The 245,502-nt window shown below is 43.9% G+C and overlaps 4 protein-coding genes across 12 annotated transcripts; 2 read left to right on the top strand and 2 right to left on the bottom strand.

The window, feature by feature from the left end:
* Nucleotides 1–513: 513 nt before the first annotated feature.
* Nucleotides 514–36,901, bottom strand: RCSD1 (RCSD domain containing 1). 4 transcript variants are annotated; one of them, XM_071564020.1, is made up of 7 exons: nt 36,723–36,901; nt 10,992–11,099; nt 8,137–8,226; nt 6,873–6,944; nt 5,415–5,618; nt 3,145–3,862; nt 514–2,341 (listed from the first exon to the last, which is right to left on the bottom strand). In XM_071564020.1, exons 1-6 carry the CDS (start codon nt 36,726–36,728, stop codon nt 3,158–3,160), a joined length of 1,185 nt encoding a protein of 394 aa, XP_071420121.1. In that variant the 5' UTR covers nt 36,729–36,901; the 3' UTR covers nt 514–2,341; nt 3,145–3,157. The 4 variants fall into 4 exon arrangements, with proteins under 4 accessions (XP_071420121.1, XP_071420133.1, XP_071420113.1 ...); XM_071564032.1 differs by having other exon boundaries at nt 514–661; XM_071564012.1 differs by having other exon boundaries at nt 514–3,862.
* A 10,078-nt stretch (nt 36,902–46,979) lies between these two features.
* CREG1 (cellular repressor of E1A stimulated genes 1) lies at nt 46,980–53,651 on the top strand. 2 transcript variants are annotated; one of them, XM_071563992.1, is made up of 4 exons: nt 46,983–47,308; nt 49,889–50,008; nt 51,391–51,575; nt 52,122–53,651. In XM_071563992.1, coding segments are annotated over exons 1-4 (591 nt in total). In that variant the 5' UTR covers nt 46,983–47,023; the 3' UTR covers nt 52,123–53,651. The 2 variants fall into 2 exon arrangements, with proteins under 2 accessions (XP_071420100.1, XP_071420093.1); XM_071563999.1 differs by lacking the exon at nt 52,122–53,651 and having other exon boundaries at nt 46,980–47,308; nt 51,391–51,576.
* Nucleotides 53,652–61,274: 7,623 nt separating this feature from the next.
* CD247 (CD247 molecule) lies at nt 61,275–117,537 on the top strand. The gene is given in 12 exon segments (XM_071568803.1): nt 61,275–61,364; nt 61,732–61,795; nt 61,798–61,881; nt 61,884–61,922; nt 61,925–61,993; nt 108,788–108,894; nt 110,177–110,230; nt 111,144–111,227; nt 111,930–111,965; nt 112,944–113,000; nt 113,825–113,866; nt 115,299–117,537. Coding segments are annotated over 12 exon segments (792 nt in total). The 3' UTR covers nt 115,365–117,537.
* Nucleotides 117,538–122,511: 4,974 nt separating this feature from the next.
* On the bottom strand, nt 122,512–239,898 carry POU2F1 (POU class 2 homeobox 1). 5 transcript variants are annotated; one of them, XM_071563962.1, is made up of 16 exons: nt 239,843–239,898; nt 172,785–172,850; nt 166,750–166,850; nt 163,845–163,898; nt 162,097–162,216; nt 159,603–159,785; nt 153,669–153,795; nt 144,136–144,230; nt 141,728–141,901; nt 137,889–138,030; nt 135,657–135,802; nt 134,981–135,160; nt 132,147–132,252; nt 131,419–131,764; nt 130,532–130,620; nt 122,512–128,625 (listed from the first exon to the last, which is right to left on the bottom strand). In XM_071563962.1, exons 2-16 carry the CDS (start codon nt 172,840–172,842, stop codon nt 128,315–128,317), a joined length of 2,232 nt encoding a protein of 743 aa, XP_071420063.1. In that variant the 5' UTR covers nt 172,843–172,850; nt 239,843–239,898; the 3' UTR covers nt 122,512–128,314. The 5 variants fall into 5 exon arrangements, with proteins under 5 accessions (XP_071420063.1, XP_071420046.1, XP_071420054.1 ...); XM_071563945.1 differs by lacking the exon at nt 239,843–239,898 and adding an exon at nt 177,576–177,797; XM_071563953.1 differs by lacking the exon at nt 239,843–239,898 and adding an exon at nt 177,576–177,797 and having other exon boundaries at nt 153,669–153,786.
* Between the last annotated feature and the right edge of the window lie 5,604 nt (nt 239,899–245,502).

Raw genomic sequence — 245,502 nt, 5'->3', positions numbered from 1 at the left:
GGTTAGTGAGCCAGAATCACCCTGAGAGTGTTGTGTGGGTGCCTGCAGGGAAGAAACAAACCTCTTTCTTCCCTCCCACTACTTGTAAAGCCATCAGGGACAAAGATGGTGATGCAACTTCTGGCCCAGAAAGTCTCTAAACTGTTGGCTGCCAGAAGCTGGGAAATCTCAGGAAAGATCACTGTGTGTTGTTATTATACTTCCCAAGGATGCTGTTGGAGAAATGGCAGTAGACTAGATGGTTCTGCTTTCTTCTGTTCCCAGGTACCTGCAGGGTTAGAGCAGGAAGTGTGGGACTCTCTTGTCCCAAGGAACACGTTTCTTTGTGATTGAGCACATTAGTTATGGCTGTTCCTGAAAAATAAACCCCACAACACATTAAATGAAAATGTTAAACTTTTCTAGTGGCAGTGGAAATCCCACCCCTATTTTGCTGCTACCAGCTCTCTCCATCCTTCCCCAGACTTCTTCATCTTTCCAGGAGGAAACAAAACACGCAGATTTTTTTGTTTGCTTTGCTTTTATTCCACCATTTATTTCTCCTGTTTCTCCCTTGGGTTTCCATTCCCGTGCTCAGGACACACATACACATTCTTTAAACAGGCACACACATGTCTGTATATACAGTAAGGCGCAGTCCTCACATACAGATGGGACACTGCTGAGAGAAGAAATAGGGTGCAGTGACTGATTGCAGCCTGCCCTGGCACACAAACTCTAACAAAGGATTCAAAGGTAACAATGCTCCATGGCATGGCTCAAAACTATGTGAAAAAGAAAGGCAAGGCACAGAGCCTCTTCTTTGCTCATGATTGTAGAGCTGGTGGACAAAAAGGGGATATCCCACAAGACCCTCAGGAGTGTAACCCAACACTGCTGTGTGGCAGAGCCCATCTGAGGACAGCTGTGTTGTGTGAAATGCTTGTGCCTGTCCAGACAGACAGGGACTATTAAGCCTCTGACTCTGCTTAGCTCAGTGTTTGCTAGGAGGAGCTTTGGGATGGATGAAGAGGGCTGGTTCTGCCCTCAGTCTCTGCAGGTATTTCTTGCTATCTCCAGTGAGCCCAGGCTTGTCCACAGCCCCACGTCACACTGTGAACACGAGCCCCATGGTCTTGAGCCAGGGCAGGTTTTCATTCAGTGTGGTAAATACAGCTTCAAGCACTGCTGTCAGGAAACTGCTCAAGTGTTCTCTATCTTTCCCCAAATAACTTCCTATGGGCAACTAATAGTCTCTGGATGTAAGTCCCTTTACTTTTGGTTTGGCAACAGCCAGCCCATGACTTTAACTAGTACCTCAAGAGTGAATGCAAATCTAGTCCACTGTTAAGTACTGGGGAGGGACACTTGGGCTGTCTGACCTTTGGCAATTCAGTCAGTCAGGCCATACAGCTGGAAACTCAGACAGAACTTTGACCTGCACAAATTAATTGGCTGCTTCCTGTAAGCCAGGATGCTTTTTATCCTGAGCGGCTCTTGGTGGCCCCACACTAAAAGTTTAAAAAAAGATTGGATAGGAAGTAAGAAAGACTGATAGACAGACAGCCCTTCTAAATCTGGACAGGATCCCAGAGCCAGATAAGAAATCTTGCCCTGCTGACCCACTCAGCACATCTTTTCTTTGCATCCAACCTGCTGGTTGTCACTTTCCAGCAGCACTAAAACCCCCTGAAGTTGAAGCACAGAGAACCTCCCAGCCTGCCACAGCTGGCTGTGTCATAGATCAGCCAGCTCATCCCCACTTCAAAGGGATTTTAGGTTGTGTCATCAATGTCTGAGGAGTTTTCCCTGTGTTCAGGGTTCACATTGTCTGCCATACAGCACATATGAAGAAAACATACTGTTTCCTACTGTCAAAACATGATTTGCTGAAGTTTAAAAACCCCAAGTATTTCAAAAGAAGCTATCAAAAAGGCACCATACATGTGTGTATGTAACTGATGAACTTCATCTAAGATCAATGCAGAGGAGAAGAAAAGGACTTTTTGGAGCAGGATGAAGGAGCAGAGGGACCAGGGATGGTGGTGGTTGTTGGCTCCAGGACAGCAGGTATCAGGTCTCTCAGTCCCCAGATATCACTGAGGAAAATCAGCCAACACCTGAGTTTTGAACACTGAAGAGATTGCAAACAAGTCTGTCATTCCAGCTGTCCCAAAATATGCTGGTGCAAAGCAGAGAGCCAGTGAGTATCCTCTCAGCTCTGTGACAAGTCTGGACCTCAGGGGATATCTGTATTCTGCTCCTCTCCTGCCACTGAAGGTTTTCCAGCAGCTTCCACCTTGACTGGGTTAGATGGCTCCTATTCATATGTTAAGTCTCCTCTGCCCTGATTGGGTATGTCCTTTTGAGAGGGGAAAAGTAAGGAAATAATGAAAAATAATCATGGTCTAAATAAATACAGTGTGTCCTGGGGTGCTTTGGTAGTTTCTGTGGTGGGAGGCAAAGGCAGCTGAGCACCAGCCTCCTTCCTTCAGTTGCTCCTTGCCAAACCAAGGAAGCATTTGAAGAGGAGACAAGAGGTGAGGTGGAGTGAGACATTTCCTCAGGCATTTGTGGCTACATTATCAGTGGTTACAGAATACAGAAGAAGGTAGATGGAATAAGCCCAGCTTTAGCCAGTGGAAATCCTTTTTTATTTCAAGTGGCAAATGTGTTTCCATGTTTCCAGGGCTGACCATGAAACTGGGGTGTGTGCAAACATTATTTTTGCTGGCAAAACTAATGAGCTAAACACATAGAGAATATGCAGGTACACATGTCTATACACAACGTGTGCTCACATATAAATATGTGTAAGTGAGGAGGCACATTGACATAGTACATACATGGTTGCTGCTGGGGAAATGTGCTTTCTACTGTAAGTACTTTCAAATTGCTTTCAAAACAGCAATGGAGCAGAGCCTCTCCATTATGCTGCACCCAGAATCAGCTTTGCTTTTTTGCCATCTTCCTCCCTGTAACTCCACCCAGGAGGGCTGGTGGTTTTGAATGCTCTGCCTTGCAGCCCCTGCAGGCCTGGGATTTGAGACTTTTGTCATGTGGGGAGCAGCAAAATTGTTGTTGTGCTCTGTCACAGTTGCTATTTCCATTAATAGCAAAACCCTCTGGTGTCTGAGGAGGCCTCATCACGCTGACCCACCTTACCTGTGTGCCACGGTTATGCTGTGCCTTGGTCCTGTGTGGCTGATGTTGAAGGCTCACTGGTAGTCTCTAACCCCACTGAATCCTGCAGTGATTCAGGACCCAGTGGTGTTTCTTCAGTGTCTGATGTTCTCTGAGTGTCTGTGCTCTCATTGGTTTCCTTTGCTTCAGCTTCTTCCTTCTCCTTGTCCCCCTTTTCCTGTTCACCAGCAGTGCCTTGCTGCTCGTCTCCCTGGGGACCCTCACACACCTCCTTCTTTCCAGAGGGAGGCTGAGGAGAGTTCTCCTTCCCTGGGGCATCATGACACACTTCCTCCTCCTTTGTATCCTCTGTCTGACTCTTGCAAGGAGTCATTTCCTTTGCCTGTTTTTCCCCTTTTTCTTCATCCTCTGATCTGCTGGATCCTCTCCTTGATGGGGGCTTCCCATTAGACCCTGCCTGTTTCTCTTGGTCTTTGCTCCCTTTTAATTCATCCTCTGACCTGATGGATCCTCTCCTTGATGGGGACTTCTCACCAGACTCTGCCTCTTTCTTTTGCTCTTTGCTCCCTGTTTCTGCCTCTTCTGTCTTTCCATTGGGCCCAAAGACCTCATCTTCCTTGGCACCATTTTCTGGAGAGGAGATGTTGATCCCTAAATCTTCCCCGTCTCCGTACTCGGACAGAGACCTTCGGAACCTCCTGGAGGGGGGTCTGCGCTTTATTGACCCTCGTGTCCGCACCTGGGGGACAGGAAGAGCAGACATGGTGGTACTGGGAAGCAGGAAAGCACAGCAGAGGAAAACATGGGCCATTTAATGGATACCCTGGTGAGTTCACTTTTCCTGCTCTGCTACTGAGAGATAAGGAGAAGATGGTTCCCAGCTGCTGAGAGGCTACTTTGTAGGGCAAGTAGCTCCCTAATATAATAACCCTTCCTTCCTTCCGTCTGTAAAGATAGTTCCAGAGACCACTGTCCAAATTTACACTGTGACTCCTTGTCCAAATTAGGCCCCTAAACCCAAGGATGCTGCATCCATTTCACAGATGCTGCTGACTTCGAATGTCCCAACCTTTTCTACTCGTGGAAGTTTGGTGTTCAAGGAAGGAATTCTGTACTCCATTTGATCATAGAATCATAGAATAGATTGGGTTGGAAAAGACCTCCGAGACCATCAAGTCCAACCCTTGGGCCAACTCCACTCCCTTTACCAGATCATGGCACTCAGTGCCACGGCCAATCTCAGTTTAAAAACCTCCAGGGATGGGGAATCCACCCCCTCTCTGGGCAGCCCATTCCAATGCCTGAGCACTCTCTCTGCAAAGAATTTTTTTCTGCTCTCCAACTTCAATTTCCCCTGGCAGAGCTTGAGCCCATCGTGCCCCCTTGTCCTATTGCTGAGTGCCTGGGAGAAGAGACCAACCCCCACCTGGCCAGAACTTCCCTGCAGCTGATGATGGTGAGTTCAGGTTACAGCTCCCCATTTAAGTGCTGAGCACTCTGTGGTGACACCTGACACACCATCGTGCCCTGCATGGCTCCCTAAGCTGAGGTCATGGCACCACCCACCCAGCACTCCCTACCCAGGTGCCAGCCATCCTGTTAGTGCCAGGCTGAGGTGCCTAGATCCTGCCCTGGCATCCCTTCCCTTTACCCCCTGGTTCAGGAAGGCTGCTGGAGCTGCTGGATTGTGCAGGCAGGCAGAGAGGAGCCTCCCCAGAGCTACACTGAAAGTCTGTTTTGAACCTGGTGTACAGATTTCCTCTCTTGGCCACAAATGTCCACTGTTATGGCAGGACTGGGGGCTCAGCCTCCTCCTCCTCCTCCTCTTCACGGAGGAAGCAAGCAAGATATCCCAGCACATGTCCTGTTGAGGGGTTTCTTTCAGAAAATGGGCTTATGAATGATCCAGCCTGCATCAACTCCATGAGACTGGAGCAGGTATCAGCTGACAAGCAGCAAGGACACACACTTGCTGTTGATCATTAAGGGAGAAACACTCCTTAGGAGTTTCAAATGACTCCTCAGAAGTTTCTCGTGAGAACACCTTGACTTTCACTCAAGACTCCAAGGGTGCACCTGAAAACATCGAGGATGAGTTCATATAAATACTGGACTTGTGAGATATGGATTTTAACCAATTAAAGGCTGTGGCCTGATGATCTGACACTCAATTTAGCCAACAGAATGTAGCTTTAACCCTATATAAACCGTGCACTGTGTGTAATAAAATGTCTTCTCTGTAAACCTTACAGGCTTGTCAGGTGAAGTCCTTGTTCACTTTAATGTCCTACCTTGTTGTAGAACTGCAGCTGAGTGCCCTCTGGGGGCTGATCAAAGCTGACTGGTGTCTCACTCGCCTCGCTGGGCTGGGACTGAGTCCCTGGGCTGCTGGGCGTGGAGGGAGGTGTGCTGAACGGAGAAACCAGGACTTTCAGTCCAGGGCTTTTGGGAGACGCTCCGGGCAGCAGAGCAGCTGGAGAAAAAGCCAGATTGGCCTGCAAAGAAAGATGCCCATCATGCTGGTGAGTGACAGCGGCATGTGCTACACGGGACAGCCACGCAGGGGAACCCTTGGTCTGCCACAGCTCTCAGCTGTCACAACCCGCAGACCTTCCCGGGTGGGTCTCTCCTGGTGACACTGTCAACAAACAAGTCTGGGCAGAGAAGTTATGACTGGACATTTGTCCTTCCCGGCAGCTGGAACTCAGGACACGTTCTTTTGTCATCCTCAGGCCTTTTGGGATTTTCCAGTGACCCAGCCAAGCCAGCACAGCCTACAGTGGCTGAGCTGGGAGAAAATCTGCACAAGCAGCCAGCAATCACTTTTAAACCAAAGGATTTAAACCAGCCCTGTGGGTGCCCAAGCAGAGCTCACATTTTCCAGCCTGATCTACAGGTTTTCTGAGTGACCTGCACAGTTGTGAGAAAACCATGCAAAAGGGCAAGCTTGTGATTAACTGTGGCAAACACTTCTTACTAGAAGCCTGAAAGGCAAATGTCCTTGGGTGCATTAGGAGGCACAGAGCTATGAATAGGATTATTGTGGTGGAGTGGCCTGGAGGTGCTGAGCTCTGGAATCACATACTCCAGGAGCAGCAGCTGGCATGGGCAGGGCACTCTCTCATCAGACCACTGGGTGCTGAGCTGCCCTCAGCAGTGTGGCCCAGGCACCATGGAGATGTCCAAAAAGGGCAGGAAGCACCGGTGTGTTTTTGAAGGAGGGAAGTTCAGAGCTTCCCGGCGTGTGCAGGAAGAGCCAGAGCCTGGAGCACACTCCCCACTGCCAGGATTGCCTGTGCTCAAGGCCAGCTCCCCAGCAGAGTGCAGGTGACTCAACCTGCTGCGAAGAAAGAGCTACAAGAAGTTTCAGTCAGGGTTTCCCTCCCTTTCCCTGGAGAGCTGCATTTAAACCAAGGCTCTTGCCCATGCTCCCTGCTTGAGCAGTGTTGCTGCCATGCCCATGCCCAGCCATGGTTCAAATGACCCTGACTCATGCACTGACATCCTTATGGACACACCTGGGGATCACTGGACTGCTTCTGATGCTCGTTGACATTACCAGACCTGCTCTGCCTTCCTTTTTTATCTATGGTGGGACTTGGTCCTTATCAGTGAGGCCATTGCTCTGCTCACCCTGCTGTCACTCTTTGCTCCTGGATCCCCTTCCCCTGTAGCTGCTCTGCAAGGGAAGTAGCCATGACAAATGTCTAATTGGCTGGGGAAGCAACATGGGTTCTTCCAGGACATACCTGCAGCTTTTCAATCATGGGGGAGCTTTTCACCTTGACCTTGGGAATGGGACAAGCATTTGGAGACCGCTTCTGCAAAACAAAGTGAAACATGGCATCTTCTCAGTAAAGGAGGTGGAAAAGAGAAATACAATAAAGGCAGAGAACTTGGAACTGATAAGCAGAAAGTGCTGGCCATCCTAGAGCTAGATACATATACCCTTTTTCTGGGAGAAAAGGTGATTGTCTGCTGTCTGAAGCACCTGAGTTAGGTGATGTGCAATGGCTCTGCTTCTACATTGCCTTCACTGAGTTATCCAGCCTATGGTATAGTTTCCCCTGGTATTATTTCAGGGCTAGACAGATTAAAATTCTGCCTCTTAAAGCCTTAATGTTGGCAAACATTGTGAACTTCTGTGACAGGAAAGACTTTCTGCCACCAGTTAAGAGAGTTAAAGGATATCCAATTAGTATAGGCAGGAAAGGCCTAAGTGGCAGGAAAGGTAGAGCCTTGAAAGGCTGAAAACTGTTTGAGAAAGGGAAAGCATTGCTTTGAGAAGGGGCATTGCTTTTTTCAGATCCAAAGGGAAAGGGAGGGATTTTAAAGCTTGCTGGTGCTTTGGCATGTAGCTGACAGATAAGAAAGGCAAAGAACCTTGTTAAGGGCAGGTGACAATGTGAAATATGGTGGGTAGACCTCAGCCCCTGAAATATAGAAGGACAGAAGTGACCAGAAAGCGTCTGAGAACAAAATGTAGTGAGTGCAGCCAATCATTGGGACCTGCTCTCAAGAGTGCTGTATGGAGGACAACTTGAGAAAATATCCTTTGGCTATTGCTGACAAACCCCCTCTACACTTTGGATCATTACTTTTTTCTGAAGATGAAAAGTCTCATGACCAGAACTATTACACCATTTTATTCAAACCTCTACATTTTGTCTGAAGGCAACAAACCTCATGGATGCTCCCTGTGCTAAGCACTGTTCAAACCTAAAAAATTCCAGTGGCTCCTGAGCAGTGGTAACTGGGTGGATCCATCAGTGTGCTAAGGGCAAAAACAAATGCAGTCGAAGTGGGATGTGCATCCTGCTACAGGACTGGGAAACAGCATGGAGCTGACTCTGAGTGAGCACATGTGTGTGTGAGCAGGGGGAGGTTTGACTCTGCTTGACTGATGTCTTTTGCTGCACAGCCTGACCTCTCTGCTACCTCCAAGCTTGTGTCTCAGGAGACAGCAGGTTGCAGAGAGGAAAGACCTTGCCCCTCCATTAAATTGATACTCACTTGCTCATCATTGTCACTTGTCTCAGTTTTGTGGGGAAACAATGGAAGGGAGCATGGTGGTTTCCTCCGAGTTGGCTTATGTGGTGGCACCTAAGAGAAGAAAACAACCAACTCAGCAGCAGGGAAATCAGGTTTCTTAAAAAGGAAGTGACACTCAAGCACCAAAGGGCATGCTGTGTGAGTGACCTGCTTGGGTGGCAGGGCTCAGCCTGCCTGAAGGACTCATCCAAAGGCAGCACAAGGTGTTAGCACATGGGCACGTGGGCAGCATGCCAGGTGGGCCTGCAGCATTTAGAGCCCAATCCTAGTGTTAGAAAAGTAGTCTGTATCTTTTTCCACAGTATGAGCCACAACACTTCAGGCTTTGGGCAAAGGACACTCTTCCAAGCTGTAGAAGCTTTCCCAGAAACTTTGTCTCCAAAGCATCCTGCTGGAGATCCCCTCACACTGGAGTAGGTTGTTACTGTTCTCTTTCCTGTCATTACCAGGATTTCCTTTTAATTCTCAGCTGCCTACCTGGTTTATGATTTCCTGTTTTGCAATTGATGTATTTTAAGGGCAAAAAGGGGAATTCTGACTCTCTCAGAATTTCCAACCCCTTTTGTTTCTTCTGAATGAAGAAAAGCAGTTCACAGGGACAAGTCCCCAGGTGTAACTTTTAATTGGGCCAAGAAACAGATTCTCCAGGGGAGAAAGAACAAGGCAAGTTAGTGGCAGAGACACTGGTTCTTTCTGAATGTCTCCAGGCTCTCAGAAGTACAAGAGAGCTCCCTGGGAAGGAATTGATGCATAGCACATAACTATTGCTCTGGTTTTGAAGCCAAGCTGTCTCTATTTTTATGCCAGGTTTGTAGTCTCCTGCCAAGCTGCTAACACACTTTTTATGTGTTAACAGGCAAAATAACTGGATAATATTGTGGCTCTTGGATAGTATCCACAATGAAATAGTATCCACAATGAAATATTTGGCTGACTTTGTTACCTTCTCACAGGCAGGCTGTGAAAAGTTGGGTTATGGTGTCTTTGCCCTCTATAGAGTTGGCTGTCTTGGAGCAACTGCAGACTTGATGTCACTTCACTTCTGGTGGTGCTGCCTCCAGTCATGGCAATGCTGCATCTCTGAGCAGCCAAGGGCAGCCCTGCCCTTATCCTTATGCCATGTTAGGAAGCATTTTATGTCTTATTGAAACCCCATCATTTTTTCAGCCACAAAACTCTGCACTGTGCCACAGTGAATCATGGAATCATAGAATGGATTGGGTTGGAAAAGACCTCTGAGATCATCAAGTCCAACCCTTGGGCCAACTCCACTCCCTTTACCAGATCATGGCACTCAGTGCCACGGCCAAGCTCAGTTGAAAAACCTCCAGGGATGGGGAATCCACCCCCTCTCTGGGCAGCCCATTCCAATGCCTGAGCACTCTCTCTGCAAAGAAGTTTTTTCTGCTCTCCAACTTCAATTTCCCCTGGCAGAGCTTGAGCCCATCGTGCCCCCTTGTCCTATTGCTGAGTGCCTGGGAGAAGAGACCAACCCCCAGAATGTGTCAGAGGTTCCCTCGTTGGTAGGATTCTCTCTGCTGGCATGGGTCAGGCAAGGGTTAAAGACCATCCACTGAGCCATTAATCTGAATCCAGCTTGAGAAAGTCAGTGGGGAAGTGACAGATGGCTTGGAGAGAAAAGACAGGAAACTTTGTCCTCTCTGTCTCTGGAGAAAATGAGTTTCCCCCCACTGTGAGGCCCCTCCACTCTGCCTTGGCTGGGGAGCAGCAGAGGCTGCAGATAACACAAGAGAGGTCTGGGAACTTTCTGCCTTCTGAAGGGTGAGGGACTTGGTGCAACTAATCTCATACCTTAAAAGAAGGAAATTACTCTAACGGGATGGATGCAGTGGTGTGTTGGTGACTAGAGGGGAAAAAAGCAGTGCTTGGGAAGAGATTGGCTTTTCCCATCCTGGGGATTGACTGTGGGAATGGTAACTTCTGACAAATGATGGCATGTCAGCCCTGCAGGGCACAGGTCAGCACTGATCCAGCCAAAGGCAGAAGGGGTGACAGGGAGGATCCCTCAGGCCCAGCCTGGGACATGCTGGAATCAGCTGAGCTGCAGAAAGGAGCAGTTCAATTTTAAAAGGGTACACACTCACTGCAAACAACCACCAGGAGACATTTATGCTTCTAAATAACAGTCATAATGACACAAGGAGGTTCTCCTAAAATGCCAACCTCCTTTCACAAACACCAAGTCTCTCCTTTCTTCCTAAGAGAGGTATTCTAGTGATTTGCTTAGCTGATGAAAGGCAGGTGAGGTAATGCTTGGCATAGTGGGCTTTCATTAAAATAAAGTTTCAGCGTGATAGAGATAGGCATAGAGTCTGGAATGTTGTTGGGAAGAGGCAACAAAGGCGAGTAAAGAGGCAACTTTCTCTCAAACCTGGACAGAAGGAATAACATGGAGGAACCTTCTCCTTTTCACACAAGGTGCTGATGACCTGCCATTGGTTTCTACACTGCATAATCTGTTTGCTTTATTTCCCTGTGGCTCAATATTAGCTATTTCATTACTCACTGCTGCTGTCTGCCCACAAAAGAAAGCCCAAATAGTGCATGCATTGCTGTCTGCTAAATATGTGCACCCTACTAAGCTTTGCAGTGTCTACTTGTCCTGCTCTACCAAAACACTCATCCACAAATCAGCAAACCATGGAAGATACTGTGGAATTGCATGAAGAGACGAAGCCTTTGTGAAGATCCAGAATCGAGGTGGATTCATGTTCAGGTTGCTGATCCTCCAACAGGCAGAGCTGAGTTCCTCATTTCCCACTCGGTTTCCTGCTGGTGGCTGCAGAGTTCCTTACCTCTTTTCCAGTAATATTGGCTGCTTGCTCTTTGAATTTTCCTGCCAGCTGAGCCACTGAGGGTGATGCTGACTTGTCCACCTCTGAGTTGGTCTCTGCTGGCCTGTTCTGACAAACCAGGAACAACAATTATGAGCAAAGGCTGGGAAAAGCAACCCTGTGTCTGTGTTATAAAGTTCAAGAGTAAGCACAGACTTAAAGCAGAGTTCCTCACATCTGGCATCAATCACCCAGCCTGAGAGCAAGAGGATTGGGATGACAGGATCTAGCAGCATTTTCAACTATTCCAGAAATCAGTAATTCTTGCAGAGTCTTTCAGCTCTTGCTGAAGAGCCTGCACTCAGTGCTGTTCAATGGAAGAAAACCAGGTATTTCAAGCCAAGTGTCTGTTCCCCATCTCACCCCTGGAGTGAGCAGATAGAGCAGTCAAGCACATTCCCATACACCTCCTCAGCCCTCCCATACCTTTTTTACTGCCCTGCTCACCATCACCCTTCCTTTTCCAGCACTTCTGCTATGAGAAGCCATTCCCAGTCCTCACAGCAAGCCAATATTTTCTTGGAGATGTGTTCCTGTGCTGTTCTGTCTTTATGGCAGTGAAATACTCAGGTCAGGGGGTGGGGAGGGAGGAAATACCACAGCTGAGAGAAGCTTCCCCTCCCCTGGGTCGACAACAGGCTGAGAAGCAGGAGGTTTGTGCTGGAGCATGGATTATGCAGCCCTTCCCACCACACACTGCCCTGGTGCCATCCCACATTCACTTTGGTTTTGTGTGTATGGAGCAATATGAGTAGAAAGCCTGGAAATCAAAGCTGATGAAAGGAAACCCTTGTTCTTCATCTCTGGTATCTGATGCCAGGGAAAAGCAAACCAGAGGAACTGAGAGCAACTAACCAACAAGCCTTTTTCTGTTAGAGGTGGAGACCTCAGAAAGAAACCAGGTTGATGAACTATCAGTGAGAAATCTCATACCTCTGCTCCCTGTAGCACCACCATCACCACACTTCTCACCCACTGCCTCAATACTCAGTCAGGGAATTTCCCCAGAGGCCGTTTCTAGAGGAACATATTTCTGTTTCTCTATGACTCCAGCAGAGCCCTTCCCTCTTGTCCATTCTGCTCTGCCTGGGAGGGACCTGCTGCTTCATTAACACACCACTCCTTCAGCACGGGGGAAAGGCCCTTGAAACACCAATCTGGCCTTTGCACAGGCCATCTCCTTTGGGTTACCACGCTGCAGGGGCTGAAGGAATGGCTATGGAGACTTGATATCATATTAAGGAAGGGATTTCTTTAGACGTCTACTTTTTAAACTAAAAGCAAATCGAGGTGGTTGCATTAAGGATCATCTCATAATCCACAGCTTGGAGCAGTCTCCAGTCTGAAATGGCTGGTACAGACCAGTGTGGGTAAGGCCTGTTTGCATCACAGAAAAAAACCTCTCCCTTTCCCAGAGAGCTGTAAATAAATGCTCACAATAAATGCTGTAAGTGTCCCCAAGCCCCTGTAGATGTCTGCCATTCCCTGTTTCCAGGACCCTGACTAAATCTTCACAGTTAAACTTTCCATACTTCCCAGACATACTTCCCATACTTTCCTGCATCCAGGAAAGTCTTAGAATCATAGAATGGATTGGGTTGGAAAAGACCTCCGAGATCATCAAGTCCAACCCTTGGTCCAACTCCAGTCCCTTTACCAGATCATGGCACTCAGTGCCACGGCCAAGCTCAGTTGAAAAACCTCCAGGGATGGGGAATCCACCCCCTCTCTGGGCAGCCCATTCCAATGCCTGAGCACTCTCTCTGAAAAGAATTGCCTTCTGCTCTCCAACTTCAATTTCCCCTGGCAGAGCTTGAGCCCATCGTGCCTCCTTGTCCTATTGCTGAGTGCCTGGGAGAAGAGACCAACCCCCACCTGGCCAGAACTTCCCTTCAGGCAGTTCCAGACAGTGCTGAGGTCACCTCTGAGCCTCCTCTTCTCCAGGCTAAACACCCCCAGCTCCCTCAGCCTCTCCCCACAGCACTTGTGCTCCAGTCCCTTCACTGACTTCTCTCAGTGACCTTCAGCACCTTCCCCTCATCTTTTCACCTTTCATTAGGGTAATTACAGGCAGGGAAGTGGCAGATAAGGGGAATGGAAGAAGCAGTGAGGTTGACAGATCAGCAGGGCAACCTGCTGCACATGAAAAATGATGGCTGGCCTAAGTGGTGAGGGAGAGCAATCCCCAGCTGCGTGCAGACTGTCCCCCTGCTCTGAAGGGAGGGCAGGCTGGAAAGGGGAGGGAGCAAAGAATGAACCTAGAGAAGGCAGGATGGACTGGGAGCTTGGATCAGCATCCCAGCTCCCAGGATACATGGGAATGACAGAAAGGACACCTGAAGTGAGGACTCTGTTGGAACTGAGGAGCTGCAGGTGTTCAATGGTGGAAGGCTTCCCTCCCTCAAAGACCCTTAAAGCTTCTTTCACACCCCTTTGCCTTCACCCAGAAAAGAGACTCTACTTCCGTTTGGCCTGTTCAACCTCTTGTTTTTGAGGCAATGGTGTTTTTTCTCTTTTCTCTTTTTCTGCCTGCAGACACAGCTCTCTTTCCTTGCTCAGAGCTGTGAGGCTCCAATGGTCCCACGTGTTCCTTGTTTTGCCGGTGGCAGCACTGACTGTGAGGTGGCTCTGGCCGGGCACAGCACAGGAAGCAGCCAAAACGCCTTTCTAAGATTAGCACCAGTAGCCCACGGGCTGTGTCCTCCCAAAACTGCCAGCTGCAGACTCTCTGATTACTCCTTGTAACAGGAAAAGTCCTTTCTCAGATCTTTTCTGGCAATTACACTGGTGTCCTGTGTCCAGATTTTTATACAACAATTTTCCCCCACCCCAGATAAAATCATAGAATTATAGAATGGATTGGGTTAGAAAAGACCTCCGAGATCATCAAGTCCAACCCTTGGTCCAACTCCAGTCCCTTTACCAGATCATGGCACTCAGTGCCATGGCCAATCTCAGTTGAAAAACCTCCAGGGATGGGGAATCCACCCCCTCTCTGGGCAGCCCATTCCAATGCCTCAGCACTCTCTCGGAAAAGAATTGCCTTCTGCTCTCCAACTTCAATTTCCCCTGGCAGAGCTTGAGCCCATCGTGCCCCCTTGTCCTATTGCTGAGTGCCTGGGAGAAGAGACCAACCCCCACCTGGCCAGAACTTCCCTTCAGGCAGTTCTAGACAGTGCTGAGGTCACCCCTGAGCCTCCTCTTCTCCAGGCTAAACACCCCCAGCTCCCTCAGCCTCTCCCCACAGCACTTGTGCTCCAGTCCCTTCTCCAGCCTCATTGCTCTTCTCTGGGTTGGTTCTCAGATGGTGTGCCAGGCTCTGTATCTTCTAGTCAAGGGAAAGGGAAAGAGCTGAACTGGGGCACTTGAATGCAAAAATTTCCCTTCCTTGCACTGCAAGGAGAACACCATTCCCCTGGAGCTGGACTGTCAACCTCTCTCTCCTCCTGCCCACCACTGAGTGGGGTGGGAAGCCTCACTTTGTGACTCTCACCCCAGGCTGTGTGCCAGCCCTGAGCCTCTCCCACAGCCAGGACACACATCTGCTTCTCTCACCCAGAGCTCAGTGCTGGCTCTCTCCTGCCTCATGATATTAACGCAGCCTCTCCCTTTCCTGGCCACATTTCACATTTTGGGGACATAACACACCACTTTTCTGAGAGATGAGCAGTAACTCCTTTTTTTTTGCTTGGTGGTTTTTTTTGTTTGGTTGGTGTTTGTTTTTTTTTTTGTTGGGGTTGTTTTTGTTGTGTGCTTGGTTGTTTGATTTTCAAAAATAGTGAAAATTACTCAGATGTGATTTTTGTGCTTTTTGTAGCCAACTGCTGATTCTTTTCATTTTCAGGAGAGAAGCATGGTCAGCCTTCATGGGCTAAACCCAGTGAGCTAAGGTTAAAGTCTCAGCCCATCAGTAATTTGGCAACTGCTACTCTGAGGTCTTTCACTATTCTATAAAAATCAGTGCCTAATTATTGCATATTCTGAAAGGCGTCAGACAGAGCCATGAACAGGAATTGAATTATACCATCAATGCAAGGATGGCACTGTCTGCAAAAGAGGAAGTGCAACTACCAAGTTCTCTCTAAGGAGTTTGTTTCACTTTCCTCTTCCAAATAAGTTTATAAAATTGAGTAAATTTGAAAATAGTTTTCAACACCGCGTTTCCTAATTTGATTTTAAAACTGAGTCTGGTCATTTTTAAACAGCACTGGAGAAGAAGGTTCTGCCTTTGTGGTTTAGGCACAAAGGTGCCAATTCAAGCCTCCCACCAAACCCCTCCTTCCTTAGCCCTGGAGTCTTTGTCTGTGTGGTGAGAGCAAAACTGCCCATCAGTCCCTGATTCTGTAGATTGCCTGAAGGGGGGCCATTGTTTTTAGCACAGATCCCTGCTCCTTTCACAGGTGGAAACACCACCAGGTTGGCACAGAAATGTCCCACACCATCCCTATTGTATCTTCTCAAGGCAGCTGAGAAGATCTCTGAGCAGAGACATCTTGAAGCTGGAACACAGTCAGCTCTGCTGACACAATCCCAGCTTCACTGGTGATTTGATGTGCCAGAAGATGACTAGGAAGGCTGCCTGATGTGGGAGGAGTAACATCTCACAGAGGGGATCCCTCACTACAGCAATGTCATTACCTGACTTGGTGACATTTGCCAATTCTCCTTCTGCAACCCATGGACCCACTGTGGGCACCAGCTGAGAGAAACATGCATGTTAGAGGCCCACAAAAAAGAGGTCAAGAGACCCAAGAGTTTCTCTGTGCATATTGTTTGGGTACTCACAAGGAGCTTTTCTTAAAGGTGATAGATTTGATCTACAAGTGTCACTACAGACAACGAGTTTCTTACGAAATCAAACTCACCGAGAATTTCCACTCCTGTGGAAAACTGGAAAGCCAGAGGTGGCTTTGGGTGTGAATTTGAAAGTTCTGCTCGGACTGGTGCACATCTGGGTCCAAAAGGCCTCAGCTTGCAGTGTTGGTCATGACCCACCCCACTGCAGCTGAAAGCCATCCTGAGTCCATCCCATGGGATTGGTATCCCACTGGTTTTGTCACTGTCCATGATACTGGAAAGGCAACTCTGAAGGGGTATCAGTAGGAGCCAGAAGCAGTTACTGAGGGATTGGTGTACCTGGTTTGACTGATGAAAAGAGCAACATTCCACTGGCTGTCATGCAGTGGGCTGGCTTGGCTTAAGCCGCACTTAAATACCAGCTGATTAACAGCAGAGCTCTGTACTTCCCAATTCCCCTTCCCTCCCATATGAACCCTCTGACTTCCCTGCTTCTGCAGGGAGGATATTTTGGCCAGACAGAGCACCTTTTATCTGAGGTGTAAGACCCCCACAGCGCCTTGCCAGGCTGGAGGATTCAGTGGCCATGAAATCAGTGATGTCACACCAGTTTTGGTACAGATCCTGTGCAACTGCCACCCCCATTCTCATGCAGCTTCACCTACACATGGTTTTGAGGCCACCTCCACATCCCTGCATGTGAGAAGTCAGTCAGTGTGCTGAAAGCAAGACATGCCCAGTGCTTTTGGGGTGCAGTTTCACAAGGTCTTGGTTTCAGCAGAAAGACAGTGTGTGTTGCCAGCTGCTCATTCTCCCCTGACCTTTCCTTCCCCTTCCCCCCTGTCCCATGCACCAGGGTGAGTTTGTGGGGCTGTGCTGCAAACCGGATCACTGAAATGATCTGGGCTAAAAATAAAGCCCTTAACTCTTTATGAGGTTATTTTTAACCCAGATCATTTCAGCAATGGAGTTCACAGCACAGCCTTGCCCTGCTGCAGGGGGAGGGGGTGGGGGGGATGGCAGGGCCACGGAGGGGCTTCCCTTTAACCCCTCCAGCCAGACCTTCATCCTTTCACATAAGGAAGTTACATCCTTATGTGTCCTCCTGCTCAGAGGGCTGATAAAAAAAGAAAAATCCTATTTCTGCAAGCTTGTTGGCAGAGGCTGTGTTGGTCTGTGGCACTGGTATTTCACCCTGCAATCTGCTGCCACCCACCTGAGTCACAGCAAACTCAGGCTGTGAGCCCAGAGAGCACCTGTGAGCCACCACAGGGAACACCTCACCAGAAGAAGTTTCCATTCAGCACCCACAAAACCCCCACAAATACTGAGCCAGTGACCTCCAGAAGCCCCACCTCAAACTGCAGCAGCCACACGTGTGCCTGGGGAGCCGGTTCTCTTTGCTGCAAGGCACAGGAAAAGCTCTACACCTCTACAGCTAAGGAAGGGATGGGGATGCATCTGTGGGGAGGAAACTGCTGACATCAAATTAAACCATCATCACACCCTGTCTGGAGGGCAGCAAGAAGCACTGGGAAATAGTGCAGTGGGTTCCTTTGATATTAAAGCATCCCCCCTGATCAAGGCACTGGATTTCAGGAGGGAAAGGAGCCTCTTGCAGATCTCTCCCCTGCCTGGCTCAGCTCTCTGAAGGAGGAGGGCATTTCTGCACAAAGCCTGCCCAGGCAGGATACCAGCCCTTCTCGTTTTTCAGTAAGGTAGCTGCAGGATTTGAGGAGCCAAACAGCCACAGACCTTGTGAAAAGCTTGGGAAAGCTTACACCAAATGCACTGGGGGGACTCTCTCAGCTTTCAGGGAGCAACACAGCCCCAAGCAGATAGAGGTGCCTGCTGTTCTGCCTCCCTGAACTCATTTGCAATCAGCTTGGCTGAAAAGAGCCATTTTCAAAAGCTCAAGCACCTGTTTCTGAGGCAGAAAGCAGTATTTTGGGAATGGTGTATTAAGCTGGAGTTACTCCCTGGGAATAAATGCCTCCTATTCCTGTGCTGAGGTGCTGCCTCTCTGCAGAAAAGACTCCCCTGCAGAGATGGGGTTTGATGAACTGCGGGTGTCCTGCACACAGAGGAGGGATGACAGTACCAGCTTCTCCCATGGGATGACTATTTCCATGGGCAAGAGCTAATCCCTCCTCCCAGACCCATCTTTAACTCAACTGCAGAGGCAAAAGGCCACAGGATATTCCCATGGGGCATGATCTAAGGTATGCTTCCTGTCTATCTGCAGAGGACATGAACTTCTGCTCTGCAGAATGCACCACAAATGCCTCCCAGTTATTTTGGCTCTCATATGTTTTTAAGTGCAGATAAGATTAGATGGGCAGCTTATAAGGAACTCCTCTTTATATGAACTAAAAAAGCTCAAGAATAGTTTTTAATTAGCACTGGACCTAAGTTACCAGTGGAAAAAATCTCTCTAATATATAGTTTGTAGTTTCATTCAAAGCCATCTCTCTGTATCTGACATTTAGATGAATCCTGGTTTGCACCCTCCTGCCAACAGACCCTGAGCTAATTTGTTTATCTGTATCCATGTGAGTACATCAGTGGCATCAGGATCAAAATGAAAGGGGAACATTGTTTGGACTTAGAAGGGAGAGGCAAATTAGCAGGGTAGGTTTAAAACACAGACTCCCCCAAAAGAGCAAACTGAAAGGAAGGAGGGTGGAAAAATACCTGAATCACAGCGTGAGGAACTGGGCAGCAAAAATCAGGAGACGCTGCTCAACCCACAGCCTGAACCTTCTCCTTGTGACCCCCAAAAGCATCAGTGCAGGCTGAGCACAGATTGCCCAGGAAGTGGGTGGGCTCACACTGGCCTTGGCCCACTTTTTACATCCCTAGAAGGAAATCTCAAGATGCTTGTTCCAACTGGAGCTCAGCACCACGCTGGGCCTCTGGCTCAAGAAACAACACATCCCAAGATGTAAGCCCTGAATAAACAAAACTCTTCTTGCTACACTGACCCCTCTTCATCCCAGGGAAGCATCCTTCTTCCCATCTCTCCCTTTGCTCTTCTTCACAAATCATTCTTGCTGGAGACCTTCCAGCTCTCTGTTTCAGGAGGGATTTATGTGATTTATTTATTCACTTGGCATCTTATCCAGCAAGGAAGCCGCTCCTTGTCTCATTGTAGTAAATTTTCATTATTGGCAGGAGCCCCAGCTGGAAGTGGCTGCAGCTGTGATACCTCAGAGCCATCCTGTCCATCACTGAGCCAGCACAGCCTGTGGCACCCTGGGAAGCACAGCCAAGGCTCCCACCTGCATTTCCTACCTTTGCTGTGGGACAGGAGGGACAATCACTGTGCTGTGCTCCACCAGAGCAAAAGCTACCACGTGAGCCACCTCTGCACCTTCCTCTGGTGGGGCTGGGTTAGCACCGAGCACTCTGTTTATCACAGCTCTTACCACAGTTACTTTCCAGCAGAGGACAAGACCAGAACACCTGGCAGATCTTTCAAGTGTATCCCAAATGTTAGAAAAGAAATAACATTTTTCTACCTGTCTCTGTTGTGTTTTCTTTGACCAACCTTTACCAGAAGCTAAACACCTCAATTTCACATGCCAGGTGAGAATTTTGTTAGCTTTACAGAGTCCTCATCCTCATCCTTTTCCTCCAAGCTGCTCTCCAATGGCTGGGCAGAGAGGAATAACTGGCCTCAAACTGCAATGGGGCCCTCACCACCAGGATGCAGGAGTGAAACAGAATAGAAAGCTGAGCAAAGAAAGATTTCCGCTTGAAAGGGGATTTTGGGGCTGATATCAGGACATACAATCTGGTTATGGAGGAGTGTAAGGGTTTGTGGAGGTGTATAAGGATGATTCCAGCATGCTCTGCAAAATCCTTGGCTGTTGTTTGCCAACACTGGCATTTTAAAGGTGGTGCAAACAGGTTTCTAGTTTGATTTCCAACAAAAGGAGCTGATGTCTCACATGAGAGCGTGCAAACTGTGCAGAACAGTTGCACTTCCAAGATAAAGCTTTCCCTATGTTGTCAAGCCTCTGCCAGAGCAGAGAAGAGCTCCACATCTGGTTGATGTCACATGCAACAGATTTAATCCTCAAACTTGCAGCTTCAGGGAAAGCAGCTCATGGGAACATATTGGGAATGCTGGAGTTGGGGCTCTGGGAAGACAACAGGACCTCAGATTAGCCCCAAAACAGCCTCAAGACTCCTCTGACTCCATCCCTTCTGTACCTGTCTCTGCATAGTTGTAGATTCTGGTTTCCTTCAGACAAGAGAGTGCTCAGTAATTGAGGAATGTCAAAAATGTCAAAAAATACTGGACATGGAAGTTTTGGAGGCAGGCAGGAGGAGGTTAGGACTGGTTACACCTGCTACCTTCAAGCAGTGTTGTTAGAGCCCAGTGATTTCTGGCAGCTTCCTGCAGTTCTAGTCTTAGTGAAAAGCACAGCAGCCCTTACAAAGATTTGAGTAGAACTCCTGAAATGCAAATTAGAGCAATACAAATGTCAGCTCTCCTTTAAAACTCTTTGTTTTTGAGGCATTTCCAGTGAAGACCAAACTTCTTGCCCAACTGTAAATCACTGTCTTTTGGAGTCTGCAAATAACTTTGCTACAAGAACAACTCTGAGAAGTACAACATCCCTCCCCAAAGTGGCACCCAGGCCAAGACATCCCTCCACAGATGAATGAACATGGGATGAGTGTGGCTGACCTCAAGTGCAAGGCTGTTGTACTGCCTTAACAAGGGTGATAAAGAGGAAGGAGCTCTGACTAGAACACAAGTCAGAATAGCATGAGGAATGCAGACTACAAAGGAGGGTTGTATGTTTATCCGTTTTCAGAAAAAAGGTCAGAAAAATCCCACTTTACATAAAATATTTAAAAATATGTAACATTTCCCTGTGTTTGGAAAGAGTTGGCTTTAGGGCAACATTTTTCCTCAAGACTTGCAGTGGTCTGGTCTTGATTTGCTCATTCTGAGAGTTCCCTTGTGAACTGGTGCCGTCTTGGCACTCAGGGTCAAGCACTGCCCAAAGGGTAAATGCCCAAAGGATGTTCCAGCTCAGCAGCTTTGCCCCAGAAGGCTGCAAGCCGCTCCCAAAGATAGTGCAGTAATTTCAAAACTACAGAGACTCAGAGCTGCCAAATTCAAAGGCTCTCCAAAGCAGGATTTGGGAATTGGGTGGGGATGGGAGATAAGTAGCCACAAACTAGTGAAGGGACAAATGTTTTTCAAAGGAAGGAACACTGTGTTGAACTTGTCCAGTACACTGGAAATAACTGGTTCATGTACTCCCCACCTTGACTACTAAAAGTAGACAGGACACTCCTGATGGATTTCAATTTTTCAGTGGTTTGAGGCACCCATGCCTATGTGGAAAAGAGGCTGGATAATTAATTGGCTCAGCCCCTTGCTCAGAGTCCTTCCCTCCAGGGACCTTGGGACTTCCCACAGCACCTGAACATTGAGGTTATTGTGAGTGAGAAAACACCCTAATTGAGTGGGGCCATGGTGTGGTGCTCTGTCAGCAGAGCCAGGCCCTGGGCAGAGAAGAGTAGCCAGTGCCAGACAAGCAGGAGAGAAACTGTGTCTTTCACAACAGAATTATAGGAAACATCTGTAGACATCAGGAATTCAGCAGTGGTGAATAGACTATCTACCTTCTGCTTCAGAGAGTGACTACAGTGAAAATAAAATTAGATAATAATTATTTTAAGCTTCCCTCTGAAAAGTCCCTCCCTTTGCTGCTGATGCTTTCCCGCTTGTAAAGTGGGTGCGATGCTGATGTGACATAACATTGTTTTCCATGAGGGATGGTCAGTACCAATTCCAGCTTTCCCCCTGTCTCCCAAAAGGCATCTCTTCTCAGCAGAGTAACCACATGCTGTCTCAGTCTGACCTGATGAAGTGGGACTCTTGCTGCTGCCCTCTCAGCCTCCTGGGCCCAAAGTGGAGAAGCCAGCCTCCTGCTTGTCTCTGAGGGGTTTGTTAGGAACATGTCCTAACACCAACAGTCTGGGAGAGAAAGACCCTGATATTGCAGGGGTATGCCAGCCACCTCGTGCTGGTCTTTGGCTGGTGCTGAACATTTTGAGGCTGGATTTATGGCAAGCTGTGCCGTGGTATGTCTCTCAGGAGTGCCTGGTGTGTGCTTGCTCAGCTCTGCCTGGTGAGATTAGCAAAAAGCAGCAAACATCACTGTAAAAGGTACAGGTGAGATCTTGAGTCACCCTTCTAGTAAAGACAATATTTGGCAATTACTCTGTGCCTCCATGTTCCCAAGACTGCATGGGCTGATGGATTTCAGCAGCATTACCCCAGCCCTTCACTGTTAGGAGCGTCTGCTGAGAGGGCAATGTGTGGGCTTGTGCTTTTTAATGCATCCCAGCCACTGCTGCAAGCCCCACATGGCCTGAGGGAAGCCCAGGGTTTGTTTATCTGTCAGGAGAGCACTCACATCACCAGGCAGGTGTGTGAGGTCCCCTCTGCCCCAGGAAGCCTTGAATTCTTTGCTGTGTGTTGGCATAGCCCTAACAGGCAGGCTGGCAAGTGCTTGCCCAAGCCTTGCCCTGAGCCCTGGATTAAAAACCATCTCTTGCTGGCAGACCAAAGTGTTTGGAGCACACACCCTCTGAGAACACAACAGAACAGAGCCCAGGCCATCCACTTCCTGAGCAAGTGTCTTATTGCACCTGGCAAGGGCTGCCAAGAGTGGTTTGATCAAGTAGCACGATTACCAAAAGAGGCAGTGAAGCGCAGCACCTGGTCCCTGCTGGGCACCGTGCCTGTGCAGGGGCAGCTGTGTGACCTCAGCCTGGGCCCTGCAGAGACATGGGCAGCTCCTGGCTCTGCTGTGCCCTGCACAGGAAAAGGCTTCTGGCTGTCCAGCCACAATTTACTGCTCAGGGAAGGAGGTGGCAGGTCGTTTAAAATGTAAACCCATCAGTTTGTGTGTGTGCATAGTGGCTTGGGAATCCATGGCTGAGGGGGTTGTAGAAGCCTCCAGCAAGACATGGCTGGCACCGTTTCCTTTCCTGCAAGAAGTGCTTTTTGTGAGATGCCCAATTCTGTTTGCTTGTGTTCACTGTGCTCAGAGTGTGGGGAGACATGAGGATGTGAGATGGGGAATGTAACAGGGACCCACAGACAGGCCAGGCAGGGCAAATCCAGGATGTGCAGAAGCAGCAGCCCAGGCACTGTTTAAACTCTAAGGTGGAACAGGCGGGTGCCTTGTGAAGTGGAGGGACCTACAGAGTCAGGTAACAGCTGCAAGGTTATTTTCTAGGCTGAAGATGTTGATTGCAGTCTTTCCAATCTGTATTAATTTTGTGGTTGATATAGGGTGGGATATTGACCTCAGCTACTCAAAATCCAACAGAAAATTTTAGTCCAGGCCTTCAAAAGCTCCACCTTGACACTTGGACCTTCATGCAGACTCTGAACAGCACATGTTCCTGGCAACAGCTACACTGGGAAGCAGAGCAGCCCAAGGAAACCTGCAGTGAGGGGTCTGAGCCCCACAGCCACAGTGTCACACCACTGCCCATGGTGGCACCACACTGGGTACACATGGTGGGGGCTGTGCTCACACCAAAGGGATCACTGGCCCCATCAGAGCTCTGCAGGAGCAGCACCCAGAGCAGGGATCTGCATACCTGAAAGGATGTTGTAGCCAGGAGGGGATTGGTCTCTTCTCTCAGGCAACCAACAGTAGGACAAGAGGGCAGAGGCTTAAGCTCTGCCAGGGGAGGTTTAGGTTGGATATCAGGAAAAAGTTCTTTACAGAGAGAGTAGTCAGGCATTGGAATGGCCTGCCCAGAGAGGGGGTGGATTCTCTGACCCTGGAGGTTTTTAAGATGAGACTGGACGTGGCACTGAGTGCCATGATCTGGTAATCAGAGTGGGGTTGGATTAAGGGATTAAGGGTTGGACCTGATGATCTTGAAGGTCTCTTCCAACCCAACTGATTCTATGATTTCACCTCTGTACCCCTGAGGAGTGGCCACCCAGAGCTGGTGTGTGCAGAGTATTTTGGGCACAACAACTGAGCTGACCTGTTGTCACAAAACTTCCAAGCAAGTCCTAACAAAGTCCAGCACCCACAAAGGACTGACTCCTTCCTAGGGAACTACCCTTTTAATGGCACTTCAGTCTGATTTCGAAAGATTCTTAAGAATTTGATAATATCCAGCATGATTATAAGGGTGTCTCAGAGAAGCTCTGGGAGTGAGACAGCAGACTTCCCACCTCAGCCACGTGTGTCCCCTCTTTGTCCAGCTCCCCCCTCCTGCCTGACCAGCACAGACTCAGCAAGAGGAGTCACACTGGGGCTTCCCATGACCACTAAGTCAACAACAAAAGAGGAAGGAGAAGCTCAAAGGTTTTGAAAGCAGTCACAACAACAGAACAGCTGAAGTGAGATTTAGTGCCAGAATATCCAAGAGGAAAGACTCCAAAGTAGCCAAGGAAGGAGAAGGTGAATCCTGTGCAGTGAGAAGATTGGAGGCTGGGATGAATGGTAGGAGGGTGAAATGATACAATGAGGACAAGCTGTGTGACATATCACAGATCATGGTCACCAGGATTACCAGGCTTTTAGATACATGACAACATTTGCTTGCAGAGAGGGAAGAGAAAAAAACAGGAGGGCTAAGTGGGGAGGCAAAAATCTGCACTACCAGCCTGTCCAGTTTCCTAAAGACAAGGTGGTCAGGGTGTCCAAAAGAGCAGGGAAAACATGTGAGCCTCATCCAGGAGTCCAATCAGTTCCAGGGAGAAACGGCCTCCGCCTTTCCTGTAGAAGGGCCCTGCGTCTGTAATTGCCTCATTACCAGCCCAGCACAGCTGTTTGCACACAGGCCAAGCAGCCAGCAGGGAAATCATTTCAGGCAGCAGGAAAAGCACTGTGGATAAAGCTGATATCTGGCTGGATGTGGTCATAGCCAGCCACACAAGTGGGAAAGCAGGGGAGGGCAGAGAGGCTGTGCCACACAAGCAACAAGTTGTCCCTCCTCAGTCTTTGGGGTGCACTTGGGTCTCCATTCAGGACTTTGCTGCAATGCACTTTTTTAGGGGAGGATGAGGTATTTAAGATGATACAGCCTCGAGGGATAAAAAAGAAATACAGAAAGATTCAAAAGCTGAGAGTTTACTGTGTGGCTACTGGAGGTGGAAATGTATTTCAAACCATCCAACTCATACTCAGCATTACCTGTCACTGAAAACTGGAACTCAGCCACCAGTAACCTTAGCACTGAGACACAAAAGTCTAATTAACAAAGATCTCTGCAATTACTGAGTTGGAGTACACTAAAAGACTAGACTAATATGCCTCCTCCCTTAATGAAGTCCTGGAAATTCAGTGTCCTGCTATTTCCTTTAAGATAATATGTCTGTTTTAAACTATGGACTGTATTTATCTGCAACAAAGTTTAAAAAAAAACCTTTTTTTTTTAATGAGCATTTGGCCTTACAAGAACAATGTTGCAGTTGCAGAGCTGTTCCCTTGCTCCAGTGACACATCTGAAGTATTTTTCCATCAAGTTTACAATAAGTGTTTTCAAGGAAATAGTTTGTGCCTCTTTAACGAGAGTGCTGCCAGAATCCTGGAGCAGATACACCAAGCATTCCTGTTATCTGAGGTTATAAAAATTTGGATTGGGATGCTGAAAACAAGGCCCCTTACTCTGAAATGTACTGTCAAATACAGCCCTCAGACCATCTCTCAAAGAAGAGAAGGCCACAATGAAGGAGGCCAGTGGGCATGTAAAAACCAACAGAACAACAGGAAAAGGCCTCAAGTCTTCCCAGGAGAGGTTTAGGTTGGTTATTAGGAAACATTTCTTCACTAAAAGGGTTGTCATTCTCTGAAATGGGTTCCCAGAGAAGGGGAGGAGGCACCACCCCTGGAAGTGTTCAAAAGACACGTAGATGTGGCACTTAGGGACATGGTTTAGTGGTGAGCTTGGCAGTGCTGGGTTAGCAGCTGGACCCGATCTCAGAGATGTTTTCCAACCTAAACGATTCTGTGATTAACTTGGCAGCAGGACCTCAGTGTTGTCTGAGAGCTAATGCACCACTTTCCTAAATAACTGAAGATCCCCACTCTCCTTCAAGCAGCACTACTTCTCATTTCTCCAAAATTAAGTTAGATGAACACCTACACAGCTTTCAGCTTAGTTCAGCAAGACATCTGGCTCTTCTGGAGTGTCAGGCAGGATATACAGTCCTGTCATTAACTCCTCTCCACGTGATGGGAGCCCTCTGGCAATTAATGCTGTCTGAAGTCTTGGTTGACACAACCAGACATGAGGTATCTAAACTGCAGATAATACACCTGAAAGGCATGTGGAGGGAAAAGGGGTTATTTCTCAGCAATTATTCACTGAGAAAGTGAGTTGATGAGGTTGTGTTGGTTTAGGAATCCACAGACACTCCCAGTGTGGAATGATCCATACTCTGGTGGAGTGATGCTGATGTCCTGACCTACAGCTGCAAGCAGCTGTTCAGAAGGTCAGTCTGGCTGGCCTGGAGTGTTCTGCTTTCCACGTGTCCTTAGCAGCTTGTACAACCAGTGTCTGGGTCTGCCCCCGACATACTCACTCACTGCTGCCAAATTCCTCCATGGGTGGCTGGCAGAGGTGGTAACTCTCCTGTGGGGAGAGGCTGAGGGAGCTGGGGGTGTTTAGCCTGGAGAAGAGGAGGCTCAGAGGTGACCTCAGCACTGTCTAGAACTGCCTGAAGGGAAATTCTGGCCAGGTGGGGGTTGGTCTCTTCTCCCAGGCACTCAGCAATAGGACAAGGGGGCACGATGGGCTCAAGCTCTGCCAGGGGAAATTGCACCTTTCCATTGATATCCAGCTTAGCTTCTTCCTTGCTTGCCTCACATGGGGTCAGGAAACAAGCCCTGCTTTTAGCAGAGGTCTGAAATGAGATCAGCTCAGGTGGTTAAAACTTGGCTGTAATAATGCCAGGGTCATGGGTTCAATCCCCTGTGTGGGCCATTGACTTAAGGGTTGGACTTGATGATCCTTGTGGGTCCCTTCCAGCTCAGAATAGTCTGTGAGTCTGTGAAAAAAGTGAATTTCCACAGGAGGAAACTCAGACTCAAGATGCTTCAGGTGGGATGAGGAAGACGCTGCTCTTGGCCTAATGGGGTAGTTGATGAGGATGAACTTTAAGCAGGTGTACAAACAATATGCATAAATTACCTAATCTGAAACTATTCAGAAGGCTAAATTAGAAACTGAAGTCACTGGACTGTCAAAGAAGGGACACAGAGAATGTGAGAAGCAGGGACAGTTCAAAATACTTCTGATAAATGCTGTAAGTAGACTGTGGTACCTTCCCATTTAAACTCTGCACTAGAGACAGTTGTAACAGCACAGAGGTTCAAATCCTCTTAATTTATCGTGCTGGGAACAGAAAATCGGGAGGGTAAACGAGCCTACACAGAGCTCCCAACTGCTGCAGCTTCCAGGACTCATCAGTTAGGACTGTGCTATCTTTGCAACACATTGCTATTAAATTAGGTCTACGCTGGATACGGGCAGGTCAGAGAAGGAGGTTCACATTTATCTGAGCCAGGAATTCGGTCTCAGAAGGTATGCAGATATGGAGGGGAGGAAAGTGATACTGAGCACTCCTCTGGCAGCCAGCTGGAGGTGTGAATGTTGAGCTGTACCCACGGAGGCATCTTGGGAGTCAGACCCTGGAGAGCCCCAGCAGGACTGGGATCGGGATCTGCAAAGATGGGCTTCACCTGGGGTCTCCAGCTTGGGAGACCCCTAAAAAGCAGGTTCTACACGAGGCAAATACAACCAGGCAGCTTTGATTTGCTGTTATATTGAAAAATGCCTGACTGAATTTTCAGAGCCCACTCTGGACCAGCCCTAATGATGCATTAGAGATTTAATACTTTCCATATTTAAATCACTCTGTATACCTTGAGGAAAATGCACACAAGCAACTCCTGAGCTGCTGCAGCTTGGCCTTTGACACAGATTTTTTTGGGGGTCATCTGAAAAAGACCATGATCTCTGTTTCTGAGTAAACCTGCTCATAAAAATCTCCCAAAGTGCTGTAGCAGAAAACCCCAATGTTTGGAAGACCTTCAAGACACTCTGCCTACCTCAGGGCTCTGTTTCTTTTACCTGCTGGCTGGTTGAATCATAGACTTATAGAATGAATTGGGTTGGAAAAGACCTCCGAGATCATCAAGTCCAACCCTTGGTCCAACTCCAGTCCCTTTACCAGATCATGGCACTCAGTGCCATGGCCAAGCTCAGTTGAAAAACCTCCAGGGATGGGGAATCCACCCCCTCTCTGGGCAGCCCATTCCAATGCCTCAGCACTCTCTCGGAAAAGAATTTTTTTCTGATCTCCAACTTCAATTTCCTCTGGTAGAGCTTGAGCCCATCGTGCCCCCTTGTCCTATTGCTGAGTGCCTGGGAGAAGAGACCAACCCCCACCTGGCCAGAACTTCCCTTCAGGTAGTTCCAGACAGTGCTGAGGTCACCCCTGAGCCTCCTCTTCTCCAGGCTAAACACCCCCAGCTCCCTCAGCCTCTCCCCACAGCACTTGTGCTCCACTCCCTTCTCCAGCCTCGTTGCTCTTCTCTGGCCCCGCTCCAGCCCCTCAAAGCTCTTTCCTGAACTGAGGGGCCCAGAACTGAACACAGTAACTCATTTACACGTTCTTCTCGTGGTCAGAAGAGGGACCAAGTTCCTTCAACCTCAGGCCCAGTTTTTCCAGATAAAATTGGGCCACCAGAACCAGGTGTCTGGGAAGTGTGTGCTCGGTGCCTGCACACCCCTTGCTCAGTGAGCAAATCAGCACCAGGGAGCTCTGGCCAGCACGGCCCTGAATTCACAGTCCTCCAAATGAAAGGTGTTGAAAAGAAAAATTATATTCAGCTTATGGTGCTGGAATGAGCTGATGATTTTTCTGCTGCAGAGTCAGAAGGAATAAAGTGTGGCAGTTTCATCATGTGTTGGCTTTTCTTTCCCATGGGCTACAAGGAAAGGCTTCCACCTTCCTCCTGGAGGACCATGTGCAGGCCCGTGTTTGTTTGCTTGGAGAGCCCCTCTGCCTCTAACTGGGAATGAACACCTCCAAACTGGGAATGAGCACCTCCAAACTGGGAATGAACACCTCCAAACTGGGAATGAACACTTCCAAACTGGGAAGGAACATTCCAAACTGGGAATGAACACCTCCAAACTGGGAATGAGCACCTCCAAACTGGGAATGAGCACCTCCAAACTGGGAATGAACACCTCCAAACTGGGAATGAGCACCACCAAACTGGGAATGAACACCTCCAAACTGGGAGTGAACACCTCCAAACTGGGAATGAGCACCTCCAAACTGGAAATGAACACTTCCAAACTGGGAAGGAACATTCCAAACTGGGAATGAACACCTCCAAACTGGGAATGAGCACCTCCAAACTGGGAATGAGCACCTCCACACTGGGAATGAACATTCCAAACTGGGAATGAACACCTTCAAACTGGGAAGGAACACCTCCAAACTGGGAATGAACATTCCAAACTGGGAATAACACCTGCAAACTGGGAATGAACACCTCCAAACTGGGAATGAACACTTCCAAACTGGGAAGGAACACCTCCAAACTGGGAAGGAACACCTCCAAACTGGAAATGAACATTCCAAACTGGGAATGAACACCTGCAAACTGGGAAGGAACACCTCCAAACTGGGAAGGAACACCTCCAAACTGGGAACAAAAACACTGGGGTTTTGTGGGGGGCCAGTGTTGACAACTCTGTGCACTTTGTAAAGACTAAATGGGAAATCAAATTAAACTGTGCACATTCCACAAGTCAAACATGCACTTGCTGTAGGAAGCAAGGGGTGAAATTCCTGGGAAGTCTGGCACCCCAGCTCAAGTGTGTGTGTATGAAAACAGGACATGTTTCATCTGAACTTACACCAGGGGAACATGGCACTCAGCAGAAAGGTATTTCAAGATGATTGACTCGAATAAGCCATGATAGCAGTTTTAAAGGATAGAGAAACCCATTCCAAAAACAGGAAGAAAAAATAAAACTAGAATTGGTTTTGTGTTTTACACGGGCAATAAAATAACCATTCCCAGACTCCTGCAGATGTGATGCCAATTTATTTTGACCTAAGCTTCCCACAGGCAGAAGTTTGCTGGGTTTGAAGAGTAGACTGCAGCAAGGAGGAGTCATAAACACTTCTGGGGCCTGATGCTAAGTAGCCACCAGCTCCTGCCAGCAGCCCCACATGTGGAAAAACTGCAGGAACCGTGTGGGACTGGTCCCTCTGGTGGCCCTATCAAAACTACTGCTTGAATACAGAAGATCACTCCTGCCATTATCTTTCTTATGCTTAGCCCAGTCTATTTTTGAATCATTCATGGGAAAGAGATTTCCACCACATTTGGTTTCCACTACACTATTCCAAACCCTGCCGGTCCTCACTGTTAGAAATCTTTCCTGCTATTTGGTGAGAGATAAATGTTCCCTTGAATTGGATCCCATTATTCCAGGCATGCTGCTTTTCCAATGCACTAAAAGCTTTAGACTCCTGTCCTCTGCCTCACTGCAAAGCCACAGTGACTTGTTTAACTCCATTATTTTGAGCCAGATTTCCCTCTTCTTTGCATTTTTATACCTTTCTATGCACAACAAGTCCCTGGCCTGCACCTTTTTTATACCTAGGCTTTCCAAACCACACACCTTAATTCTCTGTGCATTGGAGAAGCCTGAGATGAACAGTGGCTTTGTGGATATTGGTAACTCAACACCCTTTGCAGACTGGCCACTAGTCATCCACACTGACCAAAACACTCTGTGCATCTCCTTACAAAGGGTAAACAGATTTATTAGCCTAAGGACACCTGTATGCAACAAAAACCAGCTTACAACTTTCCCATCTGTTGTAGGGGCTTTGAGCTCTTTTAAAATTTGATGGTGAAGAACAAAAGAAAAAGCCATGCATCTACCAGGGGAAATTTAAGGTGGAGATCAGAAAAAAATTCTTTGCAGAGAGAGTGCTCAGGCATTGGAATGGGCTGCCCAGAGAGGGGGTGGATTCCCCATCCCTGGAGGTTTTGAAACTGAGATTGGCCGTGGCACTGAGTGCCATGATCTGGTAAAGGGCCTGGAGTTGGACCAAGGGTTGGACTTGATGATCTCGGAGGTCTTTTCCAACCCAATCCATTCTGTGATTTTATGATTCTATACCAGCTACCAGTCTGGCAAGTGAGGTCTGGGTCTTTGCCTGGAGAACAGTTTAGCAAGTGAGGTCTTGCTCTTTGCTTGGGGAACACTTTAGCAAGAGATGTGCTTGTATCTGAAAGAATTTTGTCTGGTGTCTTTTCTCCTTTCTAGAAAGTGAAAACTTCATTTAGCACTAACAGAGCAGATAAGCCTCATCCTCGTCAGTGCATTACCAGGTCTCCAATGCTGCTGATAAAATATAAAGATAAGCCCCAGATTTGATGTAAAAGTATTTCTGGCAGTCAGACTGCATAGCTGGAGACATTGTGACCTGGATGAAGTGTGACCTAAACTCGTGCCTGTGTGAGATGCTGTAAGAACCAAGTGCCTCTGACAACAACTGGGAGTGAAGCAGCTCTGCAGTGAGTGTGTAATAATGATTCCTCTTTACCCACACCAAATTCATCTTAATGCACTGTCTTACACACTACTGAAGGCATTCCAGCAAGTCACCAAGGATCTCTGTGCTGTTCTAGCACCTACAGGGAGCAATAAGGCCACACCAGTAAAACAGACAGTCCTCCAAACAGGTTCTCTCGCCCCTGGGCTCAGCTGCCATCTCAGATCCCAAATTCAGGCTGTACAGTTGGTGCTGCAGGAAAAGGAGCATCCACCTCTCTACTGCTGGTAACCAACCAGGGGAAAACGAGTGGCAAATCAACCCATGGACTTGGCTACTTCCATGACAAGAAGGTTTTCTAGCAGCACACATTGAAAAAGCAATGCTGATGTTTTTCCCTGCTCCTCAGATAAGCAGATCCTGGGAATCTGTGGGAAGGTTTGCATAACGTGCTGCTCAGCTGTGATGCCTCTTGCCAATTAACACTGCAGATTACAGGGTGGAAGGTGTTCCCAAAGTGCTGTCCCATGACTTGGGATACTCAGACAACCAAAGGTTAAACTGGGGAGTGCCGAGGGGTTCAGAAAAATAATCCCTCTCTGGTGGCAGAGGAAAAATCTGAATTCTGTTTACTCTTGGGTCTCTGTTAGGTACAAGAAAGGGTCACAGCACAGCCCATGAGGTTTGGGTTTGCTGCTTTCTGTCCTTCAAGTGGGAGGCCCCAGGTTGCTGTGACATGGAAGTCTGGCAGCCCTGATCCTTTCCAGCACCCTCTGCTGCAGAAATGCTATTTACTGTCAAGCAGGTCCTAAATCTGCCCAGACCTGAGGAGTAAAATGGGGTCATATGGTGCCTCTCCTGGTGTATTTAAATACTCTTCCCTTTATCTCTGCATGAATGTGTCATTTTGATGAGTTTGGGAGGAAACACTGAAAAGTGTATTTCAGATTAGACTGTTAAGCAGAACCAAAAAGTAAAAAATTACTGTTTTAACTTTCAGAATGAAAGTCAAGCATCAGAGCTTCCTGAGAAAGGGGAATTGTTTCCTGATGGACCCAACCATGGTGTAATCTCTGCTCCACAGCTGCAAGGTGGGCAGAGACCTCTCTCAGCCCAGCCCACCTACTGTCCTGCTGCTTCTGAGGACCATGATGGTCACAGATTTCAGTCCCATCACCTGCACAGCCCCATTGTCTGCACATCTTCAGTCCTCCTGGGCAACAGGTCACATATCCTTAAAGCAGTTTTCCCAAGGACAGGGTAAAAGTGCCTGTTGGAAAGCAAGTTGTGCTGTTGTCTGGGGGAGGGTGTCATTCCCTGTCTTTGGGAATGGTGCATCAGCCTGGATACTGGACCTGGAAATGTGCTTGTCAGGGTGACAGTGTGTGTGTGGATCTCTTAAGGTCTGAGGTGATTGATGAATCCATCCTTAAGGATCCTTAAGAGATTCACACACACACTCTGTCACCCCGACGTGTGCTCAGCTGGGATGCCTGGGGGGCCACAGCACAAAGGAAAATATGGCTCCTGACCTTGCCTGTTGAGGGAGGGGATGTATTTGAACCCCAGGAGGTTTCTGCAGTCTCTCACTGGGATGGGGAAGAGCAGACTCAGGAATTTTCCCCACACTGTTTTGCTGCTCACCAGAAGAGTGGGGCAGGACCCCTTTGTGGTACCCCCGAAAGAAGCAGTGACTCCATCACTCCCCATCACTCCCCAGAGGTCCAAGATGGTGCAGGGAGAGCACAGGGCTCAGGGCAGGTTGCCCAAAAGGGAACCAGTGAAGTGAGCACAGAACTGCCCTGAGCCCTGGCAAAGCTTTCCCTCTCCTGAGTCTGAACCAACAGGGAAAATGAAGATCTAGCAGGGATAGGTGCAGAAAGGAGACATGGGAATGGAGATGTCACAGAGTTAAATTCCATCTGTTGGGAGGCACAAAGAAGAGGGGAGCCCTCCCAAAATAAACCTGGTTGCTGCACCTTTGTGGCTTGGGAGCCCATCGCACCACAGGGAGCCACTAAAATGAAACTTCCCTTTGCTGGGCCAGTGAAGTTCAAGTGTCTCCAGGCTCCCAGGCTCCTACAGACAGGCTGGGAAGAGGAATGCCATGACTGCTGTTGAATTTGGGCTGCAGAAAGCCACGAGCACTTCAAGCAGATGCCTTAACTCACAACATCTGCAGCAAGGTTTGGTGCAGCCATGGGAATTATCCTGGGCCAAATCTGAAGATGCAAACTAACAAACCAACACAAAAATTTCTGATCCTTTTTGCACCATTTTGTGTTTGCACCATGGTTAGTGTTTCACAAGTGGCTTAGATTCCATCAGTGCAGCTTTACACAGTTTTTAAATTAACTCCTCTTATTAAGAGTTTGTAGTATAAGTATCATGATTTCAAGTTCCTTTCATCACTGGAAAGAAAAACTCTTAAATATATCTTGCATCAAAAAGCTGCACCTTCACAACAAAAGAAAACCAAACTGAAGATCAGCAGACTCACAAAACTACATGAACTGCAAGAACAGGGGTTTGTTGCACTTTTTTTCCCTCTTCAGAGTCTTAAATGGTTTCAGTTGCTGCTTTCAATGTGGCACATTCCTGACAGCAGGATGGCCAAGACCACAGGTACTAGTCCCTAAGTAGAGAGCAGCAAACCCACACTAACAAAGCAATCCCAACTATCTCACTTCTGTGGGTTTTTCAGAACTAGGGTCTTCCTGCCAGAGACCTGATGGAAATCAGCTGTCTAGGTCAGCCCTCTGCCCTTTCCCCCCTAATGCTGGTAATCCTCTTGTGTCCCATTAGAGCAAGGAGCTTGCCAGTTATGCCAGCAGGAAAGCACAGAGCGGCCCTGCCTGCCAAGGATGAAGCACGTGGGGAAATGACGGGACTTCTCGTCCCTGTTGCACAGGATCATTGAATCTGGTTTCAAAGCAAAGACTGCAGTGAACCTCTGGGTCCTGCTTGGGCTGCCTGTGAAAAGCCCTCAGGAAGAAACAGAGCACAGAGAACTGGCTGGTGGGAACTCAAGTTCTTGCTCTTGTCTCTGTTTTGGTCTAATGTCTTAGAATCATAGAATGGATTGGGTTGGAAAAGACCTCCAAGATCATCAAGTCCAACCCTTGGTCCAACTCCAGTCCCTTTACCAGATCATGGCACTCAGTGCCACGGCCAAGCTCAGTTGAAAAACCTCCAGGGATGGGGAATCCACCCCCTCTCTGGGCAGCCCATTCCAATGCCTCAGCACTCTCTCTGCAAAGAAGTTTTTTCTGCCCTCCAACTTCAATTTCCCCTGGCAGAGCTTGAGCCCATCGTGCCCCCTTGTCCTATTGCTGAGTGCCTGGGAGAAGAGACCAAACCCCACCTGGCCAGAACTTCCCTTCAGGGAGTTCTAGACAGTGCTGAGGTCACCTCTGAGCCTCCTCTTCTTACCTTTGGGGCATTAACCACCTTTTTGGAGGATTGGGGCAGGGCCAAGTGCACAGCTTATAAAATAGCTTGGGAATTGAGATGCTTTAAAAATAAGAATGGGTACAGCAATCTACAAATGATCAAAAAACAAGATAACACATGGGAAAAATGGGAAATAGAGGTAAAGGGACAAAATCAAAAGCAGGGAACTCTTGGGTTAGATACTTCCTGACCATCACACCTTCCATGTGTCACACGTCTCCCAAAAAATGGCAGGTCTGTCCCTTTCTGCTCCAAAACACCCCTGTGGCAGACAACAGAAAATACCTGAGGGGTGCAGTGCTCTGGCTGTGGAGAGGACAGGGAGTGGGGGAGAGTGTCCTCAATGTGACAAAATATCTGCTCCAGCTCTAAGTCACTTTGCTCCATATGTGGCTTACTGTGCACAGAGGATATAAAAATTAAGAGCTCAACTACCCATCCCCTCCGAGACATCACAGCACACCATGTAGTGAAAAATAATAAAACAAGTATTAACAGTTAGTGAACCAGGCTCTGTCAAATCTGAAAACCCTTACAAAGCTGTGTATCTGTCATGCCACATGCAGTGTGAGCTGAGTTTGTTTGATCACTGCTTGGTCTTTCTCCACCCCAAAATATATTTAAATAGATTGATGAGGACATTTTTTGTAATGAACGTGCCTGGACACACCAGATCTTTAACCCTTGTCCATGGGGAAGGTCAGCCCAGATAACAAGGATGGCAATGTGAGCACCTGGGTGTTATCAGAGCTGCCCAGCTGAGCTATGGACTGGGAATCTTCAAAGGAAAATTGCAGTGGTGCTTCAAGCACACTGTTCCCTGGCTCTGCTGCGTGTCCCCTGCTGTTGGGGCTGCGTTCACCCAGAAAAAATGCTTATCTGGGTAGATAACATAAAGTGTTTAGTAAGATCTCTCTTTAGTGGAGAGAAATACCAAATGTCCTCCTCTCTTTCGTCATTTGAGGTTCTGCCAATGTTGTAATCACCTTTCTATTTCCTGCGCCCCTCCTAAAAATAAATATTTTTTCTCCTTTCCCACTTAAAAAGAACTGTTTGAAAAGCTTGCAAATCCAGCCTGACATGAGCAAAACAAGCACCACCATTCCCATTTTGAATGAATGGGAAAAGAAGGCAGGGGAGGCGACTTGCCTTGCCCAACAGGGTGTTAGAGAGGAGAAGGCTTGGACACAAACACCAGGGAAGCCACTCTCCTGTCCACCAGCTCTGTGCCACCCCTGGCACACGAGATCCAAGTCTCCTGAAGCACAGGACATGCAGCATGGAGGAAAAAGGGACAGGAAACCCTCTGGGGGTGTTCTACTCATCCACCTTGCCAAAGCAACAGTTCTGGGTCCTCCTGCATGAACCAAAATGCTTCATTGGCAAGGAAAGCGACACCTCCCAACGCACGTGGAACGAGGGGCACTCACAGCGTGGGGTCTGATCACCGCTCTGGCTGCAGGGTTGGGTGGGAACCCACCCCAGGGAGCCTGCCAGCCCTGTAGGGTTGGCTCCTTCTCCTCATGCCCCCATTTTTAACAACTCCTTAAAACCTCCTTTTAAAATCTAACTCTCTTTCCCCACCTCAGAGACTAAAAAAGTAAACGGCACTTTCCTCGTTCCCCTTTCTGTCATTTCTCCCCGTAACATCCAAATCTGGACTAAACCCCACAAAACAGTCTGAGGTGCATGGCAGGGAGAGGGAAGAGACCTTTATCTGAACTCCAGCAAAGAGAGATTTTTAAGCCAAATTTAATTTAGTGAGAAATTGCTTTGCAAGGTGGAGCTAAAGCAGATCGAGGAGCGAGCCACACGCTAATGGAAAGAAAAGTTTTCTTTACCTCCATGTCCTGCAAGCAAGAGGTGTCCTCGGGGCAATCTTTCTTCCCCACCCCTTTCCCTCTTATCTGTGGGAAAACTTCAGCCGAGCCAGAGCCAAATTGTGCCGCCGTGGAGGGAGGGTGAGATCCAAACCCTGCTCAGCTTGAGCTCTGCCAGAGCCCAGCGAGTGGCCCTGCACTGCGAACAAGGAAGAAGGGCGGGTGGGTGAGAGGAAGGGAGGGAGGGGAGAGGAGGGGGAGGCAAAGCAATCAGGGTTTAAATTTAGACACAAATCTAAACAGATACTGTCCTCCCCGGAGTGCTGGGCTCGTGAGACAACAAGCAACAACCCCAAACTTGGGGACACCACATGTGCATTCCCTTCCTTCCTTTCTCTCTCCCCTTTGTATTTTCTATCACCTTATCTCTATTCCCTCCCACTCACCCCCGTTTTTTCTCTGTTTCTCTGGTTGCTGCCCCAGTGTCTCTCCCCTTTCCAGGTCTGCAGGGTCTCTTGCTCGTTGTTTATTTGTGAGGACGATCTCTTTCCCTCTATCTGCAGCTTCCCTTCACAATTTACAGTAATTTCAGGCAGCAGTCAAGTGTCTTTAGAGTGGTTAGAGACATGGAATAGGAGGACAGTGAGGTTGAATAGAATTTAAGTCTCTGATGTCCTGGTGTGTGGCTGGGACTCCCAGGAGGGGCAATATCTGCTGGGTGATTCCCCAGACAGAGAACAGGGTTCCACTGCAAAGGGTGTTGCTCAAATTGTGGGCACAGACAGAGGGCCCCCATGCAAGGCTGTCACTGTCCAGCTGCAGCCCTTTCCACCCTGGATTTATGTCTCACACCACCAGATCAGAAGGTGCAGGTTGTTCTTCTCTCCCTTCACAGGGATGGACATTCCTGCGCACCTGGAAATGAGAACCTTCCACGGTGACAGAAAAATTCAGATGGCGATAAACGAAGCCTCTGGAATGTTTTGCTACAGTTTCCCTTTCCATTCTGCTCACAGTGTTGTAAACCGGACATCTCTTTTAGCAACTGTTTGCAAATGCTTCCTTCGCAAGAATTTCAGTCCCCACCTCTCGGAGCAGGGCGGCGCAGAGGAATTTGGAAACACTCCCTTTGTCTTCTGCTGCCTTCCTCGCCCTGTGTGCAGCTGCAGAGTGACACAATGTCATACCGTCATTTTGGCAGGAGACCTCGGGGGCAGAAGAGGGTTAAAGCATATTCTCTGGAAGGGATGAATACTTTTCCTTTGCAGTGTTTCACAAGTGCCTGCTGGCTACGGCTGAAAACGCTCCAGAATGGATTTAAATGTGAGCATCGTGATATCCCAGTTTACTGTTACCAATCCTTGCTCCTACAGTGGAGTTAACTATTGCTGTGCTGCAGGCTGGAGGACTCCTGTGGACTGAGCAGACTTAAATACTGACCTCATTATCTCCCAAATTCAATATACAATAGTTACTCTGTCCCTGGCCAAAAGAACGATAGGCTGAGTTGCTGCAATCTGAAGATTGGGCAAGAGGACTAATTAATCTTCAGTTGTTGAAACACTAGATTAGCTGAAACCCCTCTGCTGTAAGCAACCAGAAGATGCTGTAACTGTAGATATAAGGAGATAGATTAAAGATCTGAAAGAAATATAAAAATGAAACTACTTGATTGGAAATCCTGTTCATTTCTTAAGTCTTGAGAATGGTATGCTGGGAGAGGGAATAGGAACAGAACTGAAGCAGGGTGAGGCAGGGAGGGCAGGATCCTTCTGCTGCCTGTGCCTTTCCTGCTGCCAGGACAGAAGGAGGATTTCAAGCTCAGGGTTTTCACCGGACATGGGTCACAAGTGGTGTTCCCAGGATTTCTGCCATGTAACAGACTGTCAAAACACACCTCCAATGGCTGCTTCTTGCTGCCTACAGCTTGTTTCAGTATTTTCTCTCTGCTTTCAGGGGTTGTTCTCGACAGAGAAAACTCTTAGCTTAGTTTTACAGAAACGGAAACTGCAATGCAGAAAGAGTATCACTTTACCCCTACTAAAGCAAAGGTAGTGGCAGCTGCCCCACCACAATTCTTCACTCTATTTCTGCTCCCTGGGATCTCGCCACAACACAAATCTTTTCTGCCAGCAGGATTCCCAAATGCCATTGCTCTGAGCATGGTACACAGTACTTGGGTTTTTAATGCTAAATCCTTCTGCATTAAGGAGCAAGGAGAGAATGCACAGAACTAAGGTGGATGTTTCCCTCCAGACAGGGAGAAACAAGGTGTGGGGATTGGTTCTCGTCTTTCTTGTTTCTGGACTGAAGAACACTGGAAACTCTGAACAAACAACCCACAAGTTTCAGCTGCAAGACCTTTGTAATAAACCTTATTAAGGGAGGTTATACTGAAAAACTGTTTTATACATGATGGATCTGAGGTATCTGTGAGTATGACTGTGTAAATCTCTGCTTCCAGACCTTCTGGGATGTAGGACTAACTATAGGGCTAACTTGTTCTTGTATGCAAAAAAAAGTTGCTACATCTGTTCTGCTCTGGAGGGAAAAAACCCCATCACAAGTGCCATTAAAATGGGCTGTAGGGGGAAATTTCACTTGACTGAGAAAATGTTGCAATTGTGGCCGTCCAGATTTTGCTGAGTCTTTTCGAGACATGTGAGGCCAAAACAGCAAGTTTGCTTCAGGCCAAATAATCTGGTGCTTCTGCTATGGGCAGCATGTGGGGGAGAGGTGCAAGGAATTCCTTCATCCTGGCATTCCTGCAAAACCGGTAGCATGAGTAGTTCTGCCATGTTTAATATTTGCTGGCCTCCTGCATTTTGGCTGTGAAGGATGGACAGTGGAGCCTCCACAGGGTGCTAGTGAGCAATAGAAAGGAGATGCAGGGACATGTCAACTATTTACTCAGAGACTAGTTGGTAAAAAAAGCTTTTGAGGGCACCTGAAACTTCAACCCTGGCATTTGTGCCCACAGAGTATCTCTTTTGGGTGTGTCTGCATAGCTGCCAAATCTGGGAAGGTGTTTGTCAGGGTGGTTGGTGGATGAGCAAAGGGTGGAGGGAGCTGTGGGTTCCTGCAAGATAGGTTGAAATTCTGTACTTTGTTAAGGCATTTGTTGAGGGTTTGGTAGAGCTCACCTGTCAGTGCCAGTATCTGAGACTGCTCTGGCCACCTCTGCGTGGCTTTGGCTGCTGCTGTCCACATGATTTCCCAGAATCCACACTCTTAACCAGCAGCTGTTACTATGTTGGGCTTTTGACTGCCTGAAAACGGGTTTCAACCCTTCCTGTTCCCGTTCAAGCAACTCGGTTCTCAGCTGAAAAAAAGGGGGATAAGGTAGTCACAGAAAAAGAGCACTTGCATTTCAGAGATCAATCAACTCTAAAAGCCAACATCCTGTTTTGCGTTGCTTTGCACACCAGCTGCCCTGAGAAGGACAACCTGGCAGGAAGTGATCTGAGCAACGTTTTTGTATAGGAAACTCACTTTTTGAACCCCCCATTCTGCTACCTGTGCTCTGAAGCCCCTGCATCAGCCCACCCTGCCCTTGCCCTTCAGTGTTTTAAACTAAAACTGTGGCTCTGAGCCTCACCCTCCTCTTTGGGGAGTTATCAGCAGGAAATGAAGTCAGTGGAACGCTTTGTCCCACCGGCGTTGCGCTGGTGGAGCGGTGCAGCTGCAGAGAGGCACGGCTGGGAGCACACACAGACACACATGTGCTCCCATGCCAGCACCCACACACACACACACAGAGTGACTGGGCACCCCTGGGAGCCCATGGCAGGGGGAAAACCCCATTATCAAAGGTGCTTGAATTAAAGGAAAGGTTGTAAGTGGCTCTTGCTGTGCTTCATTGGACAGGGAGTGTGAGACTGTGTGGTTTTATGGTGGCCACATAAAAAAGTAGGTGATGGAGACTAACTGAAGTATTGGATCATTTAATGAATTCTTGGCTGTCAGCTGGCCCCTGAGTTCTCAAATCATGGTTCAGATAAACCAGGCTTCTTAATTCCCAGGCTCTGAGCAAAAGCTTGTCCCTTAGCAAAGTTAGGAAAATGCTGTATGGTACAGAAAGCATTTCACCTGTGATGCTCACAGCAGTGAGATCACGCTGAGGTGGCTCACCCTCATTCATACCAGGTCCCTTGGGGCTGGTGGAGGGTGTACAGGCAGCTCGTGTCATCTCTTGCAGCACTGCAGTGCCTTTGGAGAGCTCATCTTTCACTTCTGATCTGCTGAACTTCAGTGAACAAACTGAGCAGGAGTATGAAGAGCAAGGCTGGAACCCTCAGTTCAGGAAAGATCTTGAGGGGCTGGAGCAGGGCCAGAGAAGAGCAACGAGGCTGGAGAAGGGACTGGAGCACAAGTGCTGTGGGGAGAGGCTGAGGGAGCTGGGGGTGTTTAGCCTGGAGAAGAGGAGGCTCAGAGGTGACCTCAGCACTGTCTAGAACTCCCTGAAGGGAAGTTCTGGCCAGGTGGGGGTTGGTCTCTTCTCCGAGGCACTCAGCAATAGGACAAGGGGGCACGATGGGCTCAAGCTCTGCCAGGGGAAATTAGAATCATAGAATCATAGAATCATAGAATCGATTGGGTTGGAAAAGACCTCCAAGATCATCGAGTCCAACCCTTGGTCCAACTCTAGCTCATTTACTAGATCATGGCACCCAGCGCCACGTCCAATCTGCATTTAAAGATCTCTAGGGATGGTGAATCCACCACCTCTCCGGGCAGCCCATTCCAATGCCTGATTACTCTCTCTGTAAAAAATTTTTTTCTGATATCCAACTTAAATTTCCCCTGGCAGAGCTTAAGCCCATGCTTAAGTTGGAGATCAGAAAAAACTTCTTTGCAGAGAGAGTGCTCAGGCATTGGAATGGGCTGCCCAGAGAGGGGGTGGATTCCCTATCCCTGGAGGTTTTTCAACTGAGCTTGGCCGTGGCACTGAGTGCCATGATCTGGTAAAGGGGCTGGAGTTGGACCAAGGGTTGGACTTGATGATCTCGGAGGTCTTTTCCAACCCAATCCATTCTGTGATTCTATGATTGTATTAATATAGTGATGGGACAAATATTACCAGCATCAGCCACTGACAGCTTGCTTCCAGACTGAACAATTCCCCTATTGGTTACTAGTTTTAACATACAACAAGCCTTAATATGAACAAACAAAACCATTCAAAACACAGGTGCTAACACAATTCCAGGTAACTGTGTTGGACACAACCATATTTTGATTATGTTGTCCTCAGGCCAGCCCTACTGCCCATCTCCCAACATCCTAGAAAGCAGTGGCACAAGCAGTGGCTCTTGCCAGCAGCTTCCTCAGCACACAGTTCAAGTGCTGACTGAACAGCAAACATTTCTGACTGAAAATGGAACAACATTTCTGGTCCCCAGCACACAAAGGAAGCTTTAGCTTGCCACTGCCTGTGTGGTGGCTGTTAAAAAGGTAAAAAGACTTTTAGCTGAATACCAGGCCAGGGCTATATTCATTCTACCTGCCTTCTAAAAACTACACTGATGAAAAGGTCAGAAGATAAATTCCCAAGCAAGGTCATTCAGGAACTTTGAGGATAAGAGCAAATAAACGCACCAGGCACAAGCACATAACACATTTTGTGTCCAGCAGAGGTCTGTGTTGTGTGCCATCTCCTAAGAGCAGCAGAGCTACATTGTTTGGCAGGACCGATATCTCCTCAGGAATCTAATCAACATTTTTAGAAACAATTTGCATGGTGTGTCTCATGTGGCACCGAGTGCTGGCACCTCAAAGCACTGAGTGCTTCAGCTTTTGCCAGAGCTGACTCACAGGCCAGTCCCTTCTGTCACACACAGTGACTTTAATCACTCTGGCTGTCATTTGGGTGCAGAGAGCTGGCCTGGCTCAGAAACCAACACACACTGAGACTGCACAGCCCACAAGTGTTATCTGCACACAGAGAGGTTTCTGTTCACGGACAGACTGCATGACCCAGACAGGAAGGCTGGACCAGCACACAGCCAGACTCTGTGTCTGAAGGGAAAGCTTGCCCAGCCCATCCAACAGCCAGGCTGTCCCAAGGGAGAGCTGGCTCAGGGAAAACTAGCCATGAGAGGGCACACAAAGCACAGTGGTACACCAGACAGGATGGAGAGCTTGCCCACTTTCTGGCTAAAATACATCTTCTCCAGAGACACAGCCTGCAGCCCATCACACGCTCAGTTGGTTAAAACTTGGTTGTTATAATGCCAAGGTCATGGGTTCAATATCCTGTATGGGCCATTGACTTCAGTTGGACTCGATGATCCTTGTTGGTCGCTTCCAACTCAGAATAGTCTCTTGAGTCTGTGACATGTAAAACACACTGAAATAGAAGTTGATCCATGAACTGGCCAACTCATGGAGGAAAGAGTAAACTGGCTCCATCTTTGGTGAGATACTACTGTCTATTTGCTGGGGGTTTTAATGCAATAAAGCACATGAGTTGGAAAGGAGAAGTGCTGGTTAGCAATACTTTCTTGACCTTGTTATGCAAGGATTCTGGGAGCCCCTAGACATATTGCACAACAGAGAGAACCCTTCTCCTTTCTCTGAGATCCAGCTAAGGAAGTGAGAGAGCCTGGATTTACTTCAGATAACTCAACCTTTCAGAGCAAGCTGAAACACTTCAAGACCTCATCCCTCACCCTACAGGTTCACTCCACACTACCCATCCAAGAACTAGGGCACCAAAACAAGCCCCCTTCTTTCACTGCAATATGCAAGACACAACACACCATATGCAAGACACCACTGCACACAGTCCACTGCAGAGACTACTCAGCCCAATAAATCCTGCTCTCCATAGAGGAAAGGCAATGCTATGTGCTTCCATAAATCCTGCCAAGTGCTGAATTCCCACCAGACTTATCAGCCCAAATCCCACTGGGGTTAGGCAGCAGCAGCCCTTGGTGGCTGGGGACAGGGGAGGCTGCAGATGTGCCCCAAGGCTGTAGGGGGAGGAGGAGGTGAGGAAAACTTGGCAGACTGTGTGTGGATGGGTTTTTTCTCTTGGCACCTGAGATCCCACTGTGTGGTCCCAGTGGTGGCAGGCAGAGTGAGGAATGACATTCCATGCTCTCTATGAGGTTCACTTTTACTGTCCTGCCACAGGGGCTGTGTGGCAGCTGCACCCTTCCTATATTTGCTAGCTCTGCTTCCCACATCCTTTCTTCTTCTCTTTCCATCCTTTTTCCCCCCTGTGGCACTTACTGTTTGCTACTTCCACATACTCTCTGTGGTATCCCTTCTTGCCTGTGCTGACCCCACCAAACACCTCCTGTCTGTTCCCTGTCATGCCCAGCTGCTCCCCAGTATCACCAGTCACACACCCACCCCCAGCCACCACCACCACTCATCCCTTTGGCTGCATCAAGTAGAGCTCCAGGGGCAGGACTGCTGAAAATGGAGAGAAATGTGCAGTTTCTCTGTATGCACATACATGTTGGTGGGGACAGAAAAGAGCAAAGTATAATCCCTCTGTTTTAGGCATAAAAAACTCCAGGGAAAATGAGTTTGTTACATCTTGTCTGCCTCTTTTCTTGCCTAAGACATTTCTTCTAGACCATTTTTGATCCTTTCTTCCATACTTTTCTCAGTCATGCAGAGCAGCTCCTGCCTTTTTCCCCATCAACATGTTCCACTCCTGCCCCTTATATGAACACGTATAATCCTACAGACATAAAGAAACCTTTAGCACAGTCTCTTCTCTCACCACTTACTCCTTTTCTCCCTCTGGTTTCCTTCTCAGCACTCTGCCCTGAATTATCACTTGTCCTGTACTACAAAACAAGGCTGCCTGTATGGTCTTAGTTGCTGGAGTGGTTGTTACTCCCAAGTTCAACCACCCACCTGAGCTGAATGGTGGCACACCAAGGGTTCACAGCAGCCTTTTTCTCTTTTTTTTTTCTTTCTTTTTCCTTTTTCCCCCCCCTAAATAAATATCAGTTTCTCCTGAGCACCTCCAGGAGAAGGCAGCAGCAGAAGGTTCTGTGTGTCCATGACCCAGAGGAGAAGCAGGAATCTCTGCTCACACTCTGCAGCCAAGGGGAATACTGGAGTTAAAAAGACTTTGTTTTGCCTGTATAGGACAGCAGATAAATGGTAGGAATGGATGTGTGGTGTGTTTTCCTTCCTGAGGTCAGCCCAACAGAATGATCCACCTGACCTTCTACAAGCTGTGGGTGCTGCGGGGGCAGATGGCAGTCACTTAGTAAGTTAATTTGGGTTTCTCATTGCTACATTGCTGGACTTAATTGGTAAGATTGAAGGGGAGAAATTAAATCTTTTAGGACAAGTTTTCACAGATATTTCACAGACTGTTCTGAGTTGGAAGGGACCCACAAGGATCATCAAGTCCAACTCTTAAGTCAATGGCCCACACAGGGGATTGAACCCACGACCTTGGCATTATTACAGCCAAGTTTTAGCCAACTGAGCTGATCTCAGGGTGTAGTAGAATTGAGTCTCAATATTACCCCAGTTAAAACCATCTTTTATACAAATCTTTATAAGGATGCTTAGCACAAAGCGATGGCTACAATAAGTGATAGCTCAGTGTTTATTTGGGTGGGTAATGCACTAAAGTGGCCTTCAGTGGAGGGTGGAATGGTGTTCAGCCAGCAAAACAAAGCCCTGCAGAGGAGGGCTCTGCCATACACCCTGCAGTGTGCCAGAGATAAGATCTAAGCGCTGCCCAATGGCAAATCCTCCTGTAGGCATTGCTGTCTGAACCAGTTTCGATAGTCTCTGGTTGCTGTAATTAAATGACAGTTTTCTTCAGGGAAAGCCGGGCCACAAATATATTCAGTGACACAGAAACAGCCTTTGAGACTGAGTTAGCAGCGGGCAGGGGCAGCGGGGCCAGTGGAGCCGCAACCACTCTTTGAGCACAGAACCACGGGATGGCTCAGGCTGGAAAAGATCCAGCCCAACCATTCCCCCACACTGCCCCGTGCGCCGTCAAACCATATCCACGTGGCTCTTTGAACACTTCCAGGATCTGACGGACGTGCACAGGCAAGGGGCGATGCCAGGGGACGGCTGGGGCTGGGCACAGTGCCATGGGCTGTCCCGGGTCACACAGGACCCTGCGGGGCTGGCTCTAGTCCAGCCGACCTGACCCGGCGCTGCCGGAGCTGCGTCCCGCCAGCGCCCCCCGCAGGCCTCCGGGACCCCTTCCCGATGGACACGGAAACGTTGGAGCAGCGCGGCTGGAAAGCTGCCCCGGTGTGGCAGGATAGCCCACCTTGATGGTACCTAAACACGATGCAAGCCACGGTGCAGGCTGTCTGCAAGCTCAGTGCTGGTGCCTCGGTGATGTCTCGGTGTTAAATGATGCTGAAACCGTCCTGGGTCACCAGACTTCGAACACACATCCTGCTTTTAAAACAGGATTTGATGGATAAGCCGGTCTGGCAGCCTATGGATCTGGGACTACCAGTCAGTCAGTTTGTACCATAAAAGCCTAATCCCCTTTTCAGACAGACAGACGGCCGGACACACACACGGCCGGCCGGCCGGACACAGAAATGGGCAGACGGCCGGACACACACACGGCCGGACGGACGGGCACAGAAATGGGCAGACGGCCGGGCACACACACGGACGGACGGAGAAACAGCCCGTCGGACACACACACGGACGGGCGGACAGACAGACAGACGGCCGGCTGGACACACGGACGGATGGACAGACAGACAGCCGGACACACACACACACGGACGGACAGACAGACGGGCGACTGGACACACACATACACGGACGGACGGACAGACAGACAGACGGCCGGCTGGACACACGGACGGATGGACAGACAGCCGGACACAGAGATGGACAGACAGCCGGAGACACACACACACGGACGGACAGACAGACAGGCGACTGGACACACACATACACGGACAGACAGAGAAACAAACAGCCGGCCGGCCGGACACGGACACCCACACACGGGCACACGGACACCCACACACGGACACCCACACACGGGGACACGGACGGCCAGACAAACACACGCACCGCGGGGGCGGCGCTGCCGCGCTTGTTTACATCCCCCGCAATCTCTGCCCCGCCCCCGGCCGCTCTCATTGGCTGAAGCAGAGTGGACCTCGCCGAGTTCATTGGCTGGCGGCGGGCAGGCCGCACCCCTTGGCTCGCGGAGCCGGCTCTCATTGGCGGAGGCGCGCGAGCGGCGCCGCTCCCATTGGCGGGCGGGCGGCGGGCGGCGCGCGGCGGGGCTGGGCGGGCCGCGGCCGGCGCTGCCGCCTCAGTGTGCGGCGGGCGCTGCGTGAGGCGGGATGTGCGTGAGGGGGACGATGGCGGGGCCGCTGTGGCTCCTGCTCCTCTTGTGTGCGGCCGCGGGGGCCATCCCGCCGCCAGAGGAGGCGGCGCGCATGGCGCGCTTTGTCCTGCACAGCTGCGACTGGGGCGCGCTGGCCACGCTGTCGGCGCAGGACGGGCTACGCGGCCGCCCCTTCGCAAACATCTTCTCCCTCAGCGACGGCCCCCCCGGGCCCTCCCGCGGCAGCGGCGTGCCCTACCTGTACCTCACCGATATGGAGATCTCCGTGCAGGACCTGCAGGTGAGCGCTGGCAACAGTGCACGGCGCGCTCGGAGAGGCGCCTGGGTATTATGGCAGCGCCGTGTTTTGCTTGGTTTCCTCTGCTTTTTCATCTCGCTGGCAAGTGGTGTTGGAGTCCGTTTTTACAGCGGTCGCGGTTTACACCAGCCTCAGCAAGGCACTGAGCTCCCAGAATCCTTAGGTCTGGCAGGGACCTCTGGGCATCATCCTGATGCCAAGGCAGGGTCACCTGGAGCAGGTGACACAGGAGTGTGTCCTGGAATGGTTTGGAATGTCCCCAGAGAGGGACAGACCCCACGACATCCCTGGGCAGATGTTCAGTGCTCTGCGACCCTCGGGGCAAAGCTCTCCCGGTGTTCAGGTGGAACTTAATGCAAAGTTCTGCCTTATGTTCAGGTGAAACAATGCAAAGCCCTCCCTGTGTTCAGGTGAAACTTAATGCAAAGTTCTTCTCGTGTTCAGGTGGAACTTAATACAGAGTTCTCACAGAATCACAGACTATTCTGAGTTGGAAGGGACCCACAAGGTTCTCCTTATGTTCTTGGTGGAAATGCAAAGTTATTCCTTATGTTCAGGTGAAACTTAATGCAAAGTTCTCCCTTATGTTCAGGTGAAACTTAATGCAAAGTTCTCCCTTATGTTCAGGTGAAACTTAATGCAAAGTTCTCCCTTATGTTCAGGTGAAACTTAATGCAAAGTTCTCCCTTATGTTCAGGTGAAACTTAATGCAAAGTTCTCCCTTATGTTCAGGTGAAACTTAATGCAAAGTTCTCCCTTATGTTCAGGTGAAACTTAATGCAAAGTTCTCCCTTATGTTCAGGTGAAACTTAATGCAAAGTTCTCCCTTATGTTCAGGTGAAACTTAATGCAAAGTTCTCCCTTATGTTCAGGTGAAACTTAATGCAAAGTTCTCCCTTATGTTCAGGTGAAACTTATTGCAAAGTTCTCCCTATGTTCTTGGTGAAAATACAAAGTTCTCCTTTATGTTCCTATGAAATTTAATGCAAAGTTCTGCCTCGTATCCAGGTGAAACTTGTGTTTTAGTTTGTGGCTGTTCCATGGATGTCACCTCATTTTCCAGCAATTATTAGCCCTTGAACAGCTGAGTAAAAGTGGTGTTGAAGCTCAACAGGCCTCCTGAGAAGTTCCTTCTGGTTGTGGTCTTGAACAGCACTGGATAAAGGAAGTGGCTGGAGCTTCCAGAACCACCGAGCAGAGAAATGAGGGGCCACAGAATGCCACAAAAAAAAAATCAGAAGAACTGGAAATTGGCTCTGAGTGTGTGTAATGGGCCTTGTCACAGATATTTTGCTTGACAGTGGCCAAGAGAGTTGGCTAAAAAGTTAGGGAAATAGCAGTTGTGTGCCTCCTTTACAAGAAAACCCTTTTGTTCCAGTAGCTGTTGTGGTATTAGTAAAACAAACAAAAAATACAAGTTTTTCAGACATTGTTTTATTATAAACCTTTCTTGTTTGTTCCCTGTTGTTGCATTAAAATGCTTTAATTATGTATCTAAGTGCTGTAGAAAGCCTAGTGTGTCTTGTGTAGCATCTCCCTCTCCACCCACAGCCTTTTGTTGTCAGAATAACATAAAAATTATGGCGTGGACTGTCATGGACATTTCCCTTGGGAAGGCTCCTCAACAGATCCTTGTTTTGCTGTTCCAGAGGAGAAACAGTGACATGTGACAGTCACGTGCCAGGGAGAAGGTGCTGAGTAATCCTGAATCAGCTTGTTTTGGTAATTAAGCAACTTCTCATGCGTCAGGTGGTGGCTCCTGTTTCATGACTTCACTGTTACTCTGTGTCGTGCTTGAGTGACTCTTGAGGGTTTCATTTGGACATGAATTTTATTGAACTTTCTCAAAGCAGATGAATTTTCCTCACTGGGAGATCATGGACTTCAGCATGTGAATTCTGCCTGTTTTGCACCAACACTTCTCAAGCTAATTTACCAAGTTAGTTTTAGAAAAACAATCTTTAATTCTTTAATTTTTAAAGTTAGGTATTTCTCTTAAGTTCCAAGAGTATTTCTAAAATTCACTTTAAACTTCAAAATTTCAAACCAGCTGACTGGTTTAGGCTTGTTTTGAAGGGAGGAGTTGCTTTTGTTTTAATTAGTTTTATTAACAGATGTGAAACTCAGTTGGTTCATTTCTCAGTTACTCTTTATCCTTCCAGCAGAATTAATGAAGTTCACTCTGTCCTTTTTCTCTCTATTGTCCTGTACTTACATAATTGGAATATGTCATCATTTGAATGTGAAACAGCTGGACTGTATATTGAATTTAGAGTTTTGAGGGGTGCTGTTATGTGCCATTTGCATTTTATGCTAACAAGCTTTAACACATTTCTAAACTTGGAATTCTTTCAGATTCAGAGCTCATCTGAGCAGCTTTGAGACAGGAAAAGGTGGTGACAGATTTATTCTTTTACCAGTTATACCAGGAGCTGAATAAAGTACCAGGAGCTGAATAAAGTACCAAGAGCTGAATAAAGTACCAAGAGCTGAAAATATGTCAGGGATGACATTTTTCTTGCAAAAATGTGTAACCCTCTTACCTTATTTCTTGCATTTCAGGTCAATTCAAATGCCTCCTTAACTGTGTCCCTGGCACAGACTCCCTACTGCAGGAAGCACAAATACGACCCCCAGAACCCCCTCTGTGCCCACATAATCTTTGCTGGGAGTATTGTCAAGGTAAGGAGTTGTCACTGGGCAAAGTTGCAGGCAGCAAATAGTGGTGTTTAGTGGGAGGGGAGGAGGAAGGTTGGAAATTCTGTGGAAAAGCATATAAAGACATGTTGTGTGCTGTGATACCCAAAGGCTGGTTCAGAATTTTGTGTGAAGAAAATGAAATTAACCCTTGATTTTTACAGGAGCTTTGTTGATATGTCTTTAACAAGGGATTTGTAAATATAATACTGTAATGTAGGAAGTCTCCCTCACTCCCCTAGATGTGTCCTGAAACTAAGAATTCTAAGACAACAGTCTTGGAAAAACCTTGATATTTCATTCACATCTCTTGGTCCATGCAGTGTGACAAGTGCTTCTGAAACTTTGTTAAAGTAAATATTAGCCTGAGCAATAAAGTGACAGTATTAAAGCAATAAAGTTACAGTATTAGAGACAAAAAAGGTGCATCTGGTGGCACTGCTGCCAGGACAATATTCTTTTGTGTACCAGCACTTTGGTGTCTCATAGAAGCAATTTAGAACTGCATGTGTTAATTCATTGAAGATCTCAGTCCCATTATTGAGGATGAGAAATAGTCCTCATTACTCTCTCTCATATGATAGTCTACATTCTCTTTGGTGTTTTCACACCTCTGATATTTGTACGTTGCACTCAGCAGTCTTTTAATTTTTCTGAGTTCCTCATTTGATAATGGAGTTAGGGGTTTTTTAGGTAGTTTTTCTTGTGCCATACCCAGAGCTCTAACTTGTTAATTTAACTCTTTAAACATTTGCCCATTTCACACTATCTATTAAATGCTGTCACACTTTTCAGCTTCCCTTCTCTTTAGATTCTGCTATACCATCCAATCTGGGGGTGTGTTTGAAAGAGATCACAGACTATTCTGAGTTGGAAGGGACCCACAAGGATCATCGAGTCCAACTCTTAAGTCAATGGCCCACACAGGGGATTGAACCCATGACCTTGGCATTATTATAGCCAAGTTTTAACCAACTGAGCTAAACATCTGAACACAGTTAGATCTGTTTGTGTCAGTTTGACTGAGCAGGGAAAATTACACCTAAGACATCACTTTGTAATAACAGCAAGAATCCATACATCTCTGTTTTGTGGTTTGTTGAAAGATTTATTCTTATGTCTGATGAAGTATTTTATTGCTCATGCTAATTTTAGAAGCACCTTTTTGATTTAATGTTAAAATCAACTCCCTTGTATTGTTTGTGTGTCCCACATACAGTTGTACTCACACTGAAGGTGAGTGGATTCTCTCACAGTAAGAGCCCCCTGAGACAAGGCATGGCCAGACTGCAGCCAGCAGTGGTTTTTCAGCTAAAATTTCTTTTTATGTGACTATCTCACTGTAATATTTTGCTGGTTTTGTTTAGGTGAATGATTCAGAAGCAGTCCTGGCAAAAAAAGCTTTATTCAGTCGCCACCCTGAAATGGAAACTTGGCCTAAGGATCACAATTGGTTCTTTGCCAAATTCAACATCACCAATATCTGGGTCCTTGACTACTTTGGTGGACTGAAAATCGTGACACCAGAAGAATATTACAGTGTCAAACCTTAGTAAGTACTAGAGGTTTTCATGCCTAACTCTTGTTATACTTGAAACCTGTAAAACTTGGTAACAATATGTACTCTATACTACCTATCTCTGGTTTTTATATGCACTTATGTCTTTTCCCTAAGTAGTCTGCTGGATGCAGTGTCTGAAATTGTAAGATCTGTTAGAATAGAGGATCCAACTATGCAACAATATCAAGTACAGTGTCTGTAGAACTGATTAACTGCACTCGTACCTCAGCTTGTGTAGTTTCTTGGGAGGAGGGACAGTGGGCACAGTCACTGTCCTCTCAATTAACTGCAAGACAGATGATGATTTGGTGCAATAATTAAAAGCAGTGAGACTATATGACAGTAATACATTTATGACTCTGTATTAATGAGATTGCAGCAATATTTCTAATATTCTCAAACCAAAATTGCTGTTGAATCTATCATTATGATACTATAGAGAAATCATGCTCTATTGTCTACATAAAACTAAGTCTTCAACACTTTCAGATATATTTCAACAAGTCAGCAGCTGTGCATTCATTTCATTTCTTGTAGGTGGAAGAAGATCCCTGGTGATGCTGACACGGAAATGAATTACTTTGGCTGTTTTATGAAGGATTTATTTTTCTATGTATTGTAGAGCTGAACTGATGATACAGTAAATCAAACACTTCACATTGTTAATAAGCATATAAAGCAGATATAAATTCTCACTAACCTGAATCATGTCATACTAAAAAACCTTTGTGCATAAGCCATAACTAAATTTTATTCACTGGATGTGATTCTGGGAAGGTGTCTGACAGTCTGCATTCAGAAATTTACTGGAGTCTAAAGGATGAGTCCAGTTCTAAAGCTTGCAGTGCCTTAGTTAAATAACATCTGTTTGTGAGCACTCTCCAATTCTATTTTATTTTTAATACCAGTTTAGTTTAGAATTTCATGGCAAAACACCACAGGATGGCTAAGTGGAATGGAAAGCACTGCTTGCATTACAATGGTAAATGATGTGCTGAGTTCCCAAATCCTGTTAGGAATTTTTTTTTTGCTTGCCATTGTTTAATTTTGGTGCCTCCATTGAATGTGGTGTAGAACACAGTTGTATTTATGCAAGCTGTGTGTTTACCTCAGGATGAGCTCTTGTAACTCTCCAGCTTTCAGAGAAGCAGGTTGGTAATACCTCAAGTACCTGACTTGAATATCAGAAGAGTGGCTTGTGAATTCAGTGAGACTGTTTTAAGGGACAAACATTTCCTGATTAGGATTCTGCAGTCTTCAGCTTTGTTACTCTGACCCAAGGCAGTGTTGTAGCAGCTTTTATTACCCTCAGCAGCAGAACTGAGCAGAATTTTGGGTTTAGGAGCCTTACAGTTTTGGGTTAGTAACGCAGAAGGGAAAAAGAAGCAATACAGTACATGATTCATGATTTGTAGAGAATGAAAATTAGTGAAAGGTGTGCATAATTAATTCTGTGTTAAATTAAGTGGCACACAACCACAAAAAATCCAAATTAACACCTCTTTACATCCTCTCTCATCTGCTGTGTGTTTAGTTCACAAACACTAAAAAGTGTTTATGAACATTTAAGTTGATTTTACAATGAGCAGATACTACCTAGTTGTAATATTACCTAGAGGAAAGAATGTGAGAATTTAGACTCCTTAGAGCCAGATTAATATATAGAACAGTGGGATTTCTCATGTAAAATCCCTGCATCTTAATTTTGTTTTATCAATCCAAATACTGGAATGATTGTGAAAATATTTGTTATGTAACTTATTTTCTTTCTCTGTAAGGGGAAGGTACTTTTTACTGTTCTACTATTTGAAAACTAATTTAGGATAATAAAAAACTTATAATATGGAAACAATTTATGTTAAACAGGTAACACGTGTAGTTAATATAAAATCGAAAAATATTTTTATATAAGGCATGACAGTTGTGGAAACTCATACGAATCTCTGACATGGACTCAATCCTGACTGTGAGAACACCTGAATGCATTACATGTCACCCTGTAACTTCTCATGTGTGTCTGATGATGCTGGGCTTTTGTTAAAATTAAAATATTTTTTGACAAGTGGTGTCAAGTGGTTGTTTATTGCACGTTAGAGAATCCTTCTCTCCCTCCTGCTCTCTCTCACACAGGCCCTCTCTCCTCAGCATTCTTGTTTTGTTGTTGCTCTTGAGTCTTTGATGCTTGCAGGGATAAAGGGGGGAACATCCCTATTTACACCTGGATGAAAAAAGCATCTTTGTGTTTCCCTTTCTTTCCTGTACTAACCCTGTGAAAAGGAACACAATAACAGTGGAGTGAAGGTGAACACAGGGAAGCCTTATTGGATTATCCTTTCTGGCTGGAGCTCCTGCATTTTGACACAACCATAGGCAGGTTTTCAGCCATCTCCAGGAAGGCTCCATCACATCTTAACAATTAATGGAAGAGACAAATGCCATAATTGTGAACATTCCTGCTTCTTTTTCCAGCAGTTTTAATTGCTGAGCATGACATCCTGTGGCCTGGGATGTTCCTCTGGTCACTTGGGGGCAGCTATTCCAGCTCCTGCATCTCCAGACTCCTTCCTGGTAGGGCAGGGCCTAAACAATAACTAAAGCATTGGGGTGTTATCAGGGCTGTTTAAAGCACAAATTCAAAACACAGCCCCAAACAAGCTGCTCTGAAAAAAACCCCCAAACAGCTCCATCCCAGCCAAAACCAGCACACCACCCTCAAAAGCACCACTTTAATAAGGCTTGCTTTGTTCCTGATTGTCTTGTCTCTCTAGTACAAATTCCCCAAGCTTTTCTGATTGTGACTGGAAGGGCTTTTTGTCAGTAACAATCTTACACAGTTTTGTCACACTACTGCATTTTCTTGGAACAATTTTAGATCACCCAAATCTCTTCACATTTGGGATTTGAGAGGACCCCAACCAGGTGTTTTTTGGGGGAAGTGGTGCACAACAGAATGGTTAAACTATGTGTACAGACCTGGATTTGAGGTTTTGATCAGACAAGAACTACATGAAGTTGTATCTGTGCATCTCATTGAACATTTTTTGTGTGTTTTTATGTGTAGAAGTGGAATATAAGGCAGATGAGGGTATCACCTTCCCCTAGTGATAGGTGTGTAAATATTAACATTACCAATTCAGGAAAGCCATCAGCTTGTCCTGCTTTTCCTCTCCTCCTGTGTTGTGTTTGGCTCATTGAGGAATTTGCTTGTGAGCATATTTCCTTTTTTCCTAATATCCAGAAGCAAAAGAGTGGCCTAGAAGAGAAGAGGGTCAGTATAAGAAGTTAATAAAGCTGTAAACAATAAATCAGTGTTTCAGCTTCTGGCTGTGTATCCTGTCCCATGGCACCCATGGAGTGTCAGAGCATGTTCTGGATAGCAGGGAGGTCAGCACCATTCCTGGGGAGTTGAGTACCTGCATTCATGGATGGGAATCACACCCAGGATAACTGTGGGCACCTCACTAAGTCACAGGATGTTTGATTATCTAATAAGGATAATCACAGCCTGTCTCCAATGATAGTCATGCTGCTCCTCCTTCCTCCTCCAAGTTCTTCCATCTACTAATTGACATGTTTGTGTTTCTACTTCCTGATTTTCAGTTCTTGATTTTCAGTTTCTTTCTTATGTTTTAATGTAAGTGTGGTGCCCCACAGGTTTTTGCAACATGCTACACCATTATAAACTAAATCTTAAGTGTATCAGGTATCCATTTAATCCTTTATTCAGTTCTCTCTGGATTTAAAATCTTACCTATTTAATGTTGTGCCTGTGATCTCCCCAATAAAAGAGAGGTAGCTCAGTCAGAGTATCAGATTAACACAAAAAGTATTAATCACAAGTTAATGGATTAATTTGTTTTCAAAAGGTTTTTCCTGAGTAAAAGCACTGAACATAGATTAAAAATCCAATAAACTGATATATTATCGTTGAACACAAGAGGGTGCCACAGACTTACACTCGGCTTGAGTGTTAAATGTTTAATACTTAAAAGTGGTTATTGAATTCATCGTAACTCAAAGATGCTGGAAAAGCAAACGGCGGGGGCATAATATGAACAAATTCTTTTTCTACAGTGCTTTACATTATGAATGCTTCCCTCCATAAACACAGCAGCCTGCTGGCTGTGGGGAAAAAGGAAGCATTCATCACCTTTTTGTGTTTTGTAATCATTTTGTGCTATGGAGAGCCAGAAGTAATATCCATGAAAATGATTTAAAGGGTTTTAAATTAAGAAACTCTGTACCTGTCTCCATTTCCTTTAATGGAGACAGGTACAGAAAGCCTCAAACATCAGCTGGGAGCAGCAGCCACCTCCAGACACAACAGTGCTTATTTCTGCCAGCATAAGAACCCAAAGAGAGAGTGTTCATCAGCGTGACAGTGCTTTGGCTCAGGCTCATTGTCAGCTGAATTAAACCACTTGACTCTGATTTGTAATTCCCAACAGCTGATTAATCTTGGACTCTTCACGTGCCCCCTGGGCCCTCTGCAGTGATTGGGGCTGCCTGTGCTGATGATGTGCAGGTGTTTGGGTGCTGAGGGGGAGCTGGGGAAAGCCTGGAGCTTTACCTCTGTCTGGGGATTGTGTCAGAGCTTGAGCTTTCGCTGCTTATCTGGTTCGACTGACCTGACCTGACCTGGCCTGGCCTGGCCTCAGATCTGCCTCAGCTGTGGTTCACCCTGACTGCTGTGACACAAACTGCTCTTGTTGTCCAGGTAGTGTGAGATTGTGTATCTTGGTGTTAAGGTGCCTGCTCTGCTCTTCCTGCCAGTCTCTGTAATTGTGTTTTGCCTGTTGAGAAGCTCAGCCCATGAGTTCCTCATGCAGGACTCCTGGAGTTGCTCCCAGGCCTTTTTCACTTAAGAACTTTTGTGTCTAGAGGCTTCCTTGGGGTTTCTGAGTTGAGTTACTGTGTAAGACAATTAGGCTGTCAGAGTAACTCATCCTGGGTACAGTGGTTAATGGTCTTCATAGCCTGGTTTTCTGTGGAATTAAAGCTTAGGTAACATTGTCTGGATACTTGTTTTTGTCAGGTTTGTTTTTACTCAGTTGGATTCAGGTTTGAAATGGGAAATCTGACCTTGGAGACACCAAGGCCCTCTACATGCCATGACAATGGGGAGCTCAGGAGAGGAAACAAAGCCCCGTTTATGTCTATGAAAGTTATAAAAGCCATGAGTTTTAAAAATCTGTTTCATTAGTTGTGCTGATTGTAGAGCTGGAGTCTTCTGGTTGAGTGCAAGCAGATATTCTTTTAGTATCTGAACAGGTGAAATTTGGTATAATTCAGTGGATGGTGGGTTTTAATCAAAGAACCTGATGGCTGGAATAATAATTACATTTTATCGATTATGATAAAATAGTTCTGAACTATTTTTTCCCTCTAGCCCTTAATATCCCATAGAAAATCCTTACCAATTCCCCACTACTATTTACTTCTGATTCCTGCAGCTGTTAGGATTATTTTGCACAGAATTTCTCCAGCTTAAAGAAAAGAGAGGCCACATTCATGGCTGTTTCTAGATTGAGAGGCAGCAATTGCTTAGAGATAAGAAACTGAGAAATAATTGCAGTGTATGATTATAAGGACATTGTGCACTCCTTTCCTGTTGTCATTTAGCTAAAAGCAGCTGCCCAATCAAGCGTGAATTGGATTTTTGATTTGTTTTAAAAGCTTAAATGAATTTCAGTTAATTTGGTTAAGTTTTCCCCCCATGAGCACTGGAAAAATGCAGCGTTAGGGGTGAAGAGGGAAAGAAAACAAAGGAAATTAAGATACTTGTCACAGACCTTGAAATCTGGCTTCACAATACTTCTATATTCATAAAAGGCATAACCTTACTGATGAGTTACATTCTGTACAGCCAGGCAAGGAAATACTGAAGGTGCTCTACAATTACAAAGAGTGTTTCCAGAAGGCATTTAGTGGCAAAGTCCCAGAATTTTTCTATGTATGCTGTAATGCAACTGGGGAAATTCGCCTGCAATTAACAGGTGAAAATGATGATGCGAGAGTGAATAGTTTGAGTAGCCTAAAGGAAAAGAAGCTCATTCTTCCTTCATAAGATATGACTTAAGCAGTGGTCTCATGAGTGCGTTAAAAACCAAAATACTCCAGAACAGATCATAAAGGCTTCACTGGGGAGGAAAAATTGGGCAGTACAGATGCAGTAGTCTCAAAATTGAGCATTCAAAGAGCATATATTTTAACTTTCCACTAACAACTCCTTTATAGGTTTCCAAACCCCTTGTTGCACTGAAAATTTTAAGACCAGGAAACAGCTAGTCACAAAAATCCCCAAAACAATGCACAGCAACTTGTTCTTGCACCCCACCAGGGGCTGTTTATTGTCTCCCATAGGAAACGTGCTCATGTTTATGGACCTGCACAGGTGTTCCTTTTCGTGTTTGGTTGGGGCTTTTTAACCTCTTGTTGCACGTGTCAGGGTTTCTATCTGCAAGGAGTGGTGACAGTCAAGTGGATTGTCCTTGGAAAAGTAGTATTTTCATACACAGAGGGGAGCAGCTCTAAGACCAACTTCTCTTGCCTCCCTGTTGGGAGCTGCAAAGCCAGACCTGTATTTGGACCCTGCCTTCTTCCCAGCTCTCCCTTTGCAACGCTGGCAAAAGTGCAGGGCAGCGACTAATCCTCTTGGAATGCAGCAATTACCACTAAATAAGTATTAATTGCTGCATTCCGAGGGGATTAGCGCACTTGAACCCAATTACGGCAAATCGAAGCTACGGTGTGAGGCCGGGCAGTGCATTGAGATGCAGTGAAGCAGAGCAGGGCTGTCACTCTGCAACGTTTTGTCAATAAAAATTGTGGGCTTACACACTATAAACAGCAGACTCTTTCTTTTCAGGGCATTAAGTCTCCTGCATGAATGGCAAGCCTGGCTGGAGGCTACAGGTTGCTCACCAGTGAAAATTGTTGCTTATTTAACACCCATTATCTTTGTGTGAACATTAACACCCATTATCTTTGTGTGAGCATCTCCAACAATGTTTTTACTACCTGTTGGGTTAGTTACGGCGCTGCCGAGTGTCCCTCCCTGCTGGAGCAGGGGCAAAATGCTCTGCAGTCTGTCTGGATTCTCCCACTCCCAGAACTGTCCAGCTCCTCCATCAGGTGAAGAAGGAATTAATTTTGCCTAACTGTATCCAACAGGTTTAGGAGAGCTGCTGATAACCGACCTGTTCTCAATCCCAGCGGTCTGCAGTGGTGATTACAGGCGTATCCTTGTGGTAGCAACACAGGAGCCAGAGGGCAGTGTGTAGTTATTTTTTTAATCCTCAGCTTGACTGTGGAGTGGGTTTGTTTTTTAGTTTTCATTTATTTCCTGCTAAAACTGCAAACCCTGCTGCTTTTTTATTTATTTTTTTAACAGCACAGTCAAAGCATAAGCAGTAAGCATGAAAAGGGAGTGCTTCAGGGGATGAACCAAGCCCCTTGCATTAGAGCTGTTCCAGCGTTTCTTGTGTCCAGAGAAAGAATGGCATAAGGATGCACAAATCCAGCTGAATGTGTACCTTGACTATTTCATGAAAGGCGTTATCCTTACAGATAATGAGCTGCACCTTAACCAGCATTAAACACACCGAGTTGTACTTGGGGACCACTTCAGTTCCCTGACCCCATTCTGTTTCAGCAAGCACAGATCAAATGTTTGCAGTCTTCCCAGCGCAGGTAATTCTTGAAAATGCACTTTCCTCCACCCGTATGTTTAGATAAAGAGTCAGGTTTAGCTGAGAGCTTTTTCGGGTTTTTTTGTAACACAGCAGGGAGGGTTTTATGTTTCTGCTGTGGCCTTGTCTGAATTGAGAGAAATAGCTGCTGGTTCAGCTGCACTGAGCTTGGCATTCATTTGTAGCCCAGGGTTAACAAAGTTCTTAGATCTGAGTGAAGGGAGTAAACTGAAACATCAGTCTGGTTTAAACTGTAAAAACACACATGTAAGATTGTCCAACACAGAGTGTGGCAGGAGGTGCTGAAAGGTTTACTGTGTTGTGGAGTTCCTAGAGATACCAACACTAGATAGGTGGAAAGAAGGTGACTCGCTAAGCAAGTAATTGCAAGCTGTGTGAACACAGAAAAGCTTTTTCCCAGAGACCACTTCCCCTTTATCTCTTCCTGTACTGCTCGGCTGCGTGTGATTTGCATCTCCCATGCCATGCTCGTTGTGTGAATACCTCATCATACAGGGATGAGTGCTCTTCTGTGCACTTCCATTGTATTTAAATCATAATGATCAGCTTGCCTTATTTCAAAAGCTTAGGGATGGGGAGGTGAGAATTTCTAGGGGCACTGTCATGCAAAGCCGTTTTCTGACTCTGCCCACACTTCCAACTGAAGTCCATACACTCCATTTCTCTGACCTTTCCCTATCCAGACATCAAAACTCACTGGCCCAACTGCTGTTCTCCCAGTGTGCCTGCTGTTGCCATTAATCTCCCTTTCTTACACAGCTCTTCATTTCTTTTCCTTACCTTTGGCCCCAGCTCTTTATTCAAAGTGATAATTTGCTGCCTTTCTGCCGAGGGAGAAGCCATGATCAATAACAGGATGAGACAGGGGTCAGCAGACTAGTGATGAGCAGTGCCACCTGCTCCTCTGGAAATGCCCTTACCCAAAAATATCAATAACTAGGATGAGATTATTTTAGCTTTTGGATAAGGTGTCTGTGAGATTTTGGCAGCCTGCAGTGAGACCGGGGGTCTTTTTCTGCTCACTAATTCCTTGTTTCAGCCAATCCTCTGTTAGAGGTGGACAGAAAGGGCATTATCCAGCCTGTATTGGAATACTGAAGGTGTACCTGAGCACAGCCATTTCTGGGGCTAATAGCACCTCTTTCAGGTTCAGTGCATGGCAGCTCTCATGGGCTGTGCTTTGCTTTCTGTCTGGTGGGCAGAGCCCATCTCCACCCTCTCCTTGTAGCTTTTGGGGGAAAAGAGCCACAAAGCAAGCCCTCCCCAAGGCTGGGAGAGAGCAGAGGCTCAGCAGTGCTGTGTGGGTATCATAAATGGCATGTTGCACTTGGGTTTGGGTGCTGGAGTAACAGTAGTTACTCAGTAGTTAGCTGGGTGGTGGTTTATTTCCAGTAATTTTTGCATTGACTGGCACAATACATATAATAATTACTAAATAAAAGACTGATTTCAATGTATTACCCTTCATTACTACAGACAGCAAAGATGATTTTTCCCCCCAATAACTTCAATTTCCTTTGCTTTTAAAAGATTTTAAATTCTTTCGTGATGTAGATATAATAACTCTCAGCCTGCCATGCTCTTGGGAAATAGTTATCACCAACCCTGTTCCTGTACCTGCTGGGGATGTATTTTAATGGGAGTGACACTGAACTTTAGGCCTTAAGGTTCATCTGAGTCATGTTTTCAAGCTTTTCTGATTTACAGTTGCTTAAAATTAACTTGTTAATAAAAGTGCAAAATTTTATTTGTCCACACTGGAAAAGAGCACATTTGAAGAGATTTCTTGCAGAGTGGGAGTTGGCACCAGTGTCCATTTGTATGATTTTCATGTAAACACCCTCATGCTTTGCTGAGAAATTACTTGTCTAATACCTCCCTCTCAGGAAGGTTTAGGAAAAAACTCCAGATTTCACTTTTCTTAGTTTGCTTTTGGTTGTGCAGGGATATTTCTGTGCTCTAAATGAATCCCACAGGGATGACAGAGGCTCCAGACAAAACTGGAGCTCTGCAGGTGCTGACACCCTTTGGAAACACAAAGATGCCACGTGTTAACATTGCTGCTGCAGTAAGCCAGGCAGGGCCAGCTGAGCGGGTTTTTGTATCCTGGGGATGTTGTCTGCAAGGACAGAGCCCAACTCCCCCTGGTCTGTCCCCCCACAACCACTTCAGTTCCATTAGATTAGAAATGGAGCTTTACATCCACACCAGTTCAGCCAGTTCAAGAGTGACTACAACTTAGTTTTAAACTGCTGTTTTACACCGTGTGCTGCACAGAGGGAGCAGTTTCACAGATCCCTTTTGAAGTCAGGCCAAGCTGGATACCAGACACAGAAATGAGCAGCTGATGCCTGGGGGTGACCTGGGAATCATCAGACAAAGTTGGGGGAAGGAAAAAAAAAAAACAACAGCCCACTGAAAACCATCTTGCAAAGAGGAAGAGGGTGAATAAAAATACAAAAGGAAACCCCAACCATCACTACCAAGAACGCAAACCTCAGTGGCAGAGGAAGCCAGCAGGTGGACTCCCAAAGCCCTCGTAGGAGGTGAGCAGCTTCCTGTGACAGCAGCAGCACACGAGCAGAGCTGTGGAGGAGCCTCTTCTCCTCCCTGCCTGTGTCCTCCCGCTCCCCAGCACCATGAAGTGGAGGAGCATCACCATCCTCGCCGCCCTGCAGGCACAGCTCCCAGCCACAGGTAAGGCAGGCTTTGCTTTTCTGAGGAGCTGCCTCAAAACCCCCTCCAGGAACGGACACGATGCCTCTGGGGTGGATTCACCACCATTTTGGCAGCAGGGGGGTATCTGCAGGAGCACCTCAGCCATGTCTGTCCTCCTCCTGCTCCTCCTCCTCCTCGTGGCTGGAATTGTTGCCAAGGTGGAGGATTTGCTGTGTGGAACTGCCCTGGGGCTGAGGGACCCTCTGGAGGGCTGGGATGAGGTGCCTTTCTCCTCCTGGACAGCAGCTCGTGGTTAAATCCGGCTCAGCCCTCACCTGGCAGCCTTCCTTGCAGTTTAGAAGGGGAAATTTGAGACAACAATGAAAAAGCAGAAACCTGTGCAGAAACCTGAGGCTTTTAATTTCGTTAGGCACGATGAGAGCCGTGCTGGTGGCTGGTTTGCAGCCCTTGGCAAGCGGGAAATGGAGACACAGGTGGTGACAAAAAGATCAGCGACCCTCCTTTTGTGTCCCTACACCAGGCACGGCACAAAGCAAAGCCATTTTTACCTTGGTGAGTTCACTCCTGTGTGGTGGCCCCCCTCGGGCACAAAGAGAAGCAACTTCAGTGTGCGCAAACCTTTGAGAGCCACGTTAAGTTTGGGAGGGAGAAATTTACTTTTTAGCACCAGAGTAGAACAAAACAGCAACAAAATTCACCTCTGGAAAAGGCCTCAGGCAGAGGAGTCAGGCCGGGTTTGAGGATGCATTAAAGCGAAATCCACCGGAAGAGTTTCACCCAGGACCCACACCCTAAACTGAGCAGCTTTGGTGACCGCCACAGGCTTTGCTTCAGAGTTTTCTGGAAATGAGAAAAGAATTTTGCAGCAATTTAGCACCAATTCAGGTAATCTGTGGAGGTTCTGTTTCAAAGGAGTTTTGAGTGGGCTTTTGTGCTCTGTGGGTGCCCCTTCTGATCTTCTGTTCCACCTCTGGGGCCTCTGTCCCTTCCTGGCACCCAAATATGATGCTGTGCTTAAACACACTTTGTGCTGTTTATATCCTGGACATTGCTCTGTGTCTGCAGATGCACACAGGGCTATAAAGGCACAGAAATTACTTCAGGTCTGCAAAAACCCCTTCCTGCCTCTCCCCCTTTGGATCTGTCACAGCTTGAGCAGCTCAGGCCCCTGTTTATACTTTTTCAGCAGAAAAAATTGACTGAAAAATACATAATATATATTGCAGGTGGGTCAAGCCAACCCCACAGGGTTCACCCTCCTAAACAATATTGGGGTCACGTTTCTAAACAGATACTCTTGGCACTGATTTGTAAATTGTTGCCTGTGGATTTGAGGGAAAGCATTTTTGATGGGATACATGAAATGGCTCGAAGAATAGTTTAGCCTGAGAGTGTAGGTAGAATGGAAGAAATATAGGCCAAAACATGTGGGATTGTTGCTACATTAGTGATGCAAAATAGGAACATAAATGTAAAATTGCCATGGATTTAGTTCAAAGATGAGACCAAAAAAAAGGGGGGTTCTGCTCAGAGCTGTGAACAGAAACAAAGATTTTTCTGCTGCCTGGAGTGTTTTCAGTCTTCCTTAGAGCTCACTTCTAGAGAAATAAGTTGGGGTTTTTTTCATAAAACAAGCTCAGAGTGGACAGATTCAAGGCTGCCTGTCATTCCACTTCCCTGTGGTGTGTCTTATTCCTCAAATGGTTGGGAGAAGATTAGCCAAGATCACCATAATTAGCAGCGATGAACTCACAAAGCCTTTCTTTTTGAGCTTTTCAGTACTGAAGTAAATATGTCATGCATGAAAAAAAATATTTTAAAATAAGTAGTTCTAGAGATGGACCATGAGTTCTGGTACAGATTTTGAGTTATTGACACCAGGCCACAAATTTCAGAACACTCAAATTTGACTTTTGAGCAGTTACAGAAAGCAGCCATGTCATATACACATTTAATTTTTCTTATTTCCCCCTTCAAAGGCACAAAAGGTACATCTGGAAGTTTAGATGAAGTTCTTCTATAAGCTCGGTTAAAAAGTGAATAAAAATTAATAATTTGAATTTCTGAGCAGATGACTCTGTTATCACGTTATTCATTGAGGTATAAGGAGAATATTAAAATATTTCTACCCAAATATCACAATTAAAGTGGCAAAACCTTCATCCCATTTACAGAGCTTTGATAGCAATAAATCAATACTGTGGAGTTGCTCCCCTGGCGTTTTTTAGGCTGAGATGGCCCTTTGGTTTGTACAAACACCCACCACATTATGCATATAAACAGAGTTTAAGAGCAGCCCTTCCCTGCTTTTCACTTCTTTACAACCCCACTTTTCTCAGAACTCTCTGCTGCCCAGAACTGGTCAGTGGCGTTTTTTGCCGACCTCATGGAAACTAAATCGTGTCAGATATGACTTGCAGGGGTTATTTTCACAGTGTTTTGCTGCTCTGCATGACTGTACCCTCTGCCCTCTGAGTGCCACGGTGCCTTTTTGCAGCTACTTCACAGAAAGGTGATGGGTCTTGGTGTTGATTTGGTCCTTCCCTTCCATCAGCAGATTTCACTGCTCTACAAACTACAAGATTTTTAAACCAGAAGTTGTTTAGGAGCTTGTCTGAGAAATCCAAACAAGTAAATTCAGAGTATTTTCACTCCCATCCCCACGTCCTGCTGTGCTATCTGGAGTTCTAGCTGATTTCTTCTTACACCTAGGGGGAAAAAAATTTAAAAGCTTAGTTTTACATGTTTTATTTCCTTTTTATAGTGCATGTTCACAATGATTCATTAATAATTCATGGTGAAAAACCCTATGAAGTGGCACATTAACAAGTGGAACAGAATGTGGCAATGTGGCCTCTCTCTGCAAAGGGACATTTGCTGAGCTCTTGCAGTGCCATGTCCAGTTCTGTAATTCTTGTTACAGAGTAAGTGCTTTCTATCAGAACCTTTCTGAGCAAAATCCCTAATTAGTGAAGTAACAAACTACGGGTGCTTTCCTTTTGGAGTTTAATGTGTGCTGGATTGGGAGGATAAACAAAATAGACAGAGCTACCTGCAAAATATATTTATATTTAGGATATATAAAATAGACAGAGGTACCTGCAAAATATATTTATATTTCTCCTGTTCATGTCCTGCTATGTGGCTAAAAGCACAGTGGGGTTAAAAAGGAGGTTCTGTGGCAGCCTAAAGGGGGTGAGAATTTAATTTATAAATGAATGTTCACACGAGAAACATTTTTGACAGCCGTTTTCTGGGTCTTTCCACACTGAACTTGAATTGTGACTAGAACGATGAGTAAAACCCCAAAGTAAGGAAAAATACATATCTAGAAATAAATTAATTGTTTTGTATCTCCAAACTTTGGCCAAATTCCCTTTAAAAAAGAAAGAAAAATTAGTTGTTTGCACAGTTGCAACCATCGAATCCCCCTCTCCTTCTCCAGTTCATCACTTATTTGAATGTCTGTATTTACACAGCACTGTAAGATGCATCAGCTATTCTGGCAGGGAAATGGAGCACATTCCCAGGGGAGCGTGAATAGAAGACACAACTTCTTAAAAATACTACTTAAAATATATACCCTGTTAAAGGCACCTGCTCTCTCCATGCTCATTTGTACTCATAAGTGTTTTGTTGATTTTCACTGTTCTACTGCCACGATTTCAGCCAACAGATAAATTACAGTTTCACTGCTGTTTCTTCTTAAAATTGAGGAAATTTATGCTATTCCAGAGTCTGTGAGAAGCTGAAACGTGGCAGATTTTTCTGATTTGCACCGTTATATGAGGTAACATTTTAAGAATGGATTTGAATATTGTTTCCTTGATCAAATTTAACTCTGGTCCTTTAAAAAAATACAGTGTTTTTAGCTTTTCAACCATGACAGTTCAAACTAGATTTGGTTTGGGGTTTTTTTTCAGGAAAGTAATGAGTGTGTTTATTTTTACTTTGTCCTGTGCAAATGATTTATAATGGCCTGCCCAGAGAGGGGGTGGATTCCCCATCCCTGGAGGTTTTTCAACTGAGATTGGCCGTGGCACTGAGTGCCATGATCTGGTAAAGGGACTGGAGTTGGACCAAGGGTTGGACTTGATGATCTCCGAGGTCTTTTCCAACCCAATCCATTCTATGATTCTATAATTCTATGATATATAAAAGTGCAGGCAAATGAAAGGCTCAGTTTGCAGTTCTCGATCTGCTCACTGGAACGCAGCGATCTCGGGAGACACTGGAAATTCCTGTATTTATCCACAGACAGGGAATATTTCCATCAAAGCCAGACTTAGCAACAGGTGGTTCTTTCAGCCCTTTGGCCATTTAGATATTAAAATCAGAAGTAAAACCAAAAAGCTCCCAAGCCTCAGGGATCACCACCATGCAAGTTCTGTTTGGGTGACAGAAGCCATCCCAGTTTTTGAACTGTGTAAACTGGAAATATTTAATTCCCCACGAATTCCCTAGAAATAGACCACCAACCTTTGGAATTCTTTCATGCATTTTGCTCTCAATCTTTTGTTATGTGTCTGTTAAGTCTTACAAGAAGAAGAACAGCAAGTTTGGCGTTTTCCATCTTTATTTACTTTCAGTATATGAGTGTATGTTGTATGTTAAACTGTAATTCTGGCAAGAAGTTTGTGGAGCCTCAGGAAATTCTCAAATTTTAGGTCCCCATTTCTTTATGAGATGTATCTGGAGTGAAAATTTCATCTCTATCCAGACTCTTGTCAAGTAGCAGAATGTTCTTTTTAGTTCGTTGTATTTCTGAGCGAAGGAGAAGCCACAATGACAACACAACGCTCTGAAAGCTTGGATAGGATGGAGGTGAAATACATTCCAAACTGGAATTTGATGGAAGCCGACATGAGGAAAGAGTTGGGAATGTTTCAACAAGTGATGGTGTCAACTGTAGAAGGACAGACTAAGTCCAGCGGGTGGCTCGTTATCAATACTTGTGAGGTTAGTTAGTTATTTTTGTTGGTTGGTTGATTGGTTGGTTATTTATTATTCATTCATTTTTATTTATTTTTATATATTTATCTATGAATGAAATCTCACCATGTAGGATCTACTTAAAATTCAAGATACCGTCTCGGCTGGAAATCTTTAATTTCACCATAAATAAACTTTTTTTTTTTTAGTTTCCTAGTAAAATTTTATGGCTTGTAAAGCGACCCTTGAAAATACAAGCCTGTTGCAGAAACAAGAAAAATAGAGAAAACCTGCTGTGTAACCTGTGGCTTATAATTTATTGGTTTTTTTAAGGCAATTGCTGTTTTGGGGGGGGTGACAGGCCAGCACCGAAAATAGTTTTCTCATCACAAAGAAAAGCACATCAAATATTTTGAACCAGAGGACACTTAAAAAAGCTTTCCTAAAACCCGCCCCCAAAATTTGTATAATAAAAATGAGTCAGCAAATTTTATTACTTAAATCAGAGTAATGTCTGAAACACTTTCCTAATGGGCTAAGATGGTGTATCCAGGAAGTTAATGAGGGAATGCTAATTTGGGTGGTGTTTTATTTCAAGTAAGTGTACATTGGTCATTGCATAAAAACCTGTGTGCTAAAAAAACCCCTTTTTCTGGCTGTTCATCCCAGTTTTACAATCAGTGTGTTGCAGCCACGGGTGTTTTACATTCATTTCTCTATCAGAATGTTGCGACAACCAAACCTGGAACAGATGGAGCCAAATATTTATCAAAATTGTGTCCCAAATATCCAACATACGTGGGGTTTGGATGAGTTTACTTCTCACAAGGCAAACTGAGGCTTGGGAAGGGCAGACCAGAAGAATCTGGAGCTGGTGGCCATGAGATGGGTGGGAACAATCCCTGACACAGGCAGGTCACGGATCTTCGCACGGACATGTGAGAGCAGGGCCCAAACTCAGCAGGTGCTTGGCTTGCAAAGCATCTATTTAGAATTACTTCATACAGAAACTCAGCTCAAACTAAAATTTAACATCTAATAATTTACTTCTGCTTAGATCAATCTGAAACAAGAGTTTGGTGTAGTCTGACAGCGTCACTTTTTAAATACTCTCCGTAAATGTCATTTCAGTCAGAGATCAACTTCCTAACAGTGGATATTGCACATTCCCAGTTAGCAAATGTTTGTGTTGCTCTTCAGAAACAGCTGAATGGCTTGAAGGACTCCTTTAAAAATTATACATAAACTGGATTCCCTGCTTGGATGGTTGGGACCTTGCAGCTCTCTGTTAATGCAGCAGATTTTAAACCTTTGCAAAGAAAAAAATTGTGACTCGTATCACATTATATGTTGCAGCTGTACAATTATTTGGTTGGTCACTTATCAGCAACCTTCAGTCACAGAACCCAAAGCCAAGTCTTTGGGAGAAGTAATTTCTGTGTTTTGAGAAGTAATTTCTGTGTTTTGAGAAGTAATTTCTGTGTTTTGAGAAGCAGTTTCTGTGTTTGAAGAAATAATTTCTGTGTTTGGAGAAATAATTTCTGTGTTTTGAGAAGTAATTTCTGTGTTTATCCTCTGTTGTTGTAGCAATTTCTGTTGTTTGCCACCCAGCCATGTGAAAGCTGGAAAGAATTCTTGCCAGAATGATGTGGATCCCTCTCTTTCTGCCTCTGTTTCTCTCTTCATGCTGTGAATTTGTACAGATTCATTACTTTGGGCTTTTATGTAAGGTGATTTCAGCAGCACTTTGTGTTTCTAAAGTTTGCAAAAATAGAGTAACACCTTGAAAGTTGGTTCATAATCACACTGTGAAGGAAGGAAGGAAGGTGGAATACAGAGGGAGGGAAATACTCCATCACTGCTGACTTATAAAAACCTCTCCCCAAACTACAGACAGTTTCTAAGAAGCAAATAAACAATTCTGTGAATTACTCCGAGAGCAGTTGCCCTGCTCATAAAATGTCCTGTAGCAAATTAGTGTCTTTTGAGAAGGTTTGAAAGAATATTATTTACATTCTGCAGATTTCTTTCTAACGACTTGCTGCTAATTTTCAGAGTTCATTTGTTATTTTATGGTCTGTTATTTCTGACTCAGTGTCCACAGGTGAGATCATTCTTAAAGCCTTAACCATTATAGACTGTGGAGGGAATTTATAATGAAAGATTTCCAGAGGAAGTTTCTGGGAGAGATACTGTACAAAGTAATGTAAGTGTGCATTTTTCTGTTTGATTTTTTAATATTTTTTTATGTTCATATTCCTCAGGAAATGCAAAAATACTTGAAATTAATTCAGCACTGAATAGTCTGTTGGAATTTGAAGAGTTACAGATGCAACACAAGCAAAACAATCCATGTGATAATGAACTAACTTTGGAAACTCAGAACAGGGATAGATTTGACCTCATTCTTGTTTATTACCTGCCATTTTTTCCCTCATTTTTCTTTGTTAGTAACAAACTTCTGGTTCTTTCAATCTCTTTATGCACATGTAAATTCCCTGCCTAATTTTTTTTGAGGCTGTTTCTCTGATGAATGAATTATAAGAATTAAAATTTGCAAGTGGTAAACTTGAAGAGAATTAATTAAATAGGAAAAAAACCATAATTTTCAACAACTTCTGGAGAAGGAAAGGGAATTATTGCATCTCATCACTAACTGTCTAATTTTTAACCTCTTGAAACTATCACATGTAAAATTGAGCATTAATATGTTGGGACCAGAACAATAATAGTGGACCAGAGAGTTCACACATCTGGATTTCAAGCAGAATATCAAACACCAAAAAAACCCACTAAAAAAAAGAGCAGCTAATACAGGCCAGAAAGGTTTTCTGGAGTTCAGCCTCTCAGAAAAAGCACCTAAATAGGAAAGGAAAAAATATCTATCAATCTTTCTGTGAAATTAGTGTTGATTTTGTGCTCAGGAGGTCCTGTTCTTGCTTTTCTGGGGGGAGCTTTGCCTGAACATGCCTCTTGCTCAATACAGTTTGCTGAGAATGTCTTTCTTTTTCCTAAGCAAATTAGGAATAATTTTATTGAAAATAGCAGGACACGGTCCATTTTCTTTATACAGAAGTTTTGCAAGAGAACTTGGAGGGTTTTTGGTTTTTTTTAAGGCAACCCCTTCCCAGATAATTAGCAATTTGATCTAAAGGTCTGATGAAAACTCTTTGTAGCTTCAAAATTATGGTCTACTCCCAAAGTTTGGAAAGAACAACCGATCTTCAAGAGTTTTGCTTTTTCTTTCCAAAATGGTTTGCCTAAAATATGATGAAATATTCAAAGCTGTGCTAACTGGGCTCGTTATTTCACTTTTTTCCATTTCCAAAATGTGAGCTGCTTTGATCACATCTCCAAGTGTTTCTCCTTGACGCAAATGCTGGAAAACCCAAATTCTCTCACAAAATTACTTCTCCCTAAAAGAAGCAGCTTTAGTTTACCTTACTTTGAGTTATCTCTTAAATTTCAGATGTCTCTAGTGTTAACTTGAACTAGGCAGAACTGCAATTTTCCATATTTAATCTATTCATACAACTAAAATAATCTCTTTTTTTCCCTAATAACTCGATGTTATTTTATTACTTGACTCAAACCCAGCAGTGCTAATTTTCAGGCTTTAGACAATTTTTTTTTCTTCTTCTTTTTAGAACCATCTTAAAGAAGTTATAGCTACGAACCTTCAGCCCTATCTTGTTGTAACATCTTTTCCAGGTTGTTTTTATCAGATTTTATCAGTCTCAGCTGCGAAGAAGTAGTGAACAAGTTTGCCCCTTTTTTTTTCTTGCTCTTCTTTTTACATCTTGGGCCAAATATCTATTTGTGAGACATGGTGGCTTTAGCAGAACAAATATCAGGTTTAAAATAGAGCTGAAAGGGCAGCAAAGTTCTGCAAAACCTTGAAATATTTTCAATACTTCCCCCCCTTTTTTCCATCCAAACTCTTCCAAAGTATTTTTGTGAGACACCAAACAGCCTGTGAGCAATTTGTGTTCTGCATTTTGGGAAGAGGAAACTCAGATTAACTCCCGTTTCTGTCTGATTTGGAGCAGGGATGGGACTGACCTGTGCTCAGCCACGTGAGAGATGGTGAGAAATATTTTGGTGAGAAATTTCAATGCAGTCCAGAAATATTCCCCAGAATTTATGCTGGGAAATGCTCCTGATGACCTTGACAACCCGGTATTTAAAAAGATTTGGCGAGTGGCAGCACCTCTAAACGTTCTGCCTACGTGGGGATGCTCATTAGCTTCTGTCGAGCTTTCCCCTCTTAATTAGGTCCCGCCAATGTTTTAGTAAATGCCATTCATTTCAACATAGCTAATTAACAACTAATTTAGCTGTCTTGTTTAGACAGTGGTGTCGGCAGAGTTTTACTTCACACAAACTGCCTGGGCATTGGCCAAGCTGCTCAGCCTGATTTCTGCAGCTCTACAAAGATCTCCGCTGAAGGAAGGGCTGTTACCAGGTAGTTAAAACCCAATTTAGCGATGATTTTTTGAGCCGCTGCAGGGTATACAAACATTTTGGAAAGGAGAAAGTTTCTCATTCTCTGCCTTCGAGTTCCGCGGGGTCTTCACCTCTCGGTGAAGCTTCAGAAACACAGCGATGTTCAGTTCCATCCATGGTTGGAGGTCTCTCATACCCTCGGAAATGGGTGCCTGCACGTAGTTATATTATCCGGCTTTTATTTGTCAGATTGCTCCTATAAATGATTTTACAAAGCAGCTCTAATGAGATCTGTAGTTAACTAACCGTGTAATTCCTACAGCTGTTTTGTTTTGAGGTTTCCATCTCTCTTTAACTCCTTATCTTGTTTTGTTGTAGTTCTGATTGTTTTTAAAGTATCTTCTCACGCTTTTAAATCTGATTAGGAAGATCGTTATTAAGATACTGAGAAAAAAATCAATATGAATGAAATGTAACGTTTTTAAATTGGGCGGTTTGAACTTTGGGATCCTTTCTGAAGGATTTGTAGATAATTCTGACAATTCCAATCATCCTCAATGCTCTGCAAGGTCGTTCTCCCCCCGGTGAAACGGTGCGGGTTTTTAGATAAAGGGAGAAAATGGAAAACTGGGGGTGCAGTTTTTTTTACTTATGACTGATTTATTGTGTGATCTTTAGAAACCCACTAGAATATACCTGGGCTTTCCAATAAACCAGTGTCCAAGCTGAATCAAAGATGAGCCACGCTCTTGGCTTTTTTTTGGTAACTCTACATTACTTATCTGATTGTTGATACACAAATAACTCTTAGGAAGTGTTACCACTCCTCAACCTGAAGGCTACATCCTATTTCATTACCAACACACAGGTTTGTTTGTCTTTTTAATGATGGTGTTTTGAAAACTGAGCTTATCAAGCATCCTTTAGAACCTCCAATGTAATATGTTTATATATGGGGAATTAAAATAGTGCCTGTATCCAATTTGCTGCCACATTCCCACATACAGTGACTCTTAGCCTGGGGAAAATTGCCAGCCTGTTCCCTTCCCACTCTGTAAAAATCTTTTATCATTCAAGGTTTTAGACTAGTTAAAATGTGATACTTTTAATGGGAGTAGTAGTTGTTTCAGCAGATGCTGAAGTTCAGCTCTGAGCTGTCTGTCACTGCATCTGTGATTGGAGAGGCTTATTGATTAGTAATGTTATTAATCGATATATCTATCATATAATTTGCTTAATAGTTATTATAAAAATCACTTTGTATAAAGTAGCTTAGCATATGGCAAAAATCATAAGGTACAGATGTGTAGGACCTGTCCTTGAAGCTTCTACACTAAGGGGCTTTAGGGATTTCTTGTACTAACTAAACTAGACTGGACACCACATGAAACATGGTCTACAAGTCCATTGACTCTAAGTCCATGGCCCTTCCCTGTTTTCTGTGTCATGTGTGTGAATCAGAGGAGTGGGATCTTCTCTGAAAGCTACTTCAAATTTTTTTGTTTGTTTGTTTCCCCAAAGCCTTTCAGTCTTGGGGTCTCAAACTGAGAAGTGTGAAATATTTGGCAACAGAGCCCTTAAGTCAAGTGGCACTTTGAGTGGAGTTTATATATAACATCCAAAACGTTGCCTCTCCAACATCTGTATGTAGCATGTGAAAGGGCACCCACTTAAGTGTTGATGCAGGAACTGAGATCAGCTCAGTTGGTTAAAACTTGGTTGTAATAATGCCAAGGCCATGGGTTCAATCCCCTGTGTGGGCCATTGACTGAAGAGTTGGACTCGATGACCCTTGGGGGTCCCTTCCAACTCAGAATAGGCTGGGATTCTGTGACTTGAGGCAGGTGATGGTTGCTGTCTAAATGCACTGGGGGAGAGAAGATTAAATGAAAATAAAACCCACCTTTTATATACATATAAAATCCCCAACTATGACCTATGTTTGCTGAATCACCTCAGGAGAATCAAAAGAAAGAGTCACACTATCCCAATAGTTTGGCATACATATTGTCAGGGCAAAGGAGATAAAACCCAAATTCTTATTTGGGAGCAGTTTGAGTTTATGGAATGGGCTTTTTCAGATGGTTGGTTGGAGGAGCAAAAGTTTGCCAGGGAGAGGTCCCAAATGTGTAAATTAGACACAGAACTTCGGGTGGTGCAATAATAGCAATGTCTGATCAATGACATTATAGACATATTTGTGCTGTATAAGTTAATGGCTACATACAAACAGCTCGTGTTGGTGTTGCACCAATGCGTGTGCAGAGAGCAGGACAGAGATGCCTGCAGGTGTTTGTGTGTATGTGTTCAAGCAGCTCTGTGCAAAACCATGTAGTTCATGGGTGTTGTTTGGTGAAAATGTGTTTCACTTCCATTACTGAAGCCCTTTTTAAGTGTCTAGAATTATAGAATCGATTGGGTTGGAAAAGACCTCCGAGATCATCAAGTCCAACCCTTGGTCCAACTCCAGTCCCTTTACCAGATCATGGCACTCAGTGCCACAGCCAAGCTCAGTTGAAAAACCTCCAGGGATGGGGAATCCACCCCCTCTCTGGGCAGCCCATTCCAATGCCTGAGCACTCTCTCTGCAAAGAAGTTTTTCTGCTCTCCAGCTTCAATTTCCCCTGGCAGAGCTTGAGCCCATCGTGCCCCCTTGTCCTATTGCTGAGTGCCTGGGAGAAGAGACCAACCCCCACCTGGCCAGAACTTCCCTTCAGGCAGTTCTAGACAGTGCTGAGGTAGATTTCGTCAGGTTGGTCTTTAATGTTTGTTTACCACAGTCCACATACATACTAAACTTACAAAATCTACTGATTTTATCTTATTTAATCAGATAAACAGCAGCTTTCTGTGAGAAAGTGAAGTTGTACTCTCAGATACCTGCAACATGGAGGAAATGTTTTCCAGCAGGTGTCAGGAATAATGGAATATTTCCTTTTTTAAGCTTGACATGACTATTTCAAATGCAGTAAGGGCTGTCACTGCTGGGATCTCCTGTTTCTGTCCTGCTTTTTCCCTTCCTGAGTCCTACCTGGATTTTGTTTTCCATAAGCAAATAGTGTAGGTATATCTTTCTAGTTATTCCCCACCAGTGACACATCTGAGATTTATTATCATTTCTGTAATAGTAAATGGTTTGAAAATATGAACAGAAATCGGGAAATCCAGAAATGTGAGTTCATAAATAGCTTTTAAGTTTCATTCTATTTGTCTTTTTCTGACCCCACTCTGTGTGTATCCCTGGATGTTCTATACACACATGTTTCCATATGTATGCCTGCCTGCCACCTTTTAGAGTTACATTATTGGAAGTTAAGGGTTGGCAAATTTCCTGTCTTTAAAATATTGATTTTGTTGAATAAGAGGAGCCTGTTAAGAGTTAACCCCTTTGATATTATTTGAGAGAAGTGAATTTCCCTGCTGTGAGAAAGCTTTGATTAAAACTGCTGCTGCTTCAAGTGAATTTTAAAGTGAGTGGAGAAAGGAATAGCACAGACCCTTTTAATGGAATTGTGAGGCACAAGTGGGTTTTTCCCCCTGTGTATACCTTACATATACAAGCTATCTGAACTCTGTGGTGTGGGAGGAGCAATAGTAGCTACAACTAAGTTTAAAGGAAGGGCTTTTCAACAGCATTCTTGCTTGGATTCATCAGGCAATAATAGATATGAATATGTTTAATTTCTGAATTTTTGTTGACAACCTTTTTAGGCAGCTTTCCAGTATGAACATAATGCAGTTCTGTGACATGCAGGTTCTACCATTTACATCAAACCCTTGTTTTCTAAATCATAAAGAGTCTGAAGTCTCTGGCACAGCAATAGCTGCCTCTGTATTTAGAGTGCAGACATCTTGCCCATTGAGTTAAAGACTGAAAAAAGAATATAAAGTTTTATTTAGATAAAGAAGCCAAGGCAGGAAACTATTCAGGCAGCACCACAATCTGTGTGGCTGTCTGTGAGAGTGAGACATGCTGGGCTGCAAGGGGGAGACAACTCTGTGCCATCTGACAAGGGAGGGGTAGGGGTGATGCTCTGCTAGAAGGAAAGCACAAGTCCTATGGGGAGAGGCTGAGGGAGCTGGGGGTGTTTAGCCTGGAGAAGAGGAGGCTCAGAGGTGACCTCAGCACTGTCTGGAACTGCCTGAAGGGAAGTTCTGGCCAGGTGGGGGTTGGTCTCTTCTCCCAGGCACTCAGCAATAGGACAAGGGGGCACGATGGGCTCAAGCTCTGCCAGGGGAAATTGAAGTTGGAGAGCAGAAAAAAATTCTTTGCAGAGAGAGTGCTCAGGCATTGGAATGGGCTGCCCAGAGAGGGGGTGGATTTCCCATTCCTGGAGGTTTTTCAGCTGAGCTTGGCCGTGGCACTGAGTGCCATGATCTGGTAAAGGGACTGGAGTTGGACCAAGGGTTGGACTTGATGATCTCGGAGGTCTTTTCCAACCCAATCCATTCTATGATTCTATAAATACACCTTTCAGATGTCTTTGTGGTTTGGAGAGGCTCATTCACGCTGCTTATCCCAAGGTTCAGGTCATTGCCACAGTCACGTTCCTGCTCTCCAAGCAAAGCACTGCTGGTGGTGTGGAATGGGGGAGGGACACATGAGATTAGCTCAGTTAATTAAAACTTGGCTGTAATAATGCCCAGGTCATGGGTTCAATCCCCTGTGTGGGCCATTGACTTAAGAGTTGGACTCTATGATCCTTGTGGGCCCCTTCCAACCCAGAATAGTCTGTGAGTCTGTGACAGAGGCCTTAGTGCTGTGTTGCTTGGTGTGCGAGATGTTGCCTCCACACCCAGCATCATGTGGCTGATGATACAGATGAAACAGCCACAGAAACTGGCTGTGTGAGTGCTGGGATTGGTCTAGTTGGCTACACCAGACTTTTGGCTACCATTAGCACCTCAACAGGCATCAGTGTTACTGGAAAATCTCCTGAAAGCACCATTGCAGAGGGACTTACAGACTATTCTGAGTTGGAAGTGGCCCACAAGGATCATCAAGTCCAACTCTTAAGTCAATGGCCCACACAGGGGATTGAACCCATGACCTTGGCATTATTACAGCCAAGTTTTAACCAACTGAGCTGATCTCAGGGTCTCACTGTGTTGTGCAGGCAGACAGAAGGAAGCCATGGTGCAAATTAGTCAAGCCACGTTGTAAAATTAGCACTTTGGGAGTTGCCATTACAGTGGCACTAACACATTTTGGCCTGGCAGCGCAGACAGGGCTGTGATTTGTGTCTTTACCTTGTCCCTGAGTTATGTGAGAGCCTGTGGTTTTGGCTGGGCTATAATGTGATTTGGAAATGTGGCTTGACACCATCTCCAGCTCAGAATAAAGTGTTTCCAGCCCTCTTGAGCAATTATCAGCACAAGAGTACTTATCCTCACCCACTGAAGATTCTTTTAATCTTTTAATGAATCAGCACTTGTTACTAACCTCCCTGCTTTTATTAACCTAATGATTTCTTGGAAATTGGAAGTGCTTCATAACCAGTAGTAGGTCCTTACACTGCTCTCCTGAAGTAGTAAGTTCTTATAATTTCCATTCCAGTGGGGTAAACCAAAGCACAGAATAGTTAATTGCCTTTCAGAAGGTCTCTGGCAAAGTCAACAATAGAACTCCCAATTGCTTCAGCCATCAGCTATAATATCTTTCCATGTCTGAATTCTTGATGGAGTAATAGAATAGAACACTAGACTAGAGAGGGCAAGAAACTGTGCAAAAGTGTATTTCAGGACCCACATTTATGAGCTACCAGCTAAAGCAAGGGGCAGTAATTTCATGTTGCTCTTTGTGAATAAAAAATATAAATATTTTTCTATAAATAGAAACTCATAGTAACATAAGGCAAGTATCTCCACACAAGCTGTTGCAGCAGGAATGAAAAGGCCTGGAAGACAAATGTGGGGCTGAAGCATGTGGTAGATGAGTTGTAAGATACTCCACATACATTTGCAACCAGCAAATTAAAAGAAATTTGAAAACCATCAGCCAAAACAAAACGTGATGGACAGCAAATAAGTGCCACGTTCAGATGCAAAGGCCCAGGCACAGCATCATGGCACGGGATGTGGATAAAATCCATTTGGTGACTGATAACAGGTGCTGGGAATGCTGAAAGGTTATAAACAGCAGAGTCCTAAAGGACATTTGCAAAGAAGAGAAGGAGTCAGTGAGATGTATCAGCATTTAGGTTAAGACAGAAAGGACATCAGAAGTCCTAACTGATATGAGATACAAGGTTTGAGAGTGGTTGTTGAAATGATAATGGCTTTCTATGATAGCACCCTTGTTACTGGGAGTGCCACAGATGTGCTGGAAACCACAGGAATAAGGCAGCAGGATTTCCCTCTGTTGGATGGAAAGGGCAGAGTTGGCTGGACATCAACAGCTGGCAGGAGAAGGGGGGTCACAATGAATACAAGCACCAAAAACCTGCCATGACTGTGTGTTCTGCAGCAAACTTATGGCCAGAAGGGAAATCTCCTTGCTTTGAGTCTCTGTCTTGAAAAGGCAATTCTGCAACTGCTGTATTGAATTAAGGCCTCAGTGGGGACAGTGTATTGGTCCATCTTCTTGATTTGCTTCTTATTTCTGGCAGCATTTTAATGGAGAATTGCATTTTCTTTGGGTGTCAGGCAAAATACATATGAAGAGCCATAATAAGGTCTTTAATTCCCAGGGGATTGCCCTGAGATTGGACAGTGTGTCTCCATCAACCCAGATGTCCCAGGACTGCTGCTGGGTGGCAAACCTTCAGCTGGGCCCCTGCTGGTCTTGGCAAAGCAGCAGGATGAGGAAAATTTGGCTTCCTCCAAACATTGGCATCTGTAACTGGAAAAGTATGTAAATTTATGTAAATTTGAAACAGCAGGGGTTTTCCAAGGTGTTGAAAAGGAATGGGGAGAGTGGGTGGCAGAGGAGCCACCATAAATTTTCTCCAGGTATACAGAGGCTGAAAATGTTTTGAATTCTTCCCCTTTAGACTTGCAAGAACCAGAGGGGCTTTCAGGAAAGCCGTGTGTGGGCGTAGAAAATGAAAATATCGTATGACCAGAGTCTTCAAATTCATGCAATGAATAAGTTCAATAATGTCACGGGGTCTGAAGTTGTGATATTAATTTACCTCTTGCACAGGAAATCCCTGGTGCCTCTCACATTGATGCTGTCGCATACTTTTCCCACTTGTGGTGTTTTTGGATCCAGGACTGTCACTGATTTGCCACAGGAACTTCAAAGGCCATTGCCTCTTTCTGTGCCTTTTACCAGCCTTTGTTGCTTGTTTATTGAGGTCTGGCTGTGTTGCACCTCATGCAGTGCAGAAATTATTGCACTAATTGAAAAGAGGATTAAACAGAAACACAAGTCTTTGCAGGACTGAGTAACTTCCCAGACTGTGCAGTCTTTGGCTGTATTTGAGCAGGTACCACCACAAACAGCATCATCCAAACCCGTGGTGATTGATGGCTGGGCCCTCCAGACTATTAAATGATTTACAATGGCAATCAAGCCGTGCTGTTATCACTTTATGGGCACTGAACACTCATCAATGAGCAAAGCACAGCCCTGATAGTAAAGCAGGGAATTTCATGTGAAAGTCACAGGTAATTTAAAGCCAGAGAGCTCAGTGTGTTTGTGGGGTTGGTTTGGGGTTTTTGTTTAAAGTTTTCTGTCCATCTCCAGAGACAGGGGTGTTTTCCTGCCAAAGCATCTTAGAAAGCAGGTCCCCTCCACAGCTGAGTTGTTTGGGGTCAGAGGGGAGCTCCGACACTGAGTCTGACTCCCTTTGTTTTCAAGTGCCCAAGTTTCCCCTCAACTCAGCAGAAAATGTGAGCACTGCTCTGTCTGTGACAGAGCAAGGGGTGACAAACTACCTTGTCATTTCAATCACAGCCACCCACACTTGTCATTAGATTTACCCGGGGTTGAGCTGCTCATTCTGCACCGGCGTGGCTGTTTCTCTTAATCTCTTGTCATGACTGGTGTGGGTTGGAAGTACCTCCTGGCTGAGGTGGCAGCGTCATTTTGGGAGCTGCAGGTTCAGCTGGGAGGGAAAACAAACGGGAACACGAGTTCCTGGGTCTGCAGTTCACAGGGATAATGCACTTTGGAGGATTGGGGGTTTGTTTAAATGGAATTACACAGCAGTTCTCGTCTCTTCCTACTTCCTAATTTTCTATTTTTCTCTTTGGTCCTTCTCTCACCCAAACCTGCTTGTTGTTGTTATGGTTTGTTCGGGGGTTTTTTAAGAGTCTTTGATGTTTTAACTGGAATATATTCAACAAAGTTCATTACCAATCCTTATGCCAGTTTTTGGTTTAAAAAATGCAAATATATAAGAAGAGATTATGTGGACTCAGCTGGTGCAACACATTTCACATTCTGACAGCACAACCCCAAATAGATTTTATTTTTATTTCTGTTATGTCCCAGTGTGTTAACTGTCTCTGGATTATAAACTTATTTTTCTTCACCTTGTCCCTGTGGCTTAGGGTAATACTGTCCAGTGCCTTCTCTCTTTAAAATACGAATCTTATTTTGAGTCTGACTCTGACTTGCTTTGCCTGCCACTTATTACAGCTGAGTGGGAATAGAATTGTTTTAAATTTTTCACTAAATACCCTGCTATTTTGTGGTAAAAAGCTCCCCTGTGCTTCTGGGGACAGCTGCTCCCTGAACAGCCAAGGGAGAGGAGAACAATTAGATCTGTGTTTATTTTTATCCAACCACTGGAAAGAAAATATTTGTGTTTGAGTTATTTTAAATAAATGCAATAGATTTTTTGGTATGATAACACTTGCTGCAGGTGCATTAACCCTTTGATTTCATTTTTGTAGTATGTTCAACCCTTAAATGGTGCATGTGCAGTTTTTTATAACTTAAACCACCTAAATCCTGGCAATTCTGCAAACTCTTCTTTGCTACTGGATAACTTTGAGTGACTCAAATATCTTAAGCAATTTTAATGACCTGAGCTTTAAACAAATATAACCTTGGATATCAGAAAAAAACTCTTTCCAGAGAGAGTGCTCAGGCATTGGAATGGGCTGCCCAGAGAGGGGGTGGATTCCCCATTCCTGGAGGTTTTTCAACTGAGCTTGGCCGTGGCACTGAGTGCCATGATCTGGTAAAGGGGATGGAGTTGGACCAAGCGTTGGACTTGATGATCTCAGTAGTCTTTTCCAACCCAGTCCATTCTATGATTCTATTACAGCAGGTTTTCTTATTCCCTCCTGGTTTAGTCAACCCTATATAGAGAAAAGAAGCATTTAAAATACTATATATATAATTATATATTATCTTTATTTGACACCTCTTTTATATTCCCTTTAATATATGGTTGATACTGCCTCTTCCTCAGGCAGCAAACACTCCATGGGGAGGGACAAACCAAGGCTGCTGGGCAGGAATTCTGCAATGGAGTGTGCCAAAAGTGACCATTATAGCCCCTCTTTTTTACCAGGACAGAACTTGTATGAGGACTGTCAGGGAGGAAGCAAAGAGCAGAGTAACCTCAAAGGGTTTGTAGTGAGTTTGCTGAGAAAACAGAAGCAGAAAGCACACAAATGTGGGGAGGTGGATGGTTCTGAGGCACAATGGGTGCCATCAGACACCCATTAAATTGCTTATTTAATAGCAATTAAATAGCAGCAGATGAATCTTTTGGCCTGACACTGGGAGGGACATGGACCTAGACCTTCCATTGGGATGGATAAGAGCAGGGAGACCTCAACAGCTGCCCAAAACGAGGCCTTCTGTTTTTGGGTTGGGATTTTGTGGTTCCTGATGGCCTGTTTGGGGTTTGATTGTAATTTATTAGTGGGTGATTCAAAGTTGGAGAGCTCTTCTGTAGGACAGATGTGGAGGGCAGGATTAAGAGGAGGGGAGGAGAGAGGCAAATATTCTGTAAAGGTTAAACTGCTTGCAGGGAACAAAAGGGAAAGCAGCAAAGCACAGGGTTAACAGAATTGTAGATTTAATGGTCCAGTAACTTTGTACCATCCTCCTCATGTCAGGAATGACCCTGGGAAGCCAAGCTGTGGTTCAGAGGCCAAATGCAATTCAAACACTGCCTTGATTGGGACCTTCCATAGGCAGAGATGACCTTCCTAAAGTTTTGCTTACATAGGTGAGGAAGAGCAAAGGTCCCCAGAGAGAACTCTGATTCACCTCCTGAGGTTTGTGGGGGTTGAATCTCCACAGCACAAAGCTGTGATTGCAGGAAAGTTTGGATACACATCTGTGATATCCTTCTGAACTGTTTGGATAAACATCTATGATATGATATCCTTCTGAACTGTCCATACCAGAGTTTGTTTTCCCACCTTTTAACACTTTGTGTCCTCACATATTTCAAGTGGTTTTATGTAAATAATCCTTGCTGTGCCTTCACTGGCTGCCAAAATTGGGATGGAGCCATCACAGGGTCAGTTCTGCTCATGACAGAAGAATAGTGAGTGAGCTGCTGATGCTTTGGGAACAGAAAAATCAGGATCAGTTATAGACCTGTTCACCTTGAACCTCGGTGGGCTGAGATGCCTCAGGGTAAATTCTCTGGGAAAAGGCAGGAGAGAAGCATGGAAAGCTGAAATGCAGAGCAGTTTTACCAAAGATTGGGAGGATAACTACACTGATTACCCTGTAAAACATTATTAATCATCTCCACAGAGGAATGGATGGTGGATTCATCTGGATTGTTTTCCATGGTGCTACTTGGAATGGAGAGGAGGGAAGTCTTATTAAGTGCCTGTTGGAGGTCTTGTAAAGAGCACAGTGGCTCAAAAGAACGATCTGCAGATGAAAATTTGGGTCTGAAGAGATGATTAGTGAGGATATGCAAGAACTGAAATGGATGTTACTACTTAATATCATGTTTAATAACAGTGGCAGAAGAAGTAGGAGTGTGTGAGTAAAATTTACTGATGGCACAAGTTAGGAAAGTGCCTTCAAAATATCAGACAGAATTTCATGGACTGTAGTACAGACAGGCCAGATATTCTGTGGGAATGGATAACAAATTTCTGCCCACAGCAGTTGGGCACAGAGCAAAGGAAAAGGATTAGTATGTTGACTCTGTGTGGTATCAAAACTAGCAGTGAAACAAGCCCTGTAAAAGGCAATTCCAGGATTTATTAAAAGCTGTATGTGCTATAATTCAGAATGAAATTTATGTCACGGCATAAAAGATTGGTGAGACCAAATTTTGTGCTGTGTTTTGATCACCCAAATGCAAAATGAAATCATTAAATTGGAATAGCTATGGGCAATAGCTGCTAGGAGGACCAGGGAAATGGATGCCCTGTTGTGCCCTTTCTGCAACGAGTGCTTTGTAAATGCAGGAGAGAGAGGTTAAAGCCTCTGAGAGCCAAAGGGAGCAGGAGCAGCTGCTTATTGAGGGGGCATTGCCACTGTGTCCCTTAGAGCAACTCAAGCTGCCAGGGAGCAGGTTGTCTGAGCTGTGTAGGTGCAGCCACAGCAGTCCTAAAATGGAACATTAACTGTGCTTTGTGCCCCTCTGGGATGGGGGGACTGGAAGGTATTTTTAAGTCAGATAAAATACTCACCCAGTGAGCCCCATTTATATTTGTTTTAAAATTCCACACCTTATTTCCCTGCCAATGACTGCTTTAAAATTAACAAAACAGCCATAAACTGGTTAGGTCATGGCTCCCCTTCCCTCCTGTCAGAAATATGAGAAAAAATGAGATGTTAGTTGGTGCCTGAAGTTCAGTGGAAGTTTCTAGCAGCTCTGATGGTGTTTGAATTCACCCACTACTGTGTGAAGTGACATAATATTTAAATTTCATTTCAATTGAATGCAAGTATTGCATCTTTAGCTGCATTTCACTCAATAAAAAGGCATTCAGATGGGTGTAATTCAGATATATCACAAATCTCATGCTTGTTGCTTGAATGTGCCTCCTTCTGCCTCGGCAAACAAGAGGAGGGGACTGTTGGCTTTTTAAAACAAAAACAGGAAAGTGTTTGCCCCACTTTAAGCCTATTGCCAGTTTAATCTGGATTTCTGTGCCCTGCTCAGTGTTTCCCCTTGTGATTTTCACTGGATAAATCAAGCATTCATTTGCTTTCAATGTGTTTTACTGCATATCAAAAGAAGCTCATTGATGGTATCAGATATGAAATACTTAAGTGTCAGTAATACATCAATATTGGATCCTGTTCTTTGAGTGTACTGTGAAATTCAGAGGGAGCAGGATAAGGACTTCAGTCAAAATCAGTATGTGTGATTTTTTTTTCCGTATTTCTCTTCTGTGCTAAAGGCACAGTAAGTTGGCAGGAAAATGTGGCTCTCGGAGGGAAGGTGAGAGGTTAAAGATTGGCTTTCTGTCAGAGTGCCTGAGATGGACAGTTCTGTACCAAACAGAACTGAGCCAAGGTGTTTTGCAGCACTGAGTTTGGTTATGCGGGTAGAGGGGCAGGGATTAATGCCAATATGTCCTATTTTCCTCACGTATCCTGTTGGTAACAAGCAAAGCTGATGATGGCTTAGCTGATGGCACCTTGCCCTGCTGAGTTGGAGGGAGGTGATAAGCCCAGGCACTCAGCAACAGGACAAGGGGGCACAATGGGCTCAACCTCTGCCAGGGGAAATTGAAGTTGGAGATCAGAAAAAAATTCTTTGCAGAGAGAGTGCTCAGGCATTGGAATGGGCTGCCCAGAGAGGGGGTGGATTCCCCATTCCTGGAGGTTTTTCAACTGAGCTTGGCCGTGGCACTGAGTGCCATGATCTGGTGAAGGGACTGGAGTTGGACCAAGGGTTGGACTTGATGATCTCGGAGGTCTTTTCCAACCCAATCCCTTCTATGGTTCTATGATTCTAATATTTGTTCTGCCTGTTTAGCTAGAAATGTCTTAGAAACACCAGTTAATAACTGGTTCTGTTTTAGTTACCTGGACCAAAGTCTTCTCATTACAGAAGATATTATGGAGTATATACAAGAGACCACTGGGCTATGAATCACATCACTCAGATGTTTAAATTAGATACAGGAGACTCAGAGCCAGGACTTTGTATGCTTGAAGCAGCTGGATCAGCAAACACAGAAAAGTAAAGAATTGGTTAATATGTGTAATTCAGTGTTGTAACCAGGCTTCTGAAATGTATAAAATGGCTCACTTTGTATCCTCAGGTCAGGCTGGTGTGTCCAGGGAGAGCTGCAATAAATACCTTTGCTGCTTAAAACCTTTGCTGCTTAAAGAGAAATTGTCTATAAGCAGTTCCTTATTCTGAGGTTTCTCAGCTTCACTGTGCTTTTGCTTTTTACTTTTGAGTGCAACCTAATTATTTATATAACCCTGATTTTGGGTGTTTTTTGGGGGCATGTAAGTGTTGCCTGTTCCTGTGAAAACAGACACTCAAAACCAGTTTTAATGGAGAAAGATACACAGGTTGCCTTTATTAGAAGCCTCTGAGGTGCACACCAGAAGGTCTGTGACCCCGTGCCCAGGAATGTTACAGCTTTTACAACCTCTCCAGTAATTTACATGTGAGATATTAACAACCAACCATGATTCTCATTTGCCTCTGTGCCCCATCCATGGGGGTCTTCAGGATAGCCCACTGCAGATCTTCAAGGACCTTTAGGCTTTCTTTTTATATTTTGTCTTCTTGCTGTCTACAAGTGGCTTCTCACAAACACCATGGCCTTGGCAGGGCATGAGAAAACTCACAATTTGTGAGGAAGAGCTTTAGTAACTGACTTTAGGATTTGAGCAATCTAGAAGAATCTGTGTACCTTATGTGGTTCTAAAATTACGTAAAACCACACTGAATCCTTAGTCGTCATAAGGTTGGCAGTTCTGTGGCTCAGCTGCTTCCACCACATCACACTTAAATTTACTTGTGTCTTGTCCACAGCCACATGAACATTGCCTACCCCTGGAATTTTCCTTGTGCCCTCCTGCAGCAGGACCAGGAGCTTTGGCTGTGTGAGCAGCTTTAGGAGCTGCTGAATGCTCATTGAGGGCCACCTGTGCTGTCTCCTCCTGCCCTGCTGTGTGAGCAGCTTTAGGAGCTGCTGAATGCTCATTGATGGCCACCTGTGCTGTCTCCTCCTGCCCTGCTGTGTCAGCAGCTTTAGGAGCTGCTGAATGCTCATTGATGGCCACCTGTGCTGTCTCCTCCTGCCCTGCTGTGTCAGCAGCTTTAGGAGCTGCTGAATGCTCATTGATGGCCACCTGTGCCGTCTCTTCCCATGCTGGTGCTCGATCTGGAACTTGCTGATGCTCCAGGAGGATTTGCTGCGGTGGAAGGGCAGGACTTGGGTGGAAGGAGCTCTTGGTCACCAGAGCTTTGTGTGAGCTGCTGTGGTGGGAAGGGCAGGACTCGGGTGGAAGGAGCTCCTGAGCACCAGAGCTTTGCGTGAGCTGCTGTGGTGGAAGGGCAGGACTCGGCTAGAAGGAGATCCTGAGCACCAGAGCTTTGTGTGAGTTGCTGTCGTAGGAAGGGAAGGGCAGGACTTAGGTGGAAGGAGACCCTGAGCACCAGAGCTTTGTGTGAGCTGCTGTGGTGGAAGAGGAGGACTCGGCTAGAAGGAGATCCCAAGCACCAGAGCTTTGTGTGAGCTGCTGTGGTAGAAGGGCAGGAGTTGGGTGGAAGGAGATCCCAAGCACCAGAGCTTTGTGTGAGCTGCTGTGGTGGGAAGGGCAGGACTTGGGTGGAAGGAGATCCCAAGCACCAGAGCTTTGTGTGAGCTGCTGTGGTGGAAGGGCAGGACTCGGGTGGAAGGAGCTCCTGAGCATCAGAACTTTGTGTGAGCTCCTCTGGGCATCACCAGGTTGTGGCTCTGGGTTGGTGGAACTGCAAACAAGCAGCAAAAAACCCCGAGCAGGGTCAGAGGGACGATGAGTTCTGCGAACGAGCCCCGTGGGGTCCTTTGCCTTTCATTGTAATGAGTTGAGAAACAATTAAATCCAATAGAATAGAATAAAATTCTTGCTTTTATTCAGCGCTGGGAACTTGGGGGACAATTCTCATGTTCAATGAGACTGTTGTGTTTCCAGGTTTATATTCTTAGTTACAACTCATAACCCTCCCCAAAGTTAAGCAGTTATTTAGGGTGACTTTTAACAGATCTAATGGGCTGCTTTTATCTCTGCAGCCCTATATTTCCTTTTAACTAAACAATGTTACAGCTTGAAATCAACCTGGACAGATTTTCTGATTTATTTCTTGCAGCTTGGCCTTTAATCTAAACAAGGTTTTGGTTTATTTCTTAAAGTTCAGCTTACAGGGTTAAATTCCTCTTTGTCTAAAGCTCTGCATGGTTAAGATCACTGACAAACTAAAACCAAGCTAAAATCAAAAATTAATATAAAATACAAAGTTAGTACAGTTCTGATTAGAAATTAGTAAAGACTTTATGATTTTATGGAGGAGGGCTGCAAGGAGAGGGTTTATATCCCTCAGAAGCTCCTGGTGGACTAAACCAGAGAAATTTTTTTTTTTAAAAAAAGAGTTTTGCCATTCAATTGTTGTATTTTCTCCATCTGAAACTGCATATACTAAATTTAAAGTTTAGGATGCTACAAAGGTTCATGTGTAACTATAGCAAATTAAATTGATCAATGCTGATCTTTTAATACCAATATAGCAAAGAGATGCTATTGAATGTACCACAACTTAGATCCCAGAATAGAGAGATTTAAAAACTCTTTAACTGGAAATCTTTTGTCTGTTTTCTTTTTTTTCCCTCTTTTTTTCTTTTTTTTTCCTTTTTTCCTTTTTTCCTTTTTCCCTTTTTTCCTTTTTCCCTTTTTCCCTTTTCCCCTTTTTTCCTTTTTTCCTTTTTTCCCTTTTTTCCTTTTTTCCTTTTTTCCTTTTTTCCTTTTTTTTTTTCCTTTTTTCCTTTTTTTCCTTTTTTCCTTTTTTTCCTTTATTTCCTTTTTTCCCCTTTTTTCCTTTTTTCCTTTTTTCCTTTTTTTCCTTTATTTCCTTTTTTCCCCTTTTTTCCTTTTTTCCTTTTTTCCTTTTTTCCTTTTTTCCTTTTTTTCCTTTTTTTCTTTTTTTTCCTTTTTTCCATTTTTCCATTTTTCTCCTTTTTTTGCCTTTTTTGCCTTTTTTTGCCTTTTTTTCCCTTTTTTCCCTTTTTTCCCTTTTTTCCCTTTTTTCCCTTTTTTCCCTTATTCCTTTTCTTCCCTTTTTTCCCTTTTTTCCCTTTTTTTCCCTTTTTTTCCCTTTTTTTCCCTTTTTTTCCCTTTTTTCCCTTTTTTCCTTTTTCCCTTTTTTTCCCTTTTTTCCCTTTTTTCCCTTTTTTTCCCTTTTTTCCCTTTTTTTTCCCTTTTTTTTCCCTTTTTTTTCCCTTTTTTTCCCTTTTTTCCCTTTTTTCCCTTTTTTTCCCTTTTTTTCCCTTTTTTTTCCCTTTTTTTCCCTTTTTTCCCTTTTTTCCCTTTTTTCCCTTTTTTCCCTTTTTTCCCTTTTTTTCCCTTTTTTTCCCTTTTTTTCCCTTTTTTCCCCTTTTTCCCCTTTTTTCCCCTTTTTCCCCTTTTTTCCCTTTTTTCCCTTTTTTCCCTTTTTTCCCTTTTTTCCCTTTTTTCCCTTTTTTCCCTTTTTTCCCTTTTTCCCTTTTTTTCCCTTTTTTCCCTTTTTCCCTTTTTCCCTTTTTCCCTTTTTCCCTTTTTTCCTTTTTTCCCTTTTTTCCCTTTTTCCCTTTTTTCCCTTTTTTCCTTTTTTCCCTTTTTTCCTTTTTTCCTTTTTTCCTTTTTTCCTTTTTTCCTTTTTTTCCTTTTTTTCCTTTTTTTCCTTTTTTTTCCTTTTTTCCTTTTTTCCTTTTTTTTTCCTTTTTTCCTTTTTTTTCCTTTTTTTCCCTTTTTTCCCTTTTTTCCCTTTTTTCCCTTTTTTCCCTTTTTTCCCTTTTTTCCCTTTTTCCCCTTTTTCCCCTTTTTCCCCTTTTTCCCCTTTTTCCCCTTTTTCCCCTTTTTCCCCTTTTTCCCCTTTTTCCCCTTTTTCCCCTTTTTCCCCTTTTTCCCCTTTTTCCCCTTTTTCCCCTTTTTCCCCTTTTTCCCCTTTTTCCCCTTTTTCCCCTTTTTCCCCTTTTTCCCCTTTTTCCCCTTTTTCCCCTTTTTCCCTTTTTCCCCTTTTTCCCCTTTTTCCCCTTTTTTCTTTTTTTCCTTTTTTCTTTTTTTCCCTTTTCCCCCCCGTTTTTCCCCTTTTTTCCTTTTCTTTTTTTCCTTTTTTCCTTTTTTCTTTTTTCTTTTTTTTCTTATTCCCAATGATTTTCTTATAATCTCATATTCTTTGATTTAGAAAAGGCCTGTTCCTTGATATTTAAAAAAGAGACTTCATGAGAATTAAAAGTGAAACATTACAAGAAAGTGTACATGAGTTTATTTCTCCTTCTGATAGTTCAGAAAACCAACCCAAAAGTTATAACAGCAAAAAAAAATTTGTTTTAGTTTTTCAGAAAGAAAATGCTTCTAAATTGTAATCTCCTCCAAACTGGTGCTCTGAGCTGTTGTGCTTTATGAGATTTTAATTAAAGACAGAGCTTTCCCTTTTCTTTGATAACTTGAAGGGTACAAATCAGCACGAAGTATTAAAACTGTAATTTTGCCACCTTTTAGTGCTGTAAGATCTTGTTTCTTTAAAATAAATCCAACAGGAGTGTTACGACTGAAAACATTTTTATTTATAGCACTTTGATAAATGCAGTTGAACATTTTAGATGCAAACTCAGCCTACAGTCTGGGGCACCTGAAGAAATGAATTTACATCCCCAGAGCAGTTTAGAGCAACATCCCAATGTCTTCAAAATAAGGCAAAATAATTCAGCTTTTCACCTTTTTGGAGGGAGTTACCTGGTTTGTCTCAAGGTTGAAAAGGATATTCAAGCAGGCAATTAACTTCCCAGTGTAAGTTAAATGTTTGGTTTGCTGCTTTTTGTAATCTGGGTCCTGGGCAGTTACTTCTCCTTCAGCATAAGTGAACACATTGAGTATGAAATTCAGAGTGTTCTTGGTTTTGCAAAAAAAAACCAATCCCTGTGATAATTTGGTGTAAATACCAAGTGGGACACAACATGCTCACAATCGAAGACTTTGTGATCAAAACAAAGTAGAGAAATAATGTGTAAATTCTTTTTAAACAACATTTATTATTTAAAAGTCCTTTACTCTCATTAACAAGTTAGTCCTTTTCATGACAAACATTAGTTTAATGTAGTTTCTGTCCTTTATCACCTTGTTTTCTCATGCTCTGTAACTAAATTTTGCTGTCTGGGCTCTGCTGTCTCCTGACTATCCCAGTGCAGTATTTTGAAGAAGAGACTTTGCTTTTGGCTTATTGATTAACTTCTTAACTTTTGGGTGACTGGGCTTTGAGAAGTACCCAGAACTCAGGAATATTGTAAATAAACTCCAGCAAAGGAAGCAAACAGCTGAGTTTGCATCTCTTTTCTCCATGCCACTGAAGTGACAACTCTCTGTAAAGCACCACACAAACTCCTTAATAACCTTATGCTGAGTTCATTTACTAACCCAATTTTTTTAGCCTCTGAAGAACTCACTCCTGACCTGTCATTAATTTCTCACCTGTCTCAAGAGGTGATGATTTTTCTTCAGACCTTTTCTGCTGGGGTTCCTGTGATCAAACACATAGTGAGTGCTTTTCTTCAGAAAAATACATATATAACCTATTTTGACTGCTCAGTGACAGGAAAACATGGAAGTGTGAACAGCAAAGCTGATGATTGGAAAGCAAACAGGGTTTGCTGCTCTCTCTGCTGTGATCCTGGGGTGGGAAATGATGTAGTTTGCAGCATTTCTGGTTGCCCATGATAACAGATGTCCCAGACAACAGGCTGTTGAAATAAATAGTGAATTAGACAGAGCTGGCATGTGGAGTTGAGCACCAACAAGTGCATGTTGTTTTAAGCATTAACATCATCCCTGATGTAGCTGAGTTGGCACTTCATGAGTGCTGGCAAAGCCCGGACTGTGTGTAAGGAAACATCCCACTCTCCCCCAGGAAATGAGAGGCTTTGGCCAGGGAGAACAGCCCTGCCCCTCTCTGTGTCCTCACTGTGCCTTGGTGTGGTCGCCAGCTGCTTCCTGACTGTGCCAGGGATGCTCCCAGAGCTGGAAGCAGGCCTGGCCCACTGGCAGGGCTGTTTACCACTGCAAGAACAGAACAGAAAATGCTGAACACATAACACACTTTAATTTTCCGCTGTTTTGACTGTGTTTCTTATGTCTCTTCCTTTAAATACAGGAGTCAAATTATAAATGAATCTGCAGTTCCTCTCCACTCAAGTGGAAAATATGTTATTGTCTGTTTTTATGAATCCATTTAAAGCTGCTTACTCTTCTTTTTGGTAACTGTCTTCTGACTCTTTCTCCTGCTGTTATCCAGCTTTTTATTGCCCTTCCCCAGGCTCCTCCCACTCCGCTCCTACCAGGAATGATGTGAAAGGAGGCAAGAGTGGCACAGCAGTAAAGTCAGACTGTCTGGATGAGGAAAGTGGCTTCATGTCAGTGACATCCACACCTTTCCAGCCCAGGTGGGAAGGGACCCTGCAGGAGGAAACTCTTTGGGGATTCTCTTGGCTGAGCATCCTCCCTGCTCTGCTTTGTAACCCACCTGGGCAGTGAGAGGAAAGGGCTTGGGAGAGGGTATAAGGGATATCTACATATACACATGCCACATACCCCTCACATATATATATATTATATTTGCATCTGGTACATGGTATTGCACAGTTGTTGATGTGCAAGTGAGAGCAAACAGCAATGAGTGAACCAAAAAGTCTGAGGTGCCCAGTTCAGCTCCACAGTATCTCTGATTTAACCAAGTCCTGCAGCTCTGGAGTGTGGCATCCAAGCGGGATCCTATTATATATCTCTGTATTTCATTCAGCTTTTTGTCACTGGTTTATCAATAGTCACTTCAGGGGCAGAATGGTCTGAGGCAACATATATGCAAAATAACAGGGAAAAGGCAAACCCAGCATTTTTTAATTGAAGATGTTTGTAAAAAGTTTGGTATAGATTTTTATTTTGGTTATTCCAGCCCCACCACCTCTTTGGAATGAAGTGGTGTAATCCTGGATAAGTAGAAAACCTTCAAATACAAATATTTTGGTGCCTTTGCATTTCTGACTGCAACTAAAGCCAGAAGTTCTGAAATCCCACAGCTCTGACATTGCTGTGTTGTGTGGCTACCTAGAATTTGTATTTCTTATGAGAAAGATACAGCCCAACTTCATAACACTTGAATTTAAACTCCTGGATGTTATTTTGCCTTCTGAATGACAGTGTTTTGTTGCTTGCTCATGGGAACCAGTAAAGTCCAGAGAGCACAAATAGGGCTTTTTTTGCCCTCTGACATAGTAACTTGACTTGATTTTTCCCTAAATCTATAAAGTCATTTATTCAGATTGAAACTTTCCAGTTGCTCATTATGAGGGAGTGGGAGTTGGCAAGAAATATTCAGAAAATTCATGCTGCCGTTTGGGGGTGCCTCTTACATAAGAGGAGAGAATTTGTGTACCAGTGGTTAATCTGCATGAGTGTGAATTTGCTTTTCCCTCTGGCAATTTTGATTCCAGAGTCAAAACTGCCTTCTGTAGAAAGATCTGTATTTTGACTTTTATAAAAAAATATAAGAAATAGCAGTGTTGTCACCTTCCCTTTCTGCCTCAGCCCATCTGGCAGCATTTGTGCTCACACTGCCCTGTTGCACCCCGAGTCTGGTTCTACAACACAACATCATTTAGTGCTGTGGTTTTTTCCCCCTAAGCTCCCAGATGTGCTGAGAGACCAATTTTTCAGCTCAGGCAGCATTTGAGCTCTCCAGCAATATCCCATTTTGCAGGAAATCCTGCAAAGACACTTTGAAAGCAAACAACCAACCAACCCACTGCCATCAACTTGTTGCTTAGGAAAAAAAGAAGTGTTTGTGTGTAAGAATGTGTCATACACGTGTTGCCTTGAGAGTGTCAGAAGGACTTTCTTTGGAGCGAGAAACATCAAAGGACAAGCAGTCCCTGCTTGTGCTGTGCCGTGGGGTTGGCACCGTGTCTGTTGGGCTGGCTGGGGACCTGTGCAGTCCTTCTCGAGGGTCTGGCACGGAGCAGAGGTGGGACACACCTTGAGTGTTGTGTTCAGTTCTGGGCCCCTCAGTTCAGGCAAGAGCTTGAGGGGCTGGAGCAGGTCCAGAGAAGAGCAACGAGGCTGGAGAAGGGACTGGAGCACAAGTGCTGTGGGGAGAGACTGAGGGAGCTGGGGGTGTTTAGCCTGGAGAAGAGGAGGCTCAGAGGTGACCTCAGCACTGTCTAGAACTCCCTGAAGGGAAGTTCTAGCCAGGTGGGGGTTGGTCTCTTCTCCCAGGCACTCAGCAATAGGACAAGGGGGCACGATGGGCTCAAGCTCTGCCAGGGGAAATTGAAGTTGGAGAGCAGAAGGCAATTCTTTGCAGAGAGAGTGCTCAGGCATTGGAATGGGCTGCCCAGAGAGGGGGTGGATTCCCCATCCCTGGAGGTTTTTCAACTGAGCTTGGCCGTGGCACTGAGTGCCATGATCTGGTAAAGGGACTGGAGCTGGACCAAGGGTTGGACTTGATGATCTTGGAGGTCTTTTCTAACCCAATCGATTCTATGATTCTATGACACCGATCCCAGGTGGGACACCGATCCCATGTGTTACTTCTTGGGGTCACCTGGGTGACTCATGTTTCTCAGGGGATTCCTCTGTTTACACAGAATCCCAGACTGTTCTGAGTTGGAAGGGACCCACAAGGATCATCGAGTCCAACTCTTAAGTCAATGGCCCACACAGGCGGTTGAACCCATGACCTTGGCGTTATTACAACCAAGTGTCTTGTTCACTTCTCCTTCAGGTCCCTCTTTTGGGAAAAGGATTCCTGTGACCCAGATTTTAAGATGCCACCCTGTTTTAGTCAAGCACTTCTTTGTGAGAGAGAGGCTGAAGAGCACTGCAATTTTATAAAGCTTTCTCCTGCACTGACTTTATTTTGAGGTAACAATTTCTGCCTCAGTTGCAGCAGCTCTGTGAGCTGCTCTGAGCACGTGCTCTCTAGGGCGCACCTGGTGTTGCCTCTGAGCGGGAGAGCCTCAGATGTGTGTTTGCTGGGGCGGGTGTGTGGGGGGAGCAGATCGGTATCTGCCTCGCCCTGAGGCTCCGGAGGGGCTGGGGGGGGTGCGAGGGAGGGACCAGGAGCTGTTTTGGTGCTGCAGCTCATGAGTGAAAGGCACTCGGTGGGGATGGACGGTGTGATCGCTGCCAGGCAAACCCTTGGTTCTCTCAGGGCAAAAAGTGTGTTCAAGCCATTTCATAATCAGCTTCGTGGGCAGGTCTTGGAAATACTGTGAGAACTCAAGGAAATCGGTTGTTTGGAATAAGGAGAAAAGGCTGAAGAAAAGGAATGGAAAAAAGTAAACATGAGCTTATTGCTCCCAACCTAATCCAAGGGCCAAGGAGGAGGGAGATTTGTGGCAGAAGAAGCCAAGCTGTGCCAGGGCAGTGGGGCAGAGATGAAGGGGAGCAGGGAGTGAGCCCGTGTCCTGCCCACTGGCAGGAGAAGGGAAACCAGAAAGGTCTGATGGTCTCTTAGGAACAGCTCCTGAGGAGTTCCCGAGATGTCCCTGGCTGGCCTGGCACTGGTTTTGTTCAGCTGCTCCCTGTGGGACACAGTGGGGCATTTTCTGAGGCTGTGCTGGGGTGCAAGAAAATCCATTTGGTTTTCAGAGAGTGTGGCATCAGGCTCTGATTTGTATGGAAAACACTGATGTGGTCCTTTCTGATCCAAGCACAGCATACCTGGAATATAAAAGGGCAAACAGAAGCCGTGCAATATCCACAGTATTGCCCAGGATCTTACAGAGAGAGGGGTATCATTAACAAAACCCGATAAAAGGACAATTAGTGCTCGGGATGGAAGGCTGTAACACAGAGGTGAGCCAGTCGTGTAGGTGTCAGAAACGTGATTTTTCTGTCTGTAGAGGGTAATAAAGTAGTAATTCTCTGCTTAACTATGGCTATAAAACTGTTATTAAACCAGCCTGGAGAGTGCCTGGTGTGCAGTGCCCAGGGAGCAGCAAACTGAGAGTGTCTGTCCTTGGCTGATGTCGTGGTTCTGTGTTTTCTGTTCCTCTCTGAACTTTCCTGCATTAACTGCAACTACTTTTATGTGCTGAAAGTCCTATTTTGTCTAACTTTTTACAGTGCAGAGTAATTTTTACAACAGTACAAACAACGAACAGTCTGTAAGTGACTATAGAAAATGTGATGGCATCACTTTGTTTTTGATCATTTTCCACCATTTTCTGCATAAAATGCACTTTCTTGGCCTTTGGACAGAAACTCAGGAAGTTTGTGCATCAGTTGTTTGAGTAGGGTCATTCTGATTTCAACATATTGTCATCACCTCGATGCTTGTGCTGTAGAGTTTGGTTCCCATGTGACCTAATAAGGTTATAAAGTATATTTTAAAATAAAGACAGGCTTGGTTTTACAGAAACTGCTCTTTTGACTTAGTGCTGTGTTTGCCATTTGAGGAACTCGGAGAAAAACAACTGTGAGGGTAATGCCAAATTCTCTGTAATGCTGGAAAAGCAGCGTGTGGAACTGACCTCTTTCATTTTTACACTTCTGCTCAATAATAAAACAAAACTGCAAACAGATTCATTTTGCTTTATCAGTTGTAAAGTGAGTAATTATTGAACAAAATTACTATAAATTATTTCCATGAAAGTGCTGATGCCATCACACACCATCAGACCAGAATAAGCACAAAACATTTCTGTGGAAATCTGCAGAATCACTCGGGGTTTCTGGAAGTCAAGAGCTCACAAGTTGACCCACATGTGTTAATAACTTTATTTAGAACTTTTATCATTGATTTCAACACTGCTGGGTAAATTCATGGGTGGTAAAATTTAAGCTGGGATTTGATCTTTCCGAGTTTGCAAAAGGGGAATATGTAGAATATATTCCTTATTAAAAGCAAGTCTGTATGCAGAGAAATGTACTCCCTTCACTAGAACTGCAGCAATCTGCTAAGATAGATTCAAATGGCAGAGCTTAATTTGTTTTTAAAATATAATTTACTGACATCCCATAAAAATTGAAAGTACAACTGACTTTGGAACAAGATTTTTTTTAAAAAATCTTAATTATACAGCTATGCCTTGAATTACAAATTGGTTGTGCACGAGTTCTAATCCTGCCTGGTATCTGATACAGGTTATTCTGCAGACAGCACAACCATCATTTAATCTCTGAAAAGCATCATTTAATCTCTGAAAAGCTTCAGAAATAATCCCTGAGCAGCCTGTCTGGAGGGTATTTCTCTGTAAGAGCCAGCTGAGAATTTCAAGTGAAGCTCTTTATTTAGCTTTACCTGAGTTATAAATAGCCCCACAAAACTGTCATTCAGTTGCTCCTTCTAAAGAGCACATCAGAGTTTTGAGCAGGGTTTGCTGAGTATTTTTTTCCCTTATGTTTTTCCAGCATTATCACAGTGCCAGAAATGTGGAGGGAAAAAGCAAAAATGTTGCTTTGGTGCTGGTAAACTGTGTCTTAAACCCACAGGGTTTGGATCACCAGCTGTTCTTGGTAATAAATAACTGAACAGGCACTTCCTCTGCCCCAGCTGGTCAGATTTTTTTCTCTTTTAGGCACTTTAATTATTCTGATCATAAACTCACAAGAGTGAGAAACATCACAGTGGGGCACTGGGAGGGCAGAGCTTGTGGCAGAGAAATTTAAATTGGATATCAGTAAGAAATTCTTTGCAGAGAGAGTGCTCAGGCATTGGAATGGGCTGTCCAGAGAGGGGGTGGATTCCCCATCCCTGGAGGTTTTTCAAGTGAGCTTGGCCGTGGCACTGAGTGCCATGATCTGGTAAAGGGACTGGAGTTGGACCAAGGGTTGGACTTGATGATCTCGGAGGTCTTTTCCAACCCAATCTATTCTATTCTATTTTATTCTAAATTTGGCTTGTGGGGGCTTAGGCAACAGTTTGGTGAAATAAAATCATCTGAGGTCTGTGCAGTTGTATTTATTATTTTCCTGTTTAAATTTTATTCATTGTTTTTTTCCAGCATACGGAAAATTTAATTTAAATCTTTTTAACTTAAAAGAACATTTGCTCTGTAGCTGCATCTGCATCGCTATGTAGGTATTAATTTAGATAAAAACCTCAGTGTGTGACAGCAGGTCCCTTTACAGTCTACAGATTCCAGATTCCAGATGGAATCTGTTAGGGAATGACTTTTTCAGTCATGTCCAAGCAGAAACTCGACTGGCAGGACAAATACAGAGTGAATTTTTATCCACTGTTTTTGTGACTTGGTTTTCTATCCTAAGCAGTGTCAGGGAGAGCAGGAAACAACCCCAAACTTCTCTGGTTTTGTGCACATGGACTTTTCCCTTAGACCTCTGTACTTTGTGCCTGTGCTGGGCTCTGTTTCAGAGTTAAATAGACATATTTGGTCCTGTGCAATGAGCTGAACTCTCCAGTCCCTTCTGACTCTTTTGCCTTGTAGTAAATCACTCTGATCTAGCTCTTGGAATGGACTTGGAGTAAATCATTGGTAATTTTTGTTGATGAAGTAGAAATTCAGCTTTGGGATGTATCTCTAGAAAAATAATGCTGTTTAAATTGAAGGGTTCTGAGGGAACTGGGTTTTTTTTACTGTGAAAATGAATTGCAGAAGAACAACCTGCTCTGAAAGCAGAGTGGAATTCAGTGGATCTGAAGAGTAATGAAAAGTTTTATTTTCCAGGAAAAAATACTGTAGCATCATACTCACCAAACTTCAATTTGATACAGTAAGTAAAGATTTCTTGGGTAATTTTTTTTGAGGAAAAAACATTTGTATCTCTCCTTTAATTCTTGACCATCACTCCCTGTTTCTTGTGTGTCCTTGAGGATGTGTGAGTGTCTCTTTGGGGCTAAACTCCTTCTCACTGAGCTCAGTGGCCTGTGCTGACTTCTGTTGAAATCAGTGATGTGAAGAGTGAATTCCCCCACTGCTAAATCTGGTCTTTAGTGGGAAGAGAGTTGGGCCATTTATTTACTCTCACTTGTGTTTATTCCTCTATTTAAACCTCAATATAACCCCCCTGAGTGCTGTTGGTTTGAACAGCTTGACTTTTTTCTGTCTGTACAAACAGGGCACCTTCTCCAAACAGCTGTCAAGGGGTAGATTGAGATAATTAATGTGATGGCTAATTTTATGGGATAACACTTTGCTTAATGGGATTAAATCCAGGCTTGCCTATGCATGAAACTCCTGGAGGCAAAAATGAGGCCACGGCCCCTCAAAGTGATTTTTGTCCTCAGTACATTCCCTTTCTCACACTGGGAATACACACCAAGCCCAGATGTGGGTGAATTATGGATTAATCCAAGCCAAGCTCAGAAAAGCATTTGTATTAAAGGAGGAAAGTGTTTGGGTCTATACAAGCCCGTGCATTATCTGGGCAGCCCAGCTTTGTGTTCAGTATTTTGGGTGGTACAAAATACAATAAATGGTTCTGTGGCAAGAAGGAATTGTAATGGACAGAAGTAGAAGAAAGATTTTCATAGAGAGCACACGGTAAAAGTAAATGAAACGCTGAGGATCCTTTTCACATTTAGGAGAAAATTTATTTTCTGTGGACATTTGATCAGTGGGCAATTTTTCACACAATCCTGACTGCACTTCCCAACTCTGTGCTTTGAAAAAAGCTTACTAAGCTCCCAGTGCTGTGAAAAATGGAGCTCATATATAAATTTCCTTTGCATTTCTAACTCCATCTCAGCTGCACATAGAGAGCAAACAGTTTCCATGCAGCCTTTTTATCTCCCTGCACATCTCAGAGGCTTCCCAGTTTGTGGGGAGACAGGAGGTGTTTAAAGTCAACATGATTTCAGAATTTTCATCCATTTTAGAAGCAGCATTAAAAGGCTTTAAAAGGAACATGTTTTATGAGAGTAACAAGCAATTAGATGAGTGCAGTGCATGGTTCTACACTGACAGAATTAGTTAGAGACAACATAATATCCCATCTCAAGTGGCTGCTTCAGGTCGGTGCTCTCAGACTCCAAGGTATGAATGGAATTTTTCTGTAAAATACACCTGCTAAGTGGCTGAGAGCTGCTTGTCTACATTAAGATGCAAAGAATAAACACAAGGAATCTGAATCCTCTGAAACAGCTGTGACATTCCTCCTGGAAAACTAAACTAAATCCAGCCATAAGCAATGAATTGGGATTTCTGTGTGCAGAACGCCTGGAAAACCTTCTAGAAGAAAAAAACAATAAGATAAAATTAGTGCTGTGGATGCAATTAGTTTAAATTACTCATGATATCTCACCTAGCCAGGTTTCCAGGGCATATACTGATTACTGGAATTAACTTGCTAAATGTTAATATTAGTTGCATGCAGTGTAAATATGGGTAAACCATAATTGTTTCATCCTGACATAGGATGGTTTGAACTCGTACTGTAAATATAGAGGAAATTTTCTTTGTGTTGAAAGATTGGAGTCCTTTTTGTTTTTATTTTTCCCCACAAGTCCATCTTGAGAGCAATGAAGAAGGTACCAGCTTCTGAAGTCTGAGGTTTTGAGAGCACTCCAGCACATCTGACAATTAACACACCACTTTTGTTATCTTATGCTGGTGATATAAAGGTATTGCATAAAGTCATCAATGATAAGGAAATTCTTTCCTCCTATTTCCCCCACCCTGCACAGGAATGTATTGCTTTTTAACAACCTTTAATTCAGTCAAAATTTATATAGATATTCTTCCTATTTGCTGTTTTTTACCTATGGATGAGAAGGTATTTTTCAAAATAAAGACTTTCTCCGCCTTTATCCTGTAATGCCATTGGAGAAGATTTTCTAAAATTGAGTGGCTTGTAATAAAATGCAGTGATGGAGGTGCAGCAGCCACGGATTTATCCCCTGGCAGAGGAGCAGAGGCCTCAGCAGGGAGGTGTTAATGGGGATAGATAAACCCTGTGCCCTCCTCGCAGCTCCAGGAGCAAAGCCCTTTCTCCTTAGCAGCGTTTCACTTCACCGTAAAACTTTAGCTGTGTAGTTGCCACATGCTCTGAAAATGGGAACGCCCCAAATCAGGGGAAGAACTTTACACAGGTGGAAAAGAAATTCCTCCTTTTATCAAGTGGGATTCATGAGGGTCCATGGAGTCAGTTTGTTCTGAGCCCCTTTGCTGAAGGACTTCATTAGGACTCCATTACGGTCACGACAAGGTTTGTCGTGATATTTCCATTTTGTGACAGGTCATCCATTGGCTCTTTTTATATGAGGCCCATGAAATGCTTCATGTTCAGAGTGCAATATTCCCCAGTATTCTTACTATTGTTGCCAAGCAAAAGGAACAGGCAGGGAATTAATATTAAACCAAATCCTTAATCAACCCTTCCCTTGACTCGGTACACAATTACTGGTGTGTGGTGGGTTTTTTTATCTGTGCATCTTCCCCCAGAGGCAGGACATGACACAAACGGCTCTCCACTAAGTGGGTCAGCAACAGGGGCTGCTCTCAACCCTCTCCCTCCCTGGTGTGTGTAGCTACTACAAGGTGTGGAGCCACAGCCGTTGGGGAAGGTCTAACCTTCTTCCTGCCTGATAACCCGAGGCCGCCGCTGCCTCTGTAGGTGATTTAACTGTTTCTCTGCCTCGCACCAAAGCTTCATTAATAGTTTTTTCACCCTCAGAAGCCTTCTTGGAAGTGGATGTCTATACAGGGACCTCTAGGAAAACACCTTGAAGCTTTGGAACTCTTAAAACAATCAGCTCCTACTTGTCCTGCTAAAGTAAATCTCACAACCTTTCCATACCTTTTCCTTCATTACGATTTAGTAATGATATTTATTTGGTGAAACACATTTTATGAGGAATAGGTTGAAAGCCTTGGATGACATGAGTTTTGAAAAATGTTGCTATAGGCTTAACTTAAAAATGTGGGTGGCTTTCATTATTGGGGGTTTGGAGCCCTTCCTGACTCTGGTTCTTCTGGCACTGATCAGATCTGGTGCTGTCAGCAAGTTTGGGTGGAGGAGGAGAGGAGAGGGGGAAGGGAAAGAGGAAGGAAAGGAAGGGAAAGGGAAATGAAGGGGAGGGAGAGGGAAAGGGAAACTGGTTCCATTCATGTAGGATTAGCTGTCATGAGTGTACAGTCCTGGTTTTAGCCATACCTCCTGTGACTGTCCCAGCTTTGGTCCATGTTGGCAGCAAGGGAAGGAGCTGCTCATGGGCTGACTCTTCTCTGTAAACAGCCTTGTAGCTGCAATTCTCTCTCCAGCACCTCCCAACGTTGTCATGGATTTCTTACCTTTCTTCTCAACTCAAGGGAGTTGCAGTTGAGCTCAGTCTGAGACAAAACAGCCTTGCTGAGAGTCCTGTTGAGATTGTGCATCTCTACACTTAGTTTGACATGAGCTGTGAAATCAGAGCAGTCCCTCCTTTCACTAACTCTGAGACAAGAAGAAAACACCCTGATGTGTCTGTGCTTGCTGACAAGACTCTGAATATTTTGGGCATGGATATTTCTATTACTGTATTACCCAGCTGTTAGAAAGCCATTTCCCACCAATAATGATTGGTGGGAAATAATGACTTTTAGAAGTCTGCAACTAGGATAAAAGGGAGTGGGGATGCCTTATAAATCTCCTGGTTGGGAATTGTTCTTCATGTTATCAGTGATCACACTGATAACATGAAGAACAATTACTGATTATTGGAGCCATTGGCACTGAGTGAGCTGCAAGCTGTTCAGCATCACCCCACTTCCAGTGCTTGCTGTAAAGTCAAACTTCAAAGTGCTAATTTAAAATGCTTAAGAGAAACGTCTGCCACATCTGATTGTGATCAACAGGATCTTGTGTCTGTCTTGGTGTCTGTTCCTTCAGCCTTGCAGTCTCTCTGGGATTCCCAGTGAGATATGTAGGCTGAACTCTTTTAAGTGGTCCTTCATCGCATGCACTGGGTTGTAGAAGCTAAACATGAAAAGGGCACCCGATAGTAAATCAGTCTGGGGTGAGTTACTGCTGTGGGACACAACTGGTAGGGGCAGGGAAGGGCTGAGAAACAGCCATTTGTATAATAAGTCTTTGCCTCTTTCCACACTTCACAGCAGATTGGATTAGGCAACAGAAAATTTACAGCAGGACACACCTTTTGTATTAACTAGATTAAATTTTTGCTGTCCCTGATGAAGATGGGTCTGTAAAGGCACATGTGTCCAACCCAAACCCCTCCAAAAGAGCTGCACTTCTCTCACCTGAGCTCATCAATATCCAGGCTCTGCATCACCCCACGCAGGGGTTGCTGTCCCTGGGAGGCAACAGCAGCTTTGCTTCAGGAAAGCCCTTTGCACCGAGTTCTTGCTAAACTGAGAAGTGAAAGCAATTGCTTTTTCTGAGAGTGACTGACTGTTTTGATGAAGGAAGGAGTCCCCTTCCAGAGATGAGCAAGGCACTGCCCTCCTTTCTGTTTCTGAGGAGGCTCTGGAAGGATTTGGAGGGTGAAATATTACCTTATTTAATTACATAGTCAAAGTTAATCTTGTTCATCTTCAGGCTGACAAAGTGGATCATTTATGGTTGTTTTCTGCACACAGGGATCCCTCTTCCCACAAATCAAACAGCTGTTGGAGATCTGCCCGTCTTGTCCCTGGTACAGTACCCTGGACTTTTTATTAGTCTTTATTCCATGATGTGACAGAAAACCAGAGAATAGTTTGGGTTGGAAGGGACCTTAAAGGTCACATAATTCTAATCCCCCTGCCATGGGCACAGGTACCAATGTTTGGCCCTTTGTAGCATTATAATATTATCTATTTCTTCCCAAATAAATCAGAGGGAGGCTTGGATTATTTGAATTTTGTGGTAGGACCTCCCTGAAAGGGATCCTAACAGAAGCATGAAGGGCTCACAAGGATCATGAAGTACCTTAACTTGACTTACCACAGTGTTAACATTCCTTGGTGTAAGAAAGTGAAGGATAATGACCTAAACCACTTTCCGTTTTAAATGTAATTATTTGGGCTGCCTAACATCTGGTATTGTAACCTTGGTCCTGATCATATCAGCAGTTTCCTCCTTGCTTTAAAGCTGAGAACAACAAACCCTAATTCTGAACTTCATGGGCACGAGCTCTGCTTTGGGTCATGTTGTGTTTCATAAATTTTATAAATATATCATGGAGAATTGATGACAAAGACAAGAGTTTTCCTCAGCACTAATGGAACTGGGGGTGAGGAAAAAACCCCCAACAACCCAGTAATGTAAATACTTTTTAGCTTTTTTTGCACAGGCAAGTGGCTGGTATGAGAAGACAATCCCAGAAATTTTTTTCAGGCATCAAATTCAATGCCATTTTGCTGTGGTGGAGTTATTGTGTCTTTCTGCTGCCTTTCCTTGAGTGTAGGTTGGTTTTGCAGATATGGTAGTGGGGAAGTTTTATGTTGAAAGTCTTATTTGACCCTGTGTTCTTAATATAACTTAGTGATCAGCAGGACTATCTTTTGTCCCTCCTGCCTTCACCTGCTGGGTTTGATGCAAGGGACACCTTTCCATTCACTTATTTCTCTTAACTAGTGCACATCAGAGCTGTTAATATCCCATGCCTGGTGTAATCCAGCCTTTTTCTTCTCTCAGTTGTTTTTGCTCAGATTTTTCCATCAATATGCCCAAACAATGTTGGAGGAGCCTCTTCCTTCTGAGCCTGAAGGAGGAATTGGCCTCTCCTTCTTCAGTCTGGGAGTGTCACAGGTTTGTTTGTTACATGAGTAAAAAACATAGAGATAGATAAGCAAAACCCAGGATAGACACATTCCTTAGGAACAGGATTCTTTCATAGTTTTATCTGGCTGAGTTTCAGGCATTTGGTCTGGGCCGTCAGGTGGTGGCATCACCCTGGTGTGTAGCTGTGGCACCTCTTGGTTGTTGGGAAAAGGCACTACAGGATCTGCCTTTAAACACCTTTATATGTAACCACAGTTGCATCCATAAATCTCCTGGGCAGGGATTGGTTCTCACAGACTTTACTGAGAAACTCCGTTTTTGGGAAGATAAAACGCTTCATTTATAGCTGTGTTACTGAATTTTGGAACCCCAAAAAGTAAAACTCTTAAATGAATCACTTAATGAGAGCCACGGGAGAGGGAAAATTTTATGGTAAATGGATTTAATCCAGATTTACAAGTAGTTCAGCTTTTAAAGGATCTCTTAAACTATCACCAGGAATCATGGCCTGAATCAATCCAGATGCACACTAAAAAAATGTTGGAGGGGGAAAATCCTATTAAAAAGGAATGTTTTGAGGCTCCAGGCCACCTTTCAGGGATTCACTTCAGGAGATGCCCATGCAGTGAGGCAGCAGTGGGGCCAGCCCAACATCCCTGCCCTGTGCCATGCTTGGGAGCGGGGCAGTGTGTCTGGATGGGGATGTTGGCACTCCCTGGCTCTCTCCAAGCCTGGAGAAGGGGGTGGCCAGTGGTGCACACAGGTGGGCACATGGCTGAAGACACATCCAGGGCCACGTGCAGGAAAGGTGTTGCTGGGAGGCTGATGCCGTGAGAGAACCCCCACAAAGTAGGACTCTGAGCCAAGTTAGTGTAGGATAAGATAAAAAGTAAACGTCCTTTAATATCAGGTCAGAGACCCACAGGAATACATAGAATCATAGAATGGATTGGGTTGGAACAGACCTCCGAGATCATCAAGTCCAACCCTTGGTCCAGCTCCAGTCCCTTTACCAGATCATGGCACTCAGTGCCACGGCCAATCTCAGGTTCAAAACCTCCAGGGATGGGGAATCCACCCCCTCTCTGGGCAGCCCATTCCAATGCCTGAGCACTCTCTCTGCAAAGAATGATGACGTGCATGTGTTCCCCAGTTCTAGTTTCCATGGCTTTTATAATATGATTCCTCCAATCATTACTTTACACATTTCTCAGTCCAGCCCCAGTCCCACCCCTGTTCCACCCCCAGGATTTGGGTCTGGGGTCGGCAAGACCCTCTGTCTTCATCGGCTCCTCTTCCTTGGGCATACAAAGGTCTCCTGGAGTTCTTCTAGTTCTGACTTCTGGGTCACTCTGTCCTGTGTTCATGTCGTGTTCTGCAGGCCTTTCTGATAGTCGTCAGCATTCTACCTTGAATAGCGTCTAAATAACTAAAAGAATTTGAGCTACTGATCTGTGGTAGGGGTTGGGATACATAAACAATGAACTTGGGCTGCCAGAATACTGGCACATTAAATCTACATTTGCTACAGTTACTGTGTTCCTAAAATCTATAAAATGAAAAAATCAAAAATCGAAACCCCCTTCGGCATCAGGGCTGAAGCCGCTCTGAAACCACACCAGGCAGGGTTGGTAGCGCTGCTCCCTCCCCGCCCCGGGGCTTCCTCTGCCTCGGCTCACAGCACTGCTCCTGTCCTGCTACAGGGGCTTTTCTCACCTCCTTGTGAAAAGCGAAAGCCGCTGCAAAATTAACTGCTAAGAGAAAGGTTTGAATTCTAAGAGCAGCGAAGTATTTATTGACAACGTTGGAGGCACAGTCAGTTCATACTGGGCAAAAACTTGCCTAACTTGTTTGTGTAAAATAAGCCATTTACAGCCTTAAGTTCATAGTTAACACCCTCTAATTTCCATATTAATGACTGGGCGAAATCTCGGGCGGAACTTTCATTTTGGCTTCGAATTTGGGTGGTGGTCTCCTGACTTCATCCCTCCAGGTGGTCTTGAAGCATCTTCATCACTGTTGGACTTCTGCCTTTTCTTTGATCAGTGACATGACCTGTCAAACTGGTAAAACCTTGGCTCTGACTCTAAAATCTTGGATCTTTACCATTTCATCCTATTGAAATGTCCAGCTTAGTTTAATGTATGACTTCTAACCATGGTACCCTCGTTTCTGTAATTACCAGACAATTTGTCCTAGAACAAAGCGGTTCAGCGCTCCATGCTGTTCAGTGGCTGTGCTGTGCAAACAACATTTTGCAAAGCAGCATTAGAAAATTTCACAAAACTAGGGGTTTTTTGGTCTCTTTTCTCTTTCACTTGTCAGCAGCAGTTGTTCTGTATTGCCTTTTTCTTTCTCCTTTCCTTCCTTTTCCCCTTTCCCCTTTTCCTTCTTCCCCTTTCCCCTTTTTCCCCTTTCCCCTTTTCCTTCTTCCCCTTTCCCCTTCCCCTTCTTCTTTCCCTTTTCCCCTGTAGTTTAAAAAGTAAAAGGCTACAGAGGGTTTTTGCAGAGGTGCTGTGGAGGGGGGGAGAGTGTGGTGCAGGACAAGGAGGATGCCAGCCTGGGGTTCAGGGACCTGCAGAGGCAGGAGAGAGTGCCTGGGCACAGCCCAGAGCAGGGTTGCATTGCTGGGTGGGAACAGAGAACAGGAGGGGAAAAGTCCAGGATTCAGAAGGAGGTGCTGGGAAGAAACTTCTCAGCAGCAGAAGCAGAGCTTGTGAAGGAATTACTGATGTGGTGGCACTGACTGACTCCATCTCATCCTGTCACCTCATCTGCCATGGCCCTGCATGGCCCTACTCCTTGCACAAAGCTTTCCATAGTTTCTCCCACACAAACTCCTGAAAAAAAGAAAAGGTAACTACCATATGCTGTAAGTTGGCCAAGTTTGTTTCTGTTTGTCCTCAACCTCCACGTGGCCTGTCAGTAGATGTCACCCCTGCCATGTCATGGGTGCTGTGACTCTGCAGCAAGAGTAAACGCAAACTTTGTAATTGTTATTCCTTCAGGGCTTGCTTCCCTGTTAAGCAAGGGCACCAATTTGCCCTCACCTCTGGACCCTTGTGCCTCAGCTCCTTTTGGATATCTGGAGAGGGAGATTCTCTTTGTCTGAGGCACTTTGAAGCAGTGTTTGACATCATTTACCATGCAAGGTCACTGTTCCTCACTGCCCTGTGACCTGGCATTGCCATGCCCCGTGCCTGTACTTACACACCTTGCTTTCAAACCCTGCTCTGTTTCACTGGGCTGCCCAAACTTGGACTGGTAAAACACTGAGACATGAACATTGGAAAGGTGCTGTGCACTGTGAGGTTAAAAAAGTGGGAATTATCAATGCAAAGTTTACTGTTTGTGCCTTGCTCTGTGCGAGGCATCTCAGTGTGCTGCTCCCCCCAGCCTGGCAGGGTTGGCTCTGCCCAGCTCCCAGTGTTGCAGCCTTGGCCTCAGCCCCTCAGACCTTGCTCAGGGCTGTTGAGACACAGAACACACATTTTGGTGGTGCCTGAAGGACTGGCCTTCTGTTTGTGCACCTAAAGTGGTCCTGTTCACATGAATGGATGCAAACTGCTTTAACTGCTGCTTGTTATTGCGCTTCCTGTCTCTTTGACCTTTGTTTCAATAGGCTTTGTATCTACTGTCGGTTTCTGTCTCACTTTCTAATCCAGAAAACTATTGCAAAGGTTATTATTTAGGAAGTGCTCTGTATTTTTTGTTGTTGTTAATACAGAGGTCAAACATGTTAAGGAAAGAAATGACATGAACAAGCAGACAGGACGAGGGGCAGTAGCTTCAAACTGCTCCAGGGAAGGTTCAGGTTGGATATTAGGAAAACATTCTTCACTGGAAAGGTGGTTAACCATTGGAATAGGCTCCCAAGGGAGGAGGAACCATCCCTGGAAGTGTTAAAAAAATGAGTAGACAAGGCACTTCACAATATGGTTTAGTGGGCATGGTGGTCAAAGGTTGGACTTGAGCTCAGCAGTCTTTACAACCCTTATGACTCTATGATTTTAATTAATTTTCTTGGGTTTTTTATAAATGCTGGGCTTTATAATTGTCTCAAAACATGTTTTTCCAGGCAGCAGCACAGCCAGACTATGCCCAGCAGGATTTCCCTGACTGAGCAGCTTTAATCCATTCCCTGGGGGGTGGAGGTCAGGCTACCCCAGAAAAGCAGGTGCAGGTACTTGGGTGGCTCTGCGGAGTGAGCCAAGGCTGACCCTTATAATCCTGAAGAAAAGTGGTGAAGGTGATTGTTTATAAACTGCTATGAGCCAAATTTTTAAAATAATAAAAAAGAGGGGGGGAGAAGAAAAATCATGTAGGATTTGTTTAAAAAAAAAGAATATGAACTCCTAGTTCAGGCAAGCAAGCAAATTGACCCTTTGGATTTATCTTTTTTTTCTGGTTGTGTTGGGAACAGTCAGAACCTGCTTGAGAATTCATAATTAAATTGCCAGATATCGTTCAAGCTTTATTCAGATTACAGACTTGAGCAGTGCAACAGGCCACCACCTTTAACTATATCCCTGCAAAGGAGACTTTCTCCTGGTGTGAGTGTGTGACACCTGAATGTCACCTGCACATTTCCCTTGAAAATGCCCCACCAGTGTGACCCCAAGGGCTGGGGAGAAATCCCAGCATGCAGAATGGAGCTCTGGAGTGAGTTGGCACCTTCAAGAGCTGCTCTGAGTAGTCCAACCACTCTCCATCACCTGTGGTTAATAAGAATTGCCATACTTTGCTCACCTTAGGAGGGAGATGAATCATCCCAGTTCTTTTCAATTTCTCTTCATTGAAGGGCTTCACAGGCGATTGATCATTTTTGTCTCTCTCTTTTGAACTCCCTTGTATTCCTTGCACAACTCACATTCATTTCTAAGTGAAATTGTGATTTTTTTTGTTTGTTTTTGTTTTAATAACTGTGCAGTACAGCTTTTCCTCTGGGCATTGACCTGGAGCTGCATATTGGATTTATCCTTTGTTAGGCTTTGATTTGTTTAACTATACTTTGTGAACTTGCTATATTTTTACACACTGATCAAGGAGCATTTTCATCAGTTTTAGCTGCTAAAGCCCAGCAGTGTTACTGTGTCCTGATGGATACAGTGAGTGTATAAAAAGATGCATCACTGACAACTAAATGAACATCAACATCTGAGTAATAACTTTATGGAGCTCTCAGTTAGGGCAGTAGTAGACCTTGAAAATAAAGCAGAGTAGTGATTTCAGCCTTGGTCTCCCACTGAATAGAGTCAATCTTTCTTTACATTTAAGAGAAACCTTTTTCCCTAAGAAGCCCTTCCCTTAAACTTTTCCCAAACAGATGCATTTTCCCACACACTCTCAACTATTCCTTGATAAGGGAATCCCTAACCAGGAGATTCTTTTCAGAAATACAAAAGAAACCAGAAAACAGATGCTCTGTGTGAGGCTTTCTGGCAGTAACTGCAGCATTAGCAATCCTTGGTCTAACTTACCCTGTTTAAAGAGAGGGATGGACTTGCCATGGTCCTTTTCCACCTGATTATGATTCTTATTTTCAGAGTTCCATCTCATTTGCAAAGGGATGGTGTTGCCCTCACATTTGCTCTTTTTTCAAGCAGAGCCACACAGCAGTGCATGTCACCAAGCACCCTGTGGTACCAATGGCCTCGTTTGCTGATCTCTCTGATGCTTTTGTGCAGATGCTGTCTCAGTTTTGGGACTGACAGACCCCAGACTCTGCTACATTCTGGATGGATTCCTCTTCCTCTATGCAGTCATCATAACAGCGCTTTTTGTGAAAGCCAAGGTCAGTGTAACCAAACACAGGAGTCTTTCAACTGGTTGGGCTGATCTGGAAAGTGGGAATGAAGTATGTCTGTTAGAATGAGACCTTTGTATTGTTTTATTTTCTCTCTCTCTTTTTTTTTCTTTTGTTTTCCTTTGTTGGTGTTTATTTTGGGGTTAGGTTGGTTTGGATTTTTTAACCTTTCTCTGTTTCTGGTGTCCACTTGAGTAACCTGGGGAAGTTCTTCCCAAAGGTCCATGAATGGAAAGGAAGAGTAAATGAGAGTGTTTTGATGCTTATTATGGATACAACCAGAGATTCTGGATATTGTGCCTGGGAAGTGCCTGATCAACAGTGATGTGGATATTTTCTGCTGTTTTGTCATTGGAGAGGGAGGAGGGGATGTATAGACAATTCGGGATAAATGCCAAGCTTGTGAAGGATGTATTAAAATGTCTCAATGATTCCGACATCTTTGATAGCATGAGTGTGATTATGCAAATGATACAACCCAAACAACCAAGGGAGAAGAGTTTGTAATTGCTACAAACATGATTCTAGGCCTAAGTATAAAAATAAGTAGAGAATTACTTTTAATAAAGAATTTAACATGTGATAATAATTCAAGAAGGCTAAAACAATACAGAATGTAGTTTGACAGTGGTTTTTTTTAAGAGTAGAACAGAAAGTAGCTGCTCTCGCTGACCTAAAACTGCCCTTTTTACCTGCAAGTTTGGCTTAGCAATTGACTGCTCCTAAATATTGTGAGCAAGTACAGAAGGGAAATCCTTTACCTACCAGTTAATTGCTGATTTACCAGGGTGGCACCAGAACCCTGCCAGGCAGGTGCTGCTCCTGAGGGATTCCCAGCAGGACACACAGGAACTCTGCAGGCAGCACTTCTGCTGGAGAACTGAGGTGTCAGGAGTGTCTTTGCATGTTACAGACCCAGTTTTTCTTAACACAGGCTGTGATTTTATAGCTTGATGGGAGCTACTTTTGATAGCATAGGAACAGAATGGAGATGTCAAATCTGAGGGGGGAGTGTAGGGAACAAACCCAGCTGTCCTGAGCTGTGAGCTGGTGTCATGTGCGAGTAAAGTGACTTGGCAGCTGAGAGAGCAACCCGGTGTGAGGATCAAAGTGCCAGTGCAGCAGTGGCTGGTGTTGCCTGTAACCCCCTGGGTGCCACAGGGGGCTGCTTAGGGGTCACCCTGTTTCTGATGAGAGTAACTTGGAAAGAGAGAAAAAGGACTGAAAGGAGCCACTGTCCTCTGCTCATGGTTTTTGGTGTCTCTTCCAGCTTAGCCAGAGCTCTGACCCACAGCTGCAACCCGGCCAGGACGATGTGTACAATGTAAGTAACTGCTGCTCTTTGGTTTTAAACCTTCCACCCAGACAGACCTTTGTGGGCACTTGTAAAGCAGTGAATTGCCTGTGGGTTAGAAACAGGACCCAGCTCATGAGTAGGGTCTGCACTTGCAAGGGGCAAAGATAAAACCTCACAGGGGCAGCTTCTGCTGTCACCAGTCTGGTAGATATTTGGGCTGGAGGTTCCTGACTTGCAAGAGGACAGAGACAAGATCCTGTCTGTCCTTCCTAACTGAATTGCTCACTCATGGCAGCATTAAACTCCAGCTATTTTTGCCATGTCTGGTTGTCTTTTGATTTTAATTCTTTTTTTTCTCACGCTTTTGGCCATAGCCACATCCTGCTATGAGTTCTGTTTAACTGTGTAATGTATGAGCACTAATGCAATTTTATTTTCAGTTTAAGTGTAACCTATCACCTTTTCAGTAGCACCCTGTCAGCTATGTTATTCTGACCTGAAATCTCTCCTTTGCCCTTGTCCAAGGTAACTTTTCCCAGCTAAGAATTCTGCTGGCCCTAAAATTTCTGCAGCTTCTTGATACAAATTTAATGAGCTGCTCTGCAAGAAAAATGAAGCCTGTGGATCTTCACTCTCCAGTGGGAGAGAAAGCATGAAAGTCAGAGTCCATTCTCCTGGCAGTCTTTTATTTTCAACTAATTTCTTCTTAAGAAAGGTTCTTGATGCAACAACTTGCAGTTTTGTGCTGCACAGACCACTGTTGGTTTTATTTCCATGCCTTAGCTGTAGACATTTTTGTTGACAGTTGCAATAAGGAGTAAAAACAATTTCTGTCTCAGTTCAAGTAGTTGTGAACTAGGCTGGATTCCCTTTTTCTGTGCTGAGACCTATTTTGCCATTATCATGCTGTCCATCCACTGCTCCTGCTGTCCCGTTTCAGAAACTGTCTCATGGGCACCGGGATGATTACGATGTGCTGGGGGCAAAGCGCGGTGCAGACCCCGAGCTGGGCGGGAGACACCAGGTAACCTCCTCCCACACACACCTTTGTTCTGCTAATCTGGTGCGTCCCATCTCTCCTCCCGCCGCTGCCAGACACGCAGACAGGCACTCAACAGCCTTTGAAGTGCCTTCCTGGAGAGGGGACGACAAAATCTGTGTCGTAACTCGGGCGAGGGCAGCGCTGGGGGGGCAGAGGAGTAAACCTCCTCCTCCTCCTCTTTGATCTCTGCCCCCACTTCAGTTTTATTCTGTGTAGCTTCACTTTGCTGAGAGCTCTTGCAGCCTCCAGGGTAGGAAGTGCCACCAGCGCTGGGGCGGATGCGGAGAGGCGGCAGTGGGTGTTTCTCCAGCGCTCGCTGCGTGTGATGCCTCCAAACGAGCGCCCACAAAGTAGAGCAGCAGCCAAGAGTTGTTTCTGCTGCACAGCCCGTCAGATTCAAAGGGAAAGGGAGGGAAAACCTCCTGCATCGGCGTTCAAAGGCTTGCCTGCAGGTGGCAGCTGTAGAGTTGGGCAGGGAAGAACTGAGTTTTACCAATTATTAAAATGAAATGAAGTTTCCAGAGAACATGTTGTCTGAATAGAGCCTTGAGGGTGGAGGCGAGATGGGCTGGGCTGGGCAGGGCAAGTCCATCAGTGCCACAGAGCAAATGCACAGACAGGTACAAGGTGGGAGGGGGATGGTGGTGGTGAAATTGTGGAAAACTTTCTTCTTTTGTTTTACAGCAGAGAAGAAAGAACCCTCAGGATACTGTCTACACTGTGAGTAGAGAGCACTGGAGGGGTGGCTGGAAACAGGAGTTTCTGTTTCATGGGAGACGTTTTCCCCTATTTCCAATTTCAGCTTTGGTTCAAATTTAATGGCTGCTCTCAAAGACTTCTCTTACCCAAAATTTCTGCTCATTTCTCTGTGATGGGAGAAAAACAGTGGCTGTCTGGGGAGATGTGGAAAAGAATTTGGGCCAAGGGACCTGCTGGTCCCTTTGTGTTAGTCACCAGTGTCTAACCAGCCTTTATCCCCTGCCATCAGTGCTGCAGTATTTGATGTGCTTGTTCTCCAGCCTCTGTGACTACTCTCTGGCAAAGGCCCAGTGCATCTGAGTGGCTGCTTAGGAACCTCTTGATTTAATTGATTTGGCTTTGGCTGGATGGGTGGTCTGTGCTCCAAAGGGTTGATACATGAATGTTAGTGCTCATGTCTTAACTCAGGTCTTTCTGGGTGTCCGATGCTTGCTGAGAAATGAGCTTGTTCCCAAGGCTGGCCTTCATCATTATTGAGTCAGACACTGCTCACAACTGGTTGTAAGAATTGGGGAACTGTTTCCCCAGATGGAGGAAGAAAGGAAGAGCTCCTTTTTCTTCATCTTCAACCTGCAGTGTCAAGAATTCCCTTTTTTCTGGGCCTGAGCTGCATGTTCGGGTTTGTCTCCTGAACAAAATGCTGTTTAAAGCTTTTCTTTGGAGAGCTTTGCTTGTAGTGTCTGGCACTTGTCTAGATAAATAACTTGGCTGAGAGTAGAGATACAGTCAAGTGTTTGGAGGCGAGGTGGCATCGATATGCTACACAGACTTGATCATAGGTAGCATCTATTTATATGCACATCAGACAAGTCCCACTGAGGAACAGCCTGAAGTTTCATAGGCAAGGCAGCCCCAGGGGCGGGGGGTTGGAGTGTGGTCCCCCAGGGGCTGGCTTGGCTTTTCTAGAAACAAGCTGACTCTCCCCCTCTCTGCTTGCAGTCACTGCAGAAGGACAAGATGGGCGAGGCATACAGTGAAATCGGAAAGAAAGGAGAGGTGAGTTTTACTTTCCAGTGAAAGCCTGGGATGAGAAATTCTTCACTGCTGTTCCCTTTTGGAGCCCAAGGCAGTGTCGGTGCAGCACAGCACCCACAGGCACACCTGGGAGCAGCTGCCTCTTTCCTGCAGTAACCAGAGTGTCCAGGGCAGCAGCAGGACAGAGACAGCTCTGCTCCTCGAGAAGCCACAGCTGGAGGTTCCCGGTTTCCCTTCCAGGGGCTGCCGAGGCTGGATGGCCACACAGGGAAGTGTGTGCAAGCTCCTCCTTGTGCCTGCCTTCAGGCAACGAGTGGGGTACACATTCTCCTTCCCCCAGCTCCCCCTCAAACGTTTAAGGCATGCACCAGGCATGTCTCCAGCTGCAGCAAAGGGAAGGATGAGAACACCAAAACCCTTGTCCCATCCTAGATATATGATCATTTAATAGGTTGCTGCAGTTTTAACTGTAGCAGGCATTACTCCTTGCCACATGTTTTTGATAGTCTAATACTAAATAATCAGTGTCATAGGAATGCCTCCAAATCTCTATACACACAGTAAATCAAGGAAATAGCAGCCTTGTAACAGTATGACAGGAAAATATATCAGCAAACCAAAATAATTTCCTTTTATTTTCAATCTTCATTTTTTCTCCTTTACAGCCCTTGCAGCATGCCTGGGCTGGTCCAGACTCAGCAGGTGTTTTCCCTTTTGTGAGGAGCAGGTCCAGGCCAAGCACAGCTGCCAACCCTCAGTGCAGAATGGGGGCAGCAAGGGGGTTCTTTCTCTTTGCATGGTAACAAAAACACACATTAACCTGTGCTTGTTCTTCTTTCCCAAAGCAGCAGAGGCGGCGAGGCAAAGGCCATGAGGGTGTCTACCAGGTAGGTAACAGATCCAGCAGCTGCTCCTCTCATCTGTCTTCATGGGCTCCTTGTAGCCTGTAGTTACACATCCAGCTGCACTGTCAGTGGGGGTGATGAAGTGGAGCTTTCAAAGCATCTTTCTGGGGATAGTTACTGGGATTCAGGGCAGAGACCACACTGATGGCACTTTGATAAAGTGGCTGCACATTCTAAATACACCTGCTGCCCTGGTAGGAACCATTTCCATGGCCTTACACCTTGGAGAAGCACCTGTTGACTACAGTTCTGTCTCCAAATTCTTTATTGCTCAAATGGAACCCTTCAGGTTGCCAAGCAGCTGTACTAACTCAGGGCATCAGTGGTAACTCAGGGCATCACTATAGCACAGAGCACAAACTGGTCAGCACCTCCAGCCCCTTGGTGCACTGGGGGGTTTCAGTGGTGCACTCACCTGTCAGAGGGCAGGGGGTCCCCCAACAAGGCCCTAGATACCTAACTGTTCCAAAATGCATTTTACTTTGCAGAAGTCTGTACATTGCCACTGATGTCTCAAAAGAACAAAAATAAAGTACATGTGAAAAAGTTCTTCTGATGCAGCACATGGCAGGGAGTTCTCCTGTAACATGGCCCATCTGTAGCTGATGACACCTTTCTTCAAGCCCTGCTCTACTGAGACAGTCACAGCTGCCTGATGAGCAGCACCAACCTACCAGTGTTCTCAGTACACCACCAAACATGCATAGCAGGGAAAGAAGAGTAGCTGGAAGTGTTACAAGCAGGCAGCAGGTGTGTTACTGAATCCTCACTGCTGGAAGCCTGAGAGATCTCTGCTCTGGAAGGCACCTGGGCTAACCTGTAACTCTGCCACATCTCCTCCTGCCCTGCTCCTGGGGCAGTCAGTGCCACTGCTGCCACAGGGATCTGTAACACACAGGTCACAGCTGACTTACCAGGGCAGGCTGGCAGGAAAAGGACTCCTGCATTGCAGGAAGGGAGGTGAGGGGATGCTTCCCAGGGGTTCACAGCCACCTGAAGCTCTGCTGCTAACTTGCTTACCCAGAGTTGCATGATTTCCTTTCCAAATCAAAGAGACGTCCAGAGAACCAAATTTGTGATTTGATGTCTATCTGAACTCTATAATTCACTCTAGCATCAGTTAGGTCTTAATAATATGTAGATAAAATGTACTCCAAAGTGCTGCATAACCAGTTAGGATGAGTTGCTATAGCCATATCTTTGTAACAGTTACTCAGAATGTACCTTGCCTTCAGAAGTGACAGCTATTGGCACTGTATAAAAACTAAGGAATCACTCATTTTCTCTGCAGAGAAAAAAAAAATCATAATTATGCTGCAGAGTCCCAGCCATGCTGTGGCTGGCCAGTCAGCTAGGGAGCACTGAGGTAAATCCTAGGGAAAGCTCATCCCTCACCTGTGTTTCTCTTTTCCAGGGACTCAGTAAAGCGACCAAGGACACTTACGATGCTCTCCAGATGCAGGCGCTGCCCCCTCGCTAAGGGGGACCCACAGAGGGGTGGGCAACACTGGGAGATGCCCAAAGGCTTTGGGGAGGAGAGGGGAGCCTTTTCCAGCCAACACAAGCACTGGGTGTTTTCTCTGTGCAATAATTTACTTTGGTTGCTGCACAGAGGGAGCAGGTTTGGAAATGGCCAGTCCCTTCTCCCGTTCCTCCTGAATCATGTAACTGCAAGCTTTTGCTATTAAATTGTACATATCTGTAAAGTTGTTTCCAATTATAGTGGTTATTAGGCTGATTTTCTTTTTTTTGTTTTTTTTTGTAAGGTTTGTGTTGTGGGACCAGACCACACCTTTTACCAAACAAGCTGTTTCCATAGCTCTTCCTTGCCTTGCAGGGGTATCATGACGTGTAATTATGGTTTCATTGCATTTAATCAACTTGTGATGATAGGGCTGTAGTTATTTCCTGTGCTATTTATCTTAAGACTGACTTTTTTTTGCTTTAAATTTGCCTAAAAAAAACCAACCAAAACTGCTGCAGTTTTTAAAACTGTTCCAGGTGACTTTTTTCTTTAATTGTAAAAAGTGACATGATGTTACTGCAGTGAAGGACAGAGGCTGACAGGCAAGTTTTCAGCATGAAGAAAATGAGCACCAAGCTCTCAGAACAGACCAAGCAATGGCACTGCCACTCATCCAGCACCTGGAGCTAAATAGGAGCCAGGTAACCCGTGTGAGAGACTCCTCAGAGGGCAGAAGATACCCGTTATAAAGAAAAACAAGGAGAATGGACTCCCATATATCAGTTCTGGGCAACAGAGACTGTACAAAAGCCAATGTAAATGCAGTTTCCAAAGCATCTATCACCAGGTTACCTCTGAAAGATGCAGGTATGATACCAGAGTCAATAATGTAATAAAGGCAGTGCCAGACCTGTGCGTGCAGGAACAGCTCTGAGAATGCTCTGAGCTCGTCCTTCAGCCCTGCTGAACCAACTTGCACCCAAGCAGCATGAACTCCAGGGAAGGTGAGGAGGACAGAACTCAACAGGAGCTTCTAAACACACCCTGGGAGGTGAGATGGGATGTTGGAAGCAGAAAAGGGACACACCTGCTGCTGCTGCAGCCTCAGGTTTGCCTGTGGTTTACAAGGCTGCACAATCAAGGCTGTAAGAACTCAGCAAGGACAAAACCAGCCCACCGAAATAAAGCCTGTTTTAACCTCAGGGCAGGAGCTGACCAGCTCATTTCATCAGGGCTAAAGCAAGACTGTGGGAACAAAAGGTCTGCCCGGATGAGGTTATGTGTTCTTTGCAAGGACTGGGGTGGGTTAGCAGCAGAAAAACCCGTTGAAATTACTGATACTCAAGTTACAAGGTTGTTTTACTTCTTAGGCAGTAAAACTGTACATGCAGCAGGTGCCTGTGGATTTTAAAGAATGTTTCCAATAAATTAGAGCAAAAAAATAAGTAAACTGGGACATGGTAATGAATGTTTCTTGAAAAAATTTTCTAGATCCTTTACTGTTCTTCTGCAATGACAAGAAAAATCTGAGAGAACTGGGTGATTCCTCAGCCAGCTGATCTGACAATTAAAGTTATGCTGCAAAACACCACTGCAAGAACTAAGAGTGCTGAAAACAGCTTTCTCTTTTTAAATAACCACAACCATATTTGAGAGACTTAGAAGTCACAAGTTTTGGCAGCCATAAAAAACCAACCACTAGGAACTAAATTCTTGAGGGGAAATAAAAAAAAAAAAGCACATTTATGGTCTTTATTTATATAAATGGATAACTTGACTTCAAAAAGCATCCACCACTTGTTTCAAGGACACTCACCAGGTGTGAGCTGAGTCTCCTCTTTGCCTTCAGGAAGCAACTGAAGCTGTTTCTGCTTTTGGGAGAGGAGCCGATAGAGAAGTAGAACAAAAGCTCCAAGCAGAGTGCAAAAAACCTGGTCTGTCTCCTCCAGGTTGACAAGACAAAGGGCAGGAAGGACCAGCCTTCTGGCCCACCTTGATGCATGGAGGGAAGGGGAATCAGCCTCCCCTGACACACTTAAAAACTACAAACAAGTGCATACATGTTAAAACACTTGGAAAATGGTTTAATGATGTTTACAACAGAAATTAACTGTACAATTACAGTAAGTTTAATATATATAAAAAATTACAGCAGACAAATGCATCTACACAAAATCTACCTTTTCATTCTGATTTACTGTAATCTACACAATCTCTCAGTGCCTACAGCTATCTGTAGGCAACCACTGGGAAAATAATAATAATAATAATAATAACAATAATAATAATAATAAAGGACATCTTTAAAGAGACAGCATTTCGCCTTCCTCCTCACCTTTAGTGTGATCAGCAAGGGTTTGAAATGTGTGGGACTCTCACATTTCAGTCTCAAGGAAAGCTTGGGTTGCGTTTGGGTGGGGTACTCCCATATGGCCCTTGATTTCAAGTGTTCTGCTGACCCCAAGTGTATAAACGCAGTGTATGAGGAAGGGCAAGACTAAAAAACACCTCCCAGCCAGTGTAAGCAGGCAGTTGCACAGAGCAGTGAAACCATTAGGACCGAAAACTTGTCTTATTTAGGGAAAAAAAAATAAAAAGGGACTGCCCAGATGCTACAGACATTCACAAATCCTCATCTCTTTGAAAGCTACACCAGATTGAGAAGAAAGGGAGTGGTTTTCCACTCCCAATTCTTCATACAAAGGGGGACTTTTAGAGCTAACATGTTAAATATATTTTTTTAAAACAAAATTTAAGCTACTTCCTCTTTGGCCCATCCCTTAAAAACAGTGAAAACCCCTTTACACTGAGAAAGAACCTCAGGTCAATGGGGGAAAAAAAGAAAAGAACATGCTGTCTCTTTAAAAAGAAAGAAAGAATCCCAGTTGGGAGCGGCCATCAGTGAAAATGCGATCCAAATTGGCGGTCTGGTGGAAATTCCTCATGGAATATTATGTACAGTTTAAAAACCCTTTGTAGTTGGTTTTTTTTCATTATTATTTATGAACACCTAGGCAGTGAAAACTGTTATGTTAATACATACATAGACACACCCAAAACATACAAAAATACTATTATTTCAAACTACTAAGAATAGGACAAGTTCAGTTATCTCCATGCTATGACTTTAAGAGCATTACACTGAAACAAACAAGAATTTAAACGACAATTTTTTAATATCCCAGAAATATACCAAAATATACATCTAAGCTTTGGAATTACTGAGGTTAGACTAATGCAAGTGCTGGGTAATCGTACTTAATACACAAGTCTAAGGTTCTGCAGGAAAGAAATTATCTTTGGTATCTGCATCAGGCTAATAATATTAACATTTGGATTTTGCTTTGGGATAGAGCTTGTATGACCCTAGAACCAAACACCCCCCAATCAACTGAGATTAAAAAGATCCATGTAAAAAGTTCCTCCATTTGCAATCCCCCCCCAAAAGTTAAAAAGTCACAGGCATCTACCTAGCATAAAAGGTTGAGAAATACAATGCATAGTTGCACAGTGGTGCTGCAAAAATAAAAGAAATCTAGAAAAAAGGAACTAGAGGAGAAATGAAAAGCTGCTTCTTCTTCTTTCAGGGATTTCTCACAACAGGACAGCCTCTTCCAAGCAGTGAGGGGGGGGAAGCTCAGAAGTGCACCTCAGCGTGTATTAATCAACATCACCCAGCCCCCAGAGGGTTAAAGCACCCAGCAGAGCAGCCAATCCTGCACCCAAGTCTTCAGCTCCTCAACCCACCTGCGAAGCCCCCCGGAGTTCACCCTGGAGCAGGGAGTTTGTTCCTGGAGCCCCTGGCCCTGGCCAGCCCGGCCTCACAGATGGGCTTGGTGCTGAAGACGCCCTTTGTCTTTGGTTTGTTTGTTTGTTTTGAGTTTATACAATCATTAGGAAATCTTTGGTTTTGGCTGGAAATTTTAAAAGAACAAAACAAAACAAAGAAACCGCCCCCTCCCGACTTATAGCAGCCACCGTGACCTGACAAAGCTTCTCTTTCCCATGGGGGTAGGGGAACTACATTCAAATAAAGATGGACCGGGTTAAGGATGCAGCTTCTGGCCAGGTTGGGGAGTGGGGAAGGGATACAGGATTGTCAAATAATAAAGAAGAAAATTAAATATTTGGAGATTCCTATTTTTTACCTTTTTTTGGTCATGTTAAAAAGTGAGTAGCATGTAGGCAGCACTGGGCTGAGAGCATCTCCTGGCCCTGGAGTTCAGAGTGGCCCCAGGGTGGGAAAAAAGGCAGTACAGGCAGCCCTTTTCCTCAGAGAGTGGAGGGGAGGGGGTGGATATTCACAGACTAACCAAGAGGACCCCTTGTAACCAAAGGAAATAAGGTAAGATTGCAATTTGCCCTCACTTTGCAGTAGCTTTTAAGCAGCGACATTCAGAGGCATCAGGGGGTCAGTCCCCAGGTTGCAGGTCACGGGGTGCTATAGGCCAGAGTTCAGTGTTGAGCAAAGGAGGGAGGGCAGACTTGGCAACTCTGTGGGGTTCGGAGAAAAGTTAAAGCAAGTTACTCAGTTACGAGTTAGAAATGAGGTATACGACAGCTCCTGTACCTGTGGCGGATAAACACCCCACACCTACTCACACCTACAGCCTTTGCCACTACCACAGAGGAAGGAAATGGAACAGCAGCACTGGCGGGGACGGAGCAGCTGCTGCCCGGGTCCTTCCCACGCACCGCCTGGGACACCACGGGGACCGGTGCTGCTCCGGCCCTCCCCACACCACCCGGGGGTGGCTCTGCAGCGCTCCCTTCCCTTCCCTGGCTCCCTGGGAACTCGCAGGGAGCGGCCCTGATCTCCAAGTCTTTCGCTTTGGGTTCTCCCCTGGGACTCGTCAGGTGCAGGGAGCACCAGGGTCACAGAGCCGACACATGGAGAGTGAATGGGGGGAGAACTAAAGGGTTTGTCTCAACTGCCTTGTTCTCAGGACACTGCCATGGGTGCTCTTGTTCCTACATTGTTTCTCGAGGGGGTTGTGCCCCTTGGCATGCCATTCCTACGCCTTAGGATTGCTATGAATAAATAATTTCAGGTTCTTATAGCACCGCAACATGTCGGCTTTGAACGCACACAAAGTTACGACATTATTCAGGGAATGGGGTTTCAGTAGCTGCTGCTACAGAATTCAGCAAAGGCAGTCATGAATCCTGAAGTGGGGCTTACAACAGATAAGACAATTTTGGGAGGAAAGGGGAAACTAACGTGACAAATTAAGTATCTTACGGTATTATGTAAAGCTCTGCCAGAGACTATTCACCGGCAGTCCAACACAGATTTAAGACAGATCAGCATTTTGGTCTGAGCTACTTGACAATGTCCTGTTTGGTAGAGAGATGAAATAAGGCAGAGGGGGTATTGTTCCAGTTCTGGGGCTGAGCCTCAGCAGCACTAAGGAACACCAAAGGGTATCATCTTCCCTCGCCTCCCACAAGCTGTTTCATTTCCTTCCTCAGATTTGTTTTCCGTAAAGCACACCTTGTTTTCCACTTCTTTTGTTCCAAGTGCTCTTTTCTTTGAGAAGTCATTTCTTCAATATCCCTATTACCTATCTATAAATCTAACTAGCTCTTTGAAAAGTCACACAATATTAATACCACTTTTACATAATGTCAGAACAACAATTCTATTAGTAAAGCTTTCAGTGAAGTTCTGCAACCCGATTGGTGTCCGGAGGAAGAGTAGCTGGACAACCCACCTCTCCCCCTTCCTCCCTTCCTTTCTTCACAAGAGCTCACCACGTTCACCGATACAACAGCTCAGCCCAACAGCACGAGACATGAACATGTACAAGGCTGCTTTGGGGAGCAAAGAAAGGAGTCTTCAAGGTCCCCCCCTTAAGAGAAAGACCATATGCAAAAGCTGTTGAACAGACTCTGACCTTGGACTACACTGCTTCCACATTTGAAGGAAAGAAACAGTTTTCCCTGACTGTATCCCAACATCAGCCTAAGACCTGCAGCACTGGGCAAACCCCACACACTGTTTGTCTTCACAGAGCCAAAGCAACTCTGTGCAGAAAAGGTGGGAGTACCCGAAAGAGATGAGGTCCTTAGAGAAAGGGACACTGACCCAAAGCTCAAAAAACCCCCACCCAGCTTCTCCTCTTACCCGCTCTGAGAACAGCAGAGCTGACAACTTATCAGTGCCTTTGGTTCCCTACGAGGCCACTGGGAATTCTCCCGCCCCAGTGGAGTTGAGCTCCTTTAGAAACCCACCTCTCTGGATCTCTGCACACACACACTCGCACACACCCCCACGCACACCCCTCCCCTCCTTCCCTGCTCCGTCAGCCTGGCAGGGAAACGGGAAGGGAGCCTTGGAATCCAGACAGAGGGGGCTGCAACACCCTCCCAAGGCAACAACCACTCGCACCACAACACCAAGACGTAGGCCAGGAGAACGACCCACTCCCTCGCCAACAACACCTCAAAGCTCCTCTCCCACAACCGTCTCACAGTATTTCAACCCTTTCAGGCAGACCAGCCAGGTGTTAGGAGTAGGTTAGCTTTCACCTCTCAGTTTGGTTTTTTCTTTCATAGTTTTTGGTCTAGACAGGATTAGCATTGCTATTAGAAAAGGAAGTGTTTAAAAAGTTTTCCACCTATTATCAAGCACTACAAGCCCTACATTCAGTAACAAGACAAGGGGGATAAAAGGAACCTGTTTCACTTTTGCTCTCCCAGACAGATTAAGATGCGACAACCATTCTTGTCCCTTCCCGAAGTTGAACACAATGGACCCAGTTCAGCTCTGGAGCGACTCAACTGAAAGGGATTGACACCACCGAGGTTGACTCTCAGCCAGACCCATCTCCTTTTTTCCCCCGAGCCTCCCAGGTCGGTGCTGCCTCATCTTCAGATCCCAGCGATGGGCAAGGGAAGGCCGAGAGGGAGGGAAGTGTGCGCGCACTCGAAAGGACCCTGAACAGCAACCCCATCAGTAACCTGCATGCCACCACGTGCTGTGCTGCAGATTAGACCACAGATAAACCAACCAAACAACAATCCCAAACCCAGGAGCGACAAAATGTTTCCTTTGGCAAGACAGATACAAGGAAAAAAATTTATGAGCAAACATTTTCCTTCTAACACAGTCAAACCCCCCTTCTCTGCCCCCAACATCCACCCACCCCCACCCGACCCTATAAAGTTGTAACCTATAAACAGGATCTCAAATACATACAGCATAATCATGTTTATCAATCATAATAAACATCAGTTCAACTAAACTCTACAGCTAGAATTATCTCCACTATTTATAAAGTTTGCTTTTCTCTTCTGATTTTTTCAGTTTAAAACCAGTTCTGCGACAATGCTAAGCTATGCTGAGGTATTTTATGAAGGTGCCAGAAGCCAGCTGCTACCCACAAGTATTGTTCTCAGAGCTGTATGGTGCTACCTTTTGCTGAGGGAAGATGGGGAAGGAACAAGGAGAGAGAGGGGAGGAGGGAAGGAAGGAGAAGGGGGCCCAGATTATTCCAGTTATGGACGGTTCTTAGCGGGGTATCACTGACAGAGCCAAAAGCAGCCCCGAGACAAAGCTCAGGAGTTGCTCTGGGTTCAGGAATTTGGTCAGAAAAGAAGTACCTGATACGTTCTGTATGCTGATCCTATTTGTTCTACTTGATTGAAAGATGTCTTTTCTCCCACAGTTAAACTATTTGCAGTTCCAGTGCAATCTTTCTAATGCCCTCTATCCCATGGGGGTGAAAGCTCAGGGCGTGTACCTACTGGGAGTGTCCTGGGAGAAGTGGCAAACAGATCAAATGAAGACAGATAACCCAAAAAAATACCAAGGTTTTTTTCCATGTGTTACTCTATGTGTTCATATGTGAAATATGCAGAGGAATTGCTTTCCATCACTCCAAAAGCACTGAAATAACTTGCACTGACACAGAGGGAACTGGGTACTGTTCAGATCGTGGAGACAAAGATGTGAACTTTTTAAGAAATTGCAAGCCATGAGCCAACAACTTTCCCACAAATCTTCCCCTGTCAAATATCTTTAAAGTATTTCAGGGGACTTCCAGCTGAGAAGGAAAGAACAACTCAGGAGCAGCAACAGGAGGTTCAACAAATGAAAAGGGTAGAACTTGTGCAAGGCAGGGATCTTGAATTCTGTATTGCTATAGTACTTTGGGAGGGAGAGGTAAGATGTACTGGCTGCAAAAATATACAGGAATTTGAGTTGGCTGTGTGAGAACCAGCCACCCCTAAATGCAGTGGGGGGCAGCAGGCAGTTAATCCTTTGGTAACACTCCACCCCAGGCAACAGTCAGGTGTACATCCAACAGGGATACTCAGGCCCTGGGGATAAACATCCCTTCAGCCATCTGGAGCAGAACAGGAATAGGGAATAGTGATCCTTCATAAAGCTAACATGGCAATAGATATATATTTCAAACTTCCAGCTGGAAAACAAGTATTGAAAGTTTAGACTAGATGCACTACTTTGTCCTAAAACATTCAAATTACCATGAGAAGCTACTTGTCTCTCCATGATCCTTTTGTACAGTAAATCTTTATCTAAGAAAACATGAATTTATATTTAAGATAAACAAGATGGTGTTTTGGTTTAATATCTGTGGTATGGTTCCAGCTGTAAAAGTTGTGCTGGTCCATTTGTAACAAAAAAAGAGGGAATTTCTGTTTTAAAGGATGTTGCTTTGCAGGAATGTGCACAGAATTAAGGAATTAATGCCCCTATGTCCTTCACTAACTCAACTGCAGAAACAGGATAACTCAGTGGCATTTAAGCATTAGGTCACAGTTCCAAGAGAAGTGTGTATGTACCTACACACCATCTCAGAGTAACATGATAAAAATGTACTTAGGCTAATACACACTGTGCAGGAACTCAGAAACAAAGTAAATCCTCTTAAGGAAATTTAAACAGACAGATGTAACTATTGTAAGGAGCCACATCTGTGTGTACTTCCTATGGGCTGTTCATGAATCATTCCACAGTGACTACAGAGTGTTCTGAGGAGATCAAGTGTGCTAAAGCCAAACAGGTTTTCCTTAACATCAGAAAAAAATGTCATCACCAGGCTACACCTCCTCCTGAGCCCATTTTCTGATTTATTCCTGACCTTCTGCATTTGTGCCTCTGTAAACCTCTTGCTTTTTGAGCCAACTGTCCTCATCTGTAAAGAAAGTTTGTCACCTTCTCTTCTCCTGCATGTGTACTGTGACATGCTTGTAACTATGAAAAGCAACCCTCTCAGAGACACGGAGCTCTGAAAAAGAGATGCCATTATCCTGTTCCAACACACCATGACATTCCTTCTGATCATATTTACTGGCTCTGTATACAATTGTTACTGTTCTTTTCAGGTGCATCAATTTCTGCTGCCAGCATGATTATGATTTAAAAGGAAACATTTGCTAAGTTATAGCACATGATGGATTCTTTCCATGCTCTGAAGGAGCATTGTGCTCTAACCAGGCAGACGTGCACCCACTGCCAAGCTGATTCCAGTGTTTCACCAAAACACCAGAGGTAGCCAGCATCCATACGGAAAAACACTGACAGTGATGAAAAGCAGGCTCCAGGGACAACAGTCAGTCAGTCATAGGGATATTTTAGGACAGTCAATCAGAGCACACTGGCAATGGACACCATGGGATATGTGCTGCTTGGGTATTATGTCAGCTTCTGCAAGTAAAAACAAGCTGCTTCTCAGATATGTGGCTACTGAGTTTCCAGTTTCGCTCAGAAAAAGACTTGCTAAGAAATTCCCTGGAATCTGGGCCCCAGAGAGGGTGATGGGGTAGAGAGGAGGAGGGTAAGGGGGTATAAGGTGCTCACACCAAAGCCATGTGACCAATGCAAAGGTAGTCAGGAAAAAAAGCAGATTTTTATAATAAATAAACCATCCAAGCTGCATTAGTGTTCCAGATATGTACTCAACAAGACCCTCTCCCAACCACAAACCAGCAAGAATGGGACATGAAAACTCATTCAGACAGCTAATGGCACAGTCTCTTTGAACTTTGGAGAGAGGATTTTCCACTGATTTAAGGCCCACCTTTCTTTGTATTTCCTATATATACACAAGGACCACGCCCCCCACCCCACCACAACCCCTTAGGGAACAGAGGATACATCGGAGGAAAGACCAGTAGTATCCCTCCTTTAACAAAAAAGCTTCCTGATAAATCCTACTTCTGCACAGGCCTTGGAAGTTAAGCAGGAACTTTCAGAGCCAGGAATGAACGCTATAGCTGCAGTTCTCCCCATCCTCTTACTCCACTGAAAACAACTCCCAGGGACTTGGCATTCCTTTGGTAGAAACTATAGTCCATTCTATGGTCTCCAGACCAACATAGTGGGTACCAGCATCTCCTCTCCTACTTTTCCCTACCTCCCTGAAGCTCACCCAGCTATATCTGTTACTGCTCTGAAGATACTGCTGTAGGCCATTTCCATTTTTGCAGTATTATTCGTAGCCCTAAAAGTCTCCTGCACAGCCTGAAGACACAGAGACACACAAAAAATACTTAAGATTCATCCATACTGGGGGGGGTAAAGGTGGGACCTGTTGGATTAACAATCCTCTGACATTGCCATTCTATTTACACATCAAATAAAAGAAAACAAATTAAAATCAAGTTAAGAGTCTGCCCCAAGGATAACACAAATTACCAACCAAAAAAAATATTAAAAACAAGCAGCAACTTTTATATAAAATTAATAAAAACAAAAGACAAATGAAAAAGAAATTGTCAGTAGCATCTATCGCCTCTCTGCATCTGAACTGCACTTATACAAACTAGTCCATTAGTACAGCAGCTTGCTAGAAATTGACTTTGGTTCAAGCTTAGTTTTAAAAAAATAAAACATAAAAAAATCAAAAACACTTAAGAAACGGTGGACGGACATTTGTTAGTTTCCCTGCTTGCAGTTCACTAGTTTTGAAGTTTCAGGGGTAATTGGTTTAAATATCAGTAAAACAGGAAGGTGGAGAGCTAGAGATGAAGAGAGCAAAACCATGGCGGGGGGGAGAGATAAGGGGTTCTGCCACTTGAGTGCAAACACAAATCCCACATGCTCAGGTCACAAACCAGAGTATATGTAGAGTTTAAAGTTGCTGCCTTCTGGATCTTGGATGAGGAGCTCCAGGATCCCCCTGAATCATCAACATAATGAACAAAGCTGCGTCAGCTCATCAGTTTAGGACACTCTGGTGACAAAAGAAAATGGGGTGGGTGGGAAAGGGACTCTTCTAATATCCTCACTAGCTACAAGTAATTTAGTTTTATACACATGGCAGAAACCTTTAAATCCATCAGGAATGGAAAGTTCCAAGTGAACTGCATTGCAGTGATCCAGTCTTCTCTTCTTAAAAATCTTTTCTTTTTTTTGGTTCAGATACTAGATTGTATATTTAAGAATATACGGATCTAACTTCTGTACAGTTCATCCCTCTTCCTCATCCACAAAAACATCCTCTGCTACACAGATCAGAATCAATCCTACAAAGGTAGTTACAGTGCCAGGAAAGCCCCAACACTCCAGGCAGAGACACTTATTGCCATTTGTACTCAGTGAGTGGCACCACAGTGCAGAGACCACCCAAGATCACCCGGTGTGTGCAAAGCCCCAGTCAGTCCCTGTGGTGTTGGGATTAACAGTGGCAACTTCTGCTGCTGTGCTCTTGGCTTCTCTGTTTTGCAGCCAGAACCTCTTCTTTGCTAGGAAGTTTTTTCTCAATACAGCGTTGGAAGCATCAGAAAAGGAGTATTGCTATGAACAGGGAGAATTTGACCTTTTGGAATCCTGGACCAATTCCCCCGGTGGGAATTCAGGATTGTTGATGTTGCTTTACATACTGCCAATTAGCCTGGGTAACTTGATGGGGTTTTTAACATTTGTGTGCTGTTGCACAGCAAAACAAAACCACAGGAACAGAAGAGCCACTGGTATGTCACAGCTGACAGTCGGGAGGTCACATCCCGCTCTCTGAAGTGAAAGGAGCCAAGCACACAAAGCTAAGAGCAGAATTTGGCCATTTTGTCTGAATAATTGAGAGAACTGCAGTTCAGAAGTAATTCCTTGCAGAGACCAGTCTGGAAGTTTGCACACCGTGATCTCCACTGCTACACTGAGCTTCCTGCACAAAAGATGAACGTAAATTCTTCTGACCCCTACAAGTAGGCATTGGACAAATTCAAGGACGAGGAAACTGTTCAGAACATTCCCAGAAGATCAGGACAGAAAGTCTGTTTGTGCTCCATTCTTCCTCTCCACCCTCCCGCCCTCCCCCCGTGGTGTGGGAGCTCACTGAAAACAATCCAGGAGCAAAAGACAAACGCGTCCAAACTATATATATAAAAATAATAATAATAATAATCAATAATAATAATAGAGATACACCAGTAATACAGGCCTGCCTAAATTGTACCAGTTAAGAAAGGAACCCCCAACATGATTGATACGATTATAAACACCTTGTATGTCATAATGGCCTGTACAACAGACCTATAAAATGATAATTAAAAAAGAAAGATATTTAGACCAAAAAGAACCAAGAAATCCCCTTCCTATGTTTGAATTGATAACCCACCTTAACTTGTCATTGTGACTGCTGGAAATGATAAGTAGTCCTTTCACTTTTTTTGTGTTTTTGTGTTTTTGTGTTTTTTTGTGGTTTTTTTTTTTTTTTACATTTTTGGTTAGAAAGTTCTCCGATCCATGAAGCGATCCTGAAAAGACAGTGTTTATTATAAAATTAGGCAAATGTCTGTCCCAGCTTTAAATCCTTCCTGTTTTGCTTTTGTTTTTTGTTTCCTTTTTTTTTAGTATTTTTTTTTCCTTTATCCTTCTCTCTCTCTTGTCCCCAGCATCGCGGTGAGAGGATGCCCACGGCATTTTCAGTTCATAACCCTGCTGGCAGCCAATCCCACCGCACAGCGCCCTGGCGGGCAGCGCGGCCCAGCCCGGCTCACTGTGCCTTGGAGGCAGTGGTGGTGGTGGACGTGGCCCCGCTGGCAGAGGCCACGGTGAGGAGAGAGTTCTGGATGGACTCGGCTGAGGTGGAGGTGGCGTGAAGGCTGGCGACTGGTCCAGAGGCCCCTGCGGAGGCTGCAGCTGCAGAGACCAAGCTAACCGGGTTGCTGGTGAGCAGAGAAAGGTTCTGAGGGTTCAGGAACAGAGGGGCAGTTACGATGTTGGGGGTACCTCCAGCATTGGCAAACACCAAGTTTCCAGTTGCATCCAGTGATGTTATTGGAAGAGAGCCACCAGATGCAAGAGCTAAGAAAATGGGGAAATTGAGCAGGGAGGAGACAACATTAGCAGTAAGCAACAATGCAAAATGTGCCTAAAAGCAAAGGGTCTCTGCATTTTCCTTTCTCTGGTGTGTGTGCTCTCTACACCACTAATAGTTCACAGAATCATAGAATGGATTGGGTTGGAAAAGACCTCCGAGATCATCAAGTCCAACCCTTGGTCCAACTCCAGTCCCTTTACCAGATCATGGCACTCAGAGCCTTGGCCAAGCTCACCTTAAAAACCTCCAGGGATGGGGAATCCACCCCCTCTCTGGGCAGCCCATTCCAATGCCTGAGCACTCTCTCTGCAAAGAATTGCCTTCTGCTCTCCAACTTCAATTTCCCCTGGCAGAGCTTGAGCCCATCGTGCCCCCTTGTCCTATTGCTGAGTGCCTGGGAGAAGAGACCAACCCCCACCTGGCCAGAACTTCCCTTCAGGCAGTTCCAGACAGTGCTGAGGTCACCTCTGAGCCTCCTCTTCTCCAGGCTAAACACCCCCAGCTCCCTCAGCCTCTCCCCACAGCACTTGTGCTCCAGTCCCTTCTCCAGCCTTGCTACTCTTCTCATAGAAGATGTTGTCTCATCATAAGTTGTTGTTTTTTTTTTAATAACAATCACACAAGCCCTTGCAGATACTAAAATGCCTCTGTTGTTTGCTCCTAAAGTAATGCCATTGTGCCTTTCTTCAGATCTTTAAGCACAATAGTGGTCTGTGCTTCCTGCCACAGAGAGCTGGTATATTCAGGCAACCTGCACTGGGAAGGGTTGGGATGAGTGACCCTGTGCAGTGACAGCTCTCACTGGAAAGGGTTGGGAAGAGTGTTCCTGGGAGTGACAGCTCCCACTGGAAAGGGTTGGAACAGTGTCCCTGTGCAGTGACAGCTCCCACTGGAAAGGGTTGGAACAGTGTCCCTGTGCAGTGACAGCTCCCACTGGAAAGGGTTGGAACAGTGTCCCTGTGCAGTGACAGCTCCCACTGGAAAGGGTTGGGAAGAGTGTTCCTGGCAGTGACAGCTCCCACTGGAAAGGGTTGGGAAGAGTGTTCCTGGCAGTGACAGCTCCCACAGGATGGAGAAGGTCATGGAACCCTGAGCGTAACATTTTGAATGCTGACATATAACCAATCACTGTTACAACTTATTCTCACCTGTCTACAGTGCTCAGTCTGCCTTAGATTATGATCTCCTAAATTTATCTCTGACACTTTAGGGCAGGGTTCTTTCTTGTAACCTGGAAACAAGATTTGTTCAGCTAGTTTAGGGGATATTTGAACACACAGGGTAGGCACCACAACTATGACAGGCTATAACTGAGAACAACTCTGGCTGAAGTCAGTGGTAGCTTCTGGCCATGTCTGGCACTCCCAAAATAAATTTTTGGTCTTCTAAATGAGGATTTATGTATTTAAAGTTCTACATAATGACTTCAGGAGGCAGGATGTTTGTCATAGGTTCTTTTTAAATATATATGAGGGTAACAATTCAGGATCAAGACTTGCTGAGAACTGCCCTCCTGACAGACCTCAGAATGGTGCAAGTCTGCTCAAGCAGACTAGAGAAGACCTATAAAAAGCAGATCTCTGACCTGCTAGACATACAGGCCAATGAGGAGAGGATAACAAAATAAATTCAGATCACATTCAGTATCTTAAATGCCTCCTGCAAATCACTCTAAGATCACACACAGTTCTGATCCCCAATCTGTCGTTGTACCTGCTCTTATCTCTGTGATACACAAAATATATTTGCTCATTTAAATTTTGTAAAACCTTTACTCCTATAAAATTTATGTCCAGTGCTGAGGAGTCAGTGTTCTTCCTTAGTAGAGAAAAACAAAACACATAAACTGAAGCTGTATGAGGGAAATGCATTAATAGGAACACTACTGACCTTGAATAGTTGCCAGTGTACTGTTGCTCATCAGGGCTGGGCTGAGAGCACCACCTAATGTCCCTGGATTGAGACTGAGTAAGGCACCTCTGCAGGAAGCAGGATCATGGAAGAAGGGGAAAAGGGAAAGACAGTTACTTTTAAGGAAAGGTTATCACTGTTCAGAAATACACTATCATATTTAAAATTTTTCAAAAATTTTTCAGAGGGGCAGGGATGAAAGGAAGACCAGAGAGACTAAGTGCTATTTTTAGTTGGTTTTAGTTCTTGCTCCATTAATGGTTAGTGACAAGTACAGGCAATGCAAATACATGACTTGTATTGTTTCTATAAAATATTTTTGTAAAGTATTTTGGGGAAAGTGTAATTTGTTAGAGAGCTATCACCCTCTCCCAAATTCAGATAAAAAATATGTAAACGAGGAGGAATTAAAGAGACAAAGAACCATCTGTCTGAGCAACATTTTTAAAACTACAACTTCAACAACACATCATCACACATCTTTTACAATTTCTTGCTCGTGATGGAGAAGTGAATGCAGAGGAACAAAGTGGGTCTAGGCTCTCTCTGCACTTTGCAGTTAGTTGGACAGATTCTGTGACTCAGTGGTAAGTTGCAGCTCTTAAGTCAAGCTTTGCAGTGGGATGAATGACTTATCAAGTAATAACGTTGTTGCAACACAGCTTTTTTACTTTTAAAGAGAACACAATGTTTGTGTACGATGGTGGGAACAGCCAATTACCATCTATGAGTAAACCTTCACAGTTTGAGATGAATGGCACCAGAATCACTGAAAACCAGTGACGACTAAAATCAATTTACCCCAAGAATCCTCCTCCCCTCTTCCGTTCACCTCACCCAGAAGGGTGTGCAAAGCTCCTCCTTACCCAGCTGCAAACTGTGAGGATGCCATCAAGCCTGGGTTCAGTCCTGCTGCAGCAGCCATGGCAGCAAGACTGGCATTTGCAGGCAACTGTGCAGCTCCTTGTAATGCAGCTGCCGCCGCTGTTTGCAACCCTGATGCCGTTACCATCACCTGGCTGGTCCCAAGAGGGGAGGACAAGGGAGTGGAGGTTGTCTGTGTTGTGCTGGTCTCACTGGCACTGGATGCCTCTGAAGTGGAGGCTGAAGCAGAAGGGGAAGGACTCAGGGAGGGTGATGTCACTGCTGAAGAAGCTGGAGGTGCTGTTGAAATTACTGTTGCCGTGTTGTTAGAGGTGGTTTCTGTTGTGCCTGGAAGGTTGACTCTGGTTAGAACAGACAGGGCTGAACAGAAACCCCTGCCCACCTGAACTGAGCTGCACACCCGCCTGAGAGAGACACAATTACATTTCTGCAGGCCCAAGAAGCACCAAGGGTTCAAATGAAAAGCCTGGACTACAATGGGGTGACATTCCCAGCAGAAGCCAGAAGGGGAATACAGTGCATTTCTGTTCAGCATCACCTGTGGTTTATCTCCAGAAAAGTCACCTCAGTGGTGACAAAGAGCAGAGTAACAAGGAACAGTGACAAGGATGTCCTGGGACACCAGAGCCCAACATTGAACGATTTTTTTAAGAATAAAATGGGGGAAATGGTAGAGGTTGATGCAGTGTCAGGAGCAATCAGCCCTTACCTGTGACTGACAGACTGGTTACAGCAGGACTGGCCAGCGGGAGTACGGGGTTGACAGTCAGGGTTGTAGCTGCACTGCTCGTCACAAGGCTTGGTGTGGTTGCCACCTGGAGGTCAAAGAGAATAAAACTGCTCAGCTGCTCAGGGTTAGCTGCTAGACCTGAATTTCTTTCTTCCCAGCCTCAGCTGAGGAAGTTATTGAGGAAAACGCTGCATATAAACTGACTTTTTCGTAATTCCATTATTTTATCATTCAGTGGAACAACCATAATACTGTCTCTAATTACCAGCAACATCTTTATTCTTCATAAATTGGTATTTGAAAGGAGATACATCCACATCGTCTCAAGACTGCAAGTTCTCTCTCTCTCTGCCTCCCCTTGAAGAGAGCACCTTGTTTTAATGGTGTCACTCATATAGAGTTACAAAATATACTATTTCTGTATGGTTTTTTTTTCTTGTTTCAACATTTTTGCAGCTCTACATCGCTTTCTTTGATAAAATTATGTAAATGTCCCAGCATTACCAAAGGTATTTAGGGTAACGTGTTTACATGGAGAAGCAGAATAACATTTCACTACAAGCTTTACTTTGATAAGTTTCCTTGGGCCAGAGGAAGGATCTCTGAATTATAAAACACACAAATGCAATTTTCATTTGTGGATGGCTTATTACAAGAAAGCTACAGTAAAACTGAAGATGTTACAGATAAACAGCAAAGATTTAAGGCTGGAGAAACCAGCTTATGGGGGAAAATGAAATATAAGGAGAGAAAGGACTTTTTATGGACAAGAAATGGTGTCCAACAGTAATATTTGAAGGCTGTTATACATCAATGAGAGAAATGAATGCTTTAGAGTTGCCCAAGAGAATATAGCCAAGGATATAGGCTAAAACATTCCTCCTTTGCCCTCTCTTACCTTAAGTTTATTATCAGAGAAATATCTCTCATGCTGCATATCCTGTTATAGGGAGTCAAATGCTTCATGCATTTTAAACAAGACTGGGGCAACTGGGACAGACCTGAAAGCTTCCTGCCTGTCTGGAATGGTGTGTGAGATAAAGAGGAGTGGATCCACAGCATGGCTCTCACTAAGGCAGCGCAGACGCCGCATCTGTCATCTGTCCAGCCAGCAGCTAAGGCCAAGGTCACAATCCATATTTCAGGGCAGTGAATGACCCAGAATTAATACAGCTCACCCAGTGGTCACAGTGAGTGCCTTCAGCCAATGCAAACCCAGGTTGCCACCAGAAGGAGCCTCCCCCTCCAATCCTGCTGCAGAGCCCAGACCCTCATGCAGCCAGGCTGCAAGGGACACTGGTTATCCAGCCACATGGAAAATTCATCACTGCTCCTCACATGGCTAATTTGCAGTCAAACAAGGAAACCGAGCCCAAGCATGCCATGGACACAATCTCCAGAGCTGACACAAGGAATCAACAAAGCACACAGTCAGTGAGGGCTGGGGCAGCAGGGCTGAAACATCCATTCCAGTGGCAGCACAGACTTAAGCTTACAATGAGTGAAAATGCTTGGTGAGACTGTGGGTAACACCTCCATTTCTTACAGACAACGGCAGATTGCAATAACAGGGACATTTGTGTAGGGAAGCTTCTTTAAGCTGCAGTCCCAGTGAACTTGCACAGTTACTAGAACACACTCATAAATCTAACTATGTTCTGCTGTGGCAGCAAGGCATGCAACCTTGCTTTGCAATTGGGGGAAAATAAACAGTAATAGGAAAAAAGACTAAGTACATTTAACACATCCCTTCCCCTGAAACAAAAGGCTGCATGCACACACCCTGAGACAAGGATGAGGGGAAAGATAACAAATCACCAAAAGTAATGGTTTAATGAAGTACTGGAAGATATTAGCTACTACGGTGATGAAGGTGGAATAAATACTACAAAAGGACCAGCTACAGGCTACATAAATTCCACCACATTCCTATTAGCATAGCTACTATGAAATCTAATAGCTACTGTTTCTATTTATGAAAACAGACCTCCATGGACATTGGTAGTAAAGGTGCTGAAGGAACCTTGATGCATGTGTTTTGTTACTCTTATTTTCATGAAGTTTGTGTTTACCTGAGGCAAATACAAGTGTGGGAAATTAATTACAAGAGTATTAGCTAAGCTGTTTCTATGTTCCATGTCTTTTTTTAATATAAATACTTTCTGCCTAAAAGTGACAACAGTGGTATCATTGGATTTGCACCCTGTAAGTCCTCAAATGATGCAGAATCAGAGAATGGGTCAGGCTGGAAGGGAGCACAGAGGGACGTCTGGTCCAACCCCCCTGCTCAAGCAGAATCATCCCAGAGCACATGGCACAGGATTGTGTCCAGACAGTTCTGGAATATCTCCAGTGAGGGAGACTCCACAACTTCTCTGGCCAATCTGTTCCAGTGCATGGCACGTTTTACAGCTGCTCACTGCCTTATGAGAGCAGCCAAAATAAGAGGGGGGGGTTGCAGTTGTTAAGCCTTTTTTACTGTTAATTTGCGAAAAATAGTTCAGGTAAGAAGGAAAGTCCAGACATAAACCAAAGGTACTACCTGAAATAAGTTCAAAGCAACAAACCCAAGTGCAAATTTGCTAGTCAGAATATTTGTCTAAATAAAACACCCACAACACTGAAGGCCTGACTAGTACCTGATTTATCTTACACAGTATGTAAGTGGAATATTTAAAATGCCAGTAAAATAGAAATATGTGAGAACAAATCTGCTACAGAGAAGGTGCAGCCCAGCTCGTGCCCCTGCCACAGTGAGCACAACAGGACTATCTCTTCAAGTGAACTTTGTCACCACAGTTCTTAACTCTTACCAGTGAGGTTGGGCAGGGGAAAATTGCTTTGATGGGTGAGCTGCTGGTTCCACCACTGCTGGGTGGGTTGATCCTTTTCTCCTTCTGGCGCCGGTTACAGAACCAAACGCGGATCACCTCCTTCTCCATGTTTAGCTGGTCAGCTATCATGGTGATCTCATCCGAGGTAGGCTTTTGGTTCTGAAGAAAGGAAACAGCACTTGAAAAGCTGGGAAATTACCTCCTCAAGTTTCACACTGTAGCTGATTCTTCGGTGGGCAGGAATCTGGATGGGTGATTTAGATCCAGAACCTGATCAGTGGTACAGCAAAGACAGACCACATTGGGTGCTTCTGCCTCCCAGATAAAAACCGCACATTATGTGTGTTTAGACTGTTGCCCCATTTATCCATCCTCAGAAGGGGCAATGTTTAGATCTACAGCTCAGGATACTGGAATGCAAAACCACAAAGTCAGTGAACTGCAAGAACCAGTGAGTTTGTTGGAAGGAGTTTGTGATTGTTTGGTTCTTTTAAAAGAAATACATTGACATGTGTTTCTTAGCACGGTTTTTGTATTCACCTTGTTTAGTGCTAATACGTTCCTAAGTAGCACAGTAATGGGCTCATTCTAACAGATCTAATTGCTAAGTTTCTTCATTTCTTCAAAGGCTGAGCACAGCCCCAGGACCACTGACCTCCAGGAAACTCTTCTCTAAGGCCACACGTATGTTGGTCTCTATGCTGGTGCGTTTCTTCCTCCTACGGTTCAAGCCTTCAATCCCTTGCCCTGGAGAATTCAGGGCACTTGGGCTGGAGAGAGTTGAATCAGATGAGAGGTTTTCTGAAAAAGAAGAAAGTAACACAAATCAGGAGATTTTATCTAAATGCAGTGCAGTCTAATGCAAGTGTTCTTCATCTGTGCAAGGTATGCTAAGACCCACTTTGTATTTATTCCAAATATATAGATTTCTGAAGATCACATGCATTAATCATTGTATTTACAACATCTACTTGAAAGTAAAAAGTTACAGGTAAGCCCAGTGGGTGCTCTCTGCTTCTCTATGCTACCACAGTATCCCTTTTACAATACCTATGCCAAGTGTGTCTCCCACGTCTCATCCCACTCCACTCTCACTCACTGCAAGTCCCAGTTGAAAGAAAAAAAGCAGTAACTGATACCCACGAGTCACAGCTGAAAGTCACAGGCAATTATGAAAAAAATCTGAGCAGTCTGAACTTTCTTTTACCCACTCTGCAGTACACTAGAGGAAAAGAAGTTCACAGGCAGCTTCACAGTGTTCTCTCTCCTCTCTCTCTGGACATCTTAGCAGATATTCAGTGCTACCAACAGCCTACACAGTGAGCAGCTCCCCCTCCTCAGCTTCACCAGGGCTCTACCTGTTAACCCCTAATTCTGTCTTCTTGGCTTCACAGAGGAGCAAAGGGAGAACACTTAACTCCACTCTGTAGCAGGAAGCACAATGTAACCAACAGGCAAGTTCTAGCGGGAATTTAAACAAAGTAATTAATTATGGCTGGAGTTCCCTCTCTGCACTGGAGTTTGTGGGTGGTGAGCAGATATCAAAGCTCACAATGCCTAACATCACTTTGGTAGACTCAAACAGGCAAGTATTTTTATTTTTTTTCCCCAGTAATGTGCTGAAACCCTTCCTCAGTCTGAAAACCCCACAGAACAAGCTGAGTTCTGTGGCAATGAATTCTACAACACTCCCATGTAGTGTAAAGGAAGGAACCATCAGCATGCTTCTCCTGCCTGCTTTTACCTAAAGTAGCCTTTGACGTAATTTGAATCTTTTTTTCAAACATTTTCATGAAACTGAGTCAGAACCAAAGACAATGATTCCCCACTTCCAAGCTGTGAAGGACCCCAACACTCTTCAGAGCCCTTAACTTTACAGATGTGTTTTTTCAGGCTAGCAGGAAAAGCAAACTATGAATTTCTTGCAGCACTGGACTCATCCAGTGCTGCTGGAAGGTTTGGGGATCACTGGCCTGTGGACTAGAGCACTCAGTGTGGAGATACTTATGTTTTCTATCATATATACCTAAAGACAAGCCCTGTCAGCACAACAGAATGACACTTCCTTCTCTCCATGCAGGACAAATTTTCAGCACTGCATGCAAAATTACAAGGAATATTACTTTCAAAATTACAGAGAACACTGTAGGCACAAGCATCAAGCTCTCTCCATTTAGGTAAAAATAGGAAGGCACACACCATCCCTGCCATCTGTTTAACATATCCATCAGTTTTATACTTTGTGCAGTTGCAGACTCGGAGGAAAAAACTGGCTGACAGAACTCCTGAATACTTTCTGTTCTAACACCACCATACAAGCTCCTTTAGCTGGTGGGAGATTGAAAAAAATCACTACCAACATGGGCATAATTAACTTACATCCCAGGAAAAAAATTACGGAAGAAAAACCAAAACTTAACCCACAAAAAACTCTTCCTGTGAGGAGAAAGAGAGTATTTATATGGACCCTTGGAGAGAGATGAAAAGAATGCACATAGAGGTGTGGAAGAGATGGATGCAATAAGCTCTGCCTACTGAAACAACAAATCATGCAAACCTGTCTCTACTGCACATCTGAAAAAGAAAGCTGGAGGAGGATTAGAAGTTATATGCATGAACATACACGAAGGAGGAAATCCATGACACACATTGTACCTCATCCCATGCAATTATTCATCTCTCTGCAGAACACGCTTCTGGAGGTTCAGACTGGAACTATTTTGGATGCATGCAGGGAAAAGGAAGCATGGACCTTTATTTCTACCCCTTTATTAGTCCCATGGACACCTACAAAGGCTTCATAAAACCGTAAGGGCACAAACGAAGCAGGTTTTCAGAATGCTACTGATTTTGGTAGGCTGGTGAAGAAATACACAGACTCATTCACCTGCATCATTGAGCCACTTTTCCAGAAGCGGCTTTAACTTGCACATGTTCTTAAAGCTGAGGTTCAAGGCTTCAAAGCGAGAGATGGTAGTTTGGCTGAAGTCATTTCCATAGAGTTTGCCCATAGCGAGCCCAACATCACCCTGGACAAAGAAAGAGAAAAAAGGGATTCACTGACATAGGCACTTCCAAAGCAAGGAATCTTGTCACATTCCTGTGTTCTCTCAGTGACTCCACTGCTGTGTGGGATTTCAGTTTCACAGCAGCTTTCTCAGTGCTACCAAGATTCATGCTAAAGCAATAATCATAGAGAAATGTCAATCCTCAGTCAGTTTAACCATGTAACTCTTTCCAGGAAATCCCTGATGCTTTGTCTTCTTAGCATTATCACTCAGCAGCACATTCCACTGAATATTAACTTGTAATCTTTTTCTTACTTCTTTAAAATAAAATAAAGGCCAAGCTCTCTTTAGGAGCAGGTTTGAGTTTCTGCATATTTCACACAGAAGAAGAAAAGTTCAAATAAGCAGAAATGCAGTGAATTCATGTTCTCAAATTACCAGAAAACACTCTTGAAAAAGATCTCTGCAAACATATACCACAGCTAAACAGATGCACAAGTATTCTTATCTGAACTTTTAGTATCTTCTGAGGTTCAAGCCAAACTTCTCCCCAACAGATACACATTTCAAAGCAGACAAGAAGTCGAACCATTTCAAATAATGATTAACTGTAGTCTTGACTATCATTACCCATCTGCCAAAAAGCTATCCAGGAGATTTACAGACAGATGCTCATCTTTTTATATCTCCTATTGCTTTTCAAAACTCAGTTTTACCTGGCTATCAGACATTCTGCTTATGCTAATAAATATTCATATATGTAGTATATACTTTGAAAGTCTCGTTTAAAAGAAAAAAATCAACCTGTTCTTGATTGTGGCCATTAAAAACACCATCACATTTTCTTGCTTTGTTTTAAAGCTGGAAGGTCCTGCCCTTTGAAAAAAGCCTGTTGGTATTTCAAGTATACTATTTTGTCTAAAGTAGTTTTACTTAGATTTTAATTTTTTAGCACAAAAACCAGCATGAAAAGTCTAGAGGAAGAGACTGAGAAGCTTGAGCACAGTTAGTGGAGTTTAATTGCGAATGGGTTAGTTGGGTTGTGCATAAAGCTGCTTTTCTTTGAGCTCAGACCCACAACCACAGCTGGGTGTGAGTGCACTGACAGCATGCAGAGTGGCCACACACAAGTGAGGAGAAAACAACCCCAGTGAATTGTGCAGGTTGTGCAAAGAAAACCATTTCCTTCCCAGAAGAGGACCAGAACAATTGGTTTGTGTGCCCTTCAATCAGAGGAAACACGTGGGAACTCACATTTATACCTCTCATCATATGCCAGGATTCTGTGCATTTTAAAACTCATAAATCATTCCAAGAGGAGTAACGTGGATAATCTACTGGGTTTATGAAGAAGAAACCCTGGCTATGTAAACCATTTTAGAGATCAGTTGATTTATGTCTTGGCAGGAAAGAGTCATGAAATTTGCTCCAGTCCCCCAGCTAAATTTAATTCTGGTATTTTTGTTGTTGTTACTAACATTTGCCATCTGATTTAAAATGAATAGTTTGCCATTTCTTTGTCAACGCCAAAAGGTGGCAGCATTTCAGCTGCAGGCAAAGGAATTTACATACAACGGGGATGAGAATTTCATACACTGGGAAGGACCATGGAAAGGATGGATGGAACAGAGTATAAAGGCACTGTGCACACATCTCAGCTACTCTGGAGGCTGAATGAAACCCTGGTAATGAACTAAAACTGATTATAAGGTACATCACTGCTGTGTGTACTGGTCTGTTGAGAAGCTCACACAGACTAGCAGAGGCAGTTATCTTTTACAGACTAAAAATAACATTGTCTAAAATGTGCACTCACAGAGCTTAAATCTGTACCAAGCAATTAGTCACAGGCCTGCAATAATGCTAAAATGCAGAATGCTCATTGTGTCCCTGCATGTCAAACATGGACATATTTCTAAGGAAGACAAACAGAAGGGATTTAAATCCGTCACCCAATGTCAGGGTGGGAGAAGAGACAGAACTGCTGAAATTCAAAACCTGTTATATTGTTCACATGACAGAGTGTAGTAAGTGATTAGTTTGCAATGCAAACTAAATCTCACAATTATTTTTGAAATGCAGGGGTGGTGTGAGTCTGAAAAACCTTGCAGTGCCACTGGAAATACATTTCTTTTATCCTCTGAAAGGCAGTCTATTTATCCCAACCATAGGAAACCAAAGTAATCAGGGTCTCTAATTATCATCCAATTATGCAATTAGGTAGAAGCTATTAGAACAGCCTAATTACACACATAGCAACTCGGAGTAGGACAGGAATGACCAAATGCAATTTTATCACATTCTCAAGATTGCCCTTTTCTAATCTCAAAAGCAAATACTGAAATGTAAGCTGAGCAGTTGTGTTCATTTTTCCCCACCATGAAAATTCACAGCAAGGTCAATCAAGAAGGGTTAAGATACAACTTAAAAAGTCTAGTTGAGCTTTTATAATCATCTCACAGGAGGGCATATTAAACACAATAACGAGAGATCTTCATGAACCTCCTCAGCCAGGCTATGGGAAAGCTATTGTATTTTATTTTATTCTGTTCTGCTCTGTTCGAGCTTTTGTGTGTGTCCATCACTTGCCTTTCCGTGCCTCCCTCTAGTGGAAAGGACGGGGGGAAGGAGCCACACATGCCAGCAAAGGCACCTCATTTCACTAAGAACATTCTGTTCTGGAGTTATAATTAAGATGCTGCCAGGAACTTTCATTATGAACTTTGAGATTTCAAACATTTAAGACTCTGCCAGAAAAGTAAATCTGACTTCAGCACATACTTGGAGTTAGAGTAGATTTACTTATTCCAGGGGGAGAACAAATCACCTATGTTGGATTGACTGCTCTGAGCTCAGACTTTTAAATACTTTTGTATGCTCTTTCTTTTAGCAAAAACATGCTTATGCTTAAGCACAGATCCTTGCCAAAATTAACTCTTTTCCTGGACAGAGATTTTAATTTTGCAGGGGGAAAAACCTCATTTTGATATTAATAAGAAAGGACTCTTGGATTCCAGCAGCTTTTCCCTTCAACAAAGTAACAGAATATATAAATGTACTTTGTACTTTTAATTGTACTCTTCATTCAGTCCTTTTTGGCCATGTACAAGATTACTTTTCTTCTGCTCTATGGGTATTTCTGAGCTTTTAAACAAACGAAAACAAACCACACCTTCAGTTCACCTCTGTAAGGAGGAAACTTCAAAGGTGACAGTCCTTTCAGGTTTTGTTTGGGAACCTCAGCAAAAGCATTAAATACAGAAATCATTGATGTTTAATAGGAAAATACACTTGAGAGAGAAAAACCCTTTGACATCCAAAGCAACTGCACAGATGTGATACACTTTTTAAACACAGAGAGCAGCTAATTGTGCTGTATGATTTTTGGAACTTTGTACTTCTGAAGGCAGCTTTAAAGTGCTTTGTCCCATTCATGTCACATCCTATAGAATGAATAGTGCACATGCAATGACATCTGGAGCTGGTAAATGCCCGTTTTCCCCTGCTGGGAAAATGGCTATGCTTTAAAACCAACAGGGAAGTAAGATGGATGTATGGCTTTTTCTGTTATTCCTTAGAAATCCCCTACATAAAGGCCAGAGCATAACCCTATTGAAGCAGGTTCTCCCAGGAAAAGATGGAACTGTAGCCTCCCTCCAGGCTTGAAAGATGAGCCCCGAGGTTGCCCACTGGCAGGCACTCAGGTAAGCAGTCTCACCTGAGTGAATCCAAGTTTGATCCGTCTTTGTTTGAAAGTCTTGGCAAACTGCTCAAGCTCCTCAAGGTCACTGGGCTCCTCCAAGCTGGGAGTGTCGATGCGCTTTGGTGTCGACTGGCTCTGTGGAAGTGGCTGAATGGGGGTCGCTGCTATTGTGCGTGTTGGGGTTGCTGGCTATTGGGAGGGCAAGGCAAAGGTGACAATCAGACTTTAAAAACAAAATCATCAGCAAAAATTAACGTTCAAAAAAGGCGCGTGATGTTCTTGTGAGAAAGATCAACGAACTGGACATTTCCTGCAATCTCCAGTTTCCTCTAATTTATCTACATTCCTCTCCAGAACAAGCAATCGCAATCCAGAAAAGTGTATTAGTATGACAGCCTTTTAAAGGCTCTGTCATAACCAATTACAGAAAAGTAAGAGATGTTCAATCACAACCAATAACTTTGATTTGCTGCAGGAGCTGTTCAAAGAAAGGGTGAACGCTCTTACTTGATATACTTCTATCATGTATAGACAGCTTGGCATTCATCCCTTTTTAAGCATTTTAAAATTGAATTTACTGCTCGTGTGAGGTGGCAGATTGTCATCAGCCCAAAAGACTGAATCTCCTGTTTAATCCTGGAAGAGTGAGCACACACAGGTGTAGCAAACATGACAAGTTTGCTCTAATGCCACCTCATCTCTTGTGATCAACTCAACTCTTCCAGTACAAAACCACCAGATCTACCTCTAACCCTTCTATTGATATAAGAATGAACGTACTGGTGACATGAGGAATTAAGCAAAGGCAATGTACAGAGAAAAATTCCTTTCAGGCCACATTTTTTTCTCTATAAAAGGCTAATTTTCCAGCAGTCCACATGAGGTTCACTATTCCTGAGCATTGGCATATTAGAGCATTTTGCTATGCAACAACAAAAAGTATCTGGAAAAACAGGAGCACTGTGGAAAACAGTAACAGGTGAACAAAATATCTGGTAGTGCACAGCTCAGGCTTTATGTGCAACAGGAGCACTGGAAACAAGTTTTGAATGCATAAGTCTGTCTTCTTACATGCCATGATGAACTGAGATGCAGAGACAAATCATTTACTCTGGGTGAATTCTGTTCAGTTCAGCTGAGGCTCCTCAGTAAAGGTGATTTCATGCTTTTATGTCCAGTTCTGGCACTACAGACTCCCTCAGGCCAAATAGGAACAGCCTCAGGTCTGTGCAGCACTGTAGTGTTATGCAAAGTCTATGCAAAGGTACAGAAGAGGCTCGTCTAGAAGAAATGGCCACCATTCAGCTGAGTCTCTTGTGTCGTCTTTCTCCTGTGTTAGTGTTTTGCAGTGCACAGCAGATGGTAGAGGGAGGTCAAGATCCATAATTCCATTACTTGAGAAATAACGTAATCATATATGATCTTTCTAGGATTGCAGATACATGTGTCACACTTAAAAGTTTTTAGTATTTTTTTATTTTTAATTAATCGCAGTGGGTAATTACTGCAATACATCTTTACTGATTTCACCCACATTACGTAATTTATTTTTAATAATTTTAAGTATTTTAATAATTCTTTTTAGATCGAATTCTATTTTTTAGTAGGGAATCATGCTGCTAACTGACGTATGAACTACAGATGTGCAACAAATTCCATTTTCCATGAGGCATGAAAAATACTACAGGTGGTCTAACAGAAAATATAGTTTTCTAAGACTCTGATAGATTCAGACACGTTATTGCAGACTAGAATATTCTTATATGTAACCAAGTTGGCAGGAAGATACTGTGTGATATAACATGGTATTTGAGGAACAGCATGCAGTCATGAAACTAAACTGCACAGTAAAACCCAGAGCAAAGCACAACCAAATTTACAGGCATGTGTAACCTTAAATTGCTTTTCTTACAGTCTCAAAGCTTAACCATAGAGCTCTATTATTTTAATAGATACCTAACAGAATATTTTAATATTTTATTTCTAACAATCTCTTCACTTTCACAGATGGCAATTGGCAAGACTGGCAGTGACTTAGCAATGATATCAGAATAACTACACTATAATAAACATAGATCATCACTGCAATCTTCAGAAAGGTGCTTGCCAGTAATCCTCTTTCTGAGCTCTTAAGTAGCCCACACCTTGCTCCTCTGAATTTCACAAATTTGTCTGAGATATTTTCTAACAGGAAATCAAACAATGCTCTAGTGCCATTAGCTCAAGGCATCATGAAAATTTCCAGCTAAAAATAAAAATTTAGAACATTAAAGCCTGAAACAGGCACGTTAGGGTGGAAACTAAAGACAAATTTACTATTCTAGCTACAACATCTATTCAGGTAATTAATCCAAAGGGTCCATGCACTTGCCATAGTTTAAATGCCCCCAAAGCAACTCATGAGCTGCAGGAACAAGCCTGACCTGCGAGGCAAGGGTGATGCTTGGCTGAGACTGCAGGAGGTTGGCTTGGCTTTGCTGAGGTAGTTGCGTTAAGAGATTCTGCGCTTGCAGGAGACCTGGGGAGAGAAAAGCGTGGGTTTGGTTCGTCATTGGACAAGACTAAAACATGAAATGAGGTGAAACAAGGCTCTTGCTGAATGAGATGTTACAAAACATTTGAGATGCAAGCTTTCATTTCATCCCTGCACAGACAGCTGCAGGCTCTGGACTGGGCAGCCCGAAATCCCCTTGTGTTTTCCTGAAGTACATGTGGTGATAGAAGGGTAAGACAGAGAAGTCTGTACCAGTCTCCTCTGCAGAAAGAGTTTGTGATGGTCTGTGTGCAGGAATTATTTATTGTCCCCTTCAGCACCCAGATTTGGGATACATGCCTTGTGATAACCAACAGCTGACCATGAATTACAGAGACATATAAAAACACTGAGCACCAATCAGGTCAAATTCAACAACTGAACACTAAGCAAAGCCACAAATTTGGGTTCCTGATCACCCTCCTTCCTCTCTGTATCATCTTATGCCGAAAAAGAAGGAAACCATGCCAGAAGACACAACAAGCCTGGATAACTCCCTCCTGGGTCAAACAAAGTAGACACCTTTTGGGAAAGTAACTGGAATTAAAACTCAGGAAAGATACTGAGCCCTGATGCTCAATTTGAACAAACAGATTAAACACTACACTGAATATATGAAATCTCTGCTACTATGAAAAGGTGACAACATTGAAGACAAGCTGCAACTGACAGAATCAATATACACAATATTGTGTCAGTCTAAAAATAAATTCTCTATTAGTCCACTATTTGCATACTTTACTAAATTTCTGAGGAAATTGAAATATATGCTTGTATCTATATATTTTAACCAGAATCTATATGATTTTTTTTCAGTTTTAATAAAAAAATGTATATATTTTTAAGGGATAGAATCTTGACAAAAACATAACTATAGTTAGACAAGTCCCTCAATTTTATTGTGAAAAATATTAACATTTATTGTTTAGGCAACTCCTTGCTATGACTATCAATTTCCACTATAATACTTCAAGAACTTCACTAATTACACTTGCACTTCATAGGCACCTTCAATAAACCAAGTTCCTAAAATCAGGGGGGAACAACAACAGATGGATGCTGTGCCACTCAGAGGACAGAACACCAACCCAATACCACTTAAACTCAACACCATCATAGCAGAATACAGGTAGGGGACACAGCAATTTAGGACTTGTCAAATACTGAGTGAGAAACTGGGTGTTTTATGCAAGGTTAAGGGTGTAGGAGGCATGAAAAGAGGGACTACCATGAGTAGGAGGGAGAAAATGAATCCTCAGTAAGGGGGACACAACCACAGGGATTGTCTTCTGACAGTGATACTTGTTTTTTGTTTAACAAAGAGTTGAATATGTATTTTAAATAGCAAGTGTTGCTATCAGAATGCCCAAGACCGAGTGAATACAACCAGCTGCTTATGCAACATAATAGCAGAGCACAGACAACTATGTAAATTTGCTTTGCACCACATAATCAGCATGTTCCAGCTGTGTTCTGGAAAAGCCACAACGAGGGAACAGAGCTGCTTAAGGAACTTCCAAGACTGCTACCTCCCACAGTTCCACAGTGCAAGTATCTGTTCACTTAAAAGGTGATTTTACCTGCCTAAATCTAAATACTCATTAGTGAACAGTCACCTCTAAGTGAGCAGGTTTTGACCTTCCTCCAGTGACAGTGAATTTTAACTGACAGCTTGAACTAGAAAGGGGCAAACCCATCACACTGACACTGCAGAGTGTCTGAGCAACAGAGACAAACACCAGGCAGCTGACAGGGACCACATCTGAGCTCTGGTCCACTGGCAACACAATCAATTTCAAGTTACTCACTTGTCTTAGGATTGCAATCAGAGTAATTAGGACTTTCTTTTGTGACTTTTTGTCTTCAAAGAAACCCCAGAGGATGGTGTTCTGGCAGAGTAACACTTTTGCTGAAGAGTACAGAATGACTACACTCTTCCTAATTTTATTCTCACTCGTACCTTCTGAAGTAATTCCCATGGAATGACAGTATAAAGTAATCTGAACATGTTTAATCTGCTCTGTTTTTACATCATTTTATCCTGTTTGAGAGATACCGATACAAGGTGTCTCAGGCAGAATCTTGGGACAGAACAAGTTAGTTCAACCTGCAGCTGACTAAAGCAGGGATCAGGGGATAGGGAAAGCAGCTGAACTGTTTAGGCAAAGCAGGAGTCCCTTCTCCTGATTACAGCCTGCTGAGGGAATTGCCAGGCACACACTTCAGGCACTTGGCTTTCCTTAGTGGGCAGCTGCAGTTTTGCTCCTTTCAGACATGACCTGAACTACTCTAAGCTTCACCTTAAATTCTTTATTGAGAAGAAATCCCTGGTTCTCACTGCTCTCCAAGGTAACTTCAGTAATGACTTAACTCACAGGACACACAGCACAGCCTTTTACATGCAGTGTGAGTCCAAACCTGCACCATTTGGGCACCTGCTGAGATCCTGGTGTTGCGTATGTGTGTATGGCCAAACTTCGCAAACGAAGATTTGGGCAGGGCTCTCCCCAGGTGGGTGTGCCCTTTGAGCCTGCACAATGGATGTTTTAGGTGAGGCACAGCGTGCACAGAACTGGCCCCACCGTTTCAGTCCTGAGGTCCATCTGCCACAGCCGAGTGAGCTTGGACAGTGACAGTGAAGTCCTTGGGACTGTCACAGCACTCGGTACTAACCGGGGCTGACCCTGCTGAGCATCCGAGATCTGATGGGATCGGATGGCAGGGAGGCTTGAACTGCCAGGGGACGGTCCCACTGAGACTCGAACTCAGGTCCTTGGGATTCAGAGTCCAGAGTGCTCACCATTACACCATGGTGTAAATGACCGATGCAGTTTCCTCAGGGACTCACAGTGGCACCAGCACTGCTCAACATCCAGGAGGGTGGTGGTGGCAGCAGTTCCCACAGGGAGGACACAGCTACCTCCCTCCTGGCTCCTGGTGGTGGGTTGTGTGTCGGGGGTGGGTGTGGTTGGGTTATTTTGGTTTGTTTTTTTCCTTTTGCCTGTTTCCAACAGTAAGGCAGGTCATCCTCAGGACAACTGGCCTCCTGAGCTGGTAGACAGGGATGGGGAACTGAACAGCTCTCCTGTAACCCAGGAGGAAGCAGCTGGTGACCTGTTGAGCCACTCACAAGTCTACGGGGGCAGAGGGGATCCATCCTGGAGGGGATGAGGGAGCTGGAGGAAGAGCTCGTCAAGGCCCTCTCCATCACTTACCATCAGCCATGGCTCACCAGGGAGGTCCCAGATGACTGAAGTTGGCCAGTGTGATGCCAATCCATTAGAAGGGCCAGAAGGAGGACCTGGGGAACTCCAGGCCTGTCAGCCTGACCTCAGTGCCCAGCAAGGTTGCAGAACAATCATCTTGAGTGTAATCACACTGCACTTGCAGGATGGATGGGGGAATCAGACCCAGCCAGCACAGATTTAGGAGAGGCAGGTCCTGCCTGGCCAACCTGATCTCCTTCCATGACCACATGACCTGCCTGATGGATGAGGGGAAGGCTGTGGATGTGTCTGTCTGGCCTTCAGCAAAGCCTCTGACACTCTCCCATGACACAGCCCTGGAGAAGCTGCAGCCCATGGCTTGGACAGGGGCCCTCTGTGCTGGGCTAAGAGCTGGCTGATGGCTGTGCCCAGACAGTGGTGGGGAATGGAGCTGCACCCAGTTGGCATATGGGCATTGATGGTGTCCCCAGGGATCAGTGCTGGGCCCAGTCCTGTTTAGTATCTTTACCGATGGTCTGGATGAGGGAGGGGATCAAGTCCACCATCAGCAAATTTGCAGATGCCAAACTGGGGGGAGTGTTCATCTGCTGGAGGGCAGGAGGGCTCGCAGAGGGTCCTGGACAGGCTGGATTGATGGGTCCTGCATTTTGGCCACAACAATCCTACGGGAGCAGCACAGGCTGGGGACAGAGTGGCTGGACAAGGCCATGCAGAAAGAGACCTGGGGGTTCTCATGTCTCAGCAGCTGGACATGAGCAGAGTGTGCCCAGGTGGACAAGAAGGTCAATGGCATCCTGGCCTGGATCAGCAATAGTGTGGCCAGCAGGACCAGGGCAGTGACTGTCCCTCTGTTCTCAGCATTGGTGAGGCCACATCTCAAGTGCTGTGTTCAGTTCTGTGCCCCTCAGTTGAGGAAAGAGATTGAGGGGCTGGAGCGGGGCCAGAGAAGAGCAACGAGGCTGGAGAAGGGAGTGGAGCACAAGTGCTGTGGGGAGAGGCTGAGGGAGCTGGGGGTGTTTAGCCTGGAGAAGAGGAGGCTCAGAGGGGACCTTATCACTCTCTACAACTCCCTGACAGGAGGTTGTAGCCAGGTGGGGTTGGTCTCTTCTCCCAGGTAACAAACAGTAGGAGGACAAGAGGGCAGGGTCTTAAGCTGTGCCAGGAGAGGTGTAGGTTGGACATTAGGAAGAAGTTCTTCAGAGAAGGTGGTGATGGAGTCACCATCCCTGGAGGTGTTTTAGGAAAGACTCAGTGCCATGGGCTGGTTGACAAGGTGGTGTTGTTGGGTCACAGATTGGACTCGATGGTCTCAGAGGGCTTTTCCAATTTAAATGATTCTGTGATTCCGTAACATCCTTATTACCAGTAAGGTTAATGGGGCAAAATGTTTTCTCAGCAAGTTTGTGGACAAGACCAGCTATGGGGAAATTAGTCAAGAGGCCAGAAGTCAGAGTCTGGAGTGGCTGGACAAACAGACCCTCCTGAAGACTGATGCAGCAAATGTTGTTTGGTTTGTTGTTTTTTACTGTGAGAGAAGTCAACTGTAGGGGCAGGTACTTGAAAAGTTTGCAGAAACCCCATCCTTGGACATGTTCCATTCCACTGGCTGAGGTGCTGAGCACTCTGGTGTAACTGGACATGGTTTGAGCAGTACTACAAGACCTTTAGAGGTCCCTTCCAGCCCACATGACTTTTTTGAATCTATAAAAGCTGACACTGTACTTGTTCTTTAAGGGGTCTTATTTCTAACCCTCTGCCTGGGTTTTAAGAGCCCAGTGGAATTATTGCATTCAACATGGCACAAAAATTACCTGTGTGACACTCCAAAAGAATGACTGCATGGAGGTAAAGATCTATGCAAAAGTATGACAGTTTAGAGGTATTTAATCTTTGTTAATAGTTAAAGTAAATGCATCTACCATCATTCAGGATTCTTCCTGTAATGTCTATGAGCAGCATGAATAATGGTGCAAGCCAAAAAATTCTCCCTGCCAGCCAACAGTCCCCAAGGAGTGATCAGGGGCTCAGTTCTGACTATCTAAAATTAAACAAAAGATAAAACAAACATTCAAGCGCAGACTTTTTCTGAATAATTTTTAAAAAGTTGGCCCAGAAGCATAATACATAATTCATTCCTAGCTGATCTCCCTAAAGAGTGGATTTTTTCATCTAGGAACTTGACTGCTTTATCTCTGCCAAAGCTGTTCATCTTCTCTCAGACACATCCTGGAAGTCAGATTGCAAGTCAAAGCCATTACAACAACTCTCACATAAGTGAAGCCTCGGAGTCTGTAGGACACATAAAAGAGGACAACAGGACTGGATTTGGCCTGCTATCATCATCTCAGGTAACTTGACAACACAAAAATGAAATCATAAACAAGGTCTTTAATAACAAACAGCAATAACTTGAGACTAGGTAGGCCCAGTTTTAATGTTTAAAGGGAATTAAGAGCTTGTCCTCCACTTTTGCCTTTCTGGATGTTTTTTTTTAATAAGTACTATTTCTAAATCTCCTTGACAATGATACAGTATTTTCTTAGATCTCAACAACTTCTGTTTGCAAGATTAATTTATATTAAATGCAGCACCAATTCCCTTCTCCATTCAGATTTTTACTGATGTGATTTTTATTGGCAACATCTCCCGAGTAGAAAGGTGAACAGTCTCCTGGTGAGGGTAATATTTCTAAGCAGCAGCTGTAATTGTAGTAAGGGATGTTGAATTGATGATTCTAGAGACAGATCTATTAGATACAAGAACAGATACAAGAGGTATAAAGGCATTACAGTCACTGCCTGTGACTTTAACCATAATATGGACAATAGTCATTCTGAATTAGAAATTGTTCCAAATTTCTATTTCCATTTGATCTTCTGCGTAACTGCTGAGGCTTGAAACAATTCCTTCAGTTATGATGTTACCAATTACCAGCCATGAAAAATAAGAACTTGGAAATTTGTTTCATGTGAGCCACCAAACAGACAGAGATCATCTGGAAAAGGAAGGTGACTACATTAAACATAAGGCAGTGGATTTATGGGGGAAATTTCCTCTCTGTTGCTGGGAGCTATAATGTGTGTGTTAAAGAAAGACAGGAGAGTAACATCCTGGTTATTAACATTTTAGGTATTGAATTTTCTAAAATTTTTCAGAAGTTGGATCTAGGGTCATGAAGTTTGACCCCTCCAAGAACCTATATACAACTGCTGATGGTTGTATTGCCCTGTATCCCATCACCTCTTCAAGTAAAAAGTTTTTCTTTACTAAATATCTAATGTCTTCTAAAATCTTGTTTAGAGATACTATACTTGTTTCCCTCAAAACTTTTCTCATTTTAAAAACAGTGTTTCTCATTTATATGACTACATGGCATACACAAAATATGTAGCATAGTCTGGAAGGCAATGCCTTTCTTCCAGAATACATAACCTACACATAAATCTGATTTTTCATGTTAGTTATTAAATTCAGACATATATATAAAGCTCAATGCAGTACCAATGAGGCATTAAAAGAAATCTCAATGCCATTGGTTTTGAAGAAAACCTCAGAATATTTATTATTTTATGAAGTTTACTAATGGAGCAATAGGACAAGAACAACATGGAAAAGTCACTGCAACAGCCAATAACAAAATAAAAATATGCACTTTCTCAAATCTCTCTCATAAATAATAAGGTACAATTTGAGATCACCCAATAGTAACTGTGAAATACTGCAAAAAATCCGTATCAAAAAGTGATATAAGGGGTATTATCACACACATGTTGCTTTATCAATGAGTGCCCATGAAGAAAATGAGATTAATTCGAGCATTTCAGTTGGGAAGGTTGTCACACACTAACGGCCCATGGTCAGAATTCAGCATATAAATCTTCCTATATTTTGGAGCTGTTCAGTTGCCCAGGCTGCAGATTCCCAGTAAAACACCATGTTCCTACACACTCTGTGTCCTTGGTGACAGCAACATGCAGGTCTTGCACTGCAGTGAAGAAATAATTTTACAGATGGCCCCTGAAAAAGGTATTATGAAAACCTCCTCTGTAGCTGTTCTACTTGAGGAAATTTTAAACAAAAAAGCTTTCCTTCCTTTCTGCAATGCAACAACTCATTTTGGGAGAAAAATGCCACTTGCTTCTCTTAGTTACCCCTTTCTGTGAAGCATCTTCAGAGACAATTTAGAAAACCAGCAGAATTTAGCTGAAAAATGTAGGCAGACATTAATAGCAGTGAGTTTTTCAAAACAATTCTTTTGTGCTTGCTGGGTTTTTTTGAAAAAACAAAAGCTATTTTAAAGAATCCTTGAACTAAATTTTGGTGGTTTGACTTCTTCTAGAACAGTATGTTAAAAGTTCTGCTTCATTTTAAGAAAATAGTACATCACTAAATGCTTCCACAAACAGCCTTTGAGCCATTTTCTACCAGTGCTGGTAAAAAAATCTCTCCTAAATCAAGTCCTATTAAAAAGAAGTTAATTTTGACTAACCCTTTATTCAAATGTGAGAGCATTCAGACAGTAAGAGGCTTCAGCATAATGGAAAGCCAGGTTCTAACCAAGTCATAGTATACAAGAAGGAATGATGCATGAAAAAATTGAAAGGAACAGAGGAAAATGAGGTGCAAAGAGCTGCTTTACAGGACAGGCAGGCTCTGGAGGGCTCTTCAAGCATAACAGGATTTGCCTTTTGAGCAAGAATCTTTGGATTACCAGACCTGAATAAGTGAGTAGAGTTCATGTAAAACAGAGAGGAGGAAAAAAAGACCACTGGAGTATATCAGCATAAGAGGCCACGGCTAAACAGAGTTTTCCATGGGCATCAACAAACAGGCTGCAACCAGGACCGTGATGCTTTGCAACCTGAACACATCAGTTCTTACAACAAAGCTCCTGTACAACATCTTAGCTAGGCTGGCACAGCTCCACCTGCTGCAGCCTCAGTGTGTCTCTGGTGTGTAAGTCATTCCCAGTGCATTGCCAAAAGATTATTATTATAAGAGCTCTTACACAAATCAGGCATTATAGCTCCTTCCCCAACAAGTAATTATTATTTTGGTTTATGACAAAACTCACTGTACCCCACTTGAGGCTCAAGTACTTTTCTATTCTGCCAGAAGAACTTTTCATTCTGTAATGTTTCTCCTGTCTGTCCTGGTTTTGATTGGGATAGAGTTAATTTTCTTCCTAATCACTTGGTGTAGTGCTGTGGTTTGGATTTAGGATGAGAGCAATGATGACTACACACTGATGTTTTAGTTATTGCTGAGCCTTTACAGAGCAAGGACTTTCCAGCCTCTCATGCCACCCCACCAGCAAGAAGGCTGTGAGGACAAGAAGCTGGAAAAGACAGAACCAGGACTGCTGCCCCACACTGGCCAAAGGCACATTCCACACCACAGGGTCTCATGCTCAGTACATAAACTAAGGGGGCAAAGGCTGGGGGCTGCTGCTTGGGAAGTGGGGGAGAGACTGAGGGAGCTGGGGGTGTTTAGCCTGGAGAAGAGGAGGCTCAGAGGTGACCTCAGCACTGTCTGGAACTCCCTGAAGGGAAGTTCTGGCCAGGTGGGGGTTGGTCTCTTCTCCCAGGCACTCAGCAATAGGACAAGGGGGCACGATGGGCTCAAGCTCTGCCAGGGGAAATTGAAGTTGGAGAGCAGAAGGCAATTCTTTGCAGAGAGAGTGCTCAGGCATTGGAATGGGCTGCCCAGAGAGGGGGTGGATTCCCCATCCCTGGAGGTTTTTCAGCTGAGCTTGGCCGTGGCACTGAGTGCCATGATCTGGTAATCAAAGTGGGGTTGGATCAAGGGTTGGACTCGATGATCTCAGAGGTCTCTTCCAACCCAACTGATTCTATGATTCCATGATCTCTCTGGACTGATCCTTCCTGAGAAATGAGCTACACTCAATTTTGACAAGACAGAGGTCTAACACCAACAAAGGGACAACCTGCTAGAATTTCCTAATTGCAATACTGTTTTTCTGCTAGGGATTATCAACAGTTAGTGCAGGTGTGTGAACCACCTCAGCTTCAGCTTAATGCCAAGGTCATGGGTTCGATCCCCTGTGTGGGCCATTGATTTAAGAGTTGGACTCGATGGTCCTTGTGGGTCCTTCCAACTCAGAATAGTCTGTGAGTCTGTGATTCTCCCCTAAAAAAGGTGAGTATGATTTGCCTTTCTGGCAAGAAGCACTTACCCTGCTGCCCCTGCGGTGTTTGTGAGATGATGAACTGTGCTGGCTGCAAGTTGGTTGTTGGATGCACCAACACAAACTGCTGCAGGTTGAGATTCTGCTGCTGAAGCTGCTGCAAGTGCTGCAAATCCTTAAGGAAACAGAGAAGAGGGGAAAAAAATAAAAGGAGAGAGAAGAAAAAAATAAAAGGAGAGATAAGAAGAAAAAAAGAAATTAAAAAAGTAAAAAAAAAAAGGTAAAAAGGAAAAAAAAGAAAAAATTAAAAAGGAAAAAAAAAAAAGAAAAGAAAGAGCTGTATGTTAGACATTTAAGTCAGCCATGACTCCCAATGTAACCAGATTTCCTATCAGTCAGTTACCCTCTAACATTTGGAGATAAAAGCGGATGTCAGACACAGCAGCAGTCCAGCTACTGAATATCCTTCAGAAAGCCAATTTGAATTGCACTGTCTTTCATAAAACCAAAGTTATTTACTAAATAATCCAGTAAAGTATTTCTAGCACTGTCCTGCTTTAAAAACAAAGCAAAATAAAAAGAAATAAGCAAACAAAAAAAAATCAGTCTCCCTCCCCCACCCCCAAATGCAGGAGTTTTCAAATACTTCAGCCTTATCAGCACCCAGACTTCTCAAACTTCTTTTTTTGAGGATGGAACTCAGCTACAAATCAAGCATATGAGCTGGGAGCTGTTTTTGTTTGCAACAACAATCTGCAATTACCATTTAAATCAACAACAGAAAAGCAGAATATTGCAGATTCCTTGTTTGCACACTGGTTGTTCAGGTCAACTTTTAGAAAGTAGCTAATCCAATAAATAAATAAATAAATTTGATTAGTTCTGACACAAATTACAACAAGCTTAATAGATATGACTATAATTAAAGGTTAAAAGGAATAATCCAAATCACTGCTTTATTGCAGAACCCTACTTTTATGTATTTAAACCATTCACAACTATTAATTTTCTATAATTAAATGACTGGTCTCAACATAAAATGCTAATCTCTCAGAAACTGGATTTTCAAGAAAAATGCTTCAACTTGACATTTAGCTGGAGAATGAAAACACAGAGAGCTGCTTAAAAATATTGCTCCCCCCAACAGCCTTTTCCTTTTCATCTTCTCCAAACAGGACAATTACAAGAGAAACTGAGAACTGCAGCCCACTGTGAAGTCAGTGGTAATCCAGGAAAACCATCTATACACATGCAGAATTTTTCCATTTTCCCAAGAAGAAGCTGTTTCCAAATACTCATAAAGCAAATATTTTCCATACTTGCAACCTCCCACTAACCAACCCAACCCAACCAAACCAGGCCAATGTATCACATTATTTTAAATCTGTTAAACTATAACTTCAAAGTTGCAACAATCTCCTTTTGGGGATGAGGAGGGGGGAGTGTCAGGGGTGGAAGGGAAGATTGGGGAGGGGAAAAATAGGGAGTCCATTGATTTATGGGACCATAGACATGCATTATAGGAAGGTGAGTACTCAACCTGCATCACACAGACACTGCCCAGCCATCAGTTGGGCAAATTAGTTAGGTCAAAAATGTGCAGTTCAATAGCATGGTAGACAGACACCAGATGAGTTGACCAAGCAACACTCTTTAAGAAATGGAAACTTCCATTTTATAAGAGAATGTGACATTTTAAGAAGTGCCCATGAGCGCAACAAAGTGTTTTTAAAGTCAATGGTATTGTTTGCTTTCTGAAAATTTGGGTAGTAATACAATGATTCCTATGAAATTGAGGCCAATTTCCCTCCTGAAAGGGAGAAAAAACTGCTCCAGTTTTTCCCCTGGAACTACATGTGTCTTCTTCTAACATCACATTGGTCAGCACTACTGACAAAAACTGTTCCTTCCTAAGCCCAACACATGGACCTCCACTCATTTACTCCTCCATTTTCCCCTGTGCAGACCCTCCAGCACAGGGGGGCTCACACTGAGGGCATGGGGGGCTGGATGCGGAGCTAAAAGCAGAAATGGAAAGAGCAGGGCAAGCTGACTAAGGGTGTGAGCAGTGGGTGGAAGAAAAGGACATATAAGAGAGGCTGCAGGATGAAAATAGAGGTAGGTAAGAGAAGAAGTAGAAACACAAAAGGAGGAGTTGGGAAGAAACTGCAGAAGGAAAAAGTAGCAACAGAAGAACAGAGATGTGGAGGACCTCTCCCTCCAAAATCAAACAAATGAAATGGCCCAGATGACCAAGCAGATCTCAGATGATTTGAAGCAGCACCACAGGAGATGGAGTTACACAGAAGAATGAACACAAAGAAACAGCAGCAGTGTATCTGTAAGATCAGAGGAGAGCTTTTTGTTTAAGACTATTGTATTCATAACACCGGCTACCCAGCTAAGACATGACAGCTCTTATCATCAGGCTCTTACACTTTAATATGAGAAAACTGTTTTTAAATTGAGGCCTCAGGGACAACTGGTATAAGCAATCTTATTCTGTGCATCTGCCTTGGTAAATGGTGTGTTGGCCAAGTCTTGTTTAAATACAGAAATACAATTCTGGAACACAAAATGAAAATGATACCTCCAAGGCTAATCACACTTAAATAGCCCTACCAGCCCTTTAAATTCATTTGAAATCCAACTTTATTTCTACCTTGGGAAAGTTTTATTATTTAGTTAATTATACCATTACAATAAATCTCCCAATAGCAACCACAGGAACAAACCTGACACTGTTTTCCTACACTGATCTTTTTTCCCTCAGAGTTAAAATCCCTGTGCTAGCATAAGCACATAGAGATGGGAAGAATTTAGGGAAATATGCATGTCTTCTGGTGCTGCCTAAAAATTTAGAAAGAATCAAAACAATCCAACTCCTCCCTTGGCAGAAAAATCTGTCAAGTGCTACATCTTGAGCGAAGAAGATTTTTGTGAAGAAAAAAGTCATTTAAAGTTCTACATTCAATGTCATTATCTCTAATTACAACTTGAGCATCTCTGTCATTTTGAGGTTTACATCATATAAACACTGAGCATAGATCCTGAAAACAAGTAAAGTTTACAAAGAACTCCAAGGATTGGTTCAGTGTCAGTTTAGCAGCAGCACAAGCATCTCACCAGGCTGCTGCAGCAGACACCTTATGTGAACTGCAGAGCACATTAAAGAAGTCATGCTTGTGCAATTAGTTAATTAAAATAAATATGGTAATCCCCCTGCTGCAGCAGAGACCTGCCAGTTAATCAATTATTCAAAAATCATCAATTAAAACAAACATCCAGCTATTTGTGTAATCAGCTATATGTTTACAATAGCAACACAAACAAAGCTGAGCACTGCTTACAAATCACTGCCAAGGTGGAGCAAAAAGCTTGGAGTTACCTCCATGTGAACCTGGATGGGAGACATTTTCCATAAGTATCTCAAATTATATCCAACACCTGCACTTTCATCATGAGAAGCAGCTAACAAGACTCAGCCAAGCTCATTTATGTATATAAATAACTTATCAAAAAAGAAATTAATTGTAAAGTCAAACATTTCAGTAATGAAAAATGCCAGAAAACAAGTACAACTTTAATTTGTTCCCCATGTGGCACATGCTGTTTTCCATGGGGCACAAGTCTGACAATGCTCACTTCAAAAGTTCCTATTTGACAGCACATGCCTGGTCTTTGTAACTCCTCTCAAACACTTCTCTGAAGATTTTCTACATTCTGGAGAAAAACCCAATACAAAATTCATAATTGTGAATGCCTCACACATTCGCAGAGCTTCCCACAGCAGTGGAAGAGCAGGATCAGCAGCATCTCACACAGGCACCACGTTGCATTCAAAGGCATCTGCTGCTTTGGTGGCACATTTGACAAACAAAGGCAAAGTTCAAGGTACAGATTTTGCTAATGTGAAATTTTAGTGTGCCACACTTCAGTAAAACAGAACTCATTATCTTAAATTACACACCTGGAAGACAAGAGGCACACCTGGAAGACAAGAGTAAACCTGTGGTTTACTCACACTCAGGTTAAAGGATTTGGATAATATCACATGGAAACCGTGATAGATGCATGGAGAGATGTTAGAAGCTAAACATCAACTCCCTTGACAGGGACATTCCTATTCTTTTCTTGAAATCTGTCTGTTTTATTGGCTACAAAGGCTTAATAAAACTAAGAGATGGTCTTGCACACTACAGCCTTCAGTCATCTCCACATCACTAGTGAGGTGAGACCCTTTGCTAAAAGACATGTTAATATTTGGTCACACGACTTGTCACAGTCCAGCAAGAGGTTCAGTGTGAGGGATCTGTGGCCACCATCACTACTGGTCTCCTAAATGTGGGATGGCATCACTCTGGCCTCTCTAAGGACAGACAGAGAGGTCAGAACTTCCAGATAACACCACAGAAATTTGTCACTTCAGCTAATGAAAACCTGGTAGCACAGCCAGGCTGTTATTCAGTCAGTGGACTCGCACAATAAAGGAATTGCACATTTCACCAATGCACTTCACAGATAATTGTGACATTTCCACTCTTGCCCTTAATCAGACCTCATGTTCAGTTTATAGACACTTCATCCCAGGCGAATGCAAGAGAAAACAGCTTGAACAGAAAGCACCAGACAGTCTCAAAGAACCTGCTCACTCTAAGAAGAAGCAACTTTGGAGATTACATGCCCAACACACTTTGCTCAGTTGCACTAAACAAACTGATATTTTGTACTGATAACCTTAATCTATGGAAAGAGGAACCTCAGCATGAGCAACAAAACCACTTACTAGTAGCAGTCAAGATGCCTAAGCTGTACACTTATTTACCCTTGTCCACAAGGCTAAGCAGTTTTCACACTAGGTATACTAAGCACAGAGTTGAGTGGCACTGCATTCCCACGCTGAATTATGCCAATCCTGGAAGATCCAGGAAGATCCTTTTTGCTTCTAGTAAGCAGAACTGCCTTGCCAAGCAGTTCTTCAGAATTAACAGGTCTGTAGTACCAGACAGATTCCAACTCCAGACACATTCTGCCAAGTTTTTCTCCAGATGCACAAGAGTGCCCATTTTTGTCATTGAATTCTGACCTTTAAGCATCAAGCCAAAACAGCATAGAAATCTGTCAAGTCAAACTGCCTTTCCCCAGCTCTGTCATTTTGCTTCTAAAAAGCACCGTTTGGGTCTGAGGAGCATCCTTTGTGACACACAGGCACCACTTCCCATCCATACAGGTCTCAACAAGTGCAATTGCTGGGCATCTTTCTATACCCCTTTAACTCCTTTCCCAAGCTAACTACAAGGAGGAAAATTCAGAAAACAACATCTGCTCAGATTTTGGAACAAACTCAGAAGCCCAGTAGAACCAATGAGACTAAGACTATCAATGAGACTAAGACTCACCAGCCAGGGATCATAGAATCATAGAATGGACTGGGTTGGAAAAGACCTCCGAGATCATCAAGTCCAACCCTTGGCCCAACTTCAGTCCCTTTACCAGATCATGGCGCTCAGTGGCACGGCCAAGCTCACCTTAAAAACCTCCAGGGATGGGGAATCCACCCCCTCTCTGGGCAGCCCATTCCAATGCCTGAGCACTCTCTCTGCAAAGAATTTCTTTCTGCTCTCCAATTTCCCCTGGCAGAGGTTGAGCCCATCGTGCCCCCTTGTCCTATTGCTGAGTGCCTGGGAGAAGAGACCAACCCCCACCTGGCCAGAACTTCCCTTCAGGGAGTTCCAGATAGTGCTGAGGTCACCTCTGAGCCTCCTCTTCTCCAGGCTAAACACCCCCAGCTCCCTCAGCCTCTCCCCATAGGACTTGTGCTTCAGTCCCTACACCAGCCTTGTTGCTGTGTGAGGAAAGACTAGGAGGACTCCAGAAACCCACTGAATAGGGAGTGAAAAAAAACCCAAAACCTTCCATTTGAACGGTGCGAATTTAGTGAAACGTCTTTCATGCTCCACCCTCTCCAGCCTCAGGGCTCACCTGTGCAATCTGTATTGGCTGAGATAGAGGGATCTGCGTCATCGGCGTCGCGGCAGAGGCCGAGATGGTGGCACCAGCAGCGCTGTGCTGCTGACTGGCTGCCGAGTGCTGCACTGCAGCCGCCAGCAACTGTGCCTGCGCCTGCTGCAGCAGCAACTGTTGCTGGGCTGGCGTCAACGTGAGCTAAAACAATTAGAAAACACAGCCATTAATGATGGAAAGAGCCACTTCAGCTACAAAGTCATTAGCTAGCTCGTTGCTACTTATGTTAACCAGACTATCCCAGAACTACTGCTACGGGTCAGCCACAGCTACAAAGTCATTAGCTAGCTAGTTACTAGTTATATTAACCAGACTATCCCACAATTATTCCAATGGGTCAGCCACAGCTACAAAGTCATTAACTAGCTCGTTGCTAGTTATATTAACCAGAGTATCCCAGAAAACTATTGCTATGGGTCAGCCACAGCTATAAAGTCATTAGCTAGCTCATTGCTAGTTACATTAACCAGACTATCCCAGAACTATTACTACAAGTCAGACACAGCTACAAAGTCATTAACTAGCTCGTTGCTAGTTATGTTAACCAGAATTCCCCAGAACTACTGCTATGGGTCAGCCACAGCTACCAAGTCATTAGCTAGCTTGTTGCTAGTTGTGTTAACCATATTATTCCAGAACTATTGCTATGGGTCAGCCACTAGCTGGGTGATGACTCCAGCCTTAAGTAAACACAGGCGGCTACTCCACACAGGGTAGGAACCAACCTACCACACCAAGAGGAACCAACCTACCACAGCAAGCAAACACTGGCACTCACTGGAACCTACAGAACTTAACTTCACTCCTAAGTTTTCTTCACGACTCCCTAAGTTTTCTTCACGACTCCCTAAGTTTTCTTCACGACTCCCTAAGTTTTCTTCACGACTCCCTAAGTTTTCTTCACGACTCCCTAAGTTTTCTTCACGACTCCCTAAGTTTTCTTCACGACTCCCTAAGTTTTCTTCACGACTCCCTAAGTTTTCTTCACGACTCTACCAGGAGTTTATGGAAAAAAGGTAATTAAGTAGCAAGCAAAAGAAAAGAAGCAGTATTGCCAGGATTTGAAAGGAAATTTGCACCCAGCAGAACAGCAAGTGATTAGCCAGATGAATGCGAGGCAGGAATGCTGGCTATGGCTACTGAGCAAACTGATAACACCCCAGCTGCTTCACATTAGCATGAATCCCTGCCATATTCCATCATTTCCATTATGCCCTAAGATATAAGTAAAGAACATGAGCTCCATTTGTTTCTCTCCAAGTCTCCCCATCTGCCTTTTTTTTTTAATAGAATAGAGTTGGCAACTTTACATCCCTTCCCTTTCCCAAACACACATTATCTCTGTGGAACAGGTGGCAGCAGTCTCTCCTTTACATGTAAATGAATCTTGATGCCCATATTTACTACAATCCCTATCTGCACGGGCCTGGTGTTCTGAATGTTTCACTACAGCAGATGATCATGAATTAAAACAAACCAGTGTTTTGGGGGGAATGCAGAAAATAATAAAACAGGCCAGGTTTTAACAACATATTAAAATGGTCTCACTTTTAAAGCCTTCAAATGCAATTAAGTGAGAACTATATGGGATGTTTATTTGCAACTAACATAGGAGAAGGTTTAACAATTGAGCCTGAAATTAAGATATTGTTTCATTGCAGTGTAGAGATGATCTAACCTAACACTTCAAAACATAAATACATCGTTGGAGCAACTGCCCTAAACATGCAAACACTTAAAACTGAAAAGCTGATTACACAGAAGCTGATTCTTTAACCAGCACTTTCACAAAACTGGCTCTTTCTTGAAATGACTGAAAGCCTTTACAACAATTCAGAAACACCAAAAAATCTGAAACAACACTTGTCTCATATTTACTGCCAAATCCCAGCAATTAAAAAACCCTCAAAACTGGTAGGTTAAAACAGAAGGGTTGAATAGGCTTAAGGAGCACTAATATAGTTACTTAAAAAGAAATGTATTTGAGAAGAGGAAGAATTAGCAGTTCCCATCATTTTCTTCTACACCCAGTTCCCATCATTTTGTTCTACGCCCAATTCCCATCATTTTGTTCTACACCCAACTATCTGCTAAGATTTAGTCTCATTCTCCATGCCTCGTTTTAATCTTGAAAAAACCAATAAAACCCCCTCTTTATCACACCAGTGACTGTCTTATTTGCACACACACCAGGTTTTCCTCCCATTGCAGAGTCAAGACCGGTCCTGAGCACAGACAGAAATAACTTTTCTGTTGTTGACGTTTGGAAGCAAACACTTTTCCAACAACCCCCAAATATTACAGTCTGCTTATTTTCCCTAAGAAGACACCCTCTGTCCCCACTTTGCCTAAGTTTGCTGCTGAGTCCAAGGAGTGAGAACCCCTTTCAGTGCCAGCCCTGAGGACACAGCCAGCAGGATGATCCTGCAGTAGAGCTGGGCAATAACCTTACCCCAGTGATCTGTCCTCCGGCCAGCATGAGCTGGGTCTGGGGTATGGCCGCCTGCACTGAAGGCTGCTGGGAAGGCTGGCTTGGCTGCTGAGAGTCCCCAGATTCTTCATTAGATTTAGACTAGTCAAAAAAAAATACAGCTCTTTATAGTGTAAAACAGATGTTAATGTATAACGCTGCTATCTCAACACCGCACAATAAAAATCTTTCATCTGCATACAAAAAGCCCTTGGGTTTATTTTAGGAGTGTGTTTAAGCAATGGCTCTGTGTGCCCACCATCTCAGCTACGATTGCTCAAACATGCCTGTAGGTAATGCAGTTTAAACAAAACAAAGAGGCTCTCGGGTCTCCTGTAACTCTTGGACATTATTTTCAGGTCTCACTTCGGTTTATGCAACGCAACTAAAGCTGATGGTACTCCTCACCATGCAGAAAGAGAGGGCTGTTAAAATCATTCACTGCCTAAAATCCTGAACAATGGAACCAGGGAAAGGAGCTTGTGTTTGCATTTTCTGTATCTGCACCCTGTACCTCTAAGTCATCACACTGTTGGCTTGTACGGAACTGTTTTGAAAAAGCCTCACAGTTTTAACTACCTGCAGCAAAATACATAATATATAAAGTGCTTTCAAATAATCAAAGTTTAGCATTTATTTAATTGGATACTGCTTTATGTAAAAAGATTCAAGTTTATTTTGATTTATTTCCGTGGTTTGGCTGTTTGGTTTTTTTAAACAGAAGAAATTCTGAAGACATGAGGGAGGAAACGCAAGTGCATGAAGAGAGGGAGAGAGTTTTATGATAATTAAAACTGGTTATGCAGAACATTAAAATTCTGCATAGATTTGCATATTTTCCACCACCTGTTTTGGGGACTGCAGAGCTGGCTAATTAACATAAAGGCTCTGATTAATTCTGCCAGTCATTGAGCGATAATTACAGCGCAGGACTGTAAACATTCTGCACTGGAGATACAGCCTGTTTGCCAACATCTCTCTCAGGGATGGAAGTTTACCATGGCAACCAAGGCAATTTTCTGCCTCCTTCCTCTTAGAAAGGAAGGTCACTATACCTCCTCTTCTTTCCAAATTGTTATTATGTATAAGTGGGTCCACATTCTATTGCATTTCATGTAATGCACTACCTACATTCTTTAATAACAAGCAATAGTGAAACCAGTTTTCAATAAAACTGCATCCCTTGCCCCTTTAATATAGTACTGAGAGGAAGTGCAACATTAACTGATACACTGAAGTGCTCAGCATCATAAAAAAGTTTGAAAGCTTTGTTGTCTCACGTACATTATTAAACAACAATTACTCTGACTTATTTTGAAGTCACTAGGTGTTATTTACACAAGCAATTTAAGATAGCCACATTACACAGTTAATGTTAGGTTATATTCCTATATTCAGTTACCAGAAGTAAGGAAAAATTGCAAAGTAATATGTGGTAGGTTTAAAATAAGTGAATAAATGAAAGAACATGAAATATGCCTGGAGTTTTAACAGGGCTTTTTCTGACTGAAATCCAGCACTAAGTTAGGATCACTGCAGGTTTTAAACAACTCCAGTGTCCTAATGCTTACAAACCTGAACCTGATATACAGCTGTAAAACTGTTATTCCTTCATATCTATCCCTTGCAAATCCAGTCAAATTAAAAAAAAAAAAACAGAAGAACATATCATGGGTTAAAAACTATCTCTACTGGGACCAGGAGGAGCAGCAGAAGGGAACTGTCTTTACCTGTACATTTAAGGACTGAGCAGCAGCCTGTAAACTTGTTCCAGCGAGCTGGACCTACAACAGTGCAAAAATGGAAATGAAAAAATGTAGAATCCACAGAAAACTAACAATGTAAAAAAAAAGAACAATCTCCCCACCCATGTCCCAACAAAAGCTCCCCCAAGAACACTGGGTGCCCCTCTAACACCTGAATCAGTGAAATAGGGGTTGTGCTCCAGGCTGAAAAAACCTGTAAGACTCTTCCACAAGGGTTATTTGCCTACCTCTTGCAGAAGGTATTCCTGCCTAGGGATCTAGATATCATGAATGGAGGTGAAATGGAGCCTATTAGGGTAGACAGGCTAACTAGTCCTATTCCTGTTCCCAAAATCCAGGCTTCAGAGGAGTCCACTGAGCTCCTACTCATCACCATCCTACTCATATTTCAGAATGGGTCTTACCCCAACACTGCATTTGTTTCCTACACGACAGAGGAGCAATCACCAGCACAGCACAGAGCCCAGAGCATAAACACTCTCCCTCAGACCAACCCATTCAAGCACCTGCAGTCCTCTCAGCCTCTGAAAAGATGATCTCAATACAGAGGACCAGAGGCACTTTACAAAGGCTGCATTGATTCAGGTATACTCAAAACTTGAATTCAATGTTTGTGATTAACAGGTCCAAAGAAGGTCTTGTGGGTTAGCAGGGAAGGAAAACGGATGCCTCAGAAGGTGAGACTTTTTAAAGAGTGTTATTTCATCTCTAATAAGGATTTTCTCTGTACGACAAACGCTGTATTTTCATTTGGCGAAGACGATTTTTATCAGTCTCGCCTTGTTTCCACCAGCACTCCTGGTTATAAAGAAGGAATGCCATGTAATTAATTACCAACACTTTCAAAGGTCAGAGTTACAGCCTGTAGAGAATTCCATCTCTGGCCATGTTTGAAAACCACTGCTCATTTGAAAACAAGGCGACATGTGAGGATACAATAAAGCAAAGCAAAATGTAGCACTCCTGCCTCTGTAAAAAATGTCCCCACATAAAGGGTACACGTATTTTCAAGCACAGGAAAATTGCAGTACATGAAATTAATAACTGAATATTTGAAGAGGCAACCCTTAAAAGTCACCTTGGAAATACTTCCTACCTCTCTAAATGAAGGTACCAGGCTTACTAAGCATGTTCTACATCTCAGCAAACACTCCCAGAAAAGCCCCTCCTCATCACAAGCAAAATATAGTTTGACACAGTGTGCTTTTAATGTGGATTAACAGCAGAGAATAACCTAAACAACACCACCCTGCCACCCAAAAAATACACTCAGAGATAATACTTTAAAATGACACAAAACCCACATAAAAGACTACAAATGTTTCTCACTCAGGTGCAGTCAGCATATCCCTGAAAATCTCTCTGGATGCAATTTGGACACCCCTTTGACCACACAGCCAACACATTTTCAAATTAGAAACTAAACTGCTCCTGAATGCTGTCTCTACAGCCTCATATTTTGCATTAGTGTAGAGGAGAGCACTGTGTGTTGAGGTTGAATAACACCCCACTAACAGCAGCCACAAGGACAGTTTCACAATAGATTCCCACACACCTGCAGGTGAATAAAAGAATACCTGAGCCTTCCCTTTGAACTCGTTTAAAGAAATGAATCGCGCTTTATCAGACGTGAAGGTACAAAGAACCTGACAACTGTTTGAATAAATACATTTCCAAAGCAGGATGAAGCTCTGTGCTAAGCACAATTACTGTCCTGGGTCAGTCCATGTGACAAAACGAAGCCTAAAACAAACACCCCAAATTCAGAACAGCTCCAGGTCTCCATGTTAAACACACACTGACAACCCATGAAAACGAGTCACTTCCCTCCACATAAAGGCACCCTACAACAGCACATTCCAACAGTGGCACTCCCCAGGTCCTACATAAACCAATCTACCAGGAAAATTGCAATTATGTGACAAGACGTGTGGAATGTTCCATACAATAAAACGGCAGTTCAGAGCTCTTAAAAGAGGGCATAAAAGCTTCAGTACTTCAATTATACCACAATAACTGTGCAACCTCAGACCTCAAACATTCAAGGTCATCCAATTAGGTACAGTATTTTAAAGTTAAAACTTGGTGCTGAGGAAGGGAAAGAAATTAGGACATTTGTTTTCATACATCAAGTGTGAACAGATAAAAAAAACTACAAAAAAATGCCCCTTATACTTCTCTTCACCTAGGGATGCCCCACTTTGCTTCAGCCTACATCTGAAGTTCAGCTTTGATTCCCTAAACACAGCAGCAGCAGAACAGAGGGACAGCATTAGAAGTCTGAATATCATCTGACAAACAGGTCATTGAAATAACTTTAAGAAAAAAAAATCCTCACAAACCATTTATGCTTAGTAAGTTCGATCAACTTTCTTTCTAGTTAATGTGTAAGAGCAAAGCATAGTCCTGACTCCCATTCAACACCACTTCTCAATTTTAACTACACAGTGACAATTTCAGAACCTTGGCAGCTGTTGGGCCAATACAATCCTTTCCCCAAAGGATTAAATTTTACCTTGCCTTTCAATTTGGAATCTCTATTAAGGCCAAAAAACAGAAACCAAACCAAAAAAAAAACCAAAAAATATTCCAAAATAAAGAAAACAAAACCTCCAAAAACACACACCACAAAATGCATGGATTCTTAGGTCCCCAAGAGGATGATCTGTAGTGCTCCTGGACAGGTCCCACCCTATCCTGACACCCAAGGGAGTGCCGTGAGAACTTCTCCCCATCCATGCTATGTGGCCCACCCAGATGTCTCATGACATGACTCCCCACCACACAAACAAAGAGAGAGCACAGAACAGCCAAGGGCAGCTGCAGCTGTGCCTGAGCCTCCCCTGCTCTGGGATGGATCTTCTCTTACCTGATGAAGGTGCCCAAGGAAGGCCTGGGCCTGGGCTGTAGAGATTGCTCCTCCGACAGGCACAGGCTGCTTCTGAAAGTCCAGGCCATTTGTTTGCGTGCCTGGAGGAAGAGAGAGATCCAAAACTATTAATTGCTACTTTTGAGAAGCAAAATAAGAATTAATACTCCTGAGTTTCCTGCTATTCTCTCAATACTATGTCATAGAAAAGTACCCAGAGTAACAAGAATTGAATTTTTGCTGGAAGGGGGCTGGGGCAGCAGCATCCTGGCTCTGCTGAACAAAATCAACATCATTCTTTAGCCACTATTACCCACTCTGTATACCCTGGAGATATTTAAAAAATGTGTAGATGTGGCATTCAGGGACACAGCTTAGTGGTGGACTTGGCAGTGTCAGGTTAACAGTTGGGCTTGATGACCTTAAAGCTCCTTTCCAACCCAAATAACTCTGTGCTCTGTGTTTCTCTGTACAGTCACCCCAGCACTCTCTGGGTGGTTTGAGAACCAAATGTGTGGGTGCTGCTAAGATGGAACTGTGTTTCCCTCCTCCATGCACTCTCTATTCACCAACTGAAGATTATCTTCAAGCTCAGAATGTGCCAACAGCAAGGTCCATACAAATCACTTTTCATTAAAGACAGGTAAAATAATATTAGATGAAAAGAGAAGTTATGGGCCAGTTTTACTGTTTTGATAAAAGATAACCCCATATTTCCATTAAAATTTGTGCAAAGCTCTCATTAGACAAGATAACTGCCTGGGCTTGCTTCTGCTTTCACTCCATTTCATATAATTAAAAACTGATTATTTTCCTACTTTTTTGAAGTCTTCCTCCTAAACAGCTTGGAAAACATGAAAGCTCCCAAACTAGCCCAAATAATCTGGCTGTGAGAAGGGAAAGAAAAACACCCAACATTTTTTCCACAACACATTGCCACAGAATTCTCTACTGCCAAGAGGTACCACAAACACAAACTTTTAACAATCATTCTGTGGGGAGATGATAAACCCAACCTTAGCAATTATCAAAAAGTGGGTTTGTGTGTTGGGTGTTACTACCCACAGTGGCTAATAAAAAGAAGGGAGACTCCAAGTGTATCAGGCTACATGGAATTTCTAGAACAGATGATGCAATCTTTAAAAGTGCACGACTGAAATGAAGCAAAACCAGCTTTAGACTTGCACGTTTACTCTTCATGACAATCAGATTTTGTTCAGTGTCTACAGACAGGTGTTCAGTTTACTCCTACTTAAAAATTCCTTCCATCATCTACATTCTTTGCCATAAAAATCTGGGTTATCTGCTGAGCGAAGGAGTCACAGTTGTTAAACAACAACAGGGGGTTGCTATTCCTTAGAAACATCTGCAGAAGCAGGCAGGCATAAAATGTGATTAGTAAAATAGACCATCCAGTATTTTACATTGCTATTTTGACCTACAAACAGCTTACAGAGATAACATTTCCAGAGATTGACTCACTGTTCAATTAAATACAGACACAATGCAGACAGTCAAGGTTTCTGCATCCATGTCAGGTGTACTAAGGCGGCCCTTGGAGAGTTGGCCTACTCTCAATTTTCAGTTCTATGCTTTGGGCTGAGGTTTATAAACTTAAGAGACAAGCATGTGACCAAAGAGCCACAGATGTGTTAAAAACATTCTAATTTTAAACTATGTAAAATTATTTTGCTTAATGAGTCTAAAATTCCAATTCAAAGTGAATGGAAGGACTATCCCTGGGTCTGAATTGATCTTCAATCAATGCAACTTGTTTGCCTTTCCCCAAAGAAAGGCAGTTAAAAAAGGTCTGCTGCAAAGAGCTAGAAGAATCTCATCTATTTTCATTCTGTCCAGTAAACTGCAGAACTCTCTCTGTGCAGAAGGCCAAAGGGAATGGAAAGATGATTGGGTAAATACATAAAAATAATTCCTGACAAACAGGTAATGCAATTTAAAAAAAACAATTTACCCCCTCCCCATTTAAGCAGAGGCTTTGAATTAGTTTTCAACCTATAGTCAAGGACTCTCAAGTACAAAAAAATACAGGTAAGAAAACTTCCTGTGAGGCAGAGACTCCTCATTCCAATTGGAGACTTCACAGAATCATAGAATGGATTGGGTTGGAAAAGACCTCTGAGATCATCAAGTCCAACCCTTGGCCCAGCTCCAGTCCCTTTACCAGATCATGGCACTCAGGGCCATGGCCAAGCTCACTGGAAAAACCTCCAGGGATGGGGAATCCACCCCCTCTCTGGGCAGCCCATTCCACTGCCTGATTACTCTCTCTGCAAAGAATTTTTTTCTGCTCTCCAACTTCAATTTCCCCTGGCAGAGCTTGAGCCCGTGCCCCCTTGTCCTGTTGCTGAGTGCCTGGGAGAGTAGTTTGTTTTGCTTTGGGTGCTCAACCCTCAGCAAGCTTTGGGACCGAGAAACTGCAGGATGAAATTTCACTCTTACAGTTGAGGTCCAGTGCAATTTCAGCATGTTTAAATTCTGGCATAAATTCAGCCATGTAATTGGCTACTTCTCAGAGTTGGTTTGGATGGAGACTCACACAGCACCACTGCAGAGAAAGGAACAGAACACCCTGAACATGGAATGGTTTATGCCACCTTGGAATTGTACTTGCAGAGGGTGAAGGCAGGACAACACAGGGCAGGAAAGGTAACACTGCACCTGCTGTCAGGAAAACAAATCTCAATATTCAAGACCAAAATCACCACACTTCAATCTGAGGTTGCAAATTGCAAGGGAAGGGAAGGGAAGGGCAGTGAGGAATTCCAGGCCTTGGGAGTAAAGTGCAAGGAAGAACTTGGAAAGGGAAGGCAACCAAGAAGGAAGATTTCAAACTGACTGGAGTGGGTTTGTGCTCTGGGAGACACCCCAGCACTACCAGTACATTTCCTCAGCTCCCTCTCCTCTCTCTGAGTGTGTTGAGAGACATAGATACCCTCAATACTCAGCAATTGTTGATTCCTTTACTAATAGGAAGTTTAGCATTAATATTTGCCCAGGATTTTGGCAGTTCAAGAATATTTTATGGTCTCTCTCCCACTGTCCTATAGACTTTGTTCTTATGGAAACTGGAAAATCAATCCCTGGAAATGAAGCAATGCAAACAAGAATCTGTAGAATCCTTCCAAATACTGACTTACAAAACCCATTATTTTGCTGCTATGTCAACACTACAGTTTCCATAGTCATTATAACCTTGGCTTTCACAGCTCTGCATTCACACAGCTCTTACAAGAGGAGATGCATTAAACAAACAACAAGGCTGAGACGTTTTGGAAAATTTTATGCTGCAGCCTATAAAAAGGACATCAAAATGCTATCCATTTACTGCAAGACATTCTTCCTACTTCTCCTCCTTTCCAGTAGACACTACACAGACTGTCCACCCACAAGTGAAGGCTGGAAAAGATTACATAACTCTACAACACTGATGACCAGTTGATCAATTCATGTTCTTAAGGAAACTCGTGTGCTTATAGTTTTTTGTTCTTGTTCTTAACTGGTCTGAAATGTGGGTTGCTTTTTCAGGTGTTTAAAAGGGAAGTCCAGCTAGCACAAAAAGTTTGGATTTATAACCTATTTCAGGCACTGTATTGTGAGCAATATATTTAGAGGACTTTATTATGCTCCCTAAATAGTCAGAGCTCAAAATTTTGTTAACTTGCATGAAACTCAGCTGCCAGCTCAGAGAACTACTGATTTTTATATCTTTACCAGTGGCAACTGTTGTTTATTCCTGAGATCACTAACTGTCCCAAATGTAACTTCTTGCCCTAAAATAATTTCTCCTAAAACCTTCAAGTTGCATCATCTCAGTTTAAAACAGGAATGAGCCAAACAAACATCCACTGAGGTTTAAAAGATAGACCAGTAGTGTTTGCACAGCAGACTCGAGTGATTTACAAATGTCACTGGAAAACAGGCAGCTGCAGAAAGTTACAAAAATAAGAACTCTGAGTTTTATAAAAATCATCTCCACACACTGTCTGGGGAGCACAGGCACTGAAGGAAAATCGATGGCACTTCCAAGTTCCTCAGCATCCGAGCTGGAAGTTGACTTTATTCCACCAAGTATGCACTGAGGGCAGAACCATCATCTGAGCACCCCAATCAGAAGCCTAAAATCACATCCTGTGAATATTCCTTTCAGGGTTTAACATCTGCCAAGTTGACTAATACAACTGATGCCTGAGCTCCCAAAGAATGTCACAAGTGCCATCAATCACCTTCTCCAGTGGTTTATGAGCACTGTATTTAAAAACAAAACAATGACTTCAGAAACAAAGGGTCCTCAAAAATTCCAGATTACTTCAGTTCATGTAATTGAAAAATTCAGGATACAAAAGTGAAAGGAATGACTGGAAATATTTAAACTATATGTTCCAAAGTTCCAAACACCAATAGCAGTCAAATTTAGTACGAGAGCATCAAAAATACAGACATTGTATCCCCTTTTAAGATGAAAGGACCTACATGCAGCTTTATAATCCACCCGTTCTGTGTCATGACCTCCACCCTTCCAGGAATGAAATATTGCCTTGGAGAGCAGGCAGGGCCCTGCTGAAGCAGGAAAATGCTCCTGTGATAATGGACTGACCACCTCTGAATAAGGCAAATCCTCCTCCCAACAGCTCAGTTGAGGTCCAGCTGCTGGTTAAAGCTGTTGGGAATGCACTCCGGACAAAGCATATCCAGGGAATTGTGGTCATACAGAGAGAAGTCTGAATTTTCTCAGGAGTTTACACACAACCTCCAGCCACAAGGAGTCTACAGGGATATTTAAAACCATTGTTCTCTTGACGCTACTTATGATCATGAAATATTTACAGCCCATACGTTTTGGAAATAGTGTTTTATATCATCCTAAACCAGGATTAAATAAATAATAAAACACTTCTGTGCATAACAAGAATTGATACCTCTCCTATTGAAAATACAGTGGCAATTATAAAACCTGAGAAGCCAGTGACAAAACACAGATTAATAAGCAGGCAGAATTCCTCTGGACTGACCCCCAGCACTGGCAGAAAACATCCAGCCCCTCAGATCAGTGTGGGGAACATTCAGGCACTCTCAGCTGTACTAAAGCCTCGCACAAAGAATGAGGAGACAGTAGCACAAAATGAAATATAGTGTTAATTTCATCACAACTCCAGAGTTTAAAATAAAACTCTTATTACTGAACCACGAGGAGGAAAAATAATTTTCCTCATACCAGGTAACTAGACTTTGCTCAAAGCAACAAGTTGCTTCTCATTAAAATTTTCTCTTCCCAAATGCTGTTCTGAGCTCAGAGAAGGTTCTGAGTTAGGTTAAACTATTTACTTTCCATTCAGAACCATCATTTCTCTTGCTTCCAAAATGAACATTAAATTATCTCCAGAAAGGAATTAAAGCAAAAGGTTGAATGATTAAGCTACAGAGGCTTAACAACCTTCTGCAATGGCTTAGATCTGGTCACATCTGAAGGATGCACCAAAAGGCACACTGGTCCTGGCACAAAGACTGTTCTTCCAAATTTCAAGGTTCTATTCTGACACACAAAGAAATTACAGAAAAGCTGGGTAATCTTTTATTTTTAACGTTGAGAAATTAGGCTTTCCCCCTTTGACTTGTTCTTGAGAACTGTTGTGACAGCCTGAAGGAAACGTAAAATGGAAACAAGACCAGGCAGTGGCCCACATTGCCGGGAAAACTTCTACGCAAAAATAAATGCCAAAGTTAGAAGTGCTGAATGTGTGTTCTGCCAAGAAAAAATGAGGCCACTTGGGGAGAGTGAGTGCCACCAGACCTTCTGTAGTATCATAAACATTACAGACAGAAAAAGTGGGGAAGGGGAATCTTAAATACAAAGTGTGGGTGATGCTCCACTACAGAGTGGTAAATTACTCAAGTGTTCCTAAGTCTCTAAAACCAGGGGGTGTGGGGTTTCCCAATAAACTGGTAAAGAAATTTGGCTTATAACATTCATTCAATTCCAGCAGAAAATATTTGTGCCCCACTTCATCATTTCTTACCTGTGTTCCCGTCCCCACTCTCCATTGATGGTTTACTGGTTTCTGACGGATTGTTCATTCTTGAGTCTGCAATGAAACAGAAACAAAGATAAACCAACACAGCAAAAAAAACCCCAAATCTATTCATATCCTTTTGTCTAAGGGAAGTACAGAACAACAGAAATTTGCTATGTACTTTACCCTAATTCAGCTTCTAACACAGAAGAAGAACACAATTCTGAATCTTCCAGATAAATATTGTTTCAAAAAATTTTTATGTCATTATTCCCATATGTGCAAACGTGGCATTAAGGGAATAACAGACAACATGCTGGAGGGCAATGATAGGTAGGAACTTAATTTTCAATACAGTGAAAGTCATAGGAGAAAAAAAAAGGAGGGGGAGGGAAGGAATAATGGCAACACCAAGATTCAAAAACATTAAGTCTGACCACCACAGCCTAAAATATTCTTGTGTTTGTTCCCTCCACCCCACCCTGGTAAGAGAAAGGAAATTCAGTCATTATAATTAAATGGATGCCATTTTTCTACTCCTGCATTTCTATTTTACTGGAATGTCACTGACATGAAGTTATTTTATATTTCCTATATGTTGATGCAAAACCATATAAATTTAAAATAACTCCTCTTCCATCTCCCTCTAGATGAATCTATTGAAGAGCCTGTTCTTGGTTTCAAAGCCTGTCAGCTGAATATAGTGCAAGCCAAAGGGCCTCTCCAGACAGTAGGCAGAGAATGCAGTTTCCTTATATAGGAATCTATACAGATGTTCTGTGTACAGCATCAGCTCTCCTGCTTATTCCCTCCTCATTCCCTGCTTCCGACCCCAGTGTGCCACATTATCACACACCAAAATTACAAACAGAATCTCAAGACACACCAGTTCGTAAAATGAAGTGTAAGCAAATCCTTAAGTACATTCTTCCATTCCCATAACGAGCTAAAAATCAAGTTCAATGAGCTTGAAACGAACCCTTTATTTCAGTATATTCTCTTGCAAGGTGCTTAAAAGGTTACCTCTGTCATGCATTTTCAGAGCAGTGGTTTCCAAAATACCAATGGACTGAAGAAGAATACAAGTAACAGCATTAACTGCTGCACCTTCCCCCCAGGTAGTTCCAAGAATTCCCAGACACTTCACTGCGTGGCAGTCTATGAAAGCTGGGAATGAGAAGACGGACTGTTGCCATGTCTCATCCCCTGCTGCCACCCAGGGACAGCAGGGAGGGCATGGACCTGCTGGAGAGAGTCCTGGGGAGACCACCAAGATGGTCAGAGGGGTGGAGCAGCTCTGCTATGGAGAGAAGGCTCCAGAAGACCTCATGGCAGCCTCCCAGTAACTAAAGGGAGCTACAGGAGAGTGGAGAGAGGCTTTTTACAGGGGTATGTAACGACAGCACAATGGCTTTAAACTGGAAGGGGGCAGGTTTGGACTGGATATTTATGAGGATGAGAGGGTAGTGAGGCACAGAACTGGCTGCCCCGAGACCTCATGGATGGCCCTGTCCTGGAAGGGTCCAAGGCCAGACTGGATGGGGTTTTGAGCAACCTGGGATGGTGGAAGGTATCCCTGCCCTTGGCAGGGGTTGAAGGGCTGGAAGTGGATGATCTTTAAGGTCCCTTCCAACCCAAATAATTCGGTGATTCTATGATCAATATTTTTAAAACTAATATAATTTTCCACATAAACAACTGTTGAACCCAGTATAGCCTTGAAAACCCAGAGGACTGTGACAAGCAGGAAACTTGCTCTGACAAGTTAACACATCCTCTCCAGAGCCTCAACTCTTCTCAGAGTTCCTGTGCCCACTCTTACATCTTTCAAGCGTTCAGCCACATGTAAAAGAGATCTGAACTATCAGTGTCACTCTTGGTATAAAGGCAGAAGTGTTAAACTGCTTTTTGAGAGGGGAGGAGTGTGTGAGGAGAAACTGCAGTTCAGCACTGCTGGCCCACACTTGGGCAAAGGGCTGCAAGTTTTGTCCTGTTTTTCACAACCTCTGCTTAGCACATTCAAGATGTGACTTTAGTCTTGAAAGACAGAGCTCTGCTAAGGTTGCTGGTGCAGAACCTCTTGCTTCCAAGGCTCCTTATTTTGCCATTTTCCATATTTGGATGGCAGGAGCCACACTCTAGAAGCAGAACATGTTCCACTGACTGCACGGAAATGTTTGCTCTCTCTGCAGACAGATCTGTGTGTAAAACAAACACAAAGTACGTTTCCATCTAGACATTGCATATACCTTAAGTTGAGTTTATTGTTGTGATATCAGCACATTTATTTGGAGTGATTATAGGCAATATGCATTTGGTAAACAGCATTCGTTCATTCTTTTACACACAGATGGGTACTGCAATTAGTTTAGGTTTAGAGAACACTGAATGGGATTCTTTGCTTTGGATGCAAACATCAAGAGTCCTCGCGGACAGGGAAATGAGCAAAGAGTGCTTACAAATCAAACACATTTGGCTGTGCAAACTGGGCTAACTCATGAGGCTGATGGATGTAGGATGTACTTTTTTAAGCCCAGAGCAGAGGGGTGGCCAGAACTCACCATACAAGTGCCCACAAAGGGGAAGAGCACAGGTTGAGACTGTCCCTCAACAACATGGGACCTGTTCACTGACACACAAGAAAAGCAACACAGGGCCTTTGCTGCAGAAATGGAACTGTTAGAGTCACAGGGCAGGGTGTGAATGGCAGAAAGCCAGAGGAGGGGACACAGGTGTCCTGGGCACAGAACTCAACGCAGGGTAGTCTGTATGAGGAGGCTCATACAAGGAGCCCTCCTGCATGGCAAGTTTGCTCAGCCACACCAAGTTATAACTGCACAGACCCCCTCCTTCCATAAAGCAAGTCAAGACATGTTTTTCTGTCAGACTATGCTGCAAAATAAATCCTTTTAGAAAAGGTTTTCAGTGTTTCCCAGTCCTAGATATAGAGTTTACTTAACTACCAAGAGCTTGAGTAAATGAGGAATATCTTATTGTAAAGATCCATCCTTAACAAAGACCTCAAACACTGCTTTTCTGCAATAGCAATAAGTTGGAAGAAGAAACATCCTTCTGGTAGTGCTCAGGTTCAAACGAAGGATAGCATCCATTATTTCACCAGCTGACTATTTCTTGTTCAATCTGCGGGCCTTCTGCATGTAAAGCATCAAGAACAATGGCACTATTTCCATTGCAAATGGTAGGACATACATCTGGAAGCACAAAACTGCTACCAGCAAAACAGACTCATATCCGCGGGATACTAAACCTACGTATTCATTATACGTCAAATAAAAAGGCTGTTTGGTTTATACATGCTCATACAATCTCTGCTTTAGAGAATAAACAAATGAAGTGAGCTAAAAAAACCCAACCCCTAATGCCTTCACCTTTTCTTCTTCCTTTAGATCTTACTGGGGTTTTAAATAAAGGCCCTGGGCTACAACTTCTGCCAACATCATCTAAAAACAAACTCCACAAAAGGACGGATCGAAAGCAGCAGGTGCAGGATTGAAATCAAACTCTCAGGAGGGAATACATTCCGTGCTGCTGCTCTGCAAGCAGGGTGAGGTGTCGCCAGGCAGTGCAGTGCCAGGCTCTCCCACACCCCCAGCAGCACTTCCAAAGGTATTCAGAAAGGCAGCAGAGGACACTGGACCAATCTGGAGTGGCAGGGACTGTCACAGCCAGTGAAACACAGAAAATAGCAACATGGGTGTACTACTATTTCCTTTCACCCACTACAGTGAAACTGCCTAATGCTCCATCAGCACCAGTAGTAAACGACTCGTTGATGTGTATGGAAAAACCAAGTTCAACGTGAGTGAAAACATGCCAACAATTCTTTAGAAATTAATTTTAAGAACACATCATACCCAGAAACAAACATATTGAGATGACTGCTTTAAAATTTACCATCCCAACATATATTCTTTTACTTTGACATGTAAGTTCTTACATTAACTTATATGATGGAATGAAAAGAATTATATATACATATATGTGTGTGTATATATATACACACACACAAATATATATACACACACACACACATCCCCCAAGCTCTGCGAAAAAAGCCTTGAAAATAAATAAAATCTATTGTAAAATTGGGATGATCCATTACTATAAATAACTTTAAAAGACATGAAGAAGAAATTATGGCATGTCTGCTCTGCAGTCCTGGTGGAATCTCGGCGCAGGAAATACATTATCCCAGTAACCTTAAGAACAGCCTGTAACGGTATCAATGGCAACCACTGTGCACTCCACCTTATTTTCTATTACCCACGAAGAACCTTGCTGTATTAAATATACACAGACATAACATTCATTCTGTTCTGGAATGGCTCAATATAGTTACTGAATTCCTTGAGACTGAAGCTCCCTCTCATTCATTTTAATGCCTTAAAATTCGTAACACAGGGATATATGCAAGTCAAGTCCAGTGTTTGTTAGAAGCCAAATGCTTCTCAGATTGAAATCCTAAAAGCAAAAGGTCTGTATTAATATCATCCAGGTCTGTGCAGTGGAAACAAATTCTCCTGGAGCGAGGGAAAAGAGGGGGGAAAAAAACAATAACAAAAGAAAGAAAAAAACCCAAACAACAAAAAACCAAGCCATGTATTTCCCTGGTACAAAACTAGCTCTCTGTCTAGCAGGCACCTCCTTGCTGCCGATTCACTGGTGAGCTGCAGCCTCCCAGATACCTCTCCAGCCTCTGCATATGTGATTAAGCCTCTATGCATAGTCAATCTCGCAGCCTCCGTGTCCGTAAGAAAGAGCGGAGCTGGTACCCACCTAGGACGTAGTCGCTGCAGTCCAGCATTGCTGTGGGATCCTCCACAGGTTCAGACAGTCCAAGGAACGGGAGAATGGCAATTTCTATCAAATCTACACTACTGCTCTGAGCGAACACGAAAGGGAGTGGGGAGGTGGGGGAGAAATACAACTTCAGTTACACCATAGCAATCTTCAACTGAACAGGGAAACTTCAGTTGCTGTGTGGAGTTTTAGTCTCTCCTGCTAGCTGTGTCTGACATTGTCAAGGCGACTGAAGCGTGAAAAGTTCCCCTTTTTGTAATAAAATAGAAACAAAGATTGCAGCTGGCAGTTTCCATAATGAAGCTTAATCAGTATGCGCCTGATTAGGGCCTTATGCAAATCTCCTCTCGTTAGCACAGCAGCCAGCACTTTGAAGTCCATGAACAATTCATTTGCAGAGTACACTGAAAGCGCTCCCTGCATAATTTAAATCACGGTATAAATATTTATCAGCTCATTTGCATATTAATTGGCAGTGCATGAAGGGAAAAATTATCTCCCGAGTGCCAGCATAATAATTAGGGAACAAAATGAATTTTCTTCCAATAGCTTGGCTTCTCAGCCCTAACTCAAGCACAGTACCACAGGGGAGCAGGGAGGGGAAGAGCCAGAGTTCTGTTCAAATGCCACTGAAATGACACGTACAAATTAGAAACAACTCTACAGACTTAAGCACCTTTAATCTTATTCCTGCTGGCAACAATAACTTCAGTAATAAAGGGGATTTGGAAAAAGCCTTCAACACAATCCAAATAATCCCACGAAAACAATTAGCAAGGTAGAAGCCGAACACAAAGCTGTCAAACCGGTGCCTGCACATCTGTGTGGAGTTCTCCACATCTGAACATGCGCTGTCACAAGAAGGTCCTGGGCAGGAGAGAGAGTCCTACCAGGGCAAGGAAGCAGCACAATTCCCTTTAAACAGCTAAAGAGCTTGGTGATTCATTATCGGGTAATCCCTTTGCCACGGCCAACTTAACAGCAGTGGATATGTCAAGTATTGTGTAACATTTGACGCCCATTAATCTATCCCGAGCGAAATCAAAATAGATTTAGTCTTTTGGCTTCCAATGACTTTCAAGAAAAAAACCAAAAATCTATTACTAATCCTTTCAAACAGATACACAATATGGCTAAATACAGCTTGCTGTGGAGCTACGGTCTGTGAAAGGGGCACGTCACACCCGCGTCGCATCTCTGAGCCACTCAATGATAACCAGAACGTGCTCGCTGCTGGACCACAAAGTGCACTGGAGAACGGGGAAGAGGCTTTGGTTGGTGGAGAAATCAATCCTCTTTTCCAAAAGCAGTCCACAAAACTAAGTGTACTAACTATAAGGCTATATTAAACCATCTCAAATAGTTTGTTTACCACTCAAACACTAGTGTCCTGAACAGCAAGAACATTTATATAAAAATTCAAACGTGATGTGGACACCCAACAACATTTAATATTCCATATTCTGATCCGGAAAAGTTAATGTGATGATGCAGATGATTACAGGGTTGAGCCACCCACTTCCAGATGCTAATGTGAATTTAAAGAGTAAGTTGTTGGTTTTTTCTTTAGAAAAACCCCTAGCTGTACTTTTCTCCTCCTCATTTCTGAAGTGAATTCAAGCACCGCCTCTCCAAACAAGAGGGAGCGAGAGAAAAGGGACTTCTCAATCATCCAGTACTGACTGGAATTTATTTCCACGCTTGACCTCTTCTTCTGTTCAGGTTCATATCTCTACTTAACACAAGATGTTCCCAGCTATATATTTAACATGAGTGATCTACACTTGAAAAAGATTGCAAGAAGAGAAGGGAGAAGGTGCTCCCTACTGCAGGGAAACAACTGCGTGTACTGAATAGGTTTTCCTAATACCTCGTTTCCACCTTGGTTTTCTACTCATTCACGTGTCCCATTGAGACCTCTGAGGCACATCTTCATGGTTCACAGGCCGTCAGCAAACTTCACTTCTCCATACACGCTTTTGGAGTGCACTGGGAGATAATCTGTTTGCTTCCTTGGAAGAGCCTGGACACGAACACTGTGACAAACCTTCCCAAAGAGGGCTGAGGCAGCAAGCACAAAGAGGGGGGACAGCAGTGCTCACTCTTCTCCCTGGGGTCCTGCTGGGAGAGGTTGAGCTGGAGCAGCACAGGTGCAGTGGCAGGAGGGCAACACCACAGGAAGTGGCCGTTGAAATGGGGCACGTGTGTCGTGATGGGTGACTTGTACCAGAGCAGACAAATGTGCTGGTGGTGCCACATCAACAGTGCAAGGACACCTAACAAGGACAGGGGGAAAAGTTTCTTCCCATTCCCAAATGTGCCAATGATCTGCCTCACAAACACCAATCACAGAATTATAGAATCGATTGGGTTGGAAAAGCCCTCCAAGATCATCAAGTCCAACCCTTGGTCCAACTCCAGTCCCTTTACCAGATCATGGCACTCAGTGCCATGGCCAAGCTCACTTGAAAAACCTCCAGGGATGGGGAATCCACCCACTCTCTGGGCAGCCCATTCCATTGCTTGATTACTCTCTCTGGAAGGAATTTTTTTCTGCTCTCCAACTTCAATTTCCCCTGGCAGAGCTTGAGCCCATCGTGCCCCCTTGTCCTATTGCTGAGTGCCTGGGAGAAGAGACCAACCCCCACCTGGCCAGAACTTCCCTTCAGGCAGTTCTAGACAGTGCTGAGGTCACCTCTGAGCCTCCTCTTCTCCAGGCTAAACACCCCCAGCTCCCTCAGCCTCTCCCCACAGCACTTGTGCTCCACTCCCTTCTCCAGCCTCGCTGCTCTTCTCTGGCCCCGCTCCAGCCCCTCAATCTCTTTCCTCAACTGAGGGGCCCAGAACTGAATACAACACTCAAGGTGTGGCCTCCCCAAGGCAGAGTCCAGGGGAAGGGTCACTGCCCTGGGCCTGCTGGCCACGCTAGTTTGGATCCAGGCCAGGATCCCCTTGGCCTTCTTGGCCACCTGGACACACTGTTGGCTCCCGTTGAGCTTCCTGTCAATTAGTACCCACAGGTCCCCACACAAAAGCCCATTTGAACATCCACTAATATGCTAATTGAAATAAAAACTTAAATGTTGCCCTGTCAAACAAAAGGACAAATAAACAAAAAAACCACCTCAGGTTGACCAACCAAAACCAAGCACCACAGAAAAACCTCAAACCACACTGTTCTTCCACTTCATTCTTGGACAATATTATTATCTCACCCTTTATGTAAGTTCATGGAATCATTAAATGGTTTGGATTGGAAGGTACTTTGAAGACCATCCAGTTCCAATCCCTCTGACACAGGCAGGGACACCTTTCAGTAGACCAGGTTACTCAAAGCCCCATCCACCCTGGCCTTGAATGACTCCAGGGATGGGCATACATTATTTTCCTTTTTAAATTTACCACTCCTGCTCCAGCTGCTCCCCCCATAGTGTGCATGGTAGAAAGCACCCAAGGTCTTAATTTTTGGCCAAAAACCACCCTACTGCTTCATTTATGCCACACTCCTGCAGCTGTCTGGGAGTGTTCTGAAGGAGGCCTGAAGACACAAGAAGGAAAATGTTTGGGGGGCAGTGGTGCCTCCCACCCTGCTCCAACACCAACGATGGAACATCTTTGTTTAAAGTTCTGTTTGTTCAGGTTCTGCCACACCACTGCCCATTTTTTTCTTTCTGGCTTCTTATGTTAAAAGTTATTTAACACCCTGAACCAAAGTCGTACTTCTGGTACTCACATTTAAGCAAAACAGCACATGGGGCTTTGCCCACAGAGTTTCATTTTTCCTCCAAAGGAAGAAGGAAAAATCCACCACCAGAGGAGAAAAATCCTTCTCAGAGCAGAAAGTGGCACCTCTTGGGATCATTACTGTGGAAAGGCCTCCACATGCCGTGCAACTGCAGATTCCTCACAAAAAGTTTCTCTCCTCTTCATCCAATTCTACAGTTCTTATAGTGATAATTTTTTTCTCCCATAATTCTACTCAGACTCTTCCTTAAAACCAGAGGAACTGAGCCACTAACAAATTTATGACAAAGGCAGATGTTCTTCAGGTAGATAACACTTGAGATTCTCACCTGCTCACTGCTTTTTGTCACTCTCTATGTATCTTCTGTACCTTCCCTTTTCAGATGAATGTTTTCCTTCTGCTGTTTGTCCCACCAACATGTCACTTTATTTATTCAGTTATAATGAGCATACCTGATAGCTTAACACCTTCATTTTGGGCAAGGGAACCTCATTCCCTGCAGGCCGTGCAACTCTTGGTTAGACCTCCTTTTACATCTTCTCTTTCATTTATTACATCCAATTGACTGACTGTAAACTCCACAAAATTATTCCCCAATGTCACCTACTGTAAATAAGTGTTATAGATAATAAAAGTTGTTACAAATTAAAGGAGGTTTAAACCCTTATCTTCAGATGGTCTTTTTCTTTTTTTCTTAAAATAAAAAAAGAAAATAAACCCCAAATAATACAAATTAAGCTGAATTAAAGAGATAAAGGACAAAGCTTTTAGCAATATTATTCTATTCAACACATTTATGGGGGAACATAATCCTCATTTCTATATGGTTGTGTTTCCACATATTAGTAAAATGTCATTTACTACATGCTAAGAAATTTCTGCCCCTGGCCAGCTCACTGACAGCCACGACCTTTCCAAACTTCAGGGGCACGTTTTCTGATGGCACATGGAGACATCACCCAGTAATCCAACAAATAACTCATTATTTCCCTTTTGAACAGCCTATGTGTGATAGTTTGATCCAGGTTTTTCCCTGGTAACCAGATGTAACTAGGGAGGGGCTTGTCTCCAGGTATTCCTCATCCATTCTTTCCCCTCCCACGGGACAGGGAAGGATATGGGCTGGAGATAGGAAGTTGAGAGCTCTTTGGTTTCTGGTGAGGGTGGAGTGCAGGGAGTTCTTTGCTGCTCAGTCCCCTATCAGAGCCACACAGATGATCAGGGAAAGGACGTGAGTGAGACCCCCACATGGGAGAAGGGGCTGGATTTCTTCTAAGAGTGGTTGGTGGGATTGTGTTGTACTGGTGTACCTGGTGGGTGGGTGGGAGTGGTTTTTTTTGTACCCATTGCTTTTTTGTTTTGTCTCTTTGTTGCCTGCCCCTGTTTTCCCCTTCCCTTTTCCCTATTGTGGGTGCAAATTGTCTACATATAATTGTAGGCATTTAGAGAATATACATACATACATATATATAGATAGACAGATAGATATAGATATACACACAGATATATAGATACAGACATACATGTAGATATAGGTATATATATACAGCGACTTGGCTCAGCTTCTTTCAAGTTTTTTTCCCCCTTTCCTTTTCCCTGCTTTGAGGAGTGGAGGGAGAAGGAGGGGGCAGCTCGAGCTGGGGAGCCAGGATGAAACCAAGACACTGTAGAATGGAGTGCCAAGGAATACACACAGGGAACACAAAACACAGGGAGAGGAAATAAGGATCAACTGTAATGTTCACGTGCTGCCCCCATTAGAACATCTTTGCCTGGGATATTTGCCTTGAAGAACCCCTGAAGCAGAGAGGGCAGCAAAAACTTGAGAGCAGTGCCTGGAAGGACAATGACAACTAACATGGGCATCACACACAGCTCCTGCATCCCAGCTCAAGGAATTTCCAAGTCTCCATCCCACAAGCCAAATGAAACCTCACAAAAATTCTGACAAGTGAAACTGCAATATGCTATTAAAACAAAAAATTACAAAAATCACGTACATGTCAACAAAATAAACTGTTACTAAAGTTGGCACAACCCTCTTAGAGTAACTCAGTTGGATAAAACTTGGCTGTAATAATGCCAAGGCCATGGGCTCAATCCCCTGTGTGGGCCATTGACTTAAGAGTTGGACACGATGATCCTTGTGGGTCCTTCCAACTCAGAACAGTCTGGGATTCTGTCCTGTGATTCTGTGACCTACAGCCTGTTCATAGTTGGGGCTGCAAACCAAGCTCTAATTTTAGCCACCACCCTGACTTTGGATAACAGAATTGATTTTATCTGAAAATTGGTAAAGCCAAAGAGTGGTTGTCTGGAAAAGCCAAATAAAATTGGCCTGGGTTCGAATTACTGGTCATTAGGCAATTGCTATAAATTGGAATTTCAGTCTACATCTAATTTACTTCTCACAAACTCAAACCATGACTATCCCTTAAAACTTCCCACCTTTCAAAACTCTTCATTGTATGTTTTTTGAAGGACATTAAGTACATGGAGAGCTAAGCAGGGATGCTGATTTATGTTATCAGTGCAGGACAGCAGACACCTGAATACAGAGGGGTTTGTTTGGGGGTTTGGTTCTTTAAGTCTCAACTTATTATTGTGCACAGAATGTGACAAACTCCATAATTTTTTTTTTTATAGTAAGAAAACTGTGCTCACAACAAACTCTCAGTACTGTACCACCATCTGAGGAGGGGGAAAAAAGGGGAGTAGTGGTATGACAAGAGAAAATAAAATAAAATAAAATACAAAATAAAAAATAAGAAATAAAACAAAAATAAAATAAATAAAATAAAATTAAAAAATAAAATACAAAATAAAAGAAAATAAAAAACAAGATAAAAATAAAACAAAAATTAAATTAAATTAAAATACAAAATAAAATAAAAATAAGATAAAAATAAAACAAAAATAAGATAAAACAAAAATAAAATAAAACAAAAATAAAAATAAAATAAAATAAAATACCCTTATTCAGAAACTACAGAATTGTAAGTCTCACAAGCAAATTGAGCCTTTTTTGAAACTCAGGGCTAGTTCTTTCATTCTGGAGCATCATCTGAACAGTTCTGCCCATCCCTTACTGCCTACAAGTCATGGCACATAAGAAAGGATCCCTACCATAATTACATAAAAGTTTTTCCTTCATTCTGTAGAATGTTTTCCCTTTCACAGCAAAGGATATAAACTCCGTGCAGCCAACCTTTGTTGTCTAAGTAAATGCTATTGTCATAACATTTACTTAGAAGTTATGGAACATTTTGAAGATAGCAAATGTTAGGTCTTTATATTTTCTGATTTAAGCACTCATGTTTCATTATGTTTTTAAGGTTTTCATGACTATTTCATAATGGCTTGAGACCTTTTCTGTTTGGTTTTTAAAAATTATTTATTTACATGCACCAAACACTACATCATAAGCACTGACTCCAGGAACTTAATTCAAAAAACAACCCAAAGTGTCACCCATTTGAAAACAAATTTGTGTTATTTAACTACCATGTTCCACCTGCCAACAGAGCTGTTGCACATAAGCACATTTTATTGTCTGCAGGGCATTCACCTCCTTTCAATTTAACCAGAAGTTAGCAGAGAAAATGAGCAGATCATGCTCTGATTCCACCACACCTGAGGTGGTTCTGTACCATTACATATATATTGCTCCAGTAAACTTGCCTATGAAAAGCAGTATCCAAACTTCAGCAGGATTTTTTTTTAAAACACACAAATATGTCTTAAACTGTAAATATTGTATGGGAAACATGTTTTGAGGTTTTGGTCTAATTTTCTTTTAAAATTACTGGTTTGTCAAATCTCAAATACTTCACACTGACAAGGACTGAACTCCTTGTATATTGTATATGTACATTGTCTCATTAGTAAAGACTTCTTGTATTTTATTGCTTACAGGACTTGCATGGCTCACATTGCTTTGCTAAGAAGTACTGCAGGACACAAAGTTTGAAATGAAGCCTGACAGTGAAGTTACATGAACAAAACACAAGGAGGGCTGAAGAACAAGATCAGGAAAACTTCAACCCTTATCAGAATAAGAAAAAAAGGGGCAATTTAAGGACACAGGTTTATATTATAGCAGTTCTGGGGTGGAGGGGAGGGGAAAGACCATGTCCTTCTCCCTCCAAACCCAACCAACCAACAGGAACAAAACCAAATAGACAAAAAAACACCTTGGAAAACCTGAAGGCTTTCATGGGATGCTGCAGCTTGGGCAGCTGGAGAACCTGGAGCACCACCAGGCACCAGCAACCAGGAACGAGGCTGGAGAAGGGACTGGAGCACAAGTGCTGTGGGGAGAGGCTGAGGGAGCTGGGGGTGTTTAGCCTGGAGAAGAGGAGGCTCAGAGGTGACCTCAGCACTGTCTAGAACTGCCTGAAGGGAAGTTCTGGCCAGGTGGGGGTTGGTCTCTTCTCCCAGGCACTCAGCAATAGGACAAGGGGGCACGATGGGCTCAACCTCTGCCAGGGGAAATTGAAGTTGGAGAGCAGAAGGCAATTCTTTGCAGAGAGAGTGCTCAGGCATTGGAATGGACTGCCCAGAGAGGGGGTGGATTCCCCATCCCTGGAGGTTTTTCACCTGAGATTGGACATGGCACTGAGTGCCATGATCTGGTAAAGGGACTGGAGTTGGACCAAGGGCTGGACTTGATGATCTCGGAGGTCTTTTCCAACCCAATCAATTCTATGATTCTATGATTTGCATAAGGCAGCATGTTTTGATTTACAGGTGAATTTAAAAATAATGTTAAGCTTTGAGGGCCTGTCCCTGCTGCATGAGTGGACACAGGGAGACAAAATCAGTGTTTTTGGAAGCATCACTGAATGTGCATTCCAAAATCTAATAGGTCATACAAGTGCTTAAACAAATACTGCTTTCAGTATTTGAGCTTGGCATAAGTACCCCTCATATGTTGTCAAATCAATTATGTTGTGATTTGCATATTAGTTAATATTTATTTTACTGAAATACTTGGCATTTTTAGTGTGTATTGCAATAACAATTTGAAACTAACAACATTTATGCCACCTTCTTTGCTTGGTGTTTTGGGAGCATGAACTGCCTTTACCTTCTCCATTCAAACCTCAGTAGCCACTGCACGTGTGGAAGGCAATCACCCCACTTTTTGTCCAAGGGATACTGAGGATTGGTTGGGATTTCCTGCCAGGGCAAGTTTGGGGTCACCCCACTCTTAGAATCACAGAATCATAGAATGGATTGGGTTGGAAAAGACCTCCGAGATCATCAAGTCCAACCCTTGATCCAACTCCACTCCCTTTACCAAATCATGGCACTCAGTGCCATGGCCAAGTTCAGTTGAAAAACCTCCAGGGATGGGGAATCCACCACCTCTCTGGGCAGCCCATTCCAATGCCTGAGCACTCTCTCTGCAAAGAATTGCCTTCTGCTCTCCAACTTCAATTTCCCTGGCAGAGCTTGAGCCCATCGTGCCCCCTTGTCCTATTGCTGAGTGCCTGGGAGAAGAGACCAACCCCCACCTGGCCAGAACTTCCCTTCAGGGAGTTCCAGACAGTGCTGAGGTCACCTCTGAGCATCCTCTTCAGGCTAAACACACTGTTCCTCTGTTCTTCCCTTTGCCAAAGCAACAATTATTAGTTTAGCTTAATGACTGGAGACTCTACTAAGAATAGACTAATTCAGTGTATAATTCAACCACATAGCACTGTTGGGTTCAAAACTCAGAGTGTCCACACCACTTGTCATTAACTCTCAAAATATAACTCAAAGTCACAGGTTTAAGTTTACTGTGATTCCTGCTGAACCCAACTGGGTTCATCAAGATCAACAGCACAGATATTATTAAGCTCTAGTCAGAATTAGAGTGTCTGACAAACAAATGAACAGCAAAAAGCCCATGCAAAATCTCTGCAGTTCATTGTATGAACTGCAGTTGCGTTGCTGTTATCACCACACTCTGCAGAAGCTGCTCTTGCTCCCTCTTCCTTAATAACTATCTCAAATCTGAAGGAGGATATTGCTTTAATGCCCTCAGCACACTGATACAGACACTATTAACACCTGTAGGAACCACAAGACATGGCAGGAGAATGCTTCTTTCTGAAGCTTAAATTATTTGATCTCAAAAGAGGAAAAGGCCAAATTCCAGACAAGCTGCTTTGTATGTTACAAATCAAACAAAAAAATTGCCAGATGCAAGATCTGTAGAAAGAAACAAGAGTTATTCACACTGCAGGCACTGATTCCATCCATCAGCACACCTGGCCAAGGATCTGTCATTCTGGATGGTCAGAGCTAACATAAGAGTGTGTTTAATATCAGAAGAAGAAAAAAAAACAAAACAAAACAAACAAAAAAAACCAAAACAAACAAAAACAACAACAACAACAACAACAAAAAAAAAAAAAAAAAAAAAAACCCAAAACAACAAAAACCCCCAAACAAATTACAAAAAAACCCCCTCAAAACCACAAAATAAATCAAACCAAAAATTAAATGCTTGGGCACCTGGGTCTTTAATTTACAATAATTTAGGAACAACAGAAAGTGAAAACCACAGCCTAAGTACACATATGAAGTACCACCTACACGAGCTTTTCCAAGAATGTTCCCAAGCCCTCCTTTGCCCATTTTAGCCCCTATGCTGTGCTAAGGCAGAAAAGGCACTGATTAGTTTTTCCAGGAAATAACCACAAGAAGGGGTTTACTCGAAGCAGTGCTGAAGTGCAGGCAGCATGACTGACACCTGTGGCTGTGTTTGCACAGGATTTGCTGGGAAGAAATGCACATTTTATTTGCAGGCCCACAGACACTCCACTAAAGGCAGAAATGTCTTGTTTATTTCTCCAACAAATCAGAGAAAAGGTAACTTTGCCACACTGCCTCACTTTCTGTAACTTATTTTGATTGGAAGTGTTAGACTGTCAGATGCAGAATCCTCGCAGAAGAAATTTAAGATGTACTCAAAAATTACTAAGTAAAAGAATCCAACTGAAAAAAATCACAGACTCACAGACTATTCTGAGTTGGAAGGGACCCACAAGGACCATCGAGTCCAACTCTTAAGTCAATGGCCCACACAGGGGATTGAGCCCATGACCTTGGCATTATTACAGCCAAGTTTTAACCAATTGAGAGGAGTTTTTTTTAAAAGCAACGCCCAGGATACTTTAATTCTTAATTACCCATTCCCCAACAGAACACAAGTTTCTCATAGGGATATCTCACTGTTTTCAGAGGCAAACCAAAAAATTAAAAGCATGACACTTCATTTAGAGTCTTGAATAAATAAATGCCTGTCAGTGCCATGAGTGCTGAGTCAGCAAACAGCAGCACTGGGGCCTCGGACACAACCAAGGAGAGAACTGTCTTAAAACTCCTCCAACTACATGGGGAAACACTAACCCAAATCTGCTTTTTAGTCCAAGGGGAGAAACGTTCACCCTGCACAAAGGCAGCAAGGATGCAGAGACAAGCAACTAGGAAAGATTCCCTGAAGGGAAGTTCTGGCCAGGTGGAGGTTGGTCTCTTCTCCCAGGCACTCAGCAATAGGACAAGGGGGCACAATGGGCTCAAGCTCTGCCAGGGGAAATTGAAGTTGGAGAGCAGAAAAAAATTCCTTCCAGAGAGAGTGCTCAGGCATTGAAATGGGCTGCCCAGAGAGGGGGTGGATTCCCCATTCCTGGAGGTTTTTCAAGTGAGCTTGGCCGTGGCACTGAGTGTCATGATCTGGTAAAGGGACTGGAGTTGGATCAAGGGTTGGACTTGATGATCTCGGAGGTCTTTTCCAACCCAATCAATTCTGTGATTCCACGTTTCCAGCAGGAATATTGCCTTAAAACTTTTCTTGTCTACAGTTTAGATCCACTGGTATGTTACATCCCCATCTTGTGAACTCTATCACACAACTTGTGTGACAAACAAAAGAAATTAAACCCTCACAACAACTATTTATTTCCTCTTCCAGACAGTGACTCTCAGCCCTGAGGGTGACAACTTGTATCACTTAAATATGCACATACCCCTCCAACGCCACTCTTGAGAACACTTCTGATTTCTGGTCTCACACCACCATTTCCATGCTCAGAAATGGAAATGTGATTCCCAACCTGTAAGACTTAACTCTACAATCACTTCTTTTCATCAGATGTGTTGAGGAAGGCATTAGAAATACATGGGGAGTTGCTGGCAAGAAACAGGAGCTACAATTACAGCAGTGAGTTGTTCAGCACAGACCCAGCTCAAAGCACCAAAGCCCAAATCCAAGGAATTGTTCACTGAAGAATTTAAAAGTAACTACTAATAATCCAAAGATACCACAGTAGACCAACTTGGAGGAATTAAACAAGAAGTGCACCTTATAATTGTCTGAGGCCACTGTATAAAAAGCCTGTAGGTTGGTCTGGAGCATCACAACAGGCTGAAAAGTGGAGCCTTCAAGGCAGATCATGGCTCTGGTGACCCACCAATAAATCAGAACTGAGAATGTTTACAAGCAGGCACAACCAGACATTAACCTTCAGAATTTTTTTAATAAATATATATATATGGTTAATAGATACACAAATATACTTTTCATGCATTTATACATACTGTGTTTTATATAAAACATACATATTTAATACATAGTAAGTTTGTATTTTATAGTAAGTTGGGGGTTTTTTAAACAGCTGAGACATTGGCTTCAGATTTCTCGAAGCTTCTAAGCCTACTGTTCTGACAACAGTTGACATATTTTCCTGCAGTTTGCCAACCCAGTGGAAGAAACAGCATCAAGAGCAAGTCAACAAAGTGTTTTCATCACTTTTGTCCAGTCCTGGTCAAGAGGCAAGTTGCTGTAGTGAGAATGAACAAGCAAGAAAATGGTAAAGCAAGTGCCAGGATAGCACCATGCCCCAAAATCCAGCCACAAACAGCCCGAGAGCTGCCAATTCTGACTTCACTGAAAATCATTCCTCAGCCTTCTTAGGAAGTCACAGTCACCACTAAAAGAAGAGCAATTTGGTATTCAGAGAAAAAAACCCTCAAGCAAAGCTCTTCAGCAACACTCAATATTGCACTGACATTTTCATACTGTACTGAGTTCATCTAACATAGAATCATAGAATGGATTGGGTTGGAAAAGACCTCCAAGAACATCCAGTCCAACCCTTGGTCCAACTCCAGTCCCTTTACCAGATCATGGCACTCAGTGCCACGGCCAAGCTCAGTTGAAAAACCTCCAGGGATGGGGAATCCACCCCCTCTCTGGGCAGCCCATTCCAATGCCTGAGCACTCTCTCTGCAAAGAATTTTTTTCTGATATGCCATTTTAAAAGAAGGACCTGTATTCCATATTCCCTCACAGGGAGTGTACTCATTAAAAATGCAGAGAAAGTTTGCAAATTCTCGGGGAGTTAACTAAGTCAGAGGCAATAATACAAAAAAACAAAACAAAACAAAAAAACAACAAACCCCGCAATCCTCTGTGACATTTCCAACAAGCCTCACAACAATGGTAAAATGCATGAAAAAAGGCTACAAAATTCAGAACACTGCACGAGTCTGCAATAACCGTGAATAGGAGCAGCTTTTCCATCCAGTGTGACAGTCTCAAAACGACAAGCCCTTTTCTGCCTGCCCAGCGGCCAGGCCACACTCCTCTTTTCTTCTTTTGAATTTGCCCCAACTCAAATGGATGCAAATCAGTCAGGTGTGGTCCCCGTGCTGCAATCTGCAGACAGTCCCCACCGAGTTCCCATAGCAACTGGCACAGCTGGCCATGAGAGAGAGGTGGGATCTGCCTCATATTGGCTGCAGAGTTTAAACACTCAGCCAGGGAAACACCAATTACGGCATCGTGCGAAGGAAACAGCTACTCAAAAGCACATCCATTTCTCCTTGATTAAAACAGGAAAATAAACCTCTGGATATGCTCCTAGTTCAGCAACTGCTCAGCATGTAAAGCGAATATCTGGTATTTACAGGAGGTGATGCCTGTGAAGGAAATGGCTTCTCTCTTCTGCTGCAAGTTTAAGAAATACTACAGCACTTAGAAAATGCCTGTTATTCTGCACCCTCCCATCAAAAATACACACTTCTCTGAAAGAGAGAAGTCAGAAACTCAAATCCTTCTGGACGAGTTTTAAGACTTCCATAAGACAGCACCTCTCTGACAAGTGCTTTGTTACATTTCAAATTTTAATTGTACTCTTTCTGTACCAGCTTTCTAAGCCTCATCCTAAAAATCCAAAGTGACTGACAAACAGCTGTTCATCACGTACAAAACCTGTCCTTTGTTCCTTGCCTACAGGCACAGACCCCCCGGCTGTTCATCCCACTCCCTTCTCGTCCTGCACTCACAGCTTGTCCTGCTTTTCCAAGCCTGGAATTCTGCTCCTCTGGTCATCCTGAGCCTTCAGGAACAGCCCTACAGGCTCAGGGAAAGGGCCCATGTGTCCCTCTGGCATCCTGTGGCTCTTGGGAAGCAGGAACCACAAGTGAATTCTCAGGCAGGAGTGCAGAACACAGAAGGTACCCAAGACACTGCCCACCCTACTCTGCTCCAGCCACAAATCAAAGGCTCTCTGGGACAGGATGTTGTTAAACACTCAGTAACTCTCAACAGATTTTTCTCTGTCATGAATCTGCATCAACATCCCACTGAATCCCTGCAAACTTCCAGGAATCTGCCTGCAGCAAGGAGTCCCATGGCTTAAATATACACTGAAGAACATCTTTTTTTATTTTGCTTTGAATCCATCTCCTCCTGTAGCACTAATTCCATTTCCTCCCACTTCTCTTGCACAAAAAGAGACCATGAATTGTAAGCCTTTATTCCTTCTCCATGACACTTCACTGACTCCTGCCACATCCCCCTTAGCTCTGTCTTCGAGGCTGATAATCTCAAGTCCACACAGTTGTTCATAAAAAGTGTGAATGAATTCCATAAAATAATTCCTAATGCTGATTTTCTGCCTTTTTTTTTAACTGTATGAGAAGAGCTGCTTGGTGTGCAGAACCCAAGAGAAAGAAGCATTAATGGACTGTGGCACAATGCTATTTTTTCTTATGCTGCTTTGCACTCCAGTCTTTTCTTGGTAAGTCCTGGCATTTGATTTGCTTTTTGACTCCTTGTTGAGCATGAAAATACAGCAGCTATTTCCATGAAAAATCATAACACAAAGATCTTGTACCTGGAGCATTAAGAATGCCACACAACTGCACATGAACTCAAGATCTTCTCTCTAACTTACTCAGCAGGAACTTAATATCATAATTTGTTCAATTTGGTTAAAATAGGACAAAGTTTCTGAGGGAGAGCGGACAGAAAAAGTCAGAGAGAAATAACACAAAACCTCTTTCCTTGTAAAATCTGCAGCTTCATTTGCATACTGGGTATCAGCTATAAATTTTATTCATCCATCACCATGTATATAAGACATTGTACACCTGTGAGCCTGGTCCCTCATCGCACCTGTGGGAACCAGCCTTAATCCATCACTAACTTGAAAGCTGCTCATTTGCTTAAGTAGATTTAGTTTTCTTCTCCATCCTTTCTGCATTCCCTTTCCAAACTTCTTTTCAGACTAATCAGCAGCACTTCAAAGCAGCAGCTGAGCTGGTGGCATTAAAATAACCAGGGAAACACAGAAAGTTTTAGCAGGGTGTTAACAACAGAGCAAGAGAAACATGCCATTTAATGTTAAAAATGATGACTCCAAGCCCACTCAATTGGGAGGAAAAAAGAGAAATCATAATTCATTAGAAGGAAGAAAAAATCAGTATTCCCCCATATGCCTGGCATAATTCACATTTTAAGAACCACACCATGTTAAAATTAACAGTCCACTGTGCGTTAATGAAAGCCAAAGAATTAAAAAGTGAGGGCTCTCTGTCTCTATTGGAAGCCAAAAGGTTTACACGATTTATAGAATGAAATGCAATGGACATACAGGTGGCAGAGTCTCCAACCTGAGAAGCTGAAAAATGCCGAGGATGTGAACTGGAAGTGAACGTGTAATTTTGAACGAATTAGTAGAGCTACTACTCGTACAACAAATAAATATTTAATGTCAGGTGTTAAGGAGCAGACACTCCAAATACCAATATGCAAGTGCACGCACACACACTCTCACTCACATGTATCCTTTGTCCCAACAAAGAGGGGAGTTTTGTACATCTCAAAAATTCAGAAGATTTAAATACATATTGATTCTGTCCTTTCCAGCTCTTATCTCTGCTGTGGTTTCTATTCATGCCGTTTGATGCATGCTGAGGACAAGCCTGCAATGAAATTGCCCCCGTGCAATTTGAATGTCATTTGGCCTGATCAGCACCAACCCTGCACAGGACACTGCTTATAAACAACTTAGACAGGGGAAGGGAGGAGGTAACAGGGAGGAGGTAACAGGGAGGAGGTAACAGGGAGGAGGTAACAGGGAGGAGGTAACAGGGAGGAGGTAACAGGGAGGAGGTAACAGGGAGGAGGTAACAGGGAGGAGGTAACAGGGAGGAGGTAACAGGGAGGAGGTAACAGGGAGGAGGTAACAGGGAGGAGGTAACAGGGAGGAGGTAACAGGGAGGAGGTAACAGGGAGGAGGTAACAGGGAGGAGGTAACAGGGAGGAGGTAACAGGGAGGAGGTAACAGGGAGGAGGTAACAGGGAGGAGGTAACAGGGAGGAGGTAACAGGGAGGAGGTAACAGGGAGGAGGTAACAGGGAGGAGGTAACAGGGAGGAGGTAACAGGGAGGAGTGCAAGTTTTCACTGCTGTTGAGACCTGGAGACAAGCACAGCATTTCTGTAACAAAGCAAAGCCATTAAACTCTCTGTGTAACTTCAGCCTCAACTTCCAGTGATGGGTTCTCACTGGATTCTCACCAATGATCTCTAAGAGACAGAGCTATACACCTTTTTCTTAGCTTTAGCTCCTAACTGGCAGTCCCTTTTTTACAAGGCATGCTTTAAGACTGAAATCCCCCAGGAAGTGTTTCCAGCAACTGGATTTTGTCATGCCCCTTGGGCTGGTTCAAGAGTCTTCCTCAAAGAGAAGTCCCCCTATGTTCTGGAGCAAGTCACTTCACTGGGTCAGACTTGGTGTAACCAAAGAGTCTGAACTTTAGGTTCAGTTTGACAGGCTTTGCACATACTGAATAATCCATCACAACTCTCCTCGGAAACATCTCTGGCTTTGTCAGCAACTCTTCTGATGTTACAAATTTCCTACAAGGTTAGACTCAACTGTGCTTGTAATTCAAGTATTTTGTTATCACTTGTTCTATCTCACTCCAAAAGCCATTTCCAGGCTGTAATTCATAATAATTTTACTCATTTTTAGAGTGGCTTCTCTATCAAAAGTGAAATCTACATATTTTTTGCAGATAGTGTATTTAGCTAAATTAAAATACATGGGTTAGTTCCCAGGAAAAAACCTGATGACTCTGATATCCCTTTGCAGGAACTGACCTGATAGTTGCAAGTTGCCCCATCTTTGCATCCTATGGAAACTTTACCAGTGAAGTTTCCCTGTTTCTTCTCCATCACTGGCAGATACGGGAGAGCACTTGCTGAAGAAAAACACACAGCTAGTAGATTTTGACTTTCCATTAACAACTATATAGAGATTTTTCAGTTATCCTGTCCTTAATCCTTTTAGTATGTGTTACTATTGATTTTGTATCACTTTAATTTGGCAATCAATGAAGTAAGCCATTCTAAATCAGATACATTATAGAAGAGTGCATTTTATCAATACAATTACAAAACAGAGCTTTAATCTTAACAAGAACTGAAAAAGCTTACAGCAAATTCAACTGAACACACTTTCTCTCCTACCCCAGAAAACTGTATGAATTGACATTAGATTATTTTTATTGACCAAAAATTGTCTATCAGCAAATAAAATTATCTAGTCACTCAAGCGAGTGCAACTGACCTCCAGCTTTTAAAATAAAACTGCCCCATTTTTTTACATTATTGACTCATTCATTTTTCCACTCCCTCTGCAGCTTCCTTGGCCACTTAAGATTTACTGACATCCACAAATGCACAACACCAACAAATCAGAGAGAATTTTTTCCAGTCAGTCTGAATTACTAAATGCAAACTGCCTTGTTTTGCAGATTTTAGAAATCCAACTCATACAGTCTCAAGGATTTCTCCTTCTCCCCATTCCCATTTATTTTGACAATGGCATTTCCTCTTCATTTTTGGGAAACACCCAAGGCTGGCCAAAAACAGGTGGTGATCTGTGTCAGAAGACAGGTCTGACATTTTTTTTGCCCATTTCAGAAGCTCCTGTGGATTGAAGCTCCATGGGCTGCTCAGCCCACCCTACAGATGCCTCAGCCCAAGAGGGGAGTGGAAATCTCACCATTTCCTCTTTTTTGAGGGGTTGGTGTGGCTTTTTGGCACTGCTTTACCAGGCCACAGAGGGGTTCAACTGGCACAAGAAGTTGGTAACTGAGATGGAGGGGGTAGGTGGGGAGCAGGGGTGGAGGTGCTGCTTCTTTACAGAACAAGCTGCTCTGGGCTCATGAAATCCCACCTGCAGAGAAATTCATCCTTTATCATGCAATCATAAGTGTTAACTGTAAATTTTGAAATAAAAGCATTTATTGGCATTACTTGAGATTTAGCAACTTGCTAAACACCATCAGGAAAAATAGATCAGAGTATTCCAAACAAGTCCTTGTGTACTTGTATTTAAACAGTCTGAGAAAGGCAGACTATAATTCCATGTGTCTGCATCATCAGACAGTGCTTCCCAAACCATGTCCCTGCCTCTCCTCCTCATTTGCTAACCAGGACATCACCATTGGCCACCCCAACCCCCTGCAGCGCTCCAGGCTGGGCACAGAGTGGCTGGAGAGCAGCCAGGCAGAAAGGGACCTGGGGGGACTGAGGGACAGGAAGCTCAACAGGAGCCAACAGTGTGCCCAGGTGGCCAAGAAGGCCAAGGGGATCCTGGCCTGGATCCAAACTAGTGTGGCCAACAGGCCCAGGGCAGTGACCCTTCCCCTGGACTCTGCCTTGGGGAGGCCACACCTTGAGTGTTGTGTTCAGTTCTGGGCCCCTCAATTGAGGAAAGAGATTGAGGGGCTGGAGCAGGGCCAGAGAAGAGCAACGAGGCTGGAGAAGGGACTGGAGCACAAGTGCTGTGGGGAGAGGCTGAGGGAGCTGGGGGTGTTTAGCCTGGAGAAGAGGAGGCTCAGGGGTGACCTCAGCACTGTCTGGAACTCCCTGAAGGGAAGTTCTGGCCAGGTGGGGGTTGGTCTCTTCTCCCAGGCACTCAGCAACAGGACAAGGGGGCACGATGGGCTCAAGCTCTGCCAGAGGAAATTGAAGTTGGAGAGCAGAAAGAAATTCTTTGCAGAGAGAGTGCTCAGGCATTGGAATGGGCTGCCCAGAGAGGGGGTGGATTCCCCATCCCTGGAGGTTTTAGAATTGAGCTTGGCCGTGGCACTGAGTGCCATGATCTGGTAAAGGGACTGGAGTTGGACCAAGGGTTGGACTTGGTGATCTCAGAGGTCTTTTCCAACCCAATCCATTCTATGATTCTGTGATTATGGACAGAAACCACAGAGTGCTGGCTCAGAGGGACAGGACAGTGAGCAAAGCAATGAAGGTGGAGCTGGGACCCCTCATCTCCCACGGCAGCAAAAGACAGTGAAGACCAGACCTCCACTTGGGCAACTTTTTGCCTCATCAAGAGGAAGGAAGTCATGTAAGGTATTTACTACATTTATTCTTCCAAAACCTTTTTTTTCTTTCTTTAAATCTAAAAAAATCCATAGCATCCTTCTAAATAGCATGGACAGCTACTTGCCTGTCAAGCAGCTTTTGCTGATGCAGTTACCCAGTAGCAGAGGTACAATTTAAATAAGTCATCATCAAGTTTATTTTTTGATTTCCTTCATTTTTATATTATTTTTAAAATATCAGCCATCAGTACTTGCACATTTCACTGCAATTATTTGTCTGCAAGTCAACAGGTAGTCTACAAGATCAGGAAGTCCCTTCCAAGAGCATTTCTCACAACTCCTCTCCCAAATTTTACTTCACTGTGCAAGTTTGAAATCCTACAGTGTTACTTCAGCTCACAGCTAATCTCTCCCCACTGTAAAATGAATCATCAATTAATGGTCAAATTAATAATTCATTTCTTAGGGTTTTGTCCTGCCTAATTACAGAAACATATGTATCACATTAAAGGCCCTTCTTGTTGCTGCTGAGCTCACCTTGTTGGTTTATAGGATCAATTTTTATTAATAAGGGGTTTTTATGACCACACTTGAAATCAGATGTACGTTCAGTTCTACATGGAGTACCCCCAGTTTCAGCTGTAAGAACTCTCTAATTGGTAAGGTCAATAGCACAGATGTGACTCTCCAAATGCTGCTCCTCACTCACAGCTCTGACCACACACATCACAGTCCTGCCCTTTCTTTGTCAGGTTCCTTGTTACCCTTTGGTGGTGGCAGGGCCTGGCCCTTCTCCAGAGGGTCTCCCTTCTGCAAAGAAACCTCGTGTATCACTAAATTTAAACTTTGCTTCCCTAAACAGTCTTTCCAGCTACACATTTCTACTCAAATCAACAGAGAGCATCAGTTTAGGTGGTCATACAGAATTGCTGTGAGGAGATGAACCACTTAACCTAAAACTTAACATGATAAATATGAAGTACAAGAAACCTCTCAGTGGACACCCATGGAACAGCCCACTTACCAGAGAAGTTTCTTCCTAATCCCCTTTGGTTAGCACATTATTTGTTCCCTGTTGTATAATGGGTTTTCAATTCTTTACAAAGGCTTTACAAAACTTTCATTTAACCCAACATAATGTACTGTAAATGAATAATCCCTTTTTCTTTCCTGATCCTGTTAATCTTTTGGCCTCAGTTACATCTCCCAGTAGTGAGATGCAAATGTTAATTATGCAAGAAGTATAAGATCTGTATTTTGATTTCCATCTGTCCAATACAAGTCCAGAACAAGACACAGAAACCCGAGTGCTTTCCTATCACCATGGGAACATGATTGCCAGGAACACACCAAGAACATTTCATAGTGACTCCCAGAAGCTCCAGTCAAATACCTTCTATCCATCACAGCCTCCTTTATCTCCTTTGTTGACTCATTTTTCACAAACTGCTGATAACTCTCACTGCAACTCAATTTTCCAGAAACATTGCCTTACTCATGTAACATCTCCCCCTTGTCTGCATTACTTTTACCAAATATCTCATCTACAACACACATATGGATGTAGGAGGAGCTGAAATATTTTATTAATGTGATAGTGAAAACAACCAAAGTTGACAAAGTTGTAGGCCAAGCCCCTTTTTGTCCTGGCAATCCCTCCCAGGGGCCACAAAATAAGTTGATCTATTGCTCTGACTAAAAAATAACTCAAGTCTGGGTTCTATCAATTCTCTTACCAGCAACAGAGAAGGAAAAAATCCCCACAAACCTTCCTTTTTTAACAGGTGCTTCTACCACCTGCCACGGAAATGAAAAATAAAATAGAGCCCACCATACCATCAACACATTTATTTTAGATAGAACTAGAAATTGATATATAAAATATTCTAATAGGGGAAGTTCACAGAAAAAAAAGCTGGCACAGCACTGCTCAACTTAAAGAGTTTTTCTTAAACTCTCCATCTATTTACATACCATCTCCTTTCTCTGAACAAAAGCTTCCAAGAAAACTTGGTGAATAGATACTATTTACATATTTTGGTTCAAAGCGGTCCAAAACTTTTCTCCCCTTGGAAAAATGTTATTGAAACACTGACAGTGGCAACGCAGTTCCCTGGGCAATTAAATCACAAAAAGTTCTTTTCTGCATTACTTGTATCTTGCAACTGTGGTATTTTGGAGGTTTTTCTAACCAGATTGTGGTTATTAAAGCCCCTTTTGATACATCAGAGACTTTACCTACAAAAAGCTGTTCTGCACATCCTGATTCCCAGAAAAGCTTAAAAAATCTGTGTCACCTCAGAACAAGATTCTCCATGGCAGAGAAGCTCTTCTTGACAAGAGCTTCTTTTGGCACTAATTTTCCAACAACTGATGGGCCTTGTGTTCTTGCTGAGTTCTTTCCTTCCATGTGAAGGGTAGTAGAGTTTCCTGGGGAATGCCTAAGGACCAATTCTCCTTGAGACTTCCATGCTCCTGACAAATGTGACCAAGTGGACAGTGGATGGGAAAAAAACCCCAAGAAATGCAATTAACAGTCAGCATAATCTAATAATCTAAACATTCTCTGAAAAACTGGTTTAAACATGTCCCTGCCCCAAAAATCCTGCCTGCCTAGGAGGTTTAATAAAGCCCAGAGACTTTTAGTATAAAAATCTAATTTAGAGCTTGTAAACAGGTTAACAAACAACAAAAATATATTACTACAGAAAGAAAATGACCTTTTGACAGTGCATCATCTTTTTCCCTGCCACTTAGAAACTATGGAAAGGCATATTGACTCTCCTCTTGAACATCTCTCTGTTCTCTTCCATTCTACAACACTCTGTGGTTTTATTTCACAGCCTCTCACCCTCAACTTGAGGGACAGGCTATTCTCTTAAATCTCCCTTATTAGCTTCACAAATGCATCGTACAGCAAGGTCAAGGTATAAGGAAAAAACCTCCCAGTGCTCAAAGCAGGTACAAAGAATGGCAGTGCTTGAAATAAGGAGTGAAACAGTACATGCTCTAAGAGGGCAGGCCTCAAAGAGCCAGACCCACACAAAGGAGAAAAGAAAACGTTGTGCTCCAATTTAATCAAAATCCACTGGACACAACAGCTGACTCTGCAGCCCTGCTGACCTGAAGAGTAATTTTATTAGTTATACGGAAATATCCATTTTCAAGTTCCAACTGCAGCTCCACTCCACTTCCCACCTTTCCCATGGAGAGCAGAAAATTCACACAGGCAGCGTTTTTACAGGTTCCTCCTCATGAAATTCTCTCAAATAGAATAAGAGAGTTCCCTTCCTTCATTTGGAACAAAATGCAAAAAATTAATTTTAATTTTACAGCAGCACTGCCACTTGGAACTTCCATGCACATCAGACAAGCTGAGAGCACCTGAAGAAACAGCACTGGAAGCTTCAGCACAAATAGTTCCTCAAAATCCAGATTTTTGTATAGTTTACATAAATTAATTGCAGTAGTGGAATAGGCAAAGCTGTCCCAGCAACACTTTAAGGATCTGCTGCACAACAGCTCAGCTGTGCTCAATTTCCACCAAAAAAACAGAGTTTTTTACCTCTGAAGGCAGATTACAATGCATTACACTTAAGAAATGTTTGTTATTTTAGTAGCATTTTGCCACTTCTCTACGTCTCTGGTTGTGGTTTCCCTGGGAACAAAAGCAGAGCATAAGAGTGATGCTCCTTTTCTTATTTAATACCTAAAAAGGTTCTGATTACCTGTTGGCTTTATTCAGCCACTGCCAGTAAAGCTGTTGGGCAGCAGAGGTACCTCAGGTGCTGACTGCAGGTAAAGCAATGCAAACATTGTACAACACATGTCTGGTTTGTGTTTGGAAAATTGTTTGCCGTTATTTGAGTTGATTTTCATGTTATGAAGAACTTCAGTTTCACAGCTATGAAGGGCATAAATCATTATGCCAGCCAAAAACCTGTAATTTCTTAAAAATTAAACACACATACAAAAACTGAACATTTAAAGCTCTTTCCTTGTTAATATGAGAATATTGCAACAGAAAACAACACAATAATTCACCTGGCAAGAACACAACCACATGCACACATTTTCTCCATGAAACACAAGTGAGTGTCTCAGTCTTCACCAGATTAATTATTTCTCTACCTTTGCCCTGTGCAAACTCCAGCTTGCTTTGAACCAAAGACCTTTATGGTTCAAGTCCCAGGAGATGCTGAGAAGGTGTTCTCAGTGGAGTCAACTTTTCCAGAGAAATCACATTCTGATTTGAGAGAATTCATTTCTTTTGGCCTTTAGGGGAACACTGCAAGTCCCATGTATTTGTTCAAGTCTTTACCCATCGAGAGCAGAATCCCTTCCAGGCTTTGTCAGGTTCATGCTGATCTTGCAACATCTGGCTGTGAACAGCCACACTGCTCACTTATTTTTAATTCTGTACATCAGGTAATTTTAACCCAATCTTTTAAAGAACACTGTTTTTCAGTCCTTTAAAAGAGGTATTTAAGAGAAACCTTCAAGTAACACTGAGGCAATTACACAGAGTTAGAATATAAACACGTTGAACAACAAAGAAACAGTTGCTGAGTATTAAACAAGCATATACAACCAGAAAGTTACAGTAAGATAAAGCTCAGGGAGTGAAATACCGTGTAGGCATATGAACTATTTGTAATGCTGAGAATAAGATCACAAAAAAAATTAATCAAAAGGAAAGACCCCCTGAGTGGCACAAAACCAGTTTTTACACATATGAAATATGAAGTATTATTTTCCAGGAGAAATAAAAAAAAGAATAAAGTGAAAACAAACCAAAAAAAGGCTTCAGAGGATGACAAAGAAATTCACGTAAGAGCAGCTCTTGCCTTCTGAACAGCCACAAACATTTCAGGCACCTGCACCCCAACTGCTCACGGGATTAATTCAGCGTGGCAGCCACACACGGTGGGGCTGGGGCAGCCACAGTCCAGCAGCACACTCGGCTGGGAGGACATTTTTCCTGCAGACAGATGCCACCCCGAGGAGCCAACCCAGAAAAACAATCACTGCCTGACCAGGGGCAAGGCGAGATGAGAGAGAACCGCGGATGTCTCTGCTCCCCAGTATGCTGCCCTTGCTGGCAGAGACACCTGCACAGCCAACAACTCCCTGTGAGGACAGGGCAAGCTGCGCTCTGGCCATGGGACAAGCCAAAGGAAAGGCAGGCTGGCCCCTCAGAAAAGGCTCCTGTGCCTCTCCTAAGCTCAGCTGGTTAAAACTTGGCTATAATAATGCCAAGGCCATGGGGTCAATCCCCTTTGTGGGCCATTGATTTAAGAGTTGGACTCGATGATCCTTGTGGTTCCCTTCCAACTCAGAATAGTCTGGGATTCTGTGAAATAACAGCAGCACAGCTATGGATGCCCATCAGCTGTGGGTACCACACCAGTGGTCAGACAGAACTCGGGGGTTTGATCACTATTACCAGCAGCGACTCTGTTTAGGAATCCTGTGCTCTCTTAGCTGAGACAATGATGCCTTCTGGGAAAAAGAACTGCTCGGGCCATGTCCTGAATCCTGGGGAGAGCTGAGTGTTCAGCCTTCACAGCCGATGAACAACCACAAACAGGACAGTTTCATTTCCTTTCTACTTTCTTAAACTCCATGTTAATTCACATCGGGACATGTAGATGTCTCTGGAACAGTAATTAGTTCTGTTAATTAAGCTTTCCAAGTATGGATATGGAAGATATCCATGAGACTCCAATGTAAAATTGTCTACAGCAGGGCTACTCTCTTCCAGTGTGGGCTGAATGCCCAAAAGCAGAATCTGGGATCAGAGTGCTTAATCCTAGACAGTGAATTTCATACAGGGAAAAAGTCATTTATACAACTCTCCAGACCTCACCAAGAATACTGACAGTTACTTCAACATTACAATATATGCTCACACAAAATTGTAAGAAACTCAGGAAAAAAACCAGGGGGATGTTCCCTAAACATAAACCATGGAACAAGTGTAGACACCTCATATCTGTCGCTCCAGGTAACAGCTTAGGGCTACATTTCAAGATGTGCTCCACATTTAAAATCTCCCTAGAATGGATTTTCCTGAATTCTAACACTACACACTTATCCAAAAAATCAACACAACAGACTACTTGTCTGAAGATGCAGTGTGGGCAGGGAGATTCATACAGAAAGAAGGATCCAACTTACAGGAGTTTGGAACATGGCAGCAGTCCCACTCCATCTGCAAAGACTATTGTGTCATGGTAAGCAGGAAAAGGAAGAGATCTAATTAATCAGAATACAGGTTTCATGGCTTTCTTTGTGTTACTATTCCTTGTAATGTGAAATTCCAGTGGAAGAGTCAATATTCCTAGAAAATTAAAATCCTGATCTATCAAGAAAAAAAAATCCACCAAACTATAATGCTCACTGTTAACAAAGTTAGTAAACTTTGGGCATAGCAGACCTGGTTTCAGACTTCCCTGTGTCATAGGCAAGTCAGGAGAAAATCCACAAGAGGTAACTGGGCACCTACTTGAACCTGAGACCACCTTTATAAGGTAATTCCACAACAAGAGAACACATACCCACAACCATATCTAAATATCTTTACAGACTTGCCTTTAGTGCATCTGTAAAAATCCGTCCTGCCTCACAGGATAATGTGAAGGAAGATCATGAGGCTCTCAGATGTGGCAGCTGCAATGACCTAAACCAGAGACATTTGGCTGATTCCAGTTCCAGAACTAAGATCAGCCAGAAATGGTTTTGAATGCAAGACAAGTCTAAAAATCTCTACATTCAGACATGCAGCACCAAAGAACGGGAGGGGTGGTGAAACCCAATGGGTTGTAATGCATAAGAATAGCCTAGACTGTATCAGTGGGAACTGATAAGGAAAATAAACATCAAAGCTGAAGAATTAAAAGGGTTGGCAGAGTTTTTTGGTATAGCAGGGGGTTTTGTTTCTGTTGTTTGAGGATTTTTTGGTTCATGGATTAGGCTGGGATGGGGTATTTTTGGAGAGAACAATAACTATATGTTTCACTTTAAAACAAAGTGTGAAATCTTGAGAACAGCTCATGGAGTTTGACACCAGCAATCTGAACTGGGAGGGCTGATTGGGCACTGCTGTGATTTTTAGAGACCACTCAGACCTGAAAAACATGGGTAAGTACTGCTGAGATCAGACAGGCAGGTGATCAGACATCAGAACCCAAACTGAACAAGTTTAAATCGAGACTCATTTTGTCAGTTATTCCAAAACCTTCAGAACTGGTTCCCTCTGTCTCCATCTCAAACAATAAAAATGGGACAGAAGAGTGATAAGAAGGAAGGGATGCTATAATGAAACAGCTATAATGGTCACACAGTGAACAAAACCCCCAAAAACCAAACAAAACTGCCAGACCCTCTCAAGCCCCCAAAAACCCCAAACAAACCCCAACAGAACAGAGCTGGGGGCAGAACTCAGCACTTCTCTGCCCAGTCAAGGTGATGAACAGGCATTCACATTCCTGATGACTGCAGAAATAGAAACACATGGAGAAAACGATGACTCTTTTGTTCTAATCCAGGGAGTGGAATGCAAATAAAAAGAGCCAAGTCTCCAGCATCACAAGTCATGTGTGTCTATAACCTGTGTTAAATACCTGCACACTGTACAAAATGCAGATTATCTTTGCACTTATAAAAGCAGATTCCAGTCAAAAAGGTGTTGACTGTTCTACACATGGACAGTTCCAGAGAAAGAGTTTCCATAAGGTCAGTTGTATGTGAAGTCCTGTCTTCTCTTCTCTCAAGGCCAGTCAGGGTGGGCCACACTCATGGCAAAACAGACAGGTTTTCACTTCCTAAACCACCACAGCCTGGAAAGTTCACCCACCAAAGAGGACTCTTTAGTGAATGTGGTTGAATGGCTTTTGCTACACCAATTTCTAATTTATTTAACATTTTGTTTTGCCCTTAGAAAAGAAAACATCAACTGCCAGCACATGAAACCTCCCCCTGCAGAAGAACGGTAATAAACTTCAAAAGTTTTACTCAGTGTTCAAAATCCAAGATGAAACACCATCTTTTTTGCATAAGTTTCTGCTTTATGCTGCTGCCTGAAAAAAATGCTAAATACAAGAAACAAGGAAGTTAAACATAAGAAGAATAATCTCCATATTATAACCTAAAGCAAACTTGTCAAAAAGAGCACATTTTAGTGGCAGAGAACTCAGAATATCAACTACAGTCTGAAGGGCAAGGAGTCTCATTGTTGTCTGCAAACCAAAGAATAAAAGAGCATCAAATTTTATTAGTTTAAACTCATGAAATTTTACATTTTGTGTGATGGAGAGGAGAGTAGTTACATAGCTTCAAAGCTCTACTAAGGATCTACTACGAAATATCAACCCATTGGGAAGGAGCAGATGATGCAATGACCCTCTAATCCTGGAGTGACACTGTGACTACCCAGGGACCAGGATAACTGACCCCACACTTCCAGTTCTGATAAGCAAAAGCCTTTCTTGAATGTCTCAGAGTTCAAAGATAGGACAAACCTGAGAAACTTTTGACAGCAGCAGCGCCAAAGACATAAAATCATCCTGAAGACATCACCATTCCTTAGAAATGTTCAGCTTATTTCAAGAGTAGCAATGTAAGTTTTTCACTGTGGGACTCTGCCCCAAAGCACTTGAAAATCTGCAGTTCCTGTGTAAGGAAGGAACACAGTTTTGAGCAATTAAAACTAAGCCTCTTGTTAATACATTTTTCATTACTTATTTCAAGCAGTCCTCAATGGAAACCACCAAAGTCTTTATTTCCACTATGTCACTGGTTTTCATATAGAAATTGTCAAATAAAACTCAAAATTCAGGCCCTAAGTCTGTTTTGTGCAGACGTAAGATTGAAAATTCACAGTGTTCTCTTCTGGGTGTACATTACACATTCTTAAAGAGAAAAGGTAAGGAAGAACATAACCTGACAGAATTCAAAAAAAGTTACCTAGATGATGTTCCAGGGAAAATCATCCTCCTATTTGTGCTGGAAGGAATACTCAAGCTGACACTCACTGTATACTGGGTTGGTAAAATTTATTTATACATTAACTACTTTTCATCTTTATAGAAATTCCTGGTAGTATTAAAATCATGATCCAGCCCCAGTCCCTCAGGAAGGTTTCCTCTTACCCCACCCCACATGGAGCCTTTGAGCCCAGTGTTGTTCTCAGGCTTGTCCCTGGTGGTACATCCCTCACACGCCTCACAATTCCCAACCAAAGCCCGTCTGTGCCATGGCTGGTGGGTAACACCGCCCAGGGCAGGCTGGGCCAAGTGTGGTAGTTTTAGCTGAGCCTCAAATTAGCAGGCTCAGAGAATCTACATAGATTAAGGGAGAGAGGTATCACCTGACTTAAGTAACCAGAGAAATATTTCACACCAGATGATGCAAACCTGATATATGAATACAGGAGTGGGAGGTGTTCACTCAGTTACATCATGGCCAAAGTAGAGGCAAGAAATGCTGCTGTCCTGCTGTCTGGGCCCTGCTGCTGCTGCTGCCACCACTTGCACTTTGTTTAAATTCAGGGAAGTAGAAACATTTTATTGTTCTACTTTGTTGCTGGGTGTCTTTTGGGGTGCTTATGGATCTAGACTGATGGAATCTGTTTTTGATGGGGAGCGGGAAGTTATTTCTTGTTATTTCTAACGTGTGTGTTATATTGTAGTTTCTCTTAATTTTCTCTTTTCTGTATAAATGTATACAAGTAGTTTGGGTTTAAACCTGTTCTGAGTTTCCAGAGGTTTTTTCCTTTCCTGTTCTGAGTTTCCAGGGTTTTTTTTCCTTTCTCCCTTTCCTCGGCGGGGGGTAGGCAGCTTTGAAAGGGACCTGGGGGGACTGAGGGACAGGAAGTTCAACAGGAGCCAACAGTGTGCCCAGGTGGCCAAGAAGGCCAGTGAGATCCTGGCCTGGATCCAAACTAGCATGGCCAGCAGGCCCAGGGCAGTGACCCTTCCTCTGGACTCTGCCTTGGGGAGGCCACACCTTGAGTGTTGTGTTCAGTTCTGGGCCCCTCAGTTCAGGAAAGAGCTTGAGGAGCTGGAGCGGGGCCAGAGAAGAGCAGCGAGGCTGGAGAAGGGAGTGGAGCACAAGTGCTGTGGGGAGAGGCTGAGGGAGCTGGGGGTGTTTAGCCTGGAGAAGAGGAGGCTCAGAGGTGACCTCAGCACTGTCTAGAACTGCCTGAAGGGAAGTTCTGGCCAGGTGGGGGTTGGTCTCTTCTCCCAGGCACTCAGCAATAGGACAAGGGGGCACGATGGGCTCAAGCTCTGCCAGGGCAAATTGAAGTTGGAGATGAGAAAAAAATTCTTTGCAGAGAGAGTGCTCAGGCATTGGAATGGGCTGCCCAGAGAGGGGGTGGATTCCCCATCCCTGGAGGTTTTTCAAGTGAGCTTGGCCGTGGCCCTGAGTGCCATGATCTGGTAAAGGGACTGGAGTTGGACCAAGGGTTGGACTTGGTGATCTCAGAGGGCTTTTCCAACCGAATCCATTCTGTGATTCTATGACTCTGTGTTGGGCAGTTGGCACTTTGCCAGCTCACCCCAAGACACCAAGCCAGGACTGTGCTGGCACAGCCAGGACCTGCACCTGCTGCTCAGCACCCGGGTCTGCTCTGAGCAGTGACCAGAACCAGGGGCAGGTGGGAGGGGGGGTCTGGCACAGGTTTGTGAGGCTGGGGCTGATGGCTCCAGGTACAGAGCAAGAGGACAGAGGTTAAACGACAACAGGAAAGGCTCCATGACAAATGGGGCATGGCAGGAGGGAGGGGGAAGACAGAACAAAGGTTCATCTCCCATCCTCAGGCAGCTGTAGCCATGGCCATTAATCACAGCACCCACATCCACCAGAAGCACAGGGACTGATGCAGGAAGGATTTCTGATTTTTGATTTTTACATTTTATAGATTTTAGGAACAAAGTAGCTGTAGCAAAGTAGATCTAGTCTGTTAATATTTCCAGCAGCTTGAGTTTTATGTCTTTCTATCAGTACCCCCTGTCCCAGAACAGTGAGCTCAAATTCCTTGGCTGTTTAGTCTTTTATCCAAGGTAGAAGGTTGAAGAACATCAAAAGGAGACATAAACACAGGGTAGAGTGACCCAGAATCAGAACATTGGAAGAACTCCAGGAGCCCAAGGAAGACAAGGACTGATGAAGATGAGGTCTCACCGACCCCAGACTCAAATCCTGAGGGGGTGGAACAGGGGTAGGACCAGGGTGGGAAAAACTTGAACTGGAGATGTGTAAAAAAGTGACTGGATGGATCATTATAAAAGTCAATGTATTACTGGGTGATTCTGGGTGCTCATTAAAGTCACCACCCTCTTATCTCCTACCAAAATTTCCTTGGAGTCTTTTACAGACTTTTCAGGCATCATAACTATGGGCACTCCACCAGAACACCTGAACTCACAGACTGCACTCCATTCCTGCATAGAATATGGATCAAAATATGCCAATGACATGCTGAAAGTTCAATAAATGACAGCACCACCTCCACACACACACACAGCAGGAAGCTAAGTAGGCCAATTACAACGGATGGGGGAGAGAGTTTAATTCCTTTGCAGAGATGTGGGTATGTAAAACCTTGCTCACACAGAGGGACTGATTACAATCAATAATTTATTTTAAAATTTCTTATGCAACATAACCAACATGGGGGTGAAAAGAAAAGAAAAAAATCCAACTTGCCGTGAAAAGTCAGATTTCATGGTGATTTTCCTTGCCTTGTAATCTATAAAATAGACTGATAAGAGTCATTGTTATTTCTTTAAGTAGCCTTGTTGACATTTTCCTAACAGTAGATGCTCATAAAAGAATGTACTCCAGGAGGTGAGGTGGCAGCATTAACCAGCAGTGCCAAAAATAAAAAGAGTAGGGCATGTTTTGTTAATCATTACGTATTTAATTGTGCTACACAACCTAATAAAAATACTTCATGTCCATGAAAATGCAGAATTAGAAGATGAAAGCAAGCACAAATACCAAACCAAACAGATAGCTCTCAGAACAGTTTATTTAGGAAGAAGTGGGAAGACATAATTCCAAATTCCAAGGAATACTTGTACACTTTACAACTTCCAGACAATTTGGGCATCAATTATGCCATCCCCCATCAACTATTTCCACCTTTCAAGACTCTGCTGTAAAAATCAACTCATCAAAAGATATCTTGGAAACCATTAGCAAATCTTATCATTCAAGTGCTGAAATTTGGTCGCTATTTTAGGTTTAAGACAGTGCTTTGCACTGTTTCAGGTTTTTATGTGCATGCCCACATTTCAGTGCTATTTTTAAGCTTCAGTAAGAAGGGCCTGACTGGCTTTTTTTTTGGTTTTTAAAGGCATGGAATGTAAAGTCCACATTTTAAGATCTGAACCTCAGCTGGTACTTTGCACCAGAACTCACACAGAGAGCTGTCCAAACTGAAAAAAACCCAAATAATCAAGAAGGCTTAAGAGAATATTTATACTGGTTTAAAGTCTTGTGGTATATATTTTCTCCTAACTCATTTAGCCCCATTTCCCTGTTTGTTTTTGAAGCAAACAGGAAGAAACCATGAACTTCCCAGGTATATGTCAGTGTAGCCAGGGCATGGAGGCAACATGTTGAGAGGAAAACATCTGTATTTCCTTCCCATTCTCTTCCACCTGAAATAAATTCTTTGGCTGCAGTTTGTCTTCTTTTCTGGAAGCATTTACACAGTATCTAATGCTCTCCACCACCATGACTACCCCTGGGGCTTTTATGAGGGTGGGAACAATCAGTATAAGAATTACCAGGCACATCAAAGAGACAAAACATTTATTGAAGGGGGAAGAGGAAGAGAGAGTGTGAGGTAACGAGGGTCCTACTGTATTTACCTTATGTGCCAAGCATGTGGACAGCAATAAAAACCATGTAGGGAGCAATTTTGGTCAGAGAAAGAACACGGCAGCCTAATGGGAGGCCTTTGTTCTTCAAAAGGGTCTCCTTTTCCCCTTTTGTGCTTCACTTAATTCATGGCATCTGAGCTGCTCTTGAACTTGACAGACAGAGAGAAGGAGGGGGGAGAGATGGAGAACGGGGGAGACAGAGACACAAAGAAAGAAAAAAGGAAAAAGGACTTCAAAGAGTTTTCCTTTGAAAATTCAGTTGTGCTGTATGCATTACTGAAGGTTTTAGATTCAAAAAAGGGCAAAAAACATTTCATATAATTTCATCATGGGGATAAATTGTCCAATGCTCTTATTAAGAAGGCTAGAAGAAAGGAATGGAACAAAAAATTTTAAAAATAAATCTATCCGGGCTAAGGAATATAAATAAAATAGAATTACTCTCCTGGGTGCTTTTTATTTATTTTCATGTTAAATCTTACTCTCAATGGATCCCGATACATTTATCAAAATCTCATCAGAAACATCTGGTTTCCAGCAGCCACTGCAAGGCACACATTCTGCACAGAGCCCATCAGAATTCCCAGCACAGCAGCGACTCCAGCCCGGCGGGCAGCACGGCCAGCGCCATCTGCGGGGTGTCCCCGAGCCCTCCGCTCACAGACACCCGTTCCTCACAAATCCCGCAGCCTGACTCACACCAAGGAGCACCAACACACTCTAATCCTTCCCAAGGCGAGGTGGGAAGGACACAGAGGGTGTATCCCAGCCCTGCTCCCAAGTTGGGTCCCCTCCTTCCTCTCCGCGCTCCGCCGGCAGAGCTGGTGTGAGCTCTGCTAATATATTCGGCTTTTCACCCTCTTTAAATATCCATGCCATGGGCAATATTTATATGAAATAATTCATAACTGCAGACTCTGCTTCTCTCAAGCTTTTTTTTTTTATCCACTTCCTCCCCTCGATGCCGAGCACCAACTGCTTACACATAATTTATATATTCCTTTGTGGGTTTTTAATCTGTGATGTACAGACCGAAAGGGTTTGCCAATAGTATTTGTAATAAAATATGAGATTGGTAAAATGTGGAGATTTGTGTCAATATCACAATAAATTATTAATAGTTAATTGTTTTAACTTAATTCAATAACAGATTTTTAACACATAATGACCTTAAGCTGTCCCTTACCAACAATTAACCCGTCTCCATCCTGATTTACATCTCCTGACAACCATAAACATCTATTTCCAGAGAGCAGAAAGTAACATTAAATCCATACTCTAACTTCCCTACTTCATAATGCCTCTTCATTACTTGACTACTCTAATTTAAAGACAGATCTTTCCTTCATCTGAACAAAAAAATGCACCCGAAAATCAAGATTTTTAAGTTTATTCTGTAACTTGAAACGCTTCTCTTCCTTTTCCAGACAGGACTATAAAGTACATCCATTTTTAAGGATATGAAGCTTAACTAACCCACACAAGGATAATTTTATTTAAAAGTCAACAGACAATGCAAATTATACAAAAAATGCATGTTCATAAACTGCCAGACCAATGACTCTCTGCCAGGGCAGGCACTGACACAGCAGAGATTGGTTGTCACTGAGCTTTATAGAGAGGTTCGTCTCACAGTTACATCCCATTATACTCCCTGTGAGGTAACCTGGGACACACCACAAAATAAAACTGGTAGAAATCTTTCTTTTTCACTTGCTTTCTACGATTAATAACTGCGTTTTCTGAGGTAATTATGGGGAGTTGCTTGGGTTTTAATAATAATAATAATAATAATAATAATAATAATAATAATAATAATAATAATAATAATAATAATCTGGGGGAATTCCACAAGAATGAATAGCAGAACCCACACCTATTATGTGAACTTCACAAACCAGACAATGTATTTCAGGTTACATATATTAGACAAGCAACAAAAGACAGAAGGTAAAGAGCTGAGAGAGCAATTCAAGTAACTGAAGATAAAAACTCAATCTGTTTTGTGCACCACGAGTCTCTTTGAGCATTAATTTATCAAACACTTTGAATACTGACAGTGTTACAGCCATATAAAGCAGACAGCACTGGAATGTTTTCTGATTACTAATTCCAGAAAAGTAAAATATTTGGGACCATTACTAACACAACTTTGTGTAAAAGAGTTATTTCAGAGATGCTGTTGCCACCCAAAAATCTCACACATGGCTGAAGAGAACTGCTCTCAAAGTACCTGGTGATGTTGGATAGCACTTCAGCTCCTACAGCTGGCAAATTAAATATATGAATGACTACAGAGGCTTGTGGCTCCTTTTGAGAATTCTCATATATTTAAGAACCCACCCACACAAACACATCAAAATCTCTTTTATGCTGCCAAACCCCAGAGCTCTGACCAACTTAAACATCTCATTCTGTGAGCACTGGCTTGCCTGCTAATTTCTCATCTATTACATTTGACCACAGCTTTTCTGATGTTTGGGATATTTTCAACAACAGATTTATTGATGTAAACTCTCCCATGTCTGTAACATGAGTCCATCTCACTGTCCTCTTCCCTGAGCATTCCCACGATCCCTCTCCTCCCCCAGATCAGCTCCATGGAACTTGCAGAAGAATTTCTAACTACACCTGCCTTTTTGCCAAATTGGTCACAACCAACCAAAAGATTGGAAAGTTAATCAGAGAACTGGCAATAAAGACATGCCACTACTTAATAAGCCATGTTAAAAATTAATTATTTTTGCAATAAGATATTCAATTTGTATAAAACCTTTCCTCTGAATTTCTAAAAGTTCCAACAAGTGACTTCTGACAATTCTCAGCAGAAAGAAAGATGGAAAACCAGCTTTAGGCAGCAGAACGTTTCAAGTATACAGAAAGGAAATATCAAATACTAGAGAAGCAATAACCATCATGATGGTACTGACTGACTTAAAAGTCAAACCACTCCTTCACTACACAGGTCCTGAATGATTTTATCACACAGGAAAACAAGGTGTTAAGCACAGCTTGTGAAGAAAAGATTTGCAGAGTGTGCAGCTCTCCCTTAATATTTGGGGCAACAAGCAGAGTAGTCCCATCCCACATTTCCACCAGTCATCAAGAAATAGCTCAGAAAGCAACCCAAATAAAATATACTGCATTAATCCAGCATACAGATCACAAAAGGGAAGTCATTCATCCTGACACTGACTGGAGGCAGCAGTTGTATTATTTTAAAGTTAAAAAGAAATCTCATCTGTTTATTTTGTTAGTGCAGCTCCCAGGCATATGCTCACTTAGCTTTCAGACAGGGGAATATGTATATTGCATAAATAGCTTTCATACAGCCTTCCCCCTCCTGTAATGCACACAGTAATCACCTGTCTACTTAGAGGCTTTCTATCCCAGAAGTCACTATGTAGATTATGCATTCTGTCTTAAAATACCTCCCTTAATTGTGCATGCCCACTGGGAATACGTCAGAGAATGTCTCCAGAAATGTTGCCACGCTACCCAAACCAGGTAATGGCTCTCCTTTTTTTATTTTACTTTAAGGTACATCATATTTCAGGGCCCTAATAGACCCACAGTAAAAAGCAAAAATAAACCTAATAATCATCACCATAATAATCATCATCATCCCTCCACATTCTCATTCTCTTCCTACTTTTCTGGCATTCTTTCCTAATCAAACCACAGTCCCACTTTCTACAGGTGCCTGTAGAAAAAGCAAAACTGCAAAAACCAAACCAGAACTGAAAGCAATCAGGCAAAAACATTTCTTTGTTCCCAAGGTACTTTACTTATCTGGCCCCTCCCTTCATTGGGGATCAGATATCTAATAAACTCACATGAAACTGCACTAGACGTAACTTTTCTACAGGATTTAAAAGCCAATGTGATTATAGAAGCCACAGTACAGATAAAACCCATCCTCAAAAAAGAGACCATCAGGAGGGGGGAAAAAAGTGACATCTTCAACAAATTCCAAAATACAAACCACTTGGTTGGTACAAGACCCTTTAACATGACAAATTCTACCTGACACTTAAATTAGCAAGTCCTGAACAACCATGAGATTCTGCAGAAATATTAAGCCAGTTTAGCTATTTAGTCTTCCAAGGTTTTTACTCGAAAAGCCAACATAAAACCAGTATTGGTTGAACACGTGTAGCTATTCCCATCTTTGCAAGAACATCTCTTAAAGAAGGGAACACTGTCCAGGCAGCTCAGCTTTTCTTACATGCAAACTCTTATCCAGAGACAGAAGTGCTACCACCACCAAGGAAGCAGAAAAAACGCTGGGCAGTTGCAGTGTGAATTTTTCCTAAGCCAACACTGCCAAACATGCTCAGATTTGTGAGCTGTAAGGCTGCCCTTTTATTTGGCCTCCCCATCCTTCTCTCACAGCAGCTGCGGCTACTGGAGAAAGAGAAGCCATTGTTTGAAAGATGGAGATGGGATCCACTGCTGCTGACACAAAAAGAAATGGACAGAATCACAGAATCATAGAATGGATTGGGTTGGAAAGACCTCCAAGATCATCAAGTCCAACCCTTGGTCCAACTCCAGTCCCTTTACCAGATCATGGCACTCAGTGCCACGGCCAAACTCACTTGAAAAACCTCCAGGGATGGGGAATCCACCCCCTCTCTGGGCAGCCCATTCCAATGCCTGAGCACTCTCTCTGCAAAGAATTTTTTTCTGTTATCCAACTGATCTGGGCCATACAGAGCACAATTTGTTAAATGGTCCCAAACTCTGCTGAGGCCTTGATGTGAGCTCCCCAAACCTGGTAAGGCAGAAGAACAAGGACCCACATCCTTAACAAAACAGTAGCCTTGAGACCTGTGTCTTCAATGTAATCCAAAAGCTTCAGTTAAATGGTGCTCTATAAACCATGTATTGTTTCACTACACCTCAATAGCACCACAGTCTATTTTTTTGCACCAGAACAACAGTATCATCTCTCTGATACTTTGTTTAAAATTACTCTACCAGAAGAGTCTACCTTTTGTCTGGGCACGACACGACTTCCATGGCAACTAAAAACACCCTTCGTGCTTATTTTAGAGGAGCTGGAAGACTCATAAAGGAAGCTGGAGTAGAGGAAACAACTTCCCTCACAACGAGGCTTTGCACACTGTACACTGATGGGTTTCTAAACAAAGACTGACTCATTTCCTCCCAATTTATTTCAACTTATGTTACTATACTGAAATGCCACTAGCAAACATTTGGCATCACCTTAATTTTAACAAGCAACTGCTTCAGATATTACAGATAATACAGATAATGGTTATTGGTTCACAACAGCAGCAGCAGTTTAGAAATGCCACCAAGGAAGAGCATTCCTTAAGTCCTGCTGACAATTCCTTTCTGGACTCCTCACTCAGCCTCCTCCTTGTCTTAGCAGATGATGTGGGTTAATAATGAAGGTGCTTTTTAGAAGAGCATTCACTATTAATTCCACCAGGAAAGCAATGCTGTTACAATAGAGAAATAAAATGAAAACTAATGCTTTTTTATTAGCTCAGTTGGTTAAAACTTGGCTGTAATAATGCCAAGGTCATGGGTTCAATCCCCTGTGTGGGCCATTGACTTAAGAGTTGGACTCGATGGTCCTTGTGGGTCCCTTCCAACTCAGAATAGTCTGGGATTCTGTGATATCTGTATGGCTTTTCTTTTTCAGGAATCTGACACAGTAGAGACAAAGCTTTCTTGGTAGCCATGCTTTTCTATTCTTACTAATTCTTATTTTTAAGAATTCAAAAGAAAAATTGTTTTTCATCAGTGCTAGATTACCACATCTGTGATTTATTTAAGTGTTAGAGAGCTCTACAATAGCCAAGAGAACTACCCCAAGCCAACCAAACAGCACAATGCAGGTATTTGACAGCAATCAGAACACTAAAGCCTGAACAGACAGTGCCAAACAAGCCAAGTGCTGCAAAGGGTTACTTGAATATCACTCTGTGAAATCTACAAATTGAATATTGAATAACAAAAAGCACGTGGGGGATTTCAGAGGAAGAGAAAAAAACCAAATCTAAAAATTGCAATCAAGACATTTGCTATTTCTTGGGCGGGAAGAGGAAAAGAACACCCCTTTGTGTGCTGAGACACATCCAGTATGAAGCATCTTTTGTGAGTGGGACAACACTAGGGATAACTTACCCAAGCAATATTTACATGAAATATTAGGGGAAGAAGGAAAAAATTATGTATCTATTACTGTATATTTATACAGTGTGTTTTATCTAATGGTTACAAAACACATCCCAAATGTTAAAAGCATACAAGGCAGGATATTACTGAGGATTTTGGTTGGGGAGTAGCTTTTTAGTTTTGTTTCCATTTTTCTTTTTTTTAATTTGTTTGTTTGGATTTTTATCTTGAAAAAAGTGAAAGCAAATCAACACCCTGGAACTGGAGAAAGTGAGGAACATGTAAGCAAGAATCTTGCTTAAGATACCAGTTAGAGGTGGTAAACCCCAGTGACAATCTCAGTTCCCCGAATTTACTCACATTAACACATTTAAAAGCAGCATACTAATATTTTACTTGGCAATCAACCCTTATTTTAAGGATTTTACTTCATTTCACGTTTTGCTTTGCTATGGAACTGAGTACCTCAAAGTTTCCCTTGCTCTGTCAACCCACAAGGTTGTTGCCAAAACAACACTGCAAACCGCTTCTTTTAATACATATTCTGTGTCTTAGTCTTTGCTCCTCAGTGAACAGCATGGTAGTTATCCCACTGAACTGGGTTTATTATTTCCAATCCTACCACAGCCAAAACCTTAAAAATAAATGTACATTATGTGCCTGAAATACCTGGATATGCACAAAGTAACCGCACACACAACCCTAATGCAGGGAAGAAACAGCCACACCTCAGGGCAGAATTGTATTTGAGGGAGAAGGGGAAGATCTGCTGACATTTATGAAACAACCCCCCTCAAGGAACTGCAGCGGAGACAAAAGAATGCCTAACCAACAATAAAATGAAGATTTGGTGATGATGCCAAGAGTTGCAATGATCCTGCAACAGGCAGTGCCTCTCGTTGCTGGCTCCGGGATCAAAGCTCAGAGACCTGAAAGTCTCAGACTTGAAAGGCAGAAATACAGTGCTAAGACCTTTGGTTTATTATGCCCCTTTGAAAGGCTGAACTTTTCAGCTAATTTCCACAAGCACACCAAATTTCTGATTTGAGGAAGATAAAATCCAGCCTATTTTCATGGCTGGAATTGCTGTACAGTGTGACAAAGGAATTTTTAACTATCCCTATTCATCCCCCCATCAACTTTTATTCTTTCATCCTTACAGATCTTCAAGTTTCACCATAATCCTGATGAATGGACACGCTGCTCCCCAAGATCTACATGCAAAAATGAGTTCTTAACTACAAGTGAACTATAATAGCATGAATTATATGACTGAATTATAACAGCATTCCTAGACCCTCTGTTACTGTCACGGTGTCATTAAATTAATTTCAGATACTATAGCTAGAAATACTTTCTCCCTTTAGATGAAGTGTGTAGTTCATATTTCTGCTGGATTACACCCATTCACAGCACAGTGCTGAAGGAAGCCAAAGCTGTTTTAAAGTTTTATAATTACAAGATCCTCATTCTGAAATGAAACAAAGTAATTGAAACTATAATGAAATGAAGTAATTGAAACTATGGCTACTTCATAACAGGACCAGACTTTACCTTGTGATGTAATTTCCCCTCCATTGTTGCTAAACAGCAAATAAATAAGATATTTGCTGTATAGGGGCAGGCAGCCTTCCCACAGGACAAGTGAGAGTCCACCAAAAGCAGGAGGAATTTAGTCCTCATTTCTCTTTGCACATGTGGCCCACGGATTGTGGCAGCCTTGGCACATGAGCAGGCACCAAGAGCTGGGTGCTCAGGAAGAGAGTGAGGAAGTGTCACATCATTTCCCATTATTTGGCCATTCAGTTTCACCTTGAAATAAAGCACACAGCACTGAGAAGTCTCCTCTAACAAGCAGAGCACTCCCTGCAGCATCAGCCTCATGTTCCAGCCCAGCAAAGGCAGAGGGTACCTTCGAATTGCTACTCAATTGACAGGTGTTTTAATCACCTGAAAACCCAGGGAAGGGAATTTCCAAGTGACTGTTTTAAATATCAGAATGCATCATTTTGCAGCAAATGTCTATAAAAATCTGTTTCTACTACAGTGCAAGTGCTGGCACTCAACTGCAGCTTTGCACTGTGCTGCCAGTTACAGACCCAACTTGCAATGTATTTACAGACTCTCTGTTCCTACAGGGACTTTCTGGGGGAAAAAAAAGACCTTGTTATAACACTATAAATACAAAATGGGCCTTTATTACAGTAAACTTGAACTATCTTTTGAAATCAAAGAGTCCTAAGACTTTGTGTGCCAAACATTTGTTTCTGTTCCCAGGAAGCATCAATGCTACAAACCAGATTTCCCCTCCTGGTCCTGAGCCCCCAACAGCACCAAATATTCTTATCTGACCAACCTGTGCCTGCAGAACTTGTGTGTGTCTAGAAATTACACCTGGTGTTATGCAGCTTCCTGTCTCAGTTCACATTTCAAAATACTTTTTACCCAGTTATAGGTAGAATAAACATCAGTGCTGCTGCTCAAAGTCATCAGAAACACTGACTTTAGGAAAAAAAACTATTTACATGAAAACTTTAACCACTCAATGACTCAACTGTATAAAAATCAAGAGCTGCCTGGAAGTGCTGTATCCCAGTGCTGTCCAAGTGGATCCCAACAAAGCCTACAAAGTCGCTCCAAACAGGACACAAATATCCTGTAGCAGGAAAAAAAGCTCTCCCAACCAATGAGCAAGGTCAGAACCACTCACTTCAGATACTCAGTATTTCATCTGTGATCCCCTGGATGGGGAGGTTCTTCTTCCTTTCAGTCTTGGGGGTTTGGGGAAGGGAAGAGGAAAAAAAACATATTGACACTCCTTGTAGAAACATTTTCACAGGACAAAAACAAGAAGACCTCACATGAAATATTCAAAATCTTATTTAAATGTGATTAATCCCACCCCCATTGCCAAGAGAAAACAGTAATTGAAGCCTAGCAATACATACCTCACTCAAGCTTTTTATTCACAAGATGGGGTGGAGTTCCCTTGTGCAGACACTACTCTGTCCTAAGCACCATGAAACCACTTGGCATGGCTTTATTTTTGCTTTCAATTTACTTGGGCTTCAGAAAAAAAAAGAAAAGAGAGGAAAAAAAATTCTCTAAAAAGATCATTAAAATTAATTGACCAAAAATACAGTGAGACATGGTGGAAAAAAAAAAGGGAGCAAAACTGAACAGAATCAGAGATTGTGTCAACCGAACCAAGTCTGCGTCACAGAGGACAAACCTCAGAGGAAAGACATCAGAAGAGGAATTACATTTCTAGGATAAAGATGAGGGGTGAACATGAGAGAAAAATGAGAGGGAAACTGTGTAAGGTTGCACTCTCACAAGCCAAAAAAAAAATCCATCTCTATTCTTTCCCTTCTGAAAGGCCATAAAGAATAATAGTCCAGCTGTTAATTTTAAGCTGGCTTTGCTTTCTTTTTTCTTTTTGGAACTTGAAAAGTGATTTCAAACCAGTTCTTACCGTTTCCTCCCCTCATTAGAAAATTCTGATCACACAGCTAAAAGCACTGACACCTGGATGAACTGAACTGCTTGCCAGTGTTGCAGCAGGACAAAAAGAGGTGGAGAATTCATCAATTGCACTACTGAATATGAGTTCATTTATACAGAAAATAATGCGCATCTTATTGAATGAAAGCAATATGAAAGTAAAACGCCTCTGCAGCAGCACATCACACCAGTATTTAAAAAGGTGAGTGTTCAGGATAGCTTTTAGAAATCTAAAAGGGAAATAAATCCAATACAGCTTCTCAAGCAAAGGTTCTGGAACAGGAAATATCAAACATCCATGTTCTTCCTAAGAAGTCTGTGTGTCTTCTCCCCCATTGTAGACACTGCACAAATTAAAATACAAACCCACCAGCAGAGCTCAACCACTTGAGTTGCATGGTCTCTAGATTTTAACTGAATTCTGGGTGAATGAACAAAACTGTAAAAATATCTCTGTGTTTGGTAAAACATGATGGTAAAGGGAATTCCTTTAGCTTGAAAGAGATCTGTCACATGCAGAAGGCTTTGCATGCTCTCACAACCCAACTCACCCCCAGAAACCACATGTGGGACCTTGTGATCCCCTCAGAGCCCCAAAAATGCTGTTCCCTCTGCTGTAAGCATTGTGGATATGTAAAGAGAATATAGAATCACAGAACCACAGAATCGATTGGGTTGGAAAAGACCTCTGAGATCAAGTCCAACCCTTGGTCCAACTCCAGTCCCTTTACCAGATCATGGCACTCAGTGCCACGGCCAAGCTCAGTTGAAAAACCTCCAGGGATGGGGAATCCACCCCCTCTCTGGGCAGCCCATTCCAATGCCTGAGCACTCTCTCTGCAAAGAAGTTTTTTCTCATCTCCAACTTCAATTTCCCCTGGCAGAGCTTGAGTCCATCGTGCCCCCTTGTCCTATTGCTGAGTGCCTGGGAGAAGAGACCAACCCCCACCTGGCCAGAACTTCCCTTCAGGCAGTTCCAGACAGTGCTGAGGTCACCTCTGAGCCTCCTCTTCTCCAGGCTGAACACCCCCAGCTCCCTCAGCCTCTCCCCACAGCACTTGTGCTCCAGTCCCTTCTCCAGCCTCGTTGCTCTTCTCTGGCCCCGCTCCAGCCCCTCAATCTCTTTCCTCAACTGAGGGGCCCAGAACTGAACACAATACTCAAGGTGTGGCCTTCCCAAGGCAGAGTCCAGGGCAAGGGTCACTGCCCTGGGCCTGCTGGCCACGCTAGTTTGGATCCAGGCCAGGATCCCCTTGGCCTTCTTGGCCACCTGGGCACACTGTTGGCTCCTGTTGAGCTCCCTGTCCCTCAGTCCCCCCAGGTCCCTTTCTGCCTGGCTGCTCTCCAGCCACTCTGTGCCCAGCCTGGAGCGCTGCAGGGGGTTGGGGTGGCCAAAACGATCTCTGTGATACTTTTCTTCAGTCTAATTAGATACCAGCCTTACTTATTATCAACCTATTAGCCTCATCCTAAAATTAACTGCTCCTACAATTGATTACAATGCTCATAAACTCTATATGAAAGAGAGTGTTCATTGGAAATTTACATTCTATACTGCTATCTGAGAAGCAGAAGCCAATGCAAACACCACGAATATGGGGAGCCAGATGAAACCACAGAATCACAGACTGTTCTGGGTTGGAAGGGACCCCCAAGGATCATCAAGTCCAACTCTTAAGTCAATGGTCCACACAGGGGATTGAACCTTGGCATTATTACAAACAAGTTTTAACCAACTACGCCAATCTCTGCCTAAAATCCTGAGGCTGCATTACTTAAAATTTGTGCTTCCCCTTCCTTTCCTCCAAGTCCTTCCTCCACCACTGCACCGAAACAGGAGCAGAATCCATCAAACAAGGAGAGAATCCATCAAAAAGAGAAGTGTGTAAACAATATCTCCTTTCCCAAGCCCCCAAACCCCAAGATTATGTAGAGGAAGCAAAACTAGAAATCAGACCAGAACCAGAAACGAGATTAAGCTTTGAAAGTTCATTAAGATGTGCTAATTATGCATGGTGATCTGGATACACAAGCAGCACTGCTTCTTGTCTATTTGGAACTAAAGACAAACTTCACCACCTGACTCATCAGCTGCACTGGCTGCATAGGGAGCTCCAGCAGGCAGGACTTGGTACATTCAAATAGACACACACATTCATAAAGCTCACTGGAAAAAAAAAGGTACTTTTTTTTATTGTGTATACAGACAACTTTATCAAATTTCTCCTTGTTAACCATGTATATATTTTACTTTTTGTCTTGGGTTGAGCTGGCAAAATACAGTTTGTGTGTTAAAAGTCATTTCCCCAAATTTACATCTGTTTTCAAAGAGAAATTCAGGACTCAAATGTGTTTATCCTGACACCATTTATGTAACAGCCCCGAAAATTTCAGAAGGACTAAAGAGCAAACCTTCACCTTTTCCTTCTGTTCAAGGGGACATGGGTACAGCTTATTTTTTCAGCTTTGTACCTTAAGTACAGTACCTTCTACTGCTCTTTGGGACAAAATAACATGCATGGTAAGACAGTACTTCAACTACTAATGGCATGTTTCTGTTTCAGTAAAATCATAACTTAGTGCCAAAAGAAGAACAGGGAAGTTGTTTTTATTAAGGAACTGCTGAAAAAGAACCCCCTCTTTTTGAAGAAATATACTGTATTTCTAGATTTCTGCACACAAGGTAATGTTTCACTATTAAAGCAGGCCCAGTAAGTTCCCAAAGTGATGATTCAATGTCTGTATTTTAATGATTACTGTTGAGACATAATTCATTTTATTATCGATTCATTTAACACCAACATGGCAAGGAAGACGAAACAATAGTTGAGGTCACCATGAACAAACCCTCATGTAACAGAGATTCTGGCAGCTCTCAGTGAGCTGCAAAGTCCTGTGCTTAAGTACAACCAGGGCATCACATCTGATGATTAAACTCACAGAATGTCAGAGAACGCGCTGGCAGCAATACATGAAACGAGGAAGCGTCAGTCAATTTTTCTGCTTTCACAACAAGACGGGGAAAAAAAGGCATTTTTATTGTCATAGCACTTCCAGCAAGTTGATTTTAAAAAGGAGATTTCATGCCAAAGCCGACTGTTTAATCAGATAAAGAAGGCTTTCCTATTTCCCATTGTACAGATCAAGTTGGCTACAGGAGCCACACAGAGCTTTGAGTAGCACATTTTTCCGTCAGGGCTGGATCGTTTGATCATGGCAGAGCACGGGGACTGCTGGGAAATGTGAATCAGAGCTGCAGCAAAGGGAGCCAGGCAGCCTGCTGGGGCCAGGAGAACCAGGGCACCCCACAGCCCACAGCACTCTCTGGCATGGGCCGAGGTGTGGGGGGAACCACCCGCCCCCACTGACAAATTTGTCATGGAGGTTTCCACACAGATCCCAATTAATGCCAATTTTAGTTCAAAGCTCATCTATAACAGTTTTAATATAAGCTTGCTAAGGCCAGCCCCTCTGTACTGATGAAGATACTTCTAATTGCTTTAAAAAAGTAATAAATTCCAAACCCCTACAGCATTGAAAGGTGATATATGGAATTTTCTATACAGGTCTTTGGAAGAGATGTAGCAGTTTATGAAGCCAATAAACCCCTGCTCTCTACAGAAGGTTTTTGTTAGAGGACAGGACACATCTACTTGTGATGCTGTTTGCACCTTCCCCAGCAGACTGGAAGCAGCAAAGGACTGGTGGGTCAGGCCACCTGATATTCAGATTGATGACTCCCTGAAAGGAAGTTCTGGCCAGGTGGGGGTTGGTCTCTTCTCCCAGGCACTCAGCAATAGGACAAGGGGGCACGATGGGCTCAAGCTCTGCCAGGGAAAATTGAAGTTGGAGATCAGAAAAAAATTCCTTCCAGAGAGAGTGCTCAGGCATTGGTATGGGCTGCCCAGAGAGGGGGTGGATTCCCCATCCCTGGAGGTTTTTCAACTGAGCTTGGCCGTGGCACTGAGTGCCATGATCTGGTAAAGGGACTGGAGTTGGACCAAGGGTTGGACTTGATGACCTCAGAGGTCTTTTCCAACCCAATCCATCCTATGATTCTATGACAGATGAACCCACTGATGGGTTAACAGGTCAGAGGGGACCTCTGAGCAGGACCAAGTTTAAAAGCTCAGCTTTTCACCAGGCACTGCCCTGGAAACACCTCCCTGGCACCTCCAACCTCTCAACCTTCCCAGAGTAGCAAGTAGCCCTTCAAGCCTCCACTCCCTCCTGCTGACACTCCTTCATTCTCCAATTCTGAACCAAACTTGGCTCTGAAGTGTGAAGCAGGCACTGCAAAAAGATGCATCCAAGAATTTTTAGCTCATTCCACTGAAATCCTGTTGAAACTGACGACCTGGAGAAAAATTCTTGGAAGTTGCAACCAAAACAGCACCAAACCCCAACCATTAGTCTTACAAACTCAAGCCATGATCTGTCACTTTATCCTGAAATGCAAGACAAATACCTGCCCATACTTTCATCAATATTGCCACTTTCCATGCACTACCAGTATTGGTAATAACTTACAAGGGCAGTTCTATGGTCCCTGTATGAGCAGAACATGCAGAAGCCTGTGATGTGAACTCAGCATTAATGGTCTGTATTTGGTTTATGTTGTATTTGTAAGCAGAAGCAACAGGACTAACTGAGGCAATTCCAATTTGCTTGTTTATTTTCCAAGTCCCAGTGGCAAGAGCACAACTGGTTCTCATGGAAGTATTTGGAGTGCAACACGAGAGAGCAGTGAAAATTTTAGGCTGTTTTATTCAACAATTCTAAAAGAAAACAGTTGGGTGGGTGGTAGTGTTTTCTTGTTGTTGCTCCCTCCCACATCATCATCCCACCTCTTAAATGTTGTTTTTGAGGAAAGAGCAGTGAGTCCCTTTCTGCTCTCCTGCTGCAGACAGGCCACACGCCCATCCATTCATAAAAGAGGGACTTGCATGATAAAACTGAATTTTGCTTTTTCCATTCCAAGCTGCCTTTCATTTTCACACACTGAAGTATTGGGGACTTCATCATTTTTCCAAAGCATCCCAAAAAACTGCAGTTCTTCAGAAGAATTGCCATTGCCAGCACACCTGCATTCTAGAGCTTTAAATTCCACATTTATTCAGCCTGGTGTTAACCACCATAATATTATTTCTAAATGCAACACTCATTCATGCAAATACTGCTGGGAGCTGAGTAGTCTAATCTTTCCATGACTAAAAGTTAGTTTTCAGTTAGCAATTTTTCAAGCACAGTTATGTTAGTTTGCCATTAAGAAAGTTGCTATTCCTTTGAAAGCCTCAATCCCAGAATACCAGACTAGCCCAGGTTGGAAGGAACCTCACGAAATCACTTGTCCAACCTTCTGAGGGAAGGAGAGCCCAGGTAAGATTCTCTAGTTCCATGTCCAAAAACTACGTGTTCAGAAAAACCTTGAAGTTTAGAAATTAACAGAAACAAACAAGTCCCAACAACAACAACACCCAAATGGTGTCTAAAAAAAAGCTTTAACAAATTAAATCATGCCAGTATTACGTAAATAAACCCCTCCATGTGCACAAGCATTATAACAAGATAACAACGTTTGCAATTTTGAAAAGCATTTAGATAATTTAACACAAGCTACCCCATCACTGGGACATTTCTGCTGATTAAAGAAAAAGGCAACAAGCACAGCTGTTACCAACATAAACCAGGAAATCCTCTGCACTGAGGCAACGGGAACAGCAGTACCTGCCACAGGACTTTGTAGTTTGCTCCATCAGTAGCTCGTTAACAAAAACATCTCAATCACACATTTTCACTCCGGCTGCAGCATGTCACAATTCAGCTCCCCTGATATGTTTATCACAAATGACAGGCTACACACAGGGTATTATTCCCCTTCTGCAGAGAGACAACAAACTTCTTTTTTCCTGTTATGTTTTTCATCTTCCCTACACACTGTCCATGACACCCTCCCATTTGTTAGTGGGCGTTTTTCATGTCTTCATCTTTCCTCAGAGGAGAAAAATATGAAGAGGCCACTTAATTCTAACCTCATCTAAATGGATTTATGCTCAATATAATTTAATGCAAATGATCACTGCAGCAATAAGCCAGGGAAAGAAATCAGCACATCCTACATTTTCCCCAGTTATTAGAAAGGCTTTCCAGTCTTACAACATACTTTGGCCTTATCTATATGCAGAAACTACCTTTGTCAAACTAAGCCAAAGGTGAAGGACCTTTTCCTAACCCAGGGCAAAAAAAAACCTTACAAAAATACCTGGCATACCACTTTAACACAGCCTGCACTACTCACTGATAATGCAAACTCAGAAGGCCCAGGAGTCTCAGGCAACCTTTGAGTTAAGCCAATGAGCCAGCTCTAAACAGACACACAGTTATGTCAACAAAAGAAATGCAGGCCAGTCAAACTCCAGTGTTTTTACTGGCATTTTTACTGGGGTTAAATTTGGAAGTCATACCATTCTCAAAAACAGGCAAAAATGCTAAACACTTCTCTTTGAGTACCAGAAAGCAACAGAGGGCAGAGCACTAAACAGCCAGGTCTCCTCCCTGTGAACTGGAGCTGCACAACCTGAGGATAAATGCAAGAGAAAGGGCTGACCATTTCCAAAGGCTGACAGGCAGGAAGTTTCCTCCTGTAATTTGCAGGTCAACAAATCCATTAAAAGAGACTAACAAAACATTTCACCTTCTTCCGCAGAGAACAGGGCTGAGAGGGGCAAGCCAGGATAGAACAAAATTATTCTGGGAGAAGAGATGAAACAGGGTATTGCTACTCTCATTTTTAGTTTTAAAAATACACTTCTCACGTGAAAATAATCACATTTGAGTGATTACAAAAAAATTTATTCTCCTCTTCATGCCTATCAGTGAATTTTTGGGCCAGTATAGCTGAATCACACAATGAACAAGTCACACCATGACATGTAGGTGCTTTTTGGCTTGCTAGAAAGATCCGAGGAAAACTGAGAATAAAGATAAAATACACTGCAGTGAAGTCACTGTACTGAATTCATGACATCATAATTGTTGCCGTGGCAACTGGCCAGTATCAAGCCCAGGATACTGCCTTCACTGCAGAATCAAGGAGCACCCGTGCTGCCACAAAATAAATGTTCTGATTCCAACAAAAATCCAGCCAACAACACAGGAAATAAGATATTACTGCAAGTAAAATGCCTTTTCGATACCTCTTGTTTTGTTCACCTGGAGTGGGACTTGTTAAACACTCTGGCACACATAAAGAGGCCTGATATACGTGATAAAAGGAGTCTAATTGAAAAACATCATGGTTTTCTCCCAGTGTTCCTCAATTTCTCCAGTTGTGCAGTTCTTGTCTTTGCATTTTCCTCTCCTATGCATACGATTGCAGCAAAATATATACAACAAGTTTAGACATGAAACAGAGTGGAAAAAATTTAAAAAAACTTCCAACAACAACGTTTTCCAGTTCTTATTTCAACAAGCCAGAGGTAATCAAAGTGGAACTGTCACACAGCAGCAGAGCTGACTGATAAGGAACATATTCCACATTTGGAGCCCACAGCTCCTTTTGTTTAAGGGCAGCGCCTTCAGACACCAGTCGTGGTTTTCATGCAGTGGCTACAAATCCGCAGGGCTCAGACCACAGAGCAGCTTCCTTGTAAATAAAAACATCATCCCTTTTCCTCTGAACAGTCCTGTTTTACATGAGGAATGTCTGCTATTCCCCAGCTCCTCGCCATTCACAAATACAAAGCTCCAAACCCCCCCAAAAGCAGCTGCAGATTTATCAGACCACAAGTGTTTGTGAGGAGCAGTTCAGTATAAAATGCACAAGTGCCCCATTTGATGCTGAAATATCTGTTGGAATAAGTCACGAGGATTATAAAGGCACATGAAGGGAAGCACACCTGAAAATTAACTTCTTTATAGAATCATAGAGTCAGTTGGGTTGGAAAAGACCTCCGAGATCATCAAGTCCAACCCTTGGTCCAACTCCAGTCCCTTTACCAGATCATGGCACTCAGTGCCATGGCCAAGCTCACTTGAAAAACCTCCAGGGATGGGGAATCCACCCCGTCTCTGGGCAGCCCATTCCAATGCCTGAGCACTCTCTCTGCAAAGAAGTTTTTTCTCATCTCCAACTTCAATTTCCCCTGGCAGAGCTTGAGTCCATCGTGCCCCCTTGTCCTATTGCTGAGTGCCTGGGAGAAGAGACCAACCCCCACCTGGCCAGAACTTCCCTTCAGGCAGTTCTAGACAGTGCTGAGGTCACCTCTGGGCCTCCTCTTCTCCAGGCTGAACACCCCCAGCTCCCTCAGCCTCTCCCCACAGCACTTGTGCTCCACTCCCTTCTCCAGCCTCGCTGCTCTTCTCTGGCCCTGCTCCAGCTCCTCAAGCTCTTTCCTGAACTGAGGGGCCCAGAACTGAACACAACACTCAAGGTGTGGCCTCCCCAAGGCAGAGTCCAGGGGAAGGGTCACTGCCCTGGGCCTGTTGGCCACACTAGTTTGGATCCAGGCCAGGATCCCCTTGGCCTTCTTGGCCACCTGGGCACACTGTTGGCTCCTGTTGAGCTTCCTGTCCCTCAGTCCCCCCAGGTCCCTTTCTGCCTGGCTGCTCTCCAGCCACTCTGTGCTCAGCCTGGAGCACTGCAGGGGGTTGGGGTGGCCAAAGGGCAGGACCTGCACTTGGCGTTGTTGAACTTCATCCCATTGGAATCAGCCCATCTCTCAAATCCACCCAGATCCCTCTGCAGAGCCCTCCGGCCTTCCAGCAGCTCAACACTCCCTCCCAACTTGGTGTCATCTGCAAACTGGCTGATGATGGCCCCAATCCCCTCATCTAAACCATCAGTAAAGATGTTAAGCAAAGCTGAGTCCAACACCGATCCCTGGGGGTCACCACTGGTGAGTAGCTGCCATACCAACTTGCTGAATGAAAAAGTCAGGAGTTGCAGGTCAGTAACATCAGATAGAGTTACAGTAACACCTCATGGTTGATTAGCACCAAAGACATTGTTTCAAAACAAATTGTAACAAACAGAGCACACTATACAGGAAAGCATTCTCTGCTACCTCAGTGGTTCTTAAAGAGCAATCTATAAATTAGTGCTGGACCAAAGGACACTTCCACACAGCTGTACATAATTAGTCCATGTGTCTAAACAGTCCCAGTATACATTGATGGGGTTTTTTCAGCTTCTAAGAAAACAAAATCGCCCTAGTTACCAATTAAACACCAGCACCACAATTCCACATTGGCTTCGTGCCTTCATAGCACACTTTCCCTGAGGGATCAAGTTCACTGATTACACCAAAACCAAAAGCACTGCAGTCAATGCCCCTGCAGGCTCCACTCTCTTTATAAAGATGGTCTCAACAAATGAGCACTACACAAAGTAGAGACTACAAGCAATAAAACAAAGAGTTTCAGATACTGATGATTAGCAGACAGCTGTGCCCCACATGCCTGTCTTCAGTGTGCTCTTAACATTCCTTCACACAACCAAGACTGATGACCACCACTTGAATGATGACACCACGAAAATCCCGAGTTTAACTCATGTTCCACAACAGGAAGTGTACTTGGGGAATTACTAGAGTTGACAGCACACTCTAAGGAAGTCATGGAGTGTGCCAATCCATTCCCAGCCACACAAACATAAGGAAATGAACAGTCTTTCACATGTTTTTAAAAACCTTAGGAACAGATGCTGCCAACTCCAACTGTATATCCTAATACACCAAGAAGAGTTAAAACAACTGTCACAAACTGAGAAAACTGAGGAAGTTGATAGAATCTCACACAAGTTACACCATAAATGCAGAATTCTCATCTTCTCTGCAAATTTAAGGGTCCGTATTATACAATTTGCAAACCTATTTGTGATACAAATATAGGACAAATGGCAGTGACATTCCCTTCCTCATTAATAAACGCAGCATTTACAGATTTAACTTGGAGAATATGAAATCACCACTTAATAAGTAATAAAATACTCTCACTGTCTGCATCTGATTTTGCTTTCTGAAAGACTGACAGATTAACAGATGCCTTAAGCAACTCATGTTGCTTGTCTTGAGTGCACACAAAAAACTAGAGTATCTCAAGACTTTAGAAAGCTTTTCATATAACTTTGAAATGAACTTGTTGAATTAGGTATCCCCCAATAGTCCTTTTGCTAAGTCTAAGTTTTGCTTATGTTAACACTAAATAGGGAAATGCAAAGATGTAAGTGCTGGTCCACCCTCTGTACATACTATTTTTTCTTGTATTATTCATGTATCACTATTATAACAAAAGCAACAACTGCAAATACTCTGCTGGGATCCTCAGAGATGCCCACAGCACTTGCAAACCTGACTAGAGACATCACAACACAAAGAAATGCTACTTGTCCCTCCTCTCTCTGCCAACAAATCAAGTTGAGAAAGGCTCAGGGATTTAAGATGCCACACAACTCTTCTAATTCCTTTATGCCTTTATTCAAACTTCCCCATGGCAAATTCTTCCCACTGTTGAGAGTTCATCACCCACAATTACAGAAAACTTAAGTGCAAAAGCACTTAAATACAATGTTATATGCATTAAATTTAGCTGTTAGTTCAGAAATAATCATGTTTACTACAGATACCATTAAATTGCATTCGAAGATGTGCGTGGATCCATTTTCAAATTTAACTATGTTGAGAACAAATATTAAAGATGTAGTTTTTGCTAACACAGGCATGGCTGAAGAGCATCCTCTGGAAGTTTTGGGGCGTTGACCTTTGGTCATGCCTTCATATATTTGGAACAAGTCCCTCATGCATCACTGACCCAAACCACATAATAAGGTGCACCTACATTTCAACTGAGTTCCAAACCAAATTAAACCATATAATGATAAAACAGCATGTTCATCTCTCAGAACTGAGAGGAGACATTCTTTACAATGCCACTGTCTCCCACTGTAATGAGAAAAGGAATAGTCTCGAAATAAAATCAGCTCGAACATTACAGAGGTCTGTAGGATAATTCTCCCACTCAAAACCCTCAGCTGGTCTTAAGGAGTTGAGAATCTGCTCAATTGTGGATCTTTTACATGAAGTAGTAACTGAAGCCGAGTTATTAACACCCACTCTCTTATTTGCACAAAGTAAGAGAGCAAAAGGAGCTTCCAATTCTCCAGCTCCCTCATAGGGAAGAAATTAGTAGGAAAGCCCTTGGAATAATCTCACACTTGTTACCCAGAGCTGGAAATGTGTAGAGCACACAAGGAACATCATCTTACCTGAACTCCTTCATGGTGCTCCTGATCACCTTAGGATAGGAAAGGAGCAGGTACAAAACTTAGGATGGACTCAGAAATAAGTGGGAAAGTGTTTTCTTTTTGTTTGAAAGAGCAAACTAAAATCACCATCCAGGCTCTGACCAAAGATCTACCTGACCCTCCTCCAGGCAGGGACAGAGTGTGAAAACAGGGCAAGCACAGGGGTAGCTCCTTTGATTACATTCCCAAACAGTAAGAATGCAGCTTTCGAAAATGCCTTTTCTTAATTCAAAAATGAGTAAAATCAATCAGGTTTTCAGTTTATACTTTTCCACCTGATCTATCCTCATTGTCTGGCTAAAAGCCTGTCTTGTCTTACAACTGCTGCTACTTTGACTTGTTTTTCCAGGGCAGAAGGACAGTCTGGCAGCTGGTGGGCTCTTTCCTTACCTTGGCACACCCATCCCAGCCAAAGGGAAGCTGAGCTGGGAGCACAGGAACAGTTGGATAAAGGTTAGCAATGATGTGATTCAAAAAACTCGCTGTGAGAGACAGTGGGACTGACCTGAAGGCAGAAGCTACTGGAGCTCAGACTAATTACACAGAAATTCTCCATGTTCCCAGATACTCCCACCCTCCCAAGTTTAGCTGACTTTGTTGCCATAAGCTGTCTAACATAACTACATTACCTGCTGTTCCATTTCAGCCAGAAAGACACCCTTATGATAAAAGTTTAAGGGAAATGACTTGTAAGTCACATCCTTCACTTGAGATACTGGAAATACTCGTAGCAATTTACACCTTGTAGTTCAGATCAACATAAATTCAATAAAAGCAGAAAAGTATCATGGACTGGAGTTGGACCAAGGGTTGGACTTGATGATCTCGGAGGTCTTTTCCAACCCAATCCATTCTATGATTCTATGAATATCCAAAAAGGGCCACAAGTTTCCAACACTGTGAACAGACACCCTTACTCAGAAACAAAGATTACAAGTGGAAAGCCACTGCTCCCTTTGCCCTTCTACCTCCAGTCTCTTCACACAATCCCAACACATTTCTGAAAGAAGCCAGGACAGTTTTACACAGTCTCTGCCAAAACAGACCACAGTTCACAAAGTGATGGCCAAATTTGTCTGCTTATGTTCCCTCTTCTTTTGGGCAGCAGCCCACCTGTAAATTTGATTAAGTGTAACATGAACTGTACCCTCAGACAAAGCAACTCAGAGGATCCCTCACAGATCTCAAACCGAATTATCTGGGCTACTTTAGGCAGGGCAGATCACAGCCTTTCCTATCCCAGCTAATTTTAACTGAAATGGATTATACAGTACGTGAAGATACCAACAAATGCAGGGGAACAGGAAACTCCAACAGTCAGAAGCAGGAATGTCTTCTGCTACTACAACCAGGATGCTGTGCCCAGCCCAAGCCTTCTGGTACTTTTCCAAAGCATATGTGCATGCCATTGGAGGATGGGGTGGGAAATGTTCCCAGAGAAGCTGGTAGGGAAGGGAGGCAGCATTTACTGGCATATCCATCTCTCTGCAGCCTTAGAAAAATTTAAGTATCTATTTAAACCTACATTTGAAAATTCAAGTAACAGCAATAAACTACTGAAGATGATCAGGAAAGAAAAAATGATGAATCTTTGCAAACAGAATTCCTCAAAGAAACTTGAATCTCATTTCCCATTGACTGGACTGTATTAACTGATGATGCAGAAATGAGTGATTCAAACATCTGAGTAATTTCTACCTGTATTCACTGCACAGTTCTCCCCTTCAGCTGCATCCAAGTCATATAAAGCCACAACTTCACACTGGTATGGTCAGGCACAAATTACTAAGTCACGTGGTATTTTTCAACTAAAACTGAATCATCGAAAGGACAAAGAGAACAAACAGCGAAGGAGCTCACTGCAAAAAACATGGTGACTTCCTACCAATCCTCAAAGAAAAAGAGGGGAAAAAAGAAGCAAGCTGCATCTCCAACCTGATTCAACAGAGGGTTTTACACTTATCTTTAAGTCTTCAACTGTATTTACTATTTTAGTAACTTAGATGTTCATATCTTCCTTTTCCAAAGCTTCGTGCCCTGTCATACAGTGCCAAACATGCTATACAAGCTACTTCATCTCTATACAGCCAAATCAGATTTCTGGGAAGAAAAAAATAAAAGGAATGATGAGCAAAAGGTTCCTTGTCACGGTATTACAATTTACAGAAAAGATGAATCTGTCTCAGAGTGATCACATTAAGTGGCTGAAGCAGTTATGCTTGGGTTTGGTGAGGGCTCTTTTAAAGCTGCTTTACAGGGATATAAGCCCAAAATTTAGCAGAAGTAACGGTGTCTGTAATTTCCCAAGTACTTTTGTCAACATGTCCTTTCAAGTCACAGTCTGTTTTAGAGAGGTGACTCACTGTAAGCAGCACTAAAATAACGGGAACCACTTAAAGGTCTCATCCACAAATTATTATTGGAGTTTTTGTCCTTGCTATGACAGCACAAACCACATCGAGTGTTCAGTATTACTGCTTTCTAAACTGCTCCTCTGCACAGGTGCAGTCTCATCTCTGGCTTCAGTGATTCATACACAGCCTACTACTATAGAACAGGAGATCCACCATAGTGCCCACAGCTACACATTCCCATCACTTGCCATTAGCCAGGACCGTTTTACATCAAGTTGAGCTCATCAACTCAATTAGCTGTGGTTTCACAGTGGTTTATGTCATTCTGAAAGCAAAGCTGTGCAACTAAACCAAGCAGAATACTTGCTGCTGCTTTTGAAAAGAGGAAGCTTCATGTCCCTTCCTTCTTTTCCTTTCCTCCACTTTCACTCACATGGTTCTTTCTATCCTCTCTCTTGCAACTGAAAGTCTTTGTGGAGACAACTTCAATTCACAAACCAAAGATGGAAAATGATGTGGGGCTGGTTTTCCATCAGGTTAGCAAGTTAAGCTAGAGCATCCTGGAAACCAGTTAAATGCTAGGATGAGTGCCAAGTAAGTGGTGGGATCACATGGCTGAGAGCATGACTCCCCATTTATGCCAGCAGGGAAGCCATTGGAGAGAATGAAATTATGAGAAGACTTGGGTCAACACATGTGCTTCTTGTTCCCCTTCTTGATTGGTACTGCTACTATTTGTCTAATCTCATTGTAAGCCAGTTCAGAGAGCTAAACCAACAAAAAAACCTATTCATTATTTTTGGCGAGGGTTGTTCTCTGCCAGTTTAATTCCCTGACCCAGCTCGGCACAGGAATTGGGGGAGCGTCTGCACCGGTGCAGGGAAGGAAGGGGGCAGGAACACACAGGGAGATGAGGACGGGCTCGGGCTGATTTGAACTGTCACTGAACCGCATCCCCTGGAGCAGATCTGCATCACACCGTAGTTAGAACTGACAGTAATCTGCCTGTGCGACGGGAGGCCTTCGTGTCTGCCGGGAGGGAGTGCCCAGCAGTGCCAGCACCGCAACACCCTGCACCAACCTCAGCCCGGGCACGAGCCTGGATGGTTTCCTGTAACAGCAGAAATATCACAGCGCTCTTACCTTCCTTCAGAAATACTGTAAAACAGTAGTTAATTCCTTCCCTAGCAACACCCCTGTGAAAATGTGCTCTGTAATTCCCATCACACAGATTTAGCCCAGAACAGCAAAGCCAGCAAAACTGGTGACAAACTCAGGATTGGAACTCGGTAAATCCTCTACAGCAAAACAACATTTCATCACTTAACTGTTATTAACACTAAACTAAATCAATTAGTCAACAGCAGCCCATAAAAAAATTCCTTTTGCAAAGACTTTGTAATGCGCTATAAAGCTCATATAGATAAGACAGTTAAAAAAAGTGGGTATTTCCTAGATAGTTGTGAAATAAGAAACTAGGGAAAGGAATTACACTGAGATCTTAAGTAATTATTTCCTTTTCTATAGAGAAAAATAAGTGTGCATGAAGCAGGATAAAGGCCTATTCACACAATTCAAGAAATTTAATGCAAAGAGCTACAGAAAGGAAAATACCCCTAATGCATTTTTGTCCTCAGATTAGAATTGTCAAACTGTTTCATGTGAAACACAAGCAATTAGTTAATAGACACTAACGAAGGGCTGTGTATTTCCTTAGATTTATTTCCTACACTCAGCCCAACAAATCCCACACTTAACTTGCCCTGTATAACAATGAGGCACGTTTGGAAAAGCCGGGGGGAGGGAGTTTGTTAACACAGAAGCAGCAAATCTCTGCAGTGGTGAGTGAACAGCCAGCACTGTAAGAGTATCCAGCAACAAGAGATAGTCTTTCATTCACATTCCAGCTTGAGCACAGCCAAGCAGATCACATTTGGGACGCTCAAGTCATACTTAATTTTGTTCAACACCTTCTTTAGGCAACAGCTTTGTCACCGAGACTGAAAACACACGTATGTCATAGAAGACAGTCGTTTGCCAGGATTGTCACTGATTGTCTCAAGATAAAAATAATAAAGCTGTAAGTGCAAGTAGCAGAGGCTGCCTAATTGTCAGCTGTATAAAATAGCAGTATCAAGATTATTGTCCTGAGGGCAACAACAATTTAAGACGAATAGAAAGTGATGCTGCAACCTGTTATGAGGTCTTGAACTCTATAGGAGCTAAAATTTGAGGATAGCAAATGAAAACTTACTGCATGCTACCAAAACCTACTGCTAATTTGCCAGAGAACCAGGAAAGAAAACAAACCTAGGGGAAGACTTGAACCCTATTTAACAAAAAGAAACTGCATGACAGATGAACCCAACCACAACATCCTGGACAGCTCGGGCAAAACATTTACCCCACAATTCTTTGTATCCTCACACATCTGAATACAAATAAAACAACACAAGTGAGCTACTCCAAATGTGGAATTTACTGCTAAAATATGAAAACTATTATTGGATTGGCAATGGTGTTCCAAATCCCATTTCTCTGGGCAATAAAGGATTATGATCAAGCTGAAGTAGCAACAGCACTTGGGCACACCACAGAAGAGACTCCCAGCCCAGACTATGCTGGTGCTTCCTTAGGCTTAACAGACAGACCAAGTTGAAGGCAACCTCACCAATTCCATCAAGTGAGGCCCCTCCACTGTCACTCACCAGGACAGGCACTCACAGGGTATCCACATCCAGCATCAGGAGTCAGTATTAACAGTGCCTGAATTATGGTTGTAGGCTAATCTTCGAGAAATTGATAGTGACAGCAAACCTGAGATTCTTTCCTCTTTAAATGGCAAGTTGGGAAGCTTAGATTCTCCCCCTTCCTTCTGGGAAGTGAGGGGTAAGCTCTAGCTCCTCTAGTTTTAAAAGCACCTTCCCCATTCTGCTCTGGCATAGCTCAGCCTGTTTTCCAACCAGTTGTCAGACTGCTAAATTTTGGTCAGCTTTGAAAAACAGAAGGAAAATAAAAAAGACAAGAGAGGAAATGCAGCATCACCCTGATAATTGAGCAGACATAATGAGGCAGTAGGACTATTTCATAGGGAGAACAAATCTTCCTTCTGTCTTGAATTCAAAGCTGAAAAGAGCCAAACCAGAACATATTCTCCTGATAAAAATTAGGAAGCACTGCAACAGTAGCACAACCCTCCACTTTCATCACAGCCAGGTAGTTCATAGGGAAGAAAAAAAGCTGCTTTTACTCTCTGACCCAACAGACACAAAGATGGTCCAAGAAGCAGCTTAAAATCTGATACCTACCAGTGATAAACTTACACAGAAGTTCTTTCTTAAGCCTGAGAGGTTAATACCCACTCACTAGTCTGGGCACCTTCTGACAGGGGAAGATGATGCCAAGGTTTGGGAAAGGTGCTGCCCACTATCGTGCTACCCTTGGGCTTCACTGCTCAAGACTCATTTCTACCCACAGCACATTCTGGTAAAATTGTAAGATACAACACAGGCACACACATATATGTTTGAGAGAGACACATCTGCATTTTGGCATGTAAATACCAGAATTCAGCACTATAAGCCCCAGCTCAGCCTTAAGATTGCACAAGGCCACTGTCCAGTATTCCACTCTATAAAAATTACTAAAATGTCAGCGACAAAGAGATTTTGGTTGCAAGGCACAATGTACATTTTTATCATGCTGGATAAAATATCTACAGTCTCAGCAGTGGTTAAATTGCTGCTATAAAGGAAATTGTCCTCAGATAAATGGTTTCCCTATGAGAAGGTTTCAGTGCTACACCTCACCCCAGGTCAATAAATCAAATTAACTGCACCTTGTCCTCTGGCCAATGACATCATCGGCTTGACCACATCTTGTGAAGCGAGTGCAAAAACATATGCTATTTAAGGCATGAAATCATATTACTGCTTTTTGTCCAGCCAGCCTTGTGCTGTTGGTCTGTGAAACAGTCAGTCACCTGAACAGTCTCATTACTGATCTACAGATTTTTTTTCTTCTAGTATTCAAGGCCTGTCTCTGCCAAGGGTGAAGAAAAAAAGGATAAATAATCTGAGTTGTTATTTTTTAAATCAAAATGCTTTTCATTAGCTGCGGCGCAGTATTTTGTGACAAATTAAATTTAGAACCAAACTACGTCTGCACTCGCACGTGAACTCTCTTCCCAGTAGTGCTTCAGAGATGTTTACATGCTAATCTGGCCCTGCTACTCTGAAGTACCCTGCTGTTCGGTCCTTTTTCTCCACAGGGTGAAAACAATGGTCCCTAATGAAAACCTACACAGTTTTATCTGAAACCCAGCCCTGCATAAATATTTTAGTTTTTTACATTACTGCCTCTTTCTAATAAAGCAGCCCATTTGTTTTATTTCCAAGTAGACCAATATCTGGTTTAAAACTCCATTACTCCAGACAATTTAAGAGGATTAATTTCAATTTTCACTGAGTGTTCCTATGACACAATCACAGATAACTCATCTTCCTTTCTAGACCCTGTGCTGCCTAGTGGTATCTTCTGTCTTGAAAGCCAAATCTAAATGAAAGGAGAAAAAAAAAAACCCAACCCAGAACAGTCAAAGATACAAGCAGCGACAAAAGCATCTGACACACTGCACTGTTAAACTGCATCCACATTAAGTAAAAAGAAGGTGAATAAGATTATCTTCAATGTATTCAATTCTGTTTGTGTTCAGAGGGAAGAGGAAAGCTGTTCAGATTTTTGAGTGTGTCTTCTATAGCTCTCTCAGTGCCAGGAAACGTAAATTAGAAGCAACTCTCCTTTAAGGAAAAGAATCAAGGACAAAGGGACCAAAAATGCCCAAGCCTCTGAAAAGCAGATATGAAAGGAACAGCTTTACAGTCTTGAGTTGCTATAAATTAAAAATAAGCTCCTTATTTAAAAGACATGAGTGTTTGAGAATCTATGAGCAGATCTGATGCTGCTCAAGCCCCAGGAGGGTTTTGTTTTTGCTGGCAGGGGTGGAGTGGAGATGGGGGAGGTCATTTTGGTTATTAGTAAATAAATCAAGCAGCAGAGTGAGGCCTGGGCTCTGCCAGAGGAGCCAGGGCCTGGCTCTCCCCCTCCTCTCCTCACACAGCCTGGGTTTGATCTCGGGGCCCTGTGGGTTTGCCAAGAAAATTAAAAAAAAAAAAAAAAAAGGAAAGGAAAAAAGCGAGAGAGCGAGAAAGAAGAATCATATTGAACCACAAAAGCACATGGGGCGAATGTAAAATATAAACACGGCGTTGGGCTCTGAGTGGCTGTTATTAAAGGTCTGAATTACTAAACATGAGAGGCGGGGAAAGCCGGGCGGCCATTTCAATAATATAAACCTCCCCGAATTAGACATTATTCAAATGAGGAGGAGAGAGAGGGAGAGCGCGGGGAGAGGGACAGGACCGGCACCGCCGTGCCCTGGGGGGCACGGGGGACAGGGGCAAGCACCCCGGGGCACATCCAGTTCCTGGGGGGCAATCCCAGCCCTAGGGGGGCACATTCAGCTCCTGGGGGGCCACATCCAGCCCTGGGGGAGCAAACACCCCGGGGCACATCCAGCCCTGGGTGGGGGCACATTCAGCTCCTGAGGATGGGGGACAATCCAGCCCTCGAGGGGACACATCCAGCCCTGGGGGTAGGGGACAATCCCAGCCCTCTAAGGGACACATCCAGCTCCCGGGGGTGGGGGGCAATCCCAGCCACTGGGAGGTGCTAATGCAGTCCTCGGGGGGGGGTGTGCAATCCCAGCTCCTGCGGGTGGGGGGCAATCCCAGCCCTCGGGGGGGTGCAATCCCCCCGCAGAGGGGCACGGGGGGCTCTGCTCGCGCACCCCCCAATGACCCCCCACCCGACCTGCCCCTCGAAGAAGGGGAGGGGGGGAATCGTGGGGAAGGAGGGTTAAATAAAAAGCCGAGCCACGCCGCGCTATTACCCCCTCCCCACGGTGCGAGGCCCAGGCTCTGGGGAAATAACCCCGGCTGGCGGGGGGGATGCGGGGGCAGCGCTCGGAGCCCAGGGCTGCTGCCTCGCCCGGCCCCTCCGCCGGGGGGACCCTGGCCTGCCGGGGGCTCCGCTCCCCCAGCATCCCCCACACCAGCCCCGGGCTCCATGAATATGTAAAGCGGGTTTATTGTGGGCGTGCGGGCCGGGAGGCGGCCGAGCCACCCCCGCACGCTTTTGGGTGCGGGGCTGCCTCCCCCCTGCCTCCCTCCCTCCCTCCCTCCGTGTGTGTCCCCCCCGTCCATCCCTCGCTCCGTGCCGCCCGCCCCGACCCCCGGCCGGCCGCGCCGCCGCCGCCCATGCCCCCATGGCCGGAGCGCCGTGCGGGCTCGGGGTGCGGGCGGGAGCGCGTGTGAGTGTGTGCGTGTGTGCATGTGTGTCTCCCCAGCGCGGGGAGCCTGCTCTGCTTCTCCTTCTCCTTCCCCCCCCCCGCTCCCTCCTGTGCCGTTAATTATAATAATCCTGAGTACTAATAAATTATGCTAAGCGGGGCCGGGCGGGCGGGAGGGGGGGGGGTGATGGTGGGGGGGGGGGAGCGCCCCGCGCGCGCGAGTATGAATATGAATATGTAAAACGCAGTAATGATTACCTGCCGCCGCCGCCACCGCCGCCGCCGAACTCTCATCTTGACTCGCTGCTCCTCCGTCCGCCATTTTGAATATTTTAACCAAAAATCGGCCGCGCGATAAACCCTCCCCCCTCCCCTTCCCCTCCCTCTCCCCCTCCCCGCACCCTCCCCGCCGGCCGACGCATGCGCCACGCGCGCGCCGCTCCCCCCCCCCTCCCCTCCCCTCCCCGCCGCTCTCCCAGGCCGGGGCGCGGAGCGGCGCCGCGCATGCGCAGCGCGGAAAGAGGCGCACCCCCCCCCCCCCCCACACCGCTCGCTCTGCCGCCCCCTCCCCGCGCATGCGCAGTGGGGGTGCCCCCTCAGGGCGCGGGGTGGTCCCTCCGCACCCCCTGCCCCGTCTCCACATCAAAGGGGGTCCCTGGGGGGGCTCAAACATGTAGGTGGGCAATAAAGGGATTGAAATTAGTGCGGTTTGGGGAGCGGAATATGAGTTAGTCTGTGAGGGAATGGCAATGGGCGCGCTGAGGGAAAAATGGGGGGGTAGTGATGGGAAGGGAGAGTTGGGGGGGGAAAAGTTGAGGGGAAAGGATGAGAATTTGGGGGCAAACTGAGGTGATCAGTAGGGGAAAGGAAGGGGAAAATTCGGGGGTAAGGGAGAGAATGAACATTTTGAGGTAAACAGGTAATCAGAAGTGGAAAGGAAGGGAGAATTTTAGGGGTAAAATTGGGAGAGAGTGAGCATTTTGATGTAAACTGAGGAAATTAGTGGGGGAAAGGAAGGGCAAAACTAGGGGTAAGGGAGAGAATGGACGTGTTGAGGTAAAGAGGTAATCAGTAGTGGAAAGGAAGGGAGAATTTTAGGGGTAAGACTTGGAGAATGAACATTTTGAGGTAAAGTGAAAAAATTAGTGGAAAGGAAGGGAGAATTTTAGGGGTAAGACTGGGGAGAATGAACATTTTGAGGTTAACTGAGGTAATCAGTAGTGGAAAGGAACGATTTGGGGGTAAAAATCTGAATCTGTAAGGAGAGGATGGATGTTTTGAGGTAAACTGAGGCAGTAGTGGAAAGGAAGGGAGAATTTTGCAGGTTAAACATGGGAGAATGAACATACTGAGATAAACTGAGGCAGTCAGTGGAAAGGGAAAACTTTGGACATAAAACTTGAGAGAAAATTAATATACTGAGGTAAACTGAGCCAACCGGTAATGGAAAGGAAGGCAGAATTTTGGGCGTAAAACAAGGGGAGGGAATGAACATTTTGAGATAAAAATGAGGTAATTAGTGGACAGGAAGGGAAAAATTTGGAGGTGAGAGGAAATGGATGTATTGAGGTAAAATGGGGTAATCAGTGGATAGGAGGGGAAAAATTCAGGGGTAAGGCAAAGAATGGATGAGCTAAACTGAGGTAACTGGTGGTGAACAGGTAGGGAAAATGTTGAGGGTAAAACTTGGGGTCATTGCAAGGAAACAGGAATATTCTGAAGGAAAAATCTGAGGTAATCTTGAGCAGAATGAACATTTGGGGGATGAGGTGAATTTAGTCATTGAGGTTATGGTTGTCAAATCTAGGTAATCTAGATGGGACAAAATATATTGGGGGCAAAATCTGAGGTAATCTCTAGGGAAGAGAATGAATATTTTGAGGTCAGCTGTGGACAGGTAGGGAAATTTCTGAGGGGTAAAACTTCAGATAATCTGTATGGTAAAGATGCCTGGCAGGAGCCTGTCTGGGAACAGGCACTCCAAAGAGGCTGTGTCTGTGTGGAAATACCTGCCCAGACTGCACCCAGACCCTGGGCAGAACTAAGCCCCATGAATAAAGAGGAATTGCTTCCAGGAAAATGGAATCCCAGAACTTGCAGTCTCCATGGAGCAGGGTGGGTGCCTGAGTGAGGGTCTGGTTTTCCTCCAGAAAAAAGCGATTGCACAGAAGCAATTCCCCTCTGTAACATCCCCTCATTTCAGCACAATGCTCCTGGGGGGCCTTTCTCAAATATTTTATCCTCTTCCCACATCAAATTTGACTGTCCTGGAAGGGGAATCGGGTTTCATGTCTCCCTCGTTAAAAGGGAGTAAATAAAAGACCAGAGGGACTAACAAATAAAATTGGCTTTAGACTCAAAACCTTCCAAATCAGGACAAGCAATCAGCCAAACAGAGTGGCAAAACTTTGCTAATTCTCGGCAGAGTAAAAATAAAACTTGCTTGCATTCTTAATACTGCATGAATACATGTTATCCCTGAGCTTTGAAATACGCGTGCAGAGAAAGAAGGAAAGGGAGGGTGATAAGGAATGGCACTCATTAAGGACTTGGTCTTAACGTTTTTTAACAGTCATTAACTCCAGCGGGTCAGAGTCCAAGCCAGATTTTCTTCTGGGGCTTCTGTAGAGTGAGAGGAGCTGTCAGGGATCTGTTCTTGCAATGCTGTTGCTGAAGAAATTACGAGTCGTATCAGAGGCAGTCACTACATTTTTTTCAATGTTAGGGAAGAGCCAGAAAGGAAAGGCTGAAGGAGGGAGACAGCAGGGGTTTATCTCCAAGGGGTGAATCAGCAAGGTAATTTTGTCATTTTTATTTAAAAATAAGTTCCTCTGATAATGGGATTTTTTTTCTTGCCATACTGTAAAATAGCCTCCTCATTGCAGAAAACACTGAGAGAAATGGAGTGTGCTGTGAAAGAGCAAAAACCTTCCCCTCACACCAGTCCTCCTCATGCACATTCATTTGATGACACTCTACACCAGCAATTAAGCACTTTGTCTCGCGAAGATCTGTGTTTCGCTCCCAGAAGTGAGCATGTAAACAAAGGCATATTGTCGTGCTCCTCTTCGGCTCAGCCATGATCCTTGCGGGCCAGTTAATCCAGTTTTATGGCCAGGTTACACCAGCACTGCAGCACGCAGGGGCTGCACCAGGACAGATAAAGGTGCAGAGAAAGGGCTGCCTAGATTAAGACTCTGCACAGCTCTAATCCTGCCTGCACTGAATATTCTCTCCCGTATCTCCCCATCTCACCCAAAGACTCTTCTCAGTCCTGCCTGCCACTTCCCAGTAACCTCCTCCCTGACAGCAGCAGCTTCTCGCCGGGGCGGATTTGCTCCCATTACCACACCTGATTTAGCCTTTGCTCTCGCCCAGCTTCTGCACAGTTAGCTGGAACGCACGGCTACCAAAGCAAAGATGTCTGAAAACAAGTAGTTGCTGGTGATTTGGGTTTTCTCTTTGTTTTGTTGTTTTGTTTTTTTGTTTTCCTGGCACTTCACAGTTACTAATCCGCTCTGTGCTTTGTAATTGACCAGCTATAAAGAGAACTTAATTCAGTTTGGTCACTTCGGTGCTTTCCCTCTCTCTATAAAATTACTGTGGATCTACGTCTGCATCCTCTGCTCTAGTTCTCTTTGAATGCATCTCTATCTGATGCCTTCCCCAAGGTGTCATACATCCCTGTGGCTATATATCCAGGAAAGCTGGCCAAATCATTAGTGATGAATAATTTATCAGATAAATTTTACCTCTCTTTCAGTTGTGAGTGCCACATAGTGCCTGACTGGTGTCTTACTCATGAGCAACTTGCTGGAAACACTTGAAATTTGAGATAATTGGACGCAAGGATGATACAAAGCTTAGTCCTGTGAGAAGCTGAGCACTTTGGATTCATTTCACAAAAAGAGGTGTAGGAAACTGAGTTGTTCAGCTGCAGTCAGTGAGACTGGGCTCGCACTGGTGGTTAAGAATGTGCTTATATTTTCTGCTGAACCAGAGCCCCAAGCAGGACTCTGCGTTTCTGTTCTCTGACTGGACTTGTCAGCCTCATGGAATCACCTCTTGCAGGGATTTTGCTTTAAAAAGATATTCTGGCAGTGGAAAGCAACACAGTGTTCAAAATCAACACCACATGTAAAGGGAAGAAATAGTATATGGGGATCTTTTAAAGCTCTGTAGCATATCTGTGTCCATTGTTTTGGCCCTCCCTGGCCTGCTTGACTTGTGCCCATAACACCAAATTTGCTAAGATTGCTTATATGACCTTCTGAATTTTCTATCTCCTGCTAGAATTAATTCAGTAGTGTTTCAGAGGCAATTTTTTTTAAGGTAGGGAGGCAGAGGACAAAAGAAACACAAGGTGGGAAATGCAGGGGGGGGAAAGAAACACAAATTGCAGTATTTAAGCAAAAAGCACACTGGGAAGGAAATTATGCTTTTTCCCTACACAGCTTTAGTGTATGGGGAAATTAAGAGCAAACTTATCTGCTCTGCTCCAATTCCACCGTGCCACTCAAATGGCAGTCCCAGATGCTGCTTTTCTCACACAGTGTCCCCCTTCTCTCTCTGCTGTTCACATCAGATTTCGCTCCTCCAGGAGAGCCTGTCTCTAGAATCCTGTTTGCCTCAGCTTTCCTCTGTGTGTCCTCCAGATACTTAACAGAGGCTTCTGCCTCAAAACAGTCGTTCTCCTCTTGCATTTTCATGCACACCTCCCCAAAAACCTCTCTGTGCCTTTCACTTGGAGAGTGCACAGATTGTCTCACTGTTAATTGAGCTTATCTGTACAGTTTTTTACCATTTCTCATGCATCAAACACAGCCTGACAGAGCGACCGGAGTCTCCCTGTTAGTCTTTTCAGCATGTTATTGATACGAACAGCAAAGAACAGTCTGTGTCTCAAAAAGCTCACAATTTAGAGAGATGGCAGGAAATGAAGGAGGGAAAATCAGCATTGGTACCTTCTAGATGGAGGAGGAGAAGGGAAGAAAAGCAGTACAAGGACCATGCGTAGTCCCCCTGCAGTGTCTCAGCAGACAACAGCAGGACCCAGACCTGCACCCAGGTGTTCTGTGGCTCTGCATTTCAGTACTGTAACCACAAAGCTGTTTTTCCTTTCTCTCCTGCATTGTTCCCTGCCCTCCTCCTGTTCCGAAAGTCCACCCTCGGGCCTGAAGCTCGGGACCCACCAGAACCGTCTCCTTCTGGTTTTATGCTCTTCCCCCTCTTCAGATCTCCTTCCTACACACCTTATGTGTGCTGAGCACGAACAGCACAAGAGAAATGGAGCCTGTCCATTGCATATATTGGCTGGGCTTTTTCCCCTGCACACTCCCCTGGCTGCCTCTGACCAGATTGCTTTCTAGCTCTGGTTCTGCCCCTGCTCTGTTGTCTCTGGATTGGAGAAAGGATGACCCTGAATCTCTTATTTCTGAGAGTTGTCACCGATCCTCTGGAGCTCACAGATTACAAAATTGTAGCAGGAAAGTTGTACCATCTCATAATACTCTGCCCCTCCCAGGTAGAGCTAACTGCTTTTTGGGAGATAAGAAATGGAGTATGGACGAAAAGAAGCATGTTTTTCATTTTCATATTAAAAAAAAACACCTTAATTCAGAACCTTCACACATCTTCAGGAAAGGGAGAGGTAATTACTAAGAGGACACTTATCTTTTCAGGTAGGTTTTTCAATCTATTTCTCACTCTCTGGTGCTTTGGCTGCACGTACTTTAGCTCTATCTCAGTTTTTTGTATGCATTTCAATGGTTGTCATCAATGCAGCTTCTGAACCTTCCAATTTTAACCAGTTACACCTTACAAATCACCAGCTTAGAATATTCAGGAAATTATTACTGTGCTTTTTTAGCAATGGTAAGCGAAGGCAGGGAAATTAAGTAACTTGTCTTCAGTTGCAT

This window comes from Pithys albifrons, chromosome 1 (genome assembly GCF_047495875.1).
Source record: "Pithys albifrons albifrons isolate INPA30051 chromosome 1, PitAlb_v1, whole genome shotgun sequence".
NCBI classification, from domain to species: Eukaryota; Metazoa; Chordata; class Aves; order Passeriformes; family Thamnophilidae; genus Pithys; species Pithys albifrons.
This window is presented reverse-complemented; position numbering and strand designations above follow the sequence as displayed.

What these genes read in the sequence shown, in the direction of transcription:
- RCSD1 (XM_071564012.1), bottom strand. An exon ending in CCAATATTACTGGAAAAGAG is followed by an intron (nt 8,227 to 10,991) that starts GTAAGGAACTCT and finishes TTCTTCTCTTAG; the next exon opens with GTGCCACCACATAAGCCAAC. An exon ending in CCATGATTGAAAAGCTGCAG is followed by an intron (nt 5,619 to 6,872) that starts GTATGTCCTGGA and finishes CTTTCTTTGCAG; the next exon opens with GCCAATCTGGCTTTTTCTCC.
- CREG1 (XM_071563992.1), top strand. Translation starts at nt 47,024, where the DNA reads ATGTGCGTGAGGGGGACGATGGCGGGGCCGCTGTGGCTCCTGCTCCTC. An exon ending in TCTCCGTGCAGGACCTGCAG is followed by an intron (nt 47,309 to 49,888) that starts GTGAGCGCTGGC and finishes CTTGCATTTCAG; the next exon opens with GTCAATTCAAATGCCTCCTT. An exon ending in TTGCTGGGAGTATTGTCAAG is followed by an intron (nt 50,009 to 51,390) that starts GTAAGGAGTTGT and finishes GGTTTTGTTTAG; the next exon opens with GTGAATGATTCAGAAGCAGT.
- POU2F1 (XM_071563945.1), bottom strand. Translation starts at nt 177,603, where the DNA reads ATGCTGGACTGCAGCGACTACGTCCTAG. An exon ending in AGCCAATACAGATTGCACAG is followed by an intron (nt 153,796 to 159,602) that starts GTGAGCCCTGAG and finishes TGTTTCCTTAAG; the next exon opens with GATTTGCAGCACTTGCAGCA. An exon ending in TCCTCACAGTTTGCAGCTGG is followed by an intron (nt 130,621 to 131,418) that starts GTAAGGAGGAGC and finishes TGCTTCCTGCAG; the next exon opens with AGGTGCCTTACTCAGTCTCA.